Genomic DNA, 288,358 nt, shown 5'->3' on the forward strand with positions numbered 1-288,358 from the left:
CCTTCTTCTTGTCAGAGTTTTCCACATATTCCTTTCCCCGCCGATTCTGCACAGAACTTCCTCATTCCTTTCCTGAGCAGTCCACCTAATTATCACCGTTCTTCTGTAGCACGACATCTCAAATGCTTCGATCGTGTTCTGTTTTCCTCACTATATGTTTCACTGCCGGCCGGAGTGGCCAAGCGGTTATAGGCGCTACAATCTGGAACCGCGAGACCGCTACGGTCGGAGGTTCGAATCCTGCCTCGGGCATGGATGTGTGTGATGTCCTTAGGTTAGTTAGGTTTAAGTAGTAATGCTGTGTTCCAAACGTACATTCTGAGAAATTTCTTCCTGGTCGTCTTGACTGCTAGTACACTTCTCTTGCCAGAAATGCCCTTTTCGTCAGTGCTGGTCTGCTTTTTATGTCCTTCTTGCTCCATCCCTCTTGGATTATTTTGATGCCTACATAGCAGATATTCCTTAACTTAATCTATTTCGTGATCACCAAACCTGACGTTAAGCTTCCTGCTGTTCTCATTTCTGCTACTTCTCATTAGTTTCGTCTTTCTTGGAACTGCGGCACTGCGGTTGAAAGAAAGCGGATTTTGCTGTCGGACATCGTGGAAATTCCAGCTCCAGTAGGCATACTTCCATGAAATTCCCATAAGTGGCGGCGCTATACGCAGCCTTCAAACTGACGTCTGAAGCAAAGAACAATCATCGAGTACCTTTACGTAGGAAACCACAGCATCGAAATTATTAATAACTTGTAGTATGTCTACAAAAGCCTGAACAAAAGCACGGTGAATCGCAGGGCGAGGCGTCTGTCATCATCGAAACAAAATCAGTCAAAACTGTCCGGTCTCCATCGTGCTGGACGGCCGCACAGAGCTCTGACTCCTGCGATGTTGGAACGTGCGGACACTCTCATTCGAAGTGATTAACGGATCACAATAAAACACCTCCCTGCACAGCCAATTGTCTCGTCCACCAGTTAAGATACTGAAAGGAGTTTGCACGCTGGGTTCCTCATCGCCTAACAGCAACAAAGGGCCATCTGTGTGGTATTGCTTGCGCGTTACGAGGCTGAACGTGTCAATTTTTTGTCGAACATCGTCACAGCCGATGAAACCTGGATTTTATCACTTATAACTAGAAACAAAACTGCAATTCATGGAGTGGTGCCACGTCCCTTCTTCCCCGAAAAAAAGATCGAAGCCACACAGTCGGCTGGTAAAGTCATGGCGACAGTTTTCAGGGACTCCGAACGGATTATTCTGTTTAATGTTCTACCTCATGGTGCAAAGGTCAACACTGAAGCGTATTGTGCTACCCTCAGGCTGTTCAAGAAAAGACTTCAGAGTCTACAGAAAAATGAAAACGAACTTTTCTTTCTCACACAAATCTGGACACCCGGCAGGAGCTCACAAAACTTTACCGGAGTGTTCCTAATCCACCCTACAGCCCAAATGTTGCACCTTCCAGCTTCTGTTTTAGCTCAATGAAGGATGCCCTCCAAGGCAATTAGTACACGGATGACAGGGAGGTTATTGCTGCACTGGCCCCGTCGTCGATCAGTAGAGCAGTGCCATGAGAACATACAGGACCTGCCAGTAAGGCGCCCGTAGCTCTTTATCTACTGACTAGCGTTGATGCCTTTGGATCATGGAGTCCCGGGTTCGATTCCCGGACGGGTCGGGTATTTTCTCCACTGGTGGACTGGGTGTTATGTGTTGCCCTCATCATTTCATCATCATCCGTGATAGTGACGAGACTGGACTGTGTACACATTTGGAATTTGAAGTGGCGCTGGTAACCGGGCAGTTGAGGGCCCCACAAATGAGATATCATCAGCATCATCATCCCAGTAAGGCCTTCGCATCAAACGGATATTTTGAAACACAGAGTTTTGTAGCCAAAAAGAGCGGAGTATAATATACTGTATTGGAATAGTGAACAGAACCAACCTGGTTTCAGAAAAAAAACAATGTTGCATCTTTTATTCGACGCCCCTCGTAATATTATGAGGGTGGTTTGAAAATGTTCTTGGAATCATCACGAGAGGTCGGCGGTACCGCAACGAGTTGTTCACGTGATATTCCTTGGACTGTTGCTCATAAACACGTGCCACGTCAGTGCTCTTGGAGAAGAGCTATGGCAGTGACGTGGCTCTGTTGTTGCTCCCGCGTAATGATTTCCGAAGATGGAAGAAATCTAGATTAGAGCAGTGATTTAAGTACTTCTTAAATAACGGTATGAAAGCAAAGGACATTCGTGCCGATATCCAGAATACACTGGGCGACTCTGCTCTTTCATATTCAAGTGTTGCCAAGTGGACAAAAAATGGTTCAAATGGCTCTGAGCAGTATGGGACTTAACAGCTGAGGTCATCAGTCCCCTAGAACTTAGAACTACTTAAACCTAACTAACCTAAGGACATCACACACATCCATCTCCGAGGCAGGATTCGAACCTGCGACCGTAGCGGTCGCGCGTTTCCAGACTGAAGCGCCTAGAACCGCTCGGCCACAATGGCCGGCAGTTGACAAATGAATTTAAAAAAATGTTCAAATGCGTGTGAAATCTTATGGGACTTAACTGCTAAGGTCATCAGACCATAAGCTTACACACTACTTAACCTAAATTATCCTAAGGACAAACACACACACCCATGCCCGAAGGAGCACTCGAACCTCCGCCGGGACCAGCCGTACAGTCCATGACTGCAGCACCTTACACCGCTCGGCTAATCCCGCTCGGCACAAATGAATTTAGATTTGGTCGGGAGAGCTTAGATGATGATCCGCGCAGTGGTCGGCCAAGATATGTCACTACTCCAGAAATCATTGCAAAAGTGAACAAAATGATCACGGAGGATCGGCGATTGAAAGTGCGTGAAATTGCTCACGCTTCCCAGATATCTCAAGCGGTATATCACATTTTAGGTGAAGAATTAGAAATGGGAAAATTATCTGCAAGATGGGTGCCGCGACACTTGACGCTGGATCAGAAACGCATGAGAATGGACATACCGGAACGATCTTTGGCCCGTCTTAGGAGAAACGAACAAGATTTTTTGCGCCGGTTTGTGATCACAGATGAAACTTGGGTGCGCTGCTATACCCCAGAGACATAACAACAGTCAAAGCAATGGAAACATGCAGATTCTCCGCCACCAAAGAAGGGTAAGACTATTCCTTCGGCGGGAAAGGACATGGCATCAGTGTTCTGGGATGCGAAGGGGATTCTGTTTGTAGATTATCACCCCACTGGGCAGACAGTTACTGGAGAGTACTATGCTAACCTCCTGGAGAAATTGCAACAAAAGATACGCGAAAAAGGCCAGGTGTAGGAAGGAAGAAAGTCATCTTCCATCAAGATGATGCGCGCCCGCACACATGTGCCGTCACCATGGGAAAATTACACGAATTGTTGCCACACCCCCCTTATTCACATGGTATGGCTCCGTCAGGTTTCCATCTAAAAAGTTTTGAAATTTTTGAAAACATACACAGCGCTCTTCAAACTTGTTAAAATTTAAATTTAAAACAATCTTGATCGCAATTTTTTTTATTGGAGTGAGTGACCGGTTTCGACTAGCAGTGTCCATCCACCGCTCTGGAGTCTGAAGATGACTCTATGAAAGAGTCGAAACCGGTCACTCACTCCAGTAAAAAAATTGCTCTCAAGACTGTTCTAAATTTTAATTTTAAGGTTTCCATCTCTTCCCGAAACTGAAAATTTTTCTAGGTGAACGAAGATTCACTTCAAACTAAGAACTGACAGCCAGAGTTGACAACTACACTCCTGGAAATGGAAAAAAGAACACATTGACACCGGTGTGTCAGAGCCACCATACTTGCTCCGGACACTGCGAGAGGGCTGTACAAGCAATGATCACGCACGGCACAGCGGACCCACCAGGAACCGCGGTGTTGGCCGTCGAATGGCGCTAGCTGCGCAGCGTTTGTGCACCGCCGCCGTCAGTGTCAGCCAGTTTGCCGTGGCATACGGAGCTCCATCGCAGTCTTTAACACTGGTAGCATGCCGCGACAGCGTGGACGTGAACCGTATGTGCAGTTGACGGACTTTGAGCGAGGGCGTATAGTGGGCATGCGGGAGGCCGGGTGGACGTACCGCCGAATTGCTCAACACGTGGGGCGTGAGGTCTCCACAGTACATCGATGTTGTCGCCAGTGGTCGGCGGAAGGTGCACGTGCCCGTCGACCTGGGACCGGACCGCAGCGACGCACGGACGCACGCCAAGACCGTAGGATCCTATGCAGTGCCGTAGGGGACCGCACCGCCACTTCCCAGCAAATTAGGGACACTGCTGCTCCTGGGGTATCGGCGAGGACCATTCGCAACCGTCTCCATGAAGCTGGGCTACGGTCCCGCACACCGTTAGGCCGTCTTCCGCTCACGCCCCAACATCGTGCAGCCCGCCTCCAGTGGTGCCGCGACAGGCGTGAATGGAGGGACGAATGGAGACGTGTCGTCTTCAGCGATGAGAGTCGCTTCTGCCTTGGTGCCAATGATGGTCGTATGCGTGTTTGGCGCCGTGCAGGTGAGCGCCACATTCAGGACTGCATACGACCGAGGCACACAGGGCCAACACCCGGCATCATGGTGTGGGGAGCGATCTCCTACACTGGCCGTACAGCACTGGTGATCGTCGAGGGGACACTGAATAGTGCACGGTACATCCAAACCGTCATCGAACCCATCGTTCTACCATTCCTAGACCGGCAAGGGAACTTGCTGTTCCAACAGGACAATGCACGTCCGCATGTATCCCGTGCCACCCAACGTGCTCTAGAAGGTGTAAGTCAACTACCCTGGCCAGCAAGATATCCGGATCTGTCCCCCATTGAGCATGTTTGGGACTGGATGAAGCGTCGTCTCACGCGGTCTGCGCGCCCAGCACGAACGCTGGTCCAACTGAGGCGCCAGGTGGAAATGGCATGGCAAGCCGTTCCACAGGACTACATCCAGCATCTCTACGATCGTCTCCATGGGAGAATAGCAGCCTGCATTGCTGCGAAAGGTGGATATACACTGTACTAGTGCGGACATTGTGCATGCTCTGTTGCCTGTGTCTATGTGCCTGTGGTTCTGTCAGTGTGATCATGTGATGTATCTGACCCCAGGAATGTGTCAATAAAGTTTCCCCTTCCTGGGACAATGAATTCACGGTGTTCTTATTTCAATTTCCAGGAGTGTATTTTGAAGGTCTGGAGGAAACTCATTTTAGAGATGGGATCAAGGCACTGCAACATCGTTGGACCAAGTGCATTAATCTACAAGGAGACTACATTGGAAAATAAAAAAAAAAAATCTGTGATGTAAGTATAATGGCCATTAAAATTGCTACACCACGAAGAAGACGTGCTACAGTCGCGAAATTTAACCGACAGGAAGAAGATGCTGTGATATGCAAATGATTAGCTTTTCAGAGCATTCACACAAGGTTGGCGCCGTTGGCGACACCTGTACGTGCTGACATAGGGAAAGGTTCCAACCGATTTCTCATACACACAGAGCAGTTGAGCGGCGTGGTCTGGTGAAACGTTGTTGTGATGCCTCGTGTAAGGAGGACAAAATAATGCGTACCATCACGTTTCCGACTTTGATAAAGGTCGGATTGTAGCCTATCGCGATTACGGTTTATCGTATCGCGACATTGCTGCTCGCGTTCGTCGAGATCCAATGACTGTTAGCAGAGTATGGAATCGGTGGGTTCAGGAGGGTAATACGGAACGCCGTGCTGGATCCCAACGGCCTCGTATCACTAGCAGTCGAGATGACAGGCAACTTATTCGCATGGCTGTAACGGATCGTGCAGCCACGTCTCGATCCCTGAGTCAACAGATGGGGACGTTTGCAAGACAGCAACCATCTGCACGAACAGTTCGACGACGTTTACAGCAGCACGGACTATCAGATCGGAGACCATGGCTGCTGTTACCCTTGACGGTGCATCACAGATAGGAGCGCATGCGATGGTGTACTCAACGAAGAACCTGGGTGCACGAATGGCAAAACGTCATCTTTTCGGATGAATCCACGTTCTGTTTACAGCATCATGATGGTCGCCTCCGTGTTTGGCGACATCGCGGTGAACGCACATTGGAAGCGTGTATTCGTCATCGCCATACTGGCGTATCATCGGGCGTGATGGTATGGGGTGCCATTGGTTACCCGTCTCGGTCACCTCTTCATTTCAGATGTGCTACGAGCCGTGGCTCTACCCTTCATTCGATCCCTGCGAAAAATAACCTTACATTTCAGCAGGATAACGCACGAGCGCATGTTGCAGGTCCTGTACGGGCCTTTCTGGATACAGAACATGTTCGACTGCTGCCGTGGCCAGCTCATTCTCCAGATCTCTCACCAATTGAAAACGTCTGTTCAATGGTGGCCGAGCAGCTGGCTCGTCACAATACGCCAGTCACTACTCTTGATGATCTGTGGTATCGTGTTGAAACTGCATGGGCAGCTGTACCTGTACACGCCATCCAGGCTCTGTTTGACTCAATGCCCAGGCGTTTCAAGGCCGTTATTCCGGCCTGAGGTGGCTGTTCTGAGTACTGATTTCTCAGGATCTATGCTCCCAGATTGCGTGAAAATGTAATCATAGTTCTAGTATAATATATTTGTTCAGTGAATACCCATTTATCATCTGAATTTCTTCTTGGTGTAGCAATTTTAATGGCCAGTAGTGTACAAATTTTCCATTCCGTTCCGAGAAGTTTCCAAACCACCCTCGTAGTTTCCCTGGCGGTGTGTGGCTTGCGTTGCGACCTGCTGTAGGTGAGCTGCACGGTGGCCGCTGACGTGGGCGGAGGAATGCACGCCGAGCTACCGGCGCCGTCTGCGGGGCAGCTTACGGTTCCGCAGCGGGCGCCACCCCCGCGTTATCTGCCGTGGCGTGTTGTGACTCGAGCCGGCCGCAGCGCGCTAGCGTGGCACGGTAGCAGTCTGGCAGGGGCAGCTGGCTTACCTGCGACTGCAGAAGCCGCCGTCCGCCGAGTGGGGCGGAGACGTCCGCGCGCGGCGCTGTCAACAGTGTCTCGCTTCAGTGTCGCCACCAACACCTGTCCGAGCGCATCTCGCTCGTCCGCGACTGCGTGCATGCGTGTGCCGTGTTGATCGCGCCGCTGCCGGCCGTCCGCTGGCCGAGAACTCCCGTGTGTGTGCGCGCGCGCGCGAGACGCCAATATGACTGCCGCCGTCATCCGCTGAAGCGTCCTCTGCAATACCCACCGTCCTGAAGAAGCTCTCTACGTATCTCGAAGACTGTGCCTCGTGCTTTCGTGTCTTCATTTTTCCCCTGTTCGTCGTGCTCGGTGAGTCGCCACTGTTGATATCTGCACTGTGCTACCGCCGCATTTTACCTCGTGTGTCATCGGCTCTCATCTCGACTTTCCACAGCGTTTTAAACCTTAAAGTGACAGTAGGTTTTTTCCAGCAGAACAATACATTACATCACTCTGTGCTCTCTGGGAATATACCGGTATTACACTATCAAATTTCTTTGTCAAAGATTTGATCAAAGATGTGATCAGATATTCCGTGTTACAAAAAGGTACGGCCAAACTTTCAGGAAACATTCCTCACACACAAAGAAAGGAAATATGTTATGTGGACATGTGTCCGGAAACGCTTACTTACCATGTTAGAGCTCATTTTATTACTTCTCTTCAAACCACATTAATCATGGAATGGAAACACACAGCAACAGAACGTACCAGCGTGACGTCAAACACTTTGTTACAGGAAATGTTCAAAATGTCCTCCGTTAGCGAGGATACATGCATCGACCCTCCGTCGCACGGAATCCCTGATGCGCTGATGCAGCCCTGGAGAATGGCGTATTGTATCACAGTCGTCCACAATACGAGCACGAAGAGTCTCTACATTTGGTACCGGGGTTGCGTAGACAAGAGCTTTCAAATGCCCCCATAAATGAAAGTCAAGAGGGTTGAGGTCAGGAGAGCGTGGAGGCCATGGGATTGGTCCGCCTCTACCAATCCATCGATCACCGAATCTGTTGTTGAGAAGCATACGAACACTTCGACTGAAATGTGCAGGAGCTCCATCGTGCATGAACCAAATGTTGTGTCGTACTTGTAAAGGCACATGTTCTAGCAGCACAGGTACAGTATCCTGTATGAAATCATGGCGGTGAATCGAGGAAGTACAGTGCATACTGACATGGACATTAAGCTTTTCGGGACACATGTCCACATAACGTCTTTTGTTTATTTGTGTGTGAGGAATGTTTCCTGGAAGTTTGGCCGTACCTTTTTTTAACACCCTGTATTTGACAAAGATCTTTGACGTAGCGCTAGAAGGAGTATTACACTGTCATCATATTTTTCGTCAAAGTTCAAGATGGCTGACAACAACAACTTGTTATTAACCGCAGCAGTTGCACGTACCACAATTGCACTGTGTGCATATGCGGAAGAGAAGCGGGAAAAAAAAGGAAACATAGCTGGGTGAAGCCATGGGTTTTACGACGACACGATAAAAGCATTCAACAAAACTTGTTACGTGAGCTTATAGTGAAGGACGTCAAGTTGTACATCAATTACTTAAGAATGGATGAGCATACATTTCTGTATGTGCTCAATGAAGTGTGTCCCCATATCACTAAGCACAATATTCACTTAAGAACTGCTACATCTTCAGAAGACAGGCTCACTGTAACACTCCGATTCCTTGCTACAGGAGAGGGTTAGGTTATGTTAGGTCAGGTCAGGTCTCCAATCTTCTTAATCTATTTTCGTATTCAGGGTGCCTCACGTTGTGTGTATTGCTAACTGCAATAGTCACGGAAACGTCGGAATCTTATAATTGACAATGGGGCCTAAAACGCAGAAGAATTTTATTGACTATGAGCACTTGTTCATCTTCGCTATTGTGAAACACATTTCCTGTATTGAACAAGTCCTCATAGCTCTAAAGGTATGCATTTTAGAGCCGATATTTACTGGATATTTTTTTCTTGTTTTGCTCCATACTACCATCTCTGAAAATTGCCTACCCTATAATCTTAGCAACAACAGTACCAACATCACAAGTTTCGACATTGTCGTGGATTAAAAAAAGTGATTCAGTGAATGTGGGATGATTTTATTTTATTTCCGCGAATATTCACAAAACTTTTGCTACTTAGACTACCGATTCTAGTCAGCAATGGCCATCTTCAGATCTGTTTCATAACTTGTCCTAAAATAATAAAGCCATAGTTATATCATTATTAAATACACGCAGAATCAAAATAGCAACGTTGCACATATATTTCTGTCTGCCAGAACGGGGGCATTGTTTCCATCAGATTTTAAATATGTGCGACGATGCTATGCACACTTTATGTACATTTTGTGACGATAGCCTTATGGCTTTATTATTTAGGGACAAGTTATAAAACGTATTTAAAGATGCCGGCGCCTACAGCTTTGACACTCCGTAGCGTCGTTGGATGATGTTTCCGGAAATGGGTTCATTTGTAAAATATGATCTACTATCTTCCCTCTGCAGCCTGTAGAAGTGTGTAACACGAATTGTGAAACACCCTGTACATGCGGAGCACCATTTAAAAACGTGTTAAACGCAACCTAGGTCATACTACAGTTTGCGTTTTCGCCCCAATTGTGGTGTGCTCTTTAACACTGTTGAATGAGATCGCGTCATTTCGTATTCTTTCCCGCGGTAATTTAGTGCTGGGAAACGTGAATCGGACCACATAGTACTGTGCACGCCGCAGCCGACTGTTCAAGACATGTTTGCCAATTTGCATTCTTAGCCTGCTCCTTTGTTGGCTGCGCCCACTGTTTTCAGCTTGCAGGTCACAGTGTGTCGTCGCGTGTAATGACTGTTCACTTACGATCAAGGGCTATTTACCCGTGGGAGAAGGATCGAAACGAAGTAGAATGAGAATTACAGCTGCGAAAACTGAAAGACAGCGCAAAAAGGAAGCTCACGAAGTAATAACACCTGATGCCTTTTTACGAATGATCATTTTAAGTGAAAATGGTAATGTCGGTGCACTGATGTGTTATTCTTGCCGGGAAGATTGCATAAATACATGTTTTCACATTCTGATTGAGCTTTACTATCTATGATTATGACATGAGACGTCTCTCGTTTTTGGTACTTCAACCGCGATCCACATTTAAGTAATTTTGAGCCGCTTCGTAATCACAAAGAAGACAGATTCTACATCTACATCTACACTGATACTCTGCAAGCCACCCAACGGTGTGTGGCGGAGGGCACTTTACGTGCCACTGTCATTACCTCCCTTTCCTGTTCCAGTCGCGTATGGTTCGCGGGAAGAACGACTGTCTGAAAGCCTCCGTGCGCGCTCTAATCTCTCTAATTTTACATTCGTGATCTCCTCGGGAGGTATAAGTAGGGGGAAGCAATATATTCGATACCTCATCCAGAAACGCACCCTCTCGAAACCTGGCGAGCAAGCTACACCGCGATGCAGAGCGCCTCTCTTGCAGAGTCTGCCACTTGAGTTTATTAAGCATCTCCGTAACGCTATCACGGTTACCAAATAACCCTGTGACGAAACGCGCCGCTCTTCTTTGGATCTTCTCTATCTCCTCCGTCAGACCGATCTGGTACGGATCCCACACTGATGAGCAATACTCAAGTATAGGTCGAACGAGTGTTTTGTAAGCCACCTCCTTTGTTGATGGACTACATTTTCTAAGCACTCTCCGAATGAATCTCAACCTGGTACCTGCCTTACCAACAATTAATTTTATATGATCATTCCACTTCAAATCGTTCCGCACGCATACTCCCAGATATTTTACAGAAGTAACTGCTACCAGTGTTTGTTCCGCTATCATATAGTCATACAATAAAGGATCCTTCTTTCTATGTATTCGCAATACATTACATTTGTCTATGTTAAGGGTCAGTTGCCACTCCCTGCACCAAGTGCCTATCCGCTGCAGATCTTCCTGCATTTCGCTACAATTTTCTAATGCTGCAACTTCTCTGTATACTACAGCATCATCCGCGAAAAGCCGCATGGAACTTTCGACACTATCTACTAAGTCATTTATATATATTGTGAAAAGCAATGGTCCCATAACACTCCCCTGTGGCACGCCAGAGGTTACTTTAACGTCTGTAGACGTCTCTCCATTGATAACAACATGCTGTGTTCTGTTTGCTAAAAACTCTTCAATCCAGCCACACAGCTGGTCTGATATTCCGTAGGCTCTTACTTTGTTTATCAGGCGACAGTGCGGAACTGTATCGAACGCCTTCCGGAAGTCAAGAAAAATAGCATCTACCTGGGAGCCTGTATCTAATATTTTCTGGGTCTCATGAACAAATAAGGCGAGTTGGGTCTCACACGATCGCTGTTTCCGGAATCCATGTTGATTCCTACATAGTAGATTCTGGGTTTCCAGAAATGACATGATACGCGAGCAAAAAACATGTTCTAAAATTCTACAAGAGATCGACGTAAGAGATATAGGTCTATAGTTTTGCGCATCTGCTCGACGACCCTTCTTGAAGACTGGGACTATCTGTGCTCTTTTCCAATCATTTGGAACCCTCCGTTCCTCTAGAGACTTGCGGTACACGGCTGTTAGAAGGGGGGCAAGTTCTTTCGCGTACTCTGTGTAGAATCGAATTGGTATCCCGTCAGGTCCAGTGGACTTTCCTCTATTGAGTGGTGGAAGAAGCCCGGTGGTGTTCTACGTGGCGAAAGCAAAATATAAAGTGCGCAGCTTACCGAACTGGGCGGAACAAGATCGAAAGACTCCAAAACCACGACGAAGTGGGACGCATTATGTAGGAGAGCGCAGTCGAAAATTCATTGTTGTGTCGTATGAGTTAGGTTACAGTGTTGTTTATAATACTAATACTACTATACCTGAGGAATATCGAGAGATTTATCAGGCTGTGGGAACTGTAAGATTTGTAGGCGGAGAATGGTTTGTAAGTGACTACAAGATGTTTGCCTAGAATTTTGAATGTTGGATAAGGTTAACGAAATGAAGTAAGTGGTTCTGAAGAAAGGTGGACAGAATCAAGTCAGAGCAAAGATGGAGCTATCGCAGAGGTTCAATGGCCCCACAAAGCGATTCGTAACCTTTCTTAAGCATCTTTAAACTTGTCGCTTGTATTTTCATTAATAGCAGTGAGTAAACCTACGTATTTTTTTTAACCCCACCATGAGGTATGGGGGTGACATACAGGGGTGTTTCAAAACTCGACGGCGAAACCTTAGGAATGGATTCCTCAGATAAGAAGAATAAAAGTGTAGTAAATATGGGTTCTAAAACGCATACCTTAAGAACTATGAGCAACTCTTCATCTTCGATACTGTGAAACAATTCTCTTCTACTGCGAGCTCTTTGCTTCACATGGCCGGCCGAAGTGGCCGTGCGGTTAAAGGCGCTGCAGTCTGGAATCGCAGGACCGCTACGGTCGCAGGTTCGAATCCTGCCTCGGGCATGGATGTTTGTGATGTCCTTAGGGTAGTTAGGTTTAACTAGTTCTAAGTTCTAGGGGACTAATGACCTCAGCAGTTGAGTCCCATAGTGCTCAGAGCCATTTGAACCATTTTTTTGCTTCACATGTTTTGCGAAGAAGTAATATGGAACAAAATAAAGGAAAGAAAAGACCAGTAGACATGGGCCTTAGGAGCTATGGGCACTTGTTCAATTGAGCAGATGTGTTTCGCTGTAACGAAGATCAACAGGTATTCATAGCTCTTAATGTATGTATTTCAGAGACCATCTTTACTGGGTATTTTTTTCTTGTTTTGGTCGGTACTACCTGATTTTAATATATGGAAAGCAAAGATCCGTAGGAAATGCAGTTTCTTGATTTTCGAAAAGCATTTGACTCAGTACGCACCTAAAATACTATCATATGGGGGTATCAAGTGAAATTTGTGGCTGTGTTGGGTACTTTCTGGTAGGGAGGACACAGTATGTTATCTTGGATGGACAGTTATCGGCAGGTGTAGAAGTAACTTCGTAAGTGCCCCAGGGAAATGTATTGGGACCTTCGCTGTTCATGTCGCATATTAATGACCTTACAGACAATATTAATAGCAAAATGAGGTTTTTTGCAGATGATTTAGTTATCTATAATGAAGAACTGTCTGAGAGAAGCTACATAAATATTTAGATCTTGATAAGATTTCGACATGGTGCAGTGTTTGAAATCGGCCAACTCGTACGAATAACTGTGTGTAGTAACACTTTGTAGCGATATGAAACGAAATGATCACATAGGCTTACAAGTCACTCTCACGGGCGATTCTAGAATATAGCTCAAGCGTGTGGGTCCCATACCAGATAAGACTAACAGGGTGTATTGGAAGTTTACAGAGAAGGACAGCACGAATTGTCACAGGTTTGTTTAATCCATTGGGGGGTGTCATAGGAACTGAAGTGGCAGGCTCTTGAAGACAGACGCAAACTATCCCGAGAAAGTCTGTTAAAAAAGTTTGAAGACCCGTCTTTAAATGGTTACTCTAGGGACGTATCGCTCACAGGAGTCGTGAGGACAAGATTAGAGGAATTCAATCAGTCTTCCCGCGTTCCATACATGAATGGAACGGGAAGAAACCCTAATAAATGATAAAATGGGACGAATTCTCTGCCATGCACTTCAAGGTGGCTTGCAGAGTATAGATGCAGATATGGAAGAGATTTGTTTCACAGTATCGAAGCTGAAGAAGCGGTCATAGCTCTTAAGAAAGGCATTTTAGAGCCCATGTTTACTAAACTTTTTTCTTCTTCTTGTTATATGAATGAGCAGTCCATTGCTGAAGTTCTACCGCCGACATTTGAAACACCCTGTATATTGATAACAAGGAGTCAGGAGAAAAAGAATGACACATAGCAATTCCATTTGTTTATCTGTAGTACATATGTCACGCTAGGCACTACCATTTTGTAACGACAATGATATTGTGCTATGTTAAAAGTACGCTCATTGACGATCGAAAAGTGGGCCGACAGTAAAACTTACAGTAGCAATCAAAATTATCTTTTTTTTTGTAGATGATGCCGTCTAAATCGCTTTATCACCTTTTTATTTGGTCCAAGTTATGTAGTGGACCTCACCCTTCCTTCTTCCTTCCTCTAGAATTTTTCGTAACTTATGTGCGATATGTGCCCTTAATATGAATTCAAAAAACTCGTCGGAGACTTTTCGATTATCTAAAATTCGTTCTCTCAATTTATCTTGCAGTTTTAGTTTTCTATGTTGAAAAGCACACTGTATAAGGCAAAGTTCGTTTAAATATGGCGCGAACTTAAAAAATTAGACTACGTTAAAGGTTAGTCTGTCAACAAAGTCGTTAGTTGGTAGTCAGATACGTTCACTTCGTCGACTCACAACCAGTTTATCATCTTTCAACCTAACCTAGCCCTCGGACTACGATGCAGATCAGTCTTTCACCATAATCAAAGGTTTAAGGAGGGGAGGGAAGGGGGAAGTACCCAATACCACACTGTAGCCCCGTTTTGTAACCACAATGGTACTCTATTACACGTAAGCGCCTGGACCATCGAGAAATGCGCCGGTGGTAAAATCTGTATTAACATAAAAAAATTACTAGGTTTTGTGAAAAGATTTTTTTTTTTTTTTTTTTCATCAGTCTACTGACTGGTTTGATGCGGCCCGCCATGAATTCCTTTCCTGTGCTAACCTCTTCATCTCAGAGTAGCACTTGCAACCTACGTCCTCAATTATTTGCTTCACGTATTCCAATCTCTGTCTTCCTCTACAGTTTTTGCCCTCTACAGCTCCCTCTAGTACCATGGAAGTCATTCCCTCATGTCTTAGTAGATGTCCTCATCCTGTCCCTTCTCCTTATCAGTGTTTTCCACATATTCCTTTCCTCTCCGATTCTGCGTAGAACCTCCTCATTCCTTACCTTATCAGTCCACCTAATTTTCAACATTCGTCTATAGCACCACATCTCAAATGCTTCGATTCTCTTCTGTTCCGGTTTTCCCACAGTCCATGTTTCACTACCATACAATGCTGTACTCCAGACGTACATCCTCAGAAATTTCTTCCTCAAATTAAGGCCGGCATTTGATATTAGTAGACTTCTCTTGGCCAGAAATGCCTTTTTTGCCATAGCGAGTCTGCTTTTGATGTCCTCTTTGCTCCGTCCGTCATTGGTTATTTTACTGCCTGGGTAGCAAAATTCCTTAACTTCATTGACTTCGTGACCATCAGTCCTGATGTTAAGTTTCTCGCTGTTCTCATTTCTACTACTTCTCATTACCTTCGTCTTTCTCCGATTTACTCTCAAACCATACTGTGTACTCATTAGACCATTCCGTTCAGCAGATCATTTAATTCTTCTACACTTTCACTCAGGATAGCAATGTCATCAGCGAATCGTATCATTGATATCCTTTCACCTTGTGCTTTAATTCCACTCCTGTACCTTTCTTTTATTTCCATCATTGCTTCCTCGATGTACAGATTGAAGAGTAGGGGCGAAAGGCTACAGCCTTGTCTTACACCCTTCTTAATACGAGCACTTCGTTCTTGATCGTCCACTCTTATTATTCCCTCTTGGTTGTGGTACATATTATATATGACCCGTCTCTCCCTATAGCTTACCCCTACTTTTTTCAGAATTTCGAACAGCTTGCACCATTTTATATTGTCGAACGCTTTTTCCAGGTCGACAAATCCTATGAAAGTGTCTTGATTTTTCTTTAGCCTTACTTCCATTATTAGCCGTAACGTCAGAATTGCCTCTCTCGTCCCTTTACTTTTCCTGTTAGTTACGTAACCGATTCCCTTGCATTTTTCGCAGTTCATCTATGATATAGCGGGTGTCTCTCCCAACAGTTGTCAGGCGTATTTTCTCTGGTGCTTGGACTGATCTTTTCAATTGCGTTCTTGTAATGTTTATCTGGAGTTAGCCCAAACAGACACTGTTTCGTGCGACACTCAATGTCAACAGAAACTGCCCCTTTGTTTCCCGTTACAAACAAATTAGTTTTACTGAGGAAGTTTACGTGCCCGTTCGACAGAACGATTCCAAATTAATGACAGTAAACAACAGTAAAATTTTATGTAATCCTGACATTGTCAGTGTTGCGGCGATACCTTTTTTCAATTATTTGTTTTACACGTGTGGTTTCGTAGGACCAAATTCAGGAGAAAATCTTCATGGTCATGTAGCGTGTCAGTACATGAAATTACAACAGAAAACTAATAACAAGTAAAATAAAATGTATATGATTCCTAAAAAGACGACAAGCTATAAGTTTAAATAAAAGCAGTCAACAACGTAACACAGGAGGTAGCTTAATTTTTCAAGGAACTCCTCGACAGAATAGAAGGAGTGACTCATGAGGAATCTTTTCAAATTAGCTTTGAAAGCGTGTGAATTACTTCTAAGCTTTTTGAATTCTTGTAGTATCTTATTGAAGATGCATGCAGCAGAATACTGCACGTCTTTCTGCAGAATGGCCAAGGAGGTACGATCTGAGACTGTATTTCTGCCTAGTATTAACTGAGTGAAAGGTGATAACTCTTGGGAATAAGCTCATATTGTTAACAAGAAACGACATTACAAAATATATATATATATATATATATATATATATATATATATATATATATATATTGAGAGGCCACTGTCAGAACACCCACAGTAATGACCAGAGGTCGACAAGACCTTCGCAAACTTACACCACTTATTATCCGAAACGCGCGTTTCTGAGCCAAAAATTACTTTTGAGAATGGAATGAGTTACCCCAAATTATAATACCATACGTGACACGCGACTGAGCGAAGTAGCGGGAAAGGAGGAGAGAGAGAGAGAGTCCACATAACAATGAGTCTGTGTGAAATGTTCTCGCGTCTTTACTTTTGAGTGTGTATACAGGACGTTTCAGGAGCAATAATAAATGTTTTAGGTGTAATAGACTAATTGGAATAAAATATTCCATATAACAAGTGTGCAGTTCTTACAGGTTAAGAAATGCAGCAGGTTAGAGAGATAAGTTTTCATTTCGTGTGTTGGTACTCCATTTGCTATCGCTGTTTTTATCGATTGTCACGTTTGTTTCGAAGTTTAAGTTGTGAAACTACTCGGCTGTTCAAAATGGCTCTGAGCACTATGGGACTCAACTGCTGTGATCATCAGTCCCCTAGAACTTAGAACTACTTAAACCTAACTAACCTAAGGACATCACACACACCCATGCCCGAGGCAGGATTCGAACCTGGGACCGTAGCAGCAGCGCGGCTCCGGACTGGAGCGCCTAGAACCGCACGGCCACCGCGGCCGGCTTTTCGGCTGTGATTGTGGTTGTGATTTCTAGGCCAATTCTACTGTACCTTTTAGTCACCGACACACGTATTTACAAATGCTGAGTATGTCGATATGGTGTTTGTGTACGGGTTTTGTAACAGCAATGCTACTGCTGATTTTCGAGAGAACGGTAGACGACTTCCTGATTGCGCAGTACCATATTCGATACTGTTTGCGCACGAGACTGATGCTGTAGCCAATAGTCATATTTCTTCTAAACGTGCAAATGAACAGAGTGTGGATGAAGGACAAGATATTATTCAAACGTAATAATACTCTGTTAACAACCTTTATTTTGCTATTGTTTTATTTATTTAAATAGTTTCGACGTTCTAATCACGTCATCTTCCGGCCTGTACAGTAAAGTTGCAACAGATAAACACATTATAGGACGTCACACATTGTGTTACCCTAACTGAAACAAATGATACATATTAATGTATTTAAGTAAAAGAAACTAGTAACGAAGAAAAATATTCAGATTATAGTGAAAGAGATACTATTAATGTACAACATGATACGTATATATAAGGCAAGAACATCAGTCACCTAACAGAGGTAACAAAAAATGGCTCTGAGCACTATGGGACTTAACATCTTAGGTCATCAGTCCGCTAGAACTTAGAACTACTTAAACCTAACTAATCTAAGGACATCACACACATCCATGGCCGAGGCAGGATTCGAACCTGCGACCGTAGCAGTCCCGCGGTTCCGGACTGCAGCGCCTAGAACCGCACGGCCACCGCGGCCGGCTGACAGAGGTAACTATAAAAAACTACTGTCAATTTAATTCAAACATTAGCTCTACGTATTCATTTTCTACGAATATATGGGGGTACAAGCGGCAAGGATCTATAGTTTTTCTCTTCCTTTTTTTTTCTTTTCCTACCTTTATTTCTTTATAATAGCGTCAGATATCTAGCGTAACATGGTAAGAAACAATAAAAATGTTGGGAATTACATAAAAAATTAATAACCGTATTGGAAAAATAAGCCATGATGGCTAATAACTGGCAAAGGTAGCAAAGCAAAGCTGTCAGTACTACATAATATGACTAATTCAGTCAAAAAGGCAGAGTGCTATAACCATCAGAACAGAATCAGGGCAAGGAAGTGTAAAAATGTGAACCAACTGTAAGTAAAGGGCAGCATGTCAGATATTATTTTTGCAGGTAACTTGCAGGTGAGCCCACAGGCAAGAAGTAACTCATGAACTCAATATGACACACTAACCTAAAAATAATAGGGACAATCCCTAAACATCGTCGCCAAGACATCCGCATTCATTCGTTAACGGGCGAACGTTAGTAAATGGTCAACACCAGATGAATGTATGAAATACAGACATATCGGAAACATATGAATATGAAGCTGTATATAGACAAAGTATACCACACAACTGAATCGGCAATAAGGCTCAAAAACTAATGCTGTAGGCTATCAAATCATCAAGTGGAGAAAAAGAATTATTCAGCTGGTAGAATGCAGGCTGTGAACAAACACACGAATTTTTTTATACAAGTATCGACTTCTACGTGCAACACTATGGCGGGAGTGAAGTATGCATTATCATTTACAACAGATTCGACATTTTCGATACTGACTTCCTTGAAATAAGAACCAACTTTCGAGAAGGAAATAAACGTGGAAGATTGATTGGACTCTTGTTGTTGGCTGATTGCAAATCGCCGGCTATTGCCATTAATAATTTTTAATGGTAAAGGCATTTTAACACCTGGCGATATCAGCACTCGTTAATCGCATCACACGAAAACCCAGCCGCCTTTGTGGCAACATATTTGCAAGAACGTTTCTCTTCCAGGGTGTGGTGTTGTACGGTAGAGTCAGTTGGCTTGGCCTGTTATGTTACCGCGCCGTCTTACCGTTATCTAGACTTACTTGTAAACGAGCCTCCAGCATTAATGGACGATGTTGCTTTGGCTGCAACGCGACAGGTCCCCTGCACATTATAGTCGTCAGGTGACACATCATCTAAACTTAACATTCCCCGGAAGATGGATCGGCAGAAACGGTCACGTTTCTCGACCACGTAGGTCCCCGGACCTCACCCCTTACATTTTTGCCTGCTGGGATCGTTGGAAGGCGAAACCTACATGGAAAAAGTAAATAAACCAGACAAAAACGATCGTTCGTGTTATGAAAAGAGCGACCCTCGTAAGACAACGCTGAGACGAAGTCAGAACAGTTGTACGTGATGTTGGCTAGAAATTCGAAAGTTTACTGAAGGCGAAGGTGGAATTTATGGAAATCAACTTCGAACTTCCGGAATAAAATTTTCAGTCAGCAGGGAAGTGTGCGTTGATATGAAACTTACTGGCAGATTAAAACTGTGTGCTCGACTCACACCCGAATGTTTTTTCTAACAATCATAACGCTATACATAGAAACAGCGAAGATTATTAAGAAATGTCACATTAGTTTTTACTTCAGTTTTTCCTTTTAAACTTTCTTCTTTTATTTTATTTTCATTGAATACCCTTTCTGTACTCAGAGTTCGTTTTGTTTTCGGTTTTAGGCTGTTTTTTTCCTTGTGTCAGTTTTTCGAATGTTTTTCTGTCACTGTGCGAAGTTTTCGAGTTACGTTTGTTGACTTTTTCCTACAGTGTGTATTATTTTTTGTTGATGATTAATGCCGACAAGCAAATAATTTTATTTTTCGATGGAACTGAGCCACAGTCACGCAGTGCTTTTTAAGAGAGTAAACTGCCATTTTACTATGTATTATTATGTTTATCTTTTCTACTGTATAACAAATATCACTTAATAATGATATACCAACCTTCAGCATTGTACATGATACTGGTATAAAAGCCAAAATCTGGATAGTACGAAATATGAATACAGTAATACACAGTCAAATGGCGGTTTATTCTTTTTTTTTAAAAAAAATAATGTTATACTATATCATACAAATTTTTATAGGATACACGTTTATGAGTGTAGGTTGAAAGTCTGCATTGTTCCTAGTTTGCAGGGAACCTTTAGCATATTCTAATTTTTTGAGGGCTTCACTTCACAATTTGGAGGTCCATATTTTTGTGGAAAAGGATACACAGTCAAATGGCGGTTTATTCTTTTTTTTATGTAATTTTATGTTGTTGTCATACAAATTTTTATAGGATAGACATGTATGAGTGTAGGTTGAAAGTCTGCACTGTTCCTAGTTTGCAGTGGAACCTTTAGCATATTCGATTTTTAGAGGTCCATATTTTTGTGGAAAAGGTGACATGGAAATTTATCATAGGGGCAATGCAAATAAAACACTTTATGGTTATAATATGACTTTCAGTTTTAATATCATTAAGAATTTGATATACAGACTGTTATACATAATGAGACCTAAATAAAGAGAATATGTCGAAACTCGGAACCTTTGCCTTCCGTGGACAAGTGCTCTGCCGACCGAGATAACCACTCACGACCCGTCCTCACAGCTGTACTTCTGCCAGTACCTCATCTCTAACTTCCAAAGTTGACGGCGGTTCTTCTGCTAAATTACAGGACTAGCACTGGCCAGTGAAAAGCAAAGGTCCCGATATCGAGTCTCGGTCCGGCGCACTGTTTTAATTTGCCAGGAAGTTTCATATCGGCGCACCCACTCCGCAGCAGGGTGAAAAATTCATTCCAGAAAGATCCCCCAGGCTGTGACTAGGCCAAGTTTCTACAATATCCTTTCTAACAGGAGTGCTAGTCCTGCACCTTTCGCAGCAGAACTTCTGTGTAGTTCGAAAGGTGGAAGTAAAGCAGTGAGCACGGAACGTAAGTCGTATATCGGTAGGTCTGTCGATGTTTTCGAATAGTCGCCATTCCTGTACTAGTGGAAAGACATCTCAGTTTGGTTGTGTTCTGCTTTATATTTTTTACTAAATAAATACAACGATGTCAAACAGCTTACATTTTGTACTGTAGTTTTATCACGTTCATTGTCCGTTCGCAGTAGCCGCTACGGTCGTAGGTTCGAACCCTGCCTCGGGCATGGATGTGTGTGATGTCCTTAGGTTAGTTAGGTTTAAGTAGTTCTGAGTTCTAGGGGACTGATGACCTCAGATGTTAAGACACATAGTGCTCAGAGCCATTTACCCTCTGTAATAAAAAAAAACTGAGTAAATGGATCATCGAACAAACTGAACGAGTGTCATTGGACATCCGGAACTATCAAATTCAGCGAACAATATAGAACAAAATGAGACAAAAAAAAGCTAGCTGAGTGGTCAGCGCGCCAATACTAAGGGCACGGCAGCTCAGAGTGTTCGGTCTGAAAGGCGGTGGCCCTCTGTAATAAAAAAACTGAGTCAAGGGATCAAAGATCAACTTGAACGGATGTCATGTGACGTCCGCGCAGGCCAAACGCAACGAACAGCACAGAACAAAATGAAAAAAAAGGGCTCGGCTTCGATTCCCGGCTGAGTGTTGTGTTATCCTAATTATCATCATTTCATCCCCATCGACGCGTAAGTCGCCGAAGTGGCGTCAAATCGGAAGATTTGCACCCGGCGAACGGTCTACGCCGGCAGGGGTGGCCGAGCGGTTCTACGCGCTACAATCTAGAACCGCGCGACCACTACGTTCGCAGGTTCGAATCCAGTCTAGGGCACGGATGTGTGTGATGTCCTTAGGTTAGTTAGGTTTACGTAATTCTACGTTCTAGGGAACCGATGACCACAGAAGTTAAGTCCCATAGTGCTCAGAGCCATGTGAACCATTTTCGAACGGTATACCCGACGGGAGGCCCTAGTCACACGACATTTACATTTGGTACACTAGTGTTAGGGCCGTATAAGTCTACTAACGTATTTGAAAATAATCGGTAGCTTACTTGCCTGTGAAAGGAAAAGACCCTGAGCTCGAGTATCGGTCCAGGAAATTTCAACTTTGAACTTATATTTTGCTTAGCTCCTTCCGTGATTATTCGCTTGGGTTCATTCCATCAGATGTAACTCTGTGACCAATGAATTTTGAACACTTGCTACACTGAAAGTTTTGTTGCAATAAGTACAGACTGCCACCTCGTAAAATATTTACTCTCTCGTCGAGGCGCGAAAGCGACGGATCACCCTGTGGGGCTGTTATGCGTCCTCAGGGTCACCCCTTACTGCGTCTTACTTATAAACACACTGCAGCTGCCCCGCCGACTGCCAACCTCACACTGCTTCCCGCCACGTTCAAAACAGCTCATCATTTTTTGGGCTTTGAATTAAGGCTGTCATTCTCATGCTAAATCTCTGCATATACTCCGATAGCCGCTAAATAGTGCATGGCCGAGGGTGCATCATACCGCTGTCATCGATTTCCTTTTCCTATTCCATTAGGCATTGACCGAGAGAAAAATTATTTCGTGTATCTAAATCTACGTGAATACTCTGCAAAGCACTGTGGAGTACAAGGTAGTTATGAAGACTTTTTCACTTTCCATTCACGTATGGAGCACGAGAAGAATATTTAAATGCCAATGTGCGAGCTTTAATTGAATCGGTGAGTTGGGAAAGAGATCATATCCCCTTTTTTTTTCAAATTACGTTTACCAGAGATAACAGATCTTTATAATTATACGTATCGCTTAGTACAACAATGTTCTATCAAAGGAAGTGCTCATTTGATGGATATTGAGTTAGAAAAGGAGCCATGTCGACCGCTCAGAGGAGAATGTACGGTAGATCTTCCAGATAAACAAGCATACTATGGACCTGTTAGAGTAAAAAAGTTGAAAAACTAATGTAAAGAGAACTCTACAATACATACCTGACGAGCCGAAACCATTTTATAACAGTACCATGACAAGCGAAGGATGGACGAGATAAAGAGGACTCACAACTATCTGATGTTCCGTATTTTGCTTGTGGTACATCTATACCAATATTATAAACGTGAAAGTAACTCCGTCTGTTACGTTTTCACGACTAAACCACTGAAGCGATTTTGATCAAATTTGATGTGGACATAGCTTGAACGCTCAGTAAGAACACAGGCCACTTTAGAAAGTGTGTAGTCCAACGTATTTACTGATTTGAGAAATATAGAGCGAAATATCGAACATAATTAGCCTTTGTGAAAGCTATTTACTCTTTCACTTTTGAACTTTCTCATATTTGTGAAAACGCTTTTATTGGTTAACATAATCTGCGTAATGTGGTTCAACTTAATCCGTACAATGATGATTCAGTTCACAACGCGTTTCATCCATTTTTTCCATAGTACTACCAATACTCAATGAAAATTTTCTGGGTTTGTGACCGCATTGTCAACGTATACAAAACTACCGACGTTTCGGTCCCTGTTGCAAGGTACCTTGCAACACGGACCCAGACGTCGGTCGTTTTGTGTATATTGACAATACGGTCACAAACCCAGAAAAATATTATTGAATGTGAAAATGGCCGCGGAAGCCTACATTTATACTACCAGTACTATTAAATTCGAAAGTTACTCTGTCTCTTGTGTATTCGCAACTCTACCGCTGAAACGGATTCCGATGGTACGAGGGTCATTCCAAAAGAAATGCACACTATTTTTTTTTTAAATCCGTCTTTTACTCTACATGTTTGAAAGTTTTACAGTGTGTAGGAACAATATTTTCATTTCTCCACATAATTGCCATCCCTCTCAACTGCCTTACGCCATCTTGGAACCAGCGCCTGTATACCCGCACGGTAAAATTCTGGACCAACCTGTTGGAGCCACTCTTTGGCAGCGTGCACAAGGGAGTCATCATCTTCAAACCTTGTTCCACGAAGAGAGTCTTTCAGTTTCCCGAAGAGATGATAGTCACATGGAGTCAGGTCAGGACTATAAGGCGGGCGTTCCAATGTTGTCCATTCGAGTTTTGTGATCTCTTCCATGGTGTTTTTTGACTGACATGTGGCCGTACCTTGTCGTGCAACAGCAGAACATCCTGTTTTTGCCGATGTGGTCCAACACGACTCAGTCGAGTTTGAAGTTTCTTCAGTGTCGTCACATATGCATCAGAATTCATGGTGGTTCCACTTGGCACGATGTCCACAAGCAACAGTCCTTCGGATTCGAGAAACATCGTAGCCATAATTTTTCCAGCAGAAGGTGCGGTTTTGAATTATTTTTCTTGGGCATGATGCCACTCCATTGATTGACTCTTCGTCTCTGGTGAAAAATGATGGAGCCATGTTTCATCACCTGTCACAATTCTTCCAAGAAATTCATCTCCACCATTCTCGTACTGTTCCAAAAGTTCGCTGAATACCGTTTTTCTTGTTTCTATGTGAGCCACTGTCAACATCCTGGAAACCCATCTGGCGGAAAACTTTTCTAACGCCAACACTTTCAGTATTCTGCAAACACTTCCTTACCCTATGCCAACGTTGCGTTCACAGTGATGCGTCTGTCAGCAGTCAACAATTCGTTAACTATCTGCATGTTGTCTGGAGTGTGTGCAGTACGAGGCCTGCCGCTGCGAGGACAATCCTCAATACTGCCGTGCTCGCTTTCATCACGTAGCCTGCTCGCCCACCGACTAACTGTACTGCGATCGAAAGCAGCATCTCCATACACCTTTTTAAACCTCTTCTGGATGTTTCCCACTGTCTCGTTTTCACAGTACAGGAACTCTATGACAGCACGTTGCTTCTGGTGAACGTCAAGTGTAGCAGCCATCTTGAAGACATGCTGTGACGGCGCCACTCACGGGAACAGGTTGAGCTAAGTTTGAAAACAAGCGGGAAGGTAGTATGTACACACTGTAAAACTTTGTTTGTTTATAAACAAAAGTGTGCATTTCTTTTGGAGTGACCCTCGTATTTGGTATGGCGGTAGCTTGAACCCTGACGAAGATCACAGGCTACTGTAGAAAGTTATACACTCCTGGAAATTGAAATAAGAACACCGTGATTTCATTGTCCCAGGAAGGGGAAACTTTATTGACACATTCCTGGGGTCCGATACATCACATGATCACACTGACAGAACCACAGGCACATAGGCACAGGCAACAGAGCATGCACAATGTCGGCACTAGTACAGTGTATATCCACCTTTCGCAGCAATGCAGGCTGCTATTCTCCCATGGAGACGATCGTAGAGATGCTGGATGTAGTCCTGTGGCACAGCTTGCCATGCCATTTCCACCTGGCGCCTCAGTTGGACCAGCGTTCGTGCTGGACGTGCAGACCGCGTGAGACGACGCTTCATCCAGTCCCAAACATGCTCAATGGGGGACAGATCCGGAGATCTTGCTGGCCAGGGTAGTTGACTTACACCTTCTAGAGCACGTTGGGTGGCACGGGATACATGCGGACGTGCATTGTCCTGTTGGAACAGCAAGTTCCCTTGCCGGTCTAGGAATGGTAGAACGATGGGTTCGATGACGGTTTGGATGTACCGTGCACTATTCAGTGTCCCCTCGACGATCACCAGTGGTGTGCGGCCAGTGTAGGAGATCGCTCCCCACACCATGATGCCGGGTGTTGGCCCTGTGTGCCTCGGTCGTATGCAGTCCTGATTGTGGCGCTCACCCGCACGGCGCCAAACACGCATACGACCATCATTGGCACCAAGGCAGAAGCGACTCTCATCGCTGAAGACGACACGTCTCCATTCGTCCCTCCATTCACGCCTGTCGCGACACCACTGGAGGCGGGCTGCACGATGTTGGGGCGTGAGCGGAAGACGGCCTAACGGTGTGCGGGACCGTAGCCCAGCTTCATGGAGGTTGCGAATGGTCCTCGCCGATACCGCAGGAGCAACAGTGTCCCTAATTTGTGGGAAGTGGCGGTGCGGTCCCCTACGGCACTGCGTAGGATCCTACGGTCTTGGCGTGCATCCGTGCGTCGCTGCGGTCCGGTCCCAGGTCGACGGGCACGTGCACCTTCCGCTGACCACTGGCGACAACATCGATGTACTGTGGAGACCTCACGCCCCACGTGTTGAGCAATTCGGCGGTACGTCCACCCGGCCTCCCGCATGCCCACTATACGCCCTCGCTCAAAGTGCGTCAACTGCACATACGGTTCACGTCCACGCTGTCGCGGCATGCTACCAGTGTTAAAGACTGCGATGGAGCTCCGTATGCCACGGCAAACTGGCAGACACTGACGGCGGCGGTGCACAAATGCTGCGCAGCTAGCGCCATTCGACGGCCAACACCGCGGTTCCTGGTGTGTCCGCTGTGCCGTGCGTGTGATCATTGCTTGTACAGCCCTCTCGCAGTGTCCGGAGCAAGTATGGTGGGTCTGACACACCGGTGTCAATGTGTTCTTTTTTCCATTTCCAGGAGTGTATTTCTTTTTAGTGTTATTAACGTTCTTCATTATGGTATACACGAGTGGGACGCAGACGACGATGGCGCGATTTTCTTTTAGTGTTTCATTTGTAAATCTGATGTTATTGTGCACATAGCTTACGACGTTTAGCTGCTACACCACCTGCTATAGGGGGAGCGTTTTTATGGAGAAACAACAATAAAACCCGACGGTAAGCCCGATAACCGCATTTAAAACTACTGTGATAAGCATCGTAAATATGTCTGATTTAGCGCATAGTTCTGAGACAGCGCGAGTTGTGAAAGTTACTAGAATCCAACAATCCTCGGAGCAATCTCATGTCAGCCGGAACATGGATGCGGAATGTGAGGGGGGTCTTAAGAGCTACAGAGCCATTGGAACGGTAACCAGCCCGTCTCATTTCAGGCGGTGAGCGTCACACGTCTCTTACACTTTCCGAGGCGCTTGAAAACTCACAACAACAACATCATTGGCTCAAATGCTTCAAATGGCTCTGAGCACTATGGGACTTAATATCTATGGTCATCAGCCCCCTAGAACTTAGAACTACTTAAACCCAACTAACCTAAGGACACCACACAACACCCAGTCATCACGAAGCAGAGAAAATCCCTCACCCCACCGGGAATCGAACCCGGGAACCCGGGCGCGGGAAACAACGTCATTTAAAGGTTGTACGACGAGAGAGGCAATTCTGACGTTACGGCTAATAATCGAAGCAAGGCTAAAGAAAAATCAAGACACTTTCATAGGATTTGTCGACCTGGAAAAAGCGTTCGACAATATAAATTTGTGCAAGCTGTTCGAGATTCTGAAAAAAAGTAGGGGTAAGCTATAGGGAGAGACGGGTCATATACAATATGTACAACAACCAAGAGGGAATAATAAGAGTGGACGATCAAGAACGAAGTGCTCGTATTAAGAAGGGTGTAAGACAAGGCTGTAGCCTTTCGCCCCTGCCCTTCAGTGTGTACATCGAGGAAGCAATGATGGAAATAAAGAAAGGTTCAGGAGTGGAATTAAAATACCAGGTGAAAGGATATCAATGATACGATTCGCTGATGACATTGCTATCCTGAGTAAAATTGAAGAACAATTAAATGATCTGCTGAACGGAATGAAGTCTAATGAGTACGCAGTATGGTTTGAGAGTAAATCGGAGAAAGACGAAGGTAATGAGAAGTAGTAGAAATGAGAACAGCGAGAAACGTAACATCAGGATTGATGGTCACGAAGTCAGTGAAGTTAAGGAATTCTGCTACCTAGGCAGTAAAATAACCAATGACGGACGGAGCAAGGAGGACTTTAAAAGCAGACTCGCCATGGCAAAAAAAGGCATTTCTGGCCAAGAGAAGTCTACTAATATCAAATACCGGCCTTAATTTGAGGAAGAAATTTCTGAGGATGTACGTCTGGAGTACAGCATTGTATGGTAGTCAAACAGGGACTGTGGGAAAACCGGAACAGAAGAGGATCGAAGCATTTGAGATGTGGTGCTACAGACGAATGTTGAAAATCAGGTGGACTGATAAGGTAAGGAATGAGGAGGTTCTACGCAGAAACGGAGAGGAAAGGAATATGTGGAAAACACTGATAAGGAGAAGGGACAGGATGATAGGACATCTGCTAAGACATGAGGGAATTACTTCCATGGTACTAGAGGGAGCTGTAGAGGGCAAAATCTGTAGAGGAAGACAGAGTTTGGAATACGTGAAGCAAATAATTGAGGACGTAGGTTGCAAGTGCTACTCTGAGATGAAGAGGTTAGCACAGGAAAGGAATTCGCGGCGGGCCACATCAAACCAGTCAGTAGACTGATGACCAAAAAAAAAAAAAAAAAATGTTTAACTATTGATTTGTTATTAGATATTCTGTACATCAACAAGCTAGCTGTCTCCTTATCCCCTTCAGAGAAAGAACTGATAGGAAAGCGATGCACGTTCACGCTTGGCGATAACCACTTTGCTAACAATGACAGTTGCGTGTAAGTCGCACGATATAAGGTGTCCGAGGGGTCCGTAATTCGGATTCGTCACATATCGGATTTGTCGTGCCAACTTCCCTGTTTCTTTTTCTTTTCTGCAAACGCCAGCGGCCTTGCAGTTGTAGTGCCAAAATTGCGTTGCCAAGTTAAATGTTGCAGTTTCTGTTGGTAGCATTGCGTCGATTACGTCAGCTTATCCCCTCTCACGTCTCCGCCCACGACAAAAACCAATGTTGTCATTTACATTATAGTAATCTTTTTCAGCAGCTGTTTTTGAAAAATGCCGATGTGAGGAAACAGTAAAATAGCTGCATTAAAAATTATTTTTTAACACCACTGGTGTGCTACTTCTGCATATCGGAAATTCTGTTAGTCCACTGAAGCCGCCATCCCACAGTGCAGTGTGCCACCTAACTTGCTTCAGTCACAGAGGAAGACTGCAGCTCCGCTACGGTCGCAGGTTCGAATCCTGCCTCGGGCATGGATGTTTGTGATGTCCTTAGGTTAGTTAGGTTTAACTAGTTCTAAGTTCTAGGGGACTAATGACCTCAGCAGTTGAGTCCCATAGTGCTCAGAGCCATTTGAACCATTTGAAGACTGCAGCTCAAAGAATAGTAAGACTTCTACACACACTGAAAGTAAAATTACATCTACATCTACGTATATACTCTGCTAGCCACCAAGCTGTGTGTGGCGCCAAAGTAATATTTCCCCCCCTCTGTTCCACTCGCGGATCGCGTGAGGGAAAAACGATTACCTGAACGCCTCAGTACGAGCTCTAATTTCCCTAATCTTTGAATGGTGATCATTGCGCGATTTCAGAGTTGGTGGTAATAATACATGCTCTACATCCTCGGCCATGATCGGATTTCGGAATTTAGTGAGCGGCCCATTCCGGTTAGCGGGTCGTCTATCTGCAAGTGTGTCCCACTTCAAACTTTCTATGAGATTTGTAACGCTGTCGCGAAGGCTAAATGTACCAGTCACGAATCTTGCCGCTCTTCTTTGGACCTTCTCAGTCTCTTGAGTCAGACCTTACTCGTAAGGGTCCTATACAGACGAATAATTAATAATGGACGAACTAACGTATTGTAAGCAATTTCCTGCAAGGCTTCAGGAATCTACCAATAAACCGCAATATATAGTTCGCCTTGCCAGTTACTTGTGTAATCTGATAATTCCATTAGAGATCATTTCGAATAGTCACACGGATGTTGTCGTTTCAAAGACTGGGCATTTATTTTGTACTCGTACATTAATGGGGATTTTCGCCTTGTTATACACAATAGGTTACACTTACTAATATTGAGAGATAACTGCCAGTCATTACACCACGCATTTATTTTCTGCAAATCCTCATTGATATGTTCACCCCTCTCGTGTGATACTACTTTCCTGTAGACTACAGCACCATCGGCAAGCAGTCTAATGCCGCTGTCAGTACCATCAACCAGATCGTTTATGTAAATCGTAAAAACCAGCGGACCTATTATGCTGCCCTGGGGCACACCTGATGTTACTCTTGTTTCTGTTGAAGTCTCCCCATTCAGGACGACATACTCCTCTCTGCCTGTTAGAAAACTTCCTATCCAACCACATGTGTTATAGAATACACCGTAAGCGCGTACTTTTTGGAGCAAGCGACAGTGCGGAACTGAGTCGAACGCCTTAAGGAAGTTGAGGAATATGGCATCAACCTAGGAGCCGGTATCTAGAGCCTGTTGTATATCACGCACAAAGAGGACCAGCTGTGTCTCGCATGACCGCTGTTTTCTAAAACCGTGCTGGTTTCTGCAGATGAGCTACCCAGAGTCTAGAAAGGTCATTATGTCTGAACACAAAATATGTTCCACGATTCTACAACAAATCGATGTCAGTGAAATTGGCCGGTAATTACGTGCATCCGATTTTCTACCCTTTTTATAGATTGGTATGACCTGGGACTTCTTCCAGTCCCGTGGAACTTCCTGCCGTTCCAATGATCTCTGATAGATGATGGATAAGAATGGCGCTATATTTGTAGTATAGTGAACATAAAATCTTACGGGGATACCGTCTGGGCCAGATGCCTTCCTGGCGTCTGAGGATCGTAACTGTTTTACAGTCCCAGATACACTAAAAGCTATGTCAGCCATCCTTGCGTTTGTTCGATAATTGAAAGGGGGAATGGTGCTGCAGTCGTCTACCGTAAACGAGTTTTTGAAAACTAGATTGTACTACAACTTCAAAAGACCAATTTACCGAAAATTGCGAAAAAAATATAAAATAAAAATATCGCCACTCGTTATTTCCATTTCGATATCAATATATCGGGAAAGAAATATCGCGATATATACTGATAGTTGCGGTATAATATCTCTATATATCGACATCTTATCAACAGCCGTGCTTCCCATCACATGTAGTGCCAACAATGAAATACGGAAGGGTAATACGGTATTGAGATGCTTTTTGTGGTGACGGCGTGGTTCTCTCATTGCGCTTCAGAAAACGCTAAATGCGGAAAGATATGAAGATATTTTACAGTATCGTGCACCGCATACACTAGAGAAACATTTGTAAACCGCGTGAGCCATTCGTAACATGGAGTACGGCTTAAGCACTCATCAGCATAGGCTTCCTACATAATGTGGTGTGTCTCTCTAAAGGTTTTCTTGAGTTTCACGCAAAATTTAATGCAGAAGCATTGCTTCTCTAACTCTGTCGTCTCGAAATTCGCAAGCTGTGTGACACAGACGTTCTACTCAATACAGTACTGAACAATAACTAACAGGAATGCAACGACGAAACTTCCGGCAGTTGTACAATAAACACAGGTGTGCACACGGATGCCATCGGCTTTTCCCTACAACACACCATTGGCGTGCAATTACTAATATTTCGGAACTTTTTGAACAGACCTCGTATTTACTTGTAACACTGAGCCAGAAGACAATATTTTAGCATATTCGTGTTCAGTGCGTCTAAATCTACTTTCGTTGCCGTAAAAAAAAAAAAAAATTGCTGACCATTGTTGTATCAGGTGCGTAATACGCAAGACAATACATTATTCCTCCCAATCGAACTGAAGACGTAGTCATCGTACACGCTACGACAGCTGCCGTCCCTCGAAAGTGAAACACGGCAGAGGTGGTCCCGGTCGGGTCGTAAAAAATAACGGCTCGGCTCCCTCAGTCCTGTTGTCTACCTGGCTTGGGGTGAATGACCTGCCACGACTGTGATGCGTAAAACAGAACGCATTAAGCAAAGAAAATTAGAGTAAACAGTACGTTTTTTCAGGCCCAACTTTCACACTTTTCTTTTTTTTACATAGAATGGAATTAAGCTAGGCGTAGTCCCAGAAAAACTGTTGTTATTGTCGTGGTCTTCAGTCCAGAGACTGGTTTGATGCAGCTCTCCATGCATGCTACTCTATGCTGTACAAGCTTCTTCATCTCCCAGTACCTACTGCAACCTACATCCTTCTGAATCTGTTTAGTGTTGTTATTTCTTGGTTTTCTTGGTCTCCCTCTGCGATTTTTACCCTCCACGCTGCCGTCCAATACTAAATTGGTGATCCGTTGATGCCTCAGAATATGTCCTACCAACTGATCCCTTCTTCTAGTCAAGTTGTGCCACAAATTTCTCTTCTCCCCAGTTCTATCCAATACCGCCTCATTAGTTATGTGATCTACCCAATTAATCTCGAGCATTCCTCAGAAAAACTATCAATCAAAAAATGTGCCACCAGCACCTCTAAATGTCCCCAAAGATAGAACTCTTTACTCCATTCCATTCGGGGTCAGGGATTTTCTCTGCCTCGTGATGGCTGGGTGTTGTGTGCTGTCCTTAGGTTAGTTAGGTTTAAGTAGTTCTAAGTTCTAGGGGACTTATGACCACAGCAGTTGAGTCCCATAGTGCTCAGAGCCATTTGAACCATTCCATTCCATTGTGGCGTGGTGATAGAGCAACCTTATTATGGTTAATACTAAAAAATTGTGGCCAAATCTTTCTTTATTCCTCAAGAACGACGCGTTTTAGCCCGAATACGGAATCATCAGATTATCTCTTGATCGTTGGTGACAACACTCATAACAGTAACATAGAGCAAGACCACACGCAGAAGCTGTATGGTCTCAGACCAAAATGACGTCGAAGGCCCGTTCGCATTGACACATTAAAAATTTTTGTGTTGGGAACTATTGTAAGCTGAGTAGAAAATGGGATAATGTTTCGTCGTCTATAAACCACTTTCATTGAGCTTCTGCAAGGTTAACATTTGACAACAGCAGGATGCTTCGTGGGTCAGGCAGAAAATAATGCTTCTTTTGTTTATTTTAAAGAAAAGTAATGTAATATTGGAGGGTAGTAATACCTCCGATTCTTTTATATGAAACCTCTTAAAGCTTTTTTAAGTGAAACAACCTCTATTAACATTCTCCATATTTATTCTCCTTGTCTACATATTTATTTCTCAATATAGTCCCAATCATTTTTCTCCCGAGACTAGTTAGTTGATACTGTCACTGTTTGCATGTCTGATTTGTTGACGGAGCCACTTCACCTCTGCTTGCACCGCTATATCACTATCAAAGTGAAGTCCTTGAAAGTGTTCTTCACGTTTTGAAGGAACATGCCATATTTGTTGAGGTTAGCACCACCATTTGCTTCTTTACGAGCGCAAACAACCCAACGTCACACATTACTGATGCCGATACAGTCATCACCATACACAGCTTTCATTGTTCTTTGGATTTCGATTGAAGGCATATTTTCAGTAGTTAGAAACTCGGCTACAGCTCACTGTTTCTCACGCACCGGCATAATTACGTTACACAACGCCATGTTTTTTTTTTTTTCTGACTGATTCGATATGGCCCGCCATGAATCCCTCTTCTTGTAAATCTCTTCATCTCCGGGCAGCAATTGCAACCTACATCAAAAATTATTTGCTGGATGTGTTCCAATCTCTGTCTCCCCTACAGTTTTTATTCTCTAGTACCATGGAAGTTATTCCCTGATATCTCCTACTACCCCGTTTCTTCTTCTTGTTAGAGTTTCCCACACATTCCTTTCCTCGCCGATTCTGCAGGGGACTTCTCTTCTCACATCTTGCTTAGTCAGCCCTTCTAATTTTCGACGTTCTTTTGTAGCACCACATCTCCAACGCTTCGATTCTCGTCTGTTCCTGTTTTCCGACAGTCCATGTCGCACCGACATACAACGCTGTGCTCCAAACACAAATTGTCATAAATTTCTTCCTTGAATTTAGGGCTATGTTTGACACTAGTAGACTTCCCTTGCTCAGAAATTCCCTTTTTGCCAGTGCTAGTCTGCTTTTGATGTCCTCCTTCCTCCGTACGTCATTGGTTATTTTGCTTCCAAGACAACAGAATTCCTTAACTTCGTCTGCTTCATGATCCCCAGTTCTGGCATTACGTTTCCCACTATTCTCATTTCTGCTGCTTCTCGTTACCTTTGTCTTTTTCCAGTTTACTATCAGTTCATATTCTGTTCATTCCCTCCAGCATATCCTGTAGGTCTTATTTCACACAGGAGTTTTATCATTGGTATCTTTTGACTTTGCTTTTTAATACCACTCTTGAAACTTTCATTTATTCCAGTCGCTACTTTTATCAATGTATAGATTGGAAAATACTGGTGAAGTGCTACAGCCTTGTCTTACACCCTTTCTAATCCAATCACTTCGTTCGTTCTTGGTTTTCCAGTCTTATTGTTCGCTCTTGATTCTTGTACAGATTATATATTACCCGTTTTTCCCTGTAGCTTACCCCTATTTTCTTCAGAATTTCGAACATCTTGCGCCATCTGACGTTGTCGAACGTCTTTTCCTGGTCGACAAATCCTATGAAAGTGTCTCGTTTTTTCTTTAGTCTTGCTTCTGTCACCAACCGCAACGTCTTATCTGCCTGGTGTATACGCCATTCCTAAAGCTAAACTGATAGTCGTCTAATAGTGTCTCATCTTTCTACCCCATTTTCTGTATATAATTCTTGTCAGTAACTTGGATGCATGAGTTGTTAAGCTGGATAACATTTGTCGCCTCTTGCAGTCTTGTGTGGATGATGTTTTTCCGAAAGTGTGATCGTATAGCCGGCCGCTGTGGCCAGCGGTTCTAGGCGCTTCAGTTCGGAACCGCACTGCTGCTACGGTCGCAGGTCCGAATCCTGCCTAAGGCAGGGGTTGGTTAGGTTTCAGTAGTTCTAAGTTTAAAATCAGTGAAGGGTTCAATACCCTCTATTGATTCCCGAAGTGACCATTGTACCACCGAAACAGAAGATAACAGAAAGAATGCAGGAATGCTAAATTGTATCTCCCGAAATTGTTTCACCGTGGAAGCTCGTAACACAGTCACTCCTTTCAATCGTCGTAGTACGTCGAAGTGGCACATACGAGGAGCGTTTGAAATGCACGTGCAAAAATACACTCCTGGAAATGGAAAAAAGAACACATTGACACCGGTGTGTCAGACCCACCATACTTGCTCCGGACACTGCGAGAGGGCTGTACAAGCAATGATCACACGCACGGCACAGCGGACACACCGGGAACCGCGGTGTTGGCCGTCGAATGGCGCTAGCTGCGCAGCATTTGTGCACCGCCGCCGTCAGTGTCAGCCAGTTTGCCGTGGCATACGGAGCTCCATCGCAGTCTTTAACACTGGTAGCATGCCGCGACAGCGTGGACGTGAACCGTATGTGCAGTTGACGGACTTTGAGCGAGGGCGTATAGTGGGCATGCGGGAGGCCGGGTGGACGTACCGCCGAATTGATCAACACGTGGGGCGTGAGGTCTCCACAGTACATCGATGTTGTCGCCAGTGGTCGGTGGAAGGTGCACGTGCCCGTCGACCTGGGACCGGACCGCAGCGACGCACGGATGCACGCCAAGACCGCAGGATCCTAAGCAGTGCCGTAGGGGACCGCACCGCCACTTCCCAGCAAATTAGGGACACTGTTGCTCCTGGGGTATCGGCGAGGACCACTCGCAACCGACTCCATGAAGCTGGGCTACGGTCCCGCACACCGTTAGGCCGTCTTCCGCTCACGCCCCAACATCGTGCAGCCCGCCTCCAGTGGTGTCGCGACAGGCGTGAATGGAGGGACGAATGGAGACGTGTCGTCTTCAGCGATGAGAGTCGCTTCTGCCTTGGTGCCAATGATGGTCGTATGCGTGTTTGGCGCCGTTCAGGTGAGCGCCACAATCAGTACTGCATACGACCGAGGCACACAGGGCCAACACCCGGCATCATGGTGTGGGGAGCGATCTCCTACACTGGCCGTACACCATTGGTGATCGTCGAGGGGACACTGAATAGTGCACGGTACATCCAAACCGTCATCGAACCCATCGTTCTACCATTCCTAGACCGGCAAGGGAACTTGCTGTTCCAACAGGACAATGCACGTCCGCATGTATCCCGTGCCACCCAACGTGCTCTAGAAGGTGTAAGTCAACTACCCTGGCCAGCAAGATCTCCGGATCTGTCCCCCATTGAGCATGTTTGGGACTGGATGAAGCGTCGTCTCACGCGGTCTGCACGTCCAGCACGAACGCTGGTCCAACTGAGGCGCCAGGTGGAAATGGCATGGCAAGCCGTTCCACAGGACTACATCCAGCATCTCTACGATCGTCTCCATGGGAGAATAGCAGCCTGCATTGCTGCGAAAGGTGGATATACACTGTACTAGTGCCGACATTGTGCATGCTCTGTTGCCTGTGTCTATGTGCCTGTGGTTCTGTCAGTGTGATCATGTGATGTATCTGACCCCAGGAATGTGTCAATAAAGTTTCCCCTTCCTGGGACAATGAATTCACGGTGTTCTTACTTCAATTTCCAGGAGTGTAGAAACTACTTACGTGTTTGGGGTAAACCTTTCTCATTTTTCGACTTAGTCTCCTATTAGACTTATACACTTCGTGCAACGCTGTTATAATTTGTTGATCCCTTCTGAATAATAGGAATTGTCCAAGTCTGCAAAATAGCTATTAGCTACTGTAGTCACCTCCACGGTTGAATGAAATCTTTGCCCTGCCAGCCACTTCTTGAAAATGGGGAACAAATAGTAGTCCGAGGGAGCCAAGTCTGGAGAATAGGGGGGATGTGAAACGTGTTGGAATCCTATTTCGATTACTTTTAAGACCACAACTGCTGAGGTGTGTGCTCGTGCATTGTCGTGATGAAAAAGGACTTTTCTGCGGTCCAATCGCCGGCGTTTTTCTTGTAGCTGGGTTTTCAAAGATCCAATAACGATGAATAATATGCACCTGTAATAGTTTTACCCTTTTCCAGATAGTCAATGAGGATTATCGCTTGCGAATCCCAAAAGACAGTCGCCATAACCTTTCCGGCCGAAGGTCTTCGCCTTTTTTAGTGCAGATTCTCCCTTGGTAACCCATTGTTTAGATTGTTGTTTGGTCTCAGGAGTATAGTAATGTATCCATGTTTCATGCACAGTGACGAAACGACGCTTAAAGTTCTGCGGATTCTTCCTGAACAGCTGCAAACAATCGTTGCAACACTTCACACGATTCCGTTTTTGGTCAAGCGTGAGCAATCGTGGAACCCATCTTGCGGATAGCTTTCTCATGTCCAAATGTTTATACAAAATATTATGTACCTGTTCATTCGAGATGCCCACAGCACTAGCAATCTCGCGCACCTTAACTCTTCTGTCGTCCATCAGCATATCATGGATTTTATCAATGATTTCTGGAGACATAACCTCCACAGGGAATCCAGAACATTGAGCATCACTTGTACCCATATGGCTTCTCCGAAAATTTTGAAACCACTTATAAATTGTTCTAATCGAAGGTGCAGAGTCACAGTAATGTTTATCAAGCTTCTCTTTAGCCTTCTGAAGCGTTTTGTCTTTCATAAAGTAATGTTTAATCACCACGCGAAATTGTTTTTCGTCCATTTTTTGACAATCACTCTTCATCCTTGATTCACACGAATGCCAAACACAAAGAACTAGACCAATATGGCTGAAACTTGGTGTGCGTTCTTTCCAAAGATGCTACTAACTAAACATTACCTCGATACGCGCCGGTAGTGCCATCTCTCGGACTTTGCACATACTCTTCAAACTCCCCTCGTATTGCGATAGCCGATCGCAGAATAGAAAGGCAACTACAATCGCTTGGTGGAGGAACGGCATCAAGACCAGATGAGATACCTGTAAGATTCTAAAGATTATGCGAAAGTATTTGCTCCCCCGTTACCAGAAGTCTATCGTAGATCGCTGAAGTAGCGAAGGGTACGTAGCGCCTGAAAAAAGCGCAGTTCATTCCCGTTTTCAAGAAGGATCGAAGGAAAAATGCACATAATTATAAATCTGTATCGTTGCCGTCAGTCTACTGTGGAACTAAGGAATACGTGTTATGGTCAATAATTACGACGGTTTCATAGAACGAAAAGCTTATCAAATTCAACGCGGACTCCGTAAACAGAGATCCTGCTAAAGTCAGGTCCCTCTGTTCCTCCATGAGATCCACAGCGCCCTAGACAAAGGCGCTGAGGTTGATATTGCGTACCTTGACTTCGGGAAGGCATTTGACACCGTCCCGTATGGTCGTTTAGTGAAAAAAATTATATAAGCCTGCCAAGTATCGGTCAAAATTTGCGACTAGATTCAAGACTTCCTTGCAGATAGGACTCAACACGTCGCTCTTCACGGGACAACATCAACGGATGCAAAGGTAATTTCTGGAGTAGCACAAGGGAAGTGCGATAGAACCATTACTGTCTCCGTTTTGTATACATGCTCAGCGGAAATCGTCGGAAGCTCTCTAAACTGCTCGCAAATCATGCGATTGTCTAAAAAAAGAAAATAGCAACGCCAGAAGATAGTATCGATTTGCAGACTCTGATGACTCGTACAGGCTCTGGCAGTTGACTCTAAAACGTAAACAAACCGAGCGAGGTGGCGCACTGGTTGGCACACTGGATTCGCATTAGCACACTGGACTCGCATTCGGAAGGACGACGGTTCAATCCCGCGTCCGGCCATCCTGATTTAGGTTTTCCGTGATTTCCCTAAATCTCTCCAGGCAAATGCCGGGATGGTTCCTTTGAAAGGGCACGGCCGACTTCCTTCCCTAATCCGATGAGACCGATGACCTCGCTGTTTGGTCTCTTCCCCCAAACAACCAACCAACCAACCAACTGGATTCGCATTCGGGAGGACGACGGTTCAACCTCGCGTCTGACAAGCCAGACTTAGTTTTCCCATTATATGCCTGAATTGCTCCAGGCAAATGCCAGTATGGGTCCTTTGAAAGGGCGCTGCCGATTTCCTTCCCCGCCCTTGACACAGTCCGAGCTTTAGCTCCGTCTCTGATGACCTCGACGTCGATGGAACGTTATACCCAGTCTTCCTCCCTTCTTCCTTTGAACGTAAATAAAAGTAACACATTGCGCATACACAGGGGCAAAAATGCGCTAATGTACAAGTACAGTATTGATGACAAATTGCTGGAAACAGTACCTACGGTAAAATATCTAGGAATAACTACCCAGAGTGACCTTAAGTGCAATGGTTACAAAATATATATATATATATATATATATATATATATATATATATATATATATATATATATATATATATATGAGGGTTGCCCAGAAAGTAATGCAACGCAATTTTTTCCCCAGCCGAAAACAATGCTACGAATGTGAATCATAACATATGTATTATTTGAAGTATCCGCTACTTCTGACGGCGTAACTGCAGGACAGTTTCAAAGTGGTGTCTGTAGGTGACGTACGTTACAAGCAATTTCTCACTGCAGAGGAATATTCAAAAACGCTTGTGCAAAGCCTATGGAGTATCTGCATCGACAGAAGTACGGTTAGTCACTGAGCACGGAGGGTGAGGTCATCAGAAGGCGGTTCGGCGGAGCTCCACGATTTGCAGCGGTCTGGGAGACCGACCACGGCTGTCACACCTGACATGTTGCAGCGAGCTGATGTTGCCATTCGCCAAGACAGACGCATTACGACTCAGCAGTTGGCATGCAGTTATCGGCACTCCTGGATATTAGTACCTACACACCCTTGTTTCGCGCTGGAGGAAGGCCATAGAGCGGGATGGAAATTACGTGGAAAAATAGGGTGTGTAGATAAAACACCATTCTTTCGCGTGCGTAATTCTCATTGTGTTGAACAAATATATATATATATATATATATATATATATATATATATATATTTGTTCAACACTCACACACACACCTGCGTCTTACTCCGTAAGCCACTTAACCTTCGCAGACTGACGAACAATACTCAAGAATAGGTCGAACAAGAGCCTTGTAACTTTCTTCCTTCGTGGATCAATTACGAGGGTGTCCAGGAAGTAATGCACCGCATATTTTTCTTCAATATATATATATATATATATATATATATATATATATATATATATATATATATATATACAAGAGATCGGCGAATATCAGATTGACCACATTGCCATCTCCTATTTCGTACAGAAAGAGATCCATGATGTCCAAGTCCGCAGAGGGGCGAACATTGACTCAGACCACTACTTAACACGCATTAAAGTGAAATTCACCCCAAAAAAATTCTATCCGAAGAAAACACACATGATGAAATTTGACACACGAACAATCAAAGAAACCAATCTGAAGGAGGAGTGGGAAAAGGAACCAGCTGACTCTTGGGAAAAATTTCGAACAAAAATTACAAAGAAGGCAAAAGAACTGATCCCATTGAAAACGAACACAAAACACCCCTGGTGGGACTCTGGATGTGAAAAGCGATGGAAGAAAGAAAGAAAGCCTTTCTGAAGTGTAACAGTAAAAAATCCCCAGAAAATCTAGATCACTTCCACAACACCAGAAGACAAGTGGCAAAAACAATCAGACAAGTCAAGAGGAAGTACCTCAAGGAACAGTGTGAGTCTATTGAAGAATATTTCCGTAACTATAATGTACGAGACTTCTATAAGACCTTTGCTGGGAGAATCAATGGATACGGCTCACGAAATCTATGTTTCAGAAAACCAGATGGAAAACTAGCGCTCACAAATCGGGAAAATTGTGAGGAGCTGGCGAGATACTTTTCCGGACTCCTCAATTGCCCTGGACCTTCTTCAAGATTCCCTCAAGAAACTGCTGTCTACACAAATCCAGAATCCCCACCACCTACACTAGAGGAGATCCAAAGACATATTCATAGACTGAAAAACAACAAGGCATCCGGAGAAGATAATATCACTGCAGAACTACTTAAAAATCTTGGACCAAATTCCCTCAAAGAACTCACTCAAATCATCACAGACATTTGGCAGACAGAAAAACTACCAGAAGATTGGAAATGCGCCCTAATTCATCCACTGCATAAAAAGGCAGACATGGCAGATATAAACAACTATCGAGGAATCTCCCTTCTCCAAGTCACTTATAAAATCCTCTCAGCTTGTCTTCTTCAACGAACACAAGAACAACTCGAACACGGTATTGGTGAATACCACGCTGGCTTTCGCCCTCACCGATCCTGTGCAGAACAAATTTTCAATTTGAAGACAACACTAAAATACAAAGCAGTCAGAAACAGTCCGATCATTTGTTCCTTTGTTGATTTCGCAAAGGCTTATGATTCAATCGATAGGCAATCTCTCTTTATTATCCTTGAGGAGCTAGGACTCGATCCGAAAACCCTAAACCTTATCAAAGAAACGCTCACAAACACAACTTCTAAGATAAAATTCCTGGGTGAAATATCAGAGCCCTTCCTGATCAAAACCGGCGTCAGATAAGGTGACGGCTTGTCTCCACTCCTCTTCAACCTTGTCTTAGACAAAGTCATCCGAGAATGGAAAAAAGAACTGAAGAATAAAAATTACTGGAAGCCTATACAACTAGGAAGATCGAAAGATGGTATTAAAATTTCATGCTTGGCATTTGCAGATGACGTGGCCATTCTAGCAGAAAACGAGACCACAGCAATTAAACAGATAGACATTCTCAAAGAATGCGCCGAAAAAGTTGGGCTACAAATTTCCTTCCAAAAAACCAAATTCATCTGCTCAAAATTTGAAACTCAAAAACTGACTACAAAATATGGACAAATTGAGAGAGTTCCATTCTTTAAATACTTAGGCGAGGTCCTAGAACCCACAGGGGGAGAGAAAACTGCACAAAAAGTTCGACTGCAAAAACTGAAAAGAGCATACTGGAAAACCCACAACATCTACAATAAAAAGTGTCTCTCCATTCACTCAAAAATACGACACTACAATACAGTAATCAAGCCCGAAGCACTATATGCCAGCGAAACACTCACACTCCATAGAAAAGGCGACCTGGAAGGCATCCTGAAAGAGGAACGCAAAATTATCAGAAAGATTCTTGGCCCAAAAAGAACTGAAGATGGATACAGGTTACAGTCTCGGAAAACTACAAAAAAATTATCTAACCTCGCCGCAGACATCCGGAAAAGAAGACTAACATTTTACGGTCATATCCACAGACTCCCAACACCCAGACTCTCCCACATAATTTTAATATACATTGAAAAATTGAAAACCATACCCTGGATAAAAGAAACCAAAACAGATCTAGCAAATGCACAAATAAATGTATACAGGCAAAAAATCAATAGTTGGAAAGTACAACCCGAGAATGAAGTTTGCAAGAGACAGGGGACAAAATGGACAGAGGAAAGAAAGAGAATTCATGGGGAAAGAATGAGAGAAGTTTGGAGAATTAAAAAATTGAATCGGAAAAGCTTTGCGTGATCCGTATGGGTCCAATCGCACATAATAATAATAATATATTGAAGAAAAAAATGCGGTGCATTACTTCCTGGACACCCTCGTAATTGATCCACGAAGGAAGATAGTTACAAGGCTCTTGTTCGACCTATTCTTGAGTATTGTTCATCAGTTTGCGATGGTTAAGTGGCTTACGGAGTAAGACGCAGGTGTAATTTTTCTGGTAAGGAGTATGGCGCTATGGGTCTGACACACCCATTCTGTCCACTCATTGATACTAAATCGGACCTGGTGCTTGTTTCCACCATCGCCCCAGAATTTGCATCTGCCCAGACGTGGTCGTTGTGAAAACTTAACAACCCTACTCTGTGTGAATCCAGTCTCTCCTTCTTAAGGGCCGAACAAAAAGATTCAATTAGAATGTTGTAAAGTCGCGAACTGGTATGCCAGTCAGGGAAAATTATCATGAGCGCTGAGGCAATCGTCCCACCGATGCACCAACTTTATTTGAAGCTACTCCGTTTGCCTCGCGGCATTAGCCGAGCGGTCTATGGGCGCTGCAGTCATGGACTGTGCGGCTGGTTCCGGCGGAGGTTCGAGTCCTCCCTCGGGCATGGGTGTGTGTTTGTCCGCAGGATAATTTAGGTTAAGTAGTGTGTAAGCATAGGGACTGATGACCTTAGGAGCCAATTCCCATAAGATTTCACACACATTTAACATTTTTTTTCCTACTCCATTTGGTAATACACCGTGTCCTGCTGCGCGAAGAAGACCTTAACTGCCTGCCGCATCCTCGTCCGATACAAATCTTCGACCCTTTAAGGTGTTCCCTAAGTGACTTAGGGCGAGATAATCGCGTGTGGAGAGATCAGAACTATAGAAGGGTGCTCTAGTATCTAACACTTGAGTTGGCACAGCTTCTGTGTTACGAAATTTGCGGTATAGTGATGTGCGTTATGGAAATACTATCGACGTCAGTACTGCCAAAGCCGAGTTACTAAACACAGCCTTCCGAAATTCCTTCACCAAAGAAGACGAATCAAATATTCCTGAATTCGAATCAGGAACAACTGCCAGCATGAGTAACTTGGAAGTAGATATCCTCGAGTAGTGAAGCAGTTTAAATCATTTAATAAAAGAAAATCTTCCAATCCAGACTCTGTACCAATTACGTTCCTTTCAGAGTATGCTGATGCAATACATCAATACTTAACAGTCATATACAACCGTTCGCTCGACGAAACATCCGTACCCAAAGATTGGAAACTTGCACAACTCACGCCAGTATTCAAGAAAGATAGTAGGAGTAATCCGCTAAATTACAGGGCCATATCATTCACGTCAATATGAAGCAATATTTTGGAACATACACACGTCAAAAAAAAGTTTTCCATCACTTCGGTTTCGAAAGTTCCGGAACCTGTACAAACAATTAGAATAGAGACTGCGCATGAAAACCACACATTGTATGTTGTACCACCATACAGCGAAGCCTTCAGAGGTGGTGGTCCAGATTGCTGTACACATCGGTACCTCTAATACCCCGTGGCACGTCCTCGTGCACGGATGCATGCCTGTATTCGTCGTGGCATACTATCCACAAGTTCATGAAGGCACTGTTAGTCCGGATTGTCCAACTACTCAACGGCGATTCTGCGTAGATCCCTCAGAGTGGTTGGTGGGCCATGTCGTCCATAAACAGCCATTTCCAATTTATACCAGGTATTTTCGATAGGGGTCATGTCTGGAGAACATGCTGGCCACTCTAGTCGAGCGATGTCGTTATCCTGAAGGAAGTCATTCACAAGATGTGCACGATGGGGGCGCGAATTGTCGTCCATGAAGATGAATGCCTCGCCAATACGGTGCCGATATGGTTGCACTATCGGTCGGAGGATGGCATTCACATATCGTACAGCCGTTACGGCAACCAGCGGCGTACGTCGGCCCCACATAATGCCACCCCAAAACAGCAGGGAACCTCCACCTTGCTGCACTCGCTGGACCGTGTGTCTAAGGCGTTTAGCTGACCGGGTTGCCTCCAAACACATATCTGACAACTGTCTGGTTGAAGTCATATGCGACACTCATCGGTGAAGAGAACGTGATGCCAATCCTGAGAGGTCCATTCGGCATGTTGTTGGGCCCATCTGTTCCGCCCTGCATGGTGTCGTGGTTGCAAAGATGGACCTCACAATGGACGTCGGGAGTGAAGTTGCGCACCATGCAGCCTATCGCCACACTTTTAGTCGTAACACGACATCCTGTGGCTCCACGAAAGGCATTATTCGACCTGGTGGTGTTGTTTCAAGGTTCCTCCAAGCCATAATCCGTAGGTAGCGGTCATCCACTGCAATAGTAGCCCTTGGGCGGCCTGAGCGTGGCATGTCATCGACAGTTCCTGCCTCTTTGTATCTCGTCCATGTCCGAACAACATCTCAATGGTTCACTGCGAGACGCCTGGACACTTCCCTTGTTGAGAGCCCTTCCTCCCACAAACTAACAATGCGGAGGCGATGGAACCGCGGTACTGACCGTCTAGGCGTGGTTGAACTACAGACAACACGAGCCGTGTACCTCTTTCCTGATGAAATGACTGGAAGTGATCGGCTGTCGGACCCCCTCCGTCTAACAGCTGCTGCTCATGCATGGTTGTTTACTTCTTTAGGCGGGTTAAGTGACATCTATGAACAGTCAACGTCTATCCTCAGGAGTTCTGGGAACCGGGATGAGGCAAAACTTTTTTTGATGTGTGTATATTGTGTTCGGAAATTATGAATTACCTCGAAGAGAACGGTCTATTGACACATAGTCAATACGGATTTAGAAAACACAGCTCTTGCGAAACACAACTAGCTCTTTACTGTCGACAAGAGATGTCAAGTTGATTCCGTATTTCTTGCTTTCCAGGAGATTTTTGACACTGGAGGACACAAGCGGCTTGTAGTGAAATTCCAGGCTTGTGGAATATCGTCTGAGGTATTCGACTGGATTCGTGATTTCCTGTCGGAGAGGTCACAAAAGAAAAATGCGGTGCATTACGTTCTGGGCAACCCCCGTATTTCTCGGCCGAGTTGGACATTTTCTCCGCTCTGGGACTGTTGTGTTGTCCTTACGTTCGTATCGCCATAACTGATATTTCACTACTGACGTGGCTGTATGGACTCGTCCCGAAAGTTAATAAACCGAAAAAAGAAAGTCGCTCGTAGAAAAGTTATACGCTTTCTAGGGACGTATCGACGTCAGTTGGGCATTGAAATAATAAAATGAAGGAAGTTGAAAATTTGTGCAGCACCAGGAATCGAACCCAGACTTCCCGCTTCGGCCCTCCGTCTAATCCAGATTCTCAACTTATCTCACGCTATGAAGTAGCGTCAATTTCCATTTACCTCATTTGCTCACAGAGTTTCTTGTTCTGTCGGACATGTGCGGGAGAACACACACATACAAAGTCAAATGCGACTTCTGACTGTTATACAATTTTAAGTTCGTAAAGTTGTTTCCGCATCATCTTGCACTAGCCACAACGCTCGCTTTTTCGTATCTGGTGTGCAAATTGTGCAAGTTGTGCCCGTGATGAATTGTTGTCGGCCATTTGCACAACACTAAGGTTTTATTTCAAGATTGCCAATATTAAACGGCACAGAGCCGCCGAAATAACTTAAAAAGTTTGCATTTCAATTATATTATTTAACTTCAGTGTCATTTTAATTTATTTGCAAAGATCGGTAACAGTTTTCATCCAATTCTTGTGGTTGCCGCATAGCGGCTGTCTTGTCTGAGCAACGTAAATTCACAGAAATTAACTTATCCGACATGATTAGCGATAAATATACCATACAATAATATTTCTCTACGCGAACCCATGACATTAAAGCAGTATTATTTATTTTATTTACACGAATTGGCCAACTAAGGACCGCGTTATAAATTATATTTCATGTTCACTTTTTTCCTTCTCTTCTCTCCGGCTGCTCTTCTGCCTGCTACCATTTTTGCCAGATGTTCAGCTGTTAGTTTCCTGTTGGTCTTCGGTATTGGAGCCTCCTGAAAAACCTCTAATTCAGTTATTGCCTTTCTGTACTTGTCCCTATTCATTGCGTCAATTTCTGTAAGTCCAAGTTCATCGAGGTCTTTCTTTATTCCTTGCAACCGAGTGTTGGGTGTATTCCTCTGTTGAATTATATTGAAGATTTTCTTCGTTAATCTGCCATGATGACCAAAGAATATCAGTCTTCTCTTCCTCATTTCCGTTCTGACTGGTTTAATAACTTGGAAGATCATCTCATTGCTCATCTTTACTAATTTTTCACAAATATTTTGTGTCCACCAAGAATATTCCTCATAAGTACTCTTTTCTTCTTCTCGAGCTCGTCTATTAATCCTTTGTTCTTGAGGGGCAGTGTTTCTGCTGCATATTGACCTTCTGTTCTCGTCACTGTATTTTAGTGTAATAACTTTGCATTTCTAGATAGGCATTTTTGTTGCACAGCTTCTGCCTTAAAATTTGTGCCCTCCTAAGTTTAGCTACTGGTAGTTTGACAGCTTCTATGGCAGAATCCATTATTGTTTCTCCCAAATATTTAAAGTGTTTTTTTTCAGTACATCCAATAATGGTATGCAATTCTTTGATTTCCTTGTATTTGTTAGACATTAATTTAGTTTCTTCTTGTGATATTTGTAAACCAAATTTAGCTGCATGCTTTGCTAAGATTTCTAATTGTTTAATTGCATCTGCTATATTTGTGGGTAGGAGATCAATATAACCTGCAGAAGCTCGTGCATATGTCGTAAGGCCTTTAACTGATCCTCGAAAAGAAATTCCCTTTACTTTTTGTTGTATGTATTTCTCCAATGTCTCTGTCATAATCTATTCCAAAGTGATGTATTAATTAGCATGAAATTGAATTCAAAAATAACCTGAGATATTCTCTTAACATAGAAGCTAGTACAATGCTTCAAACAGCTCATTACGTGTTTCATATTGCGGGCATTAAACCTTCAAATAACGTTTCCAAATAAAAAAAGCCTATGTAATCTGTGCGTGTTAAGTTGTATTGTGACTTTAGTGTGTGTGGCGGTATTTGTTGTATAACGATGCGTCGATACGTATATGTGCCTAGAAATCATACAGTGTAATGAACTGCTTATGTACCCATAATTAAAGCATGTCACGTGACGTACAGAACAGAACACAACATCATACATATTAAAAAGAACACCAGGTCCCCTTTCCCCGGGTGGATAACTGGGGTAGGTGGAGGACACACAAGTTGCCGGAGTGGCGTCCAATAGAAAGATTTTCACCGGGGCACTGAGGAACACTAAATATTTATTACTGTTTACAAATATACGTAAATAAGATTTTTACGGAACACGCAGAGCGCCACTTCTAATCGCAAGTGTCCGGTTTTTTTAGTTTGACGTTGTTGGCTTTTATATGCAAAGTGGGAGCCTCGCTAGTTTACGACAGTCAGTTTTAGCCCTGACGACGACCATGGAGATAGTGGACGAAAGCTTGGAGTTTTATTCTGAATTGACGTGGCATGTACACCGAGAGATTTTTATTCAAGAAATACGTCGCGAAAGACTTCGTAGCCATACAGGCCATTCTGCACGCTGTTTGTAGCACGCTTACCAACTTACCGCCAACGGCGCGAAATTTCGATGCGTTATTACAAATTTAAGGTTTTCATTTGACTCACTCTCGTACCATTTTACAGTACGTCGCCCCGCTGTCACCATTTCTGGCCTACTCACCAAGTTATGCGCACGGCAGTGCGACAAAATTTCCTCCGCCGACTCGATTCTTTACAGCGTGTCGAATACCTCAGTCAACATGCGGCATCCAAAACAGTTCACACCGCTCAGGTACTCCCACTGCCATCAACTATAGGACGCAGCAGTCAGGACGAGTTCGAACACTTTCAAACTACCAGTACACTTTAAAGGTCCGCCACGAAACGCTCACCCTCCCCTCGCAAGCGGGTGGCTTCGGCCTTGTCAATGTGCGACTCCGAGCGGCGTCTTTGTACATGTCCACCATGCACGAGCAGTGGAAAGGTGGCACCTCAATTATGCGCAGATTGCTGGAAATTCTTATGCCGGCAACAATAACGCCGCCAATACCAGCAGGCCACGTTGCGCACCTTCGTCGACTTCAGTTATGCTCACACTCACTTACCGAGGACGCGCCTTCCTCGAACCAAAGATTTCTACACCCCATTGCTTCGTTACCTATCCAGCAACAACGCCGAACTCAAACATCCATCGACGCAGTGTCCCACCATTTGGCGTCGAGTCCACCAGCGCTTCCTTCCCTCCAACATCCGGCCAAAGTGGTACCATGCCGCACGTGGAAAATTCGCCACAAGTAAACGTCTTCACGCAATCGGATTGTCGGACAGTCTGCTTTGTTTAATTTTTGGAACGATGGTGCCCACCACCTGACTTGTGCTGCCACCACCCCCGACGTCAGAAAACCTGGTCGACAGTGCGTTGACTGCTACCTCCACGTTCCGCCGGAGTCGATTGACCCAAGAAGTTTTATCCAGCCTGAGGATACTTATTTCCCCGTCACCAAAAATCATGCGATTGTTTGGGTCAAAGGGTGGACTATAACTTACCTGTATAATGCATTTGGAAGGAAGGTCAGCCTTGGCCGTAATTTTTATTATTTATTAACGGCAAAATCGATTTTCGATCATATAACGATCGTTTCATAGCTTCTGTTACTGATAATGACACCAGTACCTACGAGCTTTAATTTGTATGCTAAAGCCCTGAAGATGATAATTATGTGATCGAAAATCGATTTTGCTGTTAATAAATCATCAAAATTACGGCCAACGCTGACCATCCTTCCAATTTCATTCATTATATGGTCGTTATGCACATAGCACTCTACAGAGTCGGCAATCAATACCTGTATAATGACGGCGATAAATCACGCCTTCACTTCTGCCAGTTCTTACAAACTGGCCACAAGGAAATCGAGGACCGACCCCACTGCCGCGCCTTCTTCGCCAATTACCTTTGTGCGATCTATAGGCCACCCCCTCTCAACTGGGTGGTGCCACAAGCTGCCTATACTCAACCCCCACCCAACCTTCCCACCTGAGACGTCGGCGATACATTTCTACACTGAACATCCAAAGAAACTGGTATAGGCATGCGTATTCAAATACAAGGATATGTAAACAGGCAGAATACGGCCGTGCGGTCGGCAACACCTATGTAAGACAACAAGTGTCTGGCGCAGTTGTTAGATATGCTACAATTACAGTTTATCACGATTTGAGTGAGTTTCAACGTGGCGTCATAGTCGCCGCACGAGCGATGGGACGCAACATCTCCGAGGCAGCAATGAAATGGGGATTGTCCCGTACGACCATTTCACGCGTGTACGGTGAATATCAGGACTCCGACAAAACATCAAATCTCCGACACTGCTGTGGCTGGACAAAGATCCTGCAAGAACGGGACCAACAAAGAGTAAAGAGAATCGTTCAGCCTGACAGAAGTGCCACGCGTTGCTGCAGATTTCAATGCTGGGCCATCAACATGTGTCAGCGTGCGAACCATTCAACGGAATATCATCGACTGGGATTCCAGAGCCGAAGGCCGACTCGTGTAATGACTGCACGACACAAAGCTTTACGCCTCGCCTGGGCCCGTCAACACCGACATTGGACTGTTGGTGACTGGAAACATATTGCCTGGCCGGACGAGTCTCGTTTCAAATTGTATCGAGCGGATGGACGTGTACGGATATGGAGACAACCTCATGAGTCCATGGACCATGCATGTCAGCACGGGACTGTTCAAGCTGGTGGAGTCTCTGCAATGGTGTGTGGGACCCTGATACGTCTAGATACGGCTCTGACAAGTGACACGTACGTAAGCATCCATTCATGACCATTGTGCATTCCGAGGGACTCGGACAATTCCAGCATGGCAATGCAACACCCCACACGTCCAGAATTGGTACAGAGTGGCTCCAGCAATACTTTCCTGAGTTTAAATACTTCGGCTGGCCGCTACACTCCCCAGACATGAACATTATTTTGCATATCTGGGATGCCTTGCAACGTGCTGTTCGGAAGAGATCTCCATCCCTCGTGCTCTTACGGATTTATGGACGGCCCTACAGGATTCATGGTGTCAATTCCCTCCAGCACATTAGTCGAGTCCATGCCACGTCGTGTTGCGGCACTTCTGCGAGCTCGTAGTGACCCGACACGATATTAGGCAGGTGTACCAGTTTGTTTGGCTCTTCAATGTACTCAGCTGTATTAGTGTCACGACTTGTCGTTAGGTACCGGTACTGATACGGCGACGTAGAGCTGACAGACAAGCGTCATTGCCCACTATAGTTCCAGTAGGTCTGGACAAAGGGGTTCAGGGCTTTACTCGTAAGCCGGTGACTTGTTCAGAGCATCTTTGTCGACTGCATCGTGGACTTCGTCGCACGTAACCGGCTCCATCAGCTCATTCGCCTCGTCGCCGACGTGTGGTAACACAAACTACTCAGCGCGGTAGTTGGTAGTCTCGTACGTTGTGCGGTAGTGGTCTACAAAGTCATTGATGATTTAGGCCTGGCAAGTAACGTGCTACGCGCGACAAGTGTAGATCTCGGTGATGCGCCGTTGTCGTCGGTGTTTCCTATCGGAGGCGATATGATGCAAGGTAGGCTGTTCCTGTTCCGTCGAATCTTGACGTCGGGTCCCCACGTTGGCCCCAGCAGTCTATGGCGTGTCAGTGTTACAATGCTTGAGAGTATACTGGTTTTATCTGGTTTTATTTTCGCTATTGCTCGTAGACACTGTGATATTTCCCGAGCAAGTAAACCACCCAGCACATTTTAAAAAGTTTGTTGTGAAGAAAATGGTTCAAATGGCTCTGAGCACTATGGGACATAGCATCTGACGTCATCAGTCCCCTAGAACTTAGAACTACTTGAACCTAACTAACCTAAGGACATCACACACACCCATGCTCGAGGCAGGATTCGAACCTGCGACCGCAGCGGTCGCGCGGTTCCAGACTGAAGCGCCTAGAACCACTCGGCCACATCGGCCGGCTGCAGTGAAGATTGTAGTCGGTGGCATGTTTACGTTTGGTGGCCTTTACCACATACATATAACTAACTGTTTTTTACAGTGGAAGGAGAGCAATACCTCTTTCCACCCCGGGTGAATAACTGACATAATTTGATGTCTTGGCACCGACAAACTGCAACGTGGAATACCCGACGTTGTGACCGCACGCTATGCGGATTTCTAGCTCGTGTTGGATTTCGTATGTGGTTTATGAATTCAGTTGCAACACATTTTAAGACAATACTGCGTTAAACAATTGTTTTCATTTTAACTAGAGGTAGACAATAGCATCCAGCGGCAGTTTCCTGTATGGTGTATACATAAATTTTTCTTCTCTACACTAATACACTACTGGCCATTAAAATTGCTACACCACGAAGATGACGTGCTACAGATGCGAAATTTAACCGACAGGAAGAAGATGCTGTCATATGCAAATGATTAGCTTTTCAGGGCATTCACACATGGTTGACTCCGGTGGCGACACCTACAACGTGCTGGCATGAGCAAAGTTTCCAACCGATTTCTCACACACAAACAGCAGTTGACCGGCGTTGCCTGCTGAAAAGTTCTTGTCATGCCTCGTGTAAGGAGGAGAAATGCGTACCATCACGTTACCGACTTTGATAAAGATCGGATTGCAGCCTATCGCGATTGCAGTTTATCGTATCGCGACATTGCTGCTCGCGTTGGTCGAGATCCAATGACTGTTAGCAGAATATGGAATCTGTGGGCTCAGGAGGGTAATACGACGTTTGCAGCAGTATGGACTATCAGTTCGGAGACCGTGGCTGCGGTTACCCTTGACGCTGCATCATAGACACGAGTGCCTGCGATAGTGCACTCAATTACGAACCTGGGTGCACGAATGGCAAAACGTCATTTTTTCGGATGAATCCAGGTTCTGTTTACACCATCATGATGGTCGCATCCGTGTTTGGCGACGTCGCGGTGAACGCACATTGGAAGCGTGTATTCGTCATCGCCATACTGGCGTATCACCCGGCTTGATGGTATGGGGTGCCATTGGTTACACGTCTCGGTCACCTCTTGTTCGCATTGACGGCACTTTGAACAGTCGACGTTACATTTCGTATGTGTTACGACCCGTGGCTCTACCCCTCGTTCGATCCCTGCGAAACCCTATAGTCCAGCAGGATAATGCTCGACCGCATGTTGCAGGTCCTGTACGGGCCTTTCTGGATACAGAAAATGTTCGACTGCTGCCCTGGCCAGCACATTCTCCAGATCTCTCACCAATTGAAAACGTCTGGTCAATGGTGGCCGAGCAACTGGCTCGTCACAATACGCCAGTCACTACTCTTGATGAACTGTGGTATCGTGTTGAAGCTGCATGGGCAGCTGTACCTGTACACGCCATCCAAGCTGTGTTTGACTCAATGCCCAGGCGTATCGAGGCCGTTATTACGGCCAGATGTGGTTGCTCTGGGTACTGATTTCTCTGGATCTATGCACCCAAATTGCGTGAAAATTTAATCACATGTCAGTTCTAGTATAATATATTTGTCCAATGAATACCCGTTTATCATCTGCATTTCTTCTTGGTGTAGCAATTTTAATGGCTAGTAGTGTAGTTTCATTTGCGAAACGTTCAATAATTATTTCCGTTCCCATACTGTTGAACGATTGGGACGTGCTCCCACAAACAATGAAAGAGGAATCGGGTTTTGCTATTGATATAACTGAAGTATTCTGTGTTATGGATGTTTAATGCTAACATATTTGGCCTCTCCTGATACAGGCCGCGTATAAGAGGTAAAACGCTATTTTGCTTATCTTTTTAAGAGTCATTACACCATTACTTATGTTATCTTTGAAAAAATAGCACCATCTGTTTTATTTTCCTCGCAAGCAACGTTAGATGGGTAAAGTTGTAAGTTTCTACTGCTGAAACACTCCGATTTTTCTGTGCTTCTTATAGCAAAAATAATCGAGAGAAATGGCTCAATGGTTAGCACGTTGGACTCACATTCGGAAGGACGACGGTTCAAACCCGCGTCCGACCATCCTGATTTAGGTTTTCTGTGATTCCCCTAAATCGTTTTAGGCAAATGCCGGGATGGCTCCTTTGAAAGGGCACAGCCGACTTCCGCCCCCATCCTTCCCTAATCCGATGGGACCGACGACATCTCTGTTCGGCCCACTCCCCCGAATCAACCAACCAATATTTGCAGAAATAGAAACGTTATTTCAGGGAGGTACAACAACGCAGTTGAAAGCACGTAATGTTTACTGCAATACAGATCAGCAGAAGCGTTGGTAGAAGATGCGAAAAAATTTAACGCTGTTCCTGTTACACTTACGCTGAACATTTACCATCAGCCAGAATGAGATTTTCACTCTGCAGTGCAGTGTGCGCTGATATGAAACTTCCTTGCAGATTAAAACTGTGTGCCGGACCGACACTCGAACTCGGAACCTTTGCCTTTCAGGTGCAAGTGCTCTACCAACTATTGATATAACTGAGCTACCCAAGCACGACTCACGCCCCGTCCTCACAGCTTCACTTCTGCCAGTACCTCGTCTCCTACCTTCCAGAAGCTCTTCTGCGAACCTAGTTTTAATCTACCAGGGAGTTTCATATCAGCGCACATTCCGCTGCAGAGTGAAAACATCATTCTGAAAACATCCCCCAGGCTGTGGCTAAGCCATGTCTCCGCAATATCCTTTCTTCCAGGAGTGCTAGTTCTGCAAGGTTCGCAGGAAAGCTTCTGTGAAGTTTGGAAGGTAGGAGACCAGGTACGGCAGAATTCAAGCTGTGACGACGGGGCGTGAGTCGTGCTTGGGTAGCTCAGTTGGTAGAGCACTTGCATGTGAAAGGCAAAGGTCCCGAGTTCGACCCTCGGTCCGGCACACAGTTTTAATCTGCCAGGATGTTTTATTTACTATCAGCATTACATTCTCAGTTCTCATTTTCTGTCCATTTTCCTTCCTTTCCGTCTCTAGAAACGTCTTACGTCTGTAATCCCAGTGACTAGAGTGGAAATGTCTACAGTGATGAGTCTCGCTTCGAACAGAGCCCCGATGACTAGCGAGGATGTGTCTAGAGACACTCGGGGCAGCGGTGAGATATTAACCTGTCGCTCGCCATATGGTCCGTCAGCCAGAAACGATGGTATGGGGTGGCATTTCTTTCCATAGCAGGACCTCTTTGGTTGTCACCCGCTGCACTCTTACACCACAGCGATAAGTCGACGATATTCTAAGCCTCATTTTGTTGCCCTTCATGGGCTTACATTTCAGCAAGACAATGGAGAAACTGGTAGAAGCCGACCTCGGGGAAGATCAGTTTGGATTCCTTAGAAATGTTGGAACACATGAGGCAATACTGACGCTACGACTTATCTTGGAAAATAGATAAAGGAAAGGCAAACCTACGTTTCTAGAATTTTTAGACTTAGAGAAAGCTTTTGACAATGTTGACTGGAATACTCTCTTCCAAATTCTGAAGGTGGCAGGGGTAAAATACAAGGAGCGAAAGGCTATTTACAATTTGTACAGAAACCAGATGGAAGTTATAAGAGTCGAAGGGCATGAAAAGTAAGCAGTGGTTGGGAAGGGAGTGAGACAGGGTTGTAGCCTCTCCCCGATGTTATTCAATCTCTGTATTGAGCAAGCAGTGAAGGAAAAAAAGAAAAATTCGGAGTAGGAATTAAAATCCATGGAGAGGAAATAAAAACTTTGAGGTTTGCCGATGACATTGTAATTCCGTCAGACAGAGCAAAAGACTTGGAAGAGCAGTTGAACGGAATGGATAGTGTCTTGAAAGGAGGATATAAGATGAACATCAACAAAAGTAAAACGAGGATAATGGAATGTAGTCGAATTAGGTCGGGTGGTGCTGAGGGAATTAGATTAGGAAATGAGACACTTAAAGTAGTAAAGGAGTTTGGCTATTTGGGGAGCAAAATAACTTATGATGGTCGAAGTAGAGAGGATATAAAATGTAGACTGGCAATGGCAAGGAAAGCTATTCTGAAGAAGAGAAATTTGTTAACGTCGAGTATAGATTTAAGTGTCAGGAAGTCGTTTATAAAGTATTTGTATGGAGTGTAGCCATGTATGGAAGTGAAACGTGAACGATAAATAGTTTGGACAGGAAGAGAATAGAAGCTTTCGAAATGTGATGCTACAGAAGAATGCTGAAGATTAGATGGGTAGACCACATAACTAATGAGGACGTACTGAATAGAATTGGGGAGGAGTTTGTGGCACAACTTGACAAGAAGAAGGGACCGGTTGGTAGGACATGTTCTTAGGCATCAAGGGATCACAAATTTAGCTTTGGAGGGCAGCGTGGAGGGTAAAAATCGGAGAGGGAGACCAAGAGATGAATACACTAAGCAGATTCAGTAGGATGTAGGTTGCAGTAAGTAGTGGAAGATGAAGAAGCTTGCACAGGATAGAGTAGTATGGAGAGCTGCATCAAACCAGTCTCAGGACTGAAGACAAAACCAACAACAACAAATGCCCGCCCGCACACGGCGAGAGTTTTCTACTGCTTGTCTCCGTGCTTTCCAAACTCTGCCTCGCTCCAATTGAGAACGTTTGGAGCATTTTGGGTAGGGCCCTCCAACCATTTCAGGATTTTGACCGCGTAACGCCCCAATTGGACAGAATTTGGTACGGTGTCCCTCAGGATGACATCCTACAACCCCATCAGTCAATGCCAATCGGAATAACTGCTTGCATAGAGGCCAGAGGTGAATCCAACGACTTATTGACTTACTCCTTATCTTGAATAAATTATTCAGTTTGTCTGAAATTGTGATTATTTGTTTGTTTGTACATGTTCATCACATCTCCCGATTTCTGTTCCATTCGGATAATCCCTTCGTGGTGCGGCGTTTTTATTGTCTTCGGAAGTAATGCGGGGTGTTCAAAAAGTCTCTCGACAGTGCCGTGTGATTGTTAGCCGCGCGTGCCGTATGCGGCAGTGAATATACCGAAATGAAACTCAGCGAAATACAAGTTATTAATTTATTGAATATTCATTTTTACTGAGATAAACGAAACAGTGGAATGTTGGGAGAGTCCCTTGAAGTGAAGTAACCCAGGCAGACGAACAATCATACGGCACGCGCAGCTAACAATCATACGGCACTGCGGTGAGACTTTTTGAACACCTCGTGTTATTGCAGTGGGTCAAGTGAAGAGGCGACAATTGATATTGTTGAAGTAAGCAGTATCAGCATATGCAAGTGGGATTTTATTTATTTATTTTTATTTTTATTTTATTTAGGCCGCAAATGACTTGAAAGCTAATAGGTTCTATGAATTGTAACTCAGCATAAAGAATAATCTAATTAACCGAGACTATGAAAGTGAATTATTGTAGTAAGAAAATTTTCTGCATTCTGTATATTGGTTTGTAGTAGACGATACGGCAGAAAAATCCAGGAAGACTGACGGTACCTGATGTTTCCTTTGAGAGAATTTTTTTTAAAAGAAATTTCCGCCATTTGAGTGTAAATTGTTCATGTATTTTACACAATCATGATTTCAGCTTTATACCCATTCTCTAGAGCATATTGGTATGTTAAAATTAATCTGATCTGTCTGTGACATGTCACCATCAAAAGTTATACTTATGAGTACATGCCAAAGATATGTAATGTGGCGAATTGTGCATAGTATCAGGTATATTATGTATCTTCGACATGTACTCATCTCCTTTAGTACAACTGGTCTACAAGGTCATAAGTATGACTTTTCGATGAGGACTTGTCAAAGACAGGTCAGATATACGAGTATTTTAACATTCTAAAAATAAATCTATTCGAACATGCACTTGAGAATGGCTTTAAAGGCGAAATCATGGTTGTGAAAAATGAATGAACAATTTACAGTAAAACGGCGGAAATTACTTTAAAAAAAGGAATTTACCTCTTCACCAGCATCTGTTGTTTGCAAGATGTGGTGTACGAGCAAAACAAACTGTGTTTTCCACGACTGGTTTTTCCTGGATCCGGGTTCATTCCTGGAGAGAAGCGTGTTTACCTCAAGACGCGTTATATTTTTGAGCTTTGCCCTAGGATCCTGCAACGGACAGATGCCAGCGATGCTGCTCTGTAATTCTTTGCATCCGATCATTTGCCCTTTCCGTACACAAGAGAGACCTGGGTTCTTTTGCAGTCGCACGGGATTGTTTCCCGCACACGACATTCACGGTGGATATGAATTAGAAAAGTAGCTGATTCCGCGGCGTATTGAGTATGAAACCTAACTGCTATTCCGTCAGGTGTTGATGCTAGCCGCACGGGATTAGCCGAGCGGACTCGGGCGCTACAGTCATAGACTGTGCAGCTGGTCCCGGCGGAGGTTCGAGTCCTCCCTCGGGCATGGGTGTGTGTGTTTGTTCTTAGAATAATTTAGGCTAAGTAGTGTGTAAGCTTAGGGACTGATGATCTTAGCAGTTAAGTCCCATAACATTGCACACACATTTGAACAATTTTTTGCTTGATGCTGTGTTCTCTATACAATGAGCTGGCCAAAGTTGTGGGGTAGCACGTGTACAAATGGAGGTTGTATGGCTTACACGAGGTATAAAAGGGCCGCGTATTGGCGGAGCTGTCATTTGTGTTCAGGTTACTCATGTGAATACATAGAAAGAAAGATCCCTTATCATTTAGCTACAATATAGCAGGTCAGCAACTGGAAGCAGTTAATTCCATAAATTATCTGGGAGTACGCATTAGGAGTGATTTAAAATGGAATGATCATATAAAGTTGATCGTTGGTAAAGCAGATGCCAGACTGGGATTCATTGGAAGAATCCTAAGGAAATGCAATCCGAAAACAAAGGAAGTAGGTTACAGTACGCTTGTTCGCCCACTGCTTGAATACTGCTCAGCAGTGTGGGATCCGTACCAGATAGGGTTGATAGAAGAGATAGAGAAGATCCAACGGAGAACAGTGCGCTTCGCTACAGGATCATTTAGTAATCGCGAAAGCGTTACGGAGATGACAGACAAACTCCAGTGGAAGACTCTGCAGGAGAGACGCTCAGTAGCTCGCTATGGGCTTTTGTTGAAGTTTCGAGAACATACCTTCACCGAAGAGTCAAGCAGTATATTGCTCCCTACTACGTATATCTCGCGAAGAGACCATGAGGATAAAATCAGAGAGATTAGAGCCCACACAGAAGCATACCGACAATACTACGTTGCACAAACAATACGAGACTGGAATAGAAGGGATAACCGATAGAAGTACTCAAGGTACCCTCCGTCACAGACCGTCAGGTTGCTTGAGGAGTATGGATATAGAATTAGATGTAGATGAAAAGGCTTCCGTCGCGATTGTGACCGCACGACGCGAATTAACAGACTTTGGAAGGGGAACAATAGTTGAAGCTAGACGCATGGGACATTTCCATTCGGAAATCGTTAGGGAATTGAGTACTCCGAGATCCACAGCGTCGAGAGTATTCCGAGAATACCACATTTTAAGCATTACCTGTCACCACGGAAAATGCAATGGCCGGCGGCTTTCACTTAACGACCGAGAGCAGCTGCACTTGCGTACAGTTGTCAGTGCTAATAGATAATCACCACTGTGTTGAATAGCCGCAGAAACCAATGTGGGACGTACGAGGAATGTATCCGTTTGGTCAGTGTGGCGAAATTTGGCGATACCTCTCATCACAGGCAACGCAGTGGCCGACGGCGTTAACCTAACAACCGAGAGCAACGGCGTCTGCGTACAGTTGTCAGTGCTGACAGACAAGCAACACTGCGTGAAATAACCGCAGAAATCAGTGTGGGGCGTATACTTTAGGACAGTGCGGCTAAGTGTGGTGTTAATGGGTTACCGCAGCAGACGACCGACGCGAGTGTTTTTGCTAACAGCGCGACATGGCGTGTAGCGTCTCTCTCTCTGGCTCGTGACCATATCTGTTGGACCGCAGACAACTGGAAAACCGTGGCGTGGTCAGATGAGTCCCAATTTCAGTTGGTAAGAGCTGATGGCTCTGAGCACTATGGGACTCAACTGCTGTCATGATCAGTCCCCTAGAACTTAGAACTACTTAAACCTAACTAACCTAAGGACATCACACACATCCATGCCCGAGGCAGGATTCGAACCTGCGACCGTAGCGGTCACGCGGTTCCAGTCTGTAGCGCCTAGAAACGCACGGCCACCCCGGCCGGCTAAGAGCTGATGCTAAGGTCAGAGTGTGGCTCAAACCACAGCCACAAGTTCTCAACAAGGCACTGTGCAGGCTTTTGGTGGCCTCATGATGGTGTGGGCTGTGTTTACATGGATTGGACTGGGTCCTCTGATCCAACTCAACATATCAATGACTTTAAACGGTTCTGTTCGGCTACTTGGAGACCATTACAGCCATTAGTGGAATTTAGGTTCCCAAACACCAATGGAACTTTTGTGAATGACAATGCCCCATGTCACCAGGCCATAATTTATCGCTATTACTTTGAAAAATATTGTGAAGAATCCGAGCGGAATATTTAGCCACCTAGATCGTCCGACATGAGGTCCATCCAACGTGTATAGAACACAATCGAGAGGTCAGTTCGTGTACAAAATCCTGCACCGGCAACACTTGTTAACAAATATGGACGTTTATAGAGACAGCATGGCGCAGTATTTATGCACGGACTTCCAATGACGTGTTGAGTCCATGCCATGTCGAGTTACCTCACTACGCCGGACAAAAGGAGATCGACACGAAATTAGGAGGCATCCCAAGACGTGACCCCTGTGTAAGCAGTCTTAATTAAACTTCCTGGCAGATTAAAACTGTGTGCCGGACTGATACTGGAACTCGGGACCTCTGCCTTTCGCGGGCAAGTGCTCTACCAACTGAGCTACCCAAGCACGACTCACGCCCCGTCCTCACAGCTTTACTTCTGCCAGTACCTCGTCTCCTACCTTCCAAACTTTACAGAAGCTCTCCTGCGAATCTTGAAGAACTAGCACTCCTGAAACAAAGGATTTACGGAGACGTGGCTTAGCCACAGTCTGGGGGATGTTTCCAGAATGTGATTTTCACTCTGCAGCAGAGTGTACGCTGTGAGTACGGGACATGAGTCGCGCTTGGGTAGCTCAGTTGCGAAGTGTATGACCAGCTCTATCAAGTGCCCAGACCAGATTTAATATAAAATTAATGCAATACAAATAAAAGTCAAACAACTGATTGTACACGACTAAGTGACGAAACTTGCACCTTTTCTAGAAGCAGTTTATCGTAGCTCGCTGGATCAGCTGATGGTACCAAGCGACTAAAAGCACGGGCCATTTTCAAGGTGTAATAGAAATGGAACACTACAGCCGTATTGTTTTTGTATTTATTATTCAGATGTCTACTTTCGGCACCGCATTTGCGTCATCTTTAGGCCCTACTATTGACCAAGTCAGCACTTCGTCATTGGCTCATGTGTGTTTGTATCCGTGCGGTGGCTGTGTGCCGTGGACCGCTATTCATCGGGTGTGAATATTCCGAACGCGTAGTCAATGCTCATGAATATCGCTTCACGACACAGTTGCTGTACGGGTCCTAACATACATGAGCCTTCACTGTAAGTAATTATTTGGTTGGTAGTGGGACCTGGGGATGGCGCAAGTGTGGCGTTGAAGCTGGTCGTTTGAATAATAAATACTTTGAAAATACGGCTGCGATGTTGCATTTCCATTACTTAGATTGTCAGTCATTGTCCCAGATTCAGAAGAAGGAATAACTTTCACAAGTTTTGTAGAACATTCATCGAACAGGTGGACGTTATTGTAGACCTGCATAGATGAGGTAAAGCTGTGAAATTTTGGAAAGTGTTTTACGCTCACGTAGTGTCACTTTTTTGTGAATTAAAACCTCAAGATCACCTTGGGTTCCATAAACTGAGTTCGCTCTGTTCCTCCATGAAATCCAGAGTACCATTGACATCAGTGTGTAGATTGATGTAATAAAAAAAAAAAAGTTGGTAGAGCACTTGCCCGCGAAAGGCAAAGGTCCCGAGTTCGAGTCTCGGTCCGGCACACAGTTTTAATCTGGCAGGAAGTTTCATATCAGCGTACACTCCGCTGCAGAGTGAAAATCTCATTCTAGTCTTAAGTAATTTTCGGAACAGGTTGATAAACTCGGTGTCTTTCATTTGGGGTCTGCACGTAGCTCAAAAATTGGTGAGCTGCGTGGAATCGTGTATACATTTTTAAATGTGGAATTTAAAAATTTTAGTTCCTGTCGGCTAACTCAAGTTTGAGCACCAGGGAAGGTTGACTTGTTCGTTGGCCTTACCTCTGACCAGAAATTTCGAGTATTTTCTGCCAGCAATGGATGCCGTTTTGTGGGTCAGTCCGTATGAATGTTAGTACTCCGCGTCTTCGACGAGTACTGAAATGTCATTACAGGCGTTTCGAGTTCTCTTTTCCGGCCTAGAAGGTCGTCGTTGAATTCCAAATACGAAGGAAGACGACTCGCTCGGCCCCTCATTCTGTACGAGACTGATGTTTATGCACGGCAACTAAACACTTGTTTGCATACATGAAAAGTGCATGAAGCGGTGAATATCGACGGAGCTGCAGCTTATAAATTCTTCTTACACGCTGCTCAAAACAATAAGCTGACAACACGAACTTTCACAAATTACGTAAAGTTTTGATTCTCTCACATAATATTCAGATTAATAATAAATTGCGTGCTACCAGTCACTTCGCGAGGACTAATTCAGTGCCACCCTGCCAGTATCGTACTTGTGCTGATCTTTCAGCTACAGTCAAGCAGAAAACTAAAACATACATGTGAAACTTCCACGCAACAATAAACTTTGAAATTCAGTGTACAGTACAATCGTTCTGTTTTTATATGCTCTCCATTTACAGGTACGTACGAAGGAAAAGAAAACTGTGAATCTCTTAGGTGATGAACACCGGTGCAGGCACCAGAGAGGCAGTTCTCATGTTGCGGTTGATAATGGAAGTAAAACCGATAAAAAGTCGTGTTCACTTGGTTTGTCGACCTGACAAAAGCTGTCGACAATGTAAAATGATTCAAGATGTTTGAAATTCTGAGAAAAAACTGTAGGGAAAGTTGGATGATACGTAATATGTACAACAACCTAGAGGGAACAATAAGAGTGGCAGTCCAAGAACGAAGCCCTCGAATTAAAAACGTTGTAAGACCGGAAGATAGTCTTTCGCCCCTACTGTTCAATCTATACACTGAAGCAGCAATGACAGAAATAAACGAAAGATTCAAGAGTGAGATTGGTTAAAGACAGTCTTGGTTGCAATATAACTTTTTTTTTATTTTTAAATAGTTGATCTGTTTATACATGTTTATAGGTTATCCAAGTCTGCACAACGCAATCGCGATTCTTAAATAGATGTATTTGTTCTCTGTTTTCTATGTAGATAACCTGAAGATGCCTAAATAAGGCGAAACGCGTCGTTGAAAAATAAAAAAACTAAAATAGCAACCAAGACTGTTTTGTAACCAATACTGTTAAGCACTGGTTTGCTGTATGCCATATACGGATTGGAAGTATTTCAAGAGTGAGATTAGTATTCAAGGTGAAAGAAATCAATAATAAGATTCCCTCATGACACTGCTATCCTCAGTGAAAGTAAAGGAGAATTACAGGACCAGTTGAATCGAATGAACAATGTAATGAACACAAAATTGGCATTGAGAGTAAATTAAAAAAAAAAGACGAAAGTAATAACAAGTACCAGTAATGAACAGCGAGAAACTGAACATCATGATTGGTGATTACACGCAGGTGAAGCGAAGAAATTGTACTACCCACACAGCAAAATAACCCAAGATAGACGGAGCAAGGGGGACAGCAATATCAGACTAGCACTGCAAAAGGGCGTTCCTGACCAAGAGAACTCTATTAGTATCAAATATAGGCCTTAATCTGAGGAGGAACTTTCTGAGAATGTACGTTTGGAGAAAAGCAATGTATGGTAGTGAAACATGGACTGTCGGTAAGCCGGAACAGAAGAGAACCTAACCATCTGAGATGTGGTATTACAGAAGAATGTTGAAAATTGGGTGGACTGGTAAGGTAAGGAATGCATAGGCAGTCCGAAGAATCGGTGAGGAAAGGAAAATACGGACAACACTCACGAGAAGAAGCTACGGGATGGAAGGACATGTGTTAAGTCAGGAAGTAATTTCGACTGTCCGACTCCCCCTCCCCCCCTCCCCTCCCTTCGCCTCCGCCATCCCACCCTCCCCCCCCCCCCCCATTTACGATCCTGAATGAGCTAAAGTAATTTAATTCGATGTATGAATGCATAGTTTCGCGGCGATATGAATTAATAAAATTTTCTCGGGCTTCCAGCCGCGCCAGGTGGTTAAAATCCCTCGAGCTTTCGACCGAGTTCTCTCCGCCCATTGTCAAGTGGTGAGACTGACTGCTGTCTTTATGTAGCCGCATTGCTGGCTGTGACGTCACTAGTGCTCTCTTCCTCGCCATATATGGTAATGTTTTCATCCGGCGTCCGTCGCGCCCGTTGTAACTTCGCGATAGCCGGGTCCCAGGCTGTGCTGAGCTGCAAACCGCCGTCCTTGTTGATGGTGTTTTCAGAGGTTTTTATTTTAATAGCTTCTTTTATGACGCTATCCCAAAATCGCTTCGTCCTCATGACAGATGTTTCGTCGAAAAGAATTCGGTGTCCATTTTTTAAGGCGTGTTCTGCCACGGCTGATTTTTCTGGATAGCATTAGTGTAGACACCTCTCGTCTTCCGTCCGGCGTTGCTCCATATTGCGTACTGTCTGGTCGACGTAGTAACAGCCACACTGACATGGTATCTTGTACACTCCAGGCGTTCTAAGCCCTAGAATTTTTGCTGGGGGCCTGAACACCAATGAAATGTTATATCTCTTCAGGAGCCGGCTGATCTTTCCCGACACTGTACCACAGAAAGCCAAAAATACAAGTTTCTTGCTTTCTTCTTCGGTGGTGTTCTCTTCTGTGTTGATGTGTTACTATGTCAGCCAAACAGTAGGCACTGTGGAGCAACGCCGGACGGAACACGAGAGGTGCTTACGCCTACGCTATCCAGAAAAATCAGCCGTGGCAGAACACGCCTTAGAAAATGGACACCGAATTCTATTCGACGAAATATCTGTCGTTATGAAGACGAAGGGATTTTGGGATAGCGTCATAAAAGAAGCTATTGAAATAAAAACCTCTGAAAACACCATCAACAAGGACGGCGGTTTGCAGCTCAGCACAGCCTGGGACCCGGCTATCGCGAGGATAAAACGGGCCGACGGACGCGGAATGAACATATATGGCGAGGAAGAGAGCACCAGTGACGTCACAGCCAGCAGTGTGGCTATATAACGACGGCGACACAGCAGTCAGTCTTACCACTTGACAAAGGCCGGGGAGAGCTCGGTTGAAAGCTCGAGGGATTTTAACCACCTGACGCGGCTGGAAGCCCGAGAAAATTTTATTAATTTCATTCGATGTCTTTTGTCATGCCTACAAGACAGACTGAGGAGACAAAAGTCATGGGGTACTTCCTAATATAATGGCGGACCTCCCTTTGCCCAGCGCCGTGCAGCAGCTTTACGTGACACGGACTCAACATGTGGTTGGAAGTCCCCTGCAGAAATATTAAACCATGCTGCCTCTATAGCTTTCGACAATTGCGAAAGTGTAACCGGTGCAGGATTTTCTGCAGGAGCTGGCCTCTCAGTGACGTCCTATAAATATTCGATCGGATTCATGTCGGGTGATCTGGATGGATCATTCGCTCTAATTGTCCAGAATGTTCTTCAAACCAGTCGACAGTTGTGTGGCCCACAGCGACATGGTTCATTGTTGGCGGCGGGGGCGGGGGGAAGGGGGGGCACATGAAGTCCGTGAATGACTGCAAATCGTTCCGTCAATGATCGGTTCAGTTGGGCCAGAGGACCCAGTCCATTCCATGTAAACACAGCCCACACCATTATGAAGCCATCACCAGCTTACACAGTGCCTTGTTGACAACTTCGGTCCATGGCTTCGTGGAATCTGCGGCACACTCAGACCCTACCATCAGCTCTTACCAACTCATGCAACCAGCCATGGTTTTCAAGTCGTCTAGCGTTCAACCGGTACGGCCACGAGGCTAGGAGAGGCGCTGCACGTGATGTTGTGCTGTTTAGCAAAGGCACTCGCGTCGGTCTGCTGCCATGGCCCATTAACACCACACTTAGCCGCACTGTCCTAATGTATACGTCCCACACTGATTTCACGCAGTGTTGCTTGTCTGTTAGCACTGACAACTACGCAGACGCAGTTGCTCTCGGTCGTTAAGTGAACGCCGTCGGCCACTGCGTAGTCTGTGATGAGAGGTCCAAATGGTTCAAATGCCTCTGAGCACTATGGGACTTAACTGCTGAGGTCATCAGTCCCCTAGAACTTAGAACTACTTAAACATAACTAACCTAAGGACATCACACACATCCATGCCCGAGGCAGGATTCGAACCTGCGACCGTAGCGGTCGCGCGGTTCCAGACTGAAGCGCCTAGAACCGCTCGGCCACACAGGCCGGCGTACTTAAGATGATTTGCTTGCGAAACATCGAAACATTTTTGGATGTCGTTATCCTTAACTGAGAACCCTAGGTTCATAGTTACCATACTTACGAAGAAAACCGTAAAAACCGGTTTTTAGCGGTTTTTCAGTGTGCGCTGCAATTATCGAAGTAGCTAACCATACCAAATGGTTCAAATTTCAACAGCACATCAATCTAGAAACGTCATTTTCCCGTTTTCGGAAATCTGTATCCGTTATCAAGATACACCAGAAAAATCAAAGTTTTTGAGTATCAAATGTACCAAATGTCCAAATAGCGACTTCTAGAAATATGAGTTCATGGCAGATCGTGGAATCTTTTACCATATACCTTTAATGACTTTACTTATGTCTTGACCACACTTTTTCTTTCATCATCCTTACGCGTTTCGACTTTCCATTATTTTCAACGGCATTGCAAAGTTAGTCATACAAAAAACATGAGATACATTGTATCACTCAACACTCTCAAGCACGACACAAGTGCTCGAGAATGTATCTAATGCTTTCATATGACTGAGGCAACAGTGCCTCTGAAAATGATGGAAGGTCGAAACGTGTTAGGTTGATGCAAAACAAAAGTGTGGTCAAGACATAACTAAAGTTCTTAAAAGCATTGTTATGCAAATTGCGGCTTTTACCATATATTTCATATATGATGTTCTCGGGAATCTTCGTACTTTTTTCCACATCACTGTCACTTACCGAGATCTAGAGGTTCAAAGTTACCGCACTTTTACCCGTAAAATATGCACGTACCTTCCGATATGAAGTGTAAATGTGGCTTTAACTGACGTAGTGAATACATGGCAAGGGTAATAGGGTCCTCCCAAGGGGGATGTCACCAACCTAAGTTTTTACTCAGCATTTTGTCATCAACAGAACTTTACGACGGGCTATCTCTATATAATAGGCACGAAAAACGAAAAGGTATTAAAATGGCTGAAAAGGACTTAAAATGACTGCCAAAAATTATGTAAACCTGGAACGACTGCAAATTCAGTAAAATATTTCTTGTAACATTTTTATTCTTTTAAGATACAGCCGTTCGTTTTCGACGAATTGCGATCGATGACCAAAGTATCCAGCAAAAAAAAGTTTTAGTGTTAAACTTATATTATGCGTACTTTTTTGTTGTTTGAATGTGTCTAAGTATATAAATGTCTCGAAGTACATACAAAACTATAACTTTACTGAGCGATTTAATTCGTTTCATACATGCAGTACTGCCTTCTGTAGAAGGGAATGGGAGGCAAGCAGCTGAAATCATCTGCCTCAATTCTCTTTCCGCCTTCCTGACGACAAATTTCGGCATGATAACGTATTTGTGCTTCTTTGTCTGAAAGAGGCTAACACAGACACAGCGACTAAGGATGAAAGAGCAGACACTGCCAGTGGGTGAGAAAGAGAGAGGATATGGCGACGGTGGGAGCAAGAATGTCGCAGTAAAAGACATATAATAAAGGTGAATACAATAGCGATAGGACTCAAAGAGAGAGAATGCATTGATGATTAGACAGTGCCCCTAAAACAGAAAGAGAGAAAGGTGGAGATAGAAGAAGTAGCAGCAAAATAGATGGGGGTAAGTGCAAATGAAAAATATGAATGGGTGGAGATCATAAACCGACTTGGGGGGTTTGGACCCTCCGAAATCGGCCCACTTTTAATACATACACTACTGGCCATTAAAATTAATACACCAAGAAGAAATGCACATGATAAACGGGTATTCATTGGACACATATATTATACTACAACTGACATGTGAATACATTTTCACGATATTTGGGTGCATAGATCCTGAGAAATCAGTAACCAGAATAACCACCTCTGGCCGTAATAACGGCCTTGATACGCCTGGGCATTGAGTCAAACAGAGCTTGGTTGGCGTGTACAGGTACAGCTGCCCATGCGGCTTCTACATGATGCCACAGTTCATCAAGAGAAGTGACTGGCGTATTGTGACAAGCCAGTTGCTCGGCGACCATTGACCAGACGGTTTCAGTTGGTGAGAGATCTGGAGAATGTGCTGGCCAGGGCAGCAGACGAACATTTTCTGTATCCAGAAAGGCCCGTACAGGACCTGCAACATGCGGTCGTGCATTATCCTGCTCAAATGAAGGGTTTCGCAGGGATCGAATGAAGGGTAGAGCCACGGGTCGTAACACATCTGAAATGTAACGTCCACTGTTCAATGTGCCGTCAATGCGAACAAGAGGTGACCGAGACGTGTAATCAATGGCACCCCATACCATCACGCCGGGTGATATGCCAGTATGGTGATAACGAAAACACGCTTCCAATGTGCGTTCACCGCGATGTCGCCAAACACGGATGCGACCATCACGATGCTGTAAACGGAACCAGGATTCATCCTAAAAATGACGTTTTGCCATTCGTGCAGCCAGGTTCTTCGTTGAGTACACCATCGCAGGCGCTCCTCTCTGTGATGCAGCATCAAGGGTAACCGCAGCCACGGTCTCCGAGCTGATAGTCCGTGCTGCTGCAAACGTCGTCGAACTGTTCGAGCAGATGGTCTTGCAAACGTCATCTGTTGACTCAGGGATCGAGACGTGGCTGCACGATCAGTAACAACCATGCGGATAAGATGGCTGTCATCTCGACTGCTAGTGATACGAGGCCGTTGGGATCCAGCACGGCGTTTCGTATTACCCTCCTGAACGCACCGATTCCATATTCTGCTAACAGTCATTGGATCTCGACCAACGCGAGCAGCAATGTCGCGATACGATAAACCACAATGGCAATAGGCTAGAATCTGACCTTTATCAAAGTCGGAAACGTGATGGTACGCGTTTCTCCTCCTTACCCGAGGCATCACGTTTCACCAGGCAACGCCGGTCAACTGTGTTTGTGTGTGAGAAATCGGTTGGAAACTTTCCTCATGTCAGCACGTTGTAGGTGTCACGACCGGCGCCAACCTTGTGTGAATGCTCTGAAAAGGTAATCATTTGCATATCACAGCGTCTTCTTCCTGTCGGTTAAATTTCGCGTCTGTAGCACGTCGTGGTGGAGCACTTGTAATGGCCAGTAGTGTAGATATAGCAAAGAGCACATTGTGAACCGAAATTTTAATCACGACGGGCCAAATGGATCTAATGGTTTAAATGGCTCTGAACACTATGGGAATTAACATTTGAGGTCATCAGTCCCCTGGAACTTAGAACTACTTAAACCTAACTAACCTAAAGACATAACACACATCCATGCCGGAGGCAGGATTCGAACCTGCGACAGGTAGCTACAGAAGCAAATCTGTACTTGTGTGCTACAAGTCGGCCTTGTTTAAGGTCGTTACTTCACCTTTTTGCAGGACATAGGCTATATATTTTAATATGTATGGTACATAAACATACAGTGAAGCGGCAAAGGAACTGGTATAGGCACGCATATTAAAATACAGAGATACGTAAACAAGCAGAATATAGCGCTGCGGTCGTCACGCCTATATAAGACAAGTGTCTGGCGCAGTTGTTAGATTGCTTACTGCTGCTACAATGGCAGGTTATCAAGATATGAGTGAGTTTAAACGTGGTGTTATGGTCGGCGAACGAGCGATGGGACGCAGCATCTCCGAGGCAGCTGTGAAGTGGGGATTTTCCCGTACGACTATTTCACGAGCGTATCGTGAACGTCAGGAATCCGTTAAAACATCAGATCTCCGACATCGCTGCGGCCGGAAAAAGATACTGCAATAATGGAGCCAACGAACACTGAAGAGGATCGCTCAACGTGACAGAAGTGCAACGCTTCCGCAAATTGCTGATTTCAGTGCTGTGTCAGCGTGTGAACCATTCGACGAAACATCATCGATATGGGCTTTCGGAGCCGAAGGCCTACTCGTGTACTCTTGATGACTGCACGACATGAAGCTTTACGCCACGCCTGGGCCTCTTCAACACCGACATTGGACTGTTGATGACTCGAAACATGTTGCCTGGTCAACGAGTCTCGTTTCCAATTGTATCGAGCGGATGGACGTGTACGGGTATGGAGAGAACCTCATGAATCCATGGAACCTGAATGTCGGCAGGGGACTGTTCAGGCTGGTGGAGGCTCTGTAGTGGGGGGCGTGTGTAGTTGGAGTGATATGGAACCCCTGGTACGTCTAGATGCGACTCTGACAGGTGACACGTACGTGAGCATCCTGTCTGACCACCTTCATCCATTCATGTTCATTGCGCATTCCGACGGACTTGACCAACTACAGTAGGACAATGTGACAGCCCACAAGTCCAGGATTGCTACAGAGTGACTCCAGGAACACTCTTCTGAGTTTAAACACTTCCGATGACCACCAAACTCCCCAGACGTGAACATTATTGAGCATCGCGCTGTTCAGAAGAGATCTCCATCCCCTGGCACTCTTGCGGATTTATGGACAGCTCTGGAGGATTCGTGGTGTCAGTTCCATCCAGTACTATTTCAGACATTTGCCACTCCACCACACTCTCACAGGAGGGCAAGGGAGGACTATTTAAATAACATCCCGGTACAGACGAAGGATTCCATCGCCATCAACATACGACGTGCGAGGGTAATCGGAACCGGGAACACTTGTGCCACATGGGGGATGTGCGAGACGTGGTATTGCGCACGCTGTACAACGTCGAGGGATCAAAGCGGGTGGTCCACAAGGTCAGCCCTGATCGTTTGGAGGAGACGTCGACTATTGGTTACTGCTGAACGACGGAGGTCATTTATATTATCAATGCCCAAATAGCGGACGCTGGTGGCCACACTTAGAGGAGCGACGTATCGCTCAGGTAGACCCTCACCAATGAGCAGAGCCTTCGATTTGGAAATGTTGAGAGAACTGCCCGATGCCTTCCCATATGTCGCGACCCAAATTAATGTGAGGCCCACCAGGCGTTGGCAAAGCCCCTGGAGTAGGATCTCTCATGCCAAAGCATACAGTATCGTTTAAAGTGGGCAACCCTGTCGCACAGAGCGCTCGATCGCTAGAGGCGCGGTGAAGCGACCAGAGTATTCTTGAAGTGGCACTTCAAGAGCCGCATTACCACGGTTACTATACGAGCAGGAAAACCCATGTCGGAGGACCGATTTCAGAAAGGATGGTCGCCACGGTCGAATGCCTGACTGAAGTAGTGCCCCACCTTGCGAGCGCGATCATGTCCCTGTAACGGCGAAGGGCCGTATGGATGTTGTTGTCACCATCAAGCGAAGTCTGATCAAGGGAGGTGACGTATCTTGCTGCCTTATTGAGTCGTGAGGCCAGTGAATTTTCATGTCACTATTGAGCAGAGTGATGGACCGGTAATCACAGATCCATGATCGCCATGTGGCTTAGGGACCAGGATGATGACCCCATCAAGGAAGGTGGCTGGGATCGTCCTTTTGGGTGACATCAGTTCATGACAGATGGACGTCCAAGCAGGTACCAAAAAATAGATAAAGCACTTGTAAAAGTTGAGGGGGAGGCTGCCAGGTCCAGGGGACTTGTTGACAGCTCCCCCCTTGATAGCATGTCGGACTTCATCGGAGGTCACTAGTTCCTGAAGTTCTTGAGCCACATCCTCTGCCATGGTGTTGACAGCCAGTGCTGCTACCCCCTCAAATAATGTCGGCGGATGCGGGACGGCAGCGTAAGCCGGCGGAAATGAGAATCGAAAGCGTGACCAATGGCGCATTGCGTAGTGTTTCGTCGTCCTTCCGCATCGGTGAGGTCGTGGATGAGAGCTGGACGACGACATCGATGGCGTTTCGTGAGGCATATGGTCACGGGTGCTGGCTCTGACAAGGATCCCTTCCAAGCGTCGTCGCATGAGTGATCTGCGGTTTAGGACGATGCACTATCGTCTGAAGGACAGGAGATAATGCCACCGAAGAGGTCACGAAGCACCGCATAATAAAAATCCATAGTGCTCGCTTGCCAGGCTTTGAAAGCCAAATTCCCATATATAAGACGGATAACCATAAAAATCCTTCTTAATGATTGGTATTATAGTTACCAGACATCCGGCAACCGTTAATAGAAGGACATATCTCGCGATAATGCATCATGTGATCGAAGGAATAAGTCAGTCATATTACAACACTACGTTTGTAAAGAACTATGATATTATTTATCCCTATTAACGAAGAAACAAATTCAAAGCGAGGGGTTGATCTATACTCTATGTCAAAGGCTACCAGTGGGTCAAATTGCAAAGACGCCTACTGATCAAAGAATTTGGAGTCCCATTACTGTTTGTGTTGACCGAAGATTCACCGTCTGGAACGCCAAACCATGTAACCAGAACCATTGTTCAGCAGGTGGATACCATCATTATTGAGGACTGGCTAAATAAGGCGGCAGCGATTGCCCTAGAAGTCGCATTGACCGTAGCAGACGGCCGGAGTAGCCGTGCGGTATAGGCGCTACAGTCTGGAGCCGAGCGACCGCTATAGTCGCAGGTTCGAATCCTGCCTCGGGTATGGGTGTGTGTGATGTCCTTAGGTTAGTTAGGTTTAATTAGTTCTAAGTTCTAGGCGACTGATGACGTCAGACGTTAAGTCGCATAGTGCTCAGAGCCATTTGAACCATTTTTGAGCGTAGCAAGTGTTACCGCTATCATTAAGGCAGGTCCGGATCTAAGGGAGGGGGAAGGGGTGGACAAACCGGGAACCGTGGTAACTCCCCCAGGCGACAACCTCAGGGGGCACCAAATTCATATTCTTGAAGAAAAAAACATTGTTTCACAAAACGCCTATCGTTTATTCATATGATTTTGAAACGCATCCTTGTCGGTTTTTCAACATTTTTAAAAAAAATTCTAAGTTGACTTATTGGTGAATCATAAGTTGATTTTTGAATGCGTGCATAGTGTACGTGATGTCTCTGCCAGGGGAATCCTGTCGGACCTAGAAATAAAATACCTTACCGCAGACAAAAGGGGACGGCGATGTACGAGCTCAGCCGAATAAACCCGAATGGGTGAATGCCAGTCTCTGTTTATGTGGTTGATTTTGTTTGCGAATGATCCACGTTGTTAAAATTATTAACGAAATCCATAGATTTATACTACCGCAGTGGACATAAACGACTAGCAGGAATAATACGTAAGAAGGATTACATATCAATCTCCTCGGTGTATCCAGTAAAATGAATTGACAGAAAATTTTTGCCAGGATGCTACACTACTAAAGGCCAGTTGCACAGCCCCCGGTTAGCGTCCGCTTAAGTTCTGTTGTCGGAATAGCGCAGAAACCGCATTGTACGAACACGTAATAACGCCTAACCGGGAAATAGACCCGGGATAACTAAACTGGTGATTCTGGCAAGGGTAGCGAATTGGAGAATAAGTTCTGACAATGGCAGGAATAGTTACAGAATTAATGATGACAAGATTGTTCGAACGAGGAAGCAAAACAAACTGGGACATCACACACATTATAGCGAAGAATACGACGTATCCAAATTTACATAAAAATTTGGTTTCGCTCTCATGTTTGAGAAACCGGAGCGTATGAATGAGATATGAAACTATTTGCCAACATAAAACTGTTTACTTGTAGTAGGTCTAATAGGTACTTGATACTGATACTTCGTGCATTATATTCTGTCGTGTTATTGGTGTAAATGAGGTAGATAAAAATGAGCATTTCTGCCAAAACAGTCTCGCTTATTTGGCGTGTATTACAATGGCTGCAACATTACAAAGACCAATTTCGTTTTATCTAGGAGACAACGAGAAAATAGACGCAATCAAATCGAGAAACTACACCAATCTTCCGTAATATTCCCGTTAACAGCTCTTTGAGTATTAGACAACGACAGTTTGATCTTTCATATAGTAAAAGGTTTGACGAACTTCTTTCGCAGAAAGGAAAGCACGCCGTGTAAAACTGTAGCAGGATTAGAGAGAAAAAAATGGGAGCTAAGAATTGAAAAAATGTCTCCTGTCTTGCTTGTCTCTTGTCTTTACTTGTTTTATGTTTCCTATATTTAACTTAATGTCACACAAAAGAGAAAGTTATTAGCTAATAGGCGATAAAGAGTGCAAATTTTCTGAAGAGTTCTTATCCTCCCGGTCGTAAATAATTCCATCCAGTATTACACTCCTGGAAATTGAAATAAGAACACCGTGAATTCATTGTCCCAGGAAGGGGAAACTTTATTGACACATTCCTGGGGTCAGATACATCACATGATCACACTGACAGAACCACAGGCACATAGACACAGGCAACAGAGCATGCACAATGTCGGCACTAGTACAGTGGTTCAAAATGGCTCTGAGCACTATGGGACTCAACTGCTGTGGTCATAAGTCCCCTAGAACTTAGAACTACTTAAACCTAACTAACCTAAGGACAGCACACAACACCCAGCCATCACGAGGCAGAGAAAATCCCGGACCCCGCCGGGAATCGAACCCGGGAACACGGGCGTGGGAAGCGAGAACGCTACCGCACGACCACGAGATGCGGGCTACTAGTACAGTGTATATCCACCTTTCGCAGCAATGCAGGCTGCTATTCTCCCATGGAGACGATCGTAGAGATGCTGGATGTAGTCCTGTGTAACGGCTTGCCATGCCATTTCCACCTGGCGCCTCAGTTGGACCAGCGTTCGTGCTGGACGTGCAGACCGCGTGAGACGACGCTTCATCCAGTCCCAAACATGCTCAATGGGGGACAGATCCGGAGATCTTGCTGGCCAGGGTAGTTGACTTACACCTTCTAGAGCACGTTGGGTGGCACGGGATACATGCGGACGTGCATTGTCCTGTTGGAACAGCAAGTTCCCTTGCCGGTCTAGGAATGGTAGAACGATGGGTTCGATGACGGTTTGGATGTACCGTTCACTATTCAGTGTCCCCTCGACGATCACCAGTGGTGTACGGCCAGTGTAGGAGATCGCTCCCCACACCATGATGCCGGGTGTTGGCCCTGTGTGCCTCGGTCGTATGGAGTCCTGATTGTGGCGCTCACCTGCACGGCGCCAAACACGCATACGACCATCATTGGCACCAAGGCAGAAGCGACTCTCATCGCTGAAGACGACACGTCTCCATTCGTCCCTCCATTCACGCCTGTCGCGACACCACTGGAGGCGGGCTGCACGATGTTGGGGCGTGAGCGGAAGACGGCCTAACGGTGTGCGGGACCGTAGCCCAGCTTCATGGAGACGGTTGCGAATGGTCCTCGCCGATACCCCAGGAGCAACAGTGTCCCTAATTTGCTGGGAAGTGGCGGTGCAGTCCCCTACGGCACTGCGTGGGATCCTACGGTCTTGGCGTGCATCCGTGCGTCGCTGCGGTCCGGTCCCAGGTCGACGGGCACGTGCGCCTTCCGCCGACCACTGGCGACAACATCGATGTATTGTGGAGACCCCACGCCCCACGTATTGAGCAATTCGGCGGTACGTCCACCCGGCCTCCCGCATGCCCACTATACGCCCTCGCTCAAAGTCCGTCAACTGCACATACGGTTCACGTCCACGCTGTCGCAGCATGCTACCAGTGTTAAAGACTGCGATGGAGCTCCGTATGCCACGGCAAACTGGCTGACACTGACGGCGGCGGTGCACAAATGCTGCGCAGCTAGCGCCATTCGACGGCCAACACCGCGGTTCCTGGTGTGTCCGCTGTGCCGTGCGTGTGATCATTGCTTGTACAGCCCTCTCGCAGTGTCCGGAGCAAGTGTGGTGGGTCTGACACACCGGTGTCAATGTGTTCTTTTTTCCATTTGCAGGAGTGAATTTGTATAATGAGATTTTCTTTTTTTTTTAATGAGGAAATACGATGTCAAACCGGCCGACTGGGAGCAGGAGAGGCGCCACAGGACATTTTAATTTCCACTGTCCTGAGTATAGGTTTGACGGCATCCATTACAAAATATACACGTTTTAATTCCAGCGAGCGAAGTACAGTGACATGCGATAGAAGAATGCTGTGTGAAGAGGCGTGGCACTGCTCTTTGGCACACTTAAGACCAAATAACACGTCTTGCATTTCCTTGAACTTATATGTTTTATGTATCAAACTTCTCTCAGAAAGATGTGCTCTACAAAATGAACATATTTTTGAAATTTAAAAAAATTTTGACCTCGTATCTCAAACACTCGAGGACGGGGAGAGAGATGGCGGTGGGGGGGGGGGGGGGGGGGGGGCTGCCACACAGTCGTCAAGAGTGACCAAAACTCGGAAGCTGCATTTGGCTGACGTCCTGGTCACGTGACGTCCCTCAGACACACTGTGGTGCGATCTTTGTCTTGAAAGCGTTGTTGGCGATTTACTAGCAGCTAAATATTTGTGGCAAGCAAGGATACTTATTGACATTACTGCTCGTTTCAGTCACAGCGATTTAAGCTGTGCTCTTAGGTTCCTACCTACATACTCAGGAATTACGACATATTTGGAATAAACGGCAAAGTAATCATAACAAGCCAGATTGTTACACTTGTAAGAGTTCGGCCCATCGTTATTTAGTCAGACTGAAGTCGCAAAATCGAAGAAACTCATTGCTGTTTGTAAATAAAATCGAATGCTTTGTAATACACTTCTGTTACATGATAAGAAAAAACCAGAATATATTACAAACGCAAAAATGGAGAAAACAGTTTTAGCATTCGGCAGGATGCGAATCTTTGTTTTTCTTTTTTTTTTTCGACACCATGACCAAAAGTCTCTAATCACAAGACCACGCCTGTCATCTACAAGTCAGTGCATTGAATCTCTTAAACACTTGTTACCGCTCATGTCTCGGTAAATGACGTTTAAGAGGGGACGTTGATGAAAAACAAACACTATTTCAAAAATGCACCTTATCCACAGTTTTCGAGATATGGCAATGAAATTTTGTACCACGTTTTACATGAAAGTAAGACATTTACATATAAAATCCTTTGATTATATATATTCACCTTTTTTTAATGAAATTTGAAGTTTTATTTTCAAAAAATAATGTATGTTCCTTTTTCTCAGAAAATATTCAAGAGATTTCTACAAAAATTTCTCTCTTTCATCTCTTTATATGTTGTAAGCTTCTCTCATGAGGTTTTTGGAATAGGTCAAATAGGAGAATTTTCATATTTTTTTAATTATAATTCCACGAGTACAATTTTAAATCCATGCAAAATTCCAAGCACTTTGCCCCATATCTCAGCTTGGAATCAGAATTTCAAAATTTTCTCTTGAGACAACGTTTATTATGTTTACAGAAATATGTGTACAAAATTTCTTAATTCTAGCTTTCATAGAATCCGAGGAAAAGGTGCCTAAACTTAAAAAAAAAACTTTTCAGGAAACGCAATTTAAGGTTCAACGTATCTTTTTTCCTTATGTCACTTCCTCAGAAGGCACCAAATTTGTACTCTGGGTCGTCTTTCCCTTCAAGGCTTTTGTTCTGGTTTCTTGTTGTCTGTCTTCTTTCCTTTGCCAGATCTTCAACTGACTTTTCAGCTGCATAGACGCGCTGTAAATCTATTTTTCTCACGATGTCTTGAGTAAAATTTCTATCTTGAAGCCCGTTCTTTCTAGTGCCTTCGTCCTCTCGATGTTCCCATCATTAAATACAATAACTGCAGCATAAGTTGCGATTCTGACAACTGTAGCAGATGCAAATGTGTTTTTAGGCCATCGTTCCAATATGAGTGAATTTAGAGACTCATTTGGATTTTAGGTTTTGCCATGAACATACTTTTTGAGAAATGTATGATCGGCCAGAAACCTGTAAGTGGACCTGACAAGATCCAGGATACAATATGGAAGCCTCTCCTTGTGAATGTAGGGGTTGTTATCCCTCTGAGCTTGGCGTGGCAGGGAGGCCGCGTCACACTTTTAATTAACTTTCAGGCACTTCGGATGTGATTTCTACATTTGAGACCTCGGGAACTTATTGTCCATCAGTTGTACTCACAGATAAAAAATAAACCGAAAATTGACATTTTTGGTCAATTTCATCAACGTCGCCCCTTAATTGTAACAAATCGTACCAAGAGATTTACCCACATACCTTGTCTGTCATATATCCTCAATGCGCCATCGCTTTGAAACCGCATACAGTGACAACACGCAAGTCATAATACAGAAAACAACAAAATACGATGTAGCAAGCGAGGGAGGTCAAGTGACCAGACCCGAATGCTGGTTGTAGTCTCCGAATTTTAGTCACTAATCAGCGTTCAACGAGGGTAGGAAGCACGTCGAATGGGATTCTCTCTTTGAAAGCCTGGCGCTCTGTGCCAAAGAACGGACTGGGTTCCTGTCACGAGTAGTCGCTGGTGTCATCACGTTGAACCCGAGCCAAGACGACGAAGTCTCCAGTGGAAGTACGCATGATCACAGCCACCCAGAAAATCCAAGACCGTCCACGTAAGTACGGGAAAGGTTATGCTGATATCTTGTTTGATTGACCGAAAGTGCCGCCCCCCCCCCCTTTCCCGTCGACTTCCTGCAGTGTGGGACAATGTCAATGTGCAGCGGTACCACCTTTCTCAAAGCGTTCAAATCGAAACGACCGGGGCAGCTCATCTGTGGGGTTATTCTGCTACACCACTAACACAGTCAGGGAGCACTTGCAGACAGTAACAAGGAAGGTCCTCGTCGCTGTGCGATTATTCTGTTTTTTGGTGAGTTAAAGAACACTCCGCGATGCAAACGTTTCACCTCGTAAGTAAAACAGTATTTTGAGAACTGGTTCTCAACGCAGTGCCAAAAATTTTACGAGATGAGCCACGCGGGATTAGCCGAGCGGTCTCAGGCGCTGCAGTCATGGACTGTGCGGCTGGTCCCGGCCGAGGTTCGAGTTCTCCCTCGGGCATGGGTGTGTGTGTTTGTCCTTACGGTAATTTAGGTTGAGTAGTGTGTAAGCTTAGCAACTGATGACCTTAGCAGTTAAGTCCCATAAGATTTCACACACATTTGAACATTTCTTTTTTCTTTTTTTTTTTTTAACGAGATGACCTTTCACCAGCTTGTGTCGCAGAGGGTCAAGAGCTTCAACAGTGCCCCCGGCTCATTTTCTTCAATGCACCTCACATTTTTCAGTAACACTTCATTTCAATTAAACCTGCGATTTTTTTAAATTTGCGGAGAAAAAGTAGCAGAAAAATAATTTACGTCGGGCCGGGGGGGCAGTCTTGGTGTTTCTGCCTGGAACGCAGAGGTACCTCCGTGCGGACCTGTAAACAACAACATCGTACCAGCGGAGAAATGTTCCTCCCGAAGCATAAATGGCGATTAAGTTTGTCTTTAAAAGACTCAGAGAAAAGTGGGGACCAAATGCCTCAGTTCTCATTCTGCCTTTCTCACCAAATATTTTAACTATTTTCGCTCCTACAACAGGTTTGTACTGCTTATGTAAAACGAATGCTACAGGCCAGTAATTGTATACTTCGACACGTTTATACGCTTTGACACATAAATACAACAAATAGGTATGCATAATATAAGGTTAACACAAAACAGTTTGTATTAAATTTTTTTATGGACACTTTGCTCATCAATCGCAATTAATCGAAAACCCCCAGCTTAGACTTGTACCTTAAAAGAGTAAAAATATTATTAGAAATACTTTAATTTTCAGTTTTACAGACTTCAGAAATGTTAAATTCTTTTTGACTCATTTTTGGTCACTGCAGTACCACTTTAGACCTAATTGTATAGACGAGAAGTGCCTGCTACATAGAGACAGTGCGACATAACGCCGAAAAAAGCTTACCAAAAGCATAGTCTGGTGACTTAAGAAACCTTGCGACACTCTAGAACCCACGGCATGTGTTCACTACTAGAGGTAAAGGTGGATAAATGGGTCCCCACTCTGTTTTTTTATATAACACCTTTTATTTTTAGTATAATCACCTGAAATTAACATAAAACATTTCTCTAGTATGTCCTGCAATAGTTACGACATGTTTTGGTCCAACTTTTTAATATTTAAAAAAAAATTTATTTTTTCCTGATATTCATTTTGTTGCGTCAAGAATTTGTGCTGGCAATATGGGCCCCAAGGTAGTTTGAAATAAAAAGAAACAAAAATTTGAAAAAAATAATTTTATTTAATTTTTTGTATAATGAAAGAAAGATTCACTCTGAACATTGTTAATTAGTCTACTGGTGGGATGATTTTCACAGCCTACGCCTAGCCTATCTACAATAGTCACACACATAAGCATCTTTTTCGCATCCAGCGCATTCGTTGTGAGCCCACATCTCACAGGCTATACACTGGACCCAAGGTTCACCTTTTGTGTCCTTTGAAAAAGTCCCTTCACAAAATAGACATACAGCGTCGTCTACATCAGGAACAGAAACACCAACTTTTTATTTCTTGTGCAAAGCTGGTAGGCCATGCGCCTGACGTCATTTCTGGTAAGGCCGTAGAGTTTGGATTCCATAATGAGAAGATATTTAACCAGTTCGTCCTCAAGTCCCTGTGTTAAAACCGGTGGAAAGCCTTTGGAGGGTAGAACGAGGGACATAGTAAACTTTAACCGCTTTTTTCAACCCCATTTTTTTCTCTTTAATAGCTACAATAGCATTTGCCATAGTTGCTTTTTCCCACGATTGCCGTTTCGATTTTTTTGGGGGTACAAGATGTGTTCGAGGCATCTGAAACATAAAGAGTAGCAATATTTGTAAATGGTCCCATAAAATCTGATTGATTTTACGGGGCCCATAATACCAGCAGCAAAAGGGGCCCATATATCCACCCTCGCCATCTTGAGAAAAACGATTTTGCCTACGGTTACTTTGGTTCGCAACCGACGTTAATTAACGTAAAACGGTATCCGAACAGCAAGCCAAATACGTACCTTACCTTAGTTGTAGTAATAACACGTTAGAAATTTGAGTTTTATTCAAATAAACACTAACCTTTCAAACTTTTGATGACAGCGAAAAAATTCACAGCACAACTACTCCCAAACCATGACAGCTACTACGTCTGCGCACTCTATAGTGAAGTTTGGCAACTAGTTTTAGTAGTTCATGTGCTCTCCGCTAGAATTCGTGGCCTGTACTTCCAAATGGAAAAACTGGTAGAAGCCGACCTCGGGGAAGATCAGTTTGGATTCCGTAGAAATGTTGTAACACGTGAGGCAATACTGACCTTACGACTTATCTTAGAAGAAAGATTAAGAAAAGGCAAACCTACGTTTCTAGCATTTGTAGACTTAGAGAAAGCTTTTGACAATGTTAACTGGAATACTCTCTTTCAAATTCTGAAGGTGGCAGGGGTAAAATACAGGGAGCGAAAGGCTATTTACAATTTGTACAGAAACCAGATGGCAGTTATAAGAGTCGAGGGGCATGAAAGGGAAGCAGTGGTTGGGAAAGGAGTGAGACAGGGTTGTAGCCTCTCCCCAATGTTATTCAATCTGTATATTGAGCAAGCAGTAAAGGAAACAAAAGAAAAATTCGGAGTAGGTATTAAAATTCATGGAGAAGAAGTAAAAACTTTGAGGTTCGCCGCTGACATTGTAATTCTGTCTGAGACAGCAAAGGACTTGGAAGAGCAGTTGAACGGAATGGACAGTGTCGTGAAAGGAGGATATAAGATGAACATCAACAAAAGCAAAACGAGGATAATGGAATGTAGTCAAATTAAGTCGGGTGATGCTGAGGGAATTAGATTGAGAAATGAGACACTTAAAGTAGTAAAGGAGTTTTGCTATTTAGGGGGTAAAATAACTGATGATGGTCGAAGGAGAGAGGATATAAAATGTAGACTGGCAATGGCAAGGAAAGCGTTTCTCAAGAAGAGAAATTTGTTAACATCGAGTATAGATTTAAGTGTTAGGAAGTCGTTTCTGAAAGTATTTGTATGGAGTGTAGCCATGTATGGAAGTGAAACATGGACGATAACTAGTTTGGACAAGAAGAGAATAGAAGCTTTCGAAATGTGGTGCTACAGAAGAATGCTGAAGATAAGGTGGGTAGATCACGTAACTAATGAGGAGGTATTGAATAGGATTGGGGAGAAGAGAAGTTTGTGGCACAACTTGACTAGAAGAAGGGATCGGTTGGTAGGACATGTTTTGAGGCATCAAGGGATCACAAATTTAGCATTGGAGGGCAGTGTGGAGGGTAAAAATCGTAGAGGGAGACCAAGAGATGAATACACTAAGCAGATTCAGAAGGATGTAGGTTACAGTAGGTACTGGGAGATGAAGAAGCTTGCACAGGATAGAGTAGCATGGAGAGCTGCATCAAACCAGTCTCAGGACTGAAGACCACAACAACAACAACAACTTCCAAATATGTAGGGGGCCCATAATACCAGCAGGGGCCCATTTTTCCACCTTTGCCTCTACAGGTAAATCACATTTACACTCCACACCGAATATAACATGCATATTTTACGGGAATAAATATGGCATATTTTAATTTATGGATCTCGGTAACGGATACGTATATCGAAGAAGAATCGAAATTACCGGAGTATGTCGTCTTAAGAGCATATGGTACTAGTTACGACGATCCGCCATGACCAGAAATTATAGAAGCTGCCATCCCCACAACTGGTGTTTTCCTACCCAAAAATCGTGATTGTCGGGGTTTTCTCAGGAACAGCTCATAAACAAATGGTGCTCTTACAAGTCGCCTAAGCCACACCATAGAGCACGCCAAAAGCGAAAGATCCAAACGATTTGCTCACTTTGCCTGGACTGGAGGAAATGTGTATGTTTAGATTTTGATCCTGTACTGCACTATGCCCCATCTTACGATACGTATACAAAAGATCGCTAGACCAATGGTTATCCAAATACTTTACCCCTTTTCTCTATGATGAATAGAGCCCGAAAAACCGCATTTTCTCGCACGGCGTTTTGGAATATACCGATACCATGCACGGACCGACTGCTACTGGTCTCTATACGAAGAACCATGTGTGAGAATTGAGAATTGTATATGGATAATATGTCATAGAGTTTTGAGAAACATTCGCATTCCTTTCGAACGAGGGGCGATCGACGATGTAACACATTTTTTTCTGAAAGCATGTTGTTTTCATTGAGGATTTCATTCAGGCTTCAAATACACCGCATTATTCCCCACTCCTTTGACCGCAACACGTTAAGTGTTAAGGAGATGTTTGGGGGACCCAAATGGGAATCCGTGGAGGGGAGGAGGCTTTCTTTTCGGGAAACACTGTAGGGAAAATTTAGAGAACCGGCATTTGAGGCTTACTACCGAACGATTATACTGTCTCCAAGATACACTGCGCGCAAGGGCCACGAATATAATATTCGAGAAATTAAGGTTTATAGGGAGGTATACAGTCGTTTTCCCCTCGCTCTATTTACGAGTGGAACAGGAAAGGAAATGGCTAGTAGTGTTACAGAGTACCCTCCGCCAAGCACCGTACGGTGGCTTGGGGAGTATCTATGTAGATGTAGATGTAAATGCAGATGTAGATGTAGACGGTAGACGCCTCGCACAACGAGTCGCCGCGCTTTTGTTCACTGCCAGTTCTGCAAGCGTCTATGAATATCTGCGATGCTCTGGTTTCCCGCCAATAGGAACGCAGTGTCAACTCTCTGCTGGGGACGCACCTCTGTTACAGATGCCACTCTGAAAACTACGTACAGCACTGCTACCTATCAGAACTCATGGAACCATAGCGAGAATACTCCACGATGTCCCACAACATTTCCAGTCTTTTTTTGAAGCCGAAAGAGGGCGAGTAAACAATGCGTTGCATTGCTTGTTGAATGCTCCTCGCAACATCTCGTAGTGCCGCGTTCGGCGTCCTTGAGAGAGGGAGCCATGTTAAGTTCTGCGACTGGGAACCATGTTACCACCACGTCCTTAGGAAAGACAGCCCTACAGAATGTGTTGTCAAAGTGCTAAATAGAGTGCATATGACGAAAATAAGTGCAACTCTCGGCCTTAACGCCTTCCGCAAAAGCCGGGACCAAGAGCGGCAGAAATGACCACCCATGCGGACGACTGGTGAGTTCAGCGCGGCCTGTGATAACGGCTGCTCATTTCACTAATGATGGAACGACGCTACGCAGTCCCGTACAGAGGCGACAACATCCTCAGGCCGTGTCTGCGAGTCTTTTCGAGGGGTCGCGGCGTTGCACGGTTCACTGCTGAAAAATGTGGCGCATTGCTACTTGTCTGCAACAGAATCAGCTCTTATGCATTTTCTCACGTGGAAATCAACTTCAGTGGATGTTTGTTTACCAAAACTATTCTCAAATGTACGATTCCCATCCACGACAGACGTTCAATAAGTAATGCAACACATTTTCTTCCTTGACCAGTATTCCCACAGCAACCCCTGTAGTTTCATGTAGTCAGGTGGCGGCGCTGTGCGTACCCTTCAAAATGCCTTTTTCAGCGGAGATGCCTTCCAAGCAGAGATCTGTCATTGAGATTGTTTTGGCTGAAAACCACAGCATCGCAAATACTCACAGGCGCTTGCAGAATGTCTGCGGAGACCTGGCAGCGAACAAATGCACGGTGAGTCGTTAGGCGAGATGTCTTCCAACACAGCAATAAGATCGTGCAAACCTATCCGATGTCGTGCGTATACGCCAGTCGCACGCAGCTGTGGCTTCTGCAGTGTGACACTCCCATTCGAGGTGAACGACGGGATCACAACCAGACATTCCACTGCAGAAGTGGACGTCCCTCTTAGTAATAACGAACTCGTCCTCCAGTAGGGGTTCCATAATCAAGAATACGACACTTCGTAATGATGTGGAACGTGTCAGGTTAATAAAAGGTGTCTATACAAGATATTACATTACACAAACTGTTACATGACACTTACTATATTATTTCTTTTGTGGGGGCTGGGGAAATTACCCACTTAATATATCCTAAAATTCATCTAATGAGCAGAAGTTGCCATTAAGAAATTATTTTAATTTCCTTTTAAATGCTGTATGGGTATCTGTCAGACTTTTGATGCTATTAGGTAAGTGACCAAAGACTTTCGTGGCAGCATAATTTACCCCCTTCTGAGCCAAAGTTAGGTTTAACATTGAGTAGTGAAGATCATCCTTTCTCCTAGTGTTGTAGCCATGTACACTGCTACTACTTTTGAATTCGTTCAGATTGTTAATAACAAATTTCATAAGTAAATATATATATTGTGAGGCTACAGTGAAGATTTCTAGCTCTTTAAATAGGTGTCTGCACAATGATCTTGGATGAGCTCCAGCAATTATTCTGATTACACGCTTTTGTGCAATGAGCACTCTTTTAGTCAATGATGAGTTACCCCAGAATATGACGCCATACACAAGCAGGGAATGAAAATAGGCGTGGTAAGCTAATTCACTCAGATGTATATCGCTAAAATTTGCTGTGACCCTAATAGCGTAGGAAGCTGAACTCAAATGTTTCAGCAGATCCTCAGTGTGTTTTTTCCAGTTCAACCCCTCATCAATGCATACACCTAGAAATTTTGAATATTCTACGTTAGCTACCGATTTCTGATCGAAGTATATATTTATTAATGGTGCCATTCCATTTACTGTGTGGAACTGTATATACTGTGATTTGTCAAAGTTTAATGAGAGCCCATTTGCAGAGAACCATTTAATGATTTTCTGCAAAACATTGTTTACAATTTCATCAGTTAATTCTTGTGTGTTGGGTGTGATAGGCATACTTGTATCACCGGCAAAAAGTACCAGCTTTCCATCTTCGTGAATGTAGAATGGCAAGTCATTAATATACACTCCTGGAAATGGAAAAAAGAACACATTGACACCGGTGTGTCAGACCCACCATACTTGCTCCGGACACTGCGAGAGGGCTGTACAAGCAATGATCACACGCACGGCACAGCGGACACACCAGGAACCGCGATGTTGGCCGTCGAATGGCGCTAGCTGCGCAGCATTTGTGCACCGCCGCCGTCAGTGTCAGCCAGTTTGCCGTGGCATACGGAGCTCCATCGCAGTCTTTAACACTGGTAGCATGCCGCGACAGCGTGGACGTGAACCGTATGTGCAGTTGACGGGCTTTGAGCGAGGGCGTATAGTGGGCATGCGGGAGGCCGGGTGGACGTACCGCCGAATTGCTCAACACGTGGGGCATGAGGTCTCCACAGTACATCGATGTTGTCGCCAGTGGTCGGCGGAAGGTCCACGTGCCCGTCGACCTGGGACCGGACCGCAGCGACGCACGGATGCACGCCAAGACCGTAGGATCCTACGCAGTGCCGTAGGGGACCGCACCGCCACTTCCCAGCAAATTAGGGACACTGTTGCTCCTGGGGTATCGGCGAGGACCATTCGCAACCGTCTCCATGAAGCTGGGCTACGGTCCCGCACACCGTTAGGCCGTCTTCCGCTCACGCCCCAACATCGTGCAGCCCGCCTCCAGTGGTGTCGCGACAGGCGTGAATGGAGGGACGAATGGAGACGTGTCGTCTTCAGCGATGAGAGTCGCTTCTGCCTTGGTGCCAATGATGGTCGTATGCGTGTTTGGCGCCGTGCAGGTGAGCGCCACAATCAGGACTGCATACGACCGAGGCACACAGGGCCAACACCCGGCATCATGGTGTGGGGAGCGATCTCCTACACTGGCCGTACACCACTGGTGATCGTCGAGGGGACACTGAATAGTGCACGGTACATCCAAACCGTCATCGAACCCATCGTTCTACCATTCCTAGACCGGCAAGGGAACGTGCTGTTCCAACAGGACAATGCACGTCCGCATGTATCCCGTGCCACCCAACGTGCTCTAGAAGGTGTAATTCAACTACCCTGGCCAGCAAGATCTCCGGATCTGTCCCCCATTGAGCATGTTTGGGACTGGATGAAGCGTCGTCTCACGCGGTCTGCACGTCCAGCACGAACGCTGGTCCAACTGAGGCGCCAGGTGGAAATGGCATGGCAAGCCGTTCCACAGGACTACATCCAGCATCTCTACGATCGTCTCCATGGGAGAATAGCAGCCTGCATTGCTGCGAAAGGTGGATATACACTGTACTAGTGCCGACATTGTGCATGCTCTGTTGCCTGTGTCTATGTGCCTGTGGTTCTGTCAGTGTGATCATGTGATGTATCTGACCCCAGGAATGTGTCAATAAAGTTTCCCCTTCCTGGGACAATGAATTCACGGTGTTCTTATTTCAATTTCCAGGAGTGTATTTACGTGACAGCAGTTGGTTAGTTTGCCAGTGAAGACAGAATTTTCATCTCTGAGTGTTATTTCTTTTATAAATGTTCTTGTTCCCCTAGATTTATCTCTGTGCCGAATCTGTTTTCGGATCCAGCACTTGTGTTTCGTCTCCCTTGTACGAGGACTTTTCAGAAAGTAAGGAACGGTAGGTCGCGAAATAGAAACCAAAGTGAAAATCAAAACTGTTTTATTTGCAACGGTTAGCTACAACTTCCAGCTACTTCTCTACATAGTCGCCGATCCGACTTAGATGTTTGTCGTAGCGTTGTATCAACTTTTCAATACCATCGTTATAGAAGGCAGCCGTCAGTGCTTTCCGCCAATTCTCTACGCTGGCCTACAGCTCGTTGTCTGTGCCAGAATGTTATCTCCCTAGCCAGCGGTTCGCGTGAGCAGAGCTGAAACTCAGAGGGAGACAATTACGGGCTGTATTGTGGCTAATCAAACATTTCCAACTGAAAACGATGCAGGAGCATCTTCATTGCCCCTGGATAATGCGACTGAGAATTGTCTTGAAGAAGAACACGCACGACAATTATGTAATGTTGGCTGCATAGCTTCAGGCGAAATTTCTCACCAGGCGCTCGTACTTGGCGGGAGACGCTATTGTTCTAGGTATCTTTATGTGCTCCCTGTGTGCTCAGAACTAAAAGGAGCGACGTAATGCGATCGACGGGCATACTACATCTACATCTACATTTATACTCCGCAAGCCACCCAACGGTGTGTGGCGGAGGGCACTTCACGTGCCACTGTCATTACCTCCCTTTTCTGTTCCAGTCGCGTATGTTTCGCGGGAAGAACGACTGCCGGACAGCCTCCGTGCGCGCTCGAATCTGTCTCATTTTACATTCGTGATCTCCTCGGGAGGTATAAGTAGGGGGAAGCAATATATTCGATACCTCATCCAGAAACGCACCCTCTCGAAACCTGGCGAGCAAGCTACATCGCGATGCAGAGAGCCTCTCTTGCAGAGTCTGCCACTTGAGTTTGCTAAACATCTCCGTAACGCTATCACGGTTACCAAATAATCCTGTGACGAAACGCGCCGCTCTTCTTTGGATCTTCTCTATCTCCTCCGTCAACCCGATCTGGTACGGATCCCACACTGATGAGCAATACTCAAGTATAGGTCGAACGAGTGTTTTGTAAGCCACCTCCTTTGTTGATGGACTACATTTTGTAAGGACTCTCCCAATGAATCTCAGCTTGGTACCCGCCTTACCAACAATTAATTTTATGTGATCATTCCACTTCAAATCGTTCCGCACGCATACTTTCAGATATTTTACAGAAGTAACTGCTACCAGTGTTTGTTCCGCTATCATATAATCATACAATAAAGGATCCTTCTTTCTATGTATTCGCAATACATTACATTTGTCTATGTTAAGGGTCAGTTGCCACTCCCTGCACCAAGTGCCTATCCGCTGCAGATCTTTCTGCATTTCGCTACAATTTTCTAATGCTGCACTTCTCTGTATACTACAGCATCATCCGCGAAAAGCCGCATGGAACTTCCGACACTATCTACTAGGTCATTTATATATATTGTGAAAAGCAATGGTCCCATAACACTCCCCTGTGGTACGCCAGAGGTTAATTTAACGTCTGTAAACGTCTCTCCATTGATAACAACATGCTGTGTTCTGTTTGCTAAAAACTCTTCAGCCACACAGCTGGTCTGATATTCCGTAGGCTCTTACTTTGTTCATCAGGCGACAGTGCGGAACTGTATCGAATGCCTTCCGGAAGTCAAGGAAAATAGCATCTACCTGGGAGCCTGTATCTAATATTTTCTGGGTCTCATGAACAAATAAAGCGAGTTGGGTCTCACACAATCGCTGTTTGCGGAATCCATGTTGATTCCTACAGAGTAGATTCTGGGTTTACAAAAACGACATGATACGCGAGCAAAAAACATGTTCTAAAATTCTACAACAGATCGACGTCAGAGAGATAGGTCTATAGTTTTGCGCATCTGCTCGACGACCCTTCTTGAAGACTAGAGACACTGCCAAACACACCTGTGCAAAACTTCATCGGATTTTCACAGTGGTTTCCAATTCGCGACCGATCCTTCCTTACTTCCCGAATAACCCTCGTATTTAACTCTTGTCACAGCTCTAAGGCCACAACCTGCACTATAGCGTTCATATCCGTTTATATGGTTTCAATTGACACTGTATTGAATGCTGTGCAACTACGTAGAACGTGTGGCGTCCTGAGTGAACGGTAGCTCATCATGCCACTACAGGATGCCACTTTAGTGAACCGCGGCCTTAACCTCTGTACCTGTCCGCTCGTTTAGTCTTTCAACTGAGCCCCGTGGCTCGTTGGAGAGAGTCGGCAACGCGTCCAGGGCGGACAGGGGGCAGTGACCAGGTGTCGGAGCGGCCGCCTTCGGCCGGGCTTCCCAGACGGGACCCTGCAATTAAACGCGCCGTCTGCGTGTGTTTTTGGAAAGCAGTGACGCAGCGGCAGACACAGGTGGTGGCGGGTCGCCCGTGGAGTGGGTGGCGGGGGCGGAGGGCGGCAGCCGCCTCCAGAAGTCCCGCCGCGTCGGGCAGCGACGGGAAAAGCGGCCTCGCATTAGACTTTAAAATGCGCAGGTTGCGCACTCAGGGGACGCCGCCACAGGTCTGTGCTGGCAGGTCGGTCACCCACAGCCGACAGGAGAGACGCTCTGGACAGCGAAAATCAGGCATAAACATTGATACTACACTGCAGTGGCTGCGTTCTTCTACACTATTCGCCATTAAAATTGCTACACCGAGAAGAAATGCACATGATAAATGGGTATTCATCGGACAAATATATTATACTAGAACTGACTAGTGATTACATTTTCACGCAATTTGGGTGCATAGATCCTGAAAAATCAGTACCCGGAACAACCACCTCTGGCTGTAATAACGGCCTTGATACGCCTGGGCATTGAGTCAAACAGAGCTTGGATGGCGTGTACAGGTACAGCTGCCCATGCAGCTTCAACACGATACCACAGTTCATCAACAGTTGTGACTGGCGTATTGTGACGAGCCAATTGCTCGGCCACCATTGACCAGACGTTTTCAATTGGTGAGAGATCTGGAGAATGTGCTGGCCAGGGCAGCAGTCGAACATTTTCCGTATCCAGAAAGGCCCATACACGACCTGCAACATCCGGTCGTGTGTTATCTTGCTGAAATGTAGGGTTTCACAGGGATCCAATGAAGGGTAGAGCCACGGGTCGTGACACATCTGAAATGTAACGTCCGCTGTTCAAAGTGCCGCCAATGCGAACAAGAGGTGACCGAGACGTGTAACCAATGGCACCCCATACCATCACGCCGGGTGATACTCCAGTATGGCGATGACGAATACACGCTTCCAATGTGCCATCACCGCGATGTCGCCAAACACGGATGCGACCATCATGATGCTGTAAACGGAACCTGGATTCATCCGAAAAAATGACGTTTCGCCATTCGTGCACCCAGGTTAGTCGTTGAGTACACCATCGCAGGCGCTCCTGTCTGTGATGCAGCGTCAAGGGTAACCGCAGCCACGGTCTCCGAGCTGATAGTCCATGGTCCATGGTCGTCGAACTTTTCGTGCAGATGTTTGTTGTCTTGCAAACGTCCTCATCTGTTACTCAGGGATCTAGACGTGGCTGCACGATCCGTTACAGCCATGCGGATAAGATGCCTTTCATTTCGACTGCTAGTCATACGAGGCCGTTGGGTTCCAGCACAGCGTTCCGTATTACCCTCCTGAACCCACAGATTCCATATTCTGCTAACAGTCATTGGATCTCGACCAACGTGAGCAGCAATGTCGCGATACGATAAACCGCAATCGCGATAGGCTACAATCCGACCTTTATCAAAGTCGGAAACGTGATGCTACGCATTTCTCCTCCTTACACGTGGCATCACAACAACGTTCCACCAGACAACGCTGGTCCACTGCTGTTTGTGTATGAGAAATCGGTTGGAAACTTTCCTCATGTCAGCACGTTGTAGGTGTCACGACCGGCGCCAACCTTGTGTGAATGCTCTGAAAAGCTAATCATTTGCATATCACAGAATCTTCTTCCTGTCGGTTATATTTCGCGTCTGTAGCACGTGATATTCGTGGCGTAGTAATTTCAATGGCCAATAGTGTACTTTGGAATGTCCTTCACGTATGTATCCAAACGAGGCTAAAGCTGTCGATCGCTGCAATGCCTGTCCCTTCAGACATGTATGTATGCATTCATGACACTGCGAAGTACATTAGAACTATACAAACACCGTCAGAACAGGTCTTCAAGGCCCGGCAGCACCGACCGACCGCCATGTCATCCATAGCCAGGTGGTGTCATCAGAAGCGGATACGGAGGGGCGCGTGGTCAGCACACCGCTGTCCCAGCCGTTGCCAGTTTTCGTGACCGGAGCCGCCACTTCTCAGTCCAATAACTCCTCAATTGGCCTCACGAGGGCTGAGTGCATCCACTTGCCAACAGCACTCCGCAGACCCGGACAGTGACCCATCCAAGTGCTAGCCAGATAACGGGAAACGGTCTTACCACTGTGGCAAGACCGTTGGCATTAGAACAATACAGGTATTGTAATTTAGTATTGTTGTTGTTGTGGTCTTCAGTCCAGAGACTGGTTTGATGCAGCTCTCCATGCTACTCTATCCTGTGCAAGCTTCTTCATCTCCTAGTACCTACTGCAACCTACATCTTTCTGAATCTGTTTAGTGTATTCATCTCTTGGTCTCCCTCTGAGATTTTTACCCTCCACGCTGCCCTCCAATACTAAATTGGCGATCCCTTGATGCCTCAGAATATGACCTACCAACCGATCCCTTCTTCTAGTCAAGCTGTGCCACAAACTCCTCTTCCCTGCAGTTCTATTCATTAACTTCCCATTAGTTATGTGATCTACCCATCTGATCTTCAGCATTCTTCTGTAGCACCACTTTTCGAAAGCTTCTATGTTCTTCTTGTCCGAACTACTTATCGTCCATGTTTCACTTCCATACATGGCTACACTCCATAAAAATACTTTCTATACTCGATGTTAAAAAATTTCTCTTCTTCAGAAACGCTTCCCTTGCCATTGGCAGTCTACATTTTATATCCTCTCTACTTCGACCATCATGAGTTATTTTGCTGCCCAAATAGCAAAACTCATTTACTACTTTAAGCATCTCATTTCCTAATCTAATTCCCGCAGCATCACCCGATTTAATTCGGCTACATTCCATTACCCTCGTTTTGCTTTTGTTAACCAGCCATTGTGGCCGAGCGGTTCTAGGCGCTACAGTCTGGAACCGCGCGACCGCTACGGTCACAGGTTCGAATCCTGCCTCGGGCATGGATGTGTGTGATGTCCTCAGGTTAGTTAGGATTAAGTAGTTCTAAGTTCTAGGGGACTGATGAGCTCAGAAGTTAGTGGTCAGAGCCATTTGAACCTTTTTTTTTTATTTTTGCTTTTTTGATGTTCATCTTATGTCCTTGCTTGGGTTGGTGATTAAGTAAGTAGCATACGTTCAAGAAACACAACAGATACACGTAACAGAGATTTTAGCTATCAGTGCCGCGCGGGATTAGCCGAGCGGTCAGGGGCGCTGCAGTCATAGACTGTGCGGCTGGTCTCGGCGGAGGTTCGAGTCCTCCCTCGGGCATGGGTGTATGTGTTTGTCGTTATGATAGCTGTGCACGAAAGAGAAGAATCATGTGTACACATAGCCACTAGGAGAGGATGCAGACACACACACGCACGAGAAAAGTTTTCCTTTGTCTCTGATATTGAACTTCCACCACACGTAACAATAAGGTGCTACGATAGAAATGAGACACGAAAGTAACAATATTTCGTGAACTTGCTTTCCAGGGACTTTTGTGTTTAAAGGTTGCAGAAGGTTCATTTGCAGTAACAGACGCATACCAGACAGCTACAATGCCGCAACTGCTACGACTTTGATGTTGCCAACAGTGGAAAACGAAACGTAGTGACGAAGGCGTCGGGGACAACAAACGTTGTGTGTTAACGTAGTTTTTTTTCACTTTGGTCTCAGAGCAAATGGAACTATGCGTTCGTTTGCCGCGGTCACCACAAAATTTAAAGTGTCCCTAATTTTAGGTATCTTAATTTTGAGTAGTCATAACTATGTCCGTTTTAGGTTAGGCCTCGAAGAAGAATATTAACGGTCGGACTGAAAGACGAAGAACTAAAGAGACATAATTTTTGTGTACAGAAAGTAATAGAAATAATGCTGATCTCTTTTCAACCGAGAGTACAACAGCCTTTGGATCCTCAGCATTTTCCGAATTTCGTTGTTATACAACGGTGGATATTTGGCGTCCTTTATCCACTTATTTTGCACATAGTTCTCAAGACCACGATTTATACCCCATTTAAACTTTGCCCATAATTCCTCCACGTCATAATGGAACTAGATTATGTCAAGGTATTGTCTAAGTGAGTGCTAACAACTGCTTATCTGTTGTTTCTACCAGAATTACTTTCGTAGCCTCCTTGATTGATTTATTAATTTTAGTAACTTTATGATGACACCATGGTAACTAACCCAGTCTCTATACTGAAGCTGACGATAAGGTTAGGTTTGTTTGTAGGAACAAGTACCAAGATATATCCATTTCGTGTGGGATGTCGAACTGGCTGCCCAAGATAGCTTCTGGAAAACGAGTTGAAAAGTACTGCGCAAGACTGTCTGTCTGTACCCCCTGCAATGAACCCATAGACTATTCCATCCTTGGTATGTTAAAGTTGTCTTTGATTTAATCTAAATTTGAAACATCCTGGCAGATTAAAACTGTGTGCCGGACCGAGACTCGAACTCGGGACCTTCGCCTTTCGGGGGCAGTTGCTCTACCATCTGAGCTACCCAGGCACGACACACGCCCCGTCCTCACAGCTTAACTTCTTTCAGGAGTGCTAGTTCTGCAAGGTTCGCAGGAGAGCTTCTGTAAAGTTTGGAAGGTAGGAGACGAGGTACTGGCAGAAGTAAAGCTGTGAGGACGGGGCATGAGTCGTGCTTGGGTAGCTCAGATGGTAGAGCACTTGCCCGCGAAAGGCAAAGGTCCCGAGTTCGAGTCTCGGTCCGGCACACAGTTTTAATCTGCCAAGAAGTTTCATATCAGCGCACACGCCGCTGCAGAGTGAAAATCTCATTCTACTCTAAATCTGTCACGGCGTAATTTGGTGGCCTTTAAAAAGGCCAAACAAATAATTTGATTTCACATAGAACTGTAATATGTGGCCACATAACTTCACTGTCTCATTCATATATTTTTGTCAACTCCCTCCCTCCCCCCCAACCTCCCATCCCCATCCTCATACCCATGGCATGGGGGACTGATGACCTTTGCTGTTTAGTCCCCCTTAAACATCCCAACAACCACCACCACCACCACCCATGGCAACTAGCACTGTGTCCTTCCGAAATATGTTCTATGAATCACTAAATACCTCAGATGGGTTTCACTCAAAAGACGGAATGACTAATTCAACCGATGCTTAAAACTAGAATCGAATCAATCGACTTTTCCGCGAACGGGGTGAATCCATAGTTTTAATTAGGTTGTTGACTACCAGAAGTCGATTAACTGGATTCCTGAGTTCGTTCACAGGCAGGCGCAGGTTGTCTAGGCAACCCGCAAGACACAACAACGTACAGGGTGATTCAAAAAGAATACCACAACTTTAAAAATGTGTATTTAATGAAAGAAACATAATATAACCTTCTGTTATACATCATTACAAAGAGTATTTAAAAAGGTTTTTTTTCACTCAAAAACAAGTTCAGAGATGTTCAATATGGCCACCTCCAGACACTCGAACAATATCAACCCGATACTCCAACTCGTTCCACACTCTCTGTAGCATATCAGGCGTAACAGTTTGGATAGCTGCTGTTATTTCTCGTTTCAAATCATCAATGGTGGCTGGGAGAGGTGGCCGAAACACCATATCCTTAACATACCCCCATAAGAAAAAATCGCAGGGGGTAAGATCAGGGCTTCTTGGAGGCCAGTGATGAAGTGCTCTGTCACGGGCTGCCTGGCGGACGATCTATCTTATCAGCTGCAGACAGTGCTTGAACCAATTTCAGACGATAAGGATTCATAACTAACCTTTCTCGTAGGACTCTCCATACAGTTGATTGTGGAATTTGCAGCTCTCTGCTAGCTCTGCGAGTCGATTTTCCTGGGCTGCGAACAAATGCTTGCTGGATGCGTGCTACATTTTCATCACTCGTTCTCGGCCGTCCAGAACTTTTCCCTTTGCACAAACACCCATTCTCTGTAAACTGTTTATACCAACGTTTAATACACCACCTAGCAGGAGGTTTAACATTATACTTCGTTCGAAATGCCGTACTCAATAACACAAAAAGCTTTCTGTTGAGCGGTCGCCATCTTAGCATCAACTGACGCTGACGCCTAGTCAACAGCGCCTCAAGCGAACAAATGTACAACTAAATGAAACTTTATAGCTCCCTTAATTCGCCGACAGATAGTGGTTAGCTCTGCCTTTTGTCGTTGCAGAGTTTTAAATTCCTAAAGTTGTAGTATTCTTTTTGAATCACCCTGTACAATGCTCCTCCGTCATACAAATCGTATGATTTATCAACACTTCGCACTACAGGGGGTACGTAAAGTCCGGGAACACTTTCAATTATTTATTGCACAAGAAAAAAAAAAAGGTTCAAATGGCTCTGAGCACTATGGGACTTAACATCTGTGGTCATCAGTCCCCTAGAACTTAGAACTACTTAAACCTAACCAACCTAAGGACATCACACACATCCATGCCCGAGGCAGGATTCGAACCTGCGACCGTAGCAGTCGCGCGGTTCCGGACTGAGCGCCTAGAACCGCGAGACCACCGCGGCCGGCTTGCACAAGACGTAAACATCGAACAGATGTCATACATATTGCATTTTGAAGAGAAACTGTGAAAGTTTTTTTTTTTTTTTTTTACAAACATTCGATATCCGAACCACGAGTGGCCCGGCAGACGTCAGTGTTGTTGTTGTTGTGGTCTTCAGTCCTGAGACTGGTTTCATGCAGCTCTCCATGCTACTCTATCCTGTGCAAGCTTCTTCATCTCCCAGTACCTACTGCAACCTACATCCTTGTGAATCTGCTTAGTGTATTCATCTCTTGGTCTCCCTCTACGATTTTTACCCTCCACGCTGCCCTCCAATACTAAATTGGTGATCCCTTGATGGCTCAGAACATGTCCTACCAACCGATCCCTTCTTCTGGTCAAGTTGTGCCACAAACTTCTCTTCTCCCCAATCCTATTCAATACTTCCTCATTAGTTATGTGATCTACCCATCCAATCTTCAGCATTCTTCTGTAGCACCACATTTCGAAAGCTTCTGTTCTCTTCTTGTCCAAACTATTTATCGTCCATGTTTCACTTCCATACATGGCTACACTCCATACGAATACTTTCAGAAATGACTTCCAGACACTTAAATCAATACTGGGTGTTAACAAATTTCTCTTCTTCAGAAACGGTTTCCTTGCCATTGCCAGCCTACGTTTTATATCCTCTCTATTCTTGCCATACCCGTCCCAGCATGGCATCGTCGACTGTGGCAGTCGCTTCCCGTAATCTCTCCCGGAGCTCTGCTACATCGCGTAGTAGAGGCGGTACATACACCAGATCTTTAATTTGTCCCCACAGAAGAAAGTCACACGGAGTGAGATCTGGTGATTGGGGGAGGCCATTTCATGAAACAGCTGTCCCCTTCTGCAGCACGACCGATCCATCGATGCGGCAGCTCCGTGTTCAGGTACCCACGAACTTCACGATGAAAATGGGGTGGAGCCCCATCCTGCTTAAAGATGAATGGAGAGTCCGATTGCATTTGAAGCATCAGTCCAAGTAGGAATATCCAGTGACAGTGCTTTCGGCGAAGAAGAATGGTCCGTACGCGCTCCACATTCACTTTACTCACACGTAAAAAAATTGTTGTGCCAGTGGTAAAAGGTCTTCCCTGTTGGCGGCTTCTTATCGTACTTGGTTCTAAACATCCACTGAACACCTGTAGTACACTTGTCATTGTCGAACTCCAACACACAGAAACCCGCTCCGCAACTGAACTCGCCAGTTTTGCGACTAGCGCTGACTAGCGGCAAATTACCAAACTACGCTGTGGCGTACATGAAAAAGTACTTTCAAGGTTTCTCTTCAAAGTGGCATATGTATGATATTTGAACAATGTTTGGTTTTTGTGCAATAAATAATTGAAAGAGTTTCTGGACTTTATGTACACCCTGTAAACAGGATGGTCCATTGATCGTGACCGTGCCAAATATCTCACGAAATAAGAACGATACTTGTCTAGCTTGAAGGAGAAACCAAATGGCGCTATGATTGGCCTGCAATATGGCGGTGCCATAGGTCAAACGGATACTAACTTCGTTTTTTTAAATAGGAACCCTCATTTTTTATTACATATTCGTGTAGTACGTAAAGAAATATGAATGTTTTAGATGGACCACTTTTTTCAGTTTGTGATAGATGGCGCTGTAATTGTGACAAACGTACGGGGTATCACGTAACATTCCGCCAGTGCGAACGGTATTTGCTTCGTGATACATTACCCGAGTTAAAATGGACCGTTTACCAATTGCGGAAAAGGTCGATATCGTGTTGATGTATGGCTATTGTGATCAAACTGCCCAACGGGCGTGTCCGATGTATGCTGCTCGGTATCCTGGACGACATTATCCAAGTGTCCGGACCGTTCGCCGGGTAGTTACGTTATTTAAGGAAACAGGAAGTGTTCAGCCACATGTGAAACGTCAACTACGACCTGCAAAAAATGATGATGCCCAAGTAGGTGTTTTAGCTGCTGTCGCGGCTAATTCTAGCAGACAAATTGCGCGAGAATCTGAAATCTCAAAAACGTCGGTGTTGACAATGCTACATCAACATTGCACCAGTACTATATTTCTATGCACCAGGAATTCCGTGGCGACGACTTTGAACGTCGTGTACAGTTTTGTCACTGGGCACAAGAGAAATTACGGGACGATGACAAATTTTTTGCACGCGTTTTATTTAGCGACGAAGCGTCATTGGTCAACAGTGGTAACGTAAACCGGCATAATATGCACTACTGGGGAACTGAAAATCCACGATGGCTGCGACAAGTGGAACATCAGTGACCTTGGCGGGCTAATGTATGGTGCGGCATTATGGGAGGAAGGATAATTGCCTCCATTTTATCGATGGCAATCTAAATGGTGCAATGTGTGCTGATTTCCTACGTAATGTTCTACCGATGTTACTACAAGATGTTTCATTACATGACAGAATGGCAATGTAGTTCCAACATGATGTATGTCCGGTACATAGCTCGCATGCGGTTGAAGCGGTATTGAATAGTACATTTCATGACTGATGGATGGGTCGTAGAAGTACCATACCATGGCCCTCACGTTCACCGGATCTGACGTCCCCGGATCCCTTCCTGTGGGGAAAGTTGAAGGATATTTACCATCGTGATCCACCGACAACGCCTGACAGTATGGCCGGGCATCTGTGCCCGAGCCGTTCTAGGCGCTTCAGTCTGGAACCGCGCTGCTTCTACGGTCGCAGGTTCGAATCCTGTCCTTAGGTTAGTTAGGTTTAAGTAGTTCTAAGTCTAGGAGACTGATGACCTCAGATGGTAAGTCCCATAGTGCTTAGAGCCATTTGAACCATTTGTTTAAATTCTTATTCTAATACTGGGTCCCCCAGCTCTTCTAAATCGAGTCTTGTTTCTTCTTCTGTGACATCAGACCAATCTTCCCGTCATAGAGACCTTCAGTGTACTCTTTCCACCTACCCACTCTCCCCTCTGCATTTAACAGTGGAATGTCCGCTGCACTCTTAATGTTGCCGCCCTCGCCTTTGATTTCACCGAAGTTTGTTTTCACCTTCCTATATGCTACGTCAGTGCTTCCAACAATAATTTCTTTTTCGATTACTTCACATTTTTCATGCATCAATTTCGTGTTAACTTCCCTGCATTTCTTATTTACACTACTGGCCATTAAAATTGCTACACCACGAAGATGCTACAGACGCGAAATTTAACCGACAGGAAGAAGATGCTGTGATAGGCAAATGATTAGCTTTTCAGAACATGCACACAAGGTTGGCGCCGATGGCAACACCTACGACGTGCTGACATCAGGAAAATTTCCAACCGATTGCTCATACACAAACAGCAGTTGACCCGCGTTGCCTGGTGAAATGTTGTTGTCATGCCTCATGTAAGGAGGAGAAATGCGTACCACCATGTTTCTGAACTTCTGCCGCGTCCCAACTGTCCGACTGCCAGGTCCGAACTGCACTGCTGGCGCGTTCCAACTCTCTGGACGACACAAGACGACCAGGAAGTAATAGCAGTGCAGCATAATACGGCAGGCCTTATATCGATAAGCGCTGCTTCTGCCGCTTACGGGCAGGCAAGGCAGCAACTCAGTGACACCAGCAATTGAAAATTAACATAACGAGATGGCAGTACGGCAAAAACAGCGTGTTAACTAAGAGATGCCACTCACGGCTCACTTCGGCTTGCGATGCCGTCATGTATACTTGAACCATTGTTGTAGGTGATGATTTGCTGTCGATTCTGAAGAGAACAACCCAACCCTTCACAGTAACTTCCCTCTTCCCAACCTTTCAGCCGGCCGGAGTGACCGAGCGGTTCTAGTCGCTACAGTCTGGGGCCGCGCGACCGCTACGGTCGCAGGTTCGAATCCTGTCTCGGGCATGGATGTGTGTGATGTCCTTAGTTAGCTTTAAGTAGTTCTAAGTTCTAGGGGACTGATGACCTCAGAAGTTAAGTCCCATAGTGCTCAGAGCCATTTGAACCAAACTTTCTATCCACAGCTAGTCCTACTCCCGTTATACCGTTTTCTGCTGCTGTTGATATTACCCTTTACTCGCCTGACCAGAAATCCTTGTCTTCCTTCCATCTTACTTCACTAACCACCACTTAGCAGTTCCCTTAAAAAAAAAAAAAAAAAAAAAATGGCTCTGAGCACTATGGGACTTAACATCAGAGGTCATCAGTCCCCAAGAACTTAGAACTACTTAAACCTAACTAACCTAAGGACATCACACACACATGCCCGAGGCAGGATTCGAACCTGCGGCCGTAGCGGTCGCGCGGTTCCAAACTGAAGCGCCTAGAACCGCTCGGCCACACCGGCCGGTTTCCCTTTTCAGATTTTCTAGTTTCCTACCACGGTCAAGCTCATCACATTCCACATCTCGTAGAACTTGGTCATTCAATATTTTTCTCGCGGTCACCTCTCCCTTAGCTGTCCCCTTCAGGGGATCCGAAGGGAGGGTGGGCTATTCCGGAATCTTTCCCAGTGGAGAGATCATCATGACAATTTTTCAATTACAGGCCACATGTCATGTGGATATACGTTATGTGTCTTTAATGCAGTGGTTTCCATTGTCTTCTGTATTCTCAACTGGAATACCAACATGGAAACCAAAAGCGCTACGGCACATGGAAGATCGGGTCGGTCCGGTGCGGACAATCCGACGGGCACTAACTTTCACTCTCACCAATGCATAGTGCATCCAAAGATTAGCCACATTCGCATATGTGAATATGATTCTCTTAAAAACACTACTGTCTCGAATGGGCTGAAATCTCAGACGCAAATGTGGTTCAAATGGCTCTGAGCACTATGGGACTGAACTTCTAACGTCAGCAGTCCCCTAGAACTTAGAACTACTTAAACCTAGCTAACCTAAGGACATCACACACATCCATGCCCGAGGCAGATTCGAACCTGTGACCGTAGCCGTCGCGCGGTTCCAGACTGAAGCGCCTAGAGCCGCTCGGCCACAGCGGCCGGCAACATATTGCAGCAACGACGTCTGTAAATAATGTTGTATATTGGCGTCGTTACTTCTCTTACTTATATCTAAGAGTAACTGTGGTTATTTGCTGCCATTGCCAGAAAATTTAAAGTAAGTTCCTAATTTTTAATGTCTTCATTTTGTATAACTACGACTTCCCTTATTTTGCAGAAACTATATTTCTTTTAGGGTATGCCTAGAAGGGGAATGGTAACGGGTCAGAGTGAAAGACGCATAGCTAGATAGACACTATTTTCGCGCAAAAAAGCGAAAGCAATATGGACATTCGTAATGATAATGCATCTTTTTTATTTAGCAATCATAATATTACTAGGAGAGCATCGAAAATTGAAGTACCGATTATTAAAATAAATTGTATAAGAAGGCCAACGAAATTTACATAATTCGAAAGGACCTGACAACATGCGTCAGCGCATTGTCAATGCATGTGCGAACATTACGGGAGGCGAACTATTCGCTGTTGAGAGGATTGTCGTTATACGTATTGTCAAATGCATTGAGGTTGACGGACATTATTTTGAGCATTTATTGGATTAATGTGGTATTTACAGGTAACCACGCTGTAACAGCATGCGTTCTTAGAAATGATAAGTTCACAAAGGTACATGTGTCACATTGGAACAACCGAAATAAAATGTTGAAACGTACCTACCTTCTGTATTTTAATTTAAAAAGCCTACCTGTTACTAACTATTCGTCTAAAGTTGTGAGCCATATGTTTGTGACTATTACAGCTCCATCTATCACAAAGCGAAAAACGTGGTCGAACTAAAACATTCACATTTCTTTACGTACTACACGAATATGTAATAAAAATGGGGGTTCCAATTTAAAAAACGCAGTTGATATCAGTTTGACCTATGGCAGCGCCATCTAGCGGGTCAACCATAGTGCCATCTGTTTTCCCCCTTCAAGCTAGACAAGTTTCGTTCTTTGTAGTTTTTTCGTTTGATGTTTATTTCGTGAGATATTTGGCTGGGTCAACATCAATGGAGCACCCTCTATACATACTCCCGTAGAAGGGAGACACTTTACTTCAACGTCGCTTGCACGGTGTCGCCGGATAAATACGATGTTGCAGTGCCTGTGTTATTCCAGATTACAATGCGATATTCCTTCGGACATTCATGCATGTAAGGAGGGAGGGGCACTGCAGCGACTGCAGCCATTATGAAATACACTAAATGTACTCGCAATTGCGAATATGGATAACCATCAGGTGTGTAATGGAATGGTGACAATGAAAATATATGCCGGAACATCGCATCGTAATTCAGAATAACACAGACACTGCATTACCGTGTTCAGAGTAGAGGTCTGCATTCACAGTCTGTCCAGGTTTCGGCATTTTGGAATGAACGACCTGCGAAAGCTCCACCGAAGACACAAAAGCATCTTTTGTGCGGTGCAAACCTGGCCTAGATGTACTTTGCAGCAACTCATTCAAAGAGAGCTACTACCTTAGTGTTTTTGGATTATCATAGAGGATGCATTGTTCATCTTCAGTGATCAAAAGATCAACAAACGCTTCTACATTGTGCCTCTAAAGCAGTAAGTTGTATGTGGTTATTTATCGTTACAAATCTGATGATGGTGTTTGATTTGTGGCTCGCTCAACTACGCGGTCATCAGCGCCTGTACGAAGTCCCAATTTTTACACAGTCCATTTTATTTTCACAATCCAATCTAGTCACTCTCATATGATTATGATGATGATGAAATGATGAGGACAGCACCCAGTCTCCGAGCAGAGAAAATCCCCAACCTGGCTAACATCGAACTCGGGACCGCATGATCCAGAGGCAGTAACGCTAGCCGCTAGTCCACGAGTTGCGGGCTTTTACAAATCTGATGCAGATGTTCTTCGATGGTTGATTAAGGTTCGTCAAGTGTGTTTGACAGTTTTTCGATTTTCTGACATGGATTTGGTTCCATGTCCTCCCTTAACTTTTCATTGGCTCAAGTTATTGTTCTTCCTGATCGATACGAGTGTGGAAGATCAAATTTAGGGAACCACTTTCGGCGCTTAGGACGTCTATTGCACTTGGACAAAGTTCGCAAATGTTTTTGGTAGCAACTGTCGCGTTACTAACTCTGCAACGTAAAAAAGCGTAAGACGGGGGATGCTGTATGTATCTCCTCCGCTATATGACCGGCCATTTCGCCATAAATGGCAAAAAAATAAAATTTAATTATTTACGAGTAAACAAATCATTCTATCCTTAAAATGTCTTTGGAAAAATTTTGAAGTACACAACGAGCTGGTAATGGTAAACGAATATCAACACGCACGGAAACATTGCTTACCGGTCCCCCGAATATTTGAGGGGGTGTTTGAATCCTTTGAAAACATGTTTACCATGCGACGGGCTCTGTTTTCTGGCGACAGATCGAGCACAAACGGTGACTGGCAATCAGTTTTTTTTTCTGTGTCTCGTACGAAAGGAAAAAAAAAATCAAGAGCGAATTTGTGAAAGACGTAGCAAGTATGCACTGTTTTATCAACCAGGCGGCCCTTTGCGCAGGAAGTGGCGACGTTGTAGTGTAATGCGTGAATTTTCTAAGGCGCCATGGGTGTTAATCCCACCTAGTTCGAGGAACCTGCAAGACCCAGAAGGAACATAACGGTGACGTACCTCCTCACTGTATGGAACGATAGCTCATTAGAGGCACACGTCTCAAAGTACAGGGTGATTCAAAAAGAATACCACCACTTTAGGAATTTAAAACTCTGCAACGACAAAAGGCAGAGCTAAGCACTATCTGTCGGCGAAGTAAGGGAGCTATAAAGTTTCATTTAGTTGTACATTTGTTCGCTTGAGGCGCTGTTGACTAGGCGTTTTTGGTCCCTTTTTCTTCGAAGGTGCTACTGTAACTGGACTACAGTATCTGGAGATGTTAGAGAATTGGCTGTTCCCTCAGCTCGAACAAGAAGCACAACAATTCATATTTCAGCAGGATGGAGCGCCACCACATTGGCACTTATCTGTCCGTAACTACCTGAACGTCAACTACCCGAGGCGATGGATCGGCCGCCAGGCAGCCCGTGACAGAGCACTTCATCACTGGCCTCCAAGAAGCCCTGATCTTTCCCCCTGCGATTCTTTCTTATGGGGGTATGTTAAGGATATGGTGTTTCGGCCACCTCTCCCAGCCACCATTGATGATTTGAAACGAGAAATAACAGCAGCTATCCAAACTGTTACGCCTGATATGCTACAGAGAGTGTGGAACTAGTTGGAGTATCGGGTTGATATTGCTCGTGTGTCTGGAGGCGGCCATATTGAACATCTCTGAACTTGTTTTTGAGTGAAAAAAAACCTTTTTAAATACTCTTTGTAATGATGTACAACAGAAGGTTATATTATGTTGCTTTCATTAAATACACATTTTTAAAGTTGTGGTATTCTTTCTGAATCACCCTGTACAATTCGGAAGGAAATCGTCCTACTTATGCGGTTGAAAGGAGAGACGCAGTCAGTACTCCATGACGACAAGTGTTTTACGGACTTGGACCTCCCCTTTCGTATTACGACGAGACGCAAAGATCGCGTATGTTTGTCACTTCAAGGAACAAAATGTTCAAATGTATGTGAAATCTTATGGGACTTAACTGCTAAGGTCATCAGTCCCTAAGCTTACACACTACTTAACCTAAATTATCCTAAGGGCAAGCACACACACACCCATGCCCGAGGGAGGACGCGAACCTCCGCCGGGAGCAGCCGCACAGTCCATGACTGCAGCGCCATAGACCGCTAGGCTAAACCAGGGGTCTCCAAACTACGGCCCGGGGACCGAAACCGGCCCGGGAGAGCCGGCAAACCGGCCCGCGTTAGCTGGCTGGACATCCCCAATGTGCAATGTCATCAATCCTTCAAGCCACAGTGTTTGCCGACAAACTTATGTTTTTTTAAATAAATTAACTTTTTCTGTACACATTTCTTCTGCTGTTTGCAATAATGCAGTTCTTAATTAATTCACTGTCGGTAAATGGCTTACACAGTTTCGCTACTAAATGAACCACACGAAAACTAGCAGGAGTTGCTGCATGTTGTTCAGCATTTACTTTCTTAAACAGCGACTGCTGGGTTTTTAGCTGGCGTTTCACAGGCTCATACATTTCTAATCGTTCGCATCCTTTAAACTTGGAGTAATTCTGAGAGTGCTTAGTCTCATAATGACGTTTTATATTGTATTCTTTGAAGACTGATACTGCTTCATAGGGAATAATACACATTGTTTTGTTGCCTGACTCCACCACGAAATATTGACATTCCCAGTGCTCTTTAAAAATTCTACATTCACTGTCAACCTTACGTTTCTTTTCCATATTTGTACAGAACTTCACAAAAGATTGTAACCTGAAAATAAGATTATACTATTTGATACTAATAAAACTAAACAAAATGCATTGAATTTATTTTTAAGGTACTTTAATTACTAAATTAAATACTTACAATTACATTGTAGTTCCACTAAAAAATACAGTGAAAAAATACTGAAGTCGTGCTGTAAATTACATTGTAGTTCCACTAAAAAATACAGTGAAAAAATACTGAAGTCGTGCTGTAAGTGTTTCGATTTTCAGATTTTCCCTGTCTTTTCGAATTCAAACTTTGAATTGTCCCACACTTCCTCGTCTCACCTACTAGTACAGCGCACAAAACCCTAAAAAAACTCGTGAGACACTCGCAACATAGACACAATCACGCAACAGAACTATGAAATATATGCTCTGGCTCTGCTACTCGCTACAAGACTACATAACTAAACTTATTGTTGCGCCGCTTGAAATAACAGTGCGTTGACATACTCTACCTCTGTTATGTCTTGCAGTAATAGAGTTGCTAACAACGATTTTGAGATTTCGTTAACTTTGCAGGACGCTTTCGTGAAGACTGTGCAGTGACATACTGTTTTGTTGGTGAAATTCGCCAGAATAAAATACGTCAGAATTTCGGTCAGGTACGTCCTCCAATCAAAATTATGCAATTAAATAAAAATCGTAGTTCGTTTCAGTGCTAGCTATTCCCGCAACCTTAGATTTTTGCGATTTCATCTTTCCTTTAGCCTTACATTACGGTGATCACGGAGTGCTAGGGTGCTTTAATCCTACTAGGTAGATCTTGGCCCTTATGACTTCATGGAGGAGTCAATGTGGCGCGCGGACTAAAAAGTTTGGAGACCGCTGGGCGAAACCCGCGCGGCTTTAAGGAACAGATCTGCTTATTGCTAACATGTATGATAACATTAATGCATTCAAGGACAAATTCCTTCAATTTGAAAGGTCTATTGGGACAGAAAACCAATAGTTTTTCGAAAGTTTCTCATTGCAACAGCTACCATCAAAATATTGTGCAACGCTCTAAGCCTTTTGCGACAAGGTTTTGAGGACCTTCGTAGCCTACAGAATGGGTTCAGATCATTTACCGTGCCATTTTCCGCGACACCAGCTGCTGTGGCATCGGAAATGTGGTTACACTGTCCAGTCACATAAATGCAACCAGCTGCCGAAAAGCCTCAATAACCACATTTTGTGGCGCGCACTGCTGCGAGACGCACAACAAGAGATTCAGTGAGGTTCTGAAAACCATGCGATGCCGCGCCATGCCGACGCCAGCTGCACTGGCAACCTCTGTTGAGGATGCGTGACGCGAACAACACGATCGAGGTGGCCCCACATATTCTCGATTGGGCTGCACTGTTCTGCTGCACATCTGAAATTAGGAAAAGGGGAACATTTTACTGGTTTAGGAAAGGCAATCAAATGGAACTACGAAGGGTGGTTGGAACTGAGGCCAATTCGAAAAACGAAATAAAAATCGCATGTTACAACTGTGGCAAAGTGAATGGGATCCATCAGGCACTGGCGGGAGGACGTACAACTTTCCTCCTAACATCGGGGAGAGATTAAAAATGAGATTTCTCGACCCATAAAGGGGGTCGATACAGTATCTGACTGGCCATGGCCGTCTTGCCAAGTATCAATACAAAATCAGAAGACAGGTGTGTAATAGCTGCGCCTGCGGTAATGTGGGCACACCAGAACAAACATGGTGAGACTGCGCGCCCTATAAAGATGCAGCGGGTAGTGGACGTCAGATGTTAAGGATATTATGTCCCAAAGCAGCACTATGGAGCGAGTCAACGTGGCGCGTCTTGGACAACATCGCAAGAATGCACATTGCGTTGGTGTGGACCCTAAGACGTATCAGTGGAGGGTGGAACTACTTGCTAAAGTTGAATTTCTGCTGACGAGCTGCCGCTGCCCGACGCCCAAGGAATCCGTCAGACTACGTCACACCCAGCACCGGAGGGCAACCATCTGCAAGTTAAACGCACCAAAATAAATAAAGAAACAGAGAACAAATTCCGTAGTGTTTGTAGAAGATCAGTGGTTCAGCAATTGGTTAAGGTCTTAATGCAATTTTATATTAGCGGAAGTAGTTGTGATATATATATATAGGTTTGTGTATAATTATCAGACACACACACACACACACACACATATATATATATATATATATATATATATATATATATATATATATATGTGTGTGTGTGTGTGTGTGTCTGATAATTATACACAAACCTATATATATATATCACAACTACTTCCGCTAATATAAAATTGCATTAAGACCTTAACCAATTGCTGAACCACTGATATATATATATATATATATATATATATATATATATATATATATATATATATATATATATATATTAGAACAAATAAGCCCTCTACCACAAATATTGTCAAAATTGACCAGGTTTCGACGCTACTATGAGCGTCGTCTTCAGAATTAAATGGTTCAAATGACTCTGTGCACTAAGTCCCATACTGCTCAGAGCCATTTGAACCATTTAATTCTGAAGACGACGCTCATAGTTCAAATGACTCTGAGCAATAAGTCCCGTAGTGCTCAGAGCCATTTGAACCATTTAATTCTGAAGACGACGCTCATAGTCGCGTCGAAACCTGGTCAATTTTGACTTAATATTTGTGACCGAGGGCTTACTTGTTCTAATATAATTCTGACACGGTCACTGAACCTTAGCAGCTATGTTCAAAGTATATATATATATTGAAGCACCAAAGAAACTGGGATAGTCATGCGTATTGAAATAATGAGATATGTAAACATGAACAACACGACCCTGCGGTCGGCAACGGCTAAGTAACACAAGTGTCTCACGCAGTTGTTAGATCGGATACTACTGCTATAATAGCAGGTTATCGAGATTTTAGTGAGTTTGAACGTGGTGCTGTAGTTGGCGCAGAAGCGATGCCAGACAGCATCTCTGAGGTAGCGATGAAGTGGGGATTTTCCCATTCCACCACTTCACGAGTGTACTGTGAATATTAGGAATCCGACATTACTGCCGCCGCAAAAAGATCCTGTAGGAATGGGAGCAACGACGAGTTAAGAGAACCGTTCAACGTGACAGAAGTGCAACCCTTCAGCAAATTGCTGCAGATTTCAATGATGGGCCGTCAACAAGTGTCAGCGTGCGAACCATTCAATGAAATATCAGCGATACGGGCTTTCGTAGCCGAAGGCCCACTCGTGTACCCTTGATGAATGCACGACACAAAACTTTACGCCTCGCCTGGGCCCGTCAGCACCGACATTGGACTGTTGATGACCCTCCAGCTCTACTTCACACGTTAAGTCAATCCCACGTCGTGTTGCGGCACTTCTAGGTGTTCGCGGGGGCCCTTGCGCGATATCAGGCAGGTGTACCAGTTTCTTTGGCTCTTCAGTGCAGGTACTAACTTAAGAGATCGAATCACTTCGATCGTACATCTAACTTCAACCTACGTTAAACAGAAATGGATACAAACGCTATGTAATCGAAACTAGAGGAAAACTAACGCCGACATAAGAAAAGAGCAGCGATATGAAAAGTTCATTAATATAAAACAGTGGACATATAACAAGGGGAACTGTCGTGACATCACAAACGTGAAGCCGACGTCCACTAGATTAGGTCGCCACAAATATTACCTTCTGGTGGCAATATTATGATCAAAAATTTCGATTTGCGTCATTTACGGTTGCGTTAATAGTTGTGATTATAGTCTACGACTCGTTCAAGCGACATTTTTTTTTGTGTATGTGGATTTTGGTTGCGCTGTTTACTTTATTTCTATAATCTGACTTTAGATTTCCAATCAATCCAGCCCGAAAAACTCTACGGATGGGCGTTGAGAGGTGAAAACCCACGAATCATATCAAAATATGTTTTTAGCATTTTCGGGATAAGCACGTAGACCGAACATCAATTTCTTCAGTCAGTATTATGGAGAATTCAGGCTCACGAAAACAGTCTTTTTCTTATCGCAAACTTCTCTTCTTGATTATTCGAAACGTGCAGCAAAAAGAAAGGTACATTAACGAGGAGAAATTTGATATTTTACGACTGAAAATGCCATCCTGGCGCTGTGTTATTGACGAAAGCGCTGTAACATTTTCTGCTTAAAACAAGTGTGTGCTCACGACAAAATTAAGAACAAGAAGCAGTCGTAAACACCTTTCTGCTAACGTTTTCGGGCATCCAATCTGGCCGCACCTCCTTCAAAGCAACGTACGCAAGTCTGTAGCGAAATCTCTCCATATCATAAATCCACGTATAAAACGGACATTCTAGATTCACAGATAAAAGATAGATTCATACCTGTTTTGTGGTAGAAACACTGGCATTTTCCGCTTGGCATGAATATTTGTGTTTAAGAATTTGCTCTGTCACGGTCCTCTCGCGACTCATCACTTACGTTTATATGCGACACATCTTTCGAAAGACGAAAACCGAATTTCGAAAACCATTTTTAGTGTCGTGTTCATATGTTAAGGTCTAAAGCGGATTTGATAGCGAAGTTGAATATGGCACCTGGAAAACAACTGATACAGTTTATGATTTAGTCAGCACAATCTCTGTTTCTCTTCAATTAGACGAGTTGCAAATACCTTCAGTCTAATATTTCTACTTATCGTCCACTGTACAAAAAGCCACTCCGTATTAGTTGAATATTTTAATAAAAATAAGACGAAACCTAACAACCCAAGCACGTTCCAAAACCGCTTTACGTGGGAGCGAAAATTGACTGCGGAATTGATAAAACCGGCTATCGGAAGCGGATTTACAGAATCGATTTTGAAGTGTTTGCATGTCCACCCAGAAGCGGTAATTGTGGTGTCACCGCCAGACACCACACTTGCTAGGTGGTAGCCTTCAAATCGGCCGCGGTCCATTAGTATACGTCGGACCCGCGTGTCGCCACTGTCAGTGATAGCAGACCGAGCGCCACCACACGGCAGGTCTAGAGAGACTTGCTAGCACTCGCCCCAGTTGTACAGCCGACGTTCATAGCAATGGTTCACTGACAAATACGCTCTCATTTGCCGAGACGATAGTTAGCATAGCCTTCAGCTACATTTGCTACGACCTAGCAAGGCGCCGTATTCAATTGATAATTAATATTATGAAGCATGTACCGTAACGAGAGATGTCCTACAATTGTGGATTAAAGTTAAGTATTCTACCAGTTACCTCCTGTTTTGCTAGTCTTATTTCTCTGACCTGTTCCAGACCTAACGCCAGTCAGCGTGTAATTAAACGCGTGCATTTCGGCCTCCTCTAGAAAAACAGTGTTGGCTCTTCTGCCAACACTACAGTAATGGCACATCGCTCTACGGAATCAGCTTTTGGGAGCCCCATGTAAGCGGGGTGGTTGTTGCCTGTTCGCGCGCTGCCCGCGACTAGCAGGAACTGTTTGTTACCTTCCGCACGTGAGAAGTTTGTACACCCCTGCTCGCTGCGCCCGGAGGCGCTTGGTTGTTCGCCTGCGGGCACGCACCCTGGAAAGTGAGAGTCCGAGGTCCGCTTTCCCTCCTGGTGTTGGACGTCGCCCAAAGCTCACGATTCCTCTTTGTCCCCCCCCCCCCCTCACCTCACCCACTCACCACCAGCGGAACACATAAAAAGCAGATTTCAAAAGTAATTCATATCTACACTGCTCTGTAGTTACACTACTGGCCATTAAAATTGCTACACCACGAAGATGACGTGCAACATGCGCGAAATTTAACCGACAGGAAAAAGATGCTGTGAGATGCAAATGATTAGCTTTTCAGAGCATTAACACAACTTTGGCGCCGATGGCGACACCTACAACGTGCTGACGTGAGGAAGTTTCCAACCGATTTCTCATACACAGCAGTTGACCGGCGTTTCCTGGTGAAACGTTGTTGTGATGCCTCGTGTAAGGAGGAGAAATGCGTACCATCACGTTTCAGACTTTGATAAAGGTCGGATTGTAGCCTATCGCGATTGCGGTTTATCGCATCGCGACATTACTGCTCGGGTTGGTCGACATCCAATGACTGTTGGCAGAATATGGAATCGGGGGATTCAGGAGGGTAATACGGGAACGCCGTGCTAGATGCCAGCGGCCTCGTATCACTAGCAGTCGAGATGACAGGCATCTTATCCACATGGCTGTAACGGATCGTGCAGCCACGTCTCGATCCCTGAGTCACAGATGGGGACGTTTGCGAGAAAACAACCATCTGCACGAACAGTTCGACGACGTTTCAGCAGCATGGTCTATCACCTCGGAGACCGTGGCTGCGGTTACCCTTGACTCTGCATCAAGGACAGGAGCGCCTGCGATGGTGTACTCAACGACGAACCTGGGTGCACGAATGGCAAAACGGTCATTTTTTCGGATAAATCCAGGTTCCGTTTACAGCGTCATGATGGTCACATCCCTGTTTGTCGACATTGCGGTGAACGCACATTGGAAGCGTGTATTCGTCATCGTCATACTGGCGTATCACCAGACGTGATGGTATGGGGTACCATTGGTTACACGTCTCGGTCACCTCTTGCTCTCATTGACGGCACTTTGAACAGTGGACGTTACATTTCAGATGCGTCACGACCCGTGGCTGTACCCTTCATTCGATCCCTGCGACACCCTAAATTTCAGCAGGATAATGCACGACCGCATGTTGCGTGTCCTGTACGGGCCCTTCTGGATAAAGAAAATGTTCGCCTGCTGCCCTGGCCAGCACATTCTCCAGATCTCTCACCAATTGAAAACGTCTGGTCAATGGTGGACGAGCAACTGGCTTGTCACAATACGCCAGTCACTACCCTTGATGAACTGTGGTATCTTGTTAAAGCTGCATGGGCAGCTGTACCTGTACACGCCATCCAAGCTCTGTTTGACTGAATGCCGAGGCGTATCAAGGCCGTTATTACCGCCAGTGGTGGTTGTTCTGGGTACTGATTTCTCAGGATCTATGCACCGAAAATGCGTGAAAATGTAATCTCATGTCAGTTCCAGTATAATATATTTGTCCAATGGATACCCGTTTATCATCTGCATTTCTTCTTGGTGTAGCAATTCTAATGGCCAGTAGTGTATAATATTAGATTCCTGCGTAAGTTCGTAGCATTCTTCTTTTGCTTGTTGGTATCCCGGTTGCTATGGGTTTATTTATCGATTTTCGTTTTTTATTTATAATTTACTGTTGCTGTTTGAGTTTACATATAATTTTGTCATTTGGAGATAGCGAGTGGAGCTGTGGGTGCTAGAAAATTGTGCGCCAATTTCAGAAATCGAAACATTTCCGATTTATACTCCTGTTTGAGTTCTGTAGATGGTTGCCAGCAGCGAAAGCAGCCAGATACATTTGTTTGTAGACATAAAGCCACTAGACAGAGCAAGCCAACAACACGATTTACTCGTATTAAGGAGGATCGTTTTGACATTGGTGACCCTCCGCGTTCAGGATGACTTTCGGGGTTTGATGATGATCGTTTAGACGCATTAATCTACAATAATAGACGTCTGAGTACTCGAGAGATGGTAAATGTGGTGAATTGTGATCATTCCACCATCATGCGAAGTTTGCATGTAGGGGGAAGGTTCAAGAATCGGGTGTAGGGGTATCGCATGCTCTAAGCCAAAACCACGAAAATCAGCGGATGGCTATATGTGCGTTTCTGCTTGCTCGTCAGCAACTGGCTCGTGAACAACAGCGACCATTCCTATCCTGTGTCATTACTGGAGACGAGAAGTGACGTCCTTATGCTGTTGTTGTTGTGGTCTTCAGTCCTGAGACTGGTTTGATGCAGCACTCCATGCTACTCTATCCTGTGCAAGCTTCTTCATCTCCCAGTACCTACTGCAACCTACATCCTTCTGAATCCGCTTAGTGTATTCATCTCTTGGTCTACGATTCTTACCCTCCACGCTGCCCTCCAGTACTAAATTGGTGATCCCTTGATGCCTCAGAACATGTCCTACCAACCGATCCCTTCTTCTAATGCATTTGTCCCACAAATTTCTCTTCTCCCCAATTCTATTCAATACTTACTCATTAGTTATGTGGTCTACCCATCTATTCTTCAACATTCTTCTGTAGCACCACATTTCGAAAGCTTCTGTTCTCATCTTGTCCAAACTATTTATCGTCCATGTTTCACTTCCATGCATGGCTACACTCCATACAAATACTTTCAGAAACGACTTCCTCACACTTAAATCTATACCCGATGTTAACAAATTTCCCTTCTTCACGAATGCTTTCCTTGCCATTGCCAGTCTACATTTTATATCCTCTCTACTTCGACCATCATCAGTTATTTTGCTCCCCAAATAGCAAAACTCCTTTACCTCTTTAAGTGTCTCATTTCCTAATCTAATTCCCTCGGCATCACCCGACTTAACTCGAATACATTCCATTATCCTCGTTTTGCTTTTGTTGATGTTCATCTTATACCCTCCTTTCAAGACACTGTCCATTCCGTTCAACTGCTCTTCCAACTCCTTTGCTGTCTCTGACAGAATTACAATGTCATCGGCGAATCTCAAAGTTTTTATTTCTTCTCCATGGATTTTAATACCTACTCCGAATTTTTCTTTTGTTTCCTTTACTGGTTGCTCAATATACAGATTGAATAACATCGGGGGGAGGCTGCAACCCTGTCTCACTCCCTTCCCAACCACTGCTTCCCTTTCATACCCCTCGACTCTTATAACTGCCATCTGGTTTCTGTACAAATCGTAAATAGTCTTTCGCTGCCTGTATTTTACGCCTGCCACCTTCAGAATTTGAAAGAGAGTATTCCAGTCAACATTGTCAAAAGCTTTCTCTAAGTCTACAATAATCGGCGTCAGAGTAGAGTACTGGCAAGCGTGATGAACTGTGATCATTCCACCATCGTGCGACGTTTGCGTGTAAGGAGAGGGTTCAAGAATCGGGTGTAGGGGTATCGCATGCTCTAAGCCAAAATCACGAAAAATGTGCATTTCTGCTTGCTCGTCAGCAATTGGCTTGTCAACGTCACCTACCATGTATCATTATCGGAGACGAGAAGTGACGTCCTTACGCTAAGATAAGCCAAAACAAAGCAGCAACTCCCCGTATAAAGGCCTACGCTCATGCACAAAAGCTTATGTTACGCATCTGCGGGAATAGCGAATGTGTGGTGTACTATGAATTACTTACCCAGGTGTAACAATCACTGCTGACATATATTGATAACAACTGAGAAGTCCTGTAGACGGAATCGAAGAACAACGACCCGGAAGACTGTGAATTGATGCGACTGCACGATGACGACAGTCCGCATTCTGGTAGACTATACGTGAGTTGGGTTGAGAAGTCATTCCGGACTCCCCTTTTTCACGTGATCAAGCTGAGCTTGCAAGCTCCTCGTATTTTCATATTTTCCGCCCTCTATCGAACAGTCCCCAAGCAACTTCCTTTCCGGATGAAAAGGCTCACCGAACATGGCTCGAAGAGTTCTTTGCCTCAAAACCACGTGGTTCCAGCAACTGCAGTCACGGAACTGGAAAGCTACCCCATCGTTGGTAGATTGTTGCATACCTTATTAGTGATGATTCAAGACTCTGTTATGTATATCTGTTGTGGTTATTAAAACTTACGGAAAAACGCTTCCGGCCGCTGTGAACGAGCGCTTCCGACCGGAACCGCGCTGCTGCTACGGTCGCAGGTTCGAATCCTGCCTCGGGCATGGATGTGTGTGATATCCTCAGGTTAGTTAGGTTTAAGTAGTTCTAGATTTAGGGAACTGATGACCTCGGATGTTAATTCGCGAATATACTTGTAGCTCTATCAAGAATTTCGGAAGCACCTCGAGATATATACAAGGCTTGAGGTGCTTTCGACTCGGACTTCGAGAAAACGATGAACGCAGAGATTCCTCAAATACAGCAATTTTCCGCGTGTCTTTATGAACAGCTAAGCTTCATGCCGCGTTTGGAGATGACCTTTTGAAGAGTGCTGTTCTCAAAGGCGCTTCTAAACGTATTCTGATGTTTACTTTCCGTTGTGACCGAATAAGACGGAAAACTGCTGCCGCTGATTTCATATGAGTTATCGCAGGTGAGAGATCAAAACAGGCTAGGGCATTTGTTAAGCTATCAGGGAATAACCTCAATGGTATTAGATGGAGGTGTAGAGAGTCGAAACTGCAGGGAGATAGAGGTTGCAAGTCAAGCTTTTTAGGCGCCATGTCACGGACTGCGCGGGCCCTCCCACCGGAGTGGAGGTTCGAGTCCTCCCTCGGGCATGGATGTGTGTGTTGTTAGCGTAAGCTAGTTTAAGTAGTGTGTAAGTCTAGGGACTGAAGACCTCAACAGTTTGATCCCTTAGGAATTCACACACATTTGAACAGAGGTTGGAACATATTCAGCACTGTGCCCGACGTTGTCCAGAATGTTTAATATCATCCACACAAAATGATTGCCCCTGTGCTTCGCTGCTAGACATAGCTAATAAAAGCCACGTGGGAAACGACAGTCGCTTGGATCTAAGGATATATTTTATCCCTCAACAGAGTGTGACGAATGAATACATCTTCACCTGCGGCATTCATAATAATACGGATGTAGGCTTCTGGTTCTGACTCTTGGAAGTATACACCAATTTCAAACGAAAAGCTTAGTAATAACATTTACATAATAGATTATACTTTGATTCCTTTTTAAATTACAAATTAACTGTAATACATAACGTACGTAAAGTACGTACTTTTTTCATTTCAATAAAGTTAATTTTATGCAAGAAATGTTTTTACCCTAAAAATACGTACATGGACTTCACGAAAGAATATTTCACGTATTAGTAATGTTTTGTACAATTTAAATACATATTTATAGTCAGCAGGGATGAAAAAATTCCTACTTACTTAAACAGACAATCCGATTTGGTAGTTTCTTCATTGCAGTCTGCGAAATTTTCCTTACAGTCAGCAAAGGTATAATTTTATCAAGCTCAAATATTTCGTTTGTTAGACATTTAATTTTTCATTAATTTTCTTCATTGTTTCATCTGAATGCAAAGATTCGTAGTAAATCGGTCTAGTACTTTTCGTGACGTCTGATAACGAAGCTTTTCCTTTATATATGTTTATATATTGTGTATATGAAACGAATATGTAGTCTTTGTCCACCCAAATGTTCGTTAGGGATCGTGCAGATATTTGAAGTAAATCGGCCAAGAGCTTTTAGAGACTTAAGTTTAAATTAACAACAGCCTCAGTTGCAATGTTTACCTAGATTTACCTATGTTTCAGTTGGGATAACTCAACCTTCTTCAAGATACAAGGAACCACGATTTGTCCAAAATGGACAGCGTCAAATCGTAGTCCTTTTTATTCTGCAGAAGGTTGGATTATCCCAACTGAAACCTATTTAAATCTAGGTAAACATTGCAAATGAGGCTGTTGTTAATTTAAAATTAATATTCAGTTGCTGATAGGGCAGCGAAATGTTGAAAAATTTTTAGAGATTTTTTGTAACAACCTTTCCCCTTTGTATATTGCCTACATATATGTTTCAAGTTAGATCACGAAATCTTGTCTAGACAGTGATCATCCTCTCGTCTTGAAGGTAAAGTGTGCGAAATTTCATCAAAATTGGAGTTAAACTGCAGATTTGTATGAATTACAAACGAACACTCTTGTTTACATGTATACAGGAGTAAATGGGTCATTGGGTGCAAGTGCTACAGTGAAACGAGGAGATTGGTACAGGAGATGAAGTCGTGGTGGAAGATTGATGACGACACTCTCTCTCTCCTCGGACCCCCCCCCCCCGCCCCCCCCCCTCCCCACTCCTCCAGCACCCAAGAAAAAAAGCACAGTTTCGGTGTTCACGTTTGTTTTGGTGCAGCGCGGTTCCATCATCTAATTGGCACGCCTCTCTCTCGCGTGGTCATCCGCTGTACTGTTACACAACTCTTGACCTTGGGCGCGTGTTACTCTGAATCAAGGGAGTGGGGAGACTCACTCGTTGCGGCTGGACGGAAACATATTTATCGTCCGAATTCGGCAGTTTTTGTTTTGTCCGGCCTGTCCTCCCGGATACTGCGCCCGCAGTGATAAGCAGTCGCCGCTGCCTGGGCCCACTTCGGGGTTACGCAAGAGCAAGGAAGACACACTGGACGCCGCAACGCACAGACACACGCTCTCTCCCTGCCTGCCGGCGACTGCCTCAACTCCACTATCATCTCTTACATCTCTTACTCTACCTCTCTTACCTTACCCTGCTAAGTCACAACTTCGCTTCACTTTTTCTAAATTTCGTCTACATCTACGTCTACATCATACTCCGCAAGCCACCTAAATGGTGTGTGGCGGAGGATACATTCGGTATCACTATCTCATCCCTCGAACCCTGTTACACTCGCGATTAGTGCGTGGGAAGAATGATTGTCGGTAAGTCTCTGTATTGGCTCTAACTACTCGACTTTTCTCCTCGTGGTCCATACGCGAGATGTACACTACTGGCCATCAAAATTGCTACACCAAGAAGAAATGCAGATGATAAACGGGCATTCATTGGACAAATATATTATACTAGAACTGACATGTGATTACATTTACACGTAATTTGGCTGCATAGATCCTGAGAAATCAGTACCCAGAACAAACACCTCTGGCCGTAATAACGGACTTGATACGCCTGGACATTGACTCAAATAGAGCTTGCATGGCGTGTATAGGTACAGCTGCCCATGCATCTTCAACATGATACCACAGTTCATCAAGAGTAGAAACAGGTGTATTGTGACGAGCCAATTGCTCGCCCACCATTGGCCAGACGTTTTCAATTGGTGAGAGATCTGGAGAATGAGCCGGCCAGGGCGATCGGTTACCTCAATATTTGTCATTTCGACGTTCGCAGGACGATTGAAAGGAAGGACAGTTTTCTGTATCCAGAAAGGCCCGTACAGGACCTGCAACATGCGGTCGTGCATTATCCTGCTGAAATGTAGGGTTTCGCAGGGATCAAATATAGGGTAGAGCCACAGGTCGTAACACATCTCAAATGTAACGTCCACTGTTCAAAGTACCGTCAATGTGAACAAGAGGTGACCGAGACGTGTAACCAATGGTACCCCAATATCATCACGCCGGGTGATACGCCAGTATGGCGATGACGAAAACACGCTTCCAATGTGCGTTCACCGCGATGTCGCCAAACACGCATGCGACCATCATGATGCTGAAACTGAATTCATCCTAATGACGTTGTGCCATTCGTGCGCCAGGTTCGTCGTTGAGTACACCATCGCAGGCGCTCCTGTCTGTGATGTAGCGTCAAGAGTAACCGCAGCCGTGCTCTCCGAGCTGATAGTCCATGCTGCTGCAAACGTCGTCGAACTGTTCGTGCAGATGGTTGTTGTCTTGCAAACGTCCCCAGCTGTTGACTCAGGGATCGAGACGTGGCTGTACGATCCGTTACAGCCATACGGATAAGATGCCTGTCATCTCGACTGCTAGTGATGCGAGGCCGTTGGGATGCACCACGGCGTTCCGTATTACCCTCCTGAACCCACCGATTCCATGTTCTGCTAACAGTCATTGGATCTCGACCAACGCGAGCAGCAATGTCACCATACGATAAACCGCAATCGCGATAGGCTACAATCCGACCTTTATCAAAGTCGGAAACGTGATGGTACGCATTTCTCCTCCTTACATGAGGCATCACAACAACGTTTCACCAGGCAACGTCGTGCAACTGCTGTTTGTGTATGCGAAATCGGTTGGAAACTTTCCTCATGTCAGCACGTTGTAGGTGTCGCCACCGGCGCCAACCTTGTGTGATTGCTCTGAAAAGCTAATCATTTGCATATCACAGCATCTTCTTCTTGTCGGTTAAATTTCGCGTCTGTAGCACGTCATCTTCGTGGTGTAGCAATTTTGATGGCCCATAGTGTATGTAGGCGGCATCTGATATGCCTTCCGACTCCTATTGAAAAGTACTGTCCCGTCTCGCCAGCTAAAGGATCCCGTGACGAAACGCGGCGCTCTTCGTTGGATCTTCTCTATCTCCTCTATCAGTCCTCCCCGACAGGGACTCCAGATAGATAAACATTAATCAAGGACCGGACGAACAAGCGCCTTATAAGGCACTTCTTTCGTGGATGAATTACATTTCCTTATGATTCTTCCGATGGATCTGAGTCACGTGTCTGCTTTTCCCACTACCTGTTTTATGTGGTCATTCCACTTGAGGCCGGTGTGGATAGTTACGCCTAGATATCAGACGCTGTCTCCAGCTGTTTGTCATCGACAGTGTAGCTGTACAGTAGTGGATTTCTTTTCCTAAGTATGCACAACATGTTACAGTTATTTACATTCAGGGTCAACTGCCAGGGCCTGCACAACTCTCTGTAGGTCATTCTGCAAATTCTTACTATAATCTGGCGTTGCTACTTTAGTACAGACAACTGCATCATACGCGAAAAGCCTTAAAGAGTATCCGACGCTTTCTGCCAGATCATTTATATACACTGTAAACAGCAACGGTCCTGTCACACTTCCCTGTGGTACTCCGCACATTACCTTTACTTCTGTCGATTTAGTTCCGTTAAGAGCGACGTGTTGGGTTCTATCTGCAAGAAAGTCTTGAATCCAATAGCAAGTCTGCTCCGATACTCCGTAAGCCGGACGGTGCGGGACGGTGTCAAATGCCTTCCTGAAATCATGGAACACGGCATCAGCCTGAGCGCCGTTGCCCACTGCTCTGTGGATCTCATGGAGGAACAGAGCGAGCTGAGTTTCCCATGATCTCTGTTTGCGAAATCCATGTTCATTTTTATAGAGCAGGTGTTCACTTTCCAAAAACGTCATAATTCTTTAGCATAAAACATGTTCCATAATTCTACGTATTATCTTGCTACACCAAGGAGAAATGCAGATGATAAACGGGCATTCATTGGACAAATATATTATACTAGAACTGTGATTACATTTACACGCAATTTGGCTGCACAGATCCTGAGAAATTAGTACCCAGAACATCCACCGGCGGGGGTGGGGGGGGACCGCGCAATCCGTGACATGGCGCCTGAAACCGCGCGGCCACTCCCCGCAGCAGACCACGAACACATCACACTCAAAATACACAGAATCATCAACTACGTATTGTGTGCATCTATCTTACGGCCTTTAGAAAAACAGGAATGACCTGCGTTTTTTTCCAGTCGTTAGGTACCTTTCGTTGCTCAAGCGAATTACGATAAATTACAGCTGAAAGGGGAGCATGATCTTTGGCATAATCTTTATAGAATCTTACAGGTATCTCACCTGGTCCTGACGCCTTTCCTCTACTAAGCGATAGCAGCTGCTTTTCAGTTCCGCGATCGGTTACCTCAATATTTGTCATTTCGACGTTCGCAGGACGATTGAAAGGAAGGACAGTTTTACGATCTTCCGCGGTAAAACAACTACGGAAGACCGAATTCAGTATTTTGGCCCTCTCTCTTTTATCTTCCGTTCTGGTAACGGTGAGAGAATAAGTACATAATTTTCACCCTGCTTTTACATCTTAGGGGTTTTACTCAAATCGGTTGACAACAAATCCGTACCATCGTACACTGCCCGATAAAAAAAGTGCGAATCACCCGGGAGGGGAGGGTTAAACTAAATTACAATTCAGTTAACTACTATGTTTATTAGATAACTAGCGAAAACAGCAATGCTTTGCAATTGCTAAATACATAATAGTTGGAACAAGGCACAGAAGATCACTTCGAAAATAATCTGCAGAGACAAAAGAGGTAATGAAAACATTAGAATGAAAGAGACAGAAGAGGACTTCAACAACAACAACACATGAAATTTTTACAGAACTTTCACAGAAAATAACGACAGGATACTAACCACCGAGCTTACGCTGCGAAAGACAACAGGGAACGCTAGAGACAGAGCTGAAAAATAAGAGCGCAGTACTTTTACGCACTACTGAACTGTGATAAACCGATACAGATCCTACGGTTCGAGAAGTCAGAACAAAACCTCGATTCCAAACTGCCAACACACGAGAAGATCGTGAAACTAAAAGAATCACTGAAAGATAACAGAGCACATGGAGAAGATGGTCTGATCGCGGAATTCTGGAAATTAGACCACGAAGAAATTTTCAAATGTGTGTAAGTTCCTAAGGGACCAAACTACTTAGGTCATCGGTCCCTAGACATACACAATACTTAAATTGACTTATGCTAAGAACAACACACACACCCATGCCCGAGGGGGGACTCGAACCTCCGGCGGGAGGGGCTACGCAGTCCGTGACATGACGCCTGAAACCGCGCGGCCACTCCGCGCAGCAGACCACGAACGCATCACACTCAAAATATACAGAATCATCAAAAACATCTGAGAAACAGAAAAGGCACCAGAAGAATGGAAGTCGGCGGTAATACACCCCCTCAACAAGAAGGAGACAAAACAGACCCTGCCTGTGACATACAAAGTTCTATCAAAAGCCCTGCTAAATCGGCCAGGGCCTCTAACAGATCCACAGACAGAATACCAGGAAGGGTTCAGAAAGGGAATATCGTGCAGTGAACAGATCTTGTGCCTGAGGACAATATTGACGACAAGAATCTCCAGGAACACCATAATAACATTCGTCGACTTCAGGAAGGCCTACGACCCCGTAGATAGAGAAATATTCTTCAACGCACTGAAAGAAATGAAGGTGGACAACAAAACCAGAAAGTTAATCCACGAAACACTAACAAATACAATATCCAAAGGGAAGTCTACGGGAGAGATCTTGGAACCATTCGAAATTAAGACGGAGGTAAGGCAAGGAGATGCGCTGTCACGCATTCTAACTTTATTTTGGAGAAAATAATCAGTAAATGGGACAAAGGAGTCAATGGGGCAAATATGGGGACACACAAGGATAGAACCGTCTGGACTTAGCCGATGATGAGCCATCGTAACAAGTAACAGAAAAGAAGCCAAGGTAGCGCTAGAGACACTACACGAAATCTCTGCCAAGACTGGACTACAAATCTCATATGAAAAACGCAATACAAGGGCAGAAAATCCTCAGAGAGATACCCTCTAGTAACAAAGTATGGAAAGACATCACAAGTAGATCGTTTCAAATACCTAGGAGAGATTATACAGACGATAGAACTAAACGCAACATCCAATGAAGAAAGAATCACAAAACTATAAAAAGCATACAAACTTACATGGGACCACTACAACAAAAGAAGTATTTCCATCAATAACAAATTAAGATACTACAGTACAGTACCCTTACCAGAGGCTTTGTATGCCTCAGAAACAACAGTAATCAAGGGAAGAACGGAAATCAAGGAAACAGAAAAACAAGAGAGGAAAATACTGAGAAAGCTCTACGGGCTAATTCAGAATGAGCGGATCTGGATAGAGAGACCAACAAATGAAATGCACAAACGGACAGAGACGATCACAAACAACATCAGAAAAAGAAGGGCAAAGTTCTACGGACACATACATAGGATGAACGAAAACTGAATGACCAAGAAACTTTTTAACATAAATGACAAGCAATGCAGTGAAAATATACCGAGTAAAGTAGACTGGTGACGACCTCAAGAAACTGAGAAACTGAACACACCCACAGAAGACATGACAGACAGAGAAAAGTACAGAGAAAAAAAATCGGATAACAGAAATTTCAGCAAACGCGTAAAGAGACTTGAATGCGTACTCTTCACCGTCGTTTTTCGTTCTTGTCTCGAAAATTGCACGCAGATAATTGTGACTGAAGGATCTGTCTCCTTGATCAGATTAAGACTCCAATGTTGTAACGAAAATTAGTAGATAAATTCTTGAACATCGACGCCCATTCACTGTCTAAGTGAGATGCTAACAACTGCTTCTATACTCTATGCAGCAAAGACACTGTCGTAGAGATGCTTAAAAGACGGATTGTTACAAAAATAATGGGTGTGATACTATTGATGTCTGGCAAATGAGAAATAATGAGGAGATCTATAAAAAATATAGAATATATCGTAAGAAATGGCTAAAAGAAGATTAATCTCTTTTGGATATGTATACAGAATGAATGAGAACAGGCTCAGGAAACAAACATTATTGTACTTCTGAAAGAAGAAATCGACAACAGCATGGATTACAGAACTCAGGGGAGATGTAGAAAGAAACCACATCAAACTACGGTAGTAAGAGACGAAAAACTTTTTTAAGAATAGAGTACCAAATTTAGAAGGCTTTCAGTGCAGAAGAAATAACAAATCGGGAACATCATGGACGGAAGAAAAGAAAAAACACTTGGGCAGGAGATGAAGGAGTACTGGAAAAATAGAAAACATCATAGAAAGAAGTTTTTACGTGGTCCTAGTTGATCAATACGAAAATAAACTAAAAAACAAAAAAAGCAAAACAAGAAACAACGTTACACTAAACAGTCCTTTCTCTGGTGCACATTCGTATGTAGTCTCAAAACAGTCTATATTCTTTTTGATCTATCAGATGACAATGTTGCCAACTTGAATGCGTACTCTTCACCGTCGTTTTCCGTTCTTGTATCGAAAATCGCATGCAGATAATTGAAGGTCTATTTCTGTCTCCTAATTGAGATTTAAGAGTCCAATGTTGTAATGAAAATTCGTCGATCAATTCTTGAATATCGACGCCTTTGGGCTTGGCGAGAAAAAAAAAAAATTTCAAATGTCCAACAAGCCAGGTAATGGCATTGTGTTTGGTGTCAGGGTAAATTTTCAATGTAGTGGCAAAATTTGTTAAGTTTATTTTATTTAGGGCGGCTCTTGTGATGACGAAGAGCTTTTTACCTGGCCCAGTTTGTAACGATAAAATTTTTCTTGCATTAATATCCAGTGTGTTCGGAAATTCAGAGAATAAGAAATTCAGCCTCCAGTTGCAAGGTAAAATTGTTTTAGTTTACCTAGTTTTCGATGCCAATAATGGTATCTTCTTCAGAACCTATAAATTAACCAGTACCGACATATATTAAACATTGAAATACATCATCAATCTAATGATTTCATTTTAAGGAAAATCATAAGAACCTTCACCGAGAAGTCAAGCAGTATTGCTCCCTCCTACGTATATCACGCGAAGAGACCATGAGGATAAAATCAAGAGACATTCCGGCCCACACAGAGGCATAGCGACAATCTGGCTTTCCACGAAGAATACGAGTACCGATAGAGGTACTCAAGGTACCCTCCGCCACACACCGTCGGGTGGATTTCGGAGTATCTATGTTGATGTAGATGGACCACTCTTGTCATTTAGATGTTTGTTCATCGTGTTCAGCAACTGTTTTTGAAGAATGCCGATGTGAACAAAATGGTTCAAATGGCCCTGAGCACTATGGACCTCAACTTCTAAGGTCATCAGTCCCGTAGAACTTAGAACTACTTAAACCTAACTAACCTAAGGACATCGCACACATCAATGCCCGAGGCAGGATTCGAACCTGCGACCGTAGCGGTCGCGCAGTTCCAGACCGTAGCGCCTAGAACCGCTCGGCCACTCAGACCGGCGCCGATGTGAACAGATAGCGCACTAGGTGCATTAAAAATTGTTTTTAATGCAATTGATGTGCTATTTTTTCACATCTGAAATGTTACTCCATTCCCACCGCCACCCCCTAGTGCAATCAGAATTCTTCTTTGTGCCACCTGCACTTGCTTCACAGAGTCAAAGAGAAAGACTGGACGTGATTTAACAAGGGGAGGCCGCCAATTGCGAAATTCAGATTCGATTCACACTGCGCATAATAAAAGCTCATGGCCAGAGGTGTAATGTGGCAAAGCACCAAGATGCACTTCTCAGCCGTTGTCGAGAAAATCGACAGTTTAAAGAAACCGTTGCAGTGAAATACTCTCTACGATTAATAATTCTCTACAGCGCCGTGGCGCAGCGGTAAGCGCTCTAGTTCGTAATCAAAAGGTCGCCGGGTCGAATCTCGCGATATGCAACCTTTTTTTTTTTAGTATTTCTTTTTTTATAATTCAAATATATATATATATATATATATATATATATATATATATATATATATATATTTCCCGGCAGTCAGTTGCAACAATTATGCATATAATAAGTTGTTGAAAGTCGTAATGTTAACCACGCATAGTTAACGGAAGACGTAGAAACGATATTCCGAAACGAATACGTATAGCGTAAGTCAAACGTTCGAATTAGAATAGAGACCCCACGAACACAAATTTGCTGTGGCAGGTATGAAATATAAACTCCGTTACTCGCTCGTTACACTTGAATGACAGATGTTGAATGGGCCGAAACGAGCCGCCGCATAACAGCGTAGTTGCCTGCTAACTTCGAAAGAAGGTAGATGCGGTCCCTAGCGCAACTTATAACATTGTCGAAAATCAGTGCAGACGGGAGAGCTTTGGTACACCCTGTTAAAAAAAAAAAAAAACGGAAAAATGGAGGCGTTACAATTGGAGAGCGATCCGCCTTCACCAACATGCATAACCAATTCATTAATACTTTATATATATATATATATATATATATTTGAATTACAAAAAACTAATAATAAAAAAAATTGCATGGCGCGAGATTCGATCCGGCGACCTTCGGATTACGAAACCGAGCGCTTACCGCTGCGCCACGACGGTGTCGATAATTACCCAACGTCGAGATTATTTCACCGCAGCGGTTTATTTTAACTGTCGATTTTCTCGACAACGGCTGAGAAGTGCATCTTGGTGCTTTGCCACGTTACTCCTCTGGCCATGAGCTTTTATTATGCGCAGTATGAATCGAATCTGAATTTCACAATTGGCGGCCTCCCCTTGTAAGTTCAAGAAGCAGTAAGACTCCTTCCCCAAGGTAGTGTCATAGGCCTTCTATTGTTCCTGATCTATATTAACGACATAGGAGACAATCTGATTAGCCGTCTTAGATTGTCTGCAGATGATGCTGTCATTCACCGTTTTGTACAGTCATCATATGACCAAAGCGAATTGCGAAATGATTTAGATAAGATATATGTATGGTGCGTAAAGTGGCAATTGACCCTGAAGTGCGAAGTTATTCACATAAGTACTAAAAGAAATACGCTAAATTTTTGAGCGATAAGTAACACAAACCTGAAAGCAGTAAATTCAACTAAATACTTAGGGATTACAATAAAAACTAACCTAAATTGGAACGATTACATAGATAATGTTGTGAGTATAGCAAACCAAAGACTGCGATTCATTGGCAAAACACTTAGATGGTGGAACATGTCTACTAAACAAACTGCTTACACCACGCTTGTCTGCCCTATTCTGGAGTACTGCTGTGTGGTGTGGGATCCGCATCAGGTGGCGCTGACGGATGACACCGAAGAAGTACAAAGAAGGGCAGCTCGTTTAGTATTGTCGCGAAATATGGGAGATAGTATCACAGACATGATACGTGAATTGGAGCGGCAATCATTAAAACAAAGACGTTTTTCGTTGCGACGGGATCTTCTCATGAAATTTCAATCACCAGTTTTCTCTTCCGATTGCGAAAACATTCTGTTGCCACCCACCTACATAGGGAGAAATGATCATCACGATAAAATAAGAGAAATCAGGGCTCGCACAGAAAAATTTAAGTGCTCATTTTCCCCGCGTGCCGTCCGAGTGTGGAACGGTAGAGAGACAGATTGAAGGTGGTTCATTGTACCCTCTGAAAAAGCACTTTATTGTTAATAGCAGAGTAATGTGGATGTAGATGTAGATGAAAGTAAAATTATGGTCTACTACAATTTCAAAAAAACAATTTCAAATATTTACCGAAAACTGGGTAAGAAATATAACATGAAGGACTTATTTCAGTAGTGGTACAAGTTCATTACCTCCACGTTTCTGATTATAGTGCTTCTGACATTAATGATCCAAACAAGCAGAAAGAAAGGTTCATCTCTAGCAAGAACCTATATGCTTGAATATTTCTGGTATCTCAACTGTAGATTTTTCAGCGCTCATTTAACTTTAGGACTCTGTATCTTAAAATGAACAAAAGTGGACGTGTACCACTATTGAAATAAACCCTTCAAATAAAAGTATCTGCACTCGATTTTCCCATTTCGATATCGATATATCGGTAAAAGAAATATCTTAGAAACAGCCCTACTTGAAACAGCGTACAGGAATTGTAGAGGAGACCGAGTAGATAAAGCTCTGGTAGGGAAACCACGGCCAGAAATGAACCGTTTGGATATAAAATAGGTCTGAAGATCGGATCACTTCTTAACCTCCCGCGTCAAGGTACGTACACAAACTAAGAGGGTTCGGTCGGCAGTACCTGTTGTAATTATCATGGCACGACATATCATATTCGCCCGACTACAACGAGTGTGGGAAACTGGTGCATTTGCAAATAGGAGGGTAGACTGGTGCTCCAAGGATTGGCCCATCTACAACCTCTAGATGCCTGTAATAGGGATTGTGAAACACACTGTATATTGGTAGGACGTCAATTGTAATACAAAACCCGCCAAATATGGGCCTGGACTGCGTGTCCTGTGCTCTGCTTGTGACTCGCAATGCGATCTCCTTCTATCTCACTGGCCACATGCCTCTCCACGACTCAAAAATCTTACATCTACATCTACATCTATACTCCGCGAGCCACCTTACGGTGTGTGGCGGAGGGTACTTATTGTACCACTATCTGATCCCCCCTTCCCTGTTCCATTCACGAATTGTGCGTGGGAAGAACGACTGCTTGTAAGTCTCCGTATTTGCTCTAATTTCTCGGATCTTTTCGTTGTGATCATTACGCGAGATATATGTGGGCGGTAGTAATATGTTGCCCATCTCTTCCCGGAATGTGCTCTCTCGTAATTTCGATAATAAACCTCTCCGTATTGCGTAACGCCTTTCTTGAAGTGTCCGCCACTGGAGCTTGTTCAGCATCTCCGTAACGCTCTCGCGCTGACTAAATGTCCCCATGACGAATCGCGCTGCTTTTCGCTGGATCATGTCTATCTCTTCTATTAATCCAACCTGGTAAGGGTCCCATACTGATGAGCAATACTCAAGAATCGGACGAACAAGCGTTTTGTAAGCTACTTCTTTCGTCGATGAGTCACATTTTCTTAGAATTCTTCCTATGAATCTCAACCTGGCGCCTGCTTTTCCCACTATTTGTTTTATGTGATCATTCCACTTCAAATCGCTCCGGATAGTAACTCCTAAGTATTTTACGGTCGTTACCGCTTCCAATGATTTACCACCTATGGCATAATCGTACTGGAATGGATTTCTGCCCCTATGTATGCGCATTATATTACATTTATCTACATTTAGGGAAAGCTGCCAGCTGTCGCACCATGCATTAATCCTCTGCAGGTCCTCCTGGAGTACGTACGAGTCTTCTGATGTTGCTACTTTCTTGTAGACAACCGTGTCATCTGCAAATAGCCTCACGGAGCTACCGATGTTGTCAACCAAGTCATTTATGTATATTGTAAACAATAAAGGTCCTATCACGCTTCCCTGCGGTACTCCCGAAATTACCTCTACATCTGCAGATTTTGAACCGTTAAGAATGACATGTTGTGTTCTTTCTTCTAGGAAATCCTGAATCCAATCACAAACCTGGTCCGATATTCCGTAAGCTCGTATTTTTTTCACTAAACGTAAGTGCCTTTCTCGGTCCTTCACGCTACAGAATGTTCTGCAACGTGATATTCCATCGGCAGCACATTGTGACGTCACAAAACTGGGCCTGCTCCCAGTCCTCGAAAGCTCTCACGTCCCGTGTGAGGGTGGCGGAACGGGTTTTCCAACTGAGAGGGCCGTGAGCAAAATGCCATTGAATCCGCCCACTGTTGCCAGCTTGAGCCACTGACGAGTATTCGAGAGGCCTTTCCAACCGTGAGGACCGGGCGAGGTTCAAATCCCCATCTCTGAAACCAGATTAAGGTTTTGCGTAACTTTCCCAAGTCGCTCGGGGCAAATGCCGGAAGACAAAGACCACTGCCACTTCGGGTGTCTGCCGTTCCCCAATCACAGCCGGTGCTCCGCCACTGACGACCCCATCATCGACGGAACGCCTCCCTCCTTTAGACTTAAAGGTTCTGCTGAAGCTTACATCGAAAAGAAACCAGTCAAAACTGATCGCGTGTTTGCGGCCTAACTTACCTGCTAGTGTCACAATTTTATGAAACACTAGCTTACTGCCTGATGTTTCGCTCCCGTAGACTGTATGGTCTGCAAGACACTTTGGTTCTTGAGTAATGTTGTTCCCAAACTGCAACATATTCCGAACTTTTAACGATAATTAAGGCGATAGATGCGTAGTCTTCCCGAATGTGCCTGTGAGCAAAAAGCTATTCTGGTAGCTGCACTCCAAGGTTTCTGTTAATCATGCCTTTTGCGTTCTTCTAACGGTATTTCCATAGAAACTTTATCCCTTGACACATTTTATATATAAGTTAGAAGTGAAGAACCATTTTCCTTACACCTTGCTTAAAATGTATTTTAATAGAACTAAATATTTTCATAAAAATTTTCATCCCCTATTTCACTTCCTTACGCGCTGAAGTTCCAAGTATATATATATATATATATATATATATATATATATATATATATATATATATATAAGGTGTTATGGGACCAAACTGCTGAGGTCATCGGTCTCTAAGCTTACACACTACACTCCTGGAAATGGAAAAAAGAACACATTGACACCCGTGTGTCAGACCCACCATACTTGCTCCGGACACTGCGAGAGGGCTGTACAAGCAATGATCACACGCACGGCACAGCGGACACACCAGGAACCGCGGTGTTGGCCGTCGAATGGCGCTAGCTACGCAGCATTTGTGCACCGCCGCCGTCAGTGTCAGCCAGTTTGCCGTGGCATACGGAGCTCCATCGCAGTCTTTAACACTGGTAGCATGCCGCGACAGCGTGGACGTAAACCGTATGTGCAGTTGACGGACTTTGAGCGAGGGCGTATAGTGGGCATGCGGGAGGCCGGGTGGACGTACCGCCGAATTGCTCAACACGTGGGGCGTGAGGTCTCCACAGTACATCGATGTTGTCGCCAGTGGTCGGCGGAAGGTGCACGTGCCCGTCGACCTGGGACCGGACCGCAGCGACGCACGGATGCACGCCAAGACCGTAGGATCCTACGCAGTGCCGTAGGGGACCGCACCGCCACTTCCCAGCAAATTAGGGACACTGTTGCTCCTGGGGTATCGTCGAGGACCATTCGCAACCGTCTCCATGAAGCTGGGCTACGGTCCCGCACACCGTTAGGCCGTCTTCCGCTCACGCCCCAACATCGTGCAGCCCGCCTCCAGTGGTGTCGCGACAGGCGTGAATGGAGGGACGAATGGAGACGTGTCGTCTTCAGCGATGAGAGTCGCTTCTGCCTTGGTGCCAATGATGGTCGTATGCGTGTTTGGCGCCGTGCAGGTGAGCGCCACAATCAGGACTGCATACGACCGAGGCACACAGGGCCAACACCCGGCATCATGGTGTGGGGAGCGATCTCCTACACTGGCCGTACACCACTGGTGATCGTCGAGGGGACACTGAATACTGCACGGTACATCCAAACCGTCATCGAACCCATCGTTCTACCATTCCTAGACCGGCAAGGGAACTTGTTGTTCCAACAGGACAATGCACGTCCGCATGTATCCCGTGCCACCCAACGTGCTCTAGAAGGTGTAAGTCAACTACCCTGGCCAGCAAGATCTCCGGATCTGTCCCCCATTGAGCATGTTTGGGACTGGATGAAGCGTCGTCTCACGCGGTCTGCACGTCCAGCACGAACGCTGGTCCAACTGAGGCGCCAGGTGGAAATGGCATGGCAAGCCGTTCCACAGGACTACATGCAGCATCTCTACGATCGTCTCCATGGAAGAATAGCAGCCTGCATTGCTGCGAAAGGTGGATATACACTGTTCTAGTGCCGACATTGTGCATGCTCTGTTGCCTGTGTCTATGTGCCTGTGGTTCTGTCAGTGTGATCATGTGATGTATCTGACCCCAGGAATGTGTCAATAAAGTTTCCCCTTCCTGGGACAATGAATTCACGGTGTTCTTATTTCAATTTCCAGGAGTGTATATATATAAATTTCCAGTTTTTCCAACAAAGACTCTGAACCTGACAGTCACGAAAGCAGTTAACAAATAATTGTCATTCGACCATCAGTAGGATAAGTTTCTAAAAACAAATTATTTCACCATGTCTTTCCATGTTCTGCTGCTACTATGGTCGCTGTGATGTATCCCAACTTCCGAACAATTGGTTTTCAAATCAAATTCATGTCGGCTACTAAGGCCATGGCGACGTAAAAAAATTCAGTTTCTAAGTCAATGCAGTCAAAATATACGGCCACATACGACACATATTTTGATAGTAGCAAACTCATTCATCAAAACCTATACGGTGATTCCCGTTGACTTAGAATCAAGAAAATTGTCAAGATTCAAGGTGTCAGCGTACAAGTAAAGGGGAAAAAGTGGAAACAGTAAATATGTAATTATATAACCCGAAAAAAATAGTTTTTGGTAACTTGTCAACAGTCTGACAGTCCTTTTACTAAGACCCCTATCACTCAAGATCGGGAAGACGTATGGAAAATTATGTCAATAGTAAGATCTATGGTCCTTTGACTGTGTAAAAATTTTAAGCTTCTACGTCAACGCAGATATAAGATGCAGGCATTTTTGTGACGAAAATTACCGCTCTCAATACCGATAACAGTTAAAGATAAAATTCGCGATTCCCGGAATAGATGAACATTTATACACATAATTAAGTTTGTACGGAAAACTCGGTCCTCGAGCTCTACTCGCACTTATCCTTATTTTTCTTTATTTTGTTGGGATATATTACAATACGCATCAAGAATAGCTCTTTCTGAGACTGTCAGAAGAAAGAAGAAGGAAACGTAAAGTACTTGCTGTTTTTCTCTAGTTCCTTCGAAGTACAGCAAAACCGCTTGCTGCAAAAGCTTGTGAAATTGAAGGTGTCCCTTCGGACAAGCTTTTCTCCTTTATTATGTCACTATGATCCATAAATATGCGCCCGCATCTCGTGGTCGTGCGGCAGCGTTCTCGCTTCCCACGCCCGGGTTCCCGGGATCGATTCCCGGCGGGGTCAGGGATTTTCTCTACCTCGTGATGGCTGGGTGTTGTGTGCTGTCCTTAGGTTAGTTAGGTTTAAGTAGTTCTAAGTTCTAGGGGACTTATGACCACAGCAGTTGAGTCCCATAGTGCTCAGAGCCATTTGAACCATTTTTTTTGAACCATAAATATGCAAAGCGCTATTCTGTTTTCTACGAGTAACGTGCGTACAAGAAATTTGAAGTTCTATCTATGGTTGCATAAACACTGTAATTTCCAGATGTATCAGTCCCAGTCTCTGCTGAGTTCCTTTTTATTTTCTGTTTTGTTTCCTGTTAATAAGCCAAGTTTCGTTACCTGTACGTACTGCACCTATGCATTATAAAGTAATTTTAAATCGCTGTTCAAACTTTTTATATTTTGATTTCTGTCTATATATGTTTCACATTTGTACCAGACCGTTAGCAGTACGGTTCAATGAACTAAGGCCATAAAAAATAAACCTATCTATCTAAAATTGGCTCTGCGTGAATGCCCTAATGTGTAAACAAATGCAAAAAGTAAAGGCAGCATGAAACCCTACAAATATAATAGCTTTAGGATAATAGCGATCCAGTCACTGCCGTACAACAAACAGTTTCCGGATCTTGAAGCAAAACACGTGATAAGAAATTATATTAATGTGATTTCTGAGGGTTTTCCCCGGACTGATTGTGGTTTCTCGGGATGTTCATCCAAAGCTGTACCAAGACGATTCTGTGCCCCCAACAGAAATTTCCAAACACTGTGCGCTGTTCATCCCACGGATGTCTAAATTTCCTGTAATTTTTCAGTGCACATTTAACATTCAGTAGATTTAATGATCATGTGAATATATTTAATAAAAATATAGGATTATTGAAAAATATTACTTAAATGAACTTTATCGATGAAAAATGTTGCACGCGATAAATTAAATGTACCACAAAAAAGAGAAAAAATCCGTCTTATGTACGACATTTATAGTTTCGTTAGTAGTTACACATCTTTCAACACTTTATGTGATATCTTCATTGAGATTTTATTTTTATTTTCTTTCTGCGAAAGACTCTATACAGAGTGGTCCATTAATAGTGACCGGACAAATATCTCAGGAAATAAGCATCAAACGAAAAAAACTACAAAGAACGAAACTCATCTAGCTTGAAGGGGGAAATCAGATGGCGCTATGGTTGGCCCGCTAGCTAGCGCCGCCTATAGGTCAAAAGGATATCAACTGCGTTTTTTTTAAATAGGCCCCCATTTTTTATTACATATTCGTGTAGTACGTAAAGAAATATGAATGGTTTAGTTGGACAACTTTTTTCATTTTGTGCTAGAAGGAGCTGTAATAGTCACAAACGTGGCATCACGTAACATAAAGCAGGTGCGGACGGTATTTGCTTCGCAATTCATTACCCGTGTTAAAATGGACCGTTTACCAATTGCGGATATATCGTGTTTATGTATGGCTATTGTGATCAAAATGCCCAATGGGCGTGTGCTATGTATGCTGCTCGGTATCCTGGACGACATCATCCAAGTGTCCGGACCGTTCGCCGGATAGTTACGTTATTTAAGGAAACAGGAAGTGTTCAGCCCCATGTGAAACGTCAACCACGACCTGCAGCAAATGATGATGCCCAAGTAGGTGTTTTAGCTGCTGTCGCGGATAATCCGCACATCAGTAGCAGACAAACTGCGCGAGAATCGGGAATCTCAAAAACGTCGGTGTTGAGAATGCTACTTCAACATCGATTGCACCCGTACCATATTTCTATGCACCGGGAATTGCATGTCGACGACTTTGAACGTCGTGTACAGTTCTGCCACTGGGCACAAGAGAAATTACAGGAGGATGACAGATTTTTTGCACGCGTTCTATTTAGCGACGAAGCGCCATTCACCAACAGCGGTAACGTAACCCGGCACAATATGAACTATTCGGCAACGGAAAGTCCACGATGGCTGCGGTTAATGGAATATCAGCGATCTTGGCGGGTTAATGTATGGTGCGGCATTATGGAAGTAAGGATAATTGGTCCCCACTTTATCAAAAAAATGGTTCAAATGGCTCTGAGCACTATGGGACTTAACATCTGTGGTCATCAGTCCCCTAGAACTTAGAACTACTTAAACCTAAGAACATCACACACATCCATGCCCGAGGCAGGATTCGAACCTGCGATCTTAGCGGTCACGCGGGTCCAGACTGAAGCGCCTAGAACCGGACGGCCAGAGGTATTGCATAGCATATTTCGTGACAGGTGGTTTGATCGTCGAAGCACCATACCATGGCCCGCACGTTCACCGGATCTGACGTCCCCGGATTTGTTTCTGTGAGAAAAGTTGAAGGATATTTGTTGTCGTGATCCACCGACAACGCCTGACAACATGCGTCAGCGCATTGTCAATCCATGTGCGAACGTTACGGAAGGCAAACTACTCGCTGTTGAAAGGAATGTCGTCACACGTATTGCCATATGCATTGAGGTTGACGTACATAATTTTGAGCATTTATTGCATTAATGTGGTATTTACAGGTAATCACGCTGTAACAGGATGCTTTCTCAGAAATGATAAGTTCACAAAGGTACATGTATCACATTGGAACAACCGAAATAAAATGTTCAAACGTACCTACGTTCTGTATTTTAAGTTAAAAACCTGCCTGTTGCCAACTGTTCGTCTAAAATTGTGAGCCATATGTTTATGAGTATTACAGAGCCATGTATCACATAGCGAAAAAAGTGGTCCAACTGATACATTCATATTTCTTTACGTACTACACGAATATGTAATATAAAATGGGGGTTCCTATTTAAAAAAAAACCGCAATTGATATCCGTTTGACCTATGGCAGCGCCATCTAGCGGGCCATCCATAGCGCCATCTGGTTTCCCCCATCAAGCTAGACAAGTTTCGTTCATCGTTGTTATTGCGTTTGACGCTTATTTCGTGAGATATTTGGCCCGGTCACGATCAATGGACCACCCTGTATATTACACTCTTAAGTAGGTTATATTAATCTTTTGGCTAACGGTAATCTACATATATTAGAAATCTAAAGAGACATGATACTGGGTTGAGGCTTTATATTATGTCGTCCACTTACGCTGTGCTAAACGACTCAAATGAAGTATACTGAATTTGGTAATAATACGCTTATACACTGTCTAATAATATTAAGTGACCACTGTCAGAAGGCTTAAATATTACGTCCGACAACGTGTACTGCTACGAGACATATAGGAAGGAAGGATCTCAATGACGTTCTGGAAGTTGCGGACAGGGATGTGAAACCCTGCCGATTCCAGTACAGTGGCCAGCTGCGCAAAGTATCTCGACTGCGGATCCATGGCGCGAATAAACAGCCCGGTCGAAGAGGTCCTCGGTTCGGTTTGAATCCGGGGAGTTTGGTAGACAGGGAGAACGGTAAACTCGAAATGGTGGTCCAGTGCGACCTTTGTGACACGTCGCATTATCCTGCTGGTAGATAAGATCGTGCAGAAGAAAAACGAACTGCGTGAAAAGGTGGACATGATCCTCAAGGATAGACGCATCCTTGTATTGATCCATTATGCCCTCCCGACTGACTAAATCACCCAGGGAATGCCACCAAAGCATTCCATGAACACATTCTCCAAACCATAACGCTCCCTTCTCCAGCTTGGACCATTCACTTTCCCCCTGTACATGCTAACGTGATCATCTGCCTGCTGGAGCATAAAATTGTTTCCTCTGAAAAGGCCAACTGTCGCCACTCAATAGACGTCCAATTGTAGTATAGCGGTGCAAATTCCAGCCTTCGTCACCGGCGAAAGGCAATCAGTACGAGTGCACAAAACAGGGCGTGCTGTGGAGCTCCACACGCAGCAACGTTCGGTGAATGGTCGTCGAGGAGACACTGTTGGTAGCTTCTTTCGGTTCATCTGGGCGAGCGGGTGCTCAACAGTTGCATGAATTCCTTTTGGAAGCCAGATAAATCGCTCCGTTTCTGCGAAACGACTGCACTGTTTGCTGCGTGCTCCCGACACTGCTAGTGCTGCCAGCTGTCGACAATCTGCATTTACATGCATACTCCGCAAGCCACCTGAAGGTGTGTGGCGGAGGGTACTTTGAGCACCTCTATCGAATCTCCTATTCCAGTCTCGTATTGTTCGTGGAAAGAAAGATTGTCGGTATGCCTCTGATTGGGCTCTAATCTCTCTGACTTCATCCTCATGGTCTCTTCGCGAGGTATACGTAGGAGGGAGCAGTATACTGCTTGACTCCTCGGTGAAGGTATGTTCTCGAAACTTCATCAAAAGCCCGTACCGAACTACTGAGCGTCGCTCTTGCAGAGTCAAATGGGCTCTGAGCACTATGGTTCAAAAATGGCTCTGAGCACTATGGGACTCAACTTCTGAGGTCATTAGTCCCCTAGAACTTAGAACTAGTTAAACCTAACTAACCTAAGGACATCACACACATCCATGCCCGAGGCAGGATTCGAACCTGCGACCGTAGCGGTCTCGCGGTTCCAGACTGCAGCGCCTAGAACCGCACGGCCACTTCGGCCAGCTCTTGCAGAGTCTTCCACTGGAGTTTATCCATCATCTCCGTAACGCTTTCGCGATTACTAAACGATTCTGTAACGAAGCGCGCTGCCCTCCGTTGGATCTTCTCTATCTGTTCTATCAACCCTATCTGGTACGGATCCCACACTGGTGAGCAATATTCAAGCAGTGGGCGAACAAGTGTACTGTAACCTACTTCCTTTGTTGTCGGATTGCATTTCCTTAGGATGAGTTGCCATTACACACTGACGTCGAGCATAGGTGGTGGTCACGTTAATGTGACTGGACTATGTACAGGTATATTTGTCCAGATGCTTCACATGCTACTATTGTTTGTGTGTGCTGCTGGTTTTGTATCTACCTCACACTCTACAACTTGTCATGTAGGAACATTTTCGAGTTTTCTGTTTTTCGTCCATTTCATATTGGGAATCGCTATATGTCTAGCAGTTAGCGTATTACTTACAGTTTTTTAATGTTTCCTTATGATTTGTTAAAGTAGTTACTTCTTTTGCTATTGTTATTTCTTACTGTTAGTGATGCATCACCTCGGTTCCAAGAATTTCGGAACCTGTACAGAAACTTGGAATAGAGATCAACATAAACATCATTTCCGAGTATTTTATTGCTCATGAAAACTACACATTGCATGTTGTACTACCATGCAGCGAGACCTTCAGAGGTGGTGGTCCAGATTTCTGTACACACCGGTACATCTAATACCCAGTAGCATGTCCTCTTGCATTGATGCGAGTCTGTACTGCCGGCCGGGTGGCCTAGCGGTTCTAGGCGCTTCAGTCCGGAACCGCGCGACCGCTACGGTCGCAGTTTCGAATCCTGCCTCGGGGATGGATGTGTGTGATGCCCTTAGTTAGGTTTAAGTAATTCTAAGTTCTAGAGGACTGATGACCTCTGATGTTAAGTCCCATAGTGCTCAGAGCCATTTGAACCATTTTGCCTGTATTCGTCGATGTATACTATCCACAAGTTCATCAAGGCACTCTTGGTCCAGATTGTCCCACTCGTCAACGGTGATTCAGCGTAGATGCCTGAGAGTGGTTGGTGGGTCACGTCGTTCATAAACATCTCAGGCATGTTTGATAGGGTTCGTATCTGGATTACATGCTGGCCGCCTCTAGTCGAGCGATGTCGTTATCCTGAAGGAAGTAATTCACAAGATGTGCACGTCCATGAAGGCGAATGCCTCGCCAACATGCTGCCGATATGGTTGTACTATCGGTCGGAGGATGAGATTCACGTATAGTACAGCCGTTACGGCGTCTTCCGTGACCACCCCAAAACAGCAGGGAACCTCCATCTTGCTGCAGTCGCTGGACAGTGTGTCTAAGGCGTTCAGCCTGACCGGGTTGCCTCCAAACACGTCTCCGACGATTGTGTCGTTGAAGGCATATGTGACACTCATCGGCGAAAAGAACGTGATGCCAATCCTGAGCTGTTCATTCGGCATGTTGTTGGACCCATCTGTACCGCGCTGCATGGTGTCGTGGTTGCAACGATAGACCTCGCCATGGACGTCGGGAATGAAGTTGCGCATCATCCAGCCTATTGCGCACAGTTTGAGTCGTAACACGACGTCCTGTCGCTGCACGAAAAGCATTATTGAAGATGATGGCGTTGCTTTCAGGGTTCCCCCGTGCCATAATCCGTAGGTAGCGGTTATCCACTGCAGTGATAGCCCGTGGGCGACCTGAGCGAGGTACGTCATCGATCGGTCCTGTCTCTCTGGATCTCCTCCATGTCCGAACAGCATCTGTTTGATTCACTCCGAGACGTCTGGACACTTCCCTTGCTGAGAGCTATTTCTGGCACAGAGTAACAATGCGGACGCGATCGAACCGGGTATTGACCGTCTAGGCATGGTTGAACTACAGACAATACGAGCCGTGTACCTCCTTCCTGGTGGAATGACTGGAACTGATCGGCTGTCGAACCCCGACCGTCTAATATTCGCTGCTCATGCATGGTTGTTTACATCTGTGGGCGAGTTTAGTGACATCTCTGAACAGTCAAAGGGACTGTGTCTGTGATACAATATCCACAGTCAACGCCTATCTTCAGGAGTTCTGGGAACCGGGGTGATGCAAAACGTTTTTTTGATGTGTGTAGTTTATCAGTGAGCCACAAGATTTCTGCCATCATTCGTGTTCATCTAGGAATGTGATGTGCATTCGTTTCCTTTTTTTTTTTTTTTTTTTTTTTTTTTTTTTTTTTTAGATTGGAGCGGGATGTCAAAGCGTTGTTTGTTTGTTTGTGTGTGTGTCTGACAGAAAGAGAGAGGTATGTAGTCTGGGTAGTATGAATGACGAGAAGTACAAATTTAATCATCTTTCGGATATTGTAACTCTTCTTGTTGTCTGTCTTTGCTGCCACTCAACATTTGCTAATCACGTAATAACACAAATTCAGTGTCCAAGAAACATAGATAATCATTTAAAAATTCTTAAAACTAGAAAGACGTTTACCAGAAATTAACAACAGAAGAGCTGTATCATAGACAAAAGTCAATCGCCCCAGGAAAAAAGACAATATTTGAATGCCAACACTGTTGTCACAACAGAACACCTGTATAAAAAAACCATCTCCCAAACAGCATATGATTACATTTATACAGGTGTTCCGTTGTGACAAATACTGTTTCATCGCTCGGTGATGCGTAATCTTGTAGCAGCTGTTTTGTTCTGGCTGTCGATTTTTGCATACGATAATTCTCTTCTGTTGTTAACTTTATGTAAACATCTGGCTAGTTTTAAGAATTTTTAAACCAGTTTGTATGTTTGTTGTATGGTGATTCTGTGCATTAGGTGATCAGCAAATGTTGAGTGGGAGTGAGCAGATAAAATAAGAAGAGCTACAATATCGAAAAATGATTAAATGTATCATTGCAGTAAATAAATTATAAATTGTATAAACTTTTCAAAAAAGTTTAAAGTAAAACAAAATATTTGTTTTATTGTATATGGTAGGTGTTTTGCATTGCTTCTAGTATCTCACGCAATAAAGAACAGATTTTATTTTCCTGTAAGTTACGTACGACCTCCAATTTTGGTCTTGCTTTCTCCAATGTCGCATCTCGCTCAAATTCTCAGTCGGCAGAAATCGGCTGAAATAGGCAGTCTTGAGTCAAGCAACGTATATGCTTCAGTTCCCAAACGCTGACAACTGACTTATAACAGCGTAACGAACTAGAAGACAGGTCTCCAATGAAACTTCCTGGCGGATTAAAACTGCGTGTCGGACCGAGATTCGAACTCGGGACCTTTGCCTTTCGGGGGGCAAGTGCTCTACCAACTGAGCTACCCAAGCACGACTCACGACCCGTCCTCACAGCTTCAATTCTGGCAGTACCTCGTCTCCTACCTTCCCCGAGTTCGAGTCTCGGTCGGGCACACAGTTTTAATCTGCCAGGAAGTTTCATATCAGCACACACTCCGCTGCAGAGTGAAAATCTCATTCTGGACAGGCCCCCAATGCTGAACCTGAACGAGCTGTGTAGCTGACATTTACGTGAACTAAGCCCTGTTCTCATAAACCTTTGTTAGCGACGGGCGTCTGATCGGAATAGTTATTTCTTTATGAATCTAGTCGGACGATGTTGCATTGTTTACTCAAGTGTCAAACGTAGATGAAAGGAACAACTCCCTTTTAATTAGCGACGGAAAGCTTATTCTAGAATTATTATTTTTTATTACTTACACAAAGGGTGAGGGGGAGACGCAAGTTGCACTGATTGACCTAAAGATAGCATACGACGATGCACCCACCAAGAAACTGCGGGAAAAGTTCACAGAGATACAGTTGGAAGCACACTGGACTCGCATTCGGGAGGACGACGGTTCAATCCCGCGTCCGGCCATCCTGATCTAGGTTTTCCGTGATTTCCCTAAATCGCTCCAGGCAAATGCCGGGATGGTTCCTTTGAAAAGGCACTGCTGACTGCCTTCCCCGTCCTTCCCTAATCCGATGAGACCGATTACCTCGCTGTCTGGTCTCCTTCCCCAAACAACCCAAACCCCAAACCCACCACCACCACCCAGACAGCATATGGTTACATTTATACAGGTGTTCTATTGTGACAAATACTGTTTTACTGCTCTGTGATGCGTATTCTTGTAGCAGCTGTTTTGCTCGGGCTGTCGATTTTTGTATACGGTAGTTCTCTTCTGTTGTTAATTTTTCGTAAACATCTCGCTAGTTTTAAGAATTTGTAAACCAGTTTGTATGTTTGTTGTATGCTGATTCTGTGCATTAGATGATCAGCAAATTTTGAGTGGAAGCGAGCAGGCAAAATAAGAAGAGCTGCAATATCGAAAAGATGATTAAACTTAAATAAAGTAAATAAACTGTAAATTGTATAAACTTTTCAAAAAAGTTGATAGTAAAACATAATATTTGTTTTGTTCTATATGGCAGCTGTTTTGCATTGCTTCTAGTATCTCACGTAATAAAGAACAGATTTTATTTTCCTGGTAGTTATATACGACCTCCAATTTTGGTCTTGCTTTCTCCAATGTCGCAACTCGCTCAAATTCTCAGTAGGCAGAAATCGGCTAAGATAGACAACGTACTTGCTTCAGTTCCCAAACGCTGACCACTGACTCACAACAGCGCAGCGAACTAGAAGACAGGTCTCCATTGCTGAACCCGAACGAGCTGCATAACTGGCAGCTGTGTGAAGTAAGCCCTGTGTTCCCATATAAATCGTGTTAACGATGGACGTCTGATCGGTAATATTTCTTTACAAAGCTAGTTGGACGACATCGCATTGTTTATACAAGTGTCCAACTTAGATGAAAGGAACAACTCCCTTTTAATTAGCGACGAAAAGCTTATTCTAGATTTTTTTTTATTACTTACACAAAGAGTAAGTGGGAGACCCAAGTTGCACTGACTGACCTAGAGAAAGCATACGATGATGCACCCACCAAGAAACTGTGGGAAAAGTTGACAGATAGAGTAGGATCAAAGACTGATAAAGGCGGTTATGAAATTACACGAGAACAACACAGTGAGAGTAAGAATATGAAATAGCTGGAGAGAAGAATTATAGATGTTTAAGGGTCTACAGCAGGAGTGTGCGCTGTTACCGACCCTCTTTAAGATGTATTTAGCAACGATACTGAAGACCTGGCATGAAAAATGACAGGTTATTGACGTGACAGTAGAAGACAGCGAGATATTTAGCCTTTAATTTGCATATGACTAGACTGTACTAGCAGAAGATGAAGATGATTTCAGCTGTGTGTTAAGAGGAATACGCCAAGGCTGGTCTGAAGATGAACATGAAGGAGGGTGAGTACTTTGGGGGAGGGGGAGGGTTGTTTGGGGAAAGAGACCAGACAGCGAGGTCATCGGTCTCATCGGATGAAGGAAGGAAGGGGAAGGAAGTCGGCCGTGCCCTTTGAAAGGAACCATCCCGGCATTTGCCTGGAGCGATTTAGGGAAATCACGCAAAACCTAAATCAGGATGGCCGGACGCGGGATTGAACCGTCGTCCTCCCGAATGCGAGTCCAGTGTGTTAACCACTGCGCCACCTAGCTCGGTCGGGTGAGTACTTGGCTGTTAGTGTCAGCACTTGGCTGTTGGAATGGAAAAACTAAATATTTTGGAGGTAGATGGAGAAGTACGTGTAGGTGTGGAAATGGCAGGATATCTTAGGGTATTATGTACTTAACAGGCTACAGGCACTGATGAAATCACTAGCAGGATTAACAAAGGGTGAGCTGTTACGAGGGCAATGAACTCTGTTCTGTGGAACAAACAGATAAGAAGAACAACGGAGAGGAAAATATGTATTTGCCACTGCGCTGGATTACTTAAAGCTCAAGCCACGTAGGATGGATATACAGGGTTATTACAACTGATTGAAGCGATTTCACAGCTCTACAATAACTTTATTATTTGAGATATTTTCACAATGCTTTGCACACACATACAAAAACTCAAAAAGTTTTTTTAGGCATTCACAAATGTTCGATATGTGCCCCTTTAGTGATTCGGCACACATCAAGCCGATAATCAAGTTCCTCCCACACTCGGCGCAGCATGTCCCCATCAATGAGTTCGAAAGCATCGTTGATGCGAGCTCGCAGTTCTGGCACGTTTCTTGGTAGAGGAGGTTTAAACACTGAATCTTTCACATAACCCCACAGAAAGAAATCGCATGGGGTTAAGTCGGGAGAGCGTGGAGGCCATGACATGAATTGCTGATCATGATCTCCACCACGACCGATCCATCGGTTTTCCAATCTCCTGTTTAAGAAATGCCGAACATCATGATGGAAGTGCGGTGGAGCACCATCCTGTTGAAGTCGGCGCTGTCGGTCTCCAGTTGTCGCATGAGCCAATTTTCCAGCATGTCCAGATACACGTGTCCTGTAACGTTTTTTTCGCAGAAGAAAAAGGGGCCGTAAACTTTAAACCGTGAGATTGCACAAAACACGTTAACTTTTGGTGAATTGCGAATTTGCTGCACGAATGCGTGAGGATTCTCTACCGCCCAGATTCGCACATTGCGTCTGTTCACTTCACCATTAAGAAAAAATGTTGCTTCATCACTGAAAACAAGTTTTGCACTGAACGCATCCTCTTCCACGAGCTGTTGCAACCGCGCCGAAAATTCAAAGCGTTTGACTTTGTCATCGGGTGTCAGGGCTTGTAGCAGTTGTAAACGGTAAGGCTTCTGCTTTAGCCTTTTCCGTAAGATTTTCCAAACCGTCGGCTGTGGTACGTTTAGCTCCCTGCTTGCTTTATTCGTCGACTTCCGCGGGCTACGCGTGAAACTTGCCCGCACGCGTTCAACCGTTTCTTCGCTCACTGCAGGCCGACCCGTTGATTTCCCCTTACAGAGGCATCCAGAAGCTTTAAACTGCGCATACCATCGCCGAATGGAGTTAGCAGTTGGTGGATGTTGTTGAACTTCGTCCTGAAGTGTCGTTGCACTGTTATGACTGACTGATGTGAGTGCATTTCAAGCACGACATACGCTTTCCCGGCTCCTGTCGCCATTTTGTCTCGAGCGCTCTGGCGGGAGAAACCTGAAGTGCGGCTTCAGCCGAACAAAACTTTATGGGTTTTTCTACGTGTCTGTTGTGTGTCGTGACCATATGTCAATGAATGGAGCTACAGTGAATTTATGAAATCGCTTCAATCATTTGTAATAGCCCTGTATAAAAGATTTGGAAGACAATCTGAGCAGCCGTCTTCTGTTGTTTGCAGATGACACTGTCGTTTATCGACTAATAAAGTCAGCAGAAGATCGAAAGAAACTGCAAAACGACTTAGAAGAAATATCGGAATGGTGCAAAAAGTGGCAGTTGACCTTGAATAAAGAAAATTGTGAGGTCATCCACATGAGTGCTAAAAGGAACGCGTTAAACTTCGGTTACACGATAAATTGGTCTAATCTAAAAGCCGTAATTTCAACTAAATACCTAGTTATTACAATTACGAACAATTTAAATTGGAAGGAACACACAGAAAATGTTGTGGGGAAAGCTAACCAAAGACTGCGTTTTATTGACAGGAAACTTAGAAAATGTAACAGACCTACTAAGGAGAATGCCTACACTACGTTTGTCCCTCCACTTTTAGAATACTGTTGCGCGGTGTGGGATCCTTACCAGATAGGACTGACGGAGTACATCGAAAAAGAAAGGCAGCACGTTTTGTATTATCGCGAAATATGGGACAGAGTGTTACTGAAATGATACAGGATTTTGGATGGACATCATTAAAAGAAAGGCGTTTTTCGTTGCGGTGGAATCTTCTCACGAAATTCCAGTCACCAACTTTCTCCTCCGAATGCGAAAATATTTTGTTGACACCGACTTACATAGGGAGCAACAGTCACCAAAATAAAATAAGGGAAATCAGAGCTCGTACGGAAGGACGTAGGTGTTCATTCTTTCCGCGCGCTTTACGAGATTGGAATAATAGAGAATTGCGAAGGTGGTTCGATGAACCCTCTGCCAGGCACTTGAATGTGGTTTGCAGAGTAGCCATGTAGATGTAGATGTAGATGGATACCATTCCTGCGAAAGAAAAGGGGTCGCCCACGACGCAACTGGGAAAATGACGTGGAGAAGGCAATGCAATCAAGGAATATGAACGGTGACGAAAGTTAAGACAGAAGAAAACGGTGACTAAAGGCGAAGAAACGGCGCCAGCCGTAGGTAGTCGACAATGTTATTATTGTTATTAGTAGTATTAATGATTTAAGTGTCAGGAAGTCGTTTCTGAAAGTATTTGTATGGAGTGTAGCCATGTATGGAGGTGAAGCATGGACGATAAATAGTTTGGACATGGAGAGAATAGAAGCTTTCGAAATGTGGTGCTACAGAATAATGCTCAAGATTATATGGGTAGATCACATAACAAATGAGGAGGTATTGAATAGGATTGGGGAGAAGAGAAATTTGTGGCACAACTTGACTAGAAGAAGGGATCGGTTGGTAGTACATGTTCTGAGGCATCAAGGGATCACCAATTTAGTATTGGAGGGCAGCGTGGAGGGTAAAAATCGTAGAGGGAGACCAAGAGATGAATACACTAAGCAGATTCAGAAGGATGTAGGTTGCAGTAGGTGCTGGGAGATGAAGAAGCTTGCAGAGGATGGAGTAGCATGGAGAGCTGCATCAAACCAGTCTCAGGATTGAAGACCACAACAACAACAGTAGTATTAATTTTATTTTTATTTTATGTTACTTTATGAATTTATTTATTTTTGCTTCCTCCCATCGTCGCTTCTCGCTTGAGTGCCCAGTAGGCAGAAAATAGAAAAAATCGTAAGCCTTCGGTCAAACAGAATATTTTCTTCGTACCTGCACTCTGGAAATGAGGTGCCACGGCAGTGATGCGAAGCACAAGGAAGAACGTCGCATGAGGAGCTGTGTTGGCGGCAACGGTGTGAATCAAGGGCGCGGTTGCCACATAATCCCTGTTAGTGACTGACGTGTGCTGAAGTGACACAGTGAAAAACAACACTGTGCGGTTACAGCTGCAGGTCGAGGGGAAGACGGAAGACACCAACACTGGGGACAGAAGAAAACATGCACCTCTCCCGGTTAAATCTTAAATCGTATGTCATTTTTTTTTCAGTCAGTTTTTGAACCATCTCTTTGTCTGCACCCTTTGCTTGGTCCTATCTTGCGACCCCTTCGGCACTTCCCTGTCTCCAACTGGGACGACATTTCATTAGATTAGATTACATTAGATTAAATTAATTATTCATTCCATAGACCCATAAAAGAGGGAATCGTCCTGAGTGTGAAACATGTCAGATAAACACATTACAAAAATGTAATTAGAGAAACTTGAGTTTCATTAATTTTAATGATCCTCAGTCAATAAACAATAAAATTATGTACATCAATTAAATTTAAACTTCTAATATTTACATGTTTAATACTTACATCTACTTTCATTAAATCCATCATTCAGACATTTGCTACTTTCTTGGCTATTACAACCAAGTATTGCCAAAAATGAAAGTAAATTATTCATTTCAGTGATCCTCAGTTAAGAACAGTCAGAGTATGTACAAGATTTAAAATTAAACTTCCACTATTTACAGACTTAAGACTTACATCTGCTTTCCATACATCCATCATTCACGCAGTAGGTAGTTACTTGGCTGTTACAACCAAGTATTGTCAAAAATTAAAGTATAATAAATTTTCATTAAAATGGTCTACTGCACTTGTTGAGAAACTCATGGATGGAATGTAAGGAGTTGGCCACCAAAAATTCTTTTAAATTATGTTTAAATTGTGCCTTGTCTGAAACTAAACTCTCAATGGTTGTTGGTAACTTATTGAAAATATGTGTTGCTGAATACTGGACTCCTTTCTGGGCAAGAGTAAGTGATTTTAAATCTTTATGTATATTGTTCTTGTTCCTAGTATTGATACTGTGTACTAAGCAGTTAGTTGGAAAAGGAGGTGTATTATTTACAACAAACTTCATTAAGGAACAAATATACAGAGAAGCTGTGGTTAATATGCCCAATTCTTTGAATAGCTTTCGACATGATGTTCTTGGATTTACACTACTCATTACTCTTATTATACGCTTCTGTAAAAACAATTTTCTCTGTTTGTCGAGTTACCCCAAAATATGATACCATATGACATAATGGAGTGAAAATAAGCAAAATATGCCAGTTTCTTAATATTTATATCTCCCATGCCTGACATCATCCGTATTGCAAACACAGACTTGCTTAGGGGCTTTAGCAGTTCGTATGTTGCTCCCAACTGAATTTATCAAGTTGTAATCCCAAGAATTTTACAGTCTCAACTTCTCCTGTTTCCATGTCATCATATTTTATTCCTGCGGAATGCATCGATAACTAACTCAGCTGCATTATTCTTGAAAAATCACGTTTGCCAAAATCGCTTCTAATTCTTTTTATTTCTATTTCCAATTTCGACAGATCTACGCCATCAGCAGTAGATCTTCCAACATTATAAGATGTACACCCTTTTTACAACACTGAAAGTCACGTAGTGACGCTGCGTCAAACTGTGATAAAAAAGTGGCATGGAACAACAGTATTTCACAAATAAAATACCACACAACTTCCATCATGTTGTGCGAGCTCACACTTTGTAAGTAGGCTGTTTAGGTTTTTATGTTGGTAACGCCACGTAGGGCTCTATATAAAAATCACTGACTGTGCTGTGTGAAGTTTGTGGCTGGTTTGCATTGTTGGTATATTCTGTGTTGTAGTGTTGGGCACTTGGATGTGAACAGCGCGTAGCGTTGTGCAGTTGGAGGTGAGCCGCCAGCAGTGGTGGATGTGGGGAGAGAGATGGCGGAGTTTTGAGAGCGGACGATCTGGACGTGTGTCCATCAGAAAGAGTAAATTTGTAATATTGGATATCATGAACTGATATATATATATATATATATATATATATATATATATATATATATATATATGATAACTTTTGAACATTATTAAGGTAAATACATCGTTTGTTCTCTATCAAAATCTTTCATTTGCTAACCATGCCTATCAGTAGTTTGAAAAGCACATGTTGTACGTTTTAATTGTGAGGTATTTTATTTGTGACATTCTGGTGCTCCTCCCACTTTTTATTACTATTTGACACAAAATCTCTTTGTGACTCTTAGTGTTCTAAAAAGCAAAACCTCCCAGATTGGCAATCTTTTACAAAAGCTCGAAATTTCGGGCGGACTTCAATGCAAGATGCTAACAACAATTTCCACAACGAAACCTTGTCTCGAAACCTGGCAGAAAATCCTAAGAGATTCTGCTCGTATGTGAAGTATGATAGTGGCAAGACTCAATCAATGCCTTCTCTGCGCGATAGCACTGGAGATACTATCGAAAAAACAGTGCTGCCAGAGCAGAGTTACTAAACACAACCTTCCAAAATTCGTTCACCAACGAAGACGAAGTAAATATTTCAGAAATCGAATCAAGAACAGCTGCCAATATGAGTAACGTAGAAGCAGATATCCTCGGAGTAGCGAAGCAACATAAATCACTTAATAAAAGCAAGTCTTCCGGTCCTTACTGTGTATACCACTTATGTTGCCTTCAGAGTAAGCTGGTAAAATAACTCCACACTTAACTATCATAAGCAACCGTTCGCTCGACGGAAGATCCGTGCTCAAAGACTGGAAAGTTGCACATGTCATGAAAGGTAGTAGCAGTAATCCACTAAATTACAGGCCCATATCATTAACGTCGATATTCAGCGGGATTATGGAACATATATTGTGTTGGAACATTGTGAAATACCTCGTAGAAAACGGTCTATTGCCACGCAGCGGCCCCTCCCCCCGGAGGTTCGGTCAAGGGTGTGTGTGTGTGTGTGTGTGTGTGTGTGTGTGTGTGTGTGTGTGGTGCGTGTGTGTGTGTGTGTGTGGTGCGTGTGTGTGTGTGTGTGTGTGTGTGTTGTTCCTAGCATAAGTTAGTTTAAGTAGTGTGTAAGTCTAGGGACTGATGACCTCACCAGTTTGGTCCCTTAGGAATTCACACACATCTGAACATTGCCACGCAGTCAACAACTAGCTCTTTAGTTATACGAAGTGTTAAATGCTATTGACAAGGGGTTTCAAATTGAGTCCGTAATTGTAGATTTCCAAAAACTTTTGACGCTGCACCAGACAAGCGGCTTCTAGTGAATAGAATATCGTCTCAGTTACGTGACTGGATTCGTGATTTCCTGTCAGAGAGGTCATAGTTCGTGGTAACTGACGGAAAGCCATCGAGTAAAAGAGAAGTGACTTCCGGCGTTCCCCAAGACAGTGTTATAGACCCAGTTTGTCTGGTTTGGAACAGACTTGTAATGCTTAAATTTTGACCCTCTACTGCGTCAACGGCTTTGCCGCAGTGATAACACCGATTCCCGCCAGATCACCGAAGTTAAGCGCTGCCCGGCTGGGCTGGCACTTGGATGGGTGACCATCCGTCTCTGTCGAGCGCTGTTGGCAAACGGGGTGCACTCATCCCTTGCGAGGCAAACTGAGGAGCTACTTGACTGAGAAGTAGCTACTCCGATATCGTAAACTGACATACGGCCGGGAGAGCGGTGTGCTGACCACATGCCCCTCCATATCTGCATCCAGTGACGCCTGCGAGCTGAGGATGACACGGCGGCCGGTCGGTACCGTTGGGCCTTCATGACCTGTTCGGACGGAATTTAGTAGTTTCTTTGACCCTGTTCTGCAGGATAGCTGAGATATGCCCATTCTTTCGATAAGTGCACAAATGGCTGCTAAGCCAGGTGTATTCAAAGCTCTTGACCACTTATCTCAGAGATCTACAGAAAACGATGTAAAACCCCTGAAAAGTCAGATTTTCGCGCCCGGCTTTTTGGAAAAAAATGTTTATACTTTTTTTTAGTTTCAATCTGTACTATCTCCTGTATGACATAGACACTTTATTTTAAATACCCTGTGTATATTGTAAACAGTGACGACCGTATCAAACTTTCTCGGGGTACTCCTGAAGTTCCCTCCACATCTATAAATAGCCCAGCCACATCACTTTTGACAAACTGCCTATTGCCTTCTGTCTCGGGTTCTCCTGCCGACGTTCATCTAGTGATTTTACTGACGTTTCGCCAGCACGAGTGGCTGGCATTGTCAAAGCTTCACCCTCCATTGCCGGTGGCGAACTGGAGCCGAGCTCGCGGCCGCAGACTATATGCACCTGGCGCGCCAACGTCCGAGGGCTTCTCCGCGGTCATTTCCGGTGCCGTTCTCCTCTTGCTACCTGCGACGGTCGTTCGCTGCAATACGGGAAGCCAGGATCCGTTTACCTTAAGGCTTTCCTCTTTCTTGTTGAAGCTGTTCACGTGTTTTTTGTATTTCTACAGCTTCTCTGAACAAGCGCGTGTGATAGTGCTCCTCTCCAGCCACAACTTCCGTGTCGGCGAATTTTATTACGTGGTCGGTCTCACCCCGTGCGTGCTCTGCCACGGACGATTTCTCCACCTGCCCCAGCCTACAATGTCGCTTATGTTCTTTGATCCTGATTTTGATTATCGGTCCGTGTGTGTCGGTTTTCCATACAAGCCGTGTCCCAGGTTTTCGCCGTCTCTTGTGACCAGCACATCTAGAAATAGCATTTTTTTGTCCTTTTCTACTTCCATGGTAAATTTTATGTTTGTATGGAGGCTGTTCAAGTGTCTTAGGAAGTCAGCGAGCTGTTCTTCACCATGGCCCCACACCACGAAAGTATCATCGACGTACCTGTACCACACCTTAGGTTTGCAAGTCGCCGAGTCCAGTGCCTGTACTTCGAATTGTTCCATGAAGCAGTTGGCCACCACTGGACTGACAGGACTACCCATGGCGACGCCTTCCAGCTGTTCGTATAAATCGCCATTCCACGTGAAATAGCTCGTGGAGAGACATGCATGGAAAAGCTTTGTGATGTTTTGCGGGAAAATGGAACCGATGTGCTCCAGAACGTCAGTAAAATCAGTAGATGAACGTCGGCCGAAGAACCCGAGACAGAAGCCAATAGGCAGTTTGTCAACAAGTGGCCAAGAAAGCCTTAACAATTTCGCATAACTTTTCTCAGGCACGTGCTCAGACGTTGCTAGGAAAGCACACGTTTCTGGAATGTTCTGGAGGCGCCTCTGTCAGAGACTCGAAGGTCACGTGAGCTGTACGGGCCAGTGCGCCCGGTCACGTGCCGTTAATGAATTCCTCCCGCCTCCTGAATATTCCCGGCGTTCATGCTGATGTCAGGCGTCTCACCACAGAAAATCGCCTCTCTAGTGCGGCAGGCAAACAACTCTTATGTAAGCCGGGAAATCTCTTAACCAGATTAGGGCCCCCGACTAGTAGCAGCTCCTGGAAATGAGCAACTTGTCGGGATTAATTGCTGTCTATGTTGAAAAGGACCGTCTCTCGGAAAACGACGAGCCAGCTATACCTGACGCCAGCCGCCACGGTGGAGCATGTAGTCTCACCATAATACACTACTGGCCATTAAAACTGCTACACCAAGAAAAAATGCAGATGATAAACGGGTATTCATTGGACAAATATGTTATACAAGAACTGACATGTGATTACATTTTCACGCTATTTGGGTGCATAGATCCTGAGAAATCAGTACGCAGAACAACCACTCGCGCCCGTAATAACGGCCTTGATACGCCTGTCAAACAGAGCCTGAATGACGCGTACAGGTACAGCTGCCCATGCAGCTTCAAGACGACACCGCAGTTCATCAAGAGTAGTGACTGCCATATTGTGACGAACCTGTTGCTCGGCCACCATTGACCAGACGTTTTCAATTGGTGAGAGATCTGGAGAATGTGCTGGCCAGGGCAGCAGTCGAACATTTTCTTTCTAGAAAGGCCCGTACAGGACCTGCAACATGCGGTCGTGCATTATCCTGCTGAAATGTAGGGTTTCGCAGGGATCGAATGAAGGGTAGAGCCACGGGTCGTAACACATCTGAAATGTAACGTCCACTGTTCCAAGTGCCGTCAATGCGAGCACGAGGTGACCGATGGCACCCCGTACCATCACGCCGGGTTATACGCCAGTATGGCGATGACGAATACAGGGTTCGAATGTGCGTTCACCGTGATGTCGCCAAACACGTATGCGAGCATCATGATGCTGTAAACAGAACTTGGATTCATCCGAAAAAATAGCGTTTTGCCTTTCGTGCACCCAGGTTCGTCGTCGAGTACACCATCGCAGGCGCTCCTATCTGTGATGCAGCGTCAGGGGTAACCGCAGCCACAGTCTCCGAGCTGATAGTCCATGCTGCTGCAAACGTCGTCGAACTGTTCGTGCAGATGGTTGTTCTCTTGCAAACTTCCCCATCTGTTGACTCAGGGATCGAAACGTGGCTGCACGATCCGTTACAGCCATGCGGATAAGATGCCTCTTATCTCGACTGCTAGTGATACGAGGCCGTATTACCCTCCTGAACCCACCGATGCCATATTCTGCGAACAGCCATTGGATCTCGACCAACGCGAGCAGCAATGTCGCGATACGATAAACCGCAATCGCGATAGGCTACAATCCGACCTTTATCAAAGTCGGAAACGTGATGGTACGCATTTCTCCTCCTTACACGAGGCATCACAACAACGTTTCGCCATGCAACGCCGGTCAACTGCTCTTTGTGTGTGAGAAATCGGTTGGAAACTTTCCTCATGTCAGCACGTTGTAGGTGTCGCCACCGGCGCCAACCTTGTGTGAATGCTCTGAAAAGCTAATCATTTGCATATTACAGGATCTTCTTCCTGTCGGTTAAATTTCGCTTCTGTAGCACGTCATCTTCGTGATGTAGCAGTTGTAATGGCCAGTAGTGTAGTTATTAAGTGTGTGATTGAAATGGACCGTACTGTCGTTGCTAAGCCGTGCACCAGTAGCTACGAGCAGAGTTTAAATGAGAAATGTCGCTCGCTATATGGCACCTGATAATCGGATCAGATGCATGACACCCTGATGAACCAAAATCTTACGCCCAGCCGGCTAATGGCGTGTTGGTCCACCTTTCGAACGCAATACGTCAGCGATTCTGCCTGGCATGGATTCGATAAATCCGTGGTAGGTTTCCGGAGCTAAGTGGCACCAGATGTGTACACACGGGCCACGCAGTTCCCGCAAATTATGAGCGATGCTTTGTGGGCGCTGAGCTGACGCACGACAGCGTCTGGGAGGTGGTTTCGATCAGGCAAATCACGTGAGTTCACTATCGAGGTCCTCAAATAACTGTAGCACGACTGTGGCACGCGACAATTATCCTGCTCGAAGATCCCATCGTCATCGGGGAAGACATCGAGCATAAAGGGATGCCGTTGTTAAGCAATGAGGTTGTCGCATGTCACAATTGTCATGATGCTATCGTTAACTATCAGAGGTCTCGTGGAAGCTGATGTGATTGTTCCCCATAGCATAACACTGACTCCATGTATGGGGTGACGTTTATTGAATTATGTATTTTTGCCCTTATGGACAGCGTTTGAACTCAAATGTCTGATGGTCACACAATTTTCACTCCAGAATGAGATTTTCACTCTGCAGCGGAGTGTGCGCTGATATGAAACTTCCTGGCAGATTAAAACTGTGTGCCCGACCGAGACTCGAACTCGGGACCTTTGCCTTTCGCTGGCAAGTGCTCTACCATCTGAGCTACCGAAGCACGACTCACGCCCGGTACTCACAGCTTCTGGAAACATCCCCCAGGCTGTGGCTAAGCCATGTCTCCGCAATATCCTTTCTTTCAGGAGTGCTAGTTCTGCAAGGTTCGCAGGAGAGCTTCTGTAAAGTCTGGAAGGTAGGAGACGAGGTACTGGCAGAAGTAAAGCTGTGAGGACGGGGCGTGAGTCGTGCTTGGGTAGCTCAGTTGGTAGAGCACTTGCCCGCGAAAGGCAAAGGTCCCGAGTTCGAGTCTCGGCCCGGCACACAGTTTTAATGTGCCAGGAAGTTTCATATCAGCGCACATTACGCTGCAGAGTGAAAATCTCATTCTAGTGTAATGTAGATTAAGTGAAGAGATGCAGCTGGTTTGTAGCTATTAGCGTATCTTCGATTACTACTCCATGTCCCATGTAAGCGCGGGAGATGGTCTCCCGTAGCGTAATACTGCTCCCACCAGCCTGCATCCGTGGCGCGTGGCACGTTTCGAGCCGCCGTTCACCACGATGACGGCGTTTGTGGAGACGACCATCGACCTAGTGTAGCATAAATGTAATTCACCTGAGGAGCAGACACGTTTCCATTGATCGACGGTCGAATCCCGATGGTCACGTGCTCACTGTAATCATAATTGACGACGTCGTTGGGTCAATATGTGATCACGTTGGGGGCTTTGCTGCGGAGCTCCATGTTCAACAATGTACGATGAACCATGTGCTCCGAAACACTTGTGCGTGCAGCAGTATGGTGGTCATTCTGCAGAGATGCCACACATCAACGTCTACATCAAAGATACTCTTTGTAATACTGCTGTTGTCCATTCTGTTATACAAACACACTGACAGACTCACAGACATGAAATGATGTTGTTGTTGTAGTGGTCTTCAGTCCTGAGACTGGTTCCATGCAGCTCTCCATGCTACTCTATCCCGTGTAAGCTTCTTCATCTCCCGGTACCTACTGCAACCTACATCCTTCTGAATCTGCTTAGTGTATTCATCTCTTGGTCTCCCTCTACGATTTTTACCCTCCACGCTGCCCTCAAATACTACTTTGGTGATCCCTTGATGCCTCAGAACCTGTCCTACCAACCGATCCCTTCTTCTAGTCAAGTTGTACCACAAACTCCTCTTCCCCCCAATCCTATTCAATACCTCCTCATTAGTTATGTGATCTACCCATCTTCAGCATTCTTCTGTAGCACCACATTTCGAAAGCTTCTATTCTCTTCTTGTCCAAACTATTTGTTGTCCATGTTTCACTTCCATACATGGCTACACTCCATACAAACACTTTCAGAAACGACTTCCTGACACTTACATCTATACTCGATGTTAACAAATTTCTCTTCTTCAGAAACGCTTTCCTTGCCATTGCCTGTCTACATGTTATATCCTCTCTACTTCGACCATCATCAGTTATTTTGCTCCCCAAATAGCAAAACTCCTTTACTACTTTAAGTGTGTCATTTCCTAATCTAATACCCTCAGCCCGACGTAATTCGACTACATTCCATTATTCTCGTTTTTCTTTTGTTGATGTTCATCGTATATCCTCCTTTCAAGACACTATCCATTCCGTTCAACTGCTCTTCCAAGTCCTTTGCTGTCTCTGACAGAATTACAATGTCATCGGCAAACTTCAAAGTTTTTATTTCTTCTCCATGGATTTTAATACCTACTCCGATTTTTTTTTTTTTTGTTTCCTTCACTGCTTGCTCAATATACAGATTGAATAACATCAGGGAGAGGCTTCAACCCTGTCTCAGTCCCTTCCCAACCACTGCTTCCCTTTCATGCCCTTCGACTCTTATAACTGCCATCTGGTTTCTGTACAAATTGTAAATAGCGTTTCGCTCCCTGTATTTTACCCCTGCCACCTTCAGAATTTGAAATGGTGTATTCCAGTCAACATTGTCAAAAGCTTTCTCTAAGTCTACAAATGCTAGAAACATAGGTTTGCCTTTCCTTAATCTCGCTTCTAAGATAAGTCGTAGAGTCAGTATTGCCTCACGTGTTCCAATATTTCTACGGAATCCAAACTGATCTTCCCCGAGGTCGGCTTCTACTAGTTTTTCCATTTGTCTGTAAAGAATTCGCGTTAGTATTTTGCAGCTGTGGCTTATTAAACTGATTTATTCGGTAATTTTCACATCTGTCAACGCTTTTTTTGGGATTGGAATTATTATATTCTTCTTGAAGTCTGAGGGTATTTCGCCTATCTCATACATCTTGCTCACCAGATGGTAGAGTTTTTTCAGGACTGGCTCTCCCAAGGCCGTCAGTAGTTCCATTGGAATGTTGTCTACGCGCGGGGCTTTGTTTCGACTTAGGTCTTTCAGTGCTCTGTCAAACTTTTCACGCAGTATCATATCTCCCATTTCATCTTCATCTACATCCTCTTCCATTTCCATAATATTGTCCTCAAGTACATCGCCCTTGTATAGACCCTGTATATACTCCTTCCACCTTTCTGCTTTCCCTTCTTTGCTTAGAACTGGGTGTCCATCTGAGCTCTTGATATTCTTACAATTGGTTCTCTTTTCTCCAAAGGTCTCTCTAATTTTCCTGTAGACAGTAACTATCTTACTCCTAGTGAGATAAGCCTCTACATCCTTACATTTGTCCTCTAGCCATTCCAGCTTAGCCATTTTGCACTTCTTGTCGATCTCATTTTTGAGACGTTTGTACTCCTTTTTGCCTGCTTCATTTACTGCATTTTTATATTTTCTCCTTTCATCAATTACATTCAATAATTCTTCTGTTACCCAAGGAGTTCTACTAGCCCTCATCTTTTTACCTACTTGATCCTCTGCTGCCTTCACTACTTCATCCCTCAGAGCTACCCATTCTTCTTCTACTGTATTTCTTTCCCCCATTCCTGTCAATTGTTCCCTTATGCTCTCCCTGAAACTCTGTACAACCTCTGCTTTAGTCAGTTTATCCAGGTCCCATCTCCTTAAATTACCACCTTTTTGCAGTTTCTTCAGTTTTAATCTACAGTTCATAACCAATAGATTGTGGTCAGAATCCACATCTGCCCCAGGAAATGTCTTACAATTTAAAACTTGGTTCCTAAATCTCTGTCTTACCATTATATAATCTATCTGATACCTTCTAGTATCTCCAGCATTCTTCCATGTATACAACCTTCTTTTATGATTCTTGAACCAAGTGTTAGCTATGATTAAGTTATGCTCTGTGCAAAATTCTACCAGGCGGCTTCCTCTTTCATTTCTTACCCCCAATCCATATTCACCTACTATGTTTCCTTCTCTCCCTTTTCCTACTACCGAAGTCCAGTCACCCATGACTATTAAATTTTAGTCTCCCTTAACTATCTGAATAATTTATTTTAATTCATTATACATTTCTTCAATTTCTTCGTGATCTGCAGAGCTAGTTGGCATATAAACTTGTACTAGTGTAGTAGGCTTGGGCTTCGTGTCTGTCTTGGCCACAATAATGCGTTCACTATGCTGTTTGTAGTAGCTTACCCACATTCCTATTTTTTTATTCATTATTAAACCTCTCCTCCATTACCCCTATTTGACTTATTTATAACGCTGTATTCACCTGACCAAAAGTCTTGTTCCTCCTGCCACCGAACTTCACTAATTCCCACTATATCTAACTTTAACCTATCCATTTCCCTTTTTAAATTTTTTAACCTACCTGCCCGATTAAGGGATCTTATATTCCAGGCTCCGATCCGTAGTACGCCAGTTTTCTTTCTCCTGATAACGACGTCCTCTTGAGTAGTCCCCGCCCGGAGATCCGAATGGGGGACTATTTTACCTCCGGAATATTTTACCCAAGAGGACGCCATCATCATTAAACTATACAATAAAGCTGTATGCCCTCGGGAAAAATTACGGCTGTAGTTTGCCCTTGCTTTCAGCCGTTCGCAGTACCAGCACAGCAAGGCCGTTTTGGTTAGTGTTACAAGACCAGATCAGTCAATCATCCAGACTGTTGCCCCTGCAACTACTGAAAAGGCGGCTGCCCCTCTTCAGGAACCACACGTTTGTGTGGCCTCTCAACAGATACCCCTCCGTTGTGGTACGGCCATCTGTATCGCTGAGACACGCAAGCCAAGCCTCCCCACCAACGGCTAGGTCCATGGTTCACGGCGGGGGGGGGGGGGGGGGGGGGGGGTATGATTATATATAGTTACAAACTCGAACTACAGTGTGCACGCACTTTGTTCAACATGTAAACGTCACTACAGACATTCGGAATTAGGTTATGAGATGTTCGATATGCCTGCCATCACAGGCGATGATGTGGCGCAGACGAATAGCGGAATCCTGCATGACCCACTGAAGTGTCGGAACATCGATGCTGCCGATGACCCCTGAGTGGCTGTTTCCAGCTCAGCAATGGTTTTGGAGTTATTGCTGTACACCTTGTCTTTACTGTAGCCCCACAAAAAAAGAGTCGCATGTGTTTAGATCCGGAGAATACGGCGGCCTATCGAGACCCATGCCAGTGGCCTCTTGGTACCCCAGAGCCAGGATACGGTCTCAAAGTGCTCCTTCTGGATATGAAACACTCTCCTGCTTCTATGGAGCCGAGCTCAGTCTTGCATGAACCACGTCTTGTGAAAATCTGGGTCGCTTTGGATAACGGGGATGAAATCATCTTCCAAAACCTTCACATACCATTCGGTAGTCACCGTGTCACCAAGGAACACCGCACCGACTATGCCGTGATTGGACACTGCACACCACACAGTCGCCCGTTGAGGATGAAGAGACTTTTCGATTGCGAAATCTACATTTACATATGTACTCCTCTAGCCACCAAACGGCGTGTGGCGGAGGGCACAATTTGCGCCAATTTCATATTCCCCCTCCCCCCCCCCCCCTGTTCAACTCGCGGAACGCGTGAGGGAAAAACGATTGAACGCATCAGTACGAGCTGTAATTTCCCTGCCGGCCGCGGTGGTCTCGCGGTTCTAGGCACGCAGTCCGGAACCGTGCGACTGCTACGGTCGCAGGTTCGAATCCTGCCTCGGGCATGGATGTGTGTGATGTCCTTAGGTTAGTTAGGTTTAAGTAGTTCTAAGTTCTAGGGGACTGATGACCGCAGCAGTTGAGTCCCATAGTGCTCAGAGCCATTTGAACCATTTTGTAATTTCCCTTACCTTTGAATGGTGATCATTGCGCGATTTGAAAGTTCGTAGTAATAATATATGCTCTACATCCTCGGTGAAGATCGGATTTCGGAATTTAGTGAGCAGCCCCTTCCGTTTAGCGCGTCGTCTATCTGCAAGTGTGTCCCACTTCAAACGTTCTATGAGATTTGTAACGCTCTCGCGGTGGCTAAATGTACCAGTCACGAATGTTGCCGCTCTTCTTTGGACCTTCTCCAACTCTTCTGTCAGACGCAACTGGTAAGGGTCCCATACAGACGAACAGTACTCCAAGACTGGACGAACTAACGTACTTTAAGCTATTTCCTTTGTTGAAGGACTGCATCGCTTCGGGATTCTACCAATAAACCGCAATATAGAGTTCACCTTGCCCGTTACTTGTGTAATCTGATCATTCCATTTGTGATCATTTCGAATAGTCACACCCAGGTACTTGACGGATGTTACCGACTCCAAAGAGTGGGGATTTATTTTGTACTCGTACATTAATGGGGATTTTCGTCTTGTTATACGCAGTAGGCTACACTTACTAATATTGAGAGATAACTGCCAGTCATTACACCACGCATTTATTTTCTGCAAATCCTCGTTGATTCGTTCACAACTTTCGTGTAATACTACTTTCCTGTACACTACAACATCATCGGCAAACAGTCTAATGCCGCTGTCAATACCATCAACCAGATCGTTTATGTAAATCGTAAAAAGCAGCGGACCTATTACACTGCCCTGGGGCGAACCTGAAGTTACGCTTGTTTCTGTTGAAGTCACCCCGTTCAGGACGACATACTGCTCCCTGTGTGTTAGAAAACTTCCTATCCAACCGCATATCTCATAGGGCAGCCCGTAAGTGTGCACTTTTTGGAGCAAGCGACAGTGCGGAACTGAGTCGAACGCCTTTCGAAAGTCGAGAATTATGGCATGAACCTGGGAGCCGGTATCTAGAGCCAGTTGTATATCATGCACAAAGAGAGCCAGCTGTGTCTCGCATCACCGCTGTTTCCTAAAACTGGTTCAACTGGCTCTGAGCACTATGGATCTTAACATCTGAGGTCATCAGTCCCCTAGACCTTAGAACTACTTAAACCTAACTAACCTAGGGACATCACACACATCCATGCCCGGGGCAGGATTCGAACCTGCGACCGTAGCGGTCGCGCGGTTCCAAACTGACGCGCCTAGAACCGCTCGGCCACACCGGCCGGCTTTCCTAAAACCGTGCTGGTTTCTGCAGACGAGCTTCTCAGAGTCTTGTCTGAACACAAAATACGTCCCATGATTCTACAACAAATCGATGTCAGTGAAATTGGCCGGTGATTATTTGCATCCGATTTCTAGATTGCTATGAGCTGGGCCTTCTTCCAGACCCGTGGATCTTTCCACTGTTCCAATGATCTCTGACAGATGATGGATAAGAATGGTGCTATATTTGTAGCTTAATGAACATATAATCTTATGGGGATACAGTCTGGGCCAGATGCCTTCCTGAAGTCTAAGAATCTTTTTTACAATCCCAGATACACTAAAGACTATTTTACCCATACTTCCGTTTGTTCGATATTGGAGACGGGGAATGGTGCTGAAGTCTTCTACCGTAAATGAGTTTTTGAAAGCTAGGTTTAGAATTTCGGCCTGATTCTCAGTCCTCCAAATGCGCAAATTTTGCTTATTGACGAGCTCATCCAAATGAAAGTGGGTTTCGTCGTTAAACCAAGCCATACAGCGCATTCTAATTTCCATCATTCACCGCGGCCAACCGTGCATTTTGAACCTCCTAACAAAAACCGTTCAGAAGTTACGACGATTTCATTCCACATCAATAATTATCAATCTCTGCCTGCCTTCGTGGCGCGGGGCGTCTTTCGAGCAGCCGTTCCCCTGAATGACGGTGTACCGTGTTCTTGACCGCCGACCTGCTGTCACTAGAAACGTGATTCATCCGACCATCCACGAATACAAGATTCAATATCGATAATCCTCTGCCCACTGCAGTTGTGATTGGCGACGTCCTTCCACAACATGAAAACATGTAGGGGTCGTGTAGTGCGAAGCAAGTGTTCAGCAACGTGCTCTGAACAGAGAGCGCCTGAACAGTTGTGTCTAAAGCAGCATTCTACTCTGCAGCGGAGTGTGCGCTGATATGAAACTTCCTGGCAGGTTAAAACTGTGTGCCAAACTCAGTACATTTGCCTTTCGCGGGAAAGTGCTCTACCAACTGAGCTACCCAAGCACGACTCACGCCCCATCCTCACAGCTTTACTTCTGCCAGTACCTCAGTCCCGAGTTAGAGTCTCGGTCCGGCACACAGTTTTAATCGACCAGGAAGTTTCATTCTACCGGGTGGTTATAATTAAAGTGCAAGTACCCACAGAGGTACGATGTGGACTGTAATTAACGTACAGCCGGCCACGGTGGCCAAGCGGTTCTAGGCGCGTCAGTCCGGAACCGCGCGACTGCTACGGTCGCAGGTTCGAATCCTGCCTCGGACATGGATGTGTGTGATGTCCCTAGGTTAGTTAGGTTTAAGTAGTTCTAAGTTCTAGGGGACTGATGACCTCAGATGTTAAGTCCCATAGTGCTCAGAACCATTTAATTAACGTATAGCAGCGAATCTCGGTAGATAAACTAATGCGTTAATGCGTAATCGATTTACTCTGCAACAAATTAGTTCCAATTTCGGCCACCAGATGCAGATCTGGCACTGCAAATGCAATAAAAACGATGTTTCCATGCGGAATAAATTAGTAACGGGACGTGAGCAGAAAAGATGAAACAAGTGAGGAAGGTATAACGTTGGTTTTATTATTAACCTCCAAACAATCCTGTTGGAAGAACATCCGCAACTGAGTATTATAGCAGAGGTTGAAAATACTGCTTCAGTTTTAAAATACATTATTTTCACACGACCAGTTTCGGACTGTTATAAGGTCATCCTCAGGTATCGTAACTGTGCTGTGGTCCCCGAGCGTATAGGCAGCACGCCGCGCCTGGTACACGCGACGCTCGGGGACCACAGCACAGTTACGACACCTGAGGATGACCTTATAACAGTCCGAAACTGGTCGTGTGAAAATAAAATAATTTACAACTGAAGCGGTATTTTCGCTATTAACCTCCAGTTACACAATTTGTTCAATGTGAGGACCGGAGGGGTCGACGAGATGCTCCAGCCGGAAAACGACGTGATCATCAGTTGCTCGTAGCAGTTTTAATAAAATCTGGGCAAGTATTTCTTTATACTGGCCTTCAGCTGAGGTAGAAATCGAACCTGTTACCCCATTAAACGCGTTCTTCAGATATCCCCAGAGCCAAAAGTCACGTGGATTCAGATCAGGTGACCATGCAGACTATGAATGTGGAAGACTTCTCGAGATAACACGTCCGTCGAAGGCTGAATTAAGAAGATCTTTGGTCTAGCGGTTCTAGGTGCGCAGTCCGGAACCGCGCGACTGCTACGGTCGCAGGTTCGAATCCTGCCTCGGGCATGGATGTGTGTCATGTCCTTAGGTTAGTTAGGTTTAAGTAGTTATAAGTTCTAGGGGACTGATGACCACAGATGTTAAGTCCCATAGTGCTCAGAGCCGTTTGAACCATTTTTTTTTTTTTAAGAAGATCTTTCACCGGGTGAACGGCACGAAGTGTTGGCCCATCTTCAATTAAAATAGTAGTTTCGACAGAGTTTCGCTCTTCCAAAGCAGGAACCACATGCTGTGCAAGGAGGTCTCGATAACGTGCAGACGTCACGGCACACCTGGGTGTATTCTCTTCAAAGAAGAACGGACCGACAATAGAGCCTGTTTATGTGCCCGACCACATGTCATCAACTTCGATCCGTAGTCATTTCATGTAGGACTGCACATGTTCTCGAAGGCTAGATGCATTCTTAAGTTGATCCACTATGGTTTCCAGATTGATGAGAATACCTTAGAAGTAAAGAAAGAAGAACAGCGAGAAACTTAACATCATATTTGGTGATCACGAAGCAGACGAATGTAAGGAATTCTGATAGCTAGGCAGCTAATTAACCCATGAAGGACGGAGTTACGAGGACAATAAAAGTACACTAGCACTGGCAAAAAGGGCACTCCTGGTCAAGAGAAGTCTATTAGTATCAAATGTCGGTCTTAATTTGGGGAAGAAACTTCTGAGGGCACAGCATTATATGGTAGTGAAATATGGACTGCGGGAAAGTCGGAAAAGAAGAGTATAAAAGCATTTGATATGTGGGGCTCCAGAAGAATGTTGAAAGTTTGGTGGACTGATAAGGCAAGGGATGACGAGGTTCTCTGTAGGATCGGTGAGGAAATACGGAAAACACTGAAAAGATCAAGCGACAGGATGATAGGATGTCTGCTAAGACATGAGGGAATAACTTCCATGGTACTAGAGGGAGCAGTAGAGGGTAAAAACTGTAGAGGAGAGATTGGAATACACCCAGCAAATAATTGAGGACATAGGTTGCAAGTACTACTCTGAGAGGGAGAGGTTGGCAGAGGGGAAGAATTTGTGGTGGGAAACATCAATCCAGTCAGAAGACTGACGACAAAAGTAGCCAGCCCCTGTAACCGAGCGGTTCTAGGCGCTTCAGTCCGGAACCGCAATGCTGCTACGATCGCAGCTTCGGGCATGGATGTGTGCGCTGTCCTTAGGTGAGTTACGTTTAAGTAGTTCTAAGATCTAGGGGACTGATGACCTCAGATATTAAGTGCCAAAGTGCTTAGAGCCATTTTTTGAATTTGAATTCGAACAAAAGTTGTACAACAGCGAACAACGATAACAGAGCACTCTGTGAGTCAGGCAAGAACCCATGTCGACTTGACATGGTGAAGACTGCCAGTCTCGCTAGCGGGATGAAAGCAGAGCTCACCATATGCAGCATCGTCGACAGGACTGACTGCGGACCTTTGGTACAGAGCCGAGTGGAGGGTCTGAATCAGAGGCTGAGACGGTTCTGCGACCGTGTGGGCTGCAGATTCCTCGACTTGCGCCATAGGGTGGTGGGGCTTCGGGTTCCGCTGGATAGGTCAGGAGTCCACTACACGCAACAAGCGGCTACACGGGTAGCAGGTGTTGTGTGGCGTGGGCTGGGCGGCTTCTTAGGTTAGATGGCCTTGGGCAAGTACAGAAAGGGCAACAGCCTCAACGGGTGCGGGGCAAAGTCAGGACATGCGGGGACCAAGCAGCAATCGGTATTGTAATTGTCAATTGTCGAAGCTGCGTTGGTAAAGTACCAGAACTTCAAGCGCTGATAGAAAGCACCGAAGCTGAAATCGTTATAGGTACAGAAAGCTGGCTTAAGCCAGAGATAAATTCTGCCGAAATTTTTACAGAGGTACAGACGATGTTTAGAAAGGATAGATTGCATCCAACCGGTGGTGGAGTGTTCGTCGCTGTTAGTAGTACTTTATCCAGTAGTGAAGTAGAAGTGGATAGTTCCTGTGAATTATTATGGGTGGAGGTTACACTCAACAACCGAGCTAGGTTAATAATTGGCTCCTTTTACCGACCTCCCGACTCAGCAGCATTAGTGGCAGAACAACTGAGAGAAAATTTGGAATACATTTCACATACATTTTCTCAGCATGTTATAGTCTTAGGTGGAGATTTCAATTTACCAGATATAGACCGGGACACTCAGATGTTTAGGACGGGTGGCAGGGACAGAGCATCAAGTGACATTATACTGAATGCACTATCCGAAAATTACCTCGAGCAATTAAACAGAGAACCGACTCGTGGAGATAACATCTTGGACCTACTGATAACAAACAGACCCGAACTTTTCGACTCTTTAAGTGCAGAACAGGGAATCAGTGATCATAAGGCCGTTGCAGCATCCCTGAATATGGAAGTTGATAGGAATATAAAAAAGGGAGGAAGGTTTATCTGTTTAGCAAGAGTAATAGAAGGCAGATTTCAGACTACCTAACAGATCAAAACGAAAATTTCTGTTCCGACACTGACAATGTTGAGTGTTTATGGAAAAAGTTCAAGGCAATCGTGAAATGCGTTTTATACAGGTACGTGCCGAGTAAAACTGTGAGGGACGGGAAAAACCCACCGTGGTACAACAACAAAGTTAGGAAACTACTGCGAAAGCAGAGCTTCACTCCAAGTTTAAACGCAGCCATAACCTCTCAGACAAACAGAAGCTAAACTATGTCAAAGTTAGCGTAAGGAGGGCTATGCGTGAAGCGTTCAGTGAATTCGAAAGTAAAATTCTATGTACCGACTTGACAGAAAATCCTAGGAAGTTCTGGTCTTACGTTAAATCAGTAAGTGGCTCGAAACAGCATATCCAGACACTCCGGGATGATGATGGCATTGAAACAGAGGATGACACGCGTAAAGCTGAAATACTAAACACCTTTTTCCAAAGCTGTTTCACAGAGGAAGACCGCACTGCAGTTCCTTCTCTAAATCCTCGCACAAACGAAACAATGGCTGACATTGAAATAAGTGTCCAAGGAATAGAAAAGCAACTGGAATCACTCAATAGAGGAAAGTCCACTGGACCTGACGGGATACCAATTCGATTCTACACAGAGTACGCGAAAGAACTTGCCCCCCTTCTAACAGCCGTGAACCGCAAGTCTCTAGAGGAACGGAGGGTTCCAAATGATTGGAAAAGAGCACAGGTAGTCCCAGTCTTCAAGAAGGGTCGTCGAGCAGATGCGCAAAACTGTAGACCTATATCTCTGACGTCGATCTGTTGTAGAATTTTAGAACATGTTTTTTGCTCGAGTATCATGTCGTTTTTGGAAACCCATAATCTACTATGTAGGAATCAACATGGATTCGGCAAACAGCGATCGTGTGAGACCCAACTCGCTTTATTTGTTCATGAGACCCAGAAAATATTAGATACAGGCTCCCAGGTAAATGCTATTTTTCTTGACTTCCGGAAGGCGTTCGATACAGTTCCGCACTGTCGCCTGATAAACAAAGTAAGAGCCTACGGAATATCAGACCAGCTGTGTGGCTGGATTGAAGAGTTTTTAGCAAACAGAACACAGCATGTTGTTATCAATGGAGAGACGTCTACAGACGTTAAAGTAACCTCCGGCGTGTCACAGGGGAGTGTTATGGGACCATTGCTTTTCACAATATATATAAATGACCTAGTAGATAGTGTCGGAAGTTCCATGCGGCTTTTCGCGGATGATGCTGTAGTATACAGAGAAGTTGCAGCATTAGAAAATTGTAGCGAAATGCAGGAAGATCTGCAGCGGATAGGCACTTGGTGCAGGGAGTGGCAACTGACCCTTAACATAGACAAATGTAATGTATTGCGAATACATAGAAAGAAGGATCCCTTATTGTATGATTATATGCTAGCGGAACAAACACTGGTAGCAGTTACTTCTGTAAAATATCTGAGAGTATGCGTGCGGAACGATTTGAAGTGGAATGATCACATAAAACTAATTGTTGGTAAGGCGGGTTGGTACCCCAGGTTGAGATTCATTGGGAGAGTGCTTAGAAAATGTAGTCCATCAACAAAGGAGGTGGCTTGCAAAACACTCGTTCGACCTATACTTGAGTATTGCTCATCAGTGTGGGATCCGTACCAGATCAGTTTGACGGAGGAGATAGAGAAGATCCAAAGAAGAGCGGCGCGTTTCGTCGCAGGGTTATTTGGTAACCGTGATAGCGTTACGGAGATGTTTAATAAACTCAAGTGGCAGACTCTGCAAGAGAGGCGCTCTGCATCGCGGTGTAGCTTGCTCGCCAGGTTTCGAGAGGGTGCGTTTCTGGATGAGGTATCGAATATATTGCTTCCTCCCTACTTATACCTCCCGAGGAGATCACGAATGTAAAATTAGAGAGATTAGAGCGCGCACGGAGGCTTTCAGACAGTCGTTCTTCCCGCGAACCATACGCGACTGGAACAGGAAAGGGAGGTAATGACAGTGGCACGTAAAGTGCCCTCCGCCACACACCGTTGGGTGGCTTGCGGAGTATAAATGTAGATGTAGATGTAGATAGGTACGACCGTTATTTTTTTGAAATTTTCTGACCGACTAACTCCTTGTTCTGTAGCGGGATTCGAACGTAGACATCCACTTTTTTCCGGGTTAGTGCTATAAACTATGCGTTTCTTTGGAAGTCAGATCTAGAAGCTGGAGAGATCTGGAGAGATTGAATGAGAGTCACTGATCACTCTTTACGCCAACCTGTCGTCTTTTTTGAAAAATATGTAACAATCAGCCAACAGGTTGCATAGGTTTTCTATATACCTTGACCAGGTTTCGTCACCTCTAAGGCTGGCTTCATCAGACGTCACCCTTAGAGGTGACGAAACCTGGACAAGGTATATAGAAAACCTATGCAACCGGTTGGCTGATTGTGTCATATTTTTCAAATTTGTCTATACGGTTGCTAGAAACGTCAGCCATGTTCAAAATTGAACCTGTCGTCTTCTGAAGCTGTGTCTCCAGTTCGTCGGCCGTGGAATCTTCTTCAGCAGAGGCTGCTATGTTGTCAATTCGAACCTGTGATTTTGCTTTTTGTGGGATGCCTCTTGCCCAGGTTAGTCTCTGTATCTACGGAGGGCAAGATCTGTAGTACTGACAATGATGGTAGGCGGTACTTCTCATTAATGAATCCTGTTTGGTTATTATTTAAATATTCACACATTTGCACTGTCTTTTACAACACTCGACATAGCTTTCTTAATTGTTTGGTAACTTTTCCGTCCAACTTCCGAAATATGATACATACAGGGTGTTTCAAAAATGACCGGTATATTTGAAACGGCAATAAAAACTAAACGAGCAGCGATAGAAATACACCGTTTGTTGCAATATGCTTGGGACAACAGTACATTTTCAGGCGGACAAACTTTCGAAATTACAGTAGTTACAATTTTCAACAACAGATGGCGCTGCAAGTGATGTGAAAGATATAGAAGACAACGCAGTCTGTGGGTGCGCCATTCTGTACGTCGTCTTTCTGCTGTAAGCGTGTGCTGTTCACAACGTGCAAGTGTGCTGTAGACAACATGGTTTATTCCTTAGAACAGAGGATTTTTCTGGTGTTGGAATTCCACCGCCTAGAATACAGTGTTGTTGCAACAAGACGAAATTTTCAACGGAGGTTTAATGTAACCAAAGGACCGAAAAGCGATACAATAACGGATCTGTTTGAAAAATTTCAACGGACTGGGAACGTGACGGATGAACGTGCTGGAAAGGTAGAGCGACCGCGTACGGCAACCACAGAGGGCAACGCGCAGCTAGTGCAGCAAGTGATCCAACAGCGGCCTCGGGTTTCCGTTCGCCGTGTTGCAGCTGCGGTCCAAATGACGCCAACGTCCTCGTATCGTCTCATGCGCCAGAGTTTACACCTCTATCCATACAAAATTCAAACGCGGCAACCCCTCAGCGCCGCTACCATTGCTGCACGAGAGACATTCGCTAACGATATAGTGCACAGGATTGATGACGGCGATATGCATGTGGGCAGCATTTGGTTTACTGACGAAGCTTATTTTTACCTGGACGGCTTCGTCAATAAACAGAACTGGCGCATATGGGGAACCGAAAAGCCCCATGTTGCAGTCCCATCGTCCCTGCATCCTCAAAAAGTACTGGTCTGGGCCGCCATTTCTTCCAAAGGAATCATTGGCCCATTTTTCAGATCCGAAACGATTACTGCATCACGCTATCTGGACATTCTTCGTGAATTTGTGGCGGTACAAACTGCCTTAGACGACACTGCGAACACCTCGTGGTTTATGCAAGATGGTGCCCGGCCACATCGCACGGCCGACGTCTTTAATTTCCTGAATGAATATTTCCATGATCGTGTGATTGCTTTGGGCTATCCGAAACATACAGGAGGCGGCGTGGATTGGCCTCCCTATTCGCCAGACACGAACCCCTGTGACTTCTTTCTGTGGGGACACTTGAAAGACCAGGTGTACCGCCAGAATCCAGAAACAATTGAACAGCTGAAGCAGTACATCTCATCTGCATGTCAAGCCATTCCGCCAGACACGTTGTCAAAGGTTTCGGGTAATTTCATTCAGAGACTACGCCATATTATTGCTACGCATGGTGGATATGCGGAAAATATCGTACTATAGAGTTTCCCAGACCGCAGCGCCATCTGTTGTTGAAAATTGTAACTACTGTAATTTCGAAAGTTTGTCTGCCTGAAAATGTACTGTTGTCCCAAGCATATTGCAACAAACGGTGTATTTCTATCGCTGCTCCTTTAGTTTTTATTGCCGTTTCAAATATACCGGTCATTTTTGAAACACCCTGTATGTACGGCTCTACGGTGCGCACTAGAGGGAGTGAGTATTATATATTCACAACTAAGTTACGCCCGATATAGAGTACAACATGTCCGGCTCTGAAGAACACGCGAAACAGAGATGCGTGTCTAGAACGCCCAAAACAGTGACTAACGCAGCGGAAGTACTTCGTCTCCCAGGCGCGTCAGAGCGACCCCAAGTTATCCGAAGCTCGGTTGCAATATCGTTACTCTTATGTTTCTCAAAACTACTGCCGCGCGGAGTGGCCGCGCGGTTAGAGGCACCATGTCACGAATCGCGCCGCCACGCCCGCCGGAGGTTCCAATCCCTCGGGCTTGGGTGTGCGTGAGTTGTCCTTAGCGTAAGTTAGTTTAAGTTAGTTTCCGTAGTGTGTACGTCTAGGGACCGATGACCTCAGCAGTTTGGTTTCTTAGGAATTCACACACATTTAAACATTTTCAAAACTAGTGAAATTTAATAAACAAAAACGATAGACTCGTAGGGTAAGCATAAGAGATTGACATACTAAAAACTGGGTTAAATACAATAAAAAGTATATAAATAATTAATAAGGGAGCTTTGGCGTTTTGGCGCCTGGCACCCGAACGTGACGACCAATCAGAAGTAAGTTCAACTGGCGGACTCTCCCACTGAAATGGTACATACTGTACTATCTGTCGCTTGTACCTCATTCCACTTCTGCTTCACGTGTATCAAGATGTATCAAGGCGAGCTTCTAGTAAAATAAAATATTGTCGGCCACAGCTAGGAATAACACAGTACTCTCACTATTACGCCTTCAGTTTCGCCAGTAAGGGTCTCTTGTCTTCTAACCTCCATAAAAGCTCCCTTGAGAAACTTTTTCATTAGCACCTTTGCAAGAAACGACATTGCCTAGAAATTGGCTAGAGTTAATCTTGGGGCTGCTTCGCGAGCGAATTCTTTACAATGCATCGTGCTCCATCGTTGGCCATTCTGAGCCTGCGCTTTTTTAAAAAAGACCAAAACTCTTAAGAGTTTTTAGTAACTGCGATTGACAAATTTCCTCAACCAAAGGATTACGTTCTACGAATCGGGGCATGGAATGTCAGAAGCTTGAACGTGGTAGGGAAACTAGAAAATCTGAAAAGGGAAATACATAAGCTCAATCTAGATATAGTGGGTGTCACTGAAGTGAACTGGAAATAAGACAGGTGAGTATAAGGTAATATCAACAACAGCAGAAAATGGTATAACTGGAGTAGGACTCGTTATCAATGGGAAGGTAGGGCAGAGAATGTGTTACTGTGAACAGTTCAGTGATAGGTTTGTTCTCATAAGAATCGACAGCTAACCGACAACGATAGTACAGGTATATATACACTCCTGGAAATGGAAAAAAGAACACATTGACACCGGTGTGTCAGACCCACCATACTTGCTTCGGACACTGCGAGAGGGCTGTACAAGCAATGATCACACGCACGGCACAGCGGACACACCAGGAACCGCGGTGTTGGCCGTCGAATGGCCTAGCTGCGCAGCATTTGTGCACCGCCGCCGTCAGTGTCAGCCAGTTTGCCGTGGCATACGGAGCTCCATCGCAGTCTTTAACACTGGTAGCATGCCGCGACAGCGTGGACGTGAACCGTATGTGCAGTTGACGGACTTTGAGCGAGGGCGTATAGTGGGCATGCGGGAGGCCGGGAGGACGTACCGCCGAATTGCTCAACACGTGGGGCGTGAGGTCTCCACAGTACATCGATGTTGTCGCCAGTGGTCGGCGGAAGGTGCACGTGCCCGTCGACCTGGGACCGGACCGCAGCGACGCACGGATGCACGCCAAGACCGTAGGATCCTACGCAGTGCCGTAGGGGACCGCACCGCCACTTCCCAGCAAATTAGGGACACTGTTGCTCCTGGGGTATCGGCGAGGACCATTCGCAACCGTCTCCATGAACCTGGGCTACGGTCCCGCACACCGTTAGGCCGTCTTCCGCTCACGCCCCAACATCGTGCAGCCCGCCTCCAGTGGTGTCGCGACAGGCGTGAATGGAGGGACGAATGGAGGCGTGTCGTCTTCAGCGATGAGAGTCGCTTCTGCCTTGGTGCCAATGATGGTCGTATGCGTGTTTGGCGCCGTGCAGGTGAGCGCCACAATCAGGACTGCATACGACCGAGGCACACAGGGCCAACACCCCGCATCATGGTGTGGGGAGCGATCTCCTACACTGGCCGTACACCACTGGTGATCGTCGAGGGGACACTGAATAGTGCACGGTACATCCAAACCGTCATCGAACCCATCGTTCTACCATTCCTAGACCGGCAAGGGAACTTGCTGTTCCAACAGGACAATGCACGTCCGCATGTATCCCGTGCCACCCAACGTGCTTTAGAAGGTGTAAGTCAACTACCCTGGCCAGCAAGATCTCCGGATCTGTCCCCCATTGAGCATGTTTGGGACTGGATGAAGCGTCGTCTCACGCGGTCTGCACGTCCAGCACGAACGCTGGTCCAACTGAGGCGCCAGGTGGAAATGGCATGGCAAGCCGTTCCACAGGACTACATCCAGCATCTCTACGATCGTCTCCATGGGAGAATAGCAGCCTGCATTGCTGCGAAAGGTGGATATACACTGTACTAGTGCCGACATTGTGCATGCTCTGTTGCCTGTGTCTATGTGCCTGTGGTTCTGTCAGTGTGATCATGTGATGTATCTGACCCCAGGAATGTGTCAATAAAGTTTCCCCTTCCTGGGACAATGAATTCACGGTGTTCTTATTTCAATTTCCAGGAGTGTATATGCCGACGTGTCAAGCTGAAGATGAAGAGACAGAAAAAGTATATGAGGATATTGAATGGGTAATACAGTACGTAAAGGGAGACGAAAATCTGATAATCTTAGGAGACTGAAATGCAGTTGTAGGAGAAGGAGTAGAAGCAGTACAAATCCTCTAGATACCATACGTAGCAGACTACATCTATCACTCTAGTATCTGGCGGAAACATGGATTGAAAAATTGGAATATCCTTAGAGTAAGGAGCGGAGTAAGAACGCAGGTATCTACGATGAGAGGGAACCTCGTTGAGGACCAAGCCGATCTGTGATTATTATGCACAGAGTCACAACTACCCAGCACATGTTTCCCTGCCTGTTTGTGTCTGCCAACATGTTGACTCGAAGATCTACATTTTGGCAAATGTACTGATGTCGATCTTGCAAGTTTATGGTCTAAAAGTACAGTCCCGGAAAGGGTGAAAAAAACAGACCACTAGAAGCGTAACACAGATTTATTGGAACCCTTGACCAATCTTTTGCACAACGAAATTATAACGCTTGTTACACACTGTGCTGAAAAGGGTTCTACTATGTGTAACAACAGTTACAATTTTCTTCTGAAGAAGATATCTTATTGATTACGTAAAGCCGGCCGTAGTGGCCGAGCGGTTCTGGGCGCTACAGTCTGGAACCGCGCGACCGCTACGGTCGCAGGTTCGAATCATGCCTCGGGCATGGATGTGTGTGATGTCCTTAGGTTAGTTAGGTTTAAGTAGTTCTAAGTTCTAGGGGACTTATAACCTCAGCAGTGGAGTCCCATAGTGCTCAGAGCCATTTGAACCATTTGATTACGTAAACCTAGGTCAAGGATTCTAATAAACTGGTTGGCGAATTGTTGATCCTTTACGAGACTATTGCTTTACAGCTGCTGTTTACAGTCATGTTCAAGATTTTAGTACCAACTGGAAGAATTTAATAATTTTTGACAGATTAATTAATACCATTGTTTGCTAAGCTCTTTCCTTAACATTTCCTCGGTGTTTAAGTACTCTGCCACAGTTATAATTTGTACCCGCAGTTGCAATTATTTTGTACTATTATAAAGATATAATTTGTTTGTTTACTCTTTCAAAATGAAATAAATAAATGTTTGCAAAAGAACGTACTGCCGAAGTCTTGTGAACCTAATTTCGATTGTTCGAATCTTGTTAGTAGCAATTTTTTTTGTTTACTTTTTTTTTAAAAAATGGTTCAAATGGCTCTGAGCACTATGCGACTTAACTTCTGAGGTCATCAGTCCCCTAGAACTTAGAACTACTTAAACCTAACTAACCTAAGTTCATCACACACAGCCATGCCCGAGGCAGGATTCGAACCTGCGACCGTAGCGGTCGCGCGGTTCCAGACTGAAGCGCCTAGAACCGCTCGGCCACAACGGTCGGCGTTTACTTTTATTTCAGTTCCATATTTTCGCAAGTGGAAAGATGAATGAACATTATTAATCGTATACTGAATCTCGAATCATTTTAATTACTGATGGCATGAAAATTGGAGTAATAGAAACAAACGAAAATTTGACACGAAGATGCGAAATGTCAAATTGAAAATGAAATACTTTTCTACTTCTTGAGACTGACAGTATTACTTATTGATTTAGATAGTTGATTCATCTCGCAAAGTGCCATTTCACACGTCTGTATCGGACTCTAAATTATTTTCGCATGACTAGAAATTATGTTAGTTTTATTAAACAAATATGATTCAGTATTTCTTACCCAATATTTTCATTTGATAACAAATGTGGAATTTTTAATAAGGGAAAAATATGGTTGTAACTGGTCAGCATCTAACGTATGGCATAACCACACGTACTTTTTTGTATTCCTTAAAAGACGATCACTGCCTCCGTTGGAGAATGGTTGTCGGCCGCGGTGGCCGAGCGGTTCTAGGCGCTACAGTCCGGAACCGCGCGACTGCTACGGTCGCAGGTTCGAATCCTGCCTCGGGCATGGATGTGTGTGGTGTCCTTAGGTTAGTTAGGTTTAAGTAGCTCTAAGTTATAGGGGACTGATGACCACAGATGTTAAGTCCCATAGTGCTCAGAGCCATTTGAAACATTTTTTGGAGAATGGTTAACGCCGCTGCGTTCGGCACGGGAAGATCAGACTCCTGCTGCGGGTTCCACTCACCCTGGTAACGCCAAAAGGCGACCTTCTTGAATAAAGAAATAGCAGCCTCATCACGATTCATCTACACGCACCCCGCAAGTCACCTTACGGCGCGTGGAGAAGGGTACTTTGTACTACTAGGAGTCACCTCCTTCCCTAATCCCACTCTCAAATACAGTGAAGGAAAAAACGTCTATTTATATGCGTACGAGCGCTAATTTCTTTTATCTTTGTGGTCCTTAGGCGAAATGTACATTGGCGGCAACAGAATCGTTGTACAGCAAGTCTCAAATGCCGGCTGTACAAATTTTTATAATAATGTTCCCTCCAAGAGCTCCTCGTCTTTGCTCCGGCCATTCCAGTTTGTGTTCCTGACGCATTTCCATAATTCTTACGTGTTGATCGAACCTACCGAAACAAGTTTAGCAACCGCCTCTGAAATGCTTCCATGTCTTTCTTTATACCGGCCTTGTGGAGATCCCAGACACTCGACCAGTACTCAAGAACTGGTCGCACTAGTGTCCCTTACAGATGAACGACGCTTTCCTAAAATTCCCTCAATATACCGAAGTTGACCATTCGGCTTCCCTACCACAATCCTTAAGTGCTCGTTTCATTTCATATCGCACTGCAACGTTACGAGCCGGCCGCGGTGGCCGTGCGGTTCTAGGCGCTCAGTCCGGAACCGCGCGACTGCTACGGTCGCAGGTTCGAATCCCGCCTTGGGCATGGATGTGTGTGATGTCCTTAGGTTAGTTAGGTTTAAGTAGTTCTAACTTCTAGGGGACTGATGACCACAGATGTTAAGTCCCGTAGCGCTCAGAGCCATTTGCCACGTTACGCCGAGACATTTAATGTGTGTGATTCTGTCGGGCAGCACACTACTAATGCTAAATTCGAACATTACGGGTTGGTTTTTCTTACTCTACATCTCCATCGACATCATACTCCGCAAGCCACCTAATGGTGTGTGGCGGAGAGTACTTTCGGTACCACTCTCTGATCCCTCCAACCCTGATCCACTCGCGAATAGTGCGTGGGAAGAATGATTGTCTGTAAGCCTCTGTACTGGCTCTAATTTCTCGGATTTTCTCCTCAGTGTCAATACGCGAGATGTATAAGGGGGGATGTCGTCCGACTCCTTCTGAAAAGTTAAAAAAATGTGTCAAATGGCTCTGAGCACTGTGGGACTCTGAGATCAGCAGTCCCACAGAACTTAGAACTACTTAAACCTAACTAACCTAAGGACATCACACGCATCCATGCCCGAGGCAGGATTCGAACCTACGACCGCAGCAGTCGCGCGGTTCCGGACTGAAGCGCCTAGAACGGCTCGGCCACCGCGGACGGCCTCCCGATAAGTGCTGTCCCTAAATTTCAGTTGTAAACCTCTCCTTGATGCACAACGCCTCTCTTGTAACGTCTGCCGGTGGAGTTTGTTTAGTATCTCCGAAATGCTCTCGCCATTTAAACTATCCCAACACGAAACGCGCCACTCTTCATAGGATCTTATCTACCTCCTCTATCAGTCCTTCCTGATAGGGATCCCAGATAGATGAACAATTCTCAAGCACCTTAAAAACCATTTCTTTCGTGGATGAGTTACCTTTCCGTAAGATTCTTCCAATTAATCTGAATCCGGTATCTGCTTTTCCCACTATCTGTTTTATATGGTCATTCCACTTAAGGCCGCTCTGGATAGTTACGCCTAGTTTTTCCCTCGTTCTGTTTGGGAGTGGAGCAGGGAGAGAAGATGCTAGTTGTACCCTCCGCCACGCACCGTATGGTGGATTGCGGAGTATGTATGTAGATGTAGATGCAGGTATACTCATGAGGATTAACTTACATTTTTCCACATTTAGGGTTAGCTGCCATTTATCATACCATCGAGGAAGTTTGTCTCAATCATCTCGTATCTTCCCACAGCCGTACACCACAGCATCATCAGCAGACTCCTGCTTACCCTTTCCGCCAAATCATTTACGTATATACGAGATAACAGCGTTCCTATCACACTTCAGTGGAGCGCTGCTGACGGTACCCTGGTCTCCGATGAACGCTCGCCATCGAGGACAACGTACCGCCTTCTGTTACTTAAGAAAACTTCGAGCTACTCGCATGTCTGAGAACCTACTCCATATGTATCTTCGTGAACAGTGTGCAGTGTGGCACCGTGTCAAAGGCTTTCTGGAAATCTGCTTGTTGCCCTTCATCCGTGGTACGCAGTTTACTCTACGAAAATCGGACATGCTGAGTTTCGAACGAGCGATGCTTGCTAAAATTGTGCTGGTTCCCGGGCACTACGCTTGTCCTTGTCCATCCTCTTTTAGAATACTGCTGCGTGGTGTGGGATCCTTACCAGATAGGACTGATTGACTACATCGAGAAAGTTCAGAGAAGGGCAGCACGTTTTGTATTGTTGCGAAATACACCAGTTTTACTGAGATGATACAGGATTTGGGATGGATATAATTAAAACAAAGGCGTTTTTCTTTGCGACGGAATCTTCTCACGAAATTCCAATCACCAACTTTCTCCTCCGATTGCGAAAATATTCTGTTGACGCCAACCTCCATAGGAAGAAACGATCATCATTACAAAAATAAGGGAAATCAGAGCTAGCACGAAAATATATATGTGTTCGTCTTTCCAGCTCGCTGTTCGAACTGGAATAATATATTTCTGTCAACTGCAATGAACATTCCTCATCCTACGGTGTTTTTTTTTTTTTTTTGTCTTTCAAAAAAAAATTGTTCAAATGGCTCTGAGCACTATGGTACTTTTAAACAGCTGTGGTCATCAGTCCCCTAGAACTTAGAACTACTTAAACCTAACTAACGTAAGGACATCACACACATCCATGCCCGAGGCAGGATTCGAACCTGCGACCGTAGCAGTCGCGCGGTTCCGGACTGCGCGGCTAGAACCGCGAGACCACCGCGGCCGGCTTTTGGTCTTTCCCATGTACGTTCCGTGACCCGCTAAATATTTCAGAGCTTTGTGCTTCAGGTTGGAGTTAGCTCTCCGTCCAGAGAATAATTTGGGAGCGTGAACTTTCCTGGAGGGCAGTAAATTCGGGAACTGTGCTACGAATATTTCGATAGTTTACTGATGAAATTTTGACAGTGGAAGTGTCTTTACTGGGAACGCTGTCTGATTTCACTACCTGCCTGTCGGCTGGCGAGTTTTCGTCAGACTACCCGTAATCACGTTTACGTTTTTAAATGAGAAGTAATTCAGATTATTGTATTTTAGCCTTCCTTTGTAGATGCAAGTATACTGAAATAGGAAAACAACCAGGAGCAATTCATTTAATTTATCACACACATACAAGCAACTACATAATTTAGCCGTTAATATTATCTATTTAATTACGTTCAGAAGTCCAATATTCAGTCTTTTTTTTTTTAATTCTTTTATTTTTTTTTTTACTTGCTCCGGTGTAGAAAGTATTGAAGAGCCCACCCGTATGATCTCCTAGTGGAGCGAACGGGTAGCCTGAGACTGTCAGGAAGGAGGCGACAGTCTTAATGTAATTCATGAAATAAAAATTTTAACTCAAAAACATTTTTAATGCCTAGACCCCAGTTCTTTCCCTTAAAGCCCGATAAGTCGTTTCGAATGCTTTCTAGAACCATCTTCAGCGTGAAAAGCGATGAATACGCAGTGAAAACTATTGTTATGAGCCATAGTTATGCGGTTACGGTACAGTGAGGCTATTGCACTCACGGGGTTAATCCGCCTGAAATGTGAACAGACTAAACGTTGTATTGCCTTCTGTGTGTGTCAGTATTTCTGTCTCACCGCCTGTGATTTATAACGATATGTTTACGTAATGTGTATACATAAACATACACTTAGAAATGTCCCCGTTCGTACTCGCTAATTATAACAATATGTTTATTTTTGTGCTGTAACATATAGCTACAATCAGCGGTGGAAATATGTTTGCGAACGCCGACCGTGTGCGGCTGTTTCTTGTTGGATCGTCTGATCGGTCGGAAGTTGCATTGCAGAGGAGAGTAAATGCCTGTTCGAAATATAATTATTTTTGGATAGCTCAAGATGAATTTCCTAAGGGACCGTAGTTTATCATGCATTTACCAGTAGAATATGGTGCGGAGAAAATATTTCGCCGCATACAACTTCCGTCCGATTTCGACGAAAGAAATCGTGACTGTGAACTCTCTATTTGGCAGGAACATAAACAAAATAAAATATCTTCCTAAAGGAGTGAGACATAGATTCTATACTAAATAAATAGTCCATACACCAGTTCCACTTAACTCTGAATTTATGGCAATTAATAGATGAACTTACATTGCAATGAAGGATTCAACATGGATGCCGTTTTGACTGGCACTTCTCTTCTCGTAATGAAAATAATTCCTTTGACGTTTTCACATACACGTCGCACAATAAATCTACTGCTATGCAGTATTGCACTTTTACTTTACACTAAAATAATATTAGTTTTAACAATACTAATACGGCGGCAAGACATGCGCGTCCGACACAAGTTACAAGAGACAAGAGAAAAAAATGAGTAACTGAGTAACTGTTAATCGAGAATGTCTCGTACATCAAAAGAATGTGTAAAAGTGTTCTTCTTGCGTCCGTTTTTCGCGCCGCGGTTTTCATAGTCATTAACTCACTGCATCTCTGACGGCGCTTCGACAATAAATACGTTACATCACAGGACATTCACCTTTTACACTCTCGCAACATTATTTGCTAACTGTAGCTGTTGCCGAGCGACTGCTCGATTAGTGAATGATTTAAAATGATAAGGCGATCACACAATGTTACAGATTATAGTAAAGGTGTTTTGTGTTACATTATAGACAGGGCAGAAGAACAAATTCCAGAGGTAAGCGAATTGTGATGGATTATTGCCATAGTTATAGGATAAAACCTAAGAATTAAGGTGTTCACTCACAACAACGTGGAGTTTTAAACTCTTATTGTTGCTTGTGTAAGAACACAAGTTATACAGTGTGTGTATCAACAAACAAAGCTCGCTCTTTCCACAAAGGTCTGATATGCCGCATCTTTAGAAGTCTCTGCACTTGGGGCTATTTCGCCCCGCACACGAGGGCCGTTCCTGTTCAGTCAGATTACGCGTTTCCTTGGTTTCTCTTCAGATGATCCGTACATAGGGAAGCAAAAAGCCAAGTGTTTCGCTGTCCGAAGAAAATATGAAACAAGCAGTTACAAGCATTATGTCAGCTGCTGTGCATAAAGTGCCAGCAATGTGCAGACGGTTTCATGAAGTGTTTGTGAGTACAAAAGGACGAAAAAGATGTACTTTTGGTAAAAGCCTGAGATTTTGAACTGAAATGCAGTGGCAGGAACAGCCTCTTGACGTGGTGGAATAGCTCCGCCGTTTTTATGTATTGTGATTTCTGACTTTTTCAGATGTTTATTAAATATTTTGTTCATGCAAACGAATTTCGATAGCTTTGTACTGGAATGTATTTAATATTAACATACCAGAATTTTATCACATTGACAGATGTTGTAAAAGGTTTAATGTTGTGTTAGGTAGGGCTTACACTTGAAACGAGACGAGCAGTTATGCCCATTCGTATTGGGGCCAGCAAGGCTGTGACATTATGTATTTAGAAACGTCATCCCGAGCGAGTCAAGTTGTAAACCACAATCCCACAAGATGGCGGCAATAAAAAAGGCGGATGGCCAGTTGTATTAGTAAAAATTGTAGGAAAAGCGCATTATTTGCTATCGAACAACAGGTATTACAGTGAGAACAGTATGTGCAACGGTTACAAGAATTGTCTGCTGTTCCAAAGGCTGGCTTGCACGGGACTGACCCAGCTTGGCGTATACAATAATCATTGAATAAAATGCTCTCGGGTTTCCAACCGCGTCAATCGCTTAAAACGACACGAGCTTTCGGCCAAGCACTCCTTGGCCATTGTCAAGTGATATGACTCATACAACTTGACAATGGCCAAGCAGTCCTTTGCCGAAAGCTCGTATAGTTTTAAGAAATTGACTCGATTGGAAATCCGAGAACATTTTATTCGATGTTATCGCCGCGAGACTGCATTCATACATTACAATAATCATGTTTATAAAATTTACGCAACTTGAAGAATAAAATTGAAATGCCAGAAGCCCAACCACCTTGGCGCGGCACGTCAGAATTTACTGGATTGCTTCTGGCATTTCACTGTTATTCTTCAGCTTATGCAAGTTTTACAAACATGATTATTGTATACGCCAAACTGGGTCAGTCCTGTGAAAGCCAGATTATGAGGCAACTGTCGACCTGGGATGAGGTTTCGACAGTGTAAAATGGTGCAAGATGTTCGAAATTATGAGAAAAACAGGGGTAACCTATACGGAGAGACGGATGATATACAATACGTACAAGGGCCAAGAGGGAGTAATAAGAGTGGACGACCAAGGACGATGTGCTCGAAATAGAAAGAGTGTTAACAGGAATGTATTCTTTCGCCCCTACTGTCTGAAGAAGCAATTACGGAAATAAAAGTAAGTTTCAAGGGAGCAGTTAAAATTCAAGGTAAAATAATATGAATGACTTTCGCTGATCACATTGCTATCGTCAGTCAAAACGAAAAAAAATTATAGGATCTGCTGAATGTAATGAACAGTCTAACGAGTACGGAATGTGTACTGAGAGTAAATCGAAGAAAGATGAAAGTAATGAGAAGTAGCAGAAATGAGAACAGCGAGAAACTTAACAGCAGAATTGGGGATCACGAAACAGGTAAGCCTGCCGGGGTGGCCGAGCGGTTCTAGGCGCATCAGTTTGGAACCGCGCGACCCCTACGGTCGCAGGTTCTAATCCTGCCTCGGGCACGGATGTGCGTGATATCCTTAGGTTAGTTAGGTTTAAGAAGTTCTGAGTCTAGGGGACTGATGGCCTCAGATGTTAAGTCCCATAGTGCTCAGAGCCATTTGAACCATTTGAACGAAACAGGTAAGTCAAGGAGTTGTGCAGTCTAGGCAGCAAAATAATCCATGATGGGTGGAGCAAGGGGGACATTAGAAGCAAACTATTACTGACAAAAAAAGGTATCTCTCGCCAAGAAAAATACACTAGTATCAAACATAGGCCTTAATTTGAGGAAGAAATTTCCGAGAATGTATCTCTGGAGTACAGCATTGTACAGTAGCGAAACGTGGACTGTGGGAAAACCAAAACAGATGAGAATCGAAGTATTTCAAATGTGGTGCTACAGAAGAATTTTGAAAATTAGGTGGACCAATAAGGAATGATGAGGTTCTCTAGAGAAATGGCGAGGTAAGGAATATATGGAAAAGACTGCCAAGAACAAAGGACAGAATGGTAGGACAGCTGTTAAGACATCGGGGAATAGCTTCATCGTCATCTTCTTCGATTCCCCTCTATCCAACATCTGGTCAGGTTGGGGTATCAATGGTACTACGCCACTTTACTCTGTTTTTCCACCATTCTTCTTCCACAATTTGGTTCCATGGCAGGTTTCTCCTCCTTAGTCTCATTTTTATTGTATCGATCCATCTTGTTCTCATGGAATAGCTTCCATGGTACTATAGGGGCGTGTAGAGCGAGACAGGTATTTGAATACATGTAGCAAATAACTGAGGACGCAAGTTGCAGGTGCTACTGAGAGGTGAAGAGGTTGGCACAAGTGAGGAACTCGTGGCGGACCGCATCGAAGCAGTCGGAAGACTAATGCCAAAACGAAAGTATTTTCTTGCAATTTTTATTAATACAACTAGCCATTCGCCTTCCTTGTTACCGTAATCTTGTGAGATTATGGTTTCCAACCTGGCTCGTTCAAGGTGACCTTTGTAAATATATAATGTCGCAGTCCTCCTGGCCTACAATACGAATGCATGTGACTGCAAGACTACAGCTAATTATGAAAGCTGTTACTTCATATTAATCGCTTTCCTCGGTTTTGGTGATATGAGGATGGTTGTAGAAAGTGATCGAAACTATTAGGTCTACAACTTTGCTTCCACCGTTTTGCAATAGACGGCAGTAGCGGCAAGTGGGGTTCGGGTAGTTGGTCATACATGTAATACAATGAGTTGCAGCATCTGTAAACATGTTGTTGTTGTTATGGTCTTCAGTCCAGAGACTGGTTTGAAGCAGCTCTCCTTGCTACTCTATCCTGTGCAAGCTTCTTCACCGCCCAGTACCTACTGCAAACTACATCCTTCTGAATCTGCTTAGTGTACTCATCTCTTGGTCTCCCTCTACGATTTTTCCCCTCCACGCTGCCGTCCAGTACTAAATTGGTGATCCCTTGATGCCTCAGAATATGCCCTACCGACCGATCCCTTCTTCTAGTCAAATTGTGCCACAAATTTCTCTTCTCTCCAATTCTATTCAGTACCTCCTCATTAGTTATGTGATCTACCCATCTAATCTTCAGCATTCTTCTGTAGTACCACATTTCGAACGCTTCTATGCTCTTCTTGTCTAACTATTTATCGTATACGTATCAATTCCATACAAGACCAAAATCCATAAAAATACTTTCAGAGACGACTTCCTGACACTTAAATCTATACTCGATGTTAACTTGTTCATAAACGCCTTCCTTGCCATTGCCAGTCTACATTTTATATCCTCTCTACTTCGACTATTATCAGTTATTTTGCTCCACAAATAGCAAAACTCATTTACTACTTTAAGCGTCTCGTTTCCTAATCTAATTCCCGCAGCATCATTTGATTTAATTCGACTACATTCCATTATCCCCTTTTTGCTTTTGTTGATGTTCATCTTGTATCCTCTTTTCAAGACACTGTCGATTCATTTCAGCTGCTCTTCCAGGTCCTTTGCTGTCTCTGACAGAATTACAATGTCATCGGCGAACCTCAAAGTTTTTATTTCTTCTCCATGGATTTTTTTAATTCCTGCTACGAACTGGTCTTTTGTTTCCTTTACTGTATGCTCAATATACAGATTGAATAACATCGGGGAGAGGCTAGAACCCTGTCTCACTCCCTTCCCAACCACTGCTTCCCTTTCATGCCCCTCGACTGTTATAATTGCCATCTGGTTTCTGTACAAATTGTAAATAGCCTTTAGATCCCTGTATTTTACCCCTGCCACCTTCAGAATTAGAAAGAGAGTATTCCAGTCAACATTGTCAAAAGCTTTCTCTAAGTCTACAAATGCTAGAAACGTAGGTTTGCCTTTTCTTAATCTAGCTTCTAAGATAAGTCGTAGGGTCAGTATTGCCTCACGTGTTCCAACATTTCTACGGAATCCAAACTGATCTTCCACGAAGTCGGCTTCTACCAGTTTTTCCATTCGTCTGTAAAGAATTCGCGTTAGTATTTTGCAGCCGTGGCTTATTAAACTGATAGTTCGGTAATTTTCACATCTGTCAACACCTGCTTTCTTTGGGATTGGAATTATTATATTCTTCTTGAAGTCTGAGGGTATCTCGCCTGTCTCATACATCTTGCTCAATAGATGGTAGCGTTTTGTTAGGCCTGTCTCTCCCAAGGCTGTCAGTAGTTCTAATGGAATGTTGTCTACTTGTTTCGACTTGCATCTTTCAGTGCTCTGTCAAATCTCCTATTTCGTCTTAATCTACATTCTCTTCCGTTCCAATAATATTCTCCTCAAGAACATCGCCCTTGTATAAACCCTCTATGTATTCCTTCCACCTTTCTGTAAACATAATGCCATAAAACTATTCGTCGATTTGTGACTGCATCGTAAGGTTATTCTTGATTAAATACGTCAACTTACGTACCAATTTCTCGCCATTTGCGGGAAGTTTTAATTTTTTGGTTTAACCTGAAGAAATCTGCGGCTGTGGCTCTTAAAATTTCTGGGCAAGACCAATGGTGAGGGAACTATTAGTGGAAGAACGTGCAGAGAAGGTTTTCAACGGCTTACTAACGGTGATTTTGATATCGAAGACCGTCATGGCGGTGGAAGGCAGAACGTTTTCGTAGCTACTGAAACAGACAAAGACAGTCACAGGACATCATTATGGAAAGCAATTTATGCGTTCGAGCCCAGCACTGAAACACAAACAGCCACAATACAGCGATAGACACGTAGAGGTAATTTTGCAGCAGATCAGTGCTCGACCCCATGTCTCCAAAATATACACGGAAACGTTGAAATGAGAAGTCGTATCCCTCCCGCCGTATTCTTCATACGTTGCTCTTCTGACTACCACCTTTTCGATCAGTGACATACAGTCTGGCTGACCAGCAAATGGTTCAAATGGCTCTGAGCACTATGGGACTTAACTTCTGAGGTCATCAGTCCCCTAGAACTTAGAACTACTTAAACCTAACTAACCTAAGGACATGACACACATTCATGCCCGAAGCATGATTCGAACATGCGCCGTAGCGGTCGCGCGGTTCCAGACTGTAGCGCCTAGAACCGCTCGGCCACCCCGGCCGGCTGCTGACCAGCACTTCCGATCGCATGAACAAGTGAAAAATTAAATCGATTCATGGATCGCCACAAAAGGCGCCCAGTTCTTCCGTCACGGGATTCGTATGCTATTCGAAACATGGGAGAATGTAGTGGCCAGCGATGGGCAATACTATGAGTCATAATTTTTTCTAAGATTTTCACAATAAAGCCCCGAACTTCGAGAAAAAGTTGTAGACCTAGTAGTTATCGTGTTTACGTTACGAAAGTGAAAGAAAAGCGATCTATTTATTGATAATTTTTTAAATTAAATATTTGTTTTCGTAAACTGGGAGAATAAGATGTGGGAGATGTAATACTCGAGCACTCTTAGACTCGCTTTAATATCAATGAGTTGGAAGGAATTATAGGGGATTACCTCTCCACAAATATTACCAGGTGTTTTTTATCACGATCTACATCCACATGAGTACTCTGCAATTCACACGTAAGTGCCAGGCAGAGGGTTCATCGAACCGCTTGTATCGTTCCACTCTCGAATATCGCGCGGCAAAAACGGACAGTTAAATATAAACGTGTGTGCTCCGATTCCTATTGTTTTATTACGATGACGATTTATCGCCATATAGGTGGGCGTTGACAAAATATTTTCCCACTTCAATGGAGAAACCGCTGACTGAAATTTCATGAAAAGATCTTGCCTCAACGAGAAACGCCTTTGTTTTAATGATTGCCACCTCAACTTGCGTATCATGTCCGTGACACTCTATCCCATATTTCGCGAGAACACAGAATCGGGGGCTCGAGAAACACCTCGCCGCAACAGAGAAAGCCTTTGCCAGTGTCCCGGCGGTTAGAAACCTACGCTACTGGAGAACGTTACGGAATCTCCTCCCCATGTCACTCCGCCATGATAATATTTTACAGATGCCTTCCACAAAGACTCTGGGTTTTGTGTATCTCATTTGGTCAGTGTTTGTCCAGTCGTTTCTACGTCTTCTTGTGAATGGTTGGTAACGAGAATGGGAATTCCAGCGCGGCACTGAAATTCATCCTCTAGAACAACACAAACAGGGCCGCCGGCGCAACTTCCCCAGCTTCCAGACGCCTCACAATAGACAATGTCAACATCTGGGCACTCTAGGCGCCGCGGACTGGTGGCGGATTAGCGCAGAGGGGCCTGAAAATAGAAAGCGCGGAGTTCCATCCGGCCATATGGTGTCGTTCTATACCTGCACTGGACCCTTCCAGACACCGCCAACGGTTGACAAGTCAGGTAGCTTCTTCACAGGCTCATCAGCTTGGCCGTGAGAAAACCGTCACATCTTCAAGAAGCTTCGTTTTACAACTTCAGTCGCCTTTTTATCGCTGCGCCGTAATATTTATTTACAATACACACTCGTTCCGCCTCTTTCATTAAACGAGTCTTCAGTGGACTTTTTTGGGAAGACTAACGCGCGAAGTTTGGCACGGACTTCAATGCGAGATGCCTTTAATAGGTCCCACAACGAAACATTGTCTCGAAATTTGGTAGAAAATCCGAAGAAATTCTGGACGTATGTAAAGGACACAAGCGGCAAGACGCAGTCAATACCTTCGCTGCGCAGTGCCTATGGAACTGTTACCGACGACTGTGCCGCTAAAGCGGAGTTACTGAACGCAGTTTTCCGAAAATCCATCACCAGGGAAGACGAATGGAATATTCCAGAATTTGAAACACGAACAGCTGCTAGCATGATTTTCTTAGAAGTAGATACCTTAGGGGTTGCGAAGCAACTCAAATCGCTTGATACGGGCAAATCTTCAGGTCCAGATTGTATACCGATTAGGTTCCTTTCAGATTACGCTGATACAATAGCTCCCTACTTAGCAATCATATACAACCGCTCGCTCACCGATAGATCTGTACCTACCAGACTGGAAAATTGCGCAGGTCGCACCAGTGTTCAAGAAGGGTAGAAGGAGTAATCCATCGAACTACAGACCTATATCATTGACGTCGGTTTGCAGTAGGGTTTTGGAGCATATACCGTATTCAAACATTATGAATCACCTCGAAGGGAACGATCTATTGATACGTAATCAGCATGGTTTCAGAAAACATCGTTCTTGTGCAACGCAGCTAGCTCTTTATTCGCACGAAGTAATGGCAGCTATTGACAGGGGATCTCAAGTTGATTCCGTATTTCTAGATTTCCGGAAAGCTTTTGACACCGTTCCTCACAAGCGACTTCTAATCAACCTGCGGGCCTACGGGGTATCGTCTCAGTTGTGCGACTGGATTCGTGATTTCCTGTCAGGAAGGTCGCAGTTCGTAGTAATAGACGGCAAATCATCGAGTAAAACTGAAGTGATATCAGGTGCTCCCCAGGGAAGCGTCCTGGGACCTCTGCTGTTCCTGATCTATATAAATGACCTGGGTGACAATCTGAGCAGTTCTCTTAGGTTGTTCGCAGATGATGCTGTAATTTACCGTCTAGTAAGGTCATCCGAAGACCAATATCAGTTGCAAAGCGATTTAGAAAAGATTGCGGTATGGTGTGGCAGGTGGCAGTTGACGCTAAATAACGAAAAGTTCGAGGTGATCCACATGAGTTCCAAAAGAAATCCGTTGGAATTTGATTACTCGATAAATAGTAAAATTCTCAAGGCTGTCAATTCAACTAAGTACCTGGGTGTTAAAATTACGAACAACTTCAATTGGAAAGACCACATAGATAATATTGTGGGGAAGGCGAGCCAAAGGTTGCGTTTCACTGGCAGGACACTTAGAAGATGCAACAAGTCCACTAAAGAGACAGCTTACACTAACTGGCCGGCCGCTGGTGGCCGAGCGGTTCTGGCGCTACAGTCTGGAACCGCGCGACCGCTACGGTCGCAGGTTCGAATCCTGCCTCGGGCATGGCTGTGTGTGTTGTCCTTAGGTTAGTTAGGTTTAAGTAGTTCTAAGTTCTAGGGGACTTATGACCTCAGCAGTTGAGTCCCATAGTGCTCAGAGCCATTTGAACCTTACACTAACTCGTTCGTCCTCTGTTAGAATATTGCTGCACGGTGTGTGGGATCCTTACCAGGTGGGATTGACGGAGGACATCGAAAGGGTGCAAAAAAGGGCAGCTCGTTTTGTATTATCACGTAATAGGGGAGAGAGTGTGGCAGATATGATACGCGAGTTGGGATGGAAGCCATTAAAGCAAAGACGTTTTTCGTCGCGGTGAGATCTATTTACGAAATTTCAGTCACCAACTTACTCTTCCGAATGAGAAAATATTTTGTTGAGCCCAACCTACATAGGTAGGAATGATCATCAAAATAAAATAAGAGAAATCAGAGCTCGAACAGAAAGGTTTAGGTGTTCGTTTTTCCCGCGCGCTGTTCGGCAGTGGAATGGTAGAGAGATAGTATGATTGTGGTTCGATGAACCCTCTGCCAAGCACTTAAATGTGAATTGCAGAGTAGTCATGTAGATGTAGATGTAAATTTCTTTAATGACGTTGCTGCCATAAGTTCAAGTACAGTAAACTTCTTGAGGCTGAGAAGCTTATGCCCACGAATCAACATGGTTTTAGACAGCATCGCTCGAGCGATAACCAACTTGCCCTTTTCTCACATGATATACTGAGAACTGTAGGTGAAGGGCAACAGGTGGACTCCCTATTTCTAGATTTTCGGAAAGTATTTGACATGGTGCCCCGATGCAAAGCGTAAGCGAAGGTACGGGCATATGGAGTAAGTTCACAGATAAGTGAGTGGCTCGAAGACTTCTTACGTAATACCAATACGTTGTCCCCCACGGCGAGGAGTGCCTCAGGGATGTGTGATACGACCACTGTTGTTCTCTGTATACATAAATGATTTGGTAGATGGGGTGGGCAGCTCAAATGGTTCAAATGGCTCTGATAAGGGAACCTCCCTATCGCACCCCCCACAGATTTAATTATAAGATGGCACAGTGGATAGGCCTTGAAAAACTGAACACAGTTCAGTCGAGAAAAAAGGAGGAAGTTGTGTGGAACTATGAAAAAATAAGCAAAATATAGAAACTGAGTAGTCCATGTCCACAATAGGCAACATCAAGGACATTTTAAGCGCAGGAGCGCCGTGGTCCCGTGGTTAGCGTGAGTAGCTACGGAACGAGAGGTCATTGGTTCAAGTCAAATATTTATTTTCTTTATTTTCGCGAAGTTATGATCCGTCCGTTCGTTCATTGACGTCTCTGTTCACTGTAATAAGTTTAGTGCCTGTGTTTTGCGACCGCACCGCAAAACCGTGCGATTAGTAGACGAAAGGGCGTGCCTCTCCAATGGGAACCGAAAACATTTGATCGCAAGGTCATAGGTCAACCGATTCCTCCACAGGAAAACACGTCTGATATATTCTATACCACACTGGTGACAGCATGTGCGTCACCTGACAGGAATATGTTGTCGACCCACCTAACCTGTACACTTGGCGAATGGGTAAAAAGATTCTTCTACCTTGCCCGATTTAGGTTTTCTTGTGGGTGTGACGATCACTCCCAAAAAAGTGATGAAAACATAAGAGTCTGTCACATAAACTGCAACAAATGAATGCAACAGTTTCACAGTCGCACAGTTTTCCCTGTGGTCTGTCAAAACATATGTTTTTAACGGTTTCAAATTTTTCCGTGTGTAGACCGTCAAATCCTGCATATGTCCAAGCAAATCTGAACATGTCCTGGAACTTTGGAGAGCGAAGTTGATTATACAAAAATTTAAGTTTTTACACAATTGAGGACTTGAACCATGGATCTCTCATTTCGCAGTCGCTCACGCTAACCACGGGACCACGGCGTTCCCCGACTCGAACTTTCCATGGTGTTTACATATCCTGCGCATGGACTACTCAGTTTCTATATTTTGCTTAGTTTTTTCATAGTTCCACACAACTTCTTCCTGTTTTCTCGATTGATCTGTGTTCAGTTTCTCAAGGCCTATCCGCTGTGCCAACTTATAACTAAATCTGAGGGGGGTGCGATGGGGAGGTTCCCTTGTGAGCATTATGGGACTTAACAACTGAGGTCATCAGTCCCCTAGAACTTAGAACTACTTAAACCTAACTAACCTAAGGACAGCACACACATCCGTGCCCGAGGCAGGATTCGAAACTGCGACCGTAGCGGTCGGACGGTTCCACACTGGAGCGCCTAGAACCGCTCGGCCACCACGGCCGGCTGGTGGGCAGCAATCTGCGAGTATTTGCTGATGATGCTGTGGTGTACGGAAAGGAGTGACTGTAGAAAGATAAAATACGACTTAGACAAAATTTCTATTTGCTGTGATGAGTGGCAGCTGGCTCTAAGTGCGGAAAAATGTAAGTTAATGCGAATAGGTAGGAAGGTCAAACCTGCAACGTTCGGATACAGTATTAGTAATGTCCTGCTTGATACATTGAAGCCGTTTAAATATCTGTACGTAAAGTCGCAAAGCGAAACGAAGGGGAGCGAACATGAGAGAAGTGTGGTAGCGAAGGCGAATGGTCGACTACAGTTTATTGCGAGAATTTTAGGAAAGAGTGATTCACCTGTAAAGGTGACCGTATATATGACGGCGGTACCACCTGTTCTTGACTACTGCTCGGATGTTGATCATCAGTGCCAGCTCGGACTAAAGGAAAACTCTAAGAAATTCAGAGTAGAGATACTACTTTTGTTACCGGTAGGTTAGAACAACAAAGTCTTACGGAGATGCTTTGGAAACTCAAATGGGAATTCCTGGAGGCAAAACGATGTTCTTTTTGAGGAGCAGTGTTGAGTAAATTTATTGAACTGTCATTTGATGCTGACTGCCAAACCAAGCTGCCTCCGCCATTATACATTGCGCGTAAGGACCGCGAAGATAAAATAGAGAAATTAGTGCTCATACGGAGGCACATACAGGATGGTCCATTGTTCGTGACCGGGACAAATACGAAATAAGCATCAAACGAAAAAACTACAAAGAAGGAAACTTGTCTAGCTTGAAGGGGGAAACCAGATGACGCTATGGTTGGCCCGCTAGATGGTGCTGCCATAGGTTAAACGGATATCAATTGTTTTTTAAAATAGAAATCCCCATTTTTTATTACATATTCGTGTAGTAGGTAAAGAAATATGAATGTTTTAGTTGAACCACTCATTTCGCTTTGTGATAGATGGCACTGTAATAGTCACAAACGTATAAGTACGTGGTATCACGTAACATTGCGCCTGTGCGGACGGTATTTGCTTCGTGATACATTACCCGTGTTAAAATGGACCGTTTACCAATTGCGGAAAAGGTCGATATCGTGTTGATGTATGACTGTTGTGATCAAAATGCCCAACGGGCGTGTGCTATGTACGCTGTTCGGTATCCCGGACGACATCATTCAAGTGTCCGGACCTTTCGCCGGATAGTTACGTTATTTAAGGAGACAGGAAATGTTCAACCACATGTGAAACGTCAACGACGATCTGCAACAAATTATGATGCCCAAGTATGTGTTTTAGCTGCTGTCGCGGCTAATCCGCACATCAGTAGCAGACAAATGGCGTGAGTATCGGTAATCTCAAAAACGTCGGTATTGAGAATGCTACATCAACATCGATTGCACCCGTACCGTATTTCTATGCACCAGAAATTGCATGGCGACGACTTTGAACGTCGTGTACAGTTCTGCCACTGGGAACAAGTGAAATTACGGGGCGATGACAAATTTTTTGGACGCGTTATATTTAGCGACGAAGCGTCATTCACCAACAGCGGTAGCGTAAACCGGCATAATAAGTACTATTGGGCAACGGAAAATCCACGATGGCTGCGACAAGTGGAACATCAGCGACCTTGACGGGTTAATGTATGGTGCGGCATTATGGGAGAAAGAATAATTGGCCCCCATTTTATCGATGGCAATCTAAATGGTGCAATGTATGCTGCTTTCCTACGTGATGTTCTACTGATGTTACTACAAGATGTTTCACTGCTTCCCTTTCATGCCCCTCGACAGCCATCTGGTTTCTATACAAATTGTAAATAGCCTTTCGCTCCTTGTATTTTACCCCTGCCACCTCCATAATTTGAAAGAGAGTATTCCAGTCAACATTTTCAAAAGCTTTCTCGAAGTCTACAAATGGTAGAAACTTAGCTTTGCCTTTCCTTAACCTATCTTCTAAGATAAGTCGTAGGGTCAGTATTGCCTCGCGTGTTCCAACAATTCTACGAAATCCAAACTGATCTTCCCTGAGCTCGGCTTCTGCCAGTTTTTCCATTTATCTGTAAGGATTTTGTGTTAGTATGGTTGTATGTAGAGCAAATTAATTTTGATTCTGAAATTTTTCTTTGTATTTTAGCTCTGAAGATGACTATTTACAGGCGAAATCTAAATTTGCATGAATGATGAAACCTAATGGAATTGCGACTGGATGGTGTGTGGATCTCCTTCCTTACAGTGTACGGTCGCTGTGAGCGATGGTTCGTGATGGAATTAAAGCTGGTTGGTGAGTTAAGCTGCCATTTGCATAAAGACGCAGAGAAGAGACGTATGGAAGTGAAGCTATAAGAAAACTTTATGTGTTTCGCGAGCATTTGTCCTAAACCACGTAGCTGTAACTAGTGTAGTTCAATAGAAATAAATTTCTGTAATCAGGGAAGGCTTTACGCTCATCCTCTTCTTATAGTTTCTAAATAGTTCACGTCATAATTTTTATACGAGTAAAACTGACATCTACAGACTGTCTTAGCAAAATGTGTGTTTCCTCTCAGCTGCTCACAGGATTAGACACATCTCCGTTACTCCTGTAAAAAATCTGCAACCTTGCTACTCGAAAACGTTCGGTTTTTGCAGTTTTCATAGTTCATTTTTCGTTACTTAGAAGCTGTAGAACACTTCATTGCTCCTGTCGCAAGTGTTCGTAATAAATATCTGCAGCTCTTGCCGGAACAACAGCGAAGCATTTCACAACATTTAGCTAACGAGACACGAAATGCCGAAATTACGACAGCAAAAGAAATCGACGTGGAGTAGGAAGGACGAATAAGTGTATCAGTGTAATTCGTGAAAACTTTAGCGTGTACATTGTTTCGACTTTACAAGCGAAAACAAAACCATACCATTCCAGAAAAGGATTCAGTAAAGATGCCTTTAATACAAAAGACGGAACGTGTCTGCAAAGTTTCATTTTCCACATCCGACTCGTTGCATGCCGGGATGTAGCTTCCTGCCTCAGTTAGAGAATTCGACAGTGTGGGACACACTACTTCCGAGTTTTGAGAGGTAGGGGTGTACAGGAAGTGCATCTGGTCACCCTCAGCCACTCACATCGTCAAGTCCACGATAATTAAGAACGCGACACCATATAGGTATAGCACAAAGGTCAGGTAAAAGACAAAGACGCGTCTGAAAAAAAAAACCTACCTTGCAAGGAAAAATAATGTGTGAAGTTACACTACTGGCCATGAAAATGCAGATAATAAACGGGTATTCATTGGACAAATATATTATACTAGAACTGACATGTGATTGCGTTTTCACGCAATTTGGGTGCATAGATCCTGAGAAATCAGTACCCAGAACAACCACCTCTGGCTTTAATAACGGCCTTGATACGCCTGGGCATTGAGTAAAACAGAGCTTGGATGGCGTGTACAGGTACAGCTTCAACACGGTACCACGGTTCATCAAGAGTAGTGACTGCCATATTCTGACGAGCCAGTTGCTCGGCCACCATTGACCAGACGTTTTCAGTTGGTGAGAGATCTGGAGAATGTGCTGGCCAGGGCAGCAGTCGAACATTTTCTGTATGCAGAAAGGCCCGTACACGACCTGCAACATGCGGTCGTGCATTATCCTGCTGAAATGTAGGGTTTCGCAGGGATCGAGTGAAGGGTAGAGCCACGGGTCGTAACACATCCGAAATGTAACGTCCACTGTTCAAAGTGCCGTCAATGCGAACAAGAGGTGACCGAGACGTGTAACCAATGGCACCCCATACCATCACGCCGGGTGATACACCAGTAAGGCGATGACGAATACGCGCTTCCAATGTGCGTTCACCGCGATGTCGCCAAGCACGGATGCGACCATCATGATGCTGTAAACACAGCCTGGATTCATCCGAAAAAATGAGGTTTTGCCATTGTAGCTAGGGTACATGATCAACCAGTATCTCAAATGTAATGGCTAAAATGCAGTATGCGTAGTTATTAATTAAAATTACCTCACATGGCAAAACGAGCATCTGACAATACAACATGTACTAGCGTACTATACGTGGAATATGAATGTATGATCGACTATCCAATTTTTTAATTAATAGTTACTTTTTCGTTAATCACGTTACATTTACGGTTACAGTAATTGTTTTGTTATGCTGGACGATTTTATACATGTGATTTCATTCATAATGCCGGCCGCGGTGGCCGAGCGGTTGTAGGCGCTTCAGTCTGGAGGCACGCGGCTGCTACGGTCGCAGGTTCGAGTCCTGCCTCGGGCATGGTTAATGTCCTAAGGTTAGTTAGGTTTAAGTAGTTCTAAGTCTAGGAGACTAATGACCTCAGATATTAAGTCCCATAGTGCTTAGAGCCATTTGATTTGAACATCATTCTTAAACGTTTTGTTCTGGCTTTTACACAGTTGTATGTTTTACTTTGCCGGGCTAGGCGCTTCACTTTATTGGTACTTGCACATTTTATGTGGGTTTTAAGTATGGATCTAATTCCACGTATAGTATATCAGTCTCTATTTTATTGTGAGACGCTCGTTTTGCCATGTGAGATAATTTTAATTAATGACTAGGCGTAATGCATTTTAACTATTACATTTGCGATACTGGTTAATCATTACAGTGCCCTCTGCTGGCCTCTAACACTTACTATGAACCTACATGTTTAGTTCGACTACATCAGAATATTTTACGGTTTCTATGGCTCGTACACATGACTGTTAATCCCGTAAGCACTCTTTATCTACCTTATGTAGCACCAGGCATTTTACAGATTTAGCGTTAGCAAAACTTAGTTCGTCACACCTTGTTTTTGTTTGTAACAGGTCTGAAGACAGCAGTAACCGCAACCCGTTCAAAAATGGTTCAAATGGCTCTGAGCACTATGGGACTCAACTGCTGTGGTCATAAGTCCCCTAGAACTTAGAACTACTTAAACCTAACTAACCTAAGGACATCACACACATCCATGCCCGAGGCAGGATTCGAACCTGCGACCGTATCGGTCGTGCGGTTCCAGACTGTAGCGCCTTTAACCGCTCGGCCACTCCGGCCGGCTCCGCAGCCCGTAGCAGTGAAGTGTAAAAGATTGTGTGACCAAGACGGACCTGTAACATAAAGTGGGGCGTAACATTCCTCGTCCAGCGAGGTTTACAATTGCTGAATGCTTGTTAGTGCGTGTGCACGAGCTGCGGTACACATCCCATACGCACGCAACGTGCGCTCGCTGGGATTTAATTGAAGCATACTGTCAGGTCACTCCATTCACCGAATACCCTTTCGTTCCAAGAGCTACTGCGTCAGGGCGATTCGATGCGGTCGCGCAATGTCATTCAAAAAATTGCAGTTAGGGCCTAATCCACCCCTGAGAAGACGAATAGCGGGAAGGAATGCAATGTCACAATAACGTCAATGAGAGAGTGATTGTTCGAGGATTTGAGGTTCAGTAGGGTCATACAACATAATGCCTTCCACACGATAACCCAATGGACATCAAAACGATCATGTTCGACAATGTTCCTAGGTGGATTATGTCCCCCAGCTGACGACTTGTAACCTGATCGCTCGATAGCTGCAGGCAGATGGGATAGAAAAACTACCTTGATTAAGGGTTTAGCACATTTAGTGGCAAATAAATGTGCGATTTTTGATGCTTTACGGTGTGCCAGAGTTTCATTCACGCTAAAATAACAACAAAATAACTAATCCAGAATGAGATTTTCACTCTGCAGCGGAGTGTGCGCTGATATGAAACTGCCTGGCAGATTAAAACTGTGTACCCGACCGAGACTCGAACTCGGGAACTTTGCCTTTCGTGGGCAAGTGCTCTACCATCTGAGCTACCGAAGCACGACTCAAGCCCGGTACTCACAGCTTTACTTCTGCCAGTATCTCGTCTCCTACCTTCCAAACTTTACACTCCGCTGCAGAGTGAAAATCTCATTCTGGAAACATCCCCCAGGCTGTGGTTAAGCCATGTCTCCGCAATATCCTTTCTTTCAGGAGTGCTAGTTCTGCAAGTTTCGCAGGAGAGGTTCTGTAAAGTTTGGAAGGTCTCGGTCGGGCACACAGTTTTAATCTGCCAGGAAGTTTCAAAATAACTAATATTTAATAAAGCAGCCTGGAAATAAGAAAACGGATTATGAAAACATTTGTTTAGAACGTTGTCTTATACGGCTGTGAATCTTGGATAACAGAAAACTAGAGAGAAGACAGCTGGGAACCCTGGTGATACGGGAAGAGGCTGTAGGTCAATTGGAAAGACAGATTTACCATGAAGAGATGCTGAGAAATTGTCAGAAAACCAGGGCCACAGTTTCAGAGGCAATAATATCATTGGGACAATAGCACAAGATTCTGAAAACCGTCGAGCCATCTTTTCGGTGCCGGCCGAAGTGGCCGTGCGGTTAAAGGCGCTGCAGTCTGGAACCGCAAGACCGCTACGGTCGCAGGTTCGAATCCTGCCTCGGGCGTGGGTGTTTGTGATGTCCTTAGGTTAGTTAGGTTTAATTAGTTCTAAGTTCTAGGGGACTAATGACCTCAGCAGTTGAGTCCCATAGTGCTCAGAGCCATTTGAACCATTTGATCCATCTTTTCGGTTTGCAACCGTCTAGCCATCTTCGCGTGAGTGCCACCTGAATGAAGATGGCTAGACGGGTGCCAGCCCAAATATTGCGGCAAGATCCGGTTCAAAGTGGTTCAAATGGCTCTAAGCACTGTGGGACTTGACATCTGAGGTCACCAGTCCTCTAGACTTAGAACTACTTAAACCTAAGGACATCACACACATCCATGCCCAAGGCAGGATTCGAACCTGCGACCGTAGCAGCAGCAGCGCGGTTCCGGAATGAAGCGCCCAGAACCGCTCGGCCACAGCGGCCGGCTCAACACGATCCGGCTGCAATCCCCAAACCTCAGAGTATTCAGTACACCGGGAAAACTTCAGTAATCTCAATAGCAGAAGCTATTGAAGGTAGGCATAGAAGCGAAAAAGACGACTCGTGCAATTGTTGTCGTTTTCCGTTCTGTGGCACAAATATTTGGACATCAGCGCGGTATAGCGGCGCGGCGGGAGATTTCACAATGCTTGGCTCCTTGACGGACCACATTCCTCGCAGCCGCTTAGCGAGGCCCGCTCGCCTACCTGGGGATGAATCACGTGTCCTCACGTGTCTATACACGTGACTCCGTAGCAACAGTGGCAAGCGACCCTGTCCGAGGCAGGACTCCGCAAGAGGGGCCACTTTCTGCTATAGTCTGGGATACAGGCTTTTAATCCATCACAGACTTCTCAGATATTTTTGGAAATAAATGCCGGCGCTCCTATAAAACCACTGATCTATCGCGGCAGTGAGCTACGGGAAATACTACGGATCTATAATCCGATTAAAATTACTTGTTAGTTGACTTTTCACGAGTTATAGCTCGTTTTCCTCAAATTTGCGTCACGCCCGAACCGTTCGCCGTTGCTAAAATGCCGCAATACTTGCTCAATTTTCTTCCTTGTCCGGTTTTCTTTCTTGATTTGTTTGGTTTCCGAATCCTTGGTCTGGCTCTTTTATATCGTATTTCATCGCACATGATAACCACGCCAGAACACCACGGATAACAATGTCGACTATCGAAAGGCGTTGGACTCAGTTCCGCGCTGTCGCTTGTTCCAAAAAGTGCGCGCTTACGGCTTAATCGATGACATATGCGGTTGGATAGAGAGTTTTCTGACAGGGAGCAGTATGTCGTCCTGAACGGGGTGACTTCAACAGAAAAAAGCGTAACTTCAGGTGTGCCCCAGGGCAGGCGTAATAGGCCCTCTGCTTTTTACGATGTACATAAACGATCTGGTTGACGGTATTGACAGCGGCATTAGACTGTTCGCCGATGATGCTGTAGTCTACAGGAAAGTAGTATCACAAGAAAGTTGTGAAAGAATCAACGAGGATTTGCAAAAAATAAATGCGTGGTGTAATGACTGGCAGTTATCTCTCAATATTAGAAAGTATAACCTACTGCGTATAACAAGGCGAAAATCCCCTTTACGAGTACAAAATAAATAGCCAGTCTTTGGAAGCGGTAACATCCGTCAAGTATCTGGGTGTGACTATTCGAAATGATCTCAAATGGAATGATCAGATTACACAAGCATCGGGTAAGGCGAACTCTAGATTGCGGTTTATTGGTAGAATCCTGAAGCGATGCAGTTCTTCAACAAAGGAAATAGCTTACAATACGTTAGTTCGTCCGGTCTTTGAGTATTGTTCGTCTGTATGGGACCCTTACCAGTTGGGTCTGATTCAAGAGATTGAGAAGGTCCAAAGAAGAGCGGCAAGATTCGTGACTGGTACATTTAGCCATCGCGAGAGCGTTACAAATGGCATAGAAAGTATGAAGTGGGACACACTTGCAGATAGACAGCGCGCTAAACGGAAGGGACTATTCACTAAATTCCGGAATCCGATCTTCACCGACGATGTAGAGCACATATTATTGCCACCAACTTTCAAAGCGCGCAATCATCATCATTCAAAGATAAGGGAAATTAGAGCTCGTACAGAGGCATTCAGACAGTCGTTTTTCCCTCACGCGATCCGCGAGTGGAACAGAGGGGGGAAATATGACTTTGGCGCGAATTGTGCCTTCCGCCACACGCCGTTGGAGGCTAGCGGAGTATATATGTAGATGAAAAACACACAAACAGAGACAGACAGACAGACAGACACACACACACACAGACACACACACACACACACACACAAAACGATTTTAAAGAAATACACTCGTTTCAAACACAGCAGTAACATAACACTACTGGATTCTTCGGCACAAGATGCGATTCAGCGTCATTTATACAGTTATACTCACAGCGATCGGCTTACGTTAGATAAACTTAGCGTGATATTACGTGAAGCTGAATTTTTGAAAGCTGTCAGTTAATCATTACTGCGCTCTAGAGTCACAAATATAACAATAATTGGCAACCAATGCCTGTACAATCGCAATAAAGTAATGAGATGTTAGATTGACTCTTTTATTAGAACATGTTCCTTGGTTAGGAAGGAGTTGAAGTTTGTGATGTCTGAAGATGGGTGTAATCCCGAAACGCATAACATGTTCTAGTAAAAGTGTCAACTGAAGATCTTATGACTTTATTGCGATTGTACAGCATTGGTTGCGAATTATTAACATAAAAATGATCGCAGGCCTCAAACGGGATTTTATGTCCTGTATATCACAAATATAACATCTTTTTACACTATGATGGCATAGCGTAGTGGCTAGCGAATAAACCTAAATGTATTTTTCTTTTTTTTTCTAATACTTCACTGCATTATCTCCATCTACATATTGACTATTTTATTTACTGTTATTTTTCTTCCTTACCCTCTTTTTTCGTTTAGAACCTGCTTGTGTAGGCTATAATCTGTCTGCTCAGAAGTTGGTAACGCGACACCCAGGTAACAATTGAAAGCGAGAAATTACAACTTGCGTTTACCGTTAAAACTAAAATTTTGCAGCGGAAGATGGCTATGCAGACAAACACATTATGATGTTTTCCCGTCTTGAGTTTGCTCGTAGAGGTTAGCCTTGAATGCGTTGAACAAACCGACCGTGATGATTTTAGTTCTGCGGCAGATTGTTGATCGGCGTTTTCTCGGATACATTGCACATCACGACTCTATGGCTGGCTTAGGGCACGACTTTAATTTCAGGGCTGGAAAACCCGTTGTCGGCCGCAGTTCAGACATTGGTCACTTAAACTCAACTCAGCCGTCCTGCATTGCCGTCCTACCCCGCGGCGGCCGCTTTCGCAACTGCTCCGTGTAATTTGAAGCGCGGTATTTGTGTGGCGCCCATAACACAGCGGCCGCACAACAGCCCTTGCGGCAGAATTATAGCGGTAAATGACAAACGTCAGTTATCAAGTAATTTTAATCGAACTTTATTCTACAGTCAACACTGTAGCTACGTTTGCTTCTCTGCCACCCTGTTCTCTTCGGAGGAATTGTGACATTTCGTTGGCGCAGCAGCAGTGGATATGCTGCCGTCAACATCGACATACTCCACAACCCATCATACGGTGCATGGCGGAGAGTACTTTACACCAGTCGCAAAATTCACGAGGGAAAGACGACTGCGCCGGCCGGAGTGGCCGAGCGGTTCTAGGCGCTTCAGTCTGGAACCGCTCCGGTCGGAGGTTCGAATCCTGCCCTGCATGGATGTGTATGATGTGCTTAGGTTAGTTAGGTTTAAGTAGTTCTAAGTTCTAGGGGACTGATGACCTTAGATGTTCAAAGTCCCATAGCGCTTAGAGCCATTTGAACCATTTGAAAGACGACTGTCTATATCCCTTTCGGTCCCACGGTTACATATACGTGGACTTCGAGGTTTCACTTCGCAAAACTGGCGAACAGTTATTACCAAGGCACATGTTCGTGTCGGTTGCGTAGGTTCAGCTTCTGCCGCTAGAACATAGCACACGAGTTGGTAAAACCGAAGTGGAACCTCGAAGTGCACATATGTGTACTCACAGACTGAAAAGGATATGCCACCATAGCACAACCAACAATTCTTACTTCCGCATCCTTACGCGGCAATATATACTGGCCATTAAAATAGCTAACGGCCTTGAGTCAAACAGAGCTTGGATGGTGTGTACAGGTACAGCTGCTCATGCAGCTTCAACACGATACCACAGTTCATCAACAGTAGTGGCTGGCGTATTGTGACGAGCCAGTTGATCGGCCACCATTGACCAGACGTTTTCAATTGGTGAGAGATCTGGAGAATGTGCTGGCCAGGGCGGCAGTCGAACATTTTCTGTATGCAGATAGGTCCGTATAGGACCTGCAACATGCGATCGTGCATTATCCTGCTGAAATTTAGGGTTTCGCTGGGAATAAATGATGGGTAGAGCCACGGGTCGTAACACGTCTGAAATGTAGCGTCCACTGTCCAAACTGCCGTCAATGTGAACAAGTGGTGACCGAGACGTGCAACCAATGGCACCCCATGTCATCACGCCGTGTGATACGCCAGTATGTCGATGACCAATACTCGCTTCCAATGTGCGTTCACCGCGATGTCGCCAAACACGGATGCGACCATCATGATGCTGTAAACAGAACCTGGATTCATCCGAAAAAATGACGTTTTGCCTTTCGTACACTCAGGTTCGTCGTTGAGTACACCATCGCAGGCGCTCCTGTCTGTGATGCAGCGTCAAGGGTAACTGCAGCCACGGTCTCCGAGCTGTTAGTCCATGCTGCTGCAAACTGTTCGTGCAGATGGTTTTGTCTTGCAAACGTCCCTATCTGTTGACTCAGGGATCGAGACGTGGGTGCACGATGCGTTACAGCCATGCGGATAAGATGCCTATCATTTCCACTGCTAGTGATACGAGGCCGTTGGGATCTAGCACGGCGTTCCGTATTACCCTCCTGAACCCACCGATTCCATATTCTGCTAACAGTAATTGGATCTCGACCAACGCGAGCAGCAATGTCGCGATACGATCTATCGCAATCGCGATAGGCTGCAATCCGACCTTTATCAAAGTCGCAAACTTGATTGTACGCATTTCTCCTCCTCACACGAGGCATCACAACAACCTTCCACCAGGTAACGCCGGTCAACTGCTGTTTGTGTACGAGAAATTGGGTGGAAACTTTCCTCATGTGAGCACGTTGTATGTGTCGCCACCCTTGTATGAATGCTCTGAAAAGCTAATCATTTGCATATCACAGCATCTTCCTGTCGGTTGAATTTCGCGTCTGTAGCACATCTTCGTGGTGTAGCAATTTTATTGGCCAGTTGTGTACTTCCCGAAGCATCGCCGTAACACTTGTGTGTTGGTAAAACCTACCTCTCAATTGCTCCGATGTCTTTCTCCAACGCGACTTGTTTGGGATCCTAGATACTCGCACAGTACCCAAGAAAGTGTAGCACTGGTATACTACACGCGGTCGCCTTCACAGACAAGCTACAGTTTCGCAGAATCCTCCCAATAAATCGAAATCGACGATTTTCTTTCCCTACCAGCAACCTTACGTGCTCGATCTTTTGCGTAGCGCTCATCAAACCAACTACACTCCTGGAAATGGAAAAAAGAACACATTGACGCCGGTGTGTCAGACCCACCATACTTGCTCCGGACACTGCGAGAGGGCTGTACAAGCAATGATCACACGCACGGCACAGCGGACACACCAGGAACCGTGGTGTTGGCCGTCGAATGGCGCTAGCTGCGCAGCATTTGTGCACCGCCGCCGTCAGTGTCAGCCAGTTTGCCGTGGCATACGGAGCTCCATCGCAGTCTTTAACACTGGCAGCATGCCGCGACAGCGTGGACGTGAACCGTATGTGCAGTTGACGGACTTTGAGCGAGGGCGTATAGTGGGCATGCGGGAGGCCGGGTGGACGTACCGCCGAATTGCTCAACACGTGTGGCGTGAGGTCTCCACAGTACATCGATGTTGTCGCCAGTGGTCGGCGGAAGGTGCACGTGCCCGTCGACCTGGGACCGGACCGCAGCGACGCACGGATGCACGCCAAGACCGTAGGATCCTACGCAGTGCCGTAGGGGACCGCACCGCCACTTCCCAGCAAATTAGGGACACTGTTGCTCCTGGGGTATCGGCGAGGACCATTCGCAACCGTCTCCATGAAGCTGGGCTACGGTCCCGCACACCGTTAGGCCGTCTTCCGCTCACGCCCCAACATCGTGCAGCCCGCCTCCAGTGGTGTCGCGACAGGCGTGAATGGAGGGACGAATGGAGACGTGTCGTCTTCAGCGATGAGAGTCGCTTCTGCCTTGGTGCCAATGATGGTCGTATGCGTGTTTGGCGCCGTGCAGGTGAGCGCCACAATCAGGACTGCATACGACCGAGGCACACCGGGCCAACACCCGACATCATGGTGTGGGGAGCGATCTCCTACACTGGCCGTACACCACTGGTGATCGTCGAGGGGACACTGAATAGTGCACGGTACATCCAAACCGTCATCGAACCCATCGTTCTACCATTCCTAGACCGGCAAGGGAACTTGCTGCTCCAACAGGACAATGCACGTCCGCATGTATCCCGTGCCACCCAACGTGCTCTAGAAGGTGTAAGTCAACTACCCTGGCCAGCAAGATCTCCGGATCTGTCCCCCATTGAGCATGTTTGGGACTGGATGAAGCGTCGTCTCACGCGGTCTGCACGTCCAGCACGAACGCTGGTCCAACTGAGGCGCCAGGTGGAAATGGCATGGCAAGCCGTTCCACAGGACTACATCCAGCATCTCTACGATCGTCTCCATGGGAGAATAGCAGCCTGCATTGCTGCGAAAGGTGGATATACACTGTACTAGTGCCGACATTGTGCATGCTCTGTTGCCTGTGTCTGTGTGCCTGTGGTTCTGTCAGTGTGATCATGTGATGTATCTGACCCCAGGAATGTGTCAATAAAGTTTCCCCTTCCTGGGACAATGAATTCACGGTGTTCTTATTTCAATTTCCAGGAGTGTAGATACGAGGCTAAGTCACTTATTATCCGCAAAGTAGTTGTAAAATTTTATTGTAATCAAATAGGAAAAGAACATCATTTTTCGACATAGTCTCCCTGCGTTTCAACGCATCTCCTCCATTGTTGTACAAGGTTCCTCATGGCCTCATAAAGGAATGTTCTCGGTTGAACTGCGAGCCAGGAATGCATCCCTTCTTTCACTGCTTCGTCCGAGGCAAATCGACGGCCCCTTAAAGCCTGTTTGAATGGACCAAACAAGTAATAGGCAGAAGGGGCAAAATCGGGACTATGTGGAGGATGATCCAGCACTTCAAACTTGAGTTTCTGAATCGTTTCAGCAGTGTGGGCAGCAGTATGCGGACGGACATTGTCGTGCAACAACACAACACCATTTGACAGCAATCCTCGGCGTCTGCTTCGAATTGCAGGCTTCAGCCTGGCAGTAAGCATCTCACTGTTGCCGCACGGGATTAGCCGAGCGGTCTGGGGCGTGCAGTCATGGACTGTGCGGCTGGTCCCGGCGGAGGTTCGAGTCCTCCCTCGGGCATGGGTGTGTGTGTTTGTCCTTAGGATAATTTAGGTTAAGTAGTGTGTAAGCAGTAGTGTGTAGCAGTTAAGTCCCATAAGATTTCACACACATCTCTCTGTAACGTACACTGTTTACTGTTGTGCCCCTTTCCCCACAATGTTCCAGTACTGGACCTTGTGCGTCCCAAAAAACCGTAAGCATAAGTTTTCCTGCGGACGGTTGGGTCTTGAACTTTTTAGTGCACGGCGACGTTGGATGTTTCCATTCCATACTCTGCCGTTTGCTCTCCGGCTCGTCACCAGTAATGATCCTGTCTAAGAAGTTGTCCCCTTCGTCACCATAGTGATCCAAATGTTTTTTTGCAGATGTCCAAGCGCGTTTGTTTATTCAACTGTGTGAGATGTTTTGGGACCCATCTTGCACATACTTTATGAAACCCAAGTCTGTTGTGGATGATTTCGTAGACAGAACTGTGACTAATTTGCAGACGATGTGCCACTTCGTCAACAGTTAATCGTCTGTCTAAGAGGATCATTCCACGTGAACGCTCAATGGTTTCTTCATTTGTGGCGGTAAACAGTCGTCCGGCTCCTTCGTCGTGCGCAACACTTGTGCGACCATTTCGGAATTTTTTAATCCATTCGTAGACACTCCGTTGTGGCAGAACACTTTTCCAGTACTGTACCGGAAGTCTTGCACTCATTGCAACGTTTGTATCCGGCAGACAAAATTGTCCAGACCACCCAGGATGCCCTCCTCCGACTACAGCGACTGGGGAAGGTTGTAGCTTTCTGCTGGCTTCCGGGGCATGTTGGCATTGCTGGGAATGAAAGGGCAGATCTCGCAGCCGAGGAGGCGTGTATCGCCCCACAAGTATCTCAGTGTGCTATCCCCCTGCGCGCACTCACCTCGCTGTTGAGCTCACGAGTCATGCGTCGGTGGGAGGATGAGTGGCTGGAAGTGACTGACAATAAGCTCCGTATAGTCAAGCCCACAACGCGTGTGTGGTGTACTTCCTTTCAGCCCCGTCGACGGGACGAGGTTCTCCTCACTCGGCTTCGGATAGGCCACAGCCCTATGACGCACGGCTTCTTACTCCGGCGAGAGGACCCTCCAATGTGTGGTGCTTGCGGCGTCCAGGTCACTGTGCGCCACGTTTTATTGGATTGCGTTTTATTTTCTGACCAGCGGGCCGCGGCTGACTTGCCAGCGGACCTGCCATCTCTTTTAGGCAACGCTCGGACGAATGTGGCTAAAGTTTTAAAGTTCTGTGCCCTGTCAAATGTTTTTACAAAGATTTTAGGGAGAGGATTTTAATTTGCTCACTGTGTGACAAGCTCGCCCATATTTTATGTAAGTGGTCAGCCAATAACAATTTCCTGTGACATTCCTGTTGCTATGTTTCCCCTTCCCTTAGGTTTTACTTTCTTATGTAGCATTTTCCTTCTTTTCCTGCTTTCTTTGAGAATAGCGTATTGTATCACAGCCGTCCACAATACGAGCACGAGGAGTCTCTACATTTGGTACCGGGGTTGCGTAGACAAGAGCTTTCAAATGCCCCCATAAATGAAAGTCAAGAGGGTTGAGGTCAGGAGAGCGTGGAGGCCATGGAATCCATCGGTAACCGAATCTGTTGTTGAGAAGCGCACGAACACTTCGACTGAAATGTGCAGGAGCTCCATCGTGCATGAACCACATGTTGTGTCGTACTTGTAAAGGCACATGTTCTAGCAGCACAGGTAGAGTATCCCGCATGAAATCATGATAACGTGCTCCATTGAGCGTAGGTGGAAGAACGAAACTAAAATGAGCTCTAACATGGAAATTAAGCGTTTCCGGACACATGTCCACATAACATCTTTTCTTTATTTGTGTGTGAGGAATGTTTCCTGAAAGTTTGGCCGAACCTTTTTGTAACACCCTGTATACCATGATGAATCCTTCTCATTCTTAGTACGCGTACAGGGCACACAGTTCTCCAGAGCGCTATTTACAGTCAGTTTTTTCCGTTCCGTTCAAATGCGGAGCGCATGAAGTCTAGTATTCGTGATCGTTTTGGGAGCGATAAGTAGGGGGTGTAGTATATTTCTAGATTCGTTACTTAAAGTCAGTTCTTGAAATCTACTAACCACGCTTTTATGAAATAGTTTGCGATTACCTTCAGCCGTTTGCGTTTCAGTTCTTCCAGCATCTCCGTGGCGTGGATGAAACGAACATGGCACCATTTGTGCTGCCCTTCTCTGAATACATTCAGTTTCCCCGTTACTTCTGTTCGGTACATGTTCCACACACTTGGGTAATAATCAAGGATGTGGCGCTTGAGTGGTCTGTAAGCAATCTCCTTTCTACCCTGATTAGGTCTGTCCACATTCGTTCCTTTTAATGTGTGTCAGGGCGCTGATGACCTCGATGTTGAGCGCCCATAAGCCGCAACACACCACCACCAGTCTTCGATGAATTTCGTCCCATTATACGCCTTCCGACCACAGAAAACGTATCACTGAACGTTGCTCTTCTTTGGTGCAAATAGCGGAGCGGCCATGATTAACAGTAAGGCAGCGATAACGAAACTAACCTAGCAGCTTTAAAATTGCAAAGATGTGACAAATAAACAAACCATGCATCATCAACGTAAAACGACAGCATTATCGAAATAAACAAAGATATAACTAAATTTTGTCCGAGTCTCGTATCCTCCTACAGTGACTCAGCGACAACACTTTGCCGTACACTACAACACCATCAGCAGACAGCAGAAGATTGTTGCTCACTCTGTCCCCCATATCATTTACGTATACAGGGAGCAGGAGCGGTCGTATTACACACCTGACGACACCATGGTGCCAGATGAATACTCGCCGTCGCAGATAATGTACTGGTTTCTATTACGTAAGAGCTGTTCGAGATTCTCACTTACCAGGGACCATATTCTGTATGCTCGTACCTTCGTACGCAGTGGGCCACAGCGTCAAACGTGTTCCGAATATCGACTAATATGGAATCGACCTGATGCGCTTCATTCATACTTGCCAAGATATTGCGTGAGAACAGGGCAAGCTGAGCTTCCCACGAGCGATACTTCCCAAATCCGTACCTAATGGACAGAAGCATTTCTTTCTCAAGGAATCTTTTGATATATCTCCTGGTAAACCTTCCGGGATGTAAGGTAGTGATCCATGAAACTCTTCAGCTCCTAACGTTTCGTCCAGAGCTGCGCTGGACATCTTCAGAGGGGGGTTTCTCCTCCGGTGGGTCTTGCCACCGGAGGAGAAACCCCCCTCTGAAGATGTCCAGCGCAGCTCTGGACGAAACGTTAGGAGCTGAAGAGTTTCATGGACCACGACCTTACATCCCGGAAGGTTTACCAGAAGATATGTCATCCGGTCGTGAAAGCCTTCATACTAGAATCTTTTTATATTTGAACTTAGAAAATGCTCGACACTTCTACAGGAAGCCTACAGTGGTGCGCCAAAGGAACTGGTATAGGCATGCGTATTCAAACACAGAGGTATGTAAACAGGCAGAATACGGCGCTGCTGTCGGCAACACCTATATAAGACAACACGTAATAGAATGTTGCATTCAGACAAGAGTCTGGCGCAGTTGTTAGATCAGTTATTGCTCCTACAATGACAGGCTATCGATATTTAAGTCAGTTTGAACGCGGTGTTATAGTCGGCGCACGAGCGATGAGACACAGCATCTCAGAGGTAGCGGTGAAGTGGAGATTTTCCCGTACTACCGCTTCACGAGTATACCGTGAATATCACGCATCCGGTAAAACATCAAATCTCCGACATCCCTGCGGCCGGAAAAAGATCCTGCAAGAATGAGACCAACGACGACTGAAGAGAGTCGTTCAACGTGACAGAAGTGCAACCCTTCCGCAAATTGTTGCAGATTTCATTCCTGGGCCATCAACAAGTGTCAGAGTGCGATCCATTCAATGAAACATCATCGATATGGGCTTTCGGAGCCGAAGGCCCACTCGTGTGCCCTTCATGACTGCACGACACATAGCTTTACGCCTCGCCTGGGCCCGTCAACACCGACATTGGGCTATTGATGACTGGAAAGCCTGGCCGAACGAGTCTCGTTTCAAAATCATGCGGATGGACGTGTACGGGTATGGAGACAACCTCATGAATCCATGGACCCTGCAAGTCAGCAGGGGACTGTTCAAGATGGTGGAGGCTCTGTAATGGTGTGGGACGTGTGTAGCTGGAATGATATGGCACCCCTGATACATCTAGATACGACTCTGACTGGTGACACGTACGTAATCATCCTGTCTGATCACCTGCATCCACTTACGTCCGTTGTGCATTGCGACGGCCTTGGGCAATTCCAGCAGGACAATGCGACACCTCACACGTCCAGAATTGCTACAGAGTGGCTCCAGGATCACTCTTCTGAGTTTAAAAACTTGTGCTGGACGCCAAACTCCCCAGACGTGAACATTATTGAACATATATGTTACGCCTTGGAAGTTGTCGAATCCATGCCACATCGTGTTGTGGCCCTTCTGCTCGCTCGCGGGGAGCCCACACGATGTTAGGCAGGTTTATTAGTTTCTTTGGCTCTTCAGGGTCTTTCAGGATATTGGTCTGCGAGTTTACGGGTCCGTTTTTTTACCCTTCTTATTTTTGGGAATGCGTCTATTCGCTTGGGACTTTGCGCTGGGCGACAGATCGGCGATAAATGCAAGCTAAGTAGTGGCCAGTACCATAGAGTATTCTTTGCAAAACCAAATTCGGAATCCATTATGACTTTACCAATTTTTCAGTTGCTGCTCAACGCCAAGGATGCCTACGTCAGACATTCGGGCGTCTCTGGTCGGACGATAATATTTCTGTATGATCCTCCTGCGCGAATAATTTTTTAAACGCGAAATTTTAAACTGCGGTGTGCATTTTGCTGTTTTCTACTGAAACACCACGCCGCTCCACGAGTGACTGAATGGAAGTGTTTGCCCAGGTTAGCTTCTCGGCGAGGCGTGATGGTGGAAGCTGATGTATGCTTCGTACGTCGATCTTCTTAGACACGCATGTCTACCAAGTTTCGTCTATCGATATTTCCGCATTGGTTTTTGACAACAGAGTGCAACAATTTATGCTTAATAATGAAGCTTTCTCAGGTTATCAGCCGAGTCAAGGCGTCGTTCTGTGGCAACGTTTCAACAAGTTTCCTACTTGTCATCTTCAGGCACAGACTGAAGCCTGAACATAATAATTAGGAAACTTGTTGAAACATTGCCGCAGAACGACGCCTTGACTCGGCTGATAACCCGAGAAGACTTCATCATCAAGATTCGCCGAGAAAATTTAAATTCGCATATAATTTCTGCTTACTCAACATTTCCGAATTTTGTTATACTGGGTGTTACAAAAAGGTACGGCCAAACTTTCAGGAAACATTCCCCACACACAAAGAAAGAAAATATGTGTCCGAAAACGCTTACTTTCCATGTTAGAGCTCATTTTATTACTTCTGTTCAAATTACATTAATCATGGAATGGAAACACACAGGAACAGAACGTACCAGCGTGACTTCAAACACTTTGTTACAGGAAATGTTCAAAATGTCCTCCGTTAGCGAAGATGCATGCATCCACCCTCAGTCGCATGGAATCCCTGATGCGCTGATGCAGCCCTGGAGAATGGCGTATTGTATCACAGCCGTCCACAGTACGAGCACGAAGAGTCTCTACATTTGGTACCGGGGATGCGTAGACAAGAGCTTTCAAATGCCCCCATAAATGAAAGTCAAGAGGGTTGAGGTCAGGAGAGCGTGGAGGCCATGGAATTGGTCCGCCTCTACCAATCCATCGGTAACCGAATCTGTTGTTGAGAAGCGTACGAACACTTCGACTGAAATGTGCAGGAGCTCCATCGTGCATGAACCACATGTTGTGTCGCACTTGTAAAGGCACATGTTCTAGCAGCACAGGTAGAGTATCCCGTATGGAATCATGGTAACGTGCTCCATTGAGCGTAGGTGGAAGAACAAACTAAAATGAGCTCTAACATGGAAATTAAGCGTTTCCGGACACATGTCCACATAACATCTTTTCTTTATTTGTGTGTAAGGAATGTTTCCTGAAAGTTTGGCCGTACCTTTTTGTAACACCCTGTATACCATGATGGATTCTTCTCATTCTTAATACACGTACAGGGCACACAGTTCTCCAGAGCGCTATTTAGTCAGTTTTTTCCGTTCCGTTCAAATGCGGAGCGCATGAAGTCTACTATTCGTGATCCTTTTGGGAGCGATAAGTAGGGGGTGTAGTATATTTCTAGATTCGTTACTTAAAGTCAGTTCTTGAAATCTACTAAGCACGCTTTTATGAAATAGTTTGCGTTTGTTTTCAACCGTTTGCGTTTCAGTTCTTCCAGCATCTCCGTGGCGTGGATGGAACGAACATGCCACCATTTGTGCTGCCCTTCTCTGAATACATTCAGTTTCCCCGTTACTTCTGTTCGGTATATGTTCCACACACTTGGGCAATAATCAAGGATGTGGCGCTTGAGTGGTCTGTAAGCAATCTCCTTTCTACTCTGATGAATTTCCCTATCATTCTACCAATGAAGAGATGTCTACCAACTGTTTTACCTACGCGAGAGTCAATGTGCTTGTTCCATTTAAAATCCATACCCTTTGTTACAACCAAACAGACAGATTCTAACAACAACAACTCATTGATATTGTAGTGAGGTAACTACGAACTTAGTTTTTGCGAAGTACGATACATTACATTTCTGCACACTTAAAGGGAGTTGCCAAACTTTGCACCACTTTGAAATCTTATCATGACCCGACTGAATATTTTCGCAGCTTTTTTCTGACAGTGCTTCTTTATAGCTATCTCATCGTTTGCGAGAGGTTACTACGCTAGAAAAAAAAATCACATCACCAAGAAGGAGTTGTGCGACATAAACGAGTGTGGCCAGGCGGTTCTACGCACGTCAGTTTGGAACCGCGAGACCGCTACGGTCGCAGGTTCGAATCCTGCCTCGGGCATGGATGTGTGTGATGTCCTTAGGTTAGTTAGGTTTAAGTAGTTCTAAGTTCTAGGGGACTGATGACCTCAGATGTTAAGTCTCATAGTGCTCAGAGCCATTTGAACCATTTTTGAGATTGAACGAGGTTGGTTGTTGTCTTGCAAACGTCCCCATCTATCGACTCAGGAATCGAGACGTGGGTGCACGATCCGTTACAGCCATGCGGATAAGATGCCTGTCATCTCGACTGCTAGTGATTCGAGACCGTTGGGATCCAGCACGGCGTTCCGTATTACCCTCCTGAACCCACCGACTCCATATTCTGCTAACAGTCATTGGATCTCGACCAACGCGAGCAGCAACGTCGCGATACGATAAACCGCAATCGCGATAGGCTACAATCCGACGTTTATCAAAGTCGGAAACGTGATCTTACGCATTCCTCCTCCTTACATGAGGCATCACAACAACGTTTCATCAGGCAACGCTGGTCAACTGCTGTTTGTGTATGAGAAATCGGTTGGAAACTTTCATGTCAGCACGTTGTAGGTGTCGCCACTGGCGCCAACCTTGTGTGAATGCTCTGAAAAGCTAATCATTTGCATATCACAGCATCTTCTTCCTGTCGGTTAAATTTCGCGTCTGTAGCACGTCATCTTCGTGGTGTAGCAATTTTAATGGCCAGTAGTGTAGACACGTTATCTACGTTAACGTATTCCCGAAATTTTCTTATTCTAAATTAATTACTTTTTTGGTGTTTCGATCGTTTTCAGTCAGGTTATATCTAGATTACTTACGTTTTCTGCGGAAAGAAACAGTCAACAATTGTTTACGTTCACGAAGGCAAAACTCGCCCTGAACAAAATTGCTCTCGACGGTAGAGAAGTCGCTTCGTCTGTAAACCTTCATTTGATAACGTAAGGCAGTACTTTAACTGTGTGCAGACCTATGTAGCCGAACGGTTCTAGGCGCTTCTTTCCGGAACCGCGATGCTGCTACGGCCGCAGGTTCGAATCCTGCCACGGGCATGTATGTGTGTTATGTCCTTAGGTTAGTTAGGTTTAAGTAGTTCTGTCTAGGGGACTGATGACCTCAGACGTTGAGTACCCTATTTCTCCGAGCCATTTGAACCATTTGAACTTGGGCTGTGACGGCACAACTAACGTCGGCGTTAGCGGCAGACGGCGGTCGTTAGCTATCGTCGACGGGTCGGTTCATGTTTTTCGCTTGATGTGCAAGCTCTAATTTACTTTAGTGTACTATGCCGCAGTGGTAATACCGGTTACCGTCATATCACGCAAGTTAAGCGCTATTGGGCTTGGCTATCACTTGGATGGGTCACCGTCCGGATATGCCGAGTGCTGTTGCGAAGCGGGGTGCACTCAGCCCTTGCGAGGCCAATTGAGGAGCTACTGGATTGGGAAGTAGCGGCACCAGTCACCAAAACTGACCACATGCCCTCCGTATCCGCACCCGGTGACGTCCAAGAGCTGAGGATGACATGGCGGCCGGTCGGTACCGTTGGAGGTTTAAGGCCTGTTCGGACGGTGTCTGTCCGTCTGTGCTACTGTTAGAACGGCATCAGCGATTAACTCCACCGCGGCGGAAAAGTCCACCGTGTGTGCAATCGGCCTTTCCGACTCATGCCAGGACTTGTTTGAGTGCAATGGAAAGGTAGACTGCTGTTGTGATTATGTTATGCAGCAGGAAGAAAGCGAGCGTCCTTGTAGATCCAGGGACAGATGTCGGCCAGGTGCGCTGCAGGCTGTTGCTGTTGTCGCCGTCAGTCCGAAGACTGGCTTCATGCACCTCTACGCTGGTCTATTCTGTCCAAGCCTCTTCACTTCTGTATGACTGCCGGAACCTACGTCCATTTGATGCTACATACCGTCTCTCTCTACAGCTTTTATCCCCCAACACTCCCAATAGCACACTGACTTCATGTCTGCCGGCCGGGGTGGCCGAGCGGTTCTAGGCGCTACAGTCTGGAACCGCGCGACCGCTACGGTCACAGGTTCGAATCCTGCCTCGGGCATGGATGTGTGTGATGTCCTTAGGTTAGTTATGTTTAAGTAGTTCTAGGGGACTGATGACCTTAGAAGTTGAGTCCGATAGTGCTCAGAGCCATTTGAACCATTTGAACCACTTCATGTCTCAGTAATGTCCTGTCAACTGGTCCCTTCCCTTAGTCAAGTTAGCCCACTGATTTCTGTTTTTCCCTACTACGATTCAGTATCCTTTCATTAACCACCCGATCTAGCCATCTAACGTTCAGCATCTTTCTGTACTTGTCGCTGCGGTTCTCGATTGACAGCGGTCCACATCTAGTTGTACTGTCCCAATCTAACCGCCCTGAAGCGCACTACCTACAGTGCTACATGACAATGCCTCAACGGTTGATCTAGTTTTTAAGTTTTATTCGAGAGGGGGGGGGGGTTTATCACTCGATCTAGCTGACTAGTTTTTTCTGGTGCTGTTTATTCGACTTGGTGTTCGTCTTTTCACCAACTGTGTTTCTCTTGCCTCGTGCGTTTAGGCTGGAGACTTATGTGTCTAGGAAAGTGGCTGGCTCATCCTTGCGATCGGCCAGCCCAGGCCGTCTGATATACAGAGTGAGTCACCTAACATAACCGGTGGATGTATTTCGTAAACCGCATCAAATACTGACGAATCGATTCCACAGACCGAACGTGAGGAGAGGGGCTAGTGTAATTGGTTAATACAAACCATAAAAAAATGCACGAAAGTATGGTTTTTAACACAAACCTACGTTTTCTTAAATGGAACCCCGTTAGTTTTGTTAGCACATCTGAACATATAAACAAATACGTAATCAGTGCCGTTTGTTGCATTGTAAAATGTTAATTACATCCGAAGATATTGTAACCTAAAGTTGACGCTTGAGTACCACTCCTCCGCTGTTCGATCGTGTGTATCGGAGAGCACCGAATTTAGTAGGGATCCAAAGGGAACGCTGATGGACCTTAGGTATAGAAGAGATTGGAACAGCACATTACGTCCACATGCTAACACCTTTGTATTGGTCTTTTTCACTGACGCACATGTACATTACCATGAGGGATGAGGTACACGTACACACGTGATTTCCGTTTTCAATTACGTTGTGGAATAGAGTGTGTCCCGACATGTCAGGCCAATAGATGTTTAATGTGGTGGCCATCATTTGCTGCACACAATTGCAATCTCTGGCGTAATGAATGTCGCACACGCCGCAGTACATCTGGTGTAATGTCGCCGCAGGCTGCCACAATACGTTGTTTCATATCCTCTGGGGTTGTAGGCACATCACGGTACACATTCTCCTTTAACGTACCCTGCAGAAAGAAGTCCAGAGGTGTAAGATCAGGAGAACGGGCTGGCCAATTTATGCGTCCTCCACGTCCTATGAAACGCCCGTGGCCCGTGTTTGTTGCAACACGCAACTGAACGTCGGAGGTTTCAAGCGTCAACTTTAGGTTACAATATCTTCGGATGTAATTAACATTTTACAATGCAACAAACGGCACTGATTACGTATTTGTTTATATGTTCAGATGTGCTAACAAAACTAACGTGTTTCCATTTAAAAAAACGTAGGTTTGTGTTAAAAAACATACTTCCGTGCATTTTTGTATGGTTTGTAGTAAACAATTACACTAGCCCCTCTCCTCACGTTCGGTCTGTGGAATCGGTTCGTCAGTATTTGATGTGGTTTACGAAATATATCCAGCGGTAGCGTTAGGTGACTCACCCTGTATAGGGAGAGTCAAAAGTCCTTGGACACATTCATAAGTTGGAAGATTGGAGGGAAAATTGAAATGTGATGATGTTAACATAGGTTTGATGTTGGTCAGCAACTTTTGGAGTGAATGTCATTCATAGCCGCCAACTTGAAATTTGCCATTTTGGATTCAAGTCATTTTTTTTAAATGGGAAGGGGGGTGTAAGACACATCAAATAACACTCGTTTGAGTACTGGAATTCAGTGGTGTAAATTGTTTTTGTCTATCTTGTACAGTTTAGAGGTTATTAATGTTGAAAGTTGGGAAATTACCTTCATACCGAATGCTACAACACTTGTTCTACGTGTTGTCCATCCCGTGCAATGCACAACTGTAGTCGCCGCAACCACATTAATAACTTCTCAACTGTACAAGACACACAAAAACAAATTACACCACTCAATTCCAGAGCTCAAGCGAGTATTATTTATTGTGTCATACACTCCCTTCCCATTTAACAAAATGAATCCAAAATGGTGGATTTCAAGATGGCGGCCATGAATGACATTCACTCCAAAAGTTGCGGCCCCACGTCAAACCTATGTTCCCATCATCACATTTCAATTTTCCCTTTAATCTTCCAACTTATGAAGGTGTCCAAGGACTTTTGACTCACCCTGCATTGTTTTAAGGGGGGTTTACTATCTTTTGGTTAAAAAAATCATTTTTTTTTAAGTTGCATTTTTTGATCCATAAAAGTGTTTGGAATCTACCCTAGAAACGGTTTTTCCGAATGCGGAACGGAAATGTTTGTTATTAATGGTTGTACAAAAAAATGCACTTTGTAGCCGCGAAAGATTATTCTTCGTTCTTGCCCAAGGATCGAGTGATCAAGGAGCTTACGACATACTACGGCTTGGCGATCCGACGGTATTCCGATTCGGTGGAACAGATGAAGAAGGCAATTTGGACAACGTATTTCCACAAGTGTTCGACGGATGTCCACCCTCAACACCGAAATTCTCCGGCTGGGGAAACTAGTTGGTGCAAGTGGCGCATTGCAGAGGCTACCGGACATCTGGACGAATGTCAACACGACCAGCCGCTCTCCAAAGAAGTTCAAAAAGTGATTCATCCGATCTACGAGGCCCTTCCGGAGGACGAGTTATTGTACCGCTGCTTGGTAGGAAACACACAAAATTCAAATGAAAGTTTGAGCGCGTGTGTTTGGAAGTTAGCCCCCAAGCATTTGCATTCTGGTGCGAAGACTGTGGAGATTGCGACTTTCCTGGCAGTGAGCAGCTTCAGCGATGGGTTTTCAACAATGCTGAAGGCCATGACAACGATGGACGTCACCGTGGGACTCTATTCGACGCAGTTCGCCAAGCATTCGGACGACAACCGGATTCCAGGAGCCGAAAACCGCTTGTCACCGGCCGTATGAGCGGCTCTGGAGCAGCGCAGGATGGCCCAGATCGAGCAGAACGCCCTCTGTGAGGAAGAGGAAGGACTAGTTTATGGACCTGGAATAGCAGATTGAACGTAAATTGCATAATATTGCATTTATATGTAGTAAAAACTTCAAACGCGTTTATATGTAGTAAAAACTTCAAACGCGGTACGGTAACTTCAAATCTACTGAACCGATTGGCATATTCTTTGTTTCCGACGAAGCTAACTAAATTGTCGATGAGTTGTACCACTTTTATTCCGATCCATCAACTATAAATATTTTTTCTTGGCTGACGAAGTCGAAAAATCATTGAAAAAACTCTACTATGTTTCAAACGGCCTCCATTTTATTTCCTATGGTCCAAGTAACTTAAGTGAGGTACGACTCCTAAAGAATCTTATATACTTCGCTAACGTCAACTCAATTTTGATTTCAGACGAGCCGGCTGACCTGTGGCATACCGCGCGTGGAGGTCTACATCGAAATTTTGTTTCGTTCCTACGGCACTTCCGCCTTTGCTCTTCGACATTGGCTGTCGAAAAATTTCCAGTTTGTAGAGAAAATATCAATAAACATTTTGACCAAATTTGACATTGATATCTATAACACATCCCGAGAAAAAAATTCTCAAAGAACATGCTTTTTTTCGGGTCAAAGATAGTAAACTTCCCCTTAACACTTTCTACTGTTTTTTTCTTTTAGTTAATGTTTGCAGTTTCGGCTCGCTAGCTCCGCTTTTTACTTCTGTGTGTCTACACATATACTTTTACGCATTTTGTTCCTTCCCCGGATTTCGAGTGATAGTTTTTTTGGGGGGGGGGGGGGGGGGGTATGGTTTTACTCTTAGACCTGTGTGATTAAGGAATAAGGGACTGATAACCTTCTAGTTTCGCTCTTTAATCTTCAAATCAACCATATTTATGCAGCACCCCATTTCAAAAGCAACTACCATTACAGAGCAGAAGCGATGGAACAAATATGTTTGTAAAGGACGCTCGGAGAATCTCGGTTTGAGGAGGGGCGTCTTGGTGCTCGGTTAGTGTCTGAAGTAGCAACATGTGGTGAAAGATTTTTGGTTTAGCCCGGTCCAGTGACCATTTGTGTAACCACTCGAAGATTTGTCTTAACTAAAAGGTTTAGATGGTGATGAGCCACAGCAATGCAATATTTTTTGAAACACTAAACCGGTATTTGATTGTGTGTTACTGCATTTATCTTTTGTCCTATCTAGATCTCGGCTTTTATGCCATTATAAAGTACAGTGCTAAAAGTTCTTAGATCATTAATACATGTCTGTTAAGGCTGTCCAAAGCAGGGAGCGAGACTAACTTTTAGTATTCTTCTTCTTGATAATAGCAAAAAAGACGAGATCTGGCGGTATTTTTATTTTTTTTTGTGTGCGAGTCGACTAATTCCTTCTGCAACAGATTTTAATTGGGTTGAAATTAAGGCTCAGGTAATAGAGCCATTTGTATGTGTACCGTTCGGACTTTACGTGCAAAAACGGTCACACCCGTTCGGATTTTCAAAAATGGTTCAAATGGCTCTGAGCACTATGGGACTCAACTGCTGTGGTCATCAGTCCCCTTGAACTTAGAACTACTTAAACCTAACTAACCTAAGGACATCACACACATCCATGCCCGAGGCAGGATTCGAACCTGCGACCGCAGCAGTCGCACGGTTCCGGACTGCGCGCCTAGAACCGCGAGACCACTGCGGCCGGCGTTCGGATTTTACGTGCCAAAACAGTGACCCTTAAATACCTCCGGTCTGATGGTTCAAATTTGGCCCATCAGTCTACCAGACTTTAGTATACAATAAACTTTAGCCTTCTGAAAAAAAATCTTGCTTCGTTTGCCTTTTACGTGCAAAAAGCACTCTTTTTTGGTAGGATTTAAGCGCGACACTTCTGTACTTTAAACTCGTACGAATCGATTCAAACTTTGCACAAACGTAGATTTCTTTTTTAATCCAGTAATCTTTATCCGTTGTCGAGATACGATGGTTTAAAAGTCGAGCTAAGTTTAGTACGTAACATTCGTCCTTAGATGAACTGAACGCGCGGAAAATGTTAAGAGGGAATAAAATAAATAAAAAATGGATTCATACCATAAAAATTGAAACCAATTTCAAGAATCTAGCGTCACTCGTATTTTACATGCAAGAAACAGGTGTTTTGTGAGGGTTTTTAATTTAATTTTATTATTATTATTTTACACACGCCATTTCCGTGTTTCAGAATTGTGCGAATCGTTTCATATGTTGTAAGAAGGTGGAAAGAACACGTAATTAATGTTCGTTCTGTTGTTTTGTGAAAGCTTTATCCGTTGCCACAGTATAAGCAACGAGGTTCGAAAATAAAAAAGACCTGTACCGCACCAATTGTCAGCCGAGTCAACAAAAATCTACACCGGTTACCCCCCACTGAATTTAGAAATTATAAAATTTGATCTATGACTTCCATCGTATCCGATAGAAAGTTCTCTAAAGCTGTGTTAAACCGTGACTCCAATGGTTGATCCCCTACGTCTTGCACATGGTCGTCCATTTCTTTCATTTTATCACCTCGTCATTCCACCCTCTCATAGAGGCCTTCAGTTGCTCTGTTTCCGTCTTTTAGCTGACCTTTGTGCGTTCAACAGCGGCAATTTCTTTTGCAGTCTTTGTTTTATAATTTCATTCCGACTTCGCACTGAGTCTACCCCCCTCGCCCCCCCGCCCCCTACACACACACACACACACACACACACAACAGAAACACACATAAATTTTAATTTTCGTATGGAACAATAACACTGAAGCAGAAATAAAATGCCCCATTTCCGACAGTGGTTTTTTGAGTTTTCCCGTGGTTATCGTATTGAAAGTTCTCATCCAACTATTCCCACTCCCGGACTGTCGGGACACTTGCCTGAAACGAACCATGATTCTATAATGAGCCTGACCTCAAACAAACCGTTCCCCTCCTTGGAGTCGGAAACTACAATATTGGCTATTAAAATTACCAAACCAAGAAGAAATGCAGATGATAAACGGGTATTCATTGGATAAATATATTATACTAGAACTGATATGTAATTACATTTTCACGCAATATGGGTGCATAGATCCTGAGAAATCAGTACCCAGAACAGCCACCTCTGGCCGTAATAACGGCCTTCATACGCCTGGGCATTGAGTCAAACAGAGCTTGGATGGCGTGTACAGGTACAGCTGCCCATGCAGCTTCAACACGGTACCACAGTTCATCGAGAGTAGCGACTGGCGTATTGTGACGAGCCAGTTGCTCGGCCGCCATTGACCAGACATTTTCAGTTGGTGAGAGATGTGGAGAATGTATTGGCCAGGGCAGCAGTCGAACATTTTATGTACCCAGAAAGGCCCGTACAGGACCTGCAACATGCGGTAGTGCATTATCTTTCCGAAATTTAATTATAATGACTTTGCGATTTACTATGATTTTGAATTTTGAGTTTGATTTTACTGGAATGCTATCTTTCTTTCGTATGTTAATAAATTACCAAGTATTAGATGCCTGATTCAATTACTGGTTAATATCTAGATAATAATGTTAACTGGAAATTTGTTTGCGTGTTCATTTTTCTTGGAAACTGGAACTTGTCTTGGGGAAATCTTTGGGAATTTTGGAGCTAATTTTTGATTTTCATTTCTCGTCCGAGGAAGTGGCATTACACCTGGGCACACATAATGTGTGTGTGCAAGTGTATTTAATTTTACTGAGATTATATTTGCGTATTATATGTAATGAACACGAAGAAGAAATGCAGATGATAAACGGGTATTCATTGGACAAATATGTTATACTAGAACTGACATGCGATTACATTTTCACGCAATTTGGGTTCATAGATCCTGAGAAATCAGTACCCAGAACAACCATCTCTGGCCGTAATAACGGCCTTCATACGCCTGGGCATTGAGTCAAACAGAGCTTGGATGGCGTGTACAGGTACAGCTGCCCATGCAGCTTCAACACGGTACCACAGTTCATCGAGAGTAGTGACTGGCGTATTGTGACGAGCCATTTACTCGGCCGCCATTGACCAGACATTTTCAGTTGGTGAGAGATGTGGAGAATGTATTGGCCAGGGCAGCAGTCCAACATTTTATGTACCCAGAAAGGCCCGTACAGGACCTGCAACATGCGGTAGTGCATTATCTCTCCGAAATGTAGGGTTTCGCAGGGATCGAATGAAGGGTAGAGCCACGGGTCGTAACACATCTGAAATGGAACGTCCTCTGTTCAAAGTGCCGTCATTGTGAACAGGAGATGACCGAGACGTGTAACCAATGGCAGCCCGTACCATCACGCCGGGTGATACGCCAGTATGGCGATGACGAATACATGCTTCCCATTTGCTTTCACTGCGATGTCGCCAAACACGGATGGGACCATCACGATGCTGTAAACAGAACCTGGATTCATCCGAAAAAATGACGTTTTGCCATTCGTGCACCCAGGTTCATCGTTGAGTACACCATCGCAGGCGCTCCTGTGTGTGATACAGCGTCAACGGTAACCGCAGCCATGGTCTCCGAGATGATTGTCCGTGCTGCTGCAAATGTCGTCGAACTGTTCGTGCAGATGGTTCTTGTCTTGCAGACGTCGCCATCTGTTGAGTTAGAGATCGAGACGTGGCTGTACGATCCGTTACAGCCATACGGATAAGATGCCTGTCATCTCGACTGCTAGTGATACGAGGTCGTTGGGATCCAGCACGGCGTTCCGTATTACCGTCCTGAACCCACCGATTCCATATTCTGCTAACAAATGGTTCAAATGGCTCTGAGCACTATGGGACTTAACATCTGTGGTCATCAGTCCCCTAGAACTTAGAACTACTGAAACCTAACTAACCTAAGGACATCACACACATCCATGCCCGAGGCAGGATTCGAACCTGCGACTGTAGCGGTCACGCGGTTCCAGACTAAAGCGCCTAGAACCGCACGGCCACACCGGCCGGCTATTTTGCTAACAGTCAGTGGATCACGACCAACGCGAGCAGCAATGTCGCCATACGATAAACCGCAATCGCGATAGGCTACCATCCGACCTTTATCAAAGTCAGAAACGTGATGGTACGCTTTTCTCCTCCTTACACGAGGCATCGCAACAAAGTTTCACCAGGAAACACCGGTCAATTGGTGTTTGTGTATGTGAAATTGGTTGGAAACTTTCCGCATGTCAGCACTTTGTAGGTGTCACCACCGGCACCGACCTTGTGTGAATGCTCTGAAAAGCTAATCATTTGCGTATCACAGCATGTTCTTCCTGTCGGTTAAATTTCGTGTCTGTAGCACGTCACCTTCGTGGTGTAGCATTTTTAATGGCCAGTAGTGCAGAAAAATACCTAAAGTTTTGACTTTTCTACATCCTGTACCATCGTTCTGAAGACCATTTCTCTTTCTGATTAAATAGTGGAGCCAAGTTGTATCGCGAGTGGTGAGTATCTCCGATACAGTAATTTTTCGCTTGCTGGGACACAGTTTCAAACGGCAGTCTGGAGGCAGCGGGGTGGTCTGAGATTGTGTAGCTGCATACCTGAGTGCTGCAGCCCCGGGCCAGGCCCGATCCCCTGGGGGGGGGACACAACGTGCGCTTCCACGTGACTAGCTGCAGCGCCGAGCCTGCCCGTGCGTCACTGCCGGCAGACGGTAGCAAGATAACGCACTCTGCTCTAACCGAAATCTTGCAAAGCTACTTTTAATTCGACACAGAACGCTCAAGTATTTATACAGGGTGGTCCTCTGATCGTGACCGGGCCAAATATCTCACGAAATAAGCGTCAAACGAAAACACTACAAACAACGAAACTTGTCTATCTTGAAGATGGCGCTATGGTTGGCGCGCTAGATGGCCCTGCCATAGGTCAAACGGATATCTACTGCGTTTATTAAATAGGAACCCCCATTTTTATTACATATTCGAGTAGTACGTAAGGAAACATGAATGTTTTATTGGACCACGTTTTTCGCCTTGTGATACATGCCGCTGTAATACAAACATATGGCTCACAGTTTTAGACGAACAGTTGGTAACAGGTAGGTTTTTTTAAATTAAAATACAGGACGTAGGTACGTTAGAACATTTTATTTCGGTTGTTCCAGTGTGATACACGTACCTTTGTGAACTTTTCATTTCTGAGAACGCCTGCTGTTGCAGCGTGATTACCTGTAAGTACCAAATTAATGCAATAAATGCACAAAATGATGTCCGTCAATCTCAATGCATTTGGCAATACGTGTAACGACATTCCTCTCAACAGCGAGTAGTTCACCTTCCGTAATGTTCGCACATGCTTGACAATGCGCTGACGCATGTTGTCAGGCGTTGTCGGTGGATCAGGATAGCAAATATCCTTCAACTTTCCCCACAGAAAGAAATCCGGGGACGTCAGATCCGGTGAACGTGCGGGCCACGGTATGGTGCTTTGACGACCAATCCACCTGTCATGAAGTATGCTATTCAATACCGCTTCAACCGCACGCGAGCTATGTGCCGGAAATCCAACATGTTGGAAGTACATCGCCTTTCTCTCATAGAGTGAAACATCTTGTAGTAACATCGATAGAACATTACGTAGGAAATCAGCATACATTGCACCATTTAGATTGCCATCGATAAAATGTGGGCGATTATCCTTCCTCCCATAACACCGCACCATACATTAACCTGCCAAGGTCGCTGATGTTCCTCCAGACTCATAGCCTGCTGCGCACGTGATAGCAACGGTGCACGTGACAGGGAGCATCGGCCCGGAATGAACGGTTCTATGACTCACGTGACAAGCATACGCGCCCGCCTCGTCTGTTGCCTAGCGGCATCACGCGTCCAGGGAACACACACAGCCTAGACATCCTCCTGTGACCTTGAGCACCGGCCTAAGATGGTGTATATATCTCAGCGGTCGACTGTTGTACGGGTGGAGCATTTACTTACTAAACAGAAGTTTACAGAAAATCTGGCAGGTTTAGTGAGTTGACTGAAATCTTCCATAAAAGACAGAACTCGCTGCACTAATTCGAAGTGACGTTCCACGAATTCCTCTCCATCTCAGAGCCGCAGTTGAGGCCAATGACCTCTGTTATTACACGTTTTCTTCACGTTATATGGTTCAAATGGCTCTGAGCACTATGGGACTCAACTGCTGAAGTCATTAGTCCCCTAGAACTTGGAACTAGTTAAACCAAACTAACCTAAGGACATCACAAACATCCATGCCCGAGGCAGGATTCGAACCTGCGACCGTAGCGGTCTTGCTGTTCCAGACTGCAGCGCCTTTAACCGCACGGCCACTTCGGCCGGCTTCACGTTATATATTCCCCTCAACTAGGCAGAAACAAATTGTGTAGAATAACATTTGTTAGGATTTCCATGCTTTTTTTGTCATCAGTCTACTGACTGGTTTGATGCGGCCCGCCACGAATTCCTTTCCTGTGCTAACATTTTCATCTCAGAGTAGCACTTGCAACCTACGTCCTCAATTATTTGCTTCACGTATTCCAATCTCTGTCTTCTCTACAGTTTTTGCCCTCTACAGCTCCCTCTAGTACCATGGAAGTCATTCCCTCATGTCTTAGCAGATGTCCTATCATCCGGTCCCTTCTCCTTATCACTATTTTCCACATATTCCTTTCCTCTCCGATTCTGCGTAGAACCTCCCCATTCCTTACCTTATCAGTCCACCTAATTTTCAAATTTCGTCTATAGCACCACATCTCAAATGCTTCGATTCTCTTCTGTTCCGGTTTTCCCACAGTCCATGTTTCACTACCTTACAATGCTGTACTCCAGACGTACATCCTCAGAAATTTCTTCCTCAAATTAAGGCCGGTATTTGATATTAGTAGACTTCCCTTGGCCAGAAATGCCTTGTTTGCCATAAAGAGTCTGCTTTTCATGTCCTCCTTGCTCCGTCCGTCATTGATTATTTTACTGCCGAGGAAGCAGAATTCCTTAACTTCATTGACTTCGTGACCATCAATCCTGATGTTAAGTTTCTCGCTGTTCTCATTTCTACTACTTCTCATTACCTTCGTCTTTCTCCGATTTACTCTCAAACCATACTGTGTACTCATTAGACTGTTCATTCCGTTGAGCAGATCATTTAATTCTTCTTCACTTAGGATAGCAATGTCATCAGCGAATCGTATCATTGATATCCTTTCACCTTGTATTTTAATTCCACTCCTGAATCTTTCTTTTATTTCCATCATTGCTTCCTCGATGTACATATTGAAGAGTAGGGGAGAAAGGCTACAGCCTTGTCTTGCACCCTTCTTAATACGAGCACTTCGTTCTTGATCGTCCACTCTTATTATTCCCTCTTGGTTGTTGTACATATTGTATATGACCCGTCTCTCCCTATAGCTTACCCCTACTTTTTTCAGAATCTCGAACAGCTTGCACCAATTTATATTGTCAAACGCTTTTTCCAGGTCGACAAATCCTATGAAAGTGTCTTGATTTTTCTTTAGCCTTGCTTCCATTATTAGCCGTAACGTCACAATTGCCTCTCTCGTTCTTTATATTATTTAAAATAACATTAAGAACTGAATACCAATAAGATTGTAATAATAAGAAGCATCCGACCCTCCTTACATTTCAAGGCGCTGGGCTACTCTGTACTGTTAATGAAATAAATAAATAATAAATGAAATACACCCACCGGAAAAAAATGTGTTGAAATGTGTATGAATTCGCAAGGGACCAAACTGCTGCGGTCATCGGTCCCTAGAGTTACACACTACTTAAACTGACTTATGCTAAGAGCAACACACACACACACACACACACACACACACACACACACATGCCCGAGGGAGGACTCGAACCTCCGGCGGGAGGGAGCACGCCATCCGTTACAGGGCCCCTCAAACCGCGCAGCCACATCGCGCGGCCTAACGGAAAACCATCGGAAGTTATTCAGGTGTACCTCCTGAGAACATTGGTATGACGGACACACGGTTCCCGGCGTGCCCTTACAGGTTCACAATGTAAGCACGGTTCATTTGATTTGTTCCCGTCATCACCATCGTTTCTGTGAAAACAAATTTACAACAGTGAAGAAGTCTGAAATATCATAAGATGAGATTCGTATTAGAAACAATATAATCATCGCCAGAATAAGATTTTCACTCTGCAGCGGAGTGTGCGCTGACATGAAACTTTATAGCAGATTAAAACTGTGTGCCAGACCGAGACGAGATACCGGCAGAAGTGAAGCTGTCAGGACGGGGCGTGAGTCGTGCTTGGGTAGGTCAGATGGTAGAGCACTTGCCCGCAAAGGCAAAGGTGACGAGTTCGAGTCTCGGTCCGGCACACAGTTTTAATCTGCTAGGAAGTTCCATCGCTTGCTCTGTTTAATGGCAGACGGCTAGCAAGAAAATTAACTGTTTTCAATATTAGCGCATCTGATCTAATGGATAAAGCTGCAGGTCCCTTTCCCGCCGTATTTAACGTGATCATTGAATTGTCGTCTCATGTAACAGCCGTTCCAGATAAGGTCTAAGACGTCTCACAGTACACAATGACGGAAAAAAAAGTCGCAACGGCAGAAAACGATGTAGAGTTACGAAATTAGTGGGAAATCATTTATCTAGGTAACACATGTAAGTGATTAATATTCCAAGGTCACAGGTTATGTGGTGTCACCGCCAGACACCGCACTTGCTAGGTGGTAGCCTTTAAATCGGCCGCGGTCCGTTAGTATACGTCGGACCGCGGTCCGTTAGTATACGTCGGACCCGCGTGTCGCCACTATCAGTGATTGCAAACCGACCGCCGCCACACGGCAGGTCTAGAGAGACTTCCTAGCACTCGCCCCAGTTGTACAGCCGACTTTGCTAGCGATGGTTCACTGACAAAACACGCTCTCATTTGCCGAGACGATAGTTAGCATAGCCTTCAGCTACGTCATTTGCTACGACCTAGCAAGGCGCCATTACCAGTTACTATTGATGCTGTAAAACGTGTACCGTCAAGAGCGATGTTCACCATTTATGGATTAAAGTTAAGTATTCCACAGCTACGTCCTTTTTTGCTAGTCTCATTTCCTAGACCTGTTCCAGACCTCACGCCAGCCTGCGTGAGCTCAAACGCGTGCCTTTCGGCTTCCTCTCATAGTGGGTTGGCTGTCTTGCCAATCCACAACAGGTTAATGTAAGCGTGAGGTAAGTCATTGCAAATGTGAAACGGTAGTAAAATAATAACCGTTGTAACAGCCAGACTGTTGAACAGAAGCACGCAAACGTGTATGCATTGTGTTATACAGGTGCCGGATGTGAGTTTATAGAAGAGAGTCCTATGCCTGTTGCACTTGGTAGGTCGATTCGGGGTCAGTTAATGCTTTTTGTGGGGAAAAGAATTGGAAATTTATGGTAAGTCCCTATGGGACCAAACTGCAGAGGTCATCGGTCCCTAGGCTTACACACTACTTAATCCAACTATGTTACGCTAACGACAACACACACACCCATGCCCAAGGGATGACTCGAACCTCCAACGTAAGGGTGGAGGGGCGGGGGGGCAAGCCGAGGCAAGGAGCCTCAGACCGCACGGCTACCACGGGCAGAAATGCTGTTTGTGGTTGACGCTGCAGTTGTCCGATGATGCTCGGCTGGAGACAGATCTGGTGATCGAGCAGACCGAGGCAACATGTCGACACTCCATAGAGTATATTTAGTTACAGCAGAGGTATGTGGGCGAGCGCTATCCAGCTGAAAATACCCCGTAGGATGCTGTTCCTGAATGGCAACACAATAATGGCTCGGAGCACAATGGGACCTAACTTCTGAGGTAATCAGTCCCCTAGAACTTCGAACTACTTAAACCTAACTAACCTAAGGACATCACACACATCCATGCCCGAGGCAGGATTCGAACCTGCGACCGTAGCGATCTACCAAGTAATATAAAATGGTCGTAATTGGTTTTATATTATTCTTTCATGACCAGTGAGTCATATCAGTACTGGAAATGCTTCGTATTTTGCGCCGTCGAGTTCTCTACACCGTTACGTAATCTCTGACCTAAACCAGACACAAGGCGCTTCTTTCTATTATTTCGTTAGATATATGTTATAATATGCATAGCAAAAACGTAAAACACAAAGAACAGAGTAATACAAACTCCGTCTGCAAAAGTGGTTTAACTGGTTCATGTGTATCTTTGTTAATGCACAACCAACACTGTTGGAAAGCAATGCACTAAACAGAAATTTTACTCATTGACGAATCCATCCATATGAAAGTGGCCGACAACAACAAGCCGCATGCGCATACTAATTCCTGTCCGCAGCCAACCGTGGCGTTTGAATGTTCTACGAGGTGCATTCAAGTTCTAAGGCCTCCGATTTTATTTCTAATTAACTACTCACCCGAAATCGATGAAACTGGCGTTACTTCTCGACGTAATCGCCCTGCAGACGTACACATTTTTCACAACGCTGACGCCATGATTCCATGGCAGCGGCGAAGGCTTCTTTAGGAGTCTGTTTTGACCACTGGAAAATCGCTGAGGCAACAGCAGCACGGCTGGTGAATGTGCGGCCACGGAGAGTGTCTTTCATTGTTGGAAAAAGCCAAAAGTTGCTAGGAGCCAGGTCAGGCGAGTAGGGAGCATGAGGAATCACTTCAAAGTTGTTATCACGAAGAAACTGTTGCGTAACGTTAGCTCGATGTGCGGGTGCGTTGTCTTGGTGAAACAGCACACGCGCAGCCCTTCCCGGACGTTTTTGTTGCAGTGCAGGAAGGAATTTGTTCTTCAAAACATTTTCGTAGGATGCACCTGTTACCGTAGTGCCCTTTGGAACGCAATGGGTAATGAATCTGTGTGCTTCCATTGAGCTGACTGGCGCTTTGTTTCTGGATTGAAAAATGGCATCCACGTCTCATCCATTGTCACAACCGACGAAAACAAAGTCCCATTCGTGCTGTCGTTGCGCGTCAACATTGCTTGGCAACATGCCAGCCGTGTGGTCGTCCGTCAGCATTCGTGGCACCCACCTGGATGACACTTTTGGCATTTTCAGGTCGTCATGCAGGATTGTGTGCACAGAACCCACAGAAATGCCAGCTCTGGAGGCGATCTGTTCAACAGTCATTCGGCGATCCCCCAAAACAATTCTCTCCACTTTCCCGATCATGTCGTCAGACCGGCTTGTGCGAGCCCGAGGTTGTTTCGGTTTTTTGTCACACGATGTTCTGCCTTCATTAAACTGTCGCACCCATAACGCACTTTCGACAAATCCATAACTCCATCACCACATGTCTCCTTCAACTGTCGATAAATTTCAATTGGTTTCACACCACGCAAATTCAGAAAACGAATGATTGCACGCTGTTCAAGTAAGGAAAACGTCGCCATTTTAAGTATTTAAAACAGTTCTCATTCTCGTCGCTGGCGGTTAAATTCCATCTGCCGTACGGTGCTGCCATCTCTGGGACGTATTGACAATGAACGCGGCCTCATTTGAAAACAATGCACATGTTTCTATCTCTTTCCAGTCCGGAGAAAAAAAACGGAGGCCTTAGAACTTGAATGCACCTCGTACCATAAACAGTTCAGCACCTATGAGAATTTTATTTCATAAAGCTCAATAGTTGTCACCCCGTATTCCACAGGGCGATTCCGTGTCGATGCTACAAAGTCTAGGATGTTGGAGAGGAATAAATGCATCGATTTGAGATAAGAATTCCTTGTTCGGAAACGAACGAGTCGAAAGTTATCAGAGAAAATATTTCTGATACCTCTAACAGTGGAGCAAACGTACTGGTACTGTTGTTGCTGAGGCATTAAGATAGGCAACTTCTCAGAGGTGTGTTATGTCGAGTAAACATGGGTTCTGAAATGCAGTACGAGCACTTTCAGTACATCCATTGTGGATGATGAACTGGGACGTGATTTCAAATGGCTCATTAACTGGTTCGCTTCAAAAGAAGAACTGTTTTTTTTTTTTTTTTTTATTTTTTTTTTTTTGGCGTGGCATTTAGAGCCTGCAGAAGAGGTGGGAGAAATGCATAAATAACAATGGAGATTATTTTGAATAAGATATTGTTTATCAGTTTCAAACAACAGACGTGTAATTATCGTAACCCAATTCCGGTTTCATACTTCTACACCTGGTAGAGAGCACTGCCTTGTGGTATCCGTGTCATTTCGCTTCTTATAACGTACATTATTAAGATATGTACACAAATATACACAGTATTTAGCTAAACGTAAAAAACAGTCGGATTCGTAAATGTTTCGTCACCGATTACTAAATTTCCGTCATTTCCGCCAGCAACACCAGCACTGCATCTAGCTGCACTTAGTCCAACACCTCCATCTTACGATGAGACTGCGGTGACTCGAAAACATATTCATGGTTGAATAAATCGTAAAAAAGCGACTGGTTGCATGTTAATTACCAGATAAATATCCAATTATGAGCACTTGTTCGATAGAGTAGGTGTGTTTCACAGTGGCGAAGATGAACAAGTGCTAACAGCTTCTCAGGTATGCATATTAGAGCCCGTATTTACTGGACATTTTTTCCTTGTTTTTGTCCATACTACCGCCTACCGATACCAACAACAGTACCAGTCCATGTATTCCATCGTCAGAGGTACCAAGACGGCCTTCGCTTATAACTTTAGATTCGTTCGTTTCCGAACCAGAGACCCTTACCTTAAATTGATATATTGATCCTTCTCAATCATGCTAGAAAGTTTGTACCATCATCATGGAAACATCCTGTATGTAAATTCATTTACAGGCACCGGCGCCTATAACTTTGACTCTCTGTAGCGTCGTTGGATCACATTTCCGGGCATGGATTCCCATGTAAAACTTGATCTACTAAGCTGCCTCTACAATCTCTAGATGTACATAGCACTAATTGTGAAACACCCTGTGTAATAGTTGTTAACGAATTCCTCTTCATCGGAAATGTTTTCTTGGCTATAGCCAGTCGGCATTCAACATCCTTTGTACCTTGGCCATCATCAATTATTCTGATGTCCAAACAACAAACCTCATCTGCTACCTGTACCGTCTCATTACCTAAAGTAACTCTTTCAGTATCACCTGACACAACTCTAATACACCTCAGTACCTTTGTTTTATTGTTACTGGGGTTCCTCTTATAGCCTTTGTTTAAGACAATGTCCATTCTGTTCAATTGATATTCCTAGAACTTTGATGACTCTGACAGATATACATTATCATCTGAAAACTGTAATGTTTGTGTTTCATCCCCCTGAATTTTCATTCATATTTTACACCTTGTTTTTGATTAATACTTGCTGAATTTACCAACTGAATAACATCGGGGATAGGCAAAAACCCTGTCTCACGCTCTTTCCACCATTGCTTCTCTTACACTTCACAGAACTCTTACAACTGCAGTCTCGTTCGTATACCAACGGTGGATAACCTTCCGCACCCTGTATTTTATCCCAGTTAATTTTAGAAAGAAAGTGAAGAAGATCTTGTAGTCCTACTGAATACAATGGATAAAGTTATGGGTGAAGAATATAATATGAGAATTAATAAAGCAAAAACAAAAGTAATGGCATGCGACAAAGAAGATCAAGTGAAAGTCCAAGTTCATGTAGGCAATGAACTGCTTGAACAAGTTGATAAATTTACTTATCTGGGCAGTAATATTACCAGGGATGGAAGGAGCAAGGCAGAAGTGAGAAGTGGAATAGCTCAAGCAAAGGCTGCTTTTAACAAGAAGAAAAACATATTAACATCTAAGAGCATCAGCCTTGAAATCACGAAAAGATTTTTGAAATCATATGTGTGGAGTATGGCATGCTATGGGTGTGAAACATGGACTCTCGGGACAGGGGAAGACCAGAAGCTAAATTCTTTTGAAATGTGGTGCTCTAGGCGCATGCTCAAAATAAAATGTATCGACAAGGTCACAAACGAAGTGGTTCTGGAAAGAGCAGGTGAGAAGAGAAACTTCTGGAGTTTCATTGTTAAAAGAAGAGTGCAATTTATAGGCCATCTATGAAGACATAAAGGACTCCTGAACACAATCATAGAGGGATATGTCGAGGGAAAAAGACCAAGAGGAAGGCCACGACTGAGGTACATGGATCAAATCGTGAAAGATGTGGGGTGTAACACCTATAAAGAAATGAAGAGAAAAGCTGAAACACGCACAGAATGGAGACAAGCTGCCATTGTAGCTGTTGCAAACCAATCCTTGGATTGACCACTACAGAAGAAAGAAGAAGAAATTTTAGAATTTCAAAGAGTGTAGTCCGGTCAACATTGCGCACTGGACACCTATAAATAAATAAATAAACATTTTGCAAGGTTTCCTCTGAACAGACAAGTGATACGAAGATAGATTTGTCTTTCTTGCACCAGTTTTCTAAGAAAAGTCGTAGGGTCAGTACTGCCTTGAGTGTTTCTACATTTCTTCGGAATCCAGTCTGATCTTCCTCGAGATCACGCTCTATCAGGTTTTCCATTTTTCTGTAAAAAAAATCGTGTCAGCGTAGAGAGCCTATACAGGATGAAAAGTATTTAAACCGACAAACCCTGGGAGGTTGTAGGGGACATCAAAAGAGATATTTTTCCCTAATGTATTTAAACCGGTAGAGGAAGATTTCTTTGGCGGCAAATCAATTAAACCGACTAACACTTTTCCATTTTTTATGATCATGAGTCATCACATTAACACAACCTAATTTCAATTACAGTAGATTTTCAAAAATGCCTCCATTGACACGTAAACAAAGGTTACACCGTCGGATCATGGTCTGTCTGACACGGGCAAAAACCCCAGGAGTATCCTGAATTGTTCCTGCTGCTGCTGCTACTATCTGGGCAGCCGGCCGGTGTGGCCGTGCGGTTAAAGGCGCTTTAGTATGGAACCGCGTGACCGCTACGGTCGCAGGTTCGAATCCTGCCTCGGGCATGGATGTTTGTGATGTCATTAGGTTAGTTAGGTTTAACTAGTTCTAAGTTCTAGGGGACTAATGACCTCAGCAGTGGAGTCCCATCGTGCTCAGAACCATTCGTAATACGGCCCCTAACAACTGAAGAGCGTAATATGACCTCTAACAACTGAAGAGCGTAATACGGCCTCTAATAACTGAAGAGCGTAATACGGCCTCTAACAACTGAAGAGCGTAATATGGCCTCTAACAACTGAAGAGTTTAATACGGCCTCTAATAACTGAAGAGTGTAATACGGCCTCTAACAACTGAAGAGCGTAATACGGCCTCTAACAACTGAAGAGCGTAATACGGCCTCCAACAACTGAAGAGCGTAATACGGCCTCTAACAACTGAAGAGCGAAAACGGCCTCTAACAACTGAAGAGCGTAATACGGCCTCTAACAACTGAAGAGCGTGATACGGCCTCTAACAACTGAAGAGCGTAATACAGCCTCTAACAACTGAAGAGCGTAATACGGCCTCTAACAACTGAAGAGCGTAATACGGCCTCCAACAACTGAAGAGCGTAATACGGCCTCTAACAACTGAAGAGCGTAATACGGTCTCTAACAACTGAAGAGCGTAATACGGCCTCCAACAACTGAAGGCCGTAATACGGCCTCCACCAGTTTAAATAATCTTCATAGGAAAAAATGGCACTAGGGAAAAATATTTGTTTTGATGCCCCTTACAACCTCCCAGAGTTTGTCGGTTTAAATACTTTTACCCCTGTATAGAGGCCCTCTGCGGCAGCCGTGTGTTTGTTTCCGTGCTGAGGGAGGGGAAGAGCGCTCTGGGATTTTCCTACCGGCACTGCGCCCCTGGTTACTGGACTATTCACTCACTGCAGGGCTCTACGAGGCAGTGGCAGGGAAAATATTGGGGACATTTCACCATTGTTATGTGACGGTTTGCTTCAGCCTTGACTGCCTGACGGCGGAAAACTGTCATGAGCAGCTTGTTCGACAACCCACATACGATAGAAATATTTTAGACCTTACAACAATAAAACCGTCTCAGTGTACCGACAATTTCAATACATAGGATGTCGCATGAAGAATAGTCTACATTCAAGAATATGACAGCAACGATCATTCGAAGCAGAAATTCAGGAAAACAAGGGCTCTAAAATGAATACGTTAAGAGGAATGAACACTTTTTTTCAGTAGAAGAGATGTATTTCACACTGTCAAACAGGTCTCATGGTGTGCACCTTAAAGCTCATGTTTACCAGACGCGTTTGACTCGAATGATCGTTTATGTCACATCCCTGAATTTTTACCATTCCTCCTGTGACACCCTCTACAGAGAGTGGCTAGATTCGTGACTTCCTGTCAGAGAGGTCACAGTTCGTAGTAACTGATGGAAGGTCATCGAGTAAAACAGAAGTGATTTCCGGTGTTCCCCAAAGTAGTGTTATAGCCCCCTGCTGTCCCTTATCTATATAAACGATTTAGGAGACAATCTGAGCAGCCGTCTTTGCTTCTATGCAGATGATGGTGTCATTTGCCGTCTAGTTAAATCACCAGAAGATCAAAATCAATCGCAAAACGATTTCGAAAAGATATCTGTATGGTTCGAAAATTGGCAATTGATCCCAAATAATGAAAAATGTGAGGTCATCCACATCAGTGCTAAAAGAAATCTGCCCAACTTCAGTTACACCATAAATCAGTCTATTCTAAAGGCCGTAAATGCAACAAAATACCTAGGAATTACTTTTACGAACGACTTAAATTGGAAAGAACACATAGAAAATGTTGTGGGGTAGGTGAACTAAAGACTGGGTTTTGTTGGCAGGACACTTAGAAAATGCAACAAATTTACTACGCTCGTCCGTACACTTATGGAGTACTGCTGCGCGGTCTGGAATCCTTACCAGGTAGGACTGATGGAGTGCATCGAAAAAGTTCAAAGAAGGGCAGCACGATTTGTATTATCGCAAAATATGGGAGAGAGTGTCACTGAAGTGATATAGGATTTGGGGTGGATCATTAAAACTTTGCGGCGGAATCTTCTCACCACCGACGTTTTTGAGATTCGCGATTCTCGCACAGTTTGTCTGCTGCCGATGTGCGGATTAGCCTCGAGAGTAGCTAAAACACCTACTTGGGCATCATCATTTGTTTCCTTAAATAACGTAACTATGCGGCGAACGGTCCGGACATTTGGATGATGTCTTCCAGGATACCGAGCAGCATACATAGCACACGCCCGTTGGTCTTTTTGATCACAATAGCCATACATCAACACGATATCGACCTTTTCCGCAATTGGTGAACGGTCCATTTCAACACGGGTAATTTTTTTTTTTTTTTTGTCATCTGTCTACCGACTGGTTTGATGCGGCCCGCCACGAATTCCTTTCCTGTGCTAACCTCTTCATCTCAGAGTAGCACTTGCAACCTACGTCCTCAATTATTTGCTTGACGTATTCCAATCTCTGTCTTCCTCTACAGTTTTTGCCCTCTACAGCTCCTTCTAGTACCATGGAAGTCATTCCCTCATGTCTTAGCAGATGTCCTATCATCCTGTCCCTTCTCCTTATCAGTGTTTTCCACATATTCCTTTCCTCTCCGATTCTGCGTAGAACCTCCTCATTCCTTACCTTATCAGTCCACCTAATTTTCAACATTCGTCTATAGCACCACATCTCAAATGCTTCGATTCTCTTCTGTTCCGGTTTTCCCACAGTCCATGTTTCACTACCATACAATGCTGTACTCCAGACGTACATCCTCAGAAATTTCTTCCTCAAATTAAGGCCGGTATTTGATATTAGTAGACTTCTCTTGGCCAGAAATGCCTTTTTTGCCATAGCGAGTCTGCTTTTGATGTCCTCCTTGCTCCGTCCGTCATTGGTTATTTTACTGCCTAGGTAGCAGAATTCCTTAACTTCATTGACTTCGTGACCATCAATCCTGATGTTAAGTTTCTCGCTGTTCTCATTTCGACTACTTCTCATTACCTTCGTCTTTCTCCGATTTACTCTCAAACTATACTGTGTACTCATTAGACTGTTCATTCCGTTCAGCAGATCATTTAATTCTTCTTCACTTTCACTCAGGATAGCAAAGTCATCAGCGAATCGTATCATTGATATCCTTTCACCTTGTATTTTAATTCCACTCCTGAACCTTTCTTTTATTTCCATCATTGCTTCGTCGATGTACAGATTGAAGAGTAGGGGCGAAAGGCTACAGCCTTGTCTTACACCCTTCTTAATACGAGCACTTAGTTCTTGATCGTCCACTCTTATTATTCCCTCTTGGTTGTTGTACATATTGTATATGACCCGTCTCTCCCTATAGCTTACCCCTACTTTTTTCAGAATCTCGAACAGCTTGCACCATTTTATATTGTCGAACGCTTCTTCCAGGTCGACAAATCCTATGAAAGTGTCTTGATTTTACTTTAGCCTAGCTTCCATTATTAGCCGTAACGTCAGAGTTGCCTCTCTCGTCACTTTACTTTGCCTAAAGCCAAACTGATCGTCACCTAGAGCATTCTCAATTTTCTTTTCCATTCTTCTGTATATTATTCTTGTAAGCAGCTTCGATGCATGAGCTGTTAAGCTGATTGTGCGATAATTCTCGCACTTGTCAGCCCTTGCCGTCTTCGGAATTGTGTGGATGATGCTTTTGCGAAAGTCAGATGGTATATCGCCAGACTCATATATTCTACACACCAACGTCAATAGTCGTTTTGTTGCCACTTCCCCCAATGATTTTAGAAATTCTGATGGAATGTTATCTATCCCTTCTGCCTTATTTGACCGCAAGTCCTCCAAAGCTCTTTTAAATTCCGATTCTAATACTGGATCCCCTATCTCTTCTAAATCGTCTCCTGTTTCTTCTTCTATCACATCAGACAAATCTTCACCCTCAAAGAGGCTTTCAATGTATTCTTTCCACCTATCTGCTCTCTCCTCTGCATTTAACAGTGGAATTCCCGTTGCACTCTTAATGTTACCACCGTTGCTTTTAATGTCACCAAAGGCTGTTTTGACTTTCCTGTATGCTGAGTCTGTCCTTCCGACAATCATATCTTTTTCGATGTCTTCACATTTTTCCTGCAGCCATTTCGTCTTAGCTTCCCTGCACTTCCTATTTATTTCATTCCTCAGCGACTTGTATTTCTGTATTCCTGATTTTCCCGGAACATGTTTGTACTTCCTCCTTTCATCAATCAACTGAAGTATTTCTTCTGTTACCCATGGTTTCTTCGCAGCTACCTTCTTTGTACCTATGTTTTCCTTCCCAGCTTCTGTGATGGCCCTTTTTAGAGATGTCCATTCCTCTTCAACTGTACTGCCTACTGCGCTATTCCTTATTGCTGTATCTATAGCGTTAGAGAACTTCAAACGTATCTCGTCATTCCTTAGTACTTCCGTATCCCACTTCTTTGCGTATTCATTCTTCCTGACTAATGTCTTGAACTTCAGCCTACTCTTCATCACTACTATATTGTGATCTGAGTCTATATCTGCTCCTGGGTACGCCTTACAATCCAGTATCTGATTTCGGAATCTCTGTCTGACCATGATGTAATCTAATTGAAATCTTCCCTTATCTCCCGGCCTTTTCCAAGTATACCTCCTCCTCTTGTGATTCGGGTAACGTATCACGAAGCAAATACCGCCCGCACTGGCGGAATGTTACGTGATACCACGTACTTACACGTTTGTGACAATTAAAGCGCCATCTATCACAAAGCGAAGGAAGTGGTCCTACTAAAACATTCATATTTCTTTACGTACTACACGAATATGTACTAAATGGGGGTTCCTGTAAAAAAAAAAAAAAAAACGGGGTTGATATCCGTTTGACCTACGGGAGCGCCATGTAGCGGGCCAACCATAGCGCCATCTGGTTTCCCCTTTCATGCTAGACAAATTTCGTTTTTTGTAGTTTTTTCGTTTGACGCTTATTTCGTGAGATATTTGACCCGGTCACGTCAATGGACCACCCTGAATAAGTTGTCTGCACGTCACTAAATCGAGTGAGGTGCCACAGTGGATAGCACAGTGGACTCGCATTCGGGAGGACGACGGTTCAAACCCGCGTCCGGCCTTCCTGATTTAGGTTTTCCGTGATTTCCCTAAATCACTTCAGACAAATACTGGGATGGTCCCTTTGAAAGCGCACGGCCGATTTCCTTCCCCATCGTTCCCTCATCCGACGGAACCGATGACCTCACAGTTTGGTCTCCTACCCAGGAATCAAGCAACCCCGTCACTGGGGTGCAGTGTTATAGGGGAGAGTTGCCTAAATTGTACCACTTTTTAAATTTTTTACATTATAGTCTAAAAGAGGCCTGGCAAACACTAATTGAGCCACACTACTGCCTACGGCTCCGAACACTGTCGTGAGTGGGGCAGAGGGACGAGGGTGAGTAGGAAAATGTAGGGAGCTGCCAGCCGCCACTAGAACAAAGGGCTCTCCATTTCACATGCCAAGTAAGTTACCGACAGAACTACTTGTGTTAAATTACGTTTAAGTTCTGCGTTAGAAATGGTATGGGGTCTACACACTTGTGCAAAAAAAAGTGTAGAAGTCACTGGTTCAGTGCCGAATGGGAACTGACTTACTTTCGTATTGTTTAAAGTTCAAAAATGGCTCTGAGCACTATGGGACTCAACTGCTGTGGTCATAAGTCCCCTAGAACTGAGAACTACTTAAACCTAACTAACCTAAGGACATCACACACAGCCATGCCCGAGGCAGGATTCGAACCTGCGACCGTAGCGGTCGTGCGGTTCCAGACTGTAGCGCCTTTAACCGGTCGGCCACTCCGGCCGGCATTCTTTAAAGGCCAAGAAAAGGACTTAGTATGCCAGTGCACTATTATGAGCTCGAAATGCAGTTATTGGAACGTCATTATGCGATGCGATGGCTTTTTGTTTCTAATGAACGACGGTGAGTACTGGCTGAACTGAAGGCGGCTATTAGGGAATAATACTGAGTCAGGTGGAAGCAAAGTGGTGACAAATTCTTTTTATCTTTGACATCAAAAAATGACTTTCTTAAGTGTCTTGATGCAAGGGGAGAATCGTTTGGTAATAGCAGCGCGGGATTAGCCGAGCGGTCTGAGGCGCTGCAGTCATGGACTGTGCGGCTGGTCCCGGCGGACGTTCGAGTCCTCCCTCGGTCATGGGTGTGTGTGTGTGTGTGTTTGTCCTTAGGATAATTTAGGTTACGTAGTGTGTCGGCTTAGGGGCTGATGACCTTAGCAGTTAAGTCCCATAAGATTTTATACACATTTGAACATTTGGTAATATGTTGCTGACAATAATGCTACATAAAAGGAAAACTAAATAACAGAGGCTGAACAGGACTTGAAGGCCCAACGGTACCGACCGGCCGCCGTGTCATCCTCACCCCCAGGCGTCACTGGATGCGGATATGGAGGGTCATGTGGTCAGCACACCGCTCTCCCGGCCGTATGTCAGTTTCCGAGACCGGAGCCGCTACTTCTCGATCAATTAGCTCCTCAGTTTGCCTCACAAGGGCTGAGTGCACCCCGCTTGCCAACAGTGCTCGGCAGACGAGGATGGTCACCCATCCAAGTGCTAGCCAAGTCCGACAGCGTTTGACTTCGGTGATGTTACGGGAACCGGTGTTACCATTGCGGCAATGTTTCATCAATGGAAACATGTCATCATAAGCTCTCAAAGAATTTGCAAGACACTGCAAGACTGAAGATGAATTTAGATTTATTTGTCAGGCCCTTTCGGCTTTTCGCGTCTAATGTATCTCATTATTTTCGACTTGAGATAATAGGCGTACAGCGAGCACGCAGCTCAGCGACCTGTATGTCCAGTCCAGGGATTTGCAATACTTTTATAAAATGTCAGCCCAAGAGCAATATCTTCGTCTGCAAAGACTGACCCCTTAAGTTATTTCAGTGTTTGGTTCAACAATGTGTACGAACTTTTTTTCTTCTCTTACGAAATTGACTAAGTCGCGCCTAAGTTCGGGTTTAACAGATTACAATATGCGTAACTCTTTGTGTTTAACTATATCTCGAACCATAGTCCCAGCGTTGTTACATATTCTACAGTGGAAATGTTTATAAGTTCATAAAACCACAACGTAGTGTTAAATGCCTGTATGGAATGCTTTTTGTAGTTTCGCTCACGTATTAACACGATACGATGTATTTGTTTAATCGAGTAATAAAAGCAATTGCTCTGGCCGAGAAATAAAAAGACAATAGACACACATCGTTATAAAAGTATGCTGCTATATTCGCTTCTTAGAAGTGGCTGCATTGTGTTGCAAAAATGTCTTCCTAAGTTTCCCTCCGTGTGTAGCCTTCAGCGTACGTACAGCCGTCTCATTCACAGTTGCTCGCAATAGGAGCAGTGGTAGAGGAAGTCGGAAAGCTCAGCGATCAAGATGTTGTTGTTGATATTTGATTTAAAGAATGGAAATTTGTAAATAAATACACAAACTGCACTTAATTTTCTAAATATCTGTAAGTGGTACAGATCAGGAATCTTGTTTCCTGAATTGCACCAATTCTTACATAAACTTTGTAACACCCTTATTTTCATCCTTGCGTTTAAAGCTATGCGCTAGTATACGAAGATTTTCCATATTTCACTTGCAGACATTGCGTTATTACTATTTCACGCCTTTCCCCACTCATGCGCACTTTGCGTGATTGCTTATTACACATTTCATGCATCTCATCATTTACTCCATTCCATGTCCCTGGCACAATTCCCTGTGTCATTCCTCTTGTAATGTCTCTTGCAGCGGCCTGTCCGCGATATTTTCAGAATTTTTATAAATTATATAACTCAGTACATATCTCGAAGTATCTCTTCATATCTTACCGATACCTAAACTTTAATATACGATAATTATCAATGCAAAGTAGTTCCAAGCTCTGTTATTCCTTGGAGCGTCCATTTACTCCATGGAATAGCTTCTCTGCTATCTATGTTTTCTCTTATGAAAAGAAGGAGGCAATGCTTGTCGATTAACCGTGAAAGAAGGAGGATGTATATGTATGTATTCTTGAGCTAGTCGTCATCTTGATGAGATTCTGTATGAGAAGCAATTTAATACATAAACTAAACTGTGTTCGCGTATTATGTAACAGATTATTATTGACAGTGTCTGCTTACTACGCTGTGTTGCACGGGATCAGTGGGGAACGTCTGATTTACACTGGACGAACCTGCCGTTTTGTATGCTCAAGATATCCAGTTACTTCAAATAAATAGGCTAACACGGTCTTACCAGCAGATCTCCGACCTTCCCCATGTGATCACCGAAAGTTAATAACTATTACAAATGCGTTCAGGAGATCGACTGACAATTTTCGTCGCACCGAGACTTCGAAATTACTTCACTGCCTTATGGAATTTAAGTTACGCTCAATTTAATCAGGATAGAACAGTACTGAACTGTGTGAATGTGATAAGCCTGCTTTGTGAATGAAAATTCCCTTAACATACGCATGTTTTTACTATCCTGATCAGTGAAGCTAAGTCAGGCCGGTGTGAGAGAGGTTTTTTAAATTTTAGATCCCACCAAAAAAAAAAAAATAATATTAAACTCTCTTTTACGAATGAATTCCTTCTGTGGCTTCCCCATACAATATCCAAAACACCTCCCATTAACAGATGTAAGGATATTTTTAAGTTTCTTCACCTTTGCTTCGGGTAGCTTTTCTGTGTATAAGGTGCTCTTCAGCTCACAGGTTCTTCGCCCAGGCTTTGAAGTTTTGTTAGGAGATTTTAGAATTTCCCTCGGATTCAGCGATATTTTTTGGATGGACACTTTCAGCCCACTTGCTGTCTACCGTGGTTTCTTCTGCACTGAAATTATGGAGCAATTCCATTTCATTCTTCCGTCTCGGAGACAAATTTTCGTACGTCCGACATACTTAAACCGAACATCACCTTTTCAAAGCTAAGAAAATGCTGACACATTTCAAGTTCGTTGCAAAACACTTCAGTGCGGTCAATCTTTTTAAACCTCGGTTGGCATCTTTGTTTTTATTTTGAGTGTGATTCTCAGTTGTTGGCTTGGGAAGATTCTGTGTACACGTTCATATAATCCATAATAAATACACTCTGACACCTAATGTAATTAATATTTGCTTCGCTGCGTTAACGCATTACTATTCCATACAGTAACACAAAAAAATTATTTAATTAATGACATGAAATAAAGAACGCATTAAAAAATTCATTGTATCATTTCTAAGCATTATGTGATACTAATAATGTCTCAAATGGCTCTGAGCACTATGGGACTTAACATCTGTGGTCATCAGTCCCCTTACTAATAATGCTAAACCCATTTAGTCAACCGCACTATAGCGGCAAGTTTGTTAAGTTGTACCACTGAAGCGTGTTAAAAATATGATGGTACGTTTTCGTTAATTTCCTACAAAAGAATCACGACGAATGCTGTTGTCAGTCTGAAAACTAAGGTTATCTCACGTACACTGCAAGAAAAAAAGCGCAACATCAAAAAATAACTAACATAGACTAATGAAATTTCGAGAATAAATTTGCCTAGGTAACATATTGTAATTATTAATATCACAAGACCACAGGTTGAATGTAAGCTATTGAAATGTGAAATTCTGGTACTTTAATAACGTTGCGTCCTGTGGCCTTACAGGTATGAGCAGCCCATAGTGGTTCGCCTTCACTTATTCCATCTTAAATGTTTTGTGACTAAAAGCCCCTTTAGCGCGTTAATTATTTTATATGTGACATGTAAGTACTGCCTCTGTTTTTTTCTGTTATTCAGTACCTACACTCTTTGTATAAAAATGTCTTACCCTATAACTCTGCCGGCCAGTATGGCGGAGCGGTTCTAGGCGCTTCAGTCTGGAACCGCGCGACCGCTACGGTCGCAGGTTCGAATCCTGCCTCGGGCATGTATGTGTGTGATATCCTTAGGTTAGTTAGGTTTAGGTAGTTCTAGGGGACTGATGACCCCAGATGTTAAGTCCCATAGTGCTCAGAGCCAACCCTATAACTCCGTCACTGTGTTACAGGCCACTTTAATTGTTTTCAATTCTGTTGAAGGCTCTCCTAGAAGTGTCGAAACCAGGCTAATTAAGGCTAAAAATAGTGACCGTGGGCTCATTTCTTGCAATTGTAACCTAGAAACGGTCTCTGAACGTGCAGCCATGTTCAAAACTTTGACATTAATAACGGGTAAAGCTGCCACAATGTTGAATGGAAGCATGCAAACGCGCATGCATTGTGTTGTACAGGTGCCGGATGTCACTTGGTGCGATGGAGTTCTGCGCCTGTTGCACTTGTTCAGTCAATCCAGGGACGGTTAATGCATTTTATGGATGGCGCTGGAGTTGTTTGTCCGATGGTGTCCCATATGCACTCTTATCAGACGGATCTGCTGATTGAACAAAATGGTTCAAATGGCTCTGAGCACTATGGGACTTAACATCTGAGGTCATCAGTCCCCTAGAACGTAGAACTACTTAAACCTAACTAACACACATCCATGCCCGAGGCGGGGTTCGAACCTGCGAGCGTAGCGGTCGCGTGGGTCCAGACTGAAGCGCCTAGTACTTCTTTGCCACACCGGCCGGCGTGATTGAACAGGCGAAGGCTGTTTGATTACAACAGACGTATGTGGGCGAGCGTTATCCTGTTGGAAAACACCACCTGGATTTATGTTCATGATTGGCAGCGTAATAGGCCGACTCACCACACTGAGGTACAATTTTGCAGTCGGGGTGAGTGAGTTAGCCACGAAAGTGCTCCTTTCGTTATGCAAAATCGCACCAATGTGCATAACTCCAAGTGTAAGTCCAGTATGTCTAGCACGCAGATAGCTTGGTTCTAGTCCCTCAATCGACCTCCTAACCAAGAGACGGCCATCACTGGCACCGACACGGATCCAGCTTTAATTGGGAAACATAACAGTCCTCAACCCTGCCCTCAAATGAGCTCTCGGTTGACCACACAAGTCTCAAATGGCGATGCTATGGGGTCAGTGGAATGCACGGGGTAGGGCATCTAACTCGGAGCTGAAGTAACCGATTTGTAACGTTTCGTCGTGTCAGTGTGGTGCCAACTGCTGTTCATATTGCTGCTGCAGATACAGTACGAGGTGCATTCAAGTTCTAAGGCCTCCGATTTTTTTTCTAATTAACTACTCACCCGAAATCGATGAAACTGGCGTTACTTCTCGACGTAATCGCCCTGCAGACGTACACATTTTTCACAACGCTGACGCCATGATTCCATGGCAGCGGCGAAGGCTTCTTTAGGAGTCTGTTTTGATCACTGGAAAATCGCTGAGGCAATAGCAGCACGGCTGGTGAATGTGCGGCCACGGAGAGTGTCTTTCATTGTTGGAAAAAGCCAAAAGTCACTAGGAGCCAGGTCAGGTGAGTAGGGAGCATGAGGAAACACTTAAGAGTTGTTATCACGAAGAAACTGTTGCGTAACGTTAGCTCGATGTGCGGGTGCGTTGTCTTGGTGAAACAGCACACGCGCAGCCCTTCCCGGACGTTTTTGTTGAAGTACAGGAAGGAATTTGTTCTTCAAAACATTTTCGTAGGATGCACCTGTTACCATAGTGCCCTTTGGAATGCCATGGCTAAGGATTACGCCCTCGCTGTTCCAGAACATGGACACCATAATTTTTTCAGCACTGGCGGTTACCCGAAATTTTTTTGGTGGCGGTGAATCTGTGTGCTTCCATTGAGCTGACTGGCGCTTTGTTTCTGGATTGAAAAATGGCATCCACGTCTCATCCATTGTCACAACCGACGAAAAGAAAGTCCCATTCATGCCGTCGTTGCGCGTCAACATTGCTCGGCAACATGCCACACGGGCAGCCATGTGGTCGTCCGTCAGCATTCGTGGCACCCACCTGGATGACACTTTTCGCATTTTCAGGTCGTCATGCAGGATTGTGTGCAGTGAACCCACAGAAATGCCAACTCTGGAGGCGATCTGTTCAACAGTCATTCGGCGATCCCCCAAAACAATTCTCTCCACTTTCTCGATCATGTCGTCAGACCGGCTTGTGCGAGCCCGAGGTTGTTTCGGTTTGTTGTCACACTATGTTCTGCCTTCATTAAACTGTCGCACCCACGAATGCACTTTCGACACAACCATAACTCCATCACCACATGTCTCCTTCAACTGTCGATGAATTTCAATTGGTTTCACACCACGCAAATTCAGAAAACAAATGATTGCACGCTGTTCATGTAAGGAAAACGTCGCCATTTTAAGTATTTAAAACAGTTCTCATTCTCGCCGCTGGCGGTAAAATTCCATCTGCCGTACGGTGTTGCCATCTCTGGGACGTATTGACAATGAACGCGGCCTCATTTTAAAACAATGCGCATGTTTCCATCTCTTTCCAGTCCGGAGAAAAAAATCGGAGGCCTTAGAACTTGAATGCACCTCGTACTATACACCAGAGCCATACACCGAACACAATGATCTTCTCTCTCTGAAATACCACGTGGGCTTCGACAGCCCGGTCTTCTCGATCGTACATTCACAGACCACCGCTGACAGCCGTCTTGTACGGTGGCTAATTCCAGTACAAGTGTTCCTGGAGTATCGGTGGTACGCTTCTCGTAGCCCTATTAGACGACCCTAGTCAAACTAAGTCAGAGGTTGATAATGGAGTCCTTGTCGCCCGAAGGCATTCTTGAGTAATACCAACTCACCATGCCCAAGGTAACTAACGCTCACGACCGTTACAGCGGATATTTAAAGCGAATCTGATCAGCATCCTCATAGTGGCGTTACTACCACCACTCTTATGTTATCTGCGCGAAATCAGAACAGACACCAACCTACTAACTTTCGTTTATGTCGATAGTCTCCTCCTTGATCTTCTTCCGTCAGTGTATATTCACACATAAATAAAACATCATGCTATCGCTCACCTTCTATCACTAATTCCCTTCCCAATGTAGACGAAAACTACAGCAGACTCAGCGCTCTCTTGAGACGATCTGTTGCACACAGAGCTCCAAGAAGCATGTAGTTCACGCCGACCTGTCTGTGTGTCAGATACTACTCCCAAAATCAGTACATCCATTGTGGATGAACTACAGCTGTAGCTTAACTTGTTATTTTATAATAACGTTTAAGTGCCTGGCAGAGGGTTAATCTATCCACTTTCAGACAATTTCTCTTCGTTCCACTCTCGAGCAGCGCGCGGGAAAAACGGGCACATAAATTTTCCCGTGCGAGCTTGATTTCTCTTGTTTTGTTATCGGCTTCAACAACTTTTGCATTCATAGAAGAAAGTTGTTCAACAACTTTTGCTTTCATAGAAGAAAGTTGATGATTGAACTGTCCTAAAAAGATCTCGGACCAACGACAAATACACTTCTGGACGTTAAAATTGCTACACCACGAAGATGGCGTGCTACAGACGCGAAATTTAACCGACAGGAAGAAGATGCTGTGACATCCAAATGATTAGCTTTTCAGAGCATTCACACAAGGTTGGCGCCGGTGGCGACACCTACAACGTGCTGACATGACGAAATTTTCCAACCGATTTCTCATACACAAACAGCAGTTGACCGGCGTTGCTTGGTGAAATGCTGTTGTGATGCCTCGTGTAAGGCGGAGAAATGCGTTCCATCACGTTTCAGACTTTTATAAAGGTCGGATTGCAGCCTATCGCGATTGCGGTTTATCTTATCGCGACATTGCTGCTCGCGTTGGTCGAGATCCAATGACTGTTAGCAGAATATGGAATCGGTGGGTTCAGGAGGGTAATACGGAACGCCATGCTGGGTCCTAACGGCCGCATATCACTAGCAGTCGAGATGACAGGCATCTTATCCGCACGGCTGTAACGGATCGTGCAGCCACATCTCGATCCCTAACTCAACAGATGGGGACGTTTGCAAGACAACAACCATCTGCAGAGAAGAGTTCGACGACGTTTGCAGCAGCACGGACTATCAGCTCGGAGACCATGGCTGCGGTTACCCTTGACACTGCATCACAGACAGGACCGCCTGGGATGTTGTACACGAGGACGAACCTGGTGCACGAATGGCAAAACGTGATTTTTTCGGATAAATCCACGTTTTGTTTACAGCATCATGATGGTCACATCTGTGTTTGGCGACATCGTTGTGAACGCACATTGGAAACGTGTATTCGTCGTCGCCATACTGGCGTATCACCCGCCGTGATGGTATGGGGTGCCACTGGTTACACGTCTCGGTCACCTCTTGTTCGCATTGACGGCACTTTGAATAGTGGACGTTACATTTCAGATGTGTTACGACCCGTGGCTCTACCCTTCATTCGATCCCTGCGAAATCCTACATTTCAGCAGGATAATGCACGACCGCATGTTGCAGGTCCTGTACTGGCCTTTCTCGATACAGAAAATGTTCGACTGCTGCCCTGGCCAGCACATTCTCCAGATATCTCACCAACTGAAAACGTCTGGTCAATGGTGGCCGAGCAACTGGCTCGTCACAATACGTCAGTCACTACTCTTGATGAACTGTGACTGCATGGGCAGCTCTACCTGTACCCGCCATCCAAGCTCTGTTTGACTCAATGCCCAGGAGTATTGAGGCCGTTATTACGGCCAGAGTTGGTTGTTCTGGGTACTGATTTCTCAGGATCTATGCACCCAAATTGCGTGAAAATGTAATCACGTGTCAGTTCTAGTGTACTATATTTGTCCACTGAATACCCGTTTATCATCTGCGTTTCTTCTTGGTGTAGCAATTTTAATGGCCAGTAGTGTACCTTTGTTTTAATGACTAAAACCAGAACTCGCGTATCATACACACCGAGGTGACGAAAGGCATGGGATACTTGCTAATATTGTGTCGGACCCCCTTTTGCTCGGCGTTGTGCAGTAACGCTACCTGGTATCGACTCAAAAAGTCGTTCGAAATCCCCTGCAGAAATACTGAGTCATACTCCCTCTATAACCATACTTGCGAACGTGTTGCTGGCACATGATGTTGGGCACGAACTGATTTTTTCATTATGTCTCATAAATGTGCAATGGGGCTCGTGTCGGCCGATCTGGCTGGCAAATCTTTCGCCCGCACTGCCCATTTTGTATTTCAGACCAATCGAGAACAACTGTGGCCCGGTGACATTGTGCACGGCCATTCATAAAAATTCCTTTGTTGTTTGGAAACATGAAGTTCTTGAAAGGCTGTTAACGTTCTCCCGTTCTTGAGCACTGCGTTCTTGAGTCTGCAGTCTCCACTAGTCGGTTAAATGAGGACTTCGAAGCAATTCAGAGGCCGGTTGCTACATTTGTCTCCGGTAGCTTCGAGCAACACGCAAGTATTACGGGGCCCGTTGGGAACTCAAATGGGAATCCGTGGAGGGAAGGGGACGCCGGTTTCTAGGGGCACAGTTGAGAAAACCGGCATCTGAAGCTGACTTCAGAACGGTCCTACTGCGGCCAAAATACATTTCGCATAAAGACCACGAAGATACGAGAAATTAGGGCTCGTATTGAGGCATATAGCTAGTTGCTTTTCCCTCACTCTGTTTGCTAGTGGAAGAGGAAATGAAATGAACTTGAGGTTGTAAAGGGTACCCTCCGCCACACCCCATATGGTGGCTTGCGGAGTTTGTATGTAGCTGTAGAAGTAAATGTAAACAGCTAACTTCTAGCTGTAATTGATGGTTCAAATGGCTCTAAGCGCTACGGGACTTAGCGTCTGAGGTCATCAGTCCTCTAGACGTAGAACTACTTAAACCGAAGTAACCTAAGGACATCACACACACCCATGCCCGAGGCAGGATTCGAACCCGCGACCGCAGCAGCAGCGCCATTCCGGACTGAAGCACCTAGAACCGCTCGACCACAGTGGCCGGCGCTGTAATTGATCGAAGATAGAATGTTTCTGTGACACCTCTACCCTATGACGAACCTGCAATGGCTCGAAAACTAATTAGTGGTACAATAGACAGCGTCAAATTCAAAGGGGGACTGGCTGGACGTCACTGTATACCTAGATACGATAGATCTATATATAGTACCTGCTAGATCGTCTGCCGGCCGAAGTGGCCGTGCGGTTCTAGGCGCTACAGTCGGAAAACGCGCGACCGCTACGGTCGCAGGTTCGAATCTTGCCTCGGGCATGGATGTGTGTGATGTCCTTGGGTTAGTTAGGTTTAAGTAGTTATAAGTTCTAGAGGACTGATGACCTCAGATGTTAAGTCGAATAGTGCTCAGAGCCATTTTTGCTAGATTGTCTGTGAAGCGTTTCACAGCATGAAGCGAATGAGAAGGTGACGATTCCCGTAAGATTTTGGGCAACCTGTGCGCATTCGCACAGACAAAGGTCAATGGCTGGCTAGCTTTTATATATGAAGATAGTAACTGGTCTCGAAAGATCGTTGATGACCGTGCAGCTTCTCTAGAATAAATGATAATTAATTGAAACACTCAGCTGCCGACGGGTAGTGTGCACGAGTAATGAGTGGATGGCCAAATATCTATTAGGTACATTACGTATGTAGATTGTGGGGGGTAGGGAATGTGGGTCTCACGGGAAGCGTGCAAGGGATAAGTACCTGCGGTCGCGTTAGTAATCTGTGTCCTCGGTGGCTCAGATGGATAGAGCGTCTGCCATGTAAGTAGGAGATCCTGGGTTCGAGTCCAGGTCCGGGCACACATTTTCAGCTGTCCCCGTCGAGGTATATCAACAACACCTGTCGGCGGATGAGGGTTTCAATTAATTATCATTTATTGTAGAGAAGCTGCACGGTCATCAATGATATCTGTTCTTTCGAGAGCAGTTGCTATCTTCATATATATATATATATATATATATAGGGTGTCCCAGCTATCTTGTCCACCCAAAATATCTCTGGAACAATAAGAGCTATTGGAAAACTACTTTCACCGGTATCAATGTAGGGCTGGGGCCCATGAATGTGCATATTTGGAAACATTCTAAAACGAAAGCATACGTGTTTTTTAACACAAACTTATGTTCTTTTAAATGGACCTCCTATATTTTTTCTTCAGCAATCCATAGCATGACAAAGCACATACACAATGGCGTTGATTGCATCGCAGTATTCCCATTACGTCCCGAGACATTGAGACGCGAAGTTGATGCTTGGAACACCCGACATGCGCTGCTAGCGCACGTCCTGAGGCTCAGTCGTGAACCCCATGCTGCCCGTAATCGCGCAGCAGACCATATTATTCGTTTCGGACCTCTTGATAAGTATGGAGGTGTGATTACGCATGTCAATCACATCGCGTTTACGGGCAGCATGGGGTTCACGCCTGAGCCTCAGGACGTGCGCTAGCAGCGCACGTCGGATGTTTCAAGTGTCAACTTCGCGTCTCAATATCTCGGGATGTAATTGGAATATTGCGATGCAATCAACGCCATTGTGTATGTGCTTTGTCATGCTATGGATTGCTGAAGAAAAAATATAGGAGGTCCATTTAAAAAAAAACATAAGTTTGTGTGAAAAAACACATACGCTTTCGTTTTAGAATGTTTCCAAATATGTACATTCATGGGCCCGAGCCCTACACTGATACCGGTGAAAGTCGTTTTCCAATAGCTGTTATTGTTCCAGAGATATTTTGGGTGGGCAAGATAGCTGGGACACCCTGTATATACAGAGCTATTACAAATGATTGAAGCGATTTCATAAATTCACTGTAGCTCCATTCATTGACATATGGTCACGACACACTACAGATACGTAGAAAAGCTCATAAATTTTTGTTCGGCTGAAGCCGCACTTCAGGTTTCTGCTGCCAGAAAGCTCGAGAGCGCAGTGAGACAAAATGGCGACAGGAGCCGAGAAAGCGTATGTCGTGCTTGAAATGCACTCACATCAGTCAGTCATACCAGTGCAACGACACTTCAGGACGAAGTTCAACAAAGATCCACCAACTGCTAACTCCATTCGGCGATGGTATGCGCAGTTTAAAGCTTCTGGATGCCTCTGTAAGGGGAAATCAACGGGTCGGCCTGCAGTGAGCGAAGAAACGGTTGAACGCGTGCGGGCAAGTTTCACGCGTAGCCCGCGGAAGTCGGCGAATAAAGCAAGCAGGGAGCTAAATGTACCACAGCCGACGGTTTGGAAAATCTTACGGAAAAGGCTAAAGCAGAAGCCTTACCGTTAACAATTGCTACAAGCCCTGACACCCGATAACAAAGTCAAACGCTTTGAATTTTCGGCGCGGTTGCAACAGCTCATGGAAGAGGATGCATTCAGTGCGAAACTTGTTTTCAGTGATGAAGCAACATTTGTTCTTAATGGTGAAGTATTTAAACCTCCTCTACCAAGAAACGTGCCAGAACTGCGAGCTCGCATGAACGATGCTTTCGAACTCATTGATGGGGACATGCTGCGCCGAGTGTGGGAGGAACTTGATTATCGGCTTGATGTCAGCCGAATCACTAAAGGGGCACATATCGAACATTTGTGAATGCCTAAAAAACTTTTTGAGTTTTTGCATGTGTGTGCAAAGCATTGTGAAAATATCTCGAATAATAATGTTATTGTAGAGCTGTGAAATCGCTTCAATCATTTGTAATAACCCTGTACATATAGTACTTTGCTTCACTGTGCAGGTGATGAGAATGAAGATTACATTACATTACGGATAGATGGATGCTGTATTCAGGGGTAATAACTTTTGCGATCACTTGTCAATAATGTTTGGACAACTGAGTGCGACGTCCACTTTCGCGGGGCTGCTTGGTTAGTCGGCTGTCGTGTCGCTCGCGCTCTGTGGGGTCTGCCCAGGTACAGAGAGAAGCCGCCGAGCTGGACGAAATCCCTGGGGCCCACGTAGGAGGCATTGTTTCAGGCTTTCAGGTAGCTGCTGCTCTTGGCAACGCTCACTCCTGGGACCCTAACCTGCAGCCCAGCCAATCCGCTGCAGTAACGGCGGTTGATGCTGGTATTGGTGATCCTTCCGTCAGATGGTGCAGATAAGCCCTGGGGCTCCCTTTGTGCTACTGTGGAGGAGGAACCTGTGTGCCGACGCTGGCTTTCACGCTCTCCCTTCCCTTCACCCGCAACAACACAAAAGGAATACTACGTTGCACATAAAGCAGCCTGGTGGCCCTAGCGCTGACAAAGGTGATGGAGTGGGGTCAAAGAAAACGTAAACATCAACCACGCCAAACTAGCTCGCTCTGTTCGTGAAATAACCCCAGTATTGTGTCTCACTGTTTAGAGGCGCAAAACGCGTGGGTGTTTTCAGCTCGTTACTAAATGCAAATAAGTAGGAGGCCGAGTTGATAGGAGCAGAATGAGTCCAGGGTGCGCCGGCCGGTGTGTGTGTGTTGTCCTTAGCGAAAATTAGTTCAAGTTACATTAAGTAGTTTGTAAGTCTAGGGACCGATGACCTCAGCAGTTTGGTCCCACAGGAACTAACCACCGCCGATTCCTTTCCGGTTCCACCCGCAGATAGAGCGAGGGAAGAACGACTGCCTACATGCATCCGTATGAGCCCTAATTTCTCGTATCTTATCTTCGCGGTCCTTACACGCAGCGTATGTTGGCGGCATATAAGGGCAATATACAGGGTGTTACAAAAAAAAACTTTCAGGAAACATTCCTCACACACAAATAAAGAAAAGATGTTACGTGGACATGTGTCCGGAAACGCTTAATTTCCATGTTAGAGCTCATTTTAGTTTCGTCAGTATGTACTGTACTTCCTCGATTCACCGCCAGTAATGTTGACTTCGGTGCTTGTGTTGACATGCGACTCATTGCTCTACAGTACTAGCATCAAGCACATCAGTACGTAGCATCAACAGGTTAATGTTCATCACGAACGTGGTTTTGCAGCCAATGCAATGTTTACAAATGCGGAGTTGGCAGATTCCCATTTGATGTATGGATTAGCACGGGGCATTAGCCGTGGCGCGGTACGTTTGTATCGAGACAGATTTCCAGAAAGAAGGTGTCCCGACAGGAAGACGTTCGAAGCAATTGATCGGCGTCTTAGGGAGCACGGAACATTCCAGCCTATGACTCGCGACTGGGGAAGACCTAGAACGACCAGGACACCTGCAATGGACGAGGCAATTCTTCGTGCAGTTGACGAAGCGTCAGAGAAGTTGCTGCTGTGCAAGGTAACGTTGACCTCGTCACTGCATTGAGAGTGCTACGGGAGAACCAGTTGTTTCCGTACCATGTACAGCGTGTGCAGGCACTGTCAGCAACTGATTGGCCTCCACGGGTACACTTCTGCGAATGGTTCATCCAACAATGTGTCAATCCTCATTTCAGTGCAAATGTTCTCTTTACGGATGAGACTTCATTCCAACGTGATCAAATTGTAAATTTTCACAACCAACATGTGTGGGCTGACGAGAATCCGCACGCAATTGTGCAATCACGTCAACAACACAGATTTTCTGTGAATGTTTGGGCAGGCATTTTTGGTGATGTCTTGATTGGGCCCCATGCTCTTCCACCTACGCTCAATGGAGCACGTTATCATGATTTCATACGGGATACTCTACCTGTGCTGCTAGAACATGTGCCTTTACAAGTACGACACAACATGTGGTTCATGCACGATGGAGCTCCTGCACATTTCAGTCCAAGTGTTCGTACGCTTCTCAACAACAGATTCGGTGACCGATGGATTGGTAGAGGCGGACCAATTCCATGGCCTCCACGCTCTCCTGACCTCAACCCTCTTGACTTTCATTTATGGGGGCATTTGAAAGCTCTTGTCTACGCAACCCCGGTACCAAATGTAGAGACTCTTCGTGCTCGTATTGTGGACGTGTGATACAATACGCCATTCTCCAGGGCTGCATCAGTGCATCAGGGATTCCATGCGACGGAGGGTGGATGCATGTATCCTCGCTAACGGAGGACATTTTGAACATTTCCTGTAACAAAGTGTTTGAAGTCAGGCTGGTACGTTCTGTTGCTGTGTGTTTCCATTCCATGATTAATGTGATTTGAAGAGAAGTAATAAAATGAGCTCTAACATGGAAAGTAGGCGTTTCCGGACACATGTCCGCATAACATTTTCTTTCTTTGTGTGTGAGGAATGTTTCCTGAAAGTTTGGCCGTACTTTTTTGTAACATCCTGCATGTTGGCGACGCAGAATCGTTCGGCAGTCAGCTGCAAATGTGGTTGTCCAAATTTTCTCAGTAGTATTTCTCGAAAACAACGTCGTCTTCCCGTTTGAGTTCACGAAGCATCTCCGTAACACTAACGTGTTGTTCGAACCTACCGGTAGCAAATGTAGCAGTCCGCCTCCGAAATGGTTCGATGTCTTTCTTTAATCGGAGCTGGTACTCAAGAAAAGGGCGCACCAGGGTCCGATATGTAGTCAACTTTATTGGTGAACCACTCTTTCCTAAAATTCTCCCAATAAACAGAGGTCGACCATTCGCCTTTCCTGCCAGAGTTCTCTCATGCTCCTTCCATCCCATATCGCTTTAAAACGTTACACACAAATATTTAAACGACTTGAATGTGGCAAGCAGGACACTAATAATATTGTATCCGAATATTACAAGTCTGATCTTCTTACTCATCCACATTCACTTAAATTTTTCCACATTTAGCCGGCCGCAGTGGCCGAGCGGTTCTAGGCGCTTCAGCCTGGAACCGCGTGACCGTTGCGGTCGCAGGTTCGAATCCTGCCTCGGGCATAGATGTGTGTGATGTCCCTAAGTTAGTTGGGTTTAAGTAGCCCATAGAACAGCCGCCGACCGGCGGCTTTCTCACACTCCATGTTCCACTACCATACAATGCTGTGCCCCAAACGTATGTCCGCAGAAATTTCTTCCTCAAATGAAGGCCCGTATTTGATACTAGTATACTTCTCTTGGCCAGGAACGCCCTTTTGCCGGTGCTTGTCTGCCTTTGATGTCCTTCTTGCTCCGTCCGCAATTGGTCATTTAGCTGTCTAGGTAGCAGAATTCCTCAACTTCATCTACTTCGTGACCATTACTCCCGGTGATAGGTTTCTCGCTGTTCTCATTTCTGCTACTTCTCATTACTTTCGTCTTTCCTCAATTTACTCTCAATCCATATTCTGCACTGATTAGACCGTTCATTCCGTTCAGTAGATCATGTAGTTGAAACTTACTGGCAGATTAAAACTGTGTGCCCGACCGAGACTCGAACTCAGGACCTTTGCCGCGAAAGGCCAGGAAGTTTCACACCAGCGCACACTCCGCTGCAGAGTGAAAATCTCATTCGAGATCATGTAATTCTTCTTCACTTTCACTCAGAATAACAATGTCATCAGCGAATCGTATCACTGATATCGTTTCACCATTAATTTAAATCCCACTCCTGAACCTTTCTCTAATTTCCATCATTGCTTCGTCTGTGTACGGACTGAACAGTAGGGGTGAAAGACTACATCCCTGTCTTACACCCTTCTTAATCCGAGCACTTCGTTCTTGGTTTTCCACTCTTATTATTCCCTTCTGGGTTATGTACGTGTTGTATGTTACCCGTCTCTCCCTGTAGCTCAGACTTCCATGAATTTTTGAGCTGGAATGGTATGGCAGAGATAGTAGCTGAAAGGAAGACAAAATGAGGTAGTATGAGCTACCGAGGAGACAGTAACAATGGAATTTACTGTCAGTCAGTGGGGGAAAAAGGAGACTGTGTGACAGAGACATATACAGACATCGGCAGTGAGACGGAGATGTTGGGTATGAATGGTTAACTACAAAGATAGGTTGGGTAAAAGGATTTAGAATGTTCTATGATAAAAGAACACGAGTGTGTTCGCATGCGAAAATTTTTGATAGAGATGGAGGAATGAGGATTGAGGCAGCTGGTTTCTCACTTTTCTATCAGATTCTCTGAAAAAGAAACATATTCTCCTTTTTTATGTACTCCGAAAGCGACATTTTTTCACTGGTACCATACTTTTCACTTTTTCCTGCTACAGCCGGGTGTGCTCCTTATATGAAACGAATTCTACAGATCAGTAAAGTATCGTCAGTTTGTTGATATACCTCAACACATTTATATACCTTGGGCGATATGAACGACAAAAAGTATTTATCATACCAGCTTACCAAAAATTTATTTGCTCGACCTTTTTTCTGGATATTTAGTTCATTGACAGCAGGTCATCACAAATTCTCGGCGTATGATTTGTTTCGTAAAACAATAAATCTGTTATTAGAAGTACGTTTAATGAATTTGCACTCTTTACAGTTTTACATAATGTTCTCCAATCATTTAAAGTTCTTTTCAGGTATGTCAAGGCTATTTCTAGTCCATTTTTGTCGCTGCAATAGTATTCTGGTTATATTTGTATAGGCGTGAAATGATCATTATACAGAAACAGCCCGCCACAAAGTTTTATTGGTGAAAAACTGCTGACAATAAACATTGTTCGGCAACCTCAGAACCCTTGCAATGAGCCTAAAACCGTTAGCATGTGTTCAGTACGTCAGTTAAAACTACATTTACCCAACAGATCGGATATTACGTGCATACTTTACATTCATAAATACCATATCTTTGAACCTCAGAATTTCGGTAACGATTAATGATAAGGAAAAACGTGTACAGATTCTCTGAGAACATTATCTTAAGAACATTTGGTAAAAATTCCAACGGTTTTCCATGAATATAAATTATAGAAGTGATTATCCCCACAATTGGTACTTTTAGCATCCAAATATCTTGGTTTTTCTGGTCTATCTTGACAAGGGATACAGATCTTCGGAAACGAGAAAGTGGCATATAGAGTTAAAACTTGAGCCATTTGCTATTGTTACTTATTTAGACGACTGCGGCCTACGGTACAAGACCGGCTACAAATCGGTTTTTGTTCCCCACTGTGAACCTGTCGATTTCGGTAATGGATAACGATATCGGAAAGAGTTTCAAGGTTTCCCGAGAGTATCACCTTAGGAACGTATGGTAGAAAATCCCGACGATCTACCACGAATGGAAATGAATAGAAATTATTGCAATTACCATTCCTACAATTGGTACTTTTCGTCGTGAAAACCATAATTTTTCGGAGTTGTCTCAGGAACTGCCCATGAACAAATGACGCTTCTATAATCCGCGTAAGGTACGCAGTAGACCACACCTACCGCAAAAGAACTCATTTGCTGAACTTACCTGGGCTGCAGGAGCTGTGATGGATGAAGGGTAACAGGTAGATTTACTAGTGGACCAATAATTAGCTAAAAACAGTTTTTCATACTCATGACAGGTTTGACACGTTTCACTAATCTCGCCGGCCGGAGTGGCCGAGCGGTTCTAGCCGCTTCAGTCTGGAACCGCGCGACCGCTACGGTCGCAGGTTCGAATCCTGCCTCGGGCCTCGATGTGTGTGATGTCCTTAGGTTAGTTAGGTTTAAGTAGTTCTAAGGGACTGATGCCCTCAGCTGTTAAGTCCCATAGTACTCAGAGCCATTTCAACCATTCACTAATCTCGCTGGCCCAGAGTGAAGCCTCTCCGACCGTTTTAGAGACAATGAACTGGATCTTCTCATATTCCATCCACACCTTGGGAAATATTCTCTTAAAACTATTGATAAAGATCTTAGGATGAATAGTATTCTTTTCACATGAGAATATTGGGAATTGCCTGCTTTTAAAGATACTATTTTCAATTTTAATCGAAGACAATACAGTTCGTTGAGTAAACGATTCTGTATCGGGCAAAGATCGTTACTCACTATCGATTCCCGCTGCTTTAGATTCGTAACGTAATCTTTATTCAGGGCAAACGTTACAGTTTTGACTTTTACTGGCTATTTCCCGCGCGCTTTGGCTACGCTCCTTTACACTTTCGTTCAGAAAGGCACCAAAACGAACAGTACTCTCCATTTCTATTGGAATTTCGTTGACTACTCTGTTGTCAATAATACGAAACTCTTCTTTGAGCTGTTCTAAGTCTTCAATATTAGATAAATTTAATTTAGAATTACTGATAGAAGTCAATCCACGTTCAACCGTATCATCTATCAGTTTTTTAATCTCTTCAGATTGCTCGTCTATCCAGTTCGACATCTCCTTTTCCCACTGGCTAGATCATTCAACTGAGAACGAATCAACATTCTGCTTGGTAGTTAGTTCTAATTGGTTCATGTTTTCTGATGGGTCCGCAACCTGAAGTACTACTGAATCTTGTGTAGACTTTACTACTGTTAAATTCTCTTCTAACGTTTGAACAGAACTGGCTATGTTATTAACCTCATTCTGTCCCTTTTCTATCTTTAGGTTGTACTTAAGATCCCAATTCCTTTGTAATTCTAACATTTCTTGCCTAAACTTTCTATTTTCCTCGCTTTCTAATTCTCTCTGTTTTATATCTTCCTCCATCTTCGACATGAAATTAAATAATATATTCATATCGATTCCCGCTGCTTTAGATTCGTAACGTAACCTTTTTTCAGGGCAAACGTTACAGTTTTGACTTTTACTGGCTATTTCCCGTCCGCTGCAAAATACTAACGCGAATTCTTTACAGACGAATGGAAAAACTAGTAGAAGCCGACCTAGGGGAAGATCAGTTTGCAATATTGGAACACGTGAGGCAATACTGACCCTACGACTTATCTTAGAAGAAAGATTAAGGAAAGGCAAACCCACGTTTCTAGCATTTGTAGACTTAGAGAAAGCTTTTGACAATGTTGACTGGAATACCCTCTTTCAAATTCTGAAGGTTCCAGGGGTAAAATATAGGGAGCGAAAAGCTATTTACAATTTGTATAGAAACCAGATGGCAGTTATAAGGGTTGCGGGGCATGAAAGGGAAGCAGTGGTTGGGAAGGGAGTGAGACAGGGTTGTAGCCTCTCCCCGATGTTATTCAATCTCTATATTGAGGAAGCAGTGAAGGAAACAAAGTAGGTATTAAAATCCATGGAGAAGTAATAAAAACTCTGAGGTTCGGCGATGACATTGTAATTCTGTCAGAGACAGCAAAGGACTTGGAAGACCAGTTGAACGGAATGGATAGTGTCTTGAAAGGAGGATATAAGATGAACATCAACAAAAGCAAAACGAGGATAATGGAATGTAGTCAAATTAAATCGGGTGATGCTGAGGGTATTAGATTAGGAAATGAGACACTTAAAGTAGTAAAGGAGTTTTGCTATTTGGGGAGCAAAATAACTGATGATGGACGAAGTAGAGAGGATATAAAATGTAGACCGGCAATGGGAAGGAAAGCGTTTCTGAAGAAGAGAAATTTGTTAACATCGAGTATAGATTTAAGTGTCAGGAAGTCGTTTCTGAAAGTATTTGTGTGGAGTGTAGCCATGTATGAAAGTGAAACATGGACGATAAATAGTTTTGACAAGAAGAGAATAGAAGCTTTCTAAATGTGATTATGCAGAAGAATGCTGAAGATTAGATGGGTAGATCACATAACAAATGAGGAGGTGTTGAATAGGATTGGGGAGAAGGGAAGTTTGTGGCACAACTTGACTAGAAGAAGGGATCGGTTGGTAGGACATGTTCTGAGGCATCAAGGGATCACCAATTTAGTATTGGAGGGCAGCGTGGAGGGTAAAAATCGTAGAGGGAGACCAAGAGATGAATACACCAAGCAGATTCAGAAGGATGTAGGTTACAGTAGGTACTGGGAGATGAAGAAGCTTGCACAGGATAGAGTAGCATGGAGAGCAGCATCGAACCAGTCTCAGGACTGAAAACCACAACAACATCGAAGTGCTGCGCGGTAGAAGCATCGGCCACGCCAGAAGCTTCTCTTGGTTCGTTTATTACTGTTACTTGCGCTTCAACAACGTCCGGAATTTTCTCAGTTTCATCATCTGAAGTTGTGGGCATGTTCAGTTCATACATTCGTTCTATTGACTCAATTTCAGGGTCAACAGAAGGAATGTTTGGTACATTTTGATTTATCTCTTCCACTGCGTTTTCTCTAATATCGAATTCCTCTTTGTCAGGTTCCAATCTACAAAGATTCCAATGCTACACCACACACAAAACAAGAGTTCATCTACTGCTAACTAACATCTACATCTACACTTATACTCCGCAAGCCACCCAACGGTGTGTGGCGGAGGGCACTTTACGTGCCACTGTCGTTACTTCCCTTTTCTGTTCAAGTCGCGTATGGTTCGCGGGAAGAACGACTGCCGGAAAGCCTCCGTGCGCGCTCGAATCTCCCTAATTTTACATTCGTGATCTCCTCGGGAGGTATAAGTAGGGGGAAGCAATATATTCGATACCTCATCAAGAAACGCACCCTCTCCAAACCTGGCGCGCAACCTACACCGCGATGCAGAGCGCCTCTCTTGCAGAGTCTGCCACTTGAGTTTGCTAAACATCTCCGTAACGCTATCACGGTTACCAAATAACACTGAGACGAAACGCGCCGCTTTTCTTTGGATCTTCTCTATCTCCTCCGTCAAACCGATCTGGTACGGATCCCACACTGATGAGCAATACTCAAGTATAGGTCGAACGAGTGTTTTGTAAGCCACCTTCTTTGTTGATAGACTACATTTTCTAAGGACTCTCCCAATGAATCACAACCTGGCACCCGCCTTACCAACAATTAATTTTATATGATCATTCCACTTCAAATCGTTCCGCACGCATACTTCCAGATATTTTACAGAAGTAACTGCTACCAGTGATTATTCCGTTATCATATAATCATACAATAAAGGATCCTTCCTTCTATGCATTCGCAATACATTACATTTGTCTATGTTAAGGGTCAGTTGCCACTCCCTGCACCAAGTGCCTATCCGCTGCAGATATTCCTGCATTTCGCTACAATTTTCTAATGCTGCAACTTCTCTGTATACTACAGCATCATCCGCGAAAAGCCGCATGGAACTTCCGACACTATCTACTAGGTCATTTATATATATTGTGAAAAGCAATGGTCCCATAACACTCCCCTGTGGCACGCCAGAGGTTACTTTAACGTCTGTAGACGTCTCTCCATTGAGAACAACATGCTGTGTTCTGTTTGCTAAAAACTCTTCAATCCAGCCGCACAGCTGGTCTGATATTCCGTAGGCTCTTACTTTCTTTATCAGGCGATAGTGCGGAACTGTATCGAACGCCTTCCGGAAGTCATGGAAAATGGCATCTACCTAGGAACCTGTATCTAATATTTTCTGGGTCTCATGAACAAATAAAGCGAGTTGGGTCTCACACGATCGCTATTTCCGGAATCCATGTTGATTCCTACAGAGTAGATTCTGGGTTTCCAAAAACGACATGATACTCGAGCAAAAAACATGTTATAAAACTCTACAACAGATCGACGTCAAAGATATAGGTCTATAGTTTCGCGCATCTGCTCGACCACCCTTCTTTTCCAATCATTTGGAACTTTCCGTTCCTCTAGAGACTTGCGGTACACGGCTGTTAGAAGGGGGGCAAGTTCTTTCGCGTACTCTGTGTAGAATCGAATTGGTATCCCGTCATGTCCAGTGGACATTCCTCTGTTGAGTGATTCCAGTTGCTTTTCTATTCCTTGGACACTTATTTCGATGTCAGCCATTTTTTCGTTTGTGCTAGGATTTAGAGAAGGAACTGCAGTGCGGTCTTCCTCTGTGAAACAGCTATGGAAAAAGGTGTTTAGTATTTCAGCTTTACGCGTGTCATCCTCTGTTTCAATGCCATCATCATCCCGGAGTGTCTGGAGATGCTGTTTCGAGCCACTTACTGATTTAACGTAAGACCAGAACTTCCTAGGATTTTCTGTCAGGCCGGTACATTGAATTTTACTTTCGAATTCACTGAACGCTTCACGCATAGCCCTCCTTACGCTGACTTTGACATCGTTTAGCATCTGTTTGCCTGAGAGGTTTTGGCTGCGTTTTAACTTGGAGTAAAGCTCTCTTTGATTTCGCAGTAGTTTCCTGACTTTGTTGTTGAACCACGGTTTGTTTTTCCCGTCCCTCACAGTTTTACTCGGCACGTACCTGTCTAAAACGCATTTTACGATTGCCTTGAACTTTTTCCATAAAAAATTTTTCCTGAGTTGTACAGTACTTTACTGTTTGTTGCTGGGTTGAGTCGAGACGACGGACGCGCAGTCAGCTTTAGGCAGCCTCAGCGCCCCCCGATCTTCACGGCGTCGCACGTCGTCGCTCTCATAGTCCGCGCGTCGCTGTAGGTTGGTGCGGGCTGCGTCCTGAGACGTCGACTCGAAGTTCTGCGTCGGTGGAGAACGTGGCGCAAAATAAGCGCCTACGCCTGTCTTGCGACGTAGTTTAATCTGCTTCAGACGTCAGGTGTCTTCTGCCAGTATCTCGTCCCGAGTTCGAGTTCGGTCGGGCACACAGTTTTAATCTGCCAGCAAGTTTCATATCAGCGCACACTCCACTGTAGAGTGAAAATTTCGTTCTAGAAACATCCCCCAGGCTGTGGCTACGCCTTGTCTCCGCAATATCCCTTCTTCCAGCAGTGCTAGTTCTGCAAGGTTTGCAGGAGAGCTTCTGTAAAGTTTGGATGGTAGGAGGTACTGGCACAAGTAAAGCTGTGAGGACGGGTCGTGAGTCGTGCTTGGGTAGCTCAGTTGGTAGAGCACTTGCCACCGAAAGACAAAGGTCCTGAGTTCGAGTCTCGGTCCGGCACACAGTTTTAATCTGCCAGGAAGTTTCATATCAGCGCAAAGTCCGCTGTAAAGTGAAAATTTCACTCTAATTTCGCAGCACATACTCTCTATAAATAATATTGTAAAACATGAATGATAAATGCGTGAATAGACACGATATGCTGGTTTATTACACAATATAAGTCACTTCCTAACAGAGCCGTGAGGAAGAAGCTTTCCCAGCTGTTCGGGAGAATTGTAAATAATATGCTTCGTAACTATCGCCAAGTTCCGTAGTCCATTAGTTATTACGAATGAAATTGTCTATCTCTGTTCACTACCTAAATAGTGTTATCTTCAGGATATCTAATTAAAAGTCACTTCTGTCTAATATATGCAAGTTCAAACGGTTCAAATGGCTCTGAGCACTATGCGACTTAACTTCTGAGGTCATCAGTCGCCTAGAACTTAGAACTAATTAAACCCAACTAACCTAAGGACATCACACACATCCATGTCCGAGGCAGGATTCGAACCTGCGACCGTAGCGTTCGCCCGGCTGCAGACTGTAGCGCCTAGAACCGCACGACCACTCCGGCCGGCATACATGCAAGTCCTCTATCTGAATTCTAAATAACGTAATATTTGTAGTCAAAGTATCGTTGAACTGCGTCATAGTAGATCGCAATAATCAATTCTGAAAAATCTGTCTAATTGCGCCTACATATACGAGCATTCAAAAGTATGACCAACTTCGGCTAACTCTCTTAACTTAGTGACAATGGATTGAATTATCCTTAGCCATTACTCAAGAATCTCAAAGAGTACTCACACGGAGTATTCTTTTGGAACGTTGGTTCTACTTTGCGAATTTTAATTATAATGACTTTGCAATTTACTATGATTTTGAATTTTGAGTTTGATTGTACTGGAATCCTATCTTTCTTTCGTATGTTAATAAATTACCAATTATTAGATGCCTGATTCAATTACTGGTTAATATCCAGATAATAATGTTAACTGGAAATTTGTTTGCTTGTTCATTTTTCTTGGAAACTGGAACTTGTTTTGGGGAAATCTTTGGGAATTTTGGAGCTAATTTTTGATTTTCATTTCTCGTCCGAGGAAGTGGCATTACACCTGGGCACACATAATGTGTGTGTGCAAGTGTATTTAATTTTACTGAGATTATATTTGCGTATTATATGTAATGAACACGAAGAAGAAATGCAGATGGTAACGGGTATTCATTGGACAAATATATTATACTAGAACTGACATGTGTTTACATTTTCACACAATTTGTGTGCATAGATCCTGAGAAATCAGTACCCAGAACAACCACCTCTGGCCGTAACAACGGCCTTGATACGCCTGGGCATTGAGTCAAACACAGCTTGGATGACGCGTACAGGTACAGCTGCCCATGCAGCTTCAACACGGCACCACAGTTCATCAACAGTAGTGACTGGAGTATTGTGACGAGCCAGTTGCTCGGCCACCGTTGACCACACTTTTCAATTGGCCTGGAGAATGTGCTGGCCACGGCATCAGTCGAACATTTTCTGTATCCAGAACGGCCCGTACAGGACCTGCAGCATGCCGTCGTGCTTTATCATGCTGAAAAGTAGGGTTTCGCAGGGATCGAATGAAGGGTAGAGCCATGGGTTGTAACACATCTGAGATGTAACGTCCACTGTTCAAAGTGTCGTGAAAGCGAACAAGAAGTGACCGAGACTTGTAACCAATGGCACCCCATACCATCACGCCGGGTGATACGCCAGTATGGCGATGACGAAAACACGCTTCGAATGTGCGTTCTCCGCGATGTCGCCAAACACTGATGCGACCATCACGATGCTGTGAACACAACCTGGATTCATCCCAAAAAATGACGTTTTGTCATTCCTGCACCCAGGTTCGTCGTTGAGTACACCATCGAAGGCGCTCCTGTCTTTGATGCAGTGTCAAGGGCAACGGCAGCCACGGTCTCCGACCTGATAGTCCATGCTGCTGCAAACGTCGTCGAACTGTTCGTGCAAATGGTTGTTGTCTTGCAAACGTCCCCATCTGCTGACTCAGGGCTCGAGACGTGGCTGCACGATCCAGTACAGCCATGCGGATAAGATGCCTGTCATCTCGACTGCTAGTGATACGAGGCCGCTGGGATCCAGCACGGTGTTCCGTATTACCCTCCTGAACCCACCGATTCTATATTCTGACAACAGTCATTGGATCTCGACCAACGCGAGCAGCAATGTCGCGATACGATAAACCGCAATCGCGATAGGCTACAATGCGACCTTTCAAATGGTTGGTTCAAATCGCTCTGAGCACTATGGGACTTAACCTCTGAGGTCATCAGTCCCCTAGAACTTAGAACTACTTAAACCTAACTAACCTAAGGACATCACACACATCCATGCCCGAGGCAGGATTCGAACCTGCGACCGTAGCGGTCTCGCGGTTCCAGACTGAAGCGTCTAGAACCGCTCGGCCACCAGCGGCCGGCCCCAATCCGACCTTTAATAAAGTCGGAAACATGATGGTGCGCATTTCTCCTCCTTGCACGAGGCAACACAACAACGTTTCACCAGGCAACGCCGATCAATTGTGTATGAGAAATCGGTTGGAAACTTTCCTCATGTCAGCATGTTGTAGGTGTCGCCACCGGTGCCAACCTTGTGTGAATGCTCTGAAAAGCTAATGATTTGCATATCACAGCATGTACTTCCTCGGTTAAATTTCGCGTCTGCAGCACGTCATCTTCGTGGTGTGGCAATTTTAATGGCCAGTAGGGTATGTCGGATAGGCTGCGTTGCTAGAAAGTGGGAAGCAACCACAAAACAGAGCGTCGCGTCCGTGTTCGGTATCAGGACCACGCGCCGTCGCCCGGGCAGATGGCAGATTGCGTGGGAATGCCGGCCACGGCCCACAAACAGCGCCAGGGAAATACCCTGTCCGGCTCTGAGAGCACGTCACCACCGCACTCCACAGCTGCCGACAAACAGCTCACTTCCGTCAGAAACAACACCGCACCTCGCTCCGCTGTACTTGCTCCTACATATTTATTTATTTATTTATTGTTCCGTGGCACCAAATTAAGGAGACGTCCCCATGGTCATGGAACGAGTCAATAACACGATAGTAGAAACAGATAAAATGAAATACAAGAAACGTATTCAGGCGACAGTTCGTAAGTTTAAATAAAGAAAATCAACAATGTAACACTGGAATTTGCGTAATTGTTCAGCTCTTCCAGGAGCTCCTCGACAGATTAGAAGGAGTGAGCCATGAGGAAACTCTTCAGCTTGGACTTAAAAGTGTTTGGGCTACTGCTAAGACTTTTGAGTTCTTGTGGTAGCTTATTGAAAATGGATGCAGCAGAATACTGCACTCCTTTCTGCACAATAGTCAAGGAAGTTCATTGCACATGCAGATTTGATTTCTGCCTAGTATTAACTGAGTGAAAGCTGCTAACTCTTGGGAATAAGCTAATATTGCTAACAACACATGACATTAAAGAAAATATGTACTGTGAGGGCAGTGTCAGAATTCCCAGACTATTGAATAGGGGTCGACAAGAGGTTCTCGAACTTACACCACATATAGCTCGAACAGCCCGTTTTTGAGCCAAAAATACCCTTTTTGAATCAGAAGAATTACCCCAAAAAATAATACCATAAGACATAAGCGTATGAAAATATGCGAAGTAGACTACTTTTCGTGTTGAACTGTCACTTTACTGTTCAAATGGTAAATAAAGCAGCATTTAGTTTCTTAAACGATCCTGAACATGGGCTTTCCACAACAGCTAACTATCTATCCGAACGCCTAGGAACTTGAACTGTTCCGTCTCGCTTATAATATGCTCATTCTGTCTGATCAGAATATCAGTTCTTGTTGAATTGTGAGTTAGAAACTGTAAAAACTGAGTCTTACTGTGATTTAGCATCAAATTATTTTCCAAAAGCCTCGAACTTATTTCATGAACTACATTATTTGATAATGTTTCAATGTTACACACAAGATCCTTCACTACCAAGCTGGTGTCATCAGCAAACAGAAATATTTTTGAATCACCTGTAATACTAGAAAGCATATAATTTATATAAATAAGAAACAGCAGTGGCCCCAGCACCGATCCTTGGGGAACGCCCCACTTAACAGTGCCCCATTGGGACTGAACATCACTACCACTCTCAATATTGCGGAGAATTACCTTCTGATTTCCGTTCTTAAAGTAAGAGGCAAACCAATTCTAAGCTACTCCCCTTACTCCATAATGGTCCAACTTCTGCAGTAATATCGTGTGGTCAACACAGTCAAAAGCCTTCTTTAAACCAAAGAAAACACCTAGCGTTCGCAACCTTTTATTTAATCCGCCCAACCCTCACAGAAAATTATGTGAATTTAAATGCTCAGGTAACCTTGTATATACAACCTTCTCGATAACTTTAGCAAACACCAATGGCATAGAAATAGCTCTATAATTGTCAACATTATCTCTGTCTCGCTTTCGTCGTATGACGTCAGTTTGTGGTGTTACCAAAAATCCTTCCTGTCGTTAATAGTCGCACCGTTTCCTTCCACTTAGGAAGTAGAGAGGCTTGTTAACCCGTTCAGTATACAGGATAATAGTAAAGAGAATCTCTAAGAATTCCTCCACAAACATTTTATCGATGCCTGCTTCCACAGATGTCAGTTAACGGTTGTTGTTCTTGTGGTCGTCAGTCCGGAAACTGTTGTGAAGCAGCTCTCCACACTATTCAGTCCAGTGCAAGCCTCCTAATCTCCGAATAACTGCTGCAACATCTACATCTACATCTACATGGTTCTTCGGATCACTTTCACCATCCTCTATTATTCCAATCCCTTATAGCGCGCGAAAAGAAAGAACACCTATATCTTTCCGTACGAGCTCTTAGGGGGGGGGGGGGGGGCGGACTCTAAGCACTATGGGACTTAACATCTGAGGTCATCAGGGCCGAGACTTACACCTACTTAAACCTAACTAACCGAAGGACATCACACACATCCATGCCAGAGGCAGGATTCGAACCTGCGATCGTAGCAGCAGCGCGGTTCCGAACTGAAGCACCTAGAACCGCTCGGCCACAACGGCCGGCCTATGAGCTTTGATTTCCCTTATTTTATCGTGGTGATCGTTCCTCCCTATGTATGTCGTTGGCATTTCGCATTCGGAGGAGAAAGTTGATGATTGGAATTTCGTGAGAAGATTCCGTCGCAACAAACAACGCCTCTCTTTTAATTATTTCCAGCCCAAATCCTGTATCATTTCTGTGACACTATCTCCCATATTTCGCGATAATGCAAAACATGCTGTCTTTCTTTGAACGTTTTCGATGTACTTCGTGTGGTGTCACCGCCAGACACCACACTTGCTAGGTGGTAGCCTTTAAATCGGCCGCGGTCCATTAGTATACGTCGGACCCGCGTGTCGCCACTGTCAGTGATAGCAGACCGAGCGCCACCACACGGCAGGTCTAGAGAACCGTCCTGGCACTCGCCCCAGTTGTACAGCCGACTTTGCTAGCGATGCTACACTGACGAAGACTCTCTCATTTGCCGAGAAGATAGTTAGCATAGCCTTCAGCTAAGTCAATTGCTACGACCTAGCAAGGCTCCGTATTCAATTGATATTTATTATATGAAGCATGTATCATCAAGAGCAATGTTATACAATTATGGATTAAAGTTAAGTATTCCAGAAGCTACGTACTTTTCTTTATAGCATTCATTACGTAACTTGTTTCAGACCTCACGCCAGCCTGCGTGAGTTTAAGCGCGTGCCTTTCGGCTTCCTCTCATTGTGTCTAGGCTGTCTTGTCTAGACACAACACTTCGTCAGTCCTATCTGGTAAGAATCCCACACGGCGCAGCAGTATTCTAAAAGAGGACGGACAAGCGTACTGTAGGCAGTCTCCTTAGTAGGTCTGTTACTTATCCTAAGCGTCCTGCCAATAAAACTCAGCCGTTGGTTAGCCTTCCACACAACATTTTCTGTGTGTTCCTTCCAATTTAAGTTGTTCATAATTGTAATTTCAAGGTATTTAGTTGAATTTGAGGCTTTTAGATTAGACGGATTTATCGTGTAACGGAGGTTTAACGAGTTCCTTTTAGCACTCATGTGGATCACCTCACACTTTTCGTCATTTAGGATCCACTGCCACTTTTCGAACCACTCAGATATCTTTACAAAATCGTCATGCAGTTTGTTTTGATCTTCTAATGACTTTATTAGATGCTAAACGACAGCGTCATCTGCAAACAACCGAAGACGGGTCCTCAGGTTGTCTCTAAAATCATTTATATAGATAAGGAACAGCAAAGGGCCTATAACACTACCTTGGGGAACGCCAGAAATCACTTCTGTTTTACTCGATGACTTTCCGTCAGTTACTACGAACTGTGACCCCCCTGACAGGAAATCGCAAATCCAGTCACATAACTGAAACGATATTCCATAAGCACGCGATTTCACTACGAGCCGCTTGTGTGGTACAGTGTCAAAAGCCTTCTGGAAATCCAGTAATACGGAGTCGACCTTAAATCCCTTGTCAATAGCACTCAACACTTGATGTGAATAAAGGGATATTTGTGTTTCACAGGAAGGATGTTTTCTAAACCCAGGTTGACTGTGTGTCAATAGACCGTTTTCTTCCAGGTAATTCATAATGTTCCAACACAATACATGTTCTAAAATCCTGCTGCATGTAGACGTTAACGAAATGGGCCTGTAATTTAGTGGATTACTCCTACTTCCTTTCTATAATATTTGTGTGACCTGTGCAACTTTCCAGTCATTGGGTACGGATCTTTCGTCGAGTGAACGGTTGTATATGATTGTCAAGTATGGAGCTAATGTATCAGCATACTCCGAAAGGCACCTAATTCGTATACAGTCTGGACCAGAAGACATGCTATTATTAAGTGATTTAAGTTGCTTCACTACTCCGAGAATATTTACTTCTACGTTACTCATGTTGGCAGTTGTTCTCGATTCGAATCTTGGAATATTTACTTCGTCTTCTTTTGTGAAGGCAGTGTTCAGTAACTCTGCTTTGGCAGCACTGTCTTCGATAGTATCTCCATTGCTATCGCGCAGAGAAGACATTGACTGTTTCTTGCCGCTAATATATTTCACATACGACCAGAAACTCTTTGGATTTTCTGCCAGCTTTCGAGACAAAGTTTCGTTGTGGAAACTGGTATAGGCATGTCGCATTGAAGTCCGCGCTAATTATACAGCCTTCTGAATCTGCTTACTGTATACATCTCTTGTTCTCCGTCTACAATTTTTATCCCCCACATTTTCCCCCAGTACTAAATTTGTCATCCTTTGCTGTCTCAGTATGTGCCAACCGATACCTTCTTCTAGTCAAGTTGTGCCATAATTTTTTTCTCTCCCGAATTCTATTCAGGACCTCCTCCTTACTTAAGGAACTATCCGTCTAATTTTCAGCATTCTTCTATAGCACCACATTTCGAAAGCTTCGGTTCGCTTCTTGTCTGTTTATTGTCCGTGTTTCACCTCTATACATCTCTACACTCCATACAAATACTTTCAGAAAAGACTTCCACGCTCCTTCCTTCGACGTTAAAACATTTCTCACCTTCAGAAACGCTTTCCTTGCCATTACCAGTCTACATTTGTATCCTGTCCACTTCAACCATCATTAGTTATTTTGCTGCCTAGATAGCAAAACTCATCCACTACTTTCAGTGTCTCGTTTCCTAATCTCATTTCCTTAGCATCACCAGATTTATCCCGTCTACACTCCATTATCCTTGTTTTGCTGTGGTTGATTTTCGTCTTATACCCTCCTCTCAAGATGGTGCCCTTTCCATTGAACTGCTCTTCCATTTCCTTTGCCATCTGTCACACAATTAACAATGTCATCAGCAAACCTCACATTATATGGATCTCCATCTTAAAGGATGAACTTTAGCTTATGATATACAGGGCGATTATAGTTAAAGTTTCAAAACACTGTAGAAATAACACCACTGGTCAGAATGACGTCAAATTGCAACGAAATATCACCGGAGAAGGGGAAAACGTATGGTAAAAGCAAAATAAATAGTTAAAAAATATAGCAATAGATCGCGCTGTAAGTATTATAATTTACTAGTGGTCGACTACAAATGACAAACGAAGTATACAACAATGCCTAAGGTGTACGTATCACGTGAAACGAACTGTACTACTCAGTGTACGTGGGTGTACAGGTGTGATACTGTTAGTTACGTAAGCCCATCCACTACGGAAAGGTCATATCACATCGGACGGGAATGTCCTGAGCCCAAAAACCGCATAAAAAGCATCACTCACATCGATTTTGTCCAGGGGCCAAAAACCACATAAAAAGGATCAATCAGCATCAAATCGGATTATTAATTTCCGTGTGACTGGCGCAAAGCAGCATGTTCCACAACTGATCGAAGTGTTTCCGGAATCACTTTCAAAATGTGTGGCGCAATGGGTATCTTCAATGCAGCTAAGTTTGCTATCGGAACACTGAACACAACATCTATCAGGTAGCCCCACAGCCAGAAGTCACACGGATTAAGATCTACATCTACATACATCGCAATCCACCATAAGGTGCGTGGCGGAGGGTACCTCGTACCACAACTAGCATCTTCTCTCCCTGTTCCACTGCCAAACAGAACGAGGGAAATATGACTGCCTATATGCCTCTGTACGAGCCCTAATCTCTCTTGTCTTTGTGGTCTTTCCTCGAAATGTAGGTTGGCAGCAGTAAAATTGTACTGCAGTCAGCCTCAAATGCTGGTTCTCTAAATTTCCTCAGTACCAATTCACGAAAAGAACGCCTCCTTTCCTCTAGAGACTCCCACCCGAGTTCCTGAAGCATTTCCGTAACACTCGCGTGATGATCAGACCTACCAGTAACAAATCTAGCAGCCCGCCTGTGAATTGCTTCTATGTCCTCCCTCAATCCGACCTGATAGGGATCACAAACGCTCGAGCAGTACTCACGACTAGGTCGTACTAGTGTTTTATAAGCGGTCTCCTTTACAGATGAACCACATCTTCCCAAAATTCTACCAATGAACCGAAAACGGCTATCCGCCTTCCCCACAACTGCCATCACATGCTTGTCCCACTTCATATCGCTCTGCAGTGTTACGCCCAAATATTTAATCGACGTGACTGTGTCAAGCGCTACACTGCTAATGGAGTATTCAAACATTACGGGATTCTTTTTCCTATTCATCTGCATTAATTTACATTTATCTATATTTAGAGTTAGTTGCCATTCTTTCACCTATCACAAATCGCGTCCAGGTCATCTTGTATCCTCCTACAAGCACTCAACAACGACACGTTCCCGTACACCACAGCATCATATGCAAACAGCCGCACATTGCTATCCACCCTATCCAAAAGATCATTTATGTAGATAGAAAACAACAGCGGACCTACCACACTTCCCTGGGGGACTACAGATGATACCCTCACCTCCGATGGACACTCACCAGGTGATCGGGACGGCCAGGCTGTAGGGAAATGACGGCTGGTAATTCTAACTTTTCCGAAATGGCGCTTCAGCAGCTGCTTAACTGGATTTGCAATGTGCGGAGGTTCGCCTTCTTGCATAAAAATGACCCCATCCACACATCGAAGCTGTTGGAGTTCTGGAATGACGTGGCTGCCCAAAAGACACTCATAGCGCTTACCAGTGGCGGTACAGGTAACAGGACCGGAAGCACCTGTCTCTTCGAAAAGATATGGCCCTGTGATAAATGGTGCCGTAAACCCACACCACGCAGTGACCTTTACAGGATGAAGTGGTACTGGTTGATTTGCGTGTGGATTTTCCGTTTCGCGTATTCGACAATTCTGTGTATTGACATACCCTGTCAGATGGAAGTGGACTTCGTCTGTGCACAATATCTTCCACGGCCAGTCATAGCAAGAAATTCTAAAGCAGGAAGCAACTCTTGCACATGGGTAATTTTGAATGGATAGCAAAGGAGGATGTTCCGTAGGATTTTACGCACCTCGCACACGGGGATGTCCAAAGTTCGGGTAATTATCCGTGCACTACACGTTTGCACACCACCACTCGTCTCCTCCTGCATTGCTGTGGCCACTGCTTCCACTGACGTCGAATCAATTCGTTTCCTTCCTCTAGCACGTTGCACACCAAAAGACCTGTCTTTCCGAATTTCCGAATTATTTTCTCCAGACCCACGGCAGTCATCGGACCAACGCCTTTTTTGAAACCCTTCAGTGTCCGCAACTTCTGCAGAGCGACGTGTGCACTGTCATCATTCTTGTAATACAGCTTTACAAGCAGAGCGCGATCCAGCATTGAGGCAGTCATAGGGAAAAGCCTTCTACTCGGCGTGATTACACCAATTTCAGTGGGTCATGCGCATAACAAGCGTTTTCATTTAGGTATTCTGACACATTCAGCGCAATCTATTGATCAATTTTCACACTTTTCTCTTCTTCTGCCATACGTTTTCCCCCTTCTCCAATAATATTCCTTTGCAATTTCACGTCGTTTTGACCAGTACACTTCCATGCGGTCGATACACTTTGAAACGAGACTTGTCCGACCAGGCAACATGTTTCAAGTCATCAACAGTCCAATGTCGGGGTTGATGGTCCCAGGCGAGGTGCAAAGCCTTGTGCTGTGCAGTCATGAAGGGTACACGGGTGCGCCATCAGCTCCGAAAGCCCATATCGATGATGTTTCGTTGAATTGTTTGCACTCTGACACCTGTTGATAGCCTAGCATTGAAATCTGCAGCAATTTGCTGAAGGGTTGCTCTTCTCTCACGTTGAACGATTCTCGTCAGTCGTCGTTGGTTCCGTTCTTGCACGATCTTTTTCCGGCCGCAGTGATGTCGGAGTTTTGATATTTTACCGAACTTCTGATATTCACGGCACATTCGTGAAATGGTCGTACGGGAAAATATCCACTTCATCGCTATTTTGGACTTGATGTTCAAATGGTTCAAATAGCTCTGAGCGCTATGGGACTAAACATCTGAGGTCATCAGTCCCCTAGAACTTAGAACTACTTAAACCTAACTAACCTAAGGACATCACACACATCCATGCCCGAGGCAGGATTCGAACCTGCGACCGTAGCAGTCGCGTGGTTCCAGACTGAAGCGCCTAGAACCGCTCGGCCACAAAAGTACATCACACACATCCATGCCCGAGGCAGGATTCGAACCTGAGACCGTAGCGGCCGCGTGGTTCCAGACTGAAGCGCCTAGAACCACTCGGCCACAGCGGTCGGTGGAGATGATGTGTTCAATCGTTCGTGCGCCGACTATAACACAACGTTGAAACTCACTTAAATCTTGATAACCTTCCACTGCAGTAGCAGTAGCCGATCTAATAACTCCGGCAGACACTTGTTGTCTAATATAGGCGTCTCCGACCGCATCGCCGTATTCTGCCTGTTTACATATCCTTGCATTGGAATGCGCATGCCTATACCAGTTTCTTTGGCGCTTCAGTGTAATAGGGTCGTCAAAAGCAGGTAAAGCAGGGAGCAGACTTCGGTTTACTGGTAGAATACTGGGAGAATACAATCATTCTGCAAAGACTATTGATCACAAAACACCCGTGCGACTCGTCCTATTTGTTAAAGAGTGTTGGACGCGGACAGAATAGGACTAGCAGTGGTTATTGGATGTATACAGAGAAAGGGAGCACGAATGGTCATAGGTGTGTTTGAACTGCGGAGAATGTCATAAAAAGATTCTGAAATAACTAAACTGGCGGACTATTTCTCATGGATGCAAATTATCCAGAGAAGGCCTGCTAACAAAGTTTCAAGCACCGATTTTAAGTGCTCAGACTAGAAGTATACTACAACCCCTTACGTATCGCTCCAGTGGGGCTCAAGAGAACAATATTACATTGATTATAGCAAGCACAGAGGCATTTAAACACTCATTTTCCCCGCTCTCCGTACGTGAATGGAACGGGAAAATGCTCTAATAACTGGTTCAAAAAATTCAAATGGCTCTAAGCACTATGGGACTTAACATCTGAGGTCATCAGTCCCCTAGAACTTAGAACTACTTAAACCTAACTAACCTAAGGAAATCATACATATCCATGCCCGCGGCAGGATTCGAAGCTGCGACCGTAGCAGCCGCGCTGTTCCGGACTGACGAACCTAGAACCGCTCGGCCACAGCGGCCGGCTAATAACTGGTACAACTAGACGTACCCTCGGCTATGCACCTCCTGGTGGTTTGCAGAGTATACAGGGTGTTACAAAAAGGTACGGCCAAACGTTCAGGAAACATTCCTCACACACAAATAAAGAAAAGATGTTATGTGGACATGTGTCCGGAAACGCTTAATTTCCATGTTAGAGCTCATTTTAGTTTGTTCTTCCACCGACGCTCAATGGAGCACATTACCATGATTTCATACGGGATACTCTACCTGTGCTGCTAGAACATGTGCCTTTGCAAGTACGACACAACATGTGGTTCATGCACCATGGAGCTCCTGCACATTTCAGTCGAAGTGTTCGTACGCTTCTCAACAACAGATTCGGTGACCGATGGATTGGTAGAGGCGGACCAATTCCATGGCCTCCACGCTCTCCTGACCTCAACCCTCTTGACTTTCATTTATGGGGGAATTTGAAAGCTCTTGTCTACGCAACCCCGGTACCAAATGTAGAGACTCTTCGTGCTCGTATTGTGGACGGCTGTGATACAATACGCCATTCTCCAGGGCTGCATCAGCGCATCAGGGATTCCATGCGACGGAGGGTGGATGCATGTATCCTCGCTAACGGAGGACGTGTTGAACATTTCCTGTAACAAAGCGTTTGAAGTCACGCTGGTACGTTCTGTTGCTGTGCGTTTCCTTTTTGTTCTGGTAATACATGTAGCTGTAGGATGTACGTTAATGAACACCTCTGTTAGTTCTTAGATGTGTTGGAGGCATAGCATACCCACAGTCCAGCGAGACAGCACACTAACCGTTATACCGCCACCATGAGTCAGCCATCTAGGACCTGCTCTACGGTCATCTTTGATCAGAAGCGTGACCACAGAATAGTGAATCAGCCTTCAGCCGTGAACTTATGAAATTCCGGGTATTCAATTGGTCTTTTAGGCTGATCGTGTTCTGGTAATACATATATGCAGTATTTATCACCGCAGATGTAGTGACTCATTTCTTTGATACGTTCGACGGAAGGTCCCTCCCCGATTCGTTCAGCTTTAATGACGTTTTTCCTTCCGGGTCACTTGCCGAAGCCCTGAAATTATAGCCTAGGCGTCGTAGGACCGCAGTACTACTTGAACATAAACTGTTTTCAACAAGAGCCCAGGCAAAAGGTATCGACCGCTTCGAGACTCCTACTAGCGAATCCTGCTAGCCTGGCAACCCAACTATCTGACTAAAGCACGAATCAATAGCCCATCGATAATAGGGGGGGCTTCCTGGGTTCGTTAAACATTGACCAGTAGTGGGAAGTACCACTATGCTTTTAAACACGTTCTCTCTGCATTATTTACACAGTTTTTAGTAATTTATAATTTTGACATTGCCTTGAAAGTTTGTACACCTGTGTGTGTTGCGAAATATTTTTAACCATACCCATATGCAGAAAACTTTACGCTTTACGAGGAGCGCCAAACTAGTTTTTTATTTTTTCGTAGAGCGTAAGGAGAAGAAGTCATAGACAGAAAACTGAAGAAAATTAAAAAAAAATCGGTTATTCGGTTCTTTCCAAGCTAGGACAATGTTCTTCAGATCAAAGACTTATATTCTACACTACGGAAGACCTACAGACAACGAACTAACAATCCATAAAATCCGGACCGTTTATACGGTATTTGTTCGCCCTCCCACGTTTTTTGAGTATCTGCCAACTTTACTCCACAGGGTGTCTCAGGAGGAATTGTCAGTATTCAGGGATATGACAGGAACGGCCATTCAAAGCAGAATAGTCTAGTAAATACGGGCTCTAAAATGCACACCTGTGAGAGCTTGTTCGGTAGAACAGATGTGTTTCACATTAGCGAAGATGGTCAAATGTCATAGCTCTAACCGTAGGCTCTTTAGAGCCCATATTTACTGACCATATTTTCTTGGTCTGGTCCATACCACTATATTTAGAAATTTAGGAAACAAAGAGCTTGCAGTAGAAGACATTTCTTTCACAATAACGAAGGTGTAGAGGTGCTCATAGCTCTTAAAGCATGCACCTTAGAGCCAATATTTACTAGACCTCTTTGGTTCGAATAATAGTTCCTGTCACATCCCTGAATAAAAACCATTCCCCTGTGACACTCTACACTATGTGATCAAAAGTATCCGGACACCTCCCAAAAACATACGTTTTTCATATTAGGTGCATTGTGCTCCATATCAGCGACCTCAGTAGTCATTAGACATCGTGAGAGAGCAGAATGGGCGCTCCGCCGAACTCACAGACTTCGAACGTGGTCAGGTGATTGGGTGTCACTTGTGTCATACGTATGTACGCGAGATTTTCACACTCCTAAACATCTCTAGGTGCACGTTTCCGATGTGATAGTGGAGTGGAAACATGAACGACACGTGCAGCACAAAACCGTGCAGGTCGACCTCGTCTGTTGACTGACAGAGACCGCCCACAGTTGAGGAGGGTCGTAATGTGTAATAGGCAGACATCTATCCACACCATCACACGCGAATTCCAAATTCGCATTAGGATCCCCTGCAAGTACTATGACAGTTAGGCGAGAGGTGAGAAAACTTGGATTTCATGGTCGAGCGGCTGCTCATAAGCCAAACAGCACGCCGGTAAATGCAAAACGACGCCTCGATTGCTGTAAGGCGCGTAAACATTGGACGATTGAACAGTGGAAAAACGTAGTGTGGAGTGACGAATCACGGTGCACAATGTGGCGATCCGATGGCAGGGTGTGGGTATGGCGAATGCCCGGTGAACGTCATCTTCCAGCGTGTGTAGTGCCACCAGTAAAATTCTGAGGCGGTGGTGTTATTGTGTGGTCGTGTTTTTCTTGGAGGGGGCTTGCCCTCCTTGTTGTTTTGCGTGGCACTATCACAGCACAGGCTTTAGGCATGTTCTTGCTTTTCACTGTTAAAGAGCGATTCGGGGATGGCGATTGCATCTTTCGACACGATCGAGCTCCTGTTCATAATGCACGGCCTGTGGCGGAGTGGTTACACCATAATAACATCCCTGTAATTGACTGGCTCTGAGCACTGTGGGACTTAACTTCTGAGGTCATCAGTCCCCTAGGACTACTTATACCTAACTAACCTAAGGACATCACACACATCCATGCCCGAGGCAGGATTCGAACCTTCGACCGTAGCGGTCGCGCGGTTCCAGACTGTAGCGCCTAGAAACGCTACAGAAAACCTTTGGGATGTTTTGGAACGCCGACTTCGTACCAGGCCTCACCGACCGACATCGATACCTCTCCTTCGCGCAGCACTCCGTGAAGAATGGACTGTCATTCCCCAAGAAACCTTCCAATACCTGATTGAACGTATGACTGCGAGAGTGGAAGCTGTCATCAAGGCTAAGGGTGGGCCAACACCATAGTGATTTCCAGCATTACCGATGGAGGGCACCACGAACTTGTAAGTCATTTGCAGCCAGGTGTCCGGATACTTTTGATTACATAGTATACAAAGATATAGGAATCCTTGGGTAACAGAAGAAATATTGAATTTAATTGATGAAAGGAGAAAATATAAAAATGCAGTAAATGAAGCAGGCAAAAAGGAATACAAACGTCTCAAAAATGAGATTGAGAGGAAGTACAAAATGGCTAAGCAGGGATGGCTAGAGGACAAATGTAAGGATGTAGAGGCTTGTCTCACTAGGGGTAAGATAGATACTGCCTACAGGAAAATTAAAGAGACCTTTGGAGAGAAGAGAACCACTTGTATGAATATCAAAAGCTCAGATGGCAACCCAGTTCTAAGCCAAGAAGGGAAGGCAGAAAGGTGGAAGGAGTATATAGTTTATACAAGGGCGATGTACTTGAGTACAATATTTTGGAAATGGAAGAGGATGTAGATGAAGACGAAATGGGAGATAAGATACTGGGTGAAGAGTTTGACAGAGCACTGAAAGCCCTGAGTCGAAACAAGGCCCCGGGAATAGACAACATTCCATTAGAACTACTGATGGCCTTGGGAGAGCCAGTCATGACAAAACTCTACCATCTGGTGAGCAAGATGTATGAGACAAGCGAAATACCCTCAGACTTCAAGAAGAATATAATAATTCCAATCCCAAAGAAAGCAGGTGTTGACAGATGTGAAAATTACCGAACTATCAGTTTAATAAGTCACAGCTGCAAAATACTAACGCGAATTCTTTACAGACGAATGGAAAAACTGGTAGAAGCGGACCTCGGGGAAGATCAGTTTGGATTCGGTAGAAATGTTGGAACACGTGAGGCAATACTAACCTTACGACTTATCTTAGAAGAAAGATTAAGAAAAGGCAAACCTACGTTTCTAGCATTTGTAGACTTAGAGAAAGCTTTTGACAATGTTAACTGGAATACTCTCTTTCAAATTCTGAAGGTGGCAGGGGTAAAATACAGGGAGCGAAAGGCTATTTACAATTTGTACAGAAACCAGATGGCAGTTATAAGAGTAAATGGGCATGAAAGGGAAGCAGTGGTTGGGAAGGGAGGGAGGCAGGGTTGTAGCCTGTCCCCGATGTTATTCAATCTGTATATTGAGCAAGCAGTAAAGGAAACAAAAGAATAATTCGGAGTAGGTATTAAAATTCATGGAGAAGAAGTAAAAACTTTGAGGTTCACCGATGACATTGTAATTCTGTGAGAGACAGCAAAGGACTTGGAAGAGCAGTTGAACGGAATTGATAGTGTCTTGAAAGGAGGATATGAGATGAACATCAACAAAAGCAAAACGAGGATAATGGAATGTAGTCGAGTTAACTCGGGTGATGCTGAGGGTATTAGATTAGGAAATGAGACACTTAAAGTAGTAAAGAAGTTTTGCTATTTAGGGAATAAAATAACTGATGATGGTCGAAGTAGAGAGGATATAAATTGTAGACTGGCAATGGCAAGGAAATCGTTTCTGAAGAAGAGAAATTTGTTAACATCGAGTATAGATTTAAGTGTCAGGAAGTCGTTTCTGAAAGTATTTGTATGGAGTGTAGCCATGTATGGAAGTGAAACATGGACGATAACTAGTTTGGACAAGAAGAGAATACAAGCTTTCGAAATGTGGTGCTACAGAAGAATGCTGAGGATAAGGTGGGTAGATCACGTAACTAATGAGGAGGTATTGAATAGGATTGGGGAGAAGAGAAGTTTGTGGCACAACTCGACTAGAAGAAGGGATCGGTTGGTAGGACATGTTTTGAGGCATCAAGGGATCACAAATTTAGCATTGGAGGGCAGCGAGGAGGGTAAAAATCGTAGAGGGAGACCAAGAGATGAATACACTAAGCAGATTCAGAAGGATGTAGGTTGCAGTAGGTACTGGGAGATGAAGAAGCTTGCACAGGATAGAGTAGCATGGAGAGCTGCATCAAACCAGTCTCAGGACTGAAGACCACAACAACAACAGTATACAAAGCAACCTGCCTGACGTAATGGTATGGTGATATCACGTTTGCTTGGATTGTGCTTTTTTGAAGGGACTGTGAATGTCGCAGATTATTTACATATGGTAAAAACTTGGTTAATATACCCCAGCTTGCGAAAAACAGCCTCACAGAATGTTCACATAACGCTGTCGCAGTGCGCGAGACGGACGGTGCATGGGTCGTGATTCATCAGCATCACGAGCTCCCTTGAAATGGCCACCATTAAGTCGTGACCTCACCACACTTGACAACTTGTTGTGGGGACTCATTAAAGCGCATGTGTCTGTCTGCACACGATTGTGCTAAAAGCGAAGAAATGCGAACGTTGTTAAGTAAGCATTTCGCACTGAAACCACCAATACGCTCAAAAATATTGTCATTATCAATGAAATTTTACCTACAGCCGTGTGACTAACATGTTATTTTACTCTATTTTAAAGGTTACCAGTTTCGGCATTTCATTATGCCATCTTGCTATCAAGTCTTCGATTGAAGCGCTAGTGAATTCACGACATCCAGGGATTTATGGCACTATATTACGAGTACATTATCGATTATTTGGAGAGATGCATATGGGGCCTGAAGATAGCATAGTGAAGTTCCGAAACTTAAAAATAAAATAAAATAACGTTTCAGTTACACGGCTGCCGGAGAATTTCATTGATATTGACAATTACTTAACGAGCGCATGTCCTCTGTCCACGATGGATCAACAGAGATGCTCAAAATGGACTGGAGGCGTATGGAAATGTGTGTACAGCATGATGGGGAATGTACTGATATACTGGACACTAAAAAGTACATATGCTAAAACAAATCAAATTAATTAGCATTCGATATTAGGAGGTACGGTGACATCTCACACACCCTGTACTGAAAGTTCAGAAAATTTGGACCTTTGGTAAGGAATTTTCCCGCCCTCCTCCCTTTTCTGAGCGTCTGTCGACTGGACCACGTGTTGTTCGATACAAGAAAGGTCTTGAAGAAGTTATTTTTGTTAGACAACACAAAACTGAGAACTTTTCGTTCGTATTGTCTTATGGAGCCAGAGGGGAAGAAAATATTAATTTAGCTGAAGCGTGACGATTGCTCACTATAGGGCAGAATATAATTTCTAGCGTGGCGTTTTGTTTACACTTAATACGTATTTAAGCACGTGTGCTAAAACAAATCAAATCAAGTAGCCTTTGATATTAGGAGGTACGGGTACTTCTCGAACACCCTGTACTGGAAGTTCAGAAAATCTGGACCTTTTGTAAGGAATTTTCCCACCCTCCTCCCTTTTCTGAGAGTCTGACGACTGGACCACGGGTTGTTCGATACAAGAAAGGTCTTGAAGAAGTTATTTTTGTTAGGCAACATAAAACTGAGAACTTTTCGTTCGTATTGTCTTATGGAGCCAGAGGGGAAGAAAATATTAATTTAGCTGAAGCGTGACGATTGCTCACTATAGGACAGAATATAATTTCTAGCGTGGCGTTTTGTTTACACTTAATACGTATTTAAGCACGTGTGCTAAAACAAATCAAATCAAGTAGCCTTTGATATTAGGAGGTACGGGAACTTTTCGAACACCCTGTACTGGAAGTTCAGAAAATCTGGACCTTTTGTAAGGAATTTTCCCGCCCTCCTCCCTTTTCTGAGAGTCTGTCGACTGGACCACGTGTTGTTCGATACAAGGAAGGTCTTGAAGAAGTTATTTTTGTTAGACAACACAAAACTGAGAACTTTTCGTTCACATTGTCTTATGGAGCCAGAGGGGAAGAAAATATTAATTTAGCTGAAGCGTGACGATTGCTCACTATAGGACAGAATATAATTTCTAGCGTGGCGTTTTGTTTACACTTAATACGTATTTAAGCACGTGTGCTGAAACAAATCAAATCAAGTAGCCTTTGATATTAGGAGGTACGGGAACTTTTCGAACACCCTGTACTGGAAGTTCAGAAAATCTGGACCTTTTGTAAGGAATTTTCCCGCCCTCCTCCCTTTTCTGAGTGTCTGACGACCGGACTACGTGTTGCTCGATGCAAGAAAGGTCTTGAAGAAGTTATTTTTGTTAGACAACACAAAACTGAGAACTTTTCGTTCACATTGTCTTATGGAGCCAGAGGGGAAGAAAAATATTAGTTTAGGTGAAGCTTGACGATTGGTCACTGTAGAACAGAACATAATTTCTAGCGCTGCGTTTTGTGTTTTGGGTCTACCGTGTACGAGTAACTTCTCTCTGCCGTGCGTTTCGGGTCTGAGTTATGGAAGGTTGGACTGTAGCATGGCGAATGTTGGCAACAAGGTCGGCGCCCAAACTAGACGGAAGAGTACTAGGGGCTGCAGCTGCAGTCCTTAACTACTGTCTTCCACCCCTTCCAAACTCCTATGTCGACAGTAGAGAGTCAACTTGGCATCGCTGAAACTACGCATTAGGGGCCACGAGCTGGTGGCAAGGGGCTCGCGTAACGGGAATGGGCTCAGCCGAAGCCTGCGTGAAGACGGCTCCTGCGCCTGCCCGGGACCTTCGAGATATACGGACCCGGCAACGAACTTGTTACGTCACAATAGTCAGCTTGTCCGCCACACGTCGCGAATGCTCTTCTGCGCGCATGGCCCACAGGAAATCAATATGTAATTGAAAAGGTACCCACTAAGGGATACCAATTCGATTCTACACAGAGTACGCGAATGAACTTGCCCCCCTTCTAACAGCCGTGTACCACAAGTCTCTAGAGGAACGGAAGGTTCCAAATGATTGTAAAAGAGCACAGGTAGTCCCAGTTTTCAAGAAGGGTCGTCGAGCAGATGCGCAAAACTATAGGCGTATATCTCTGACATCGATCTGTTACAGAATTTTAGAACACGTTTTTTGCTCCCGTATCATGTCATTTCTGGAAACCCAGAATCTACTCTGTAGGAATCAACATGGATTCCGGAAACAGTGATCGTGTGAGACCCAACTCGCTTTATTACTTCATGAGACCCAGAAAATATTGGATACAGGCTCCCAGGTAGATGCCATTTTGCTTGACTTTCGGAAGGCGTTCGATACAGTTCCGCACTGTCGCCTGATAAACAAAGTAAGAGGCTACGGAATATCAGACCAGCTGTGTGGCTGGATTGAAGAGCTTTTAGCAAACAGAACACAGCATGTTGTTCTCAATGGAGAGACCTCTACAGACGTTAAAGTAACCTCTGGCGTGCCACAGGGGAGTGTTATGGGACCATTGCTTTTCACAATACATATAAATGACCTAGTAGATAGTGTCGGAAGTTCCATGCGGCTTTTCGCGGATGATGCTGTAGTATACAGAGAAGCTGCAGCATTAGAGAATTGCGGCGAAATGCAGGAAGATCTGCAGCGGATAGGCACTTGGTGCAGGGAGTGGCAACTGACCAAATGGTTCAAATGGCTCTGAGCACTATGGGACTCAACTGCTGAGGTCATTAGTCCCCTAGAACTTAGAACTAGTTAAACCTAACTAACCTAAGGACATCACAAACGTCCATGCCCGAGGCAGGATTCGAACCTGCGACCGTAGTGGTCTCGCGGTTCCAGACTGCAGCACCAGAACCGCGCGGCCACTTCGACCAAGGCAACTGACCCTTAACATAGACAAATGTAATGTATTGCGAATACATAGAGAGAAGGATCCTTTATTGCATGATTATATGATAGCGGAACAAACACTGGTAGCAGTTACTTCTGTAAAATATCTGGGAGTATGCGTACGGAAAGATTTGAAGTGGAATGATCATATGAAATTACTTGTTGGTAAGGCGGGCGCCAGGTTGAGATTCATTGGGAGAGTCCTTAGAAAATGTAGTCGATCAACAAAGGAGGTGGCTTACAAAACACTCGTTCGACCTATACTTGAGTATTGCTCATCAGTGTGGGATCCGTACCGGGTAGGGTTGACAGAGGAGATAGAGAAGATCCAAAGAAGAGCGGCGCGTTTCATCACAGGGTTATTTGGTAAGCGTGATAGATGAGCGTGATGTTTAGCAAACTCGAGTGGCAGACTCTGTCCAGGTTTCGAGAGGGTGCGTTTCTGGATGAGGCATCGAATATATTGCTTCCCCCTACTTATACCTCCCGAGGAGATCACGAATGTAAAATTAGAGAGATTCGAGTGCGCACGGAGGCTTTCCGGCAGTCGTTCTTCCCGCGAACCATACGAAACTGGAACAGGAAATGGAGGTAATGACAGTGGCACGTAAAGTGCCCGCGACACACGGCTGGGTGGCTTGCGGAGTATAAATGTAGATATAGAGGTAGCTGTAAGGGGCTTAAATTTCTTGTGTGCTGTTGAAAGGTGGTATGCACTTAAACGCACAGTCAAGAATTACTAAAGTCGTCTATAATAGTTACTCACTCCCCGCTGGAGACTGCTGCTGGCACTCTTAAGACGTGTAGTGTCATAAACTGTGACGTACGCGCCGCGGCCTGTCATTCTCGTGGGCCCGAGATCCGGGCGGGCTGACTTGGATACTGCGGTGCAGGATGGACCCTCCGAGTAACTCGCTAGCCTTCACAACAACGCCATCTACGGATGAGCAGACTGCTTACTTACGCGCTACCTCGAAGTGTTAATCACTTGCACAAAATTAAGAAGAAACACACTTTCTTTTTTATTTTTGAATTTCACCAACTATGGACCGCAGAGGAGTTCTAGACTTTTCCTTCGAGAACATCTTCATTCTTTCGCTTCTTTCTCTCTCCTCCTCCTCCTCCTCAAAAATGATCCGTTTGGCCCATCTGTTTGTTGGTTTCTCTTGAAACGATTTTATGCACTACTGGCCATTAAAATTGCTACACCACGACGATGACGTGCTACAGAGGCAAAATTTAAATGACAGAAGAAGATGCAGTGATATGCAAATGATTAGCTTTTCAGAGCAATCACACAAGGTTGGCGCCGGTGGCGACACCTACAACGTGCTGACATGAGGAAAGTTTCCAACCGATTTCTCATACACAAACAGCAGTTGACCGGCGTTGCCTGGTGAAACGTTGTTGTAATACCTCGTGTAAGGAGGAGAAATGCGTACCATCACGTTTCCCACTTTGATAAAGATTAGATTGTAGCCTATCGCGATAGCGGTTTATCGTATCGCGACATTGCTGCTCGCGTTGGTCGAGATCCAGCGACTGTTAGCAGAATATGGAATCGATGGGTTCAGGAGGGTAATACGGAACGCCGTGCTGGATCCCAACGGCCTCATATCACTAGCAGTCGAGATGACAGGCATGTTATGTAACGGATCGTGTAGCCACGACTCGATCCCTGAGTCACCAGATGGAGACGTTTGCAAGACAACAACCATCTGCACGAACAGTTCGACGACGATTGCAGCAGCATGGACTATCAGCTCGGAGACCATGGCTGCGATTACCCTTGACGCTGCGTCACAGACAGGAGCGCCTGCGATGGTGTACTCAACGACGAACCCTGGGTGCACGAATGGCAAAACGTCATTTTTTCGGATGAATCCAGCTTCTGTTTACAGCATCATGATGGTCGCATCCGTGTCTGGCGACATCGCGGTGAACGCACATTGGAAGGGAGTATTCGTCATCGCCATATTGGCGTATCACCCTGCGTGATGGTATGGGGTTCCATTGGTTACACGTCTCGGTCACCTCTTGTTCGCATTGACAGCACTTTGAACATTGGGCGTTACATTTCAGATGTGTTACGACCCTTGGTTCTACCCTACATTTGATCCCTGCGAAACCCAATATTTCGGCAGAATAATGCTCGGCCGCATGTTGCAGGTCCTGTACGAGCCTTTCTGGTTACAGAAAATGTTCGACTGCTGCCCTGGCCAGCACATTCTCCAGATCTCTCGCCAACTGAAAATGTCTGGTCAATGGTGGTCGAGCAACTGGCTCGTCACAATACGCCAGTCAGTACTCTTGATGAACTGTGGTATCGTGTTGAAGCTGCGTGGGCAGCTGTAACTGTACACGCCATCCAAGCTCTGTTTGCCTCAATGCCCAGGCGTATCAAGGCCGTTATTACGGCCAGAGGTGGTTGTTCTGGGTACTGATTTCTCAGGATGTATGCACCCAAATTGCGTGAAAATGTAATCATATGTCAGTTTTAGTATAATATATTTCTCCAATGAATACCAATTTATCATCTACATTTCTTCTTGGTGTAGCAATTTTAATGGCCAGTAGTGTGCTTTTAACTCTGCTTCTGAACTCTCTTGTTTGTGGACCACGACCACCTAAAGAGGACGCCGCGGTTAGGTCTGTGTGACGTCACCAGGGACGGCCAAGGTTGGAGCGTCGTTGCGCTGACAGAATCCAGGTGCCCGGCCTGCAGTCTTTCTCAAATGATTTTATAGAATCCATTCGGTAAATACAGGAAACAAAAAAAAAAAAGAAACAGGATTTCTACGTTACTTGTAGCTTTATATGTCAGATTCATTTTGAACTAGTAGCGGAGTGGTCAGAGCGACAGACTGTCAATCCTATGGGCGCGGGTTCGATTCCCGGCTGGGTCGGAGATTTTATCCGCTCAAGGACTGGCTGTAGTGTTGTCCTAATCATCATCATGTCATCCCCATCGACGCGCAGGTTGCATGATAGAGATGATTTGTTTTGCTGCATTGTTAAGGACGGTTAGACGTGGAAACAACCGTCGATGTACTGGTGACATTCAAGGTCACCCAAACCAAAAAAGATTTAGCAACTCCATTCTTAAATCGAAAAATGATGGCTACCGCTTTTTTTTTTTTTTTTTTTTTTTTTTTTTTTTTTTTTTTTTTGACAGAAAGGGCGAACTTTTGATCGCTTGAATGGATCATGGGTCAACAGTTATAGCTGACGTGTGCTGCGAAACGCTAACCAGACTGGGACGTGAGATCCAACATCGACCCTCGTGGGAAATTGTCATCTGGCATAATCCTCCTTCACGACCATGCAAGCCCGTGCGCTGCTTCCGAAACCAACGAGAAGATTCAAGATTTTTGCTGGGAACTTTTCTATCACTCTGTGTACAGTGCCGCCCTTGAACCAAGCGGCTGTTTCCTCTTCTTGCATTTGAAAAAGTGTCTGAGAGGTCAGCGATTTCAAAGTGAGGTGAACTGGAGACTGGCGTAGCCAAGTGGTTTGGCTCCCAGACGACAGACTTATACAGGATGGTCCAGTGATAGTGACCGGGCCAAATATCTCACGAAATAAGCGTCCAACGAAAAAACTACAAAGAACGAAACTTGTCTAGCTTGAAGTGGGAAACCAGATGGCGCTATGTTTGGCCTGTTACATTGCGCTGCCATAGGTCAAACGGATATCAACTGCGTTTTTTAAAATAGGAGCCCCCATTTTTTATTACATATTCGTGTAGTACGTAAAGAAATATGAATCTTTTACTTGGACCACTTTTTTCGCTTTGTGATAGATGGCGCTGTAATAGTCACAAACGTATAAGTACGTGGTATCACGTAACATTCCGCCAGTGCGGACGGTATTTGCTTCGTCATACATTACCCGTGTTAAAATGGTCCGTTTACCAATTGCAGAAAAGGTCGATACCGTATTGATGTATGGCTATTGTTATCAAAATGTCCAACGGGCGTGTGCTATGTATGCTGCTCGGAATCCTGGACGACATCATCCAAGTGTCCGGACCGTTCGCCAGATAGTTACGTTATTTAATGAAAAAGAAAGTGTTCAGCCACATGTGAAACGCCAACCACAACCTGCAACAAATGATGATGGCCAAGTAGGTGTTTTAGCTGCTGTCGCGGCTAATCCGCACATCAGTAGCAGACAAACTGCGCGAGAATCGGGAATTCAAAACTGCTACAATGTGTTGAGAACGCTACATCAACATCGATTGCACCCGTACCATATTACTATGCACGAGGAATTGCATGTCGACGACTTTGAACGTCGTGTACAGTTCTGCCACTCTCTGAGCACAAGAGAAATTACGGGACGATGACAGATTTTTTGCACGTGTTCTATATAGCGACGAAGCGTCATTCACCAACATCGGTAACGCAAACCGGCATAATGTGCACTGTTGCGCAACGGAAAATCCACGATGGCTGCGACAAATGGAACATTAGCGACCTTGGCGGGTTAATCTACGGTGCGGCATTATGGGAGGAAGGATAATTGGCCCCCATTCTATCGATGGCAATCTAAATGGTGCAATGTATGCTGATTTCCTACGTAAAGTTCTACCGATGTTACTACAAGATGTTTCACTGCATGACAGAATGGCGATGTACTTCCAACACGATGGATGTCCGGCACATAGCTAACGGTTGAAGCGGTATTGAATACCATATTTCATGACAGGTGGATTGGTCGTCGAAGGACCATACCATGGCCCGCACGTTCACCGGATCTGACGCCCCCGGACTTCTTTCTGTGGGGAGAGTTGAAGGATATTTGCTATATCGTGATCCACCGACAACGCCTGACAACATGCGTCATCGCATTGTCAATGCATGTGCGAGCATTACGGAAGGCGAACTACTCACTGTTGAGAGGAATGTCGTTACACGTTTTGCCAATTGCTTTGAGGTTGACGGACATCATTTTGAGCATTTATTGCATTAATTTGGTATTTACAGGTAATCGCGCTGTAACAGCAGGCGTTCTCAAAAATGATAAGTTCACAAAGGTAGATGTATCACATTGGAACAACCGAAATAAAATGTTTAAACCTAGCTAGGTTATGTATTTTAATTTAAAAAACCTACCATTACCAACTGTTGGTCTAAAATTGTGAGCCATATGTATGTGCCTATTACAGCGCCATCTATCACAAAGCGAAAAAGAGGTCCAACTAAAACATTCATATTTCTTTACGCAGTACACGAATATGTAATAAAAATTGGGGTTCCTATTTAAAAAACGCAGTTGATATCCGTTTGACCTACGGCAGCGCCAGCTAGAGGGCCAACCATAGCGCCGTCTGGTTTCCCCCTTCAAGCTAGACAAGTTTCGTTTTCTGTAGTTTTTTCGTTTGATGCTTATTTGGTGAGATATTTGGCCCGGTCACGATCAGTGGAATACCCTCTATACAGAGGGGTTAAAGAAACTGATGGAACGTTAAGCAAGTGTGTAGACGTGAACGGCGATTATGTGGATAAGTAAAGTGGATATGTAGTACAATATTACTGCCAATAAAAACCATTTGTCACGGGAAAATTTTTTTCGTGACCAAACGGAGTTTAGTTTTGGTGTATGCCTTGTAAAATCGGCTTTCTGTAAGAAATGGTAATGACCATCGTGGATTATGAGCCCCATGCAATGGGAACTTAATTGGAAAGTTCACAATCTAAATACGCTTAACTGACTAGGATAATATTTGGTACTGATTTCAGTGGCGGGTCGTA

At 44.6% G+C, this 288,358-nt stretch overlaps 2 non-coding genes across 2 annotated transcripts; one reads left to right on the plus strand and one right to left on the minus strand.

Moving 5' to 3' along the window:
- Nucleotides 1-140,289: 140,289 nt before the first annotated feature.
- Trnar-ccg lies at nucleotides 140,290-140,367 on the minus strand. Its single transcript has one exon. It is a non-coding gene; the product is annotated as a tRNA-Arg (tRNA).
- A 13,543-nt stretch (nucleotides 140,368-153,910) lies between these two features.
- Nucleotides 153,911-153,985, plus strand: Trnas-cga. The gene has a single exon. It is a non-coding gene; the product is annotated as a tRNA-Ser (tRNA).
- The last annotated feature ends 134,373 nt before the right edge of the window (nucleotides 153,986-288,358 follow it).

The sequence above is a fragment of the Schistocerca americana genome, chromosome 10 (genome assembly GCF_021461395.2).
Source record: "Schistocerca americana isolate TAMUIC-IGC-003095 chromosome 10, iqSchAmer2.1, whole genome shotgun sequence".
NCBI classification, from domain to species: domain Eukaryota; kingdom Metazoa; phylum Arthropoda; class Insecta; order Orthoptera; family Acrididae; genus Schistocerca; species Schistocerca americana.